General features: G+C 50.3%; 10 protein-coding genes across 30 annotated transcripts; 7 read left to right on the top strand and 3 right to left on the bottom strand.

Moving 5' to 3' along the window:
* Positions 1-8667: 8667 nt before the first annotated feature.
* Positions 8668-16943, top strand: PRDM12 (PR/SET domain 12). Its single transcript, XM_065695420.1, has 5 exons — positions 8668-8999; positions 9822-10012; positions 10881-11036; positions 14832-14943; positions 15457-16943. The coding sequence occupies exons 1-5, from the start codon at positions 8786-8788 to the stop codon at positions 15837-15839; spliced, it is 1056 nt and encodes a 351-aa protein (XP_065551492.1). The 5' UTR covers positions 8668-8785; the 3' UTR covers positions 15840-16943.
* An 870-nt stretch (positions 16944-17813) lies between these two features.
* EXOSC2 (exosome component 2) lies at positions 17814-21830 on the top strand. Its single transcript, XM_065695709.1, has 9 exons — positions 17814-17949; positions 18026-18127; positions 18239-18284; positions 18521-18610; positions 19105-19170; positions 19332-19400; positions 20245-20421; positions 20607-20735; positions 21017-21830. Exons 1-9 carry the CDS (start codon positions 17825-17827, stop codon positions 21095-21097), a joined length of 885 nt encoding a protein of 294 aa, XP_065551781.1. The 5' UTR covers positions 17814-17824; the 3' UTR covers positions 21098-21830.
* Positions 21831-27433: 5603 nt separating this feature from the next.
* ABL1 (ABL proto-oncogene 1, non-receptor tyrosine kinase) lies at positions 27434-105166 on the top strand. Of its 2 annotated transcripts, none has more exons than XM_065696060.1 (11): positions 27434-28687; positions 82694-82867; positions 83568-83863; positions 88674-88946; positions 92767-92851; positions 93215-93392; positions 95528-95712; positions 97798-97950; positions 98592-98681; positions 99001-99165; positions 101444-105166. In XM_065696060.1, exons 1-11 carry the CDS (start codon positions 28552-28554, stop codon positions 103141-103143), a joined length of 3435 nt encoding a protein of 1144 aa, XP_065552132.1. In that variant the 5' UTR covers positions 27434-28551; the 3' UTR covers positions 103144-105166. The 2 variants fall into 2 exon arrangements, with proteins under 2 accessions (XP_065552132.1, XP_065552133.1); XM_065696061.1 differs by lacking the exon at positions 27434-28687 and adding an exon at positions 72720-73342.
* Positions 105167-110183: 5017 nt separating this feature from the next.
* On the bottom strand, positions 110184-110533 carry QRFP (pyroglutamylated RFamide peptide). Its single transcript, XM_065696065.1, is given in 4 exon segments — positions 110184-110251; positions 110254-110277; positions 110280-110374; positions 110376-110533. Coding segments are annotated over 4 exon segments (345 nt in total).
* A 4405-nt stretch (positions 110534-114938) lies between these two features.
* On the bottom strand, positions 114939-127366 carry FIBCD1 (fibrinogen C domain containing 1). The gene is made up of 7 exons (XM_065695497.1): positions 127295-127366; positions 122166-122642; positions 121222-121381; positions 120335-120471; positions 115909-116005; positions 115450-115629; positions 114939-115198 (listed from the first exon to the last, which is right to left on the bottom strand). The coding sequence occupies exons 1-7, from the start codon at positions 127364-127366 to the stop codon at positions 114939-114941; spliced, it is 1383 nt and encodes a 460-aa protein (XP_065551569.1).
* Positions 127367-139406: 12040 nt separating this feature from the next.
* On the top strand, positions 139407-158382 carry LAMC3 (laminin subunit gamma 3). Of its 3 annotated transcripts, none has more exons than XM_065695695.1 (28): positions 139407-139839; positions 143204-143508; positions 143661-143791; positions 144722-144888; positions 145424-145612; positions 145764-145881; positions 145962-146060; positions 146371-146507; positions 147881-147997; positions 148261-148453; positions 148662-148774; positions 148991-149209; positions 150943-151131; positions 151214-151459; positions 151789-151942; positions 152032-152174; positions 152247-152425; positions 152518-152656; positions 153068-153273; positions 153541-153617; positions 153710-153844; positions 154136-154280; positions 154393-154554; positions 154881-154983; positions 155096-155295; positions 155550-155696; positions 155901-156000; positions 156618-158382. In XM_065695695.1, the coding sequence occupies exons 1-28, from the start codon at positions 139422-139424 to the stop codon at positions 156866-156868; spliced, it is 4782 nt and encodes a 1593-aa protein (XP_065551767.1). In that variant the 5' UTR covers positions 139407-139421; the 3' UTR covers positions 156869-158382. The 3 variants fall into 3 exon arrangements, with proteins under 3 accessions (XP_065551767.1, XP_065551766.1, XP_065551764.1); XM_065695694.1 differs by having other exon boundaries at positions 139433-139839; positions 145385-145612; positions 154396-154554; XM_065695692.1 differs by having other exon boundaries at positions 139433-139839; positions 145385-145612.
* A 728-nt stretch (positions 158383-159110) lies between these two features.
* AIF1L (allograft inflammatory factor 1 like) lies at positions 159111-171151 on the top strand. The gene is made up of 5 exons (XM_065695741.1): positions 159111-159224; positions 163810-163876; positions 166777-166818; positions 167915-168077; positions 169693-171151. Exons 1-5 carry the CDS (start codon positions 159147-159149, stop codon positions 169778-169780), a joined length of 438 nt encoding a protein of 145 aa, XP_065551813.1. The 5' UTR covers positions 159111-159146; the 3' UTR covers positions 169781-171151.
* A 1155-nt stretch (positions 171152-172306) lies between these two features.
* NUP214 (nucleoporin 214) lies at positions 172307-216646 on the top strand. Of its 7 annotated transcripts, none has more exons than XM_065695383.1 (36): positions 172307-172420; positions 173743-173938; positions 174743-174894; positions 175167-175371; positions 175784-175854; positions 176183-176246; positions 176948-177051; positions 177656-177762; positions 178375-178441; positions 179004-179127; positions 181060-181221; positions 182308-182764; positions 184225-184325; positions 185142-185233; positions 185806-185895; positions 186237-186386; positions 186624-186782; positions 188918-189021; positions 189549-189731; positions 190213-190298; positions 190398-190481; positions 190805-191050; positions 191785-191946; positions 192872-192980; positions 196132-196207; positions 196913-197021; positions 198174-198279; positions 199913-199986; positions 201785-203539; positions 205031-205104; positions 205596-205752; positions 207885-208034; positions 210772-210943; positions 214358-214500; positions 215717-215741; positions 216415-216646. In XM_065695383.1, exons 1-36 carry the CDS (start codon positions 172379-172381, stop codon positions 216446-216448), a joined length of 6192 nt encoding a protein of 2063 aa, XP_065551455.1. In that variant the 5' UTR covers positions 172307-172378; the 3' UTR covers positions 216449-216646. The 7 variants fall into 7 exon arrangements, with proteins under 7 accessions (XP_065551455.1, XP_065551454.1, XP_065551453.1 ...); XM_065695382.1 differs by having other exon boundaries at positions 184150-184325; positions 190805-191041; positions 205034-205104; XM_065695381.1 differs by having other exon boundaries at positions 184150-184325; positions 190805-191041.
* Positions 216647-220987: 4341 nt separating this feature from the next.
* On the top strand, positions 220988-254362 carry PLPP7 (phospholipid phosphatase 7 (inactive)). Of its 11 annotated transcripts, none has more exons than XR_010616109.1 (5): positions 220988-221325; positions 232485-232577; positions 233135-233280; positions 237137-237249; positions 237962-238364. XR_010616109.1 is itself a non-coding variant. In XM_065695340.1 (5 exons), exons 4-5 carry the CDS (start codon positions 241558-241560, stop codon positions 253889-253891), a joined length of 816 nt encoding a protein of 271 aa, XP_065551412.1. In that variant the 5' UTR covers positions 220988-221292; positions 232485-232577; positions 233135-233280; positions 241531-241557; the 3' UTR covers positions 253892-254362. The 11 variants fall into 11 exon arrangements, 4 of the variants coding, with proteins under 4 accessions (XP_065551412.1, XP_065551411.1, XP_065551410.1 ...); XM_065695340.1 differs by lacking the exons at positions 237137-237249; positions 237962-238364 and adding exons at positions 241531-242008; positions 253527-254362 and having other exon boundaries at positions 220988-221292; XM_065695339.1 differs by lacking the exons at positions 237137-237249; positions 237962-238364 and adding exons at positions 241536-242008; positions 253527-254362.
* On the bottom strand, positions 222788-235837 carry FAM78A (family with sequence similarity 78 member A). 2 transcript variants are annotated; one of them, XM_065695343.1, is made up of 3 exons: positions 234887-235078; positions 230366-230492; positions 222788-227201 (listed from the first exon to the last, which is right to left on the bottom strand). In XM_065695343.1, the coding sequence occupies exon 3, from the start codon at positions 227051-227053 to the stop codon at positions 226673-226675; it is 381 nt and encodes a 126-aa protein (XP_065551415.1). In that variant the 5' UTR covers positions 227054-227201; positions 230366-230492; positions 234887-235078; the 3' UTR covers positions 222788-226672. The 2 variants fall into 2 exon arrangements, with proteins under 2 accessions (XP_065551415.1, XP_065551414.1); XM_065695342.1 differs by lacking the exon at positions 230366-230492 and having other exon boundaries at positions 234887-235837.
* Positions 254363-258266: the final 3904 nt, after the last annotated feature.

Genomic DNA, 258266 nt, shown 5'->3' with positions numbered 1-258266 from the left:
CTGGCTCTGGTCATCCTCATCCGTTAGATCGCGTTATGGAGCAGTAACTTTTAGTTACAGCCGCGTTTGGGCAGAACTCCGGCGATCCCTTTCTTATAAAACACAAGTTTTACGCTCTTCCAACCTAAACCAGCCCCATCCACTGCTCGCAGCCGGCTGGAGGGGCTTACAGATGGGGGGGGAGGGAGGGAGGAAAGAAGATCCCATCTGCAAAGCGGGGAGCGGGAGGCATGTTGAGAGCCGGAAGAAAAGGAGATGCAGCATCTCTAAATATACCTCCAGAGAATCAAGAGAGACATTGAAAGATGGGATAGTAAAAGCCACTTGGAAAGAAGGGAGAGGGGGGAAAAAATGGCTGGAGGAGGGCATAAAGGCTGCTGATGGGAATTGGGAGTGGGCATTACCGAGAAGACTTCCTTCTAATTCATCTTCCAAGCTCTGTGCCAAAACAGCATTTGGCATGGTTCACAGGGAGCAATTGTGTGATAATGAACCCTAAGGTGTCCCTTAATTGAAGACTGAGGATTACAGATTGTGCCCATGGTCGTAAATGGCGCAGGATGGCGGGAGGATGCATTTTCTTAAATGTAGCTGTAAGTACAGATGAGAGAGGCTCCCCAGTGAAATACCCGCCCGATGAATTATGGAAATATCTCTTTCTGATGCAGGCTTTTATCGAGGGGGCGGGGAGGCCAAAGAAATAGTTTGCAAGGCTTTGAAACCGGGCCTGTCATTAGGATGGTGCCGGCAAAGCTGAGGTCTCAGCAGCACTCTGCTGGCCTGGCAGCCCAAAGGGCTTGAAACCAGCCCAAGTTCTGCAGTTTGTTGTTCCCTTACTGCTGCCTGCTCCGGGCAGAGGGGCTGCAGGCGTTCAGCCTCCTCCTATTGGGCTGGAGAGGAGGGGAAGGGAGGTTCGGGCATCTCACAGGGCTTGGTGGCCTCTGGGTTCCTCCAAACGCTGCTGCCTTCTTGCCCTGGGGGCTGCTGGGGTGGTCAATCCCGCCCCATGGCACCTCGTGTCTTACTCGGGGCGGCTCTGGCAGCTCCTCATTGCACAGCTCAGAAGCTGCGCTGGTGCCTTCAAGCCACATCCATGGTCTCCAAGAGAGGAACTGAGCGTCCTGCCCAGCCCTGGGCAAGGTTAATCCCCAGTGAAGTGGGTTAAGCACCGGCTGCATTCGGGCTTGTGATGGGGGGGGGGGTTTGTCTGCCCCTTGGGCAGGAGCTGGGTGCTGCAAGGAGCAGGTCCTCAAGGTACCAAGTAGGAGCATGGTGGTGGGGACAGCACAGCCCTTTCTCACTGCAGGGACCAGCACGGGGCCGTGCCGGGGTGTTCATCCCAGGGGACCGCAAGATGCTCCCGCAGGGAGACCTTCAGCTTGGGGAACGCTCTGCCTTCGGATCACAGCATCCAGGGATGGAGGAGCCGTGCTTAAAGGCCACCGCAGGTGGGTCGCTGTGCGTTGGTGCAGCAGCAGCTCCTCAGGCACTGAGGCCCTGCCACTGAATAGAAGCTTCCTGTGCTCCTCCTGCCCGAGCAGCAGCCTCCCAAAGCGCATCACTGATGATGGGCTCATGGTGAGCCCGGCGCTCTCCTGTGCTCTGTGTCGGGTGTGCCTGAGCAGGCAGAGGCTCTTTTGGGAGCAAAGGGGAGACTTTAAGGCAGTCTAAAGAGCTGAAAGAGCCTTCGGGTGGCCTAAGATACTGCCGTTAATGTTGCATGATTGGAGAGCGAGCTGCATCATGGACCTTGCAGGTTAAACCGAGACGGGGATGGAAGGAGCCGAGCAGGCACGAGGCTGTGGGGTTGGGATCTTTTCCTCCCCGAGTATTAAATATTTAATTGCATTGAAGCAACAGCGTACTTACAGTAAATCTGGGGCTGACGGCGGTGTGGGCATGAGGAGGGCGCAGGGTATTTAACACCGAGCTTCTCGGTGTGATGCGGATGCTGGGGAGGTCCCACTTGGCTCCTCTCACCCTCGAGGGGATACTGGGGGCTGTTGGTCCTCACAGGTTGCGGTGCAGGGTGAGGAGCTGAGGTCTCACAGGGACGCGGTGGTCCTGTGCAGGCGAAGGCGCTGCCGTATCCTTGAGCAGGGCTTTATTCCACATAAGGAGCTGTCGAGCCTTTATCTGGGTGGTTCGGAGGGGTTTCCCCTGGGTTCGCAGTGAGGTGCAGGGTGCCCATCACAGGGGGGCATTCCTCTGAGCTCCTAGGGTTGGGAAGCGCACAAAGGGGATTTTCCATGGCTTTTCCTGCTGGAGCTCGGCAGAAGCTGGGGCTGTGTGATGTGAGGATGAACTGGAACGGCCGCGGCTCCTGGTCCGTTGGCGAGAGGAGATGGCAGCCCCAGAGCCAAGGGCAGCGAATGGGCACTGAGCCCTTGTCCTTGTCCCAGCAGCACCTTGGTGGGTGCTGGGGATGGACGGGGGTCACGGGGAGGGATGAGGACCCTGGGACAAGGGGGACGGGGCAGCAGGTGCCCAGATCCCTCCCGTCCGTGTCTGGAGCCCCAGGTTCAAGGCAGGTGGCCCAAAAGAGCATCTTGGTGTCGAGGTGGGAGCCAGGTACCACCAACCCCCCCCAGTTCATCCTCCCACCCTGCCCCTCATCACTGGGGAAATCCCATTTCAAGGCTATGAAGCAGCCTCTGATGTTCGCAGGGGCCGGTTGCTCCCTTTAATCCGGGCCGGGTGCAGGTGCTGTGGTACCAGGGGATCAGATGGCCCCTTCCCTCTGTGTGAGCCATCACTCACCGCCGGCCGAGCCCCGGTGAGCAGCACCGGCACCGGGGCTCCTGGCTGGGCCCTTCCCCTGCTGCGGAGTCACTGCATGGGGACACGGGAGCTGCTGCTCTGCTCTGGGGAGAACAGCGCTGGGAAGGGGCAGGAGCCGCAGGAGGCTGCTCTAAGCCTGGAGATGAGGGACGATTCCTTCCCCAAAGGGTGCTCAGGCATTGGAACAGGGCAGTGCTGGGGTCACCATCCCTGGAAGTGTCCCCAAACGCCCTGCCCCGGGTGCTGGACCACTCCAGGCTGGTGTCTTGGTACAGTCACTGGTGTGGCTTTCAGTGCGGCAGCACAGGCTGGTGCTCCAGGAGAGGTTACAGTGGGATGCAGGAGAGATGATGCTGGGATGTGACTGTCCCAGCCCCAGGTCACTGCCCGAGAGGAGGAAAAGGTGCGGAGACTTTCCTGCTTCTGCATCCAAATCCCCCCTCGCTCCCCCCTGCTCCGTGCTGCCATGGGGCAGAAAGGCCCTTGTGGGGCTGTTCCACACCCGGTGCTTCCCAGCAGCTCAGCAAGGGCCCCGTGGTGCCGGAGCTGGCATCCAAGCGCCCCGTGCCTCAGCACCACGCACGGCCAAGGAGCTACACCGCGATCGTGTTCCTTTCCGTGCCCCACGAAGCAGTCGGATGCAGCCGGGAACGTGGTTTCTTTGCCTCCCGTTTGCTGTTGTGCGCCCTGACAGTCCTGGAAATGCTGCTTAAAGGGAAGGAAAAACAGGCGAGGAAGCGAGCGGGAGAGGAGAGGGGAGCTCATTTCTCTGCCTCCCGCAGGGAGAAATGGAGGCAAATCGTGCCCTAAAGCTCCTTTCCTACCAGCGCGATCAGTGCAGGGCTCCGTGCGGGAGGGTCATGGCTCCACCGCACCAAACCCTTGCCCGGGGCCGCCCTGAGCCCTCCCGCTGCTCCTGGCCCCTCGGAGGGCCGCAGGGACGGGCAGCCCGGCGCGGTCCTGTGGTCTGGAGGAGATGCGGGTCTGCTCGGCTCCGTCCCGTGGATGCGACGCCCTGGGGACGGCCGCTCTCCTTTATGCCCCTGGGGGGGTAGGGGGTAGCGCATCCTCTCTGCCATCCACCCGCATTGGGACGGGGAGGGGGGATGCTGAGGGCTGCCCTGGAGCAAGGGGTGCTCCCATGGGGCACGGTACCCCAGGCCAGCTATGGCCCCACCAGCGCATGATGAATGGGGCAGGGGGGCCGTGTGCGCCCCACAGGGGTAGGTGGAGGTGCAGGGCAGGGGGGGCTCACTCTATAAGGGGCTCACCCCGCCGGCCCCCCCCCCGGCTCCGGCTCCTGCTCCGGGCGGTCCCGGGCGCAGGTAACATTTGGGCGCATTCCCATAACCGAGTGCTGCCAACTGCTGCGGCGGCAGGGCCAGAGCCCCCTCTCCAGCGCTGCTGTTTGCTTTGCAGCCTCCTTAGCCCCTATTGAGGCTTTTCAGCTCTGGCCCCTTCAGAGGGTTTAAGTAGGTAAAACCTGAGGAAGAGGCTATTTTCCTCCCTCCCTTTTGAGCCCTGCCTTGTGCCCAAAAGGCCCCCTTGTTTCACGCGTGCCAGTCACCTGGCTGGGCCCCCAGCCTCTTTCTCTCCCAGCCTCCCTTTTCTTTCTCCTTTCTCTCTTTTGACTTTTCCAGGAGCCCTCGCTCTCCAAACGAGCTTCAGATTGGATCCAGATTGAGGTCCCTTTGTCTTTCAAGGGTTGTACTAAGCTAATTAAATGTGATCCCAACAAATAAACGCAGATCTCCCCATTACATTCAGGCCTGCCTTTCAGGCAGCACCGGGCGGCCCCTCGCCCCCGCCCGCTGCGCACAGGGTCCCCCTCATTGAGTCCTGGCCATTGAAAGCACTGCCAGGATTTCTTTTGTGCCGGGGGTCTCCGAGCCCTTTTTCCATCAGAAAAGACCCCCAAACAGCAGCTCGGCCTTTGTGAGTTTGCAAGCAAACGCCAAAGAAAAGCCCCCCTGAATGCTTTAATAAATGACACATTTAGCAACTTCGGAGGCGCCTGGCTCCTGCGGCAGCCGCAGGGGTGCAATGATCCCTCCTGCCCCTCCTTCCCTCCGGCTCCCGGGGCATTTGCAGCCCGTGGAGGTGAGGGGGATGCGGCCAAAGCAGTGACCGGCCCCGCTCCTGGCCTGCCTGTCGCCGCCGTCCTCCTCTCCCGCGGCGCTCGGCGGGGAGTACGGAGCAGGTGATGGGGTCGTCCCTGCCGCACTGCGCCGGCAGCGGGTACCAGGGCCCGGGGCAGCGGGCAGGGCGCAGAGGGGCGGCTGGGGACGGGGAGGTTTTGAACTCAGACCTCGGCTGTTCCTTCGCCTGGTGTTAGCGCTGGCAAATCCAAACCCCTCTTTAATGACACGCACACCCCCCCCCCCCCCCCCATCGGGGGCTGCGCTGGACTTTTCTCAGCTCAACTAATATCTTTTTAATGACTTTGGGAGGGGGCAGAGCCCGGCTCTGCCCTAGAGCCTGGATTGCTCCAAACAGATGTTGGGGCAGAGGGAGGGGGGGATGCTCTTCCCTGCCAGGGACTTTCTTCTGGAGTTCAAACGAGAGGGGAGCTTTCAATCACCGCTAAAAATGTATTTCTCCCCATCGAACAATGGGCTCCTTTCTGCGCCCGGGGGACTCGGCTGCGATCGCGTTTCTGCTGCCGGGGAGAAGAAACCTGCGGGTTTAGGGCAGGAAAACTCAGCTCCGGAAAGGGCTCTTTCTTGAGCCGGTTATTTCGTAGCTCCGCATCCCGCCCGCCTTCCCCCCCCCCCCCCCCCATCCCTCTCCCCCCCCCCCAAGATGATAAATTAAAAGAGCGTAATAACGAAGAATTAACGTTGATTCCGCGGCCGGAGCCGTTCCCCGCCGCGCTCGGGAGCCGCCGCAGGGTTTTGCGGTAGAAGCGGGCAGGGGCAGAGCAGCGAGCATCCATCGGCCCGGGGCAGCGGCGGCCCCACAAGAGTTAAATTTTAAAGCAAATCAAATTCCCATTGGCCACTGTATATTATCTCAGCAGTCTTCATTTGATACCTCTTTAATACAGAAAGGAGCTTTTCAAGCCCCTTTTCTCTCTTTTCTCCCCGCCGCTCTTTAAGAGCAATAAATGTTCGACTGCAATAACTATAAATCAATCTCCGCTCTGTTCAAATCCTATTCATGCGAAGGGCTGGAAGAGGGGCGAGAGCTCCCCCCCTTACCCCCCGCCCCCCAAAAAGCAGCTGCTGGGCTCTAATCTCCTTTCTTGCACTGTCATTCACCCTCATTTTTCCTCCATCACCCCATCCCTGCAATCTTTTCTTGTTTTGCTTTTCTTTTCTCTCTTTGCTGCATTATGATCCCATGTCTCCCCTCATCAGACCCCAACCTTGTCCAGATCCTGACCATCCCCTTGTAGGCTGTGAAAGAAAAGAAGAGTCCATGGATGTCAAATTGGTCTCAAAAAGACCATGAAAGATTGATTTGCTCCACTTTTCTTCTGCCTGACATTATTTCTGAGGGTCCTGAATGGGAAACCAGAAAGTCTGGGACTGGAATAAAGATGTTCTCTCTGTAAGGGGGAGACGGGGGGGAAAAAATGCCCATTTACTCCTGGCCCATCAACCCTGCAAAACAGAGCAAAAGAAAAGAGGACTGTGGCTATTCAAAGTCAGACCAATATGTACACCTCCCAACAATATGCCAATATACTGAGGGCTTCTCTATTAACACCCATGAATATTAAAGTGCTCACTAAACGCTCAGAAGGAACTTTGGGAATATACACATGAAAATACAAGCAGCATTGTGCGGGGCTCAGAACAATGGGGCGGCGATAATGGCCCTTCTCTATTAACAGCCATGAATATTAAACTTGTTTCCTCTTAAATGTTAAAAAGGAGGGATAGCTGCGATATTAAAAAAAAGCGAGGGACGGGGAGGGGGCACACCAAAGCACCTTCCTAGGGCCGGGCAGAGCCTTTGGGAAACAGCTGGGGATATTTAAAACCACGCAGAAAATGGAAGGATTTTCCTTTCCCATCTTTTTTGCCATCACTCCCCCCTTCCCGCATCCTCGCACCCCCCCCCCCGCAGCCGGGCCGAGCTGCAGCGCAGCCCCGCAGGGGTTTTAAGGGCATCTATTATATTTTTTGTCCCGGGATAACTGGAGGGAGGGGGGAAATCAGTGAGGAGAAAGGCAACGCGAGGGATCGGCTGCTCGGCGGCCGCAGGAAGCGCTGGCTGCGGGAGCTTTCCACCTGATGCGTTTTATTTAGCGATGCTGCAATGTTCACACGCGGCTGGCGGCTCCCGGAGCCAAAATCCGGTGAAATAAACCCAAATAAACTCCTCTCTTAATGCACATTAAACCCCAAAGCAAGCCCGGCAGGTTGTTAACCTCCCCTTTCCAGGGGAGCGCTGCCTGTCTCCGGGCAAACACGCTCCGTAACCGCAGGTTTGGGTTGATTCCTGCCATTTGCGCCTCTTCTTGATTGGGCTAATAGGAATAATTGCACCTGGGCTGTAACATCATTTTCGCCTGACAAGGGGAGAAGCCGCCCGACAGCCTCACCCGATAAATACCCACCGGGGCCGTGGGATGGGAGGGATTGGATTGTGCCAGCTTCTTGTCCCGGCCCGGTTCGGCCCCGCGGGGCTACCATTGCAGGAGCCGACTTTGAGAGCTTGAGGAATTTGGGGACCCATCCTTCTTTCCCCCCTCCCAGCTCAGCCCTTTACAGCCCCTCGTCCCCATGAAAATCAAAAGAACAAGGCTAAGGAGAGGGCTCTAAGCTCCGACACAGCAGGATTGGGTTTAAATCCAGCAAAGATTAACCCTTTGCTGAGCTGAAAGCTGCGGGCCCTAAGCGGGGGATAGTACCGAGTTTTGGGGGGCCATTCTAATGTCACCTTCCTGGGGGGCAGCGGTGGCCGGGGAATGGTTTTGGGTGCGGGAATGAGGGTGCTGCGCTGGCAAAGCTCCGGAGATGCTCTGGATACTGTTGTCGTTGTGGGGAAGTGCAGGATCCACTCCTGCCCCTTCCAGCCGTAGGCACAGCTCGCGGTCATCCCAACCTTCCCTGGGTAAATGCAACGCGGATGCGGGATTCGGAACAGGCCGTGCTGGAGGCTGCATCCGGGAGAGCCTGGCCCTGGGTGCAAGCGGGGAACAGCCCCGAGGGTGCGTTCCCTCTCGCTCTGTGCTTGGGGATCCTCCGTGGGACTTGGGGGGCAGAGCCAGCCCCTCCCGGGGTCTCCGGCACCGACCCTTCGGCTCGGGGATGCGGGAGGCAGCGGGGATCCGCGGCGGCTCGGGACTCACTGGGCGAGCTCGGGTCCGTTCCCCCGGGGCCGCGGGGACCCGAAGCCGCTGAGCAGGGCTGGGGGACGGCCCCGGCTCCTCCGATTTCGTTGTGATGCTCAGCGGCCCCAAAGCGCCGCGTTTCACCCCTGAAACGAGCGCAGGGACCGGGTGGGGAGCGGGGCCGGGCCGGAGGGCGCGCCCCGTCTGTGGGGCACCGGCATGGTCATTGCTGCCCATTTCGTTGCCTTTTTCGCCGTTCCCGGCCGGTGGCAGGGGGCAGGTGCCCGGGTTTGCGTTTGCCTGGGCCAGGGGGGTGCGAGGGGCCGGAGCGGTGCGTGTGTACATGTGTGTACATGTGCATATACGTGTGTATGTGTGTGTACATGTGCATATACGTGTGTACGTGTGTGTACATGTGTATATACGTGTGCATATACGTGTGGATGTGTGTGCATGCGTGTGTGCTCGCCGTGTCCCTCCCTCCAGCCACCCCACCCCCGGGGAGGGGAGGGAAAAGAAGAAGAGGAGGGGGGGGCTCCGACGGCTCGCCTCGCTCCGGCAGCCCCAGTCTCTCCGCCAACGTCAGGGAGGTCATTAATAACCAATTAGGAGGGTCAATGAAGCTCATATATAGCCGGCCGGGAGCCGCCGAGCCGCACGGAGCCCGGCCTGCCGCCTGCGCCCCGCCGTGCCCGGCCCGCCCGCCGCTGCCTCGCCCCCATGATGGGCTCGGTGCTCCCCGCCGAAGCGCTGGTGCTCAAGCCTGGGCTGAAGCCGCAGGGGCTCTCGCTGGCCGAGGTGATCACCTCCGACATCCTGCACAGCTTTCTCTACGGCCGCTGGAGAAACGTCCTGGGCGAGCAGCTCTTCGAGGAGAAGAGCAGCCCCAAGACCGCCTTCACGGCTGAGGTCCTGGCTCAGTCCTTCTCCGGAGGTGAGTGGACACCCCGCACACACACACGGACTCTCCGGACCCCCTTCCCCATCCCCGGGACGTGGCCCCCAAGTGCCCGGCGACGGGACGTGGCTGCCGGCGCCCGGCTCTCTCCAGCCGTGTAATAGCAGTTGACTGGGGAAGAAGGGCTTTAAATTCATTTGGTTAACTTGGGCTTGACCTGAGAAAGTTCCCACTTAAACCGCGAGCTGGGGGGAGCCGGGGGGGGGCCCGCATTCAGCCGCCCGGGACAATATCTTTTCTCTCGCCCCGGCATCGCCGGGGCGTCCCGGCTCCCTTTTCCCCCTCTCGGATTTTCTGTTCCTCTCTTAATTTACCATGAAGGCTAATTCCATTTCCATTCACTATATGTCAACCATCTCATCTCCCCATTTTGTAAGAGGAATTCCTGGGCCCTTTTAAACAAGCCCTTGCGCCATTCAGGCACAATGTACCGCTACAGCATTCCTAAAGGACTAATGAATTTAGAATTAGCAATTTCTTTCTAGTTGAGTTTAATGAATGCAGATCACTTTAACAGCATGACAAATTGCTGGATGGGCCGAAATAGACACCATTTAACCTCCTTTCTCAGCCCCGTTCCCTCGCCCGGCCCGGGCTGCTTTTCCCAGGTATCTCCTCAATGCCCCGGGGGGAACCTTGTACCGCTTTGTAGGAGCCCGGTTGGGCGTTTCAAAGGCTCAACCCCGGGATTTGGGTCCCTTCTGTCCCCTCCTCGGGCTTCCCCGCGGTGGGGTGGGCAGGGGGTGAATGGAAGGAGGGCGGCAGGTCCCGGTGCGAGCCCCCTGCCGCTGCCCGCAGAGGTGCAGAAGCTGTCCAGCCTGGTGCTGCCGTCGGAAGTGATCATCGCCCAGAGCTCCATCCCCGGGGAAGGGCTCGGCATCTTCTCCAAGACCTGGATCAAGGCTGGCACCGAGATGGGACCGTTCACGGGCAGGGTCATCTCACCCGAGCATGTGGACCTGTGCAAGAACAACAACCTCATGTGGGAGGTAATGACACCCCCAGTATCCCCAGCCCCGGGGAGCAGCAGGGACGTGGTGCCGGGGCCCGCGGGCTTTGCCCTGTGCTTGTGTGCTGTCAGGCACCCTCCCTGTGCCTCAGTTTCCCCATCCGTGTGAAGGTCTGGCTTCCTCCGGGGCAGGTGGGGTTGGGGGACCCAAGGCCTTCTTCAGCTCTCGGGGTGCATCCAGCTCCTGGATGAGCCCTGAAAGGCTGTTGCTCATGTCCCATGCAGCAGGATTACACCCTGCCCTTCCCCGTGCACAGTGCATGAAACCAGCTCTGCCTTGTCCCCTGCTTTGTCCCAGCCCCGGTGCTGTTAACCTCAAGTGAAGCCGCGGGTGGGATGATGCCCTGCAGGTAGAGGTTTTTTTTCCTCTATTTATATTTGTTTCACTCGGTGTCAGACTTGCACTTCTTAATGATTATGATAAATTTATGCCTAATAGAAACTTGCCTCACCTTTCCTATCACGCTGCAAAGCTTCTTACCCTGAGGTCTGGCAGGCACCATTCCAGGGACACCCCGGCTCCCACGGGCAGCAGCAGGATGTAGGGCCCCTTTCTGCAAAGGGATGTAGAGGCCGGGAGCTGCGTTATCCCTGTGGGCATGGGCTGGTAGGGCCCGCTGCACCTGCCCAGCAAAAGTAGATCTCCTTTCTTCAGCTCCCATGCGGCTGTGTGGTGCAGCACCAGGAGCAGGAAGGGTTTGGTAATTTCCTGGATGCTGGAAGGGTCTCTGCTGTGCTGGCTTTGAGCTTGTCCGTGTCCATCTAGGGATGTTATCCCGGGTGCAGGAGGTGACGAGGTTCAGTCTGTTGTGGCAGCATGGCTACCAAACGCTTTTTGCCCTTCCTAGGTCTTCAATGAAGACGGCACCGTGCGGTACTTCATCGATGCCAGCCAGGAGGACCACCGCAGCTGGATGACCTACATCAAATGTGCGCGGAATGAGCAGGAGCAGAACCTGGAGGTGGTCCAGATTGGGAACAGCATCTTCTACAAGGCTATTGAGGTAAGCAGGGCAAGGAGGAGCAGCAGCAGAAGGGGACCCCGCAGACCCTCCCTTTTCCTTTTGGGCTGTTGCTGTGTGTCCGTGAGAGCACAGGGCAGCTTTGCCGTACCCGGCACCCAAACCCCTTGGCACAGGAGGGCACTGTGGGGAACAGCCATTGCATGGGCTTCAGGGAACAGCAAAGGGCCCTTCTTCTCTCTGTCCCCTTTCAGTGGGTTCATGGGATGATGTGTGCTGAGCAGAGGGAGAGCAAACACCACCAAGCTTGTTTTGGGGTGTAAAGCATAAGAGCCGGAATCCTGGCCCAGGAGGGACTTTTGGCAGGAGAGGGCTGTTGATGTCCTTCTGATTTTCCTGCAGAACCCACTTCTCTGTAGCAGGGGAAGTATGGGGAGTTCTGTGCCTCTGCGCAGGGTCATAAGCAACTCTGTCTGTAACAGCAGGAGAAGGAGATCAGGGCTTTGGGAGCCAGGCAGTGAATGGTGCTCGTACCCCTGTGCCTTGACCTACCCACAGTGGGGCTGTGGAGAACGGACTGACCCTGCCTGACTCATCCATGCACTCCTGTACCAAGTGCTGGCAGAGGAATGGGGACAGGCGCTGGCTCCCAGGGATGTCCCAGGGCACAGATTGTCATGCTGTGGGATTAAAGCTGGAGGTACCCACAGCTCCCTATGGGAGATGTTGGGATAGAGATGGGAGCCTGGCTCCCTAGCTTTATTGATACCATGTACGTACAAGTCACACAGCACCAGTGGTTTCACAGTGGGGACCAGCCCTGCTTGTGTAGAGTGTTCCTGTTACCCAGTGCTGTTGCAGGTGGAGAAAGGTGGTAGCTCCGGGAGGTGTCACAGGAGGGAACATCTCCCATTCCATCCCAGACCAGCACTGTGGGACTGTCCCTTTCTGGTATTGGATCCAGACCTCCGTGGGCTGCTGCCCTGCCTGCAGCTGGGAGAGGCTCTTAGCTAGGAAAGAGTGCGGGTGCCACTGGGCCTTTGGAAGGGCAGCTCCTGGGGTCAGCCTGGGCTCCTAGGCTGTCTTACAGAGGAGTGGATGCTCCAACACTCCTCAGCACAGGACCATGGCCCAATCCTGCACTGAGATAGCATCAGCGCTGGGTGTGGGATTGCAGCAGCATGTTGGGTGGGTAAGAAGAGAGCAGGTATTTTGCTGCGGGAAAGTCCCACATGCCTCTTGGATCTTCCACCTTTCCCCGCACAGTGCTCAAGCAAGAGCCCCAAGTGCTCCTGTGCTGCTCTCCCCATCCTGCACAACCCTCCGTAGGCTTCAGCTGTGCCCAGTTTTAAGATCTGATGCTCCTATGGGCAGCTGTGCCATAGTGACAGCAGCTTAATTGCTTTTTATTACTGTTCTTATTCTGCAAAGAAGTAAAATAATTCCATGTAGTCAGGGTGTAATTCAGCCATGTATCTCACACCCTGTGTGAAAATGGATGATGGGGCAGGTGAGCTGATATCTGGGGAGGTGCATGTAGAGGCTCTGTTATAATCATGGTCAGTTTGCAGGCTTGTTCCCAGGGCTGAAGCAGTGAGTGCCAGAGCAGGACAAGTTTAATTCTCTTGTCATGAGCAGGGAAATTGAAATGTTGAAAGTGGTGAACCCTAAGTGATGGGGAGAACAAGGTGCGGGGATGAAGGGCGCCTGTGGCGTGGTGCTCCTGCTCCCACTGCCACCAGGTCAGCACAAGAGGAGCAGAAGGAGCTGAGGCTTTACATGTTTGACTGCAAGGAAGGGAAGCAAGGAGTGTTTGAGGAGCTGGGTCACAGCCAGGCATGACAGGTTGAGGATCTGCATCTTCTGTGGGCTACCCGTTTATCCCTGTACAGCACACACATGTGCATGCACACACACATGTGGTCCAAAACCAATCACTTGTTCAAACTCATTGGAGTTTGTGCACCCAACAAGAAAAAGAAAAGGAGAGGATTTTCTTTTTCTGCTTCTCTCTCTGCTTTTTAACCCCCTAATGTGGAGTCGCAGGCACACAGATATCTGTACCTCGGACTGCAGCAAGCCCCCGTTGTCACCCATTCTCCTGCCTTGTCACTTCTCTCGCCACAAACCCTGAACCGAGAGCACAGCATCAGCCTGAGACCAGCCAGAACTGCTCGGTCTTGGGCAGGATATACAAACAGTGACCTGAACTTTGTGGTGCTGTGCATGGGCACTGTAACCCTCCATCTCCTGCCAACCGTGGGGGGCTTACCGATCTCCTTTTCCCCTCCCCATGTAAAGCTTCCTGCCTGCTGCATCCCCTTCCCAGTGGGCACGATGAGCATCACTCTATACCCACCTCTGCTGCGTCATCACTGCAGTGCAATATCTCTTAGGATCTCTTCCTCAACTACTCCCCACAAAATCAGATTATTTTATGCCTTTTTTGCCACTTGCCTTTAATATTTCCATGTGTTTTTTTCTGTTCCTGCCTTCAACAATTCCAAGTTGTTGCTGCTGGAAAATAAAATGAGGGCAGCAAGTTCTGGCCTTTGGTCTGAAGGCCACGAGATTCCTGGCAGGGCAGATTAAATTGCTTTGGGGTGTAAGCACACACGTGCTCACCTACTGCTGGTGCTCCAGCTCCAGCAGAATAAAACATGCACACACACCTATGTACCCCTGTAACGTGGCGTGTCCTTTCAGCAATCTTTTATTCTATTTGCTTCGATTAAAAATAAGTCATTTTCTGCTAAAAGAAAATGAAACTGCACCAAGTTGGGATGCAAGATGATATAGACTTTCCCTGCCTCCCATATTCTGCAGCTCCAGTGAGGTCTTTGTGCAGACGAGCAGTTAAACAGACAAAGTAAAATTCCTGCTTTCAGGTGCCTAAAATTAGGCACATTTTCAGTCTTTAGGTGATGCAGCTCATGAACTGTGTTTCATGTGGATGATGCTTTTCTTGGTCTACTTGTGTATGGAAAGCTGTCATCTGAAATGAAGGAGTTTCCCATTTCTAAATTATGTTCTTAAATGCCAGGGACCTGCAAGGGGAAAATGTGTATATTTTGTAAAGTGATGCTGTTATTAGTGTTGCCTGAACTGGTGTCAGAGCATCCGGCTTCCCAGCCATGGCCACTTCATGCGGGGAGGCTTGAATAGTGTTTTCAGGCTGTTTGCTCCGGCTGCCCCAGCAGTGCAGAATGTAACGGGAATAACAGAGGAAGGAGAAGTGCCGTCATTTCAGGAAAACCCGGTGCACAAACCTCTTCCTGGCCCTATAGATCTTCTGCTGTTGCAGGCACCATGGCTTTGGTGTGGGATGTGCGCAGCATCTCACACCTGAACTATGCTCTCCAGTACCAGTCCCCGATCTCTCCTTTGACACCTGGGCTGATGAGCCCTTTGCTGGCTCTTTGCTTTGGTCTGTCACTTGTGCATCCGCGCAGTTCGTGGGCCCACAGATGGTTTATTTCTCCATGTCTCCAAGAGCTGCAGGGACCTCTGCATCCTTCACTCCAGAGAGCCCAGCTCCACCTGTGTGCTCTGTAGCTGCTTATTTGCTGTCATGTTTGTGGCCCAGCCTAGGGGAGAGCCCGGTGCAGGTCTGTGCCGGCAGTGGATGATGCTGAGCTGTGCCATCGCCTCCAGCGCTGCAGCATGGGCTGTGCTGTGCCTGCCAGAGAGTACTGGGGACTTGCTGGCAGGTCCCAGATGGCAGCAGGGTCTCGCAGGAGATGGGCTATAGCCAGGTTATTTCTGAAGTCACCATTCAAGGATGTCCATCTCTGCCCATTGCTGCTCCCAACACCCTATCTGTATTTCTCTTTATAGATGATTCCTCCAGACCAAGAGCTGCTGGTCTGGTACGGGAACTCCCATAACACTTTCCTGGGCATCCCGGGTGTGCCAGGGCTGGAAGAGGAGCAGAAGAAGAACAAGCATGGTAGGTAACATTGAAAACAGCCTTGGGTGCAGCATCTCTGCCCATTCTGCATGCATGCTATCCACGGCTCTGAGGCCACAGGGTGGACATGGGGCAGCTGTATCCCAGATGATATGTCAGATTCTGAAGGGAATTGGGGACGACATAGGGACTATGAGACAGATCCATAGGGACTATGAGACAGATCCATACAGCCTGAGCAGATGCCCAGTAAGCTGGGGGGTTGCCCATGGCTGCTGTTAGTGCTGTGGTCGACTGCCTGACACAGCTGGATGGGGAAAACAGTGCTTTTTGTGCCCCTCTATAGGGGGCACATGTTGGCTTCAGTGTTTCTCCCTCACCTAAACTTGCATGAGCCCATTCCCAGCTCTGGTTCCATCCTAAAGGCCCAGGTACCAGACTGTAACGCCAAAGAGAGACAGTGAAGGGGGCTCAGGGTGGTTATTTAGGACTGTCCCATTGGGGTTCAGGCTGTGCACTGGAGCAGCTCCTGATGGCCTCTATTGTCCCCAGAGGACTTCCACGCGGTGGAGACGGGGGCCAGCACGACGGGGCGCATGCGCTGCGTCATCTGCCACCGCGGCTTCAACTCCCGCAGCAACCTGCGCTCCCACATGCGCATCCACACACTGGACAAGCCCTTCGTGTGCCGCTTCTGCAACCGCCGCTTCAGCCAGTCCTCCACCCTCCGCAACCACGTCCGCTTGCACACCGGTGAGCGGCCCTACAAGTGCCAGGTTTGCCAAAGTGCCTATTCCCAGCTTGCCGGGCTGCGGGCGCACCAGAAGAGCGCTCGCCATCGGCCCCCCAACGCCTCCCTGCAGGCTCACTCGCCGGCACTGCCTGTGCCCCATCCTGCTTCTCTGGCCCATCACATCCCCACCATGGTGCTGTGAAGCCCTCGGTGAGGCAGCAGGTTTTGGGACAGCAAAGACAGGTGCTGAGGCATGCAATGGACTAGGGGTGGCAGAGCTGGGGGACAAAGGCAGGGCTGCTTTGTGTGTTGGTGGGGTTTTGGAGCGTTGCTGTTTGTGTGGGGTTTGGCAGGGGGGTTGGTGAGGGACACTCCCCCCCCCCCAGCTCTGAGCTGCACCATGTGGGATGCTCCCTGGGGAGATGCGGTGTAGGATGGGTGCTGCTGGTGCCCGGGGTGAGCAGGGGGACAAGGGACACAGCTGGATGGTCTGTGTGGATGTGCCGGTGCACTGGGGCAGCCTAAAAGTTGGCTGGGTGAGTCCCGCCTGGGTGTTACACATAATCTGATAGAAGGAAAAGCTGCTCTTACCCCTTCTCCTCTGCTCCAGCAAGAGACCAGCTGATGCATATCCCACTGAACGACTGCCACAGCCCCATTCGTGCCTGTTTGGCTCCGGTGGCTCTTTCCAAGGGACCCATTTCCCTCCTCATTGAGCAAAGGGTTGTGTTTTCCCCCACCCTCGCCTGCCCTCCTCCAGCCCGAGCCGTGCACTGGGGTTTGCCAGACCCCTCGGAGCGATGCCATGGGCAGAGGCGGGGAGCAGGCCACGTTCCACAGGGATGCTCCCCCGTTGGAAGTGCCCATCTACGGGCAGGTTTTGTGGGGTCTGATCCCCGGAACGCTTCGGCTGCTCCTTCTGCTGCCCTCCGGGGACACAGGAAACCGGTCCCTAGGCCAGCTCTGTCCCTAAGGACAACTCCAAGCGCCCTCTGGAGTCCTGCCATAGGCGAGCGAGGAGGGCTGTGTATCATAGAGCTCGACAGAAGCTGTCCTAATCTTAATTATAAGTCTAAGGTGTATAAAGTTCTCACTAAACGGTGTTTTACTTCCCGAGAAGAACAAGTGTCACTTTAACTGTGTAAATATTTATGTAAACATTATTTACAGAACTTTATATATTATTTGATTGTATATGTACACAGTGTAAATACATTTGTACCTCTCTCTTGTATTCTAAATAAAAACTACTTGGAACATTTATCGTTTAGAAGAGGGGACAGTATGGAGAGCCTTATTTTGTTAATGGGGGGGGGCGTAGTGGTTGGAATGAGTGGAGATTTCAACTAAGTAAGAAGTGAATCAGGAGATGTAGCATTATTTATTGGAGCAAATAGTGCAGTCAGGAAGAGAAAAGACCCTTTTCAGGTATGAAAGAGAAGAGGTGGGTGCTGGCTGCAGGCAGGTACCAGGATGGGGTCCGGTACCTCCCTGTGCCCACATGTGCGCTCTATCTGAAACAGCAGCTATTGAGATCCTTCAATATCTTCCATGAATTAATGGTCATATTCCAGCTGTGATGGGCTACAGGCAAAAGTCCTGCTTGGGAGAATAGTTTGATTTTTGGTGTTAAGGAAAAGGATTTGCTGGAGGTCACTGCTGCCTTCTTTTTCCTTGGTATTTCCTCAGCACCTCTGAAACTCTAGCTGTGTTTGAATTAAGTGATCAAAACTTCCACACACCCTTATCACTTACCATTAGAAGAGCTTTGCCAAGTTGAACTGTCAACTCACCCCTTAAGCCAAGTCTAACCACCACCTGGGTGCTCGCCTTCCTGCAGTCCCTACATGTCGGCTTGCGGCATTAAACGTTGCGTTGCCCGATGACCCTAACGCAGCAGGACAGGCTCATGGGTTAGGGTTAGCCGGGGGTAGCCTCTCAAAGCGGGGTGCTGAGCTCCCCGTGCAGCCGGCCCCGCTCAGCCCCACGGCTTGCCCTCACTAACCATGGCCGCTCTCTGTCTTCGCTTCCCTGACAGGAACCAACATGGCTGCCCGGACACCTCAGCACTGCCCTCACTCAAGATGGCGACGCCTGCGGCTTCAGGCGCCTTCCTGCCAGTAGCCAACATGGCGGACGGAAGGTGCCTGCGGACGAGGTCACGGTGCTGCACCGCCCTCAGTCAAGATGGCCGCGGTCACCATGCGGTTGCCAGTGCCCCGCAAGCCGGCGGTGGTGACCGCGCCTCAGGGCCCCGAGAAGCACTTGGTGGCTCCGGGGGACACGATCACCACGGATACAGGCTACATGAGGTGAGGCAACGGCGAAGAGAGGGGGCGAGGGTTCGTTGTCCTCGGGCTCTCCTCAGGCAGCCGCTTGTCCCCACAGGGGCCACGGCACGTACGTGGAGGATGACAAGCTCATCGCCTCGGTGGCCGGCGTGGTGGAGAGGGTGAACAAGCTGATCTGTGTCCGAGCGCTGAACACCCGGTGAGCGCGGGGAGCGGGCACGCCGTGCGGGCCGAGGGCTGGCTGCCGGCCGGGCCTGGTGCGGGGCAGGCTGAGGTGTGTGACGGGCTGCTCTCCCTGTCCCGCCCCCAGGTACAACGGTGAGGTCGGCGATGTGGTGGTCGGCAGGATTACGGAGGTAAAGCTCAGGGATGTGCCGGGGAGGAGAAGGGTGTCCCGCGGCGTGTCCGTGCCTTGGGCTGACCCGCAGCGCCTGGGACGCTGCTGGAAGCACGTTGTGCGGAAGCGCTGGGATGGGCTTTAAACCAGGCGAGGAGGCTGGAGGCAGGCTCGCCATGCAGCCTGGGCTGGCCGCGGGACGGCCCGCTTGCTCAGCTCTAAGTGCGTGTCAGCAGATTATCCTTCCTTCTCCAGGTGCAGCAGAAGCGATGGAAAGTGGAGACGTATTCCAGGCTAGATTCAGTCCTGCTGCTGTCATCTATAAACCTACCTGGAGGGGAACTGGTGAGTGTAGGAGTGCCGGAGCCCTGCTGTCCCCTGTGGCTCCTTTCGCCCAGTGCCCAAGGGCAGCGGGTCTGCAGTGCTCCCGTGTCTTTAACTCTCGGTGTTATTTGGAGATAAACACTTTAGATGTGCTAGTCTGGCTTTCCTTTGGCAACCACACTGCTTAGCACCCAGTGGTCCCCCTGCAGTGTGTTAACTGATGTTTTCTCCTTCTGAGCTACACATAACTTGTCTTGCATTGTGCAAGAAAATCATGAGGAGAGAGCGGGGGTGGCCATGAGGAGAGAGCAGGGGTGGCCTTAAGGGTATGAGCAGCAGCTATATAGCGTGGGCCACTATGAAGGGTGGCCATGACTGGGGATCAAGAGGGGAGATCAGTTTGTCCTTAGTGACATGGTTTAGCGGTGGGCTTGACAGTCCTGGGTTGATGGTTGGGCTCAATGATCATACAGGTCTTTTCCAACCTAGCTGATTGTATGATTCTATAATTTCAGAGAAGGAGATCAATAGAAGATGAGCTTGCAATGAGGGACTGTCTGCAGGAAGGGGACCTCATCAGTGTATCCTTCCACTGCTTGCACTCAGATGAACCAAGGGCACGGGGAGAACATTAACCTGGTAGTGAGAGCTCTGCTGCAGGCAGCCAGTGGCTGTTGGCACCGGGCAGCATTAGGGCACCAGGCAGCATTAGAGACCTTGTTTCCTTAAGTGGTACTGACAGGCAGAGGTGCAGTCTGTATTTACTGATGGGGCATTATCGTTGCACACCCGGAGTCTGAAATACGGGAAGGTAAGTTGTTCAAAAGCACTTGATCTTGGCCTAATTCTGCTCCATGTGCCATCCTTTTGGAGGGATTTTTAAGAAAGTGGCTCTGGTGTAGAGCAGATGTTGTTATAACCCATTCCTGCAGGTTAAGGAAGAATCTTCGTTCCTATGTGGTTACACCGGGTGGAGTTTACCCAAAGTAGAGGAAGTGCCCTTGAGGTGCCCTTTGAGCTGCTCTTCTCCCAGACCACAGTTACAGCCTGCAAACCCCCACTAGCCACTTGGGAATTTAACCCTGGGGAGAAACCTTCTGACTCAAACTTCATCACTGCTCTTCTGCAGGCCATTGCCCCTGTGACTGCTTTCTTTTTCTCCAGAGCTCTATTTTAGGCTTTATGCAGTTGGCGTTTATCTCTGGTTTTGTGCATTGAAATAAGCCAAGGGGCCATTGGAGTGCAGGCTGCAGTTTGGGATTACCAGACCAAGGGTATTAGCACGTAGAAGATGAAAGGGAAGTGTTCTTATTGCACAAAGGGCGAAGGACAGTGATTGGATTAAGAGGGAAAGTGTTCTGCTAAATTGGGCCTCTCGTCATTTTTCTGCAGGGATGGTTGATGTGTAGTTACGATCAAGATATTAACATTCGTGCCAAGCACTTAAAGTATTCTTCATCTTCAAAGGACTGCACAGGCATTAGCTAATCCTCGCAGCACTCCCAGAGGCAGGCAGGTTTTATATTCACTGTTTCACAGGAAAAGGTGTTAAAATTGACTGGTTCCTAGACTGGGAACAGAGTGTGTATCAGTGACTTGGTGTAATCTCTGGTGGCTCATGTCTCTCATGCTGAGTCTCGTGGTCTCCTCTTCAGCTTTCCCAGGGTGTGCTCATTCAGGTCTCGCCATCTCTTGTGAAACGCCAGAAGACTCACTTCCATGACCTGCCCTGTGGTGCATCTGTGATCCTTGGCAACAATGGTTACATCTGGATCTACCCAACTTCGGAGCAGAGAGATGAAGAGACAGGAGGCTTCATCACCAACTTGGAGGTGAGGGTTCAGGGAAGATTAGCCTTTTCCTACCAGTGATGTTTTCTTAGTCTAACACAGTCAGAGGCATGTGAACAACCTGAGGCTTTCCAAATTTGGTATTAGGTTCATGGCAAAGCTTTTTTTACAGTAGGCTTGCATTATTTCCCTGTGTATTAATCTCTTTTTCCTTTGTCCTTCCTCAGCCTGTTTCCATGTCTGACCGGGAGGTGATCTCACGGGTCCGAAACTGCATTGTAGCTCTGGTTACTCATAAGCTGATGCTCTTTGACACCAGCGTCCTATATTGCTATGAAGCATCCCTTCCTCATCAGGTACAGAAACTGGTGGTGTTTACTTTATTCCGTGCTGTGGGGAGGGAATGGAAAGGCCTCCTCAGTTGCTGAAGTTAGGTGGTGAGGCTTTCTTTTGGCTTTCCAGAGCATCCTTGTAGTAAGTGACAATATGAACTTCCCCACTTCTGCCATAGTCTTGTTTGACCACAACCTACTAAACTCACTGCTCATTGCTGTGTGTCAGGGATCCTTGTCCCCATCGAGTGTGCAAAAGTAGTAGTTGATTTTTGGTGCCAATGTTACTTTTCTTTCCACTCCAGATCAAAGACATTCTCAAACCGGAGGTGATGGAACAGATCGTTCTGGAAACCCAACATAGGTTGCTGGATCTGGAGGGATAGAGCTCATGCCCAGAAGCAGTCATTGGAAGTTTTGACATGGCAGCTTTTGATTCCCAGTATCTTATTTTTTTTTCAGTGTTCTAGTCCCCAGCATTCATTCCATGCTTCAGAAACCACCAGAATTCCTCATTTCAACTCCCAGGATACCTTCTGAGCCCTTTTAGTACAATAGTACTAAGCAGTACTTAAGTACTATAGCCTTCTAGTGCAGCATCCTGAAAAACTGGTATCTGACCTTTGTGAAGATGCAGGTACAACCGGGACGTATCCCATAGCACTTGTAGCTGTGTCTAGTGCCCCTGAACCTCGTGCAGAATGATGGAGAGGAAGGCATGTGTTTTCTGATGCGTCTCTCTCCCCAAAAGGTTTCTGAATGGTTTTGGTTTTCCTTTTCTGTGATACAGATTTGCCCGTGTGGCCTTTGATTGACAGCTCTTGTTTTTCGCTTTCGTACCTCTGATACACAGTCTTAGTCTTTAGGAACAGGAGTATCCACACCTTTGCTAACCGCATTTTGGGTCTGGCTGTTCGTGGCTCAAGGGTATGAAGTTGGAGGTGCTACGATGTCCACATGAACGAGTAGCCGTGGGCAAGCAGTGTCTTCTCTGCCTGCGTGTGTTCTGCTGGTCCCTTTATTCCGACTACTGTAGTGAACTCCTCCTGTGAGGAGGCTCCAGTATTGTTTTCTGTTAAATATTTTACATTTCAATAAATTTTTGAAACAGATCAGTCATTCAGGAGTGTCTGCATTAGCCTGTCTTTCTCCAGAATGAATTAGGTCTAACTGGAGAGCTACAGCTGGTTCGTTTCCTTGTGAAAGGAAACGGTTGCACTCAGAATGGTTGCAACATCCTGTTATCTCCCCCTCAACACCTGCTCTTCATCCCATCCAAGCAGGACTTAACCTTCCTCTTCAGCATATCCTCTGTGCAGAATTCCTGTGTAAGTACATTGCCTGCTGTTGTCCGCAGTGGCTCTTTCAACACTACTGCCCTGCAGGATCTCATGGAGGTGAGTCTTGCAGCATCTTTGTCTGGGGGGGTTCACAGGGAGCCCAGTATGATGCTGGTGAAGATCCCAGGCCAGTGGTTACAGGTGCGCATGCTGAGCCAGATGCAGGCAGCCACTTGCCTTCTCTGTACCGAATGGATGTGATGCTTTCCTTGGCACATCCTTTCAGATCTCTGGAGCTATATTAGATCTGTCTTTGTTATATGTATTGTGTATATATATATTGTATTTGCATTGTATTAGAGCTGCTTGAACCACAGTGTGTAATTCTTTAGAAGGATAAAAAAAGCAAAATGTCAGCCCTAATTGTCCCTGAATCTAATTCTAACATTGCAAATTCTCATGCTCGCCCCAGGCAAAAGGAAAAATTCTTTGCTCAATCTTTTTCTGGGAAGTAGAAATACCCTTCGGTGCTTGTCGCTTAATTGAGGCTGCTCTGTCTCTGGTCCACAGCAAGCACTAGGTGGCAGCTTCGGATCGCGTTTGCAGCATCCCCTTTCCGCGGCAGCTCTGCCTCGTTGCCCTGCCGAATAGCAAAGGCTGGATGTCTGCCACCGGTACTGCTACCTAAATATTCGAGCGTTATGGAGCTCAGCGGCTGAGGACAAGCAAGGACATGGCTAATCCGTTCTGCTGCTGCACAGCTCGAACTTCTCTCCGTGCTGCCTCTGTAAAATAACTTCTTGGGGATATTTGTGGAATGCTCAACACGAGACTTGGGAATTGTTAATTTTGAGGTTTCCCTAATAAGTGTTGCAACAATTGCATCCTCAGGATAACTTGGGACATCTGAAAACTAAAGCTTGATGGTGACACTTCCAGGTCTATGCATGAGGCTAGTGGCAGCATTATCCATATCTGTGTGGACAGGAACAGTGCAAAAAGGCTGAAAGGTTTAGCATCTGCATACCTTCATTAGAAAAGTACCTCTTTTTCCCCTATCCAGTTGCTGTAGTTTAGCAGCTGTTTATCTTACTACCATATGGGGAGACTCAGGGATTTCTGCTGTGAGGCTTCTAGCTATAAGCAGATTGGGGATATATAAGCAATGAGATAAAGTATTTGATGTTCACTTTTTTAAAGCATTTTTGAAGGCTGATGGAGAGCTCTGTAGCTAATCCAGAAGATCTCTTTGCATCTTTGCCACTTAAACAACTCTGTGTCAGTTAAAGAGCAAAGGGCTGAAGAGGCTATACTTCACAACCACCTGGAGAGATGTGATACCTGGAAATGGTTCTGATGAGCTGGTGCAGGAATGCAAAATGCTTCTTTGTCCTCAAGCAACCTCTCTGCAGGCACCTCACAGGTCAGAAACGTTTTGGGGGGGTTATGAGGTGTGAAGCGCTGTGGTGGAAAGTGCTGAGGAGGTGTGCTTTGGCAGTTAATTTAGAGTTGGATCATGCTCATGGGTATTTAGCATGAGCTGTCAGACCTGCAAGGTGAAACAGCACCAGGTTCTCATAACACAGATCTTGATAAATGGGTGCTGGTGTCTGCAGCAGGCTGTGTGGGCTGCACAGCTGAGTTCTTAGAGGTATTCTTTTCCCTTTTTCCTCTATTTTTTTTCCTCTCTACAGGGCAGTTTTTAAAACTGTGGTCCATCTGCAAGCTTCTTATGCTCGCCCTCTCTCCTCATTGTGAACCTTTTTTGGTTACTTATTATCAATAAATGAATATACAACATGCAAACCTGCTCAAGATCTGGACTTCAGGTGCTTCAACTCTGAGCTTTCCAATTCCTCCTGCTTGCTGCAGCATTCCTGATATTTTGGCCTTAGGGATGTGTTAAATGGGGGGGGGGGGGGAGTGTGTGACTCTTGCAGTTCCTATGCTCCCGAATTTTCATTTTTAAGCCTAAGCTGGTAAGGTTTGGTTATGGATCTTTCCTGATGTGGGCAGAGAACTGAAGGTACCAGTATTCTCTCCTTGTCCATGAGGGGGTAATTGCTGTTCTTTGCAAATTCGGCCAGTGTTGTGCCAAGCCCAGACCTCAGTTCTGTAACAAGCCTTCCATGAGGTCATTGCTGGCAGTTCCTGCAGCCCCATCAAGCACAGCTTTGCAAGCCAGCAGGTAACAAGAGATGACAGTAACAAAATTGCGTGGGGAGGGAGAAACTTCCTGAGCAGTTTCAAAGGTGTCTGAGAAAGGTACCAGGTCAGCTGCCATTTACTGTTGGATTGGCTGCATCACCACAGCTTTTCTTCCTCTTGACAAATGTCAAGGGCCAGCAGTGCTCATCCATCTTTAAACCAACTGGATGTGCTGTTGGGGCTTCTGGTTTCCATACGGAGAGGCTTCATGTTCAGTCATGACCCACAATATGGCAAAAGGCTCCTCCTTAATGCCCAGCAGATGTCAGTGGGTTGTCAGATGGGATCTGGGGGAGGCTTTGACAAACAGTGGCAGCGCCTGTGTTTCAGGTAGGTGGGGGAACTGGGGCCCCTTTTTCCGTAGGCAGGTCCACACAAAATGGTGGGCAGGCTATATAAAAGAAGAGTTTGAAATGGGAAGTGCTCAAGATGTAAAGGAGGACTCCAGCAAAAGCAGTGCCCTCTTTAATCCTTGAAATAGTCTGTGTGATTTTGCTAGGTATCTTCTAAGCAGGAAGGGTGAAAAGGAAGAAACCGTGGCTTCTCCGGTTTGAGAACAAACCCGTAGTTGGAAGTGGAGTGGGAAAAACCTAGTAAGTCTTTAGTTTTTATATGAGAATCTAAATGCCAGGCATTAAAGCAGCTTAGAGCAATCTGATTTCTTTGGTCACCAGTGTGTGACGGTGTGAAGCCTGTTTGTAAACAGGCTGTGGTACTTGCCTGTGCTGCTTACTCCAGGGTTAATACAGGGCACTGACGTGTTTGAGCTAATAAATAGTTCCTTCGCTGGTGAGTGCTGCCTGCAGAAACGAGAACACAAAATCACTCATCTAAAGGAATAATTTTCCTGTTGGTGCCAGTGGTTGATTCATTTACTAGTATGAAGAATAGCAACTCCTCCCTCTACTCCCAGTAATAACCATTGGGACTTTAAATTTGTGCTAATGGGTTATTAATCCAATTACTGCTGCTTATTATGTTACTTCTGTATCATCCGCATGCAGTTTTGCTGTTCAGTTGAAGTGAATGGTATAAATACAAAGCTCTGAGCAGACCTTAGAAGATACGGAAACCCCACAGAGATTATCAATCTTGAAATGGTTGTCTCAGGTTCCTGAGGACTGTTAATTAATCTGCTAAGGTTTAGTATAGGGTTGAAGCCTAAAGATACTGTTCTGGAGGAAGTGGAGGAAACCTCCCTGGAGCTGCTGGGTGTAACAACTCACACTTAACGGATGTGTGAGTGCTTCAAAAAGCACTGAGATTTCTTATGAAATCCGTGGGATGTACACAGGCCACAGGTAGAGCTCAACTGACAGAAACAGTCTGTAGGCTTTTTCAGTTATTCTGCATTCACACAAGCTTCTGTCTTTGTCTTTAACAATTTCTAAATCCATCAGGCAGCTTCAGCTTTGTTAACATGAGTCAGTCATGTTCACAGAACTGGCAAGCACCTAGTCTATTAGATAGTACATTCATCTGTACAGATCTCCGTGAGGCAGTGAGAAGCCTATCTGCAGCCTGTGTTGTCCAGAACACAAGCCCTGCTTATTCGCAATGACTTGTAGTGTATTTTGGTCAAGGTTTCCAGAGCACACAGAGCTTCTGGAGTTCACTCTGCTCTGGGATTGTTTTTAGGAACAGATTTCTCTGAGGCTGCTTGGCCTGTGTTGACAGCTTTGTTCCCTCAGCTTCCTTCAATCCACGGGAGCCGAGCGGGTGTTCGATCACCGCAGTGAGAGCTGATCTCCATTAATGATTTAAATCTTCTGATTTAACTCAGAAATTCTGATTAAACTCAAAAATTCTTCAGAGTTTAAGAGCTGTGACCCTGGATTTATCTCGTTACAACGCACCAGAATTTCTCTCTCCCGCGTGTGTCTAACACAAAAAGCCTCTATGCAATTTGAGTCACTGATAGAGAAATGCAGTAGGGATGGTTTGGGATCAGTCTCAAGGCTAAAATTCAGTGATGTAGGAGCAGGCTGGCATATCAGAGGTGGAGAATCCCATCGGGCCATCTGAAGCTCTACATTTCAGATGCTATTGTTGGAAGATGAAGAATACACGTCTGCTGGGGACCTTGAATATGGCGCAGGAGACACGGAGTCTGTTTGGATTTGTCACAAGGGAGGAGTCAGTACAAACAAGCCGCTCCGTGGCCAGATGGTTACCCCGAGCAGGCGGCTAGGACATGAAATTGCATCTGTGTGTTCTCCTGTTGTGGAGTGGGAGCAACCACAGACCTTTGACCAAATCACCCTGACCTCAAGCTGCTGCCTCAACCGTCTTCTATTCCCAAGGCGAACAGGAGAACATACGAGAAGCTGAGTATGTCCAGCGTCACAGCCTATGCTCTTTAGCTCAGGGAGTGCTTGTGTCGCACACAAGCGTAGCACAGCACAGGCTGAAGAATCCAGGGTTTTTACTTCACCTCTATACTAAACGGCACCTAAAAGTAGATTCACAAAACATTTCCTGCCCTATTCATTGGCCTCTATGGCTGGATTTGGGATCAATGTGCTCTGAAAGCATCAATAAGGAAGTGGAGTCCTTTGTGCAGCAGGGTGACAGATCCCAGCTGTGCAGGAGCTGACGGCTGTGTGCACAGCGACACAGGGCGCACCTCTTCTGCCCTGTCCATCCCAGCAAGAAACGCAGGGCAGAGCTGCCCAGCGGCCTCCCCAGCCTGTGCGCAGGAGGGATTCTGTAATTCTTAAGGACCACCGAGCTCGTTTTCACATCCATAAGGAAACAAGTTGGGCCGCCCATACAAAGGGGTTAGGGATTTGACATGGCATTTCTGGGTCCTGGGCTAGCACTTGCTAGCGATGTTACACGAGCGACCCTTGTTGCACTTGCCATTTCCACCATCCTTCCCTTCATCCCGCTTCCCTCGTGGCTCCCCTTCAGTTTTTCTCTCATCTTCCCTTTCATGGTTTCCATCCACCCCATTTTCTCCTCAGAACCCTTCATGGCACCCCCCTTCCCTCATGGCTTCATGTCCCCCAGCCCCCTCTCGCCTCCTCACGGCCCCGCTCACGGCTCCCCTCACCCCGTCCTTCACCCCCGTTCTCCTCACGGCCCCCCCCAGCCCCCGCTCGGTCCCTCACAGCTTCCCCCATCCCCTCCGGGCCCGTCATGGCGGCGGGCGCGGGGCCGGCGGCGGGCAGCGGCCGGGCCGGGCGGGAGGCGGGGGCGGTGGAGGAGGAGGGGCCGGAAGGGGATGTGACCGCCCGCCCCGCCGGCCGGGGACGGGGCTGCGCCGCGTCGGGGGTTCCGGGATCTCCCTCGCCGCCCGCCGCCAGTGTCGCTGCCCTCCCCGGAGGGACCCCCGGGGCACCCCCGGCCCCTCGCTCCTCTCCTCCTGCCAGGCCCGGAGGGCTCCCCTTGAGCCGCCCGGCCCCGCCGCCCCCAGCCCGGCCCCCTCAGCACGTCCCGCCGTGGCCGGGCCGGGTTCGGCCCCGCTCCCGCTGCCCGCCCGGGCCTCGCCCTCCGCCGGCGTCCCCCGCGGGGATGCAGCCGGCCCGGTCCCCCCCGCTTGACCTCCTCTGGCTGCTGTGCAGGAACCGGCCTCCTGGAGCGCGTCTGCGGCCTCGCTCCGCCGCTCCGGGCTCGGCCTGAGGCGGGCAGCGGGCCACCTGCGCCGGGCCCCAGCACTGCTTCGACGCCGCCATGGCCCCCCGGGCCCGCTTGGCCTCCGGCGGGGTGCGGCAGAGGAGGTAGCGGCGGTGAGGGAGGCCGAGGCTTGCGATGGAAGGAGGCGAGGCGCGGTGAGGAGCCCCTCGCCCTGAGGAGCCAGGCCCGAAGCTTCGCCTTGCTGGTGGACATGGTGTCGGTGTACTTGATCCGGCTAGACTTCTACGATACTTGAAGCCAAATACGTGGCTCTTTGGCCTTGGCTAACTCAATGCTATGCAAAAGAAAAGGAGGAAAAAAAAAAAGAAACCTTGACACTGATTGCAGTGGGAATGGCTGTTTCCTGCCCTGGGTGAGCCTACGTGTGGTTTCTTGCTTGTGAGATGAACTATTAATTCTCCTTTACCTGGTGGAAGACACACTACATATGGCGAGCTGAACCTTTGGTAGCGCTTGTTCGTTATTAAGGAATTGGAACTTTTACTTGTTTTCTTTGCATAAAGCCACCTAAGGAGCCTTGTTGCTGTCTTGAGAAGCATTGGCGGAACCTGCGCTTGTCTTAATTCTTCACCTCAAGTGACTTTATCACCCAGTGTGTGCACCCAGCGCACCCACCTGAAATACGTTCGTCTTCAAACCCAGCCTGCAAGATCAGGGATCACGGGCTTCTTCAAACACTTCTCATCCTGGGAAAGGCTGCCCATAGTTACTTTATGGGGCAGCAGCCTGGAAAAGTTCTTGGGGACCAAAGGAGGCCGAGTCTGCCTGCCCTGCACTTTATCAAGGGAGCAGGGAAGAAGGAGTCATCGAGGCATGGGGGCCCACACTGTAACGTCTTCGTCGAACATGGTAAGAGGCTTCTGTGGGTATTCCTTTTGGTTTAACTTTGGTTTGCCAATCTAGCTGTGATACAGATCTGTTTAAGGGCATGGTGCGGATACAGGGATGCTGTACTTTATGGAAGTCCTACGTTTTCTCTCCCTTTCTTAATGCAAATCTTCTGTGATTGTTTAGGAAGAAAACACTTGGGGCAGATTGCTTGAAACCTGGGGAAAGGTTATTGTACAGCCAAATGTGAAATACACGGAAGTAACTTTTTAACCTTGTATAAGTTTCTCAGTTCTTCCTTAGCTGTGTTCTGGTTTACAGTCTGGGAAAGTGTTCCATCCTTTGAGTTGCCCGTTTTGGAGGTATAGACCAGCCACGGTTGATGGGGATGCTGTGATCAGGGACAAGTGGCCTTTAATTATCTTTACAAAAGGGTCTCTGCAATTTGGTGCAAAGAAAAGACTTTTGCAAAGTTTGTGGATATGGTTGCTTGAAACTGGTTGGAATAGAAGTTTCCTGTTGATTTATTTCATGCAGTTACAGCACTTCTGGTTAGTGGTTTCTCAGAGTGGGTTAAACCTTCATTTTGTGCAGTGATGGATTTAAGTGCTAGAGGATAAAGGTGGCCAAGTTAGGAGTGCAGCAACCCCTGTCACTTGCTGGTCTTCTGCAAGTTAACAGGGGACTGAGAATCTCACTCAGGTAAGAAGCCAGATGAAAAGCTCAGTAGGACTCAGAGGTAGGTTTAGTGATTGCTTCAAGCGTTGCTTTATTTGTCTCTAAAAAGTAAGCAAAGAAAGTATAAACTGCAGGCATCTCCACCAAAGTGTGGCACAGGAATGCGTTGTTTTGCTGAGAACTTCTTGGAGCAATCCTTGCTTTTGCACAATGCTTTTTAAATTCTCATATTCCTTGAGAAGGCATGCTCCTGGCTGCTCTCTTCAGCTGGGGAATGGGGTTTTGACAAAGCTTTTTCCGTAGTTTTTGTCCTCTTGAGGAAGTTTATCTGTGGACAAAACTGCATCTGTCATCTCGGCTAGAAACGGAAATATCTGCTGTGTCTGAGAACGCAGTGTAGTTAATGGCAAAGTTTTGATTTAGTTTCGTTTCAGCTGGGCTTTGCTTTCAAACTGTCTCATTCTGTGTTTCTAGAAGGGCCCAAGAAGTACCCTGCAGTGTTCAGCAAAGACAAGTCCTGTGTATGTCCTCCTGCACTGACATACTGGTTTGAGTTCCACAGTGTTCTTTCCTTTCATTTCCCATACAATGTTTGTGCACTGAGGAAATTGAAGGTGATTAAGGGAAGGTTGAAGAACATAACTAGTAATGAATGCAGCTAACTCGGCCCTCTGATGATGAACCCACTGCTGGATTTTCCCAAGCCCTGCTTTCAGTCCTGGAATACACTTGCTCCTCCACCCCCAGTTTGGATAGAGTTTCACTACTTTGGACAGAGTTTCAAGGTCAGATAAGATACAGCGAGAGCACTAACTGCAAGCAATGCAGTATTAAACTACCTTTTGGTGTTTTGAAGTAGCAGAAGAGCCAGAAATGCTCCTTTTTGATCATCCAACAGCAATAGGCAGATGGTAACTTCTTGCCAGCATGACCTGAGGTCAGAAGATCCGAGCACTGTTGCAAAGAAAAATGGCGTCTATCATGTCCATACACCATATGTCCACAAGAGAGCTCAGTCTGTGATTTAGAAAAGAATAATGTTGAAAGGGGACATCAAGGCTAGGACATCTGTTAACAGAACTGTAAAAGATCAGCCTCGCTTATCCACATGAGGAAAAGTTTCTTCCTTTGAGTGTGTGGAATGGTTCTTCAAAGTGCAAACATAATCTGTACCACGGTCGTTTGTTCAGCTCTTTTCTGAGTGTGGGCTGCTCATATCCTAAAAAATGCTATCTTAAAATAATGTGGAAAAATAAAAGAGGGAACCAAGTTAATTTTAGAAAGTTCTTTGTTTCTCTCTAGTTTTCTTGGTAATTTCTTTGAAGTATACAGTCTGACATACTTTATAATTGATGGGCAGAGCAGTATTTAATGTTTTCAGTCCTGTTCAAGTCTGGTGCATTGGCTGTAGTTCATAAAAATGGATGGGTGTTTTTTCAGGGCTTGAATTTTTGCATGTTTGTCATGCGGTGTATTTTCGCTACACAGTTTCTTCTAAATGCCAGACACTGTATCTGGCTTCTCTGTCACACTGTGGGAACTGGTTTGTCCCAGGAAAATAACTTTTCTTACTTTTCATAATCAAGAAATGCTTAAGGAGAAATTCCAAGGTGGGCTTCTTAAAGTAATCCCCTAGGGATAGTCGAACTCCTGAAAGTACTTGTTTGAAGTTCTTGTATGTTAAAACTCATGATTAAACAAAGAAAAAGCAGAGCTGGTAGGAGCGTGGCTCTCCTGTTATGGTTGTGTTTTGGTAAAGCCATTTCAGGACCCTGTTTCAGTGGCACCACTACCTGCTAAGTTCTGAGGCTCGCTCAGCAGACCCTTAGCAGTGTTTTTAGAGCACTGGAGATCTTCACTGCTTCAGTGGCATTGAATCTTAGCTGAAAGGGTTCATGTTAGCAGATACTAACAGTGTAAGGCAGAATAACTTTGAGGCAAGTAATTCTGTTTCTCGGTCATCGTGCTCTCCATGGCACTCAAAGCAATGCATCGAGAGCCTTCTGAAAAGCGAGGAGGCAAGTGGCCAGAAATCGGCTCTGCTGGTGGTCAAATGTGCTGTGAGAATAATGCAGAAAGGCTCTAAATTGTGTCATGAGTTGACAAGTGAGGAGTGCATTAAGGGGGGGGGGGAAATAATCTATGGGCAAGTTTGGTTCCTCTGTCTTTGTGTTGCTGCTTTTTCCACCAAGGGTGTTTTACAAGCTGCAGCTCATGCTGGTGTGGTTACCCTGGGCAGCAGAGCAGGCCCTGATGGGATTTTTACAGATTTCATCTTGACACAGATTACTTCATCTCTTAGATTGCTTGTAAGCTTGAAATTGAGAACAAGTACAAAGGCAATGTTTGTGTCTACCCCTGTGCTTTTCTCAGCTGCGGAATGAGTCTGTAGTGACTGCCTTTTGGGACCATCCAACTGAGAGAAAAGCTGTGATCAGTAGACAGTGAGTGGGACTGACTTTGTCAACGCATTTCAAAGTTTGTGTGCTTGGGTATCTTCTGCCTTTCCAGAGCATGAACCTCAGCAAAACTCATACTTCTGAAAAGAAGGGTGTATTCCCACAGGGCTCAACTCGGATCCTGGAGCTTGCAGTGTTTGACTGGAGTGATCGGGAAACATTATGCCTTCTCTAACTGTCTTGGGTAGGCGTTGCTGTGCTGAATGATAAGCAGATTCCCTGAAGCATCTTGGTAGAACAGTATCTCCAGGTAAAAGCAGCATCTGAAGGCTTATAAAATGAATTTGAATCATTAGACCTGAGATGCTGAGGTGAAGAAAAGATGCTGGGATAACTCTTCAGTGAGGTGGTGGATTTGGTCCACAGCTTTGAATTCTATTTGCTGTCCTGATGCTGCTATGGTTAGCAGCAGAGCTGTGTTCTTTGAAGTGAAGTCCTGAGCAGTGTCTTCACTTGTCAAGCCAAGAGAGTGGAGTTTTATATATGTATTCCTTGCTGTGTAAATCGTGACAGTGGCCAGGAATGGGACCATCTTTCCATGGGTGCATTGGTGGGAACTTAAGTGTGGGGTTTTTGCTTTAATAATGCAAAATTATGGTAAATATAGGTAAATATTGATATATAGGTCTTTAAAATGATGCTACAGATGTACATATGTGCTGTCATTGGTGCTAGTTTTGCTGTGGCATTCAGAGAAATTATGTGGGAGGAATTTTCGTTATGAGATATTCTTATATGCTGCTGCTTGTTATATATAATGGATCACTGATATATAGCAACCTGGTCTGGAAACATTTTTATAGTTTTGTGGTGTTTGAGTCATTCTGTAAAGTGATTACAGCTATGGCTAACTGTAAAGTTGGTAGAACGAGAAGGAACTTCCTTTTTGAATGTGTTACACCTTTACGCTACCATGAAGTGACAGTTGTTCAGCTTTTTTAAGTACGTTTAGAATATACTTGATGAAGTACTCATACAGGAATTTTCTTTTCTCAGTTTCTTGTAGTGATAAAATGTGGTCTTTGTGATAGCTTCTCTTCCAGCAGGTAAATGATAAGGAAGCATAAATAAACTGTTTACCTTGCAGTAGAGACAGACTTCAGGAACTGGATCCATTCTTCTTATTCCTTTAGTGCTGAGTATGTACTTTATACCTTTATAGCTGAAGTCAGCCTGCTACAATCTCTTTCATACTGGGTCTGAACTCTTCCCTTACAAGGGTGCTGAAAGTTTTAATTAGGCCGTAATTGTCCAAATCAGATCTATAACATGAGCCTGCTACAGCTGCCAGTTGTATAAATGCCCATGACGTTCACTAATAGACAAAAACACCAATTAAAAGTCTATTTTCGTATATTATTGGAAAATTTATTTTTAAGAGTCTTCAAGTTTAATATCTATCTTGTTTTTGCTGTTAAATTTCATGTTTCAACTCTTTGGATTGTGAAAGTGAGTAAATTACTTTGTAATTGGTTCCTTCATCAGGACTTAGTGATTGACCAGCATATACAGGTACATACTACAATATATACTGTTATAATTACACTGGCGTCTGTTATTTTATGAAATGCCAATTGTTTTATACCATGTTTTATCTTATTTTTTTGGTTGTAAGGTGTTACTAATAACTGTAGGGCTTTGGAGATACTTTTTTCAGCTGGGCTCTCCAGGGCACATTGTGATCTAGCAGTACTATATGATTTTGTACTCATTATCCTTTACCTAACAGATGAGCTCAATAGATCTTCTTTATATGCAATATACATTTATTAGGTAGTCAATTGTTCATACATAGTAGTGATTTCAATGAGATTCCTTCCATACTAGAACTCTGTTTCTTTAAACCCGTGTAGTTACAGACCCTGCATTTATCTCTTTCCATTGTTCCTTGGGGTGTTTTTATACCCCACCTCTTTGCTTCACCAGCTCCAAAACCTGAGACTTGAAAGAAACTGCTTTACTATGGCCAATTCCACTTTAGGCCGTTCACCTGAAGCTGTATCATTTGCACTGGCTTAATAGAAGTGTGCTATTTAGAGCCTGCCTTCAGTATCTCAGGACTGCATTCTGAACTGACAAACTTTCCCTGTAGTTAGGTTGGAGGTTTGGCAGCTCCCAAACATTAATTTCCATCTCTATTAGGAGAGATTTATCCCCAGCTTTTGAGATCAATTGCTTATGTATCCAACTTCCATGTGCTTCGGGATTAGTCTGGTTAATGCTGCTCATTGAATGCGGACTTGTTTACTGCCTCTGACTATATCCCTTTTCATCATACACAGCTCTTGCTATATTTTTTCCTACTGCAATTTTCAAATACCAGTAGATTTTGCTAAGATCCTCCACAAAACTTGATCTATGGTTGGGATGTTAGAAAGAGACCAAAGACCTGATAAACTGCTTTTCTACAAGCTGAGGTGGAAGATGACAATGATGGGGAAAGGCTAATCCTTTTCCTGGGCAAAAGCAGTTCTGTTTTGTGCACTGACTAATCTTTGAAAACTTGCCATGTTTAAGCAGTTTATCTCCTTCATGACAAATAGGTAGTGCTTACTTGTATTCCAGACTTCCATTAATGGATCATGCTGGTTCTGCGTTCTTACTTAGAGATTTTAATAGGAAGGCTGTGTGAGAAGATCAGGAAAGGGTGGCTAGAGAAAGCTGCAGGATATTGGAATAGAAGTCATTGCTTGTAAGTGCTCATCTCATTCAGCACACTTCAACATTTACCAACAAACATTCGGTATTTTAAACCGAAGAGTTGAAATCTGAAGCTTGAAAGTGGGGAGTTGATGCTCTTGAGAGTTGGGAATCCCGAGTTTCATCCCTTATGCTCTCTGCATGCATGCGGATGGAGCAAGCGTGTCCTGAATACCAGCTTGCTTTAGTTTTTGCTTCACGTACTTTCTGAAGTTGGTGTTGAAATTAGTTTTAGGGCTTTTTTGTTCTTTCCCATCATTTCTTTCTTGCTGTTACTGGTTAGGTTGTGAAAAGCATGAGCTTGCCTTTCCGCAGAGTGATTGCTGCTAATTTACATGGGCGCAAGCAAGATCATCATTCTTTCATGAGTGAGGAGGCTGCCTGATTTATGTTGTGTCATTTCTGTGCACTGTTTTTACCTAATGAATAGAATTTCACAATGGATTATTAATCATGAAGACTTTGGTTTCATTGTGTGTATCAAAGAATCAATACTGCTCGATGTTACCTGCCTTGAGAAGCTTCTTACCCATTAGTGCCACTTTTCTGTGGCATTTTGGTGCGTTCATCTTCTAGACTGACTTCAGTTCCTACCGCACCTTCTCAATACTTCTGTGCCTTTCTAGTGCCTGTGTTGTGTCCAGTCTGCCAGAAGCTGGGGTTAATGTGTGATGAAGACCATAATGAATTATGTATTCTGCTGCCTGTTAAATTCTTGGGTTTTGGGATGGCGAAGCTTGCTGAAGTACAGGATTCCCTCCTTTGCTCTGTGTTCCATGTCCAATGTCCATCACCACTGGAAGTATAGTTTGATCTGGGCATGTTCCCTGTGTTTGTCTTCACACTGATGCCATGTAGGAGGAAGTTTCACTTACTCTAACCATCTAGAATCTAATAACACACATGCATCAGCCCTATCAGGTTTTTGCAGTGACCTGGTGTCACTGATAGCTTTTTCATGGCCTTTTTATTGGGGCGTGTGTTCCCAGAGCAAACAATGTTGTTTTCCCAGAGGTGGAATGTGTGAATGGCAGTGGAATAAGGACATGGAAACTTTAAATAGGAAATTGTTTGGGCTTTCAGGAAATATTTGCTATTTCATTTGTTTTAAAGTTGCACAGTTTCCAAGGCTGCTTTTGAGGTGCTGTCTGAACTGTTGTAACTCGGGCTGTTCTCGAGGTCTCAGTTTCTTGTGGCATGACCACAGTGGGTTGTCAACAGGGCTGTTCTGCAGTAAACTCCACTGGTTTTACTTGGGATTTTGGGATGCACTCATAATAAATCTGGAGAAAACCGAACTGTCATTTGATGCATTGGCCACCAGGTGTCTTCTTTGAATCTTGTTCAAAACGTGCTTTGGTTAAAGCTAACCCCTGCAGTAAGAAGCATGTTGGAAATGAGCAAAAACTAATGGCAAGAACCAGGGTCAAAAGTGTCAACCGTGATTTTCAGGAATAGTGGCTGTCAAGTCCCTTTAGTTACTTTTAGTGCCTATAATCTTCTTGAGCTTGCTTGCTGATGGAGAAAAAGGTTGGTAGGTGATGTTTGCTTTTGCTGTAATGGGAAAATCTTGCTCCCTTGCCTCCTCAAGCTCCATTTCAGCCTATTCTTCGTTTAAGAAAAACCCCAACCAACCAGAAATAGTTTTCAGTGCTGTATTCCTTTTCCCTCACTGCTGTCTTCTGCATTTAATCTCATTCCCCTGTCTCTTTTGTTATGCCACACTGACTTTTTAGAATTATATACATATTTTTAATTTCTTTTTTTATTAGATTCTGTGGTCCTCTCACTACAGAAACGGATTCTGTAAATCCTCTCGTAGCATTGTGACTGGCATTTCTAAACATGCGAGCTTCTCCTGGTGAGGCTGCTCAGGGAATAACTGAAACCAGATTCAGCCTGTTACAGCTATTTCTACAGTTGGTGTTGTCTGAATGTCAGAATGGCTATTGCAGAGCTAATTGTGGAGTTAAACTGTTAGGAACTCATAACAATGCTTACAAAAGCGAAGCTGTAATCTAGTAAGCCTCTATTTTACTCAAATCTCTTTTGGGTGGGCGAATTCTATAATAATGAAGAAGATTTAGTGCATCTAGCAAAATAGTGTAAGCTATAAATACGTATGCTTGAATGGGTTTTTATTTTTATTAGCTCTAAGTTCTCTTCATATATTCTGTAAATCTGACAACACATAATGTTCATTTAAAAGGTACATTCTAGTTTAGCCAGAATTACTGGAACAGCCATTAGAGCTATTGTTGTCTGGCTACACCTTAGGTTTGCAAATAACTTGGGAAAGCTCAAATGAAAGATTTTGAATTAATGCCAAGCTGTTATTTTGTCTTTAATATATTTACCTTGATGGATAAGAAGATGCATTTAAAATTCTCTGCAGTCAAACCTTTACTTCTTTTAACACTATTGATGGATTGCACTAAGTGTGCTTGCTGTATACATTCATTCCCCCTTCCCCCCCCCCCCCCCCGAAAAAAAATGTGCAGCTATTTAATACAAAATGGATGTTCTTTACAGGAAATTAACTGGAGGGAAGACGAAGCTATTCCCATCACTTGATACTGTTGATGTTCATGTAGAAGCTGCAATTCATTTGGGTTCTGTGGATTGTCTGTTATGTCTAAATAGAGCCTCCCACGCAGAGATTTGGATGTTAAGGTGCTATCACGTTTCAGGTGTTAAGTAGTAATTATTGTGATGAGGTGATCACATAAGACAGTGAAAGTGTTGCTCAACCTTTCACATTCCATGTCACGAGGAGAAAAAAATCTGCTGGGGAAACTTCGGTGTAATTGGACCTCACTGAAAGAATTATTGGTGTGTTTTACCTTGCTCTTGTTAGAGAGTGGGTACACAGTGAGGCTCTGTGATGACAGGTACACCACCAGATGCGTGTTGTGTGTTGATCATCAAGTACAGCTTGGAGGTGTATTCTAAATGTCTTTTAAACTGGAAGATTTAGGTTAGATAAAAGGGAAAGAAGCTCTTCCCTGTGAGGGTGCTGAGGCACTGGCACAGGTTGCTCAGAGAAGCTGTGGCTGCCCCATCCCTGTCAGTGTTCAAGGCCAGGTTGGACAGGGCTCGAAATAACCTGCTCTAGTGGAAGGTGTCCCTGCCTGTGACAGGGGTTAGAAGCAGCTGATCTCTAAGGTCCCTTCCAACCTAAACCATTCTGTGATTCTCATTTTGAAATGCTAAAGGCTGTTACTGGTTAGCAAAATGCTAGTAACACCTCTTAAATAACTGTGTAATATTTTGAGCCAAGCAAAAGGATGAATTAGAATAATAAAAGATGGGTGTTCGGAGGCAACTACTAGCTTTAAATGCTAATAAAACCATCTTGATTACTGCAGGTTTTGCCTCTGCAAAGCAAAGGTACTGCATGACAGTTCATTGAAGAGCTGCCACAATGTTGATAAGCAGAGCTCTCCTGAGAGCAATTGTGAACTTCACTGAGAGGTAGCGTGGCTTGGTAATTGTAGTTAAAAACACAGGATTTGAAGAGCATTAAATAAAATAGTGCTGCGTTTGTTATAAGGATTCAGGGAACCATGAAATGTTAACATGAAATATTTGCATCCCACTCTTTGGAATAAGTAGCACAAATCCAGCAAGGTGTTTTTGTTCTAATTTGTTAGCTTGGGTTACTTTTCCCCAGAAAAGTGAATGTTGCAGTGTATTGGCCACATTCACATCATTTAATCCTGCATAGCTACAGAGGCACTAAAATCACCAAAGTCAAAGATGCAGACACCAACAGATGAGATGCTTTCCAACTCAGACATCTCTGTCCTCTGCAAGGTCTCCAAATTAGGAAGTGGTGGGCTTCAGATGGCCTTCAGAACCTGATGATCTGGAGCCCCTGGAATGAGAACACGTTTCATGGCCACCAAAAGGTCTTGAATCACCCGGTGTTGCGGGTTCCTCATCACCCTGGTCTCAGTGAGTCATGGTGCAGTGGTGGAACACTGTCTGCTGGTTGATAAAGGGTGGATGTTGTGGCCGAGATGGGGAGATTACTGGTAACCTGCATCTGTAGTAACTAATACTGTGTGGTACCTGAAGTGCTTGGTTGGGCTGCGGTATTTTGGCTGCTCTACCTTTAAATTAGTTTGAATAGCTCCGTAGATGTCACTGTTTTTAAATCCCAGAATTAGAAGGACAGCAGCTCTTCTATGGTTATGAGGCTTTCATCTGCCGAAGTTGTATTTCAGAAGGTTGATGAGCTGCTTGTGAAATGCTCCCCTAAGGCGAATCAAGCCCTGTGGGGAGGGGGACGGAGGACTGGAGCCAATCCGACAGGCATTTTACATTTCAATTATTAATATGGTACTTTTTTATGAGTCTCAGATTGGAATTGCTGGCAGCTGAATTTTAAAAATGTACTACTTCTAAAATTTTTAAAAGTTATGCTAACCCCATGCAAGTAAAGGTGCTTTCTTCTACCTCAGAGACCTCTTTACTACACCCTTACACAATCCCACTTGGATTTGAGGGCTCTTTAGCCTTGCTTCTGTGTGTACTTTGCCACCATGGAGGTACCCAGTTGAGCAGCGTACATAAGGGATGAGTCAATGAGAGCTCTGCAGCCTCCTTTGGAGAATAAGGTCTTAACTTAAGGGGAGATGCATTGAAAAGGTAATTGTAGGGTGTTTCCTGACTTGTAGTGAAATTCTGATTTATCTAAAATGGATACAAATACGCAGTTCAACGTAAAAGGATCACAGGGATGCTGAATACAAAGCTGAACAAACAGCCTTCTTCAGACAAATTGGAAGAGAGGAGGTTGGATGCTTTCCCTTGCTCCTCTCTCCCCATCCGAAAAGTGCTTAAAAGAAAGTATCTCAGAGTAATGCTCTAAGCAAAGTGCTATCAAAAAAAGGGGGCGAGGGGGGCAAAGGAAGTCTGTGGGTGAGCTTTTGCTAAGAAGTTCTGTCAGTGCATCTACACCCTGATGCTGTATTGCTGTGGGTCTAACGAAGCTCTGTGAATGCAGGACCTGCCCGAATGAAACCCCACCAGATCCAGGGACACTGGTGCCAGGAGCTGCCTGTATTCATCTTCTCATACCACACAGCGCCTCCAGCTCCTCTTGAGAACAACCTGTCCTGAGCCTTGATTTCAGAGGCTAACACCTCAGTCTAAGCGGGGAGGGAGCTTGAATCGTGCATGGAAGTTCTTTTGGAAGGTTTGGCTTGAGGAGCTGGCCTTGCAGGGCTTGGCCTGCGGGTGTTTTATGAGACTCGCAAGCAAAAGCAGATAAGAGGGATGGGGCAGGAGGAGAGAAATGTGCACAGCTTCTCCGAGGCTCTTCCGCCACTTCCTGCTGTGGGGGTGGTTATGAGCCAGCCAGGATGACAGAGCTCCTGCTATTTGGAAACGTAGTGTACCACAGATAAGCCACCATAAGAACCTTCGTTCCTGCTTTCCCTTATGCCACCTCTGCTCTTCCTCCCACATCTGGCTCTTGCAGACAGTAGCAATGAAAACTTTTGCTACCAAACCAAATAAAACCAAGGGAAATAAAAGCAGCTTTCCTCTATACCTGGCATCAGAAAGTATAATTGAATTTCTTTCAACTGTTTCCCCTCAGTGCAGGGATTGTCCTTGGATAAGCTGGATGACTGTTTTCAGGCTGGGTAATTGAGGTTTATGGAGGTAGTGATTTCAGGGCAGTGCCGAGGCAAGTGAAATGCTGCATTCCTCCTTGCATCAGGGAACAGCAGTGCACATCTTGGGTAGTTAACAAGTACCCACTTGGCTTGTTCGTAAGTGGAAAAACATCATTTGTCTTCATGTTCTTTATCATCATAAAGCTGCAACTTCTTGCTCTATAAGCCCATATAAATAGGTAATAAGACTTCTCCGTAGGAGTGGAAGAGGGTTAAGTAGAGGTGGAAGTGCTTGAAGGTACTCAGGGATGGGATAATTTGTGTTTGCTGGTTTAAATTAAAGCACTGCCTTTTGTACAGGTAATAGTGCTGATACAGAGTGCTGTGCACATTCATTCTGCTTTGGTTTTTCATTAGCGTAGGCGAAGATTTAAACTCCTGCTGTATAAGGATCTGTAGTGGACGCCTATGCAGTATCCACCTGGCCTTTGCAGGTGTGTAGTGTACCCTCTGACATTTCACACTCATCTTGTCGCTGCTCACCTTTTATCTACCACTTTGCTAAAGCTGACTTTTTGTTGGTTTGTTTTATAATTGTTTTTATCTGTACCAAATTGTCGCTTTTCCTCTTGGAGAAACAACCGTCTGTCCTCAAATTGGATGCTCTTGCAGGTTGGCTGATCGCTTTGGATTCCATCGGACTGTGAAAATCCTGCTGTTGAGCTGGAGGAACTGAAATCCTTGTTTACAAAAGAAAACCATCATTTCTTACTGCCTGCTAGAAAAGCTGCTGGCCTGTGCTTGCAGGTGACCTGCCAAGGATTTAACAAAGAAAAATTGGATTTTATCCTCTTTTTCTTCCCCCCCTGGTTTTAAGATGGTCAAAGCTGGCGTAAAAAATGGTGGTGTTGTGAGAGGGGCTTTGTCTGCCCTAAGCAGCAAAAAAGAGCGAACTTAATCTTGTTTTTCTTCTTGAGTCAACTTTTAAGCTCTTGGATATATTAGTTTGCTATTGAAAATACTACTTTTTTCCTCTCTGCCCCTTTATGAAAAGGGAAATGGAGCCTTGCCCACTCAATTTGCTATTTTGACATCTTCTTTCTATAGTTCTGCGTAGTTGTTCCTTCCTGCTGCATTTTGGGAAGATGGTGCTTAGAGACTGGTGGTGTCCTTTTTGGACATGAAATGTATGTGAGATGCCAGTAGCACTAAGCTGACGTGCAGATATCCCTGCTCTGCTCTCCCACCACAGCCCGTAACTCTTCAGCTATTGCTCTAATCACAAGTGCGTTGTAATCTCGGATTGCTGCTTCTGTAATTAAGTGTACAAGTTCATGTAATTTGTGAACAGTCTGATTTAGGGAAGACTTTGGCAGTCTCTAATGTGCAAAATATTACCTCCAACTGTTTAGTGGGAGCAGAAATCAGACCTGTTCTTGGGAAACTTGCTCTTCAGCTTTCTTGATGCCACTGATCAGAGTTTTGCCCAAACTCATCTCTATGACTGGATCCTACCGTCTGAGTGAAGGATTATGTGGACAGAAAGGTGTTGTGTGCTCTCGTCAAAAGCTTTCTTTTGAAAACCTCTGTTTATTTTCCTCTTAGATTGCAATTACATGGGGTGGGTCTTTGATTTCCACTTAGTTCTTGCCAGTTCTTGAGGTCTGACCTGGAGCTTGCTGGGAGGCTGGTGGTGTGATTGCAGCACTTCGGTGTGGGGCAGACACTTAAAACTTCTAGTTCAGACACTTTTTCTGCTCCAGCCTGTTGATTTTTATGTATTTTAACAAACAGTAGCAGCAACTGAAGAAACCGGGTCCACCTCTGGCAATCTCCCTTCTTCCATCAGCCCTGACCAAAACAGGGATGGGAAAGAGCAACATAATTGTAGGGAAATGTTATGTCTCCTTCATACCATAAACCCTGTACTTAAGGAAAGATTGTATTGCTGGGCTCAACAGCCCAGAAACATTGTCCTTCCATCTTTACCATGTTGTCCCTTCACTGCAAATAATATTTTTGTAAGATGCTGTCTGAATTAATGCCATTCTGGGGGTTTTTTGTGTGTATGATTGTCTTCCTAGTGTTGTACAATGATCATTCAGCTGAGATTGTGGTCCTCATTCAGCATCCATGTCTCAAAGATTACAAACAGCTAAAGCCAGGAGGAGAACATCTTGCTGTTGCCATCCTTGGGGCTTTGAGATTTGGGTTCATAGCACTTGGTATTTTTTCTGCCTCATGTCTGGGGACGTTTTATCATCCTCCTCTTTCCTGTTCCAAGCAATTACCATTTATTTTATCTTCAAGCAGCAGCCTGTGGCAGTAAATTTTAGGAGATTCCTTCCCACCCTTTATTAAGCCCTACATAATAGCTTCCGCTACTCACTCACACATTCATTAAGAAGAATTAAACGAGTGCTGGCGGCCATTAGCAGAACGTTTAATAACCTCTCCAAGGGAAGGTGCAGCAGATTGGAATAGATGAACAGGAGCAAAACCAAATGAAATAACATCATGCTCAAAGTCCTTAAAACCCCAGCTTATTTACATGAATGTAGCACTTGGAAAGGTGCTGGTTTGAGACCCCTGGCAGGAGTCCCCAGTGTGGAAGGTCCATAGGTGGTGATGGTGAGCACTTGGTAGTGCCTGGTGGAAGGGTTATGGGCTTTTTACAGGGAGAAAGGGCATTTTAGTATGTTCTGCCCACGTGCCTAGCTGCTGATGCTCTCAGTGAGGCTGATGGCTGAGCTTATGGACTGCAGTAAGGACATCTGTCTTATAGGAACTGGGCCGTAACTAATAGCTCATCTCATCTGATATCAACCACACCACAGTCTTTAGATGCTGGCGATGGCTGATCCCTGCTAGTTTGGGTTACATGAAGAAACAAGACATCACCAGTGAGCAAATCACTCCTCCGTCGGTTCTAACTTCTGGTTTAAAGAAGATGCTCTAGCTCTACTCCCTTCCAGTGTTTATCAGTGTTTTAATGTCTGTGTATGGTCTGATCTATGTAGATGAAGGAAAGTCACTGGGACTTGTGTGAAATGTTCTTTTAGTAGTTTGGGAGAGTGGTTATGGGTATGTGTTTCCTCTTGTCTTGGTGGAAGATAAAATAGAGCTTTAAGTAGACACCAGCTACTGTTTCACCAGTCTGGTGTCTGCTCCTGCATGTAAATTGTGATAGCTGTGCACACCGGCTTAAAACACTGCGCACATGCTGGACTTCCAATGGTGAGTGTATCTTAGCCTTTACTCCTCCAGGGTCTAATATTGCCACATTGCTTTAGCACACTTAAGGCTTCAGACTGACTTTTACTTGCAAAAATAGAAAAATTCTAATAAATAAAAGAAGGTGAAGACTTTACAGTAGTAGATCTATGGCTGACATTTCATAATGGCAATGCTGAAAACCTTCATTTCTGTTCTAGAGATAAAACCGATTCAAATATAATCCAGGTATCATGGATGGCAGATTTTGTTGAGGTTTATTTTGTAGCGTGTTTTTTTTTTTTGTTGTAGTCATTCCTGATCTCATTTGAGGAGCTCAACAAGTTGAGAACAGTGACACAATAATTGCTGTTATTGAACCAAAGATGCAGCTTAAGACTTTTACCTGGATCACTAGATTTGATTGATATTTTAATTTGATTTTCTGGCAGAGGAAAGATAATGAGAATCAGCTCAGTTGGATGTAGTTGCACTGGAGAATTCCTAATTTTTTTTAATTGCTGTTTATTCCCTACTTCCTAGCACATGCACGTTTCCTCTTTTAAATTCTTCATTATATTTTAAGCATCAACAGCATATGAATGGAGTGAATCTGCACAAATCACTTCAATATGCAATATGTTCCTAATACACTCAATAACTTATTTTAGTCTCTGTGCCAGATAATAGCTCAGATAATGGATTTCAGGCACGTTGTAAATAACACCGGAGCGAGATGGTACAGACGTTTGTTTTTAATGTACAAACGTATATGTGAACCTGGTTATTTGCTTTTTAAATGGCCTCATCACCTTTCATCTAAGGGAAGAAGTAACATGGAGAGGGGAAGACTTTGAGCAGATTGGTTTTGGATCTATCTTGTTGTTTGATACATGGGCAACAAAGTGTTACTGACAGCAGAAATGAAGAGCCCAAGAGCTTAGTGAAAGAGCAGGATGAAATGCTGATGGTGAGCTAACATATTCTTACAGGGTTACTCCCCTGCTAGTAAATAGCAGCTTTGGTAATTCTTGCTATTTTCCTTCAAGTTTGCAGTATTTCACAGTTGAGCCCTGCCTTCTGAATGCAGGCTGTCAAAGCATTAACCACTACCAATGAGCCGCCCTACCTCTGTCTCCAGATTTTCCTTCTTCCCCTACCCCTTTCCTTGTGGTGTGAGCTGGTGGTACTGGAGCAGATCTCTCTTTGTTTTAATTCCACTGGAAGCTTTTGTCCCAGATTGGAGAAGCTTGGTTCAAGGGGCAATGTAAATTGAAAATGGTTGCCCTCATGCTAATAAAAGCTAAAAAATTGTAATAATATCTTTATCAGCTTGAACCAATTCCCTGAACCTTTCCTCCTCTCAAGTAATAGAGGCCATTCCATGCTCTGACATTTGATCAGGAGCTCAGGCAGCCACAGAGGCGAGCGGCAGCTTGCTAATGGATTTCTGATTGTCCTCCTGGTCCATTCTCCTCCTGATGAATGGTGCAGTCAGCTCTTGCAGTCTGGGGAATGGATAAAAACACTTTGCCATCATGTCATTACATTTCTCTGGGAGAGGAGAAGAGCAGATTTCCTCTGCTGTCCCAATGGCTTGCTCTCCTGCCCAATTAGAGAGATATATTGAGGAGCAGCCTCCCTGTTGAAGCTGAAATTAGTTTTACAGCTTATACTGGGTCTTTCCTGGGTGGCTTGTGGAATCCCTGCTTGCTCTGGGGAAGTTAGATCTGGCTTTCCTACCACTGTTCTTGTGACTGCCTTGAAGCACTGATGTTACGCAGCTGACTGATGGGGCTTTATGTGGCGAGGTGTGTGTTGGGGGCTGTTTCTCTGCCTCCTGGACAAAACACCTTTTTATGCCAGACCTCTGTGTTTCACGTGAATGTAGGCACCTCTACCCAGAGTCAACACAGAGGGTCCCCCTGCAGACCTGCCTTCAATAGGGCTATTGTGCACCGAGCTCTGAAATGTGCTATTGGTTTAGTAACACAGGTTATATAGGTTTGGGATGCCCATTGTAGGACTTGTGGATGCCAGTGGGTAAATTAAGGATGAGCTTTTTATGGGATAACAAGCGTCTTGAAAATAGAATAGCAATGTGGAAAACCCCCTTAATCTTAGGAATGATTCATTAGAATGTTTTTATCAACTTAAAACCAGCATTTGCAGCCCCTTTACCATCCCTAACAACCTGAACCAGCTCATTTCTTTCCCTTGAAGGACTGATTCACTTCCCTGTACTCCCGGTGAGGTGTGAAAGTGGACTTGGGGCTTTGTAATTAAGATATCTTGAGTTATTTCTGATTTGTCAACATGACTAATGAAAGGGCTCGTGCATTACATCTCCTTTCACTGCTACGCTCCTGCATGTGGAGGCATTTTGGAGGCTTGGTGGGAGTAAATCAGCTGTGTGCCAGCCTGTGGACTTGGATCGCTGGAGTAATGGCACAGCTTAACCCAGTGAGATCTCCTTCAGGCTGTGTTTTATTTTCTTTAAAAACTCCAGGCTAATTTAGGCCTGGGTTTTGAGCTTGTTGAAGATAGCTGGTGATAAACTGCGCTGTAACACACCTGCGTTATGAACATTAATAATGCCTTGCAATTCATTTTATTCCCAGGCATCTGAGAAACACCTGCTGAGTGATTTAGCTGGAATTTCAATAGATAGATCTTCTTCTCTACTTTTAGAAGAAATAACTAGTGTATTGTTGGCTTAGTGCTGTTTTGTGGCTTAAAGGTTCAGGCTGTGCACTGCTTTCCATCACAATCTTCTTATGTTCCACAGCTACCTCTGTTGGCCTGGTTCAGATAAACAGCATTAACTTGTATTAAACCCCGCACCCTGCGTGTGTAGACTGTGCTGCCTTTCGCTTGCACAGAGAAGCTGTTCCAAGGGTAAGTCCTTTCCATGCAGGCAGTTGCCTCTAGGGAGAGCTGATGTACGATACAGGAGCATCCTGTGCTTGGTGGCTTTTCAGGAACAATATTTATTGGACTCATCTGCTTGTGAGGAGGGCACCGTTTGCTCAGCACATGTTGTCTTTTGGTAGGATTTTGAAATGAAATTCCCTTAGTTGTAAGAAGCTTCTAAGCGAGATCTTCATGCTTCTCTAGAAGGGAGAAGGCCAGTTTATCTTCCTCTCTTGCTGTTACTCACTTGTTTTGACTGGTTATTCCTATTTTTCCCATTTTCATCATCTTTCTGCTTCTTTGTTTATCTCTAGTCACTTCAGAAAATGCGGAGCTGGCACGATTTCCTGCAAACATGGATCAGTTTCAAGGTCATCTCATACAGACCTACAGAGCACTCATCACAGGAGGGCTAATGTTCAGGGCATAATACCTGATGGTGTCACGTTGCCCAGTCCCATCCCTGCTGAGACATGCAGCTGGAGCTCCCCTCTCTGCTCTTTTGTTTGACTCCTCCATAAAAGCAAGTTGATTTTATTAACTTGTAATAGTTATACCCCTGTCCTGTGGACCAGATATCTGTACAGGCTTCCATTACCTCTTTGTTCATAGTGCAGAAACGTGCTTTTCTCCTGTGGATCCATAATGCTTTGATTCAGTGACTGGTTTGGGGCCTTGTTTGCTGTTTGAGCTACAGCCAGTTGGGTTTGTTCTTTTGTAGAAAGGGTGCCAGCAAACTGCCATAGTCAAATGTTCCCAAACTTTCCCAATGACGGAGGAAATAATCCCTGTGCCAGAACCACCAGGAATCTTTCTTATCAAACGTGGCTTTTTTTTTTCCCTTGTGATTACAGTCTTGCCGAAAGGCAGTGTTCAGGCAAACATTCCTCTTTGTGTTCCCTGGGATGGGTTGTCAGTTTGTTAGGCTTCCAGCAGTCCTGTTTATTCACGTGTGCCTCTGGAAGGCTTGGGACGCAGCAGGTCATTTTCTGCTTTTGTTCACTGCAGAGCAATTAGATAATAATTTATGGCTTTGTTTCTGCTTTCAAATCCCCTAAGAAAACGATGGCATATTCTTAACCCAAGAACCATGGCACTGAGTCCTCTGTACCAGTGAGAAGCTGCTTCTCATCTGCCTTAGCACAGCACTGGGGCACTCTGCTGCTGATTGGGCCCTTTGGCTCTTACTTAAATGAATAATGAATTTTCCCATTCAACCAGAACTGGGTAAGTGGTAGAAGGGATGTACGTGCTAGATCCCTGCCTGGGAACGGCAATGTGACTGGAAAATCAACTGCACTTCAGGCTTGCTGGCGGATGTGAACGAGTATTTGCCAGTATGTGATACCATTAGTACTTTAGGGTCTCTCTGCCCCCCACTAGCAGGTAGCTGTTGTGTGTAACAAGCAGTGGAGGTTTCATCCTAACCCAGTAAAACATTTGTGTTGCGGGTATGGAATTAGTGCCTGGGTTTATTGGTTATCTAAGAGCATGCTCTTCTGCTGTTTAACCTGTTGAAGGGTAATTAAAGAAAGGAATGGCAGCATAGCAGCCTTATTGTTAATCTGAATATGACTGGGCACAAGCGAGCAGTACTTTGTGTGCTGAAATTGAGTTTTAGCCTTCCCTCCACCCCCTGCTCGGTGCCTGGCATTTTTTTCCCAGCTTGACATAAATATTTGGCTAAGGCTGAAGGGATGAACAGAATTACGTACTATCAGCAGAATTAGAGGGGGGTTGGAAAAGTTCTGCCAATCACATCATGCGCTGGGTACAGCAAAGGCTTGACTTAATGCATTTTATTGTATTTGGCATATGCTAAGCAGGATGAAGATACAGTGGGTGCAGGTCATCGCCCACTGCGCGTTTCCCAGGCTTTGGGAGAGCCCTCCATCCAGGAGTTTGAGCAGGCCACAGGCCTGGAACGAGCGGCATGTGTCGGTACCCGCTCTGCAATGTGACCTCTGCTGCATTCCCCAGGCTCATTCCTGGCATAACTTGGCCTCTCCATCCCCACCCCCTGTCCTGGCTGGTTCACGGTCAGGCTGGAGAACCGTGGTAACCCCAGCAGCGTGACTGCTTCATGGTAGAGCCATTTGAGGCACACTTACCTGTTTGCTTGGAGGGTAGAGATAAGTCAGGGGCTGAGCCCACCATGGCACAACAGAAATACTGGGACAGGAGGGGCCGGCACATAGGGAAAAAGGCTTTCATCCCTTAGCTGGTGTGTATCATGTGTGCTAAAGCAGACACCAGCGTTGCTGTCCTAGCAACATAAGAGCTCATGTAGCAGGAGAGGTGGAGAACACCTGAAAATGGCCTGGTTTAGGCAATGACTTCTGTTAAATTTTATTTATGTGGAAGAAAATAGCCAGCTGTACTTTCCTTGGCTTGCCAAGCTTTAGGTCTGTGCAACCTCTCCATGTGAAGATGCTTGTCCGTGTTAGGGGTTGGGTAACCTTTTCTGCAGTAATTTAAACAGAAAAAGAAATCCATAATGCTGGAGTGAGTGTCAGCTAATGGGTTATGAGTCTTCATGTGTGACCTTTGGATTATAGCAAAATGTCTTAACAGGGAAGACCTTTTGCTTTGGGTTTTCTTCTAGGGTGTGCTCATGAGCCTGTTGGAATGAGATGTAATTAAGGTTTAACTGGGGATGTCCGTTAGAAGGACAGAGAGAGGAACACTGGGAGAAAGTAAAGAGAATAAAATGTGAAGGCTTTAAAGAAGAAGAAAGCCCAAAGAAGAATAAACTGAGAAATGGAAGCTGATGCAATACTGCTGCAGTGGAAGAGCAGGAAATTGTTGAGGAGGCACGCTGGAGCCAAAGGGCATTAGAAGAGCTGAGCTGACAGATGTCAGAAGTCCAACTGCCTCAATTATTCTGGGATGGAAGAGAAAAGGAGGTGAGGAACATCAGGGCAAGAGTTTGAAGAGCCAGGAAGCAAAAAGGGGTGGGTTTTGGATGACAGAAGTATAAATGGAGAAGGGCAGGAGGCATGTTGGGGTGAAGTGACAAGTGGAAAGTGGTTTGCTGGAGGGTCCTGCAGTTCTTGGAGGATGTGTGGTAATGCTTATGCCCCGATGAATGGGAGTGGGTGTTGAATTACTAGCAGAAATGCCTTTTCTCCAAAATATCATTGTTAATCTCTTGCAGTGTCAGTGCTGTGTTTAAATAGAAGTTCACAGCCCTTGCTTTTGTCACGTCAGAGTTCCAAGGGGTTTTGTTGCTGTCAAGCCTATTTACAGTGGCACAAGGGAAGTAAATTGCTCTTCAGGTATCCCTGGTGCTGCTCTGGGAAGACAAAACAAAACCCCACAAATCAAAAGCCCTGCAGCAGATCCTGGTGGAATTGTTTGGGTGGGAAAAACCTGAGTGAACGCTCCTGATCTTCCTTGTTGCTCTGCAGAAACTGAGGCATCAAGAAGCACAATGGCTTGTCCTTGGCCATGCAGGTGTAGTGCGGAGGCTGTTGTGCATTGCCTAGGAAGTTCTGCCCTATACATTCTAGCCAAAAAGAAAATAGGGCCCTTAAATAAAATATTTAGTGAGGCTCTCTTTAAACATCCCCTGGAGTTTCCTTTCTGTTCAGTTGCGTGCCAGAATACGTTTGAAAGTTCTGCTGCTGAAAGTGGAAACCTGCACGTTAGCACTTTCCATTGAATTTTCTAATTGTGAGCATGTGCATTTAGTGCCCTCAGGTTTTCATCGCGCCCTTTAGAGTTGCTTTGGACTCTTTACGGAGGGAACTGCCTTTTTCCTAAGAATCTGGGAATGTTTGAAATGTTGAGGACAGATTTAGTGTCTTTTGACGAGGAGGTTAGCCTGGAGCTTAGAGCAAAGGCCTGTGAGCTGTGAAAGTGCAGGGCTATTATGCTCATGGAGCCAACTGACTTTCCTCTCTCTGTGACCTCCAGCAAGTCCTCAGACCTCTTTTCGTATCATTCAACCCAGCTGGAAAACCTAAGTAAACAGCAGGAACCTTGCTGGAAGCCAGAAGCCTTGACTGCATGAGTTATTCTGGGGAAATGAAATAAGTCATGAATGAGAATCAGGTAAACAACATGGAGACCAGATTGTTTTAAACAGAAAATCATTCTGTAAGTACCCAAAACCGCTTTAATTTGGCTGGGTTTGAATGGGTGAAATGATGTCTCTGTCCTACTTTACAGCAAAGGGGGGGAAATAATAGATACGTGCAGTTTTCATCAGTCTGTTTACAGAGTCTGTAGAAATCGAGTTAATGTTTCTATTAGACACATGCTTGGGCCCCATGCCACAAGCACTCATTTTTAAACCCTTCAATCTTGTATCATTTATGGAGATTGCATTGTCAGAAATAGCACTGTAAATAATTTATTTAGCTGCCAATGCTTTTCTAAAGGTCTCTAGGCATAATGCAAGATTTCCTCCAGGAGCTGTAAAGCTTCCAGATCAGTTTGCTGTGGCAAAGGGATTCTTTATTTGGAGACAGACAAGAAGGATGGTGGAAAGGATGGGTTATTTCAGGGGGTGGCTGGCGCCTCTTTCTTTTGCATCATTATTTTAATCTAGAGTAGAGCAATTATTAAGTGAAATTATTGGTATCTCATTGTTCTATGGGTTGTGTGGAATGAGTCGAATGTCTCAGTGCACATAACCTCCTGCAACCACACTGGTGCTGTAACAGGTGACATGCTGCAGCATACAGAGGCTCCAGTTTACATATTTGATGTGTTTTCCCCTCTCTCAAGTGATGCCATTTCTAACTAGACTGTCAGTTGCAGAAGAAACGTGGCACCGTCTTCTCTTTGTACTGTTCAGTGCAAATCCCTTGTGGGCTGCCTGGTTTCCCCTCTCCTCCAGGCAGCTGGTGAACGCTCATCCTCACATTCTCCGCCATCCAGACCAACTGCAGCTGGGTCTTCCAGCCTGCAACACAAGACTGAAATCAGTCAAGTTTCTCTGACTTCTCAGAGACCAGAAACTTTGCTGATTGAAGGGAAAACCCAAATAAACATCAGCAATGTACTGGGAGGCTTGCAAGAAAGTCACTATTTCCAATTGACTCTTGAAAATCTTCCCAGATCTTTAGCACTGTTATGGATTTCTGGGTAATGAGCAGAGTGCAAACAAAGTTCCATGTAAACTAATTTGGTGCACTCCCCAAACAAATTAGAAGGCAAGAATCTAATAGGAAAGCAGGCAGAGGTAGCCAAAATTGCCTCCACAAGCTTCGTTTGCCGAAAGTTTAGACCCAGAGAGCTGATTCAGCTTTAGCTGTGGTACATCAAAGCTCTTTCTGAAGCACTGGCAGCCAATGGTCCAGAGACTGCGTGGGTATCGCTTGCCCCATCAGTGTGCTCTGCTGGTCTGTACCCACCGATGACCCTCAAAGATCAGTGGTTGCTGATGGAAATCTTAGTGATTTCTGAAATCTTGTCCTTGAGGACCCTTATGTCTCCCTATCCCCTTCAGTTATGTGTGGAAAAATCAGCAGCTTCACATGAATTAAGATTATAAGCAACGTAAAAGAGAATCCCTAGCTTTGGAGGAATAACAAGCAGCACAGCCTGGCTACGGTTGTATTGGAGGTGGCGATTTACAGGTATGGGATGAAAGAATGGATCCTGTACTTCCTACGTGGATCGTGATGTGCCTGATGCAGCCCAGGAGCCTCCTGTCCCTGTAGGCACGATGTTAGTGCCATTTGCTAACAGCTTTGCCAGCCAGGCTCCAGCTTGATTAATAGATGAATCCTCAAATGCCTGTTTGGCGTAGATGTATGTATGCTTAAAAACTGCCTTTTGGAGTGCTTTGGGAAAACACTGTAATAGTTAAAAAATAATTTATATCTCTTCATGTCAGGTATAAAACATTGCGTTTTGACTCGAGCTGCAGATTAAAGCAGGAGGCTGTGTCTTTCCTTCTTTTTGTTTTAAACAAGCTGCATCCTTTATTGGCCTCTCCTGTGTGCCTCGAGGCCCCAGGGCGGCTGTTTCATATGAAACAGTATCGGTAGACTTTGTTGTCAATGATTTTTGGGCTTCAAAGGAAAGGATCAGAAACTGAATTTATCAGTTTTTAGACTGAAAGAACAAACTTTGCAGTATTTGAAGTGTTTTTCCGAGATGATTTTTCTTTTTCAGGGCTCATTTTGGATTTGTGATGTGATCTGTCCCGATGTTTTAATCGGTCTGCTTCCATACACAGAGTGTCTGGGGAGGGTGAACTCTGTGCTTGTGTCCCTTCAGCTGATGGTGTCTTTGTGGCTTTGCTTTTCTGCTGGTCCGCTGACCCCAGCACAGCCATTCGTAGCTCTGCCACTTGGTGACAGTCTTTTAAAGCAAAACCCTCACCGGTGAAACGAAGGTTTGAACTTTACTGACTCCTGTGGCCCTCTCCGCAGCAGATCTTGGTGTAAATAAGCACTGGGGCATAAGAATGTATCTGTGCGTGAAGCAGAGGTGTGGACACCCAGCTCTCTGATGCCAGTTTGCTCTAAATGCTATGAGTTATCAGTCCCCATTAAATCACTTGCTGGAACATCTTGTGCAGGTAGGATTTGTGGAGTAATCACAGGAGTAAATGACAGGTCTGCATCACTGGATCTTGCTGGGAAGGGCTGTCACCTAGGATGACACATACCCACATGTTCACACCTCATTGGCAGCCTCTTAAGGCTGCTCAAGCCATGTTTCTCCTCTCTATAGACTCCTATAAAGGCACAGTGCAGGTGGGTGAGGGTTTTTGCTAATTTTTCAAGTGAAGAAAACATGCTTTAGGCAGGTTTCCTGGGTGGTGGTTTTCTGTCCATGTGGTAACTGGTTCATGCCTAGTAACTTGCAGCCAAATTAAACCCAGAATAGAGAGAGACCTATGGAAGACTCATCTGAGCAACCTAGTGTAGTGGAAGGTGTCCCTGCCTATGGCAGGGGGTTGGAACTGGATGAGCTTTAAGGTCCCTTCCAACCCAAACCAGTCTAGGATTCTATCTGCAGTTATATATTTGCAGCTGTATGTTTTATATATCTATTTGCAGCTATGTGGTTTATAATCCCAGGATCATAAAACGGAATACCTGAATACCTGGTTAAGACTAGAGTTTCTTCTAGAATAAACCAGCTGAACGGGGATGCTGAAGGCAACAGAGAGATCCTGATGCAGGGCCTTGTGCTCACCGAATCAAGCTTTTGATTTAAAACATAAATGTTATTCCCTTGCAGCTCCCTTGTTGGATTTTTCTTGTTTCTTAAATTCCCAGGGCAGGAACATTGGTATTACAGAACATGGCTCTCCCTTTTCAGCATTGAGACCCCTGTTGCCAAGCTGTGTGACCAGGGAGAGCAGGTCCTACACACCACCTGGAGTAGGTGAGCAGGAGACATTCATGCTTCTGCAAGCCAAAGGAGCAATCCCCAAATGCTTCCATCTTGCTCAGTTCCAGACAAACACAAACTATGGGATTCCTGGTTTTTTGCAGCCTGAGATGCACCGGCCTCTCCTGGCGCTGTACGTGTCTGCTTGTCTCTGTCACTGGAGGACAGCAGTCTCTCTGAGCCATTTTTATGTCTCCACAGCAGTATCTCCTCTGTCTGGGCAAAGGATGCTGTCTGCAGTGCTGCTTCAGCTGCTGCTTTCAGAGCCAGCTCTCTGCTTCTGATTCTTAATGGTTTCGAGAGGACAGAAGGGGAAGGAGGGGCAGAAATCCTCCATATTCCCAGTTTTGACACGGCACCGGTGATATAGGTTAGTTTTCATGCTCTGTGATTAAGGCAGGGCATGCTTCCCTTCTGTAAATCTTCTGATGCAGAGTAATATTCATAAACCAGATCTTTATTATTGCAGGATGCTTTTGGGTTATCTTGTTGAGCTCAGAATTTCCAACACAATAAAGTGTATTGCTGAGAGCTGTGGATTAGCAGCACCAAGGGCACAGTCTTGGCTCCCTTTCAGTAGGTTGGTACCTAACTTCAGGTTGTGTAAGCAATTAGTTTGGGACATCTGGCATGTGACCACAGCCGGAGGACAATATATTGGATTATTTAGGTGGATTGATGTGCCAGGGAGATGATTTTTGAGCTGCATTCCTTTCCATCTCCCTTATACGCTGGAGGAGCAAAGGAGCAGCTTCTGCAGCTCAAAGCTGGTCTGCTCCAGCTGACCTGAAGGAGCCCTTGCTTGTGTCAACACTGAAGTCTCAACCCTCTTGGAACCCAGGTCATGAATGCTGGGTTTTTTGCTGTGCTTTTCCTCCTTTCTGTATTTCCTGCAATATTAATAAGCTGTTTTGAAGTAACTGCCATCAGTTTCTCATCTGTGGTGCCCACGAGGCAGCGCTCCGTCGCTGGCTGCGATGACATTGTTTGGCACAAACGGCTGCCAGGTGAGTGAAAACCGATCTGGAGTTGTGGAGTGAGTGGAAATAATGTGGCCTGGGACATGTGTATGTAATTTGTTCAGATGATTCAAGTGAGAGCCATGGCAACTGAGATAAACAGAGGAAAAGATACTGGAAAACCAGCAGTGGCTTCATTTTAATAGCACAGCCTTTCCTCCAGACAGCTCAGATGTTTACTATAAGAGATCCATCTTCCTGCGTCTCTCTTCCTCCCCACCACCCCCGTTGCTTCGCATGCCCATCATGAGATCAGATGGCTTCTTAGGTAAAGCACCACAGGCCAAATTCCACAGTTTCTACTTGAGCTAAAAGCCATCAGCTCCCTTCAAATAGGGGCTGCAGAATTTCTCTCCCTGTTTGCACATAGAATCATAGAATGGTTTGGGTTTTAAAGGCTGTTAAGATCCTCCAGTTCCAACCCCCTGCCATGGGCAGGGACGCCTCACCTTAGACCATGGCTCTGTCCAACCTGGCCTTGAGTACTGCCAGGGATGGGGCATTTACCACTTTGGGCAACCTGTGCCAGTGCCTCACCACCCTCCCAGTAAAGAGCTTCAGTGGTTCAAAGGAACCTTATAAAAAAACAGATCTCATTTTAGTTTCCCCGTGGATCAAAAGGCACTTTATGAAAAGCATCATGAATTATTTGACCAAGTGTGATGTCTGAGCTCGGGATGTGCCTTTGCTAGAGATAAAACTATTGGGCAAGCATAAAGTCAGTGCTGTACAAAGGTAATGTCTGAAATGTAAAGAGTGGAGTAAAGCACAGCATCAGTGTGAAGTTAAGGGTAAAGTTGGCTAATCTGTGGCTGTTGAATAACAAACAGCTCTTGAAAAGATCAAGTGTGACTCCCATGCCAGGGCTATCACATGCTTGGCAGCGGGGCCATGCTGGTGTGTGGGCTTCTGGGCAACTGAAACCTCAAGCTGCAAGTGGAAACGACCCAGCGAGAGCAGCAGCCTCCTTGTGCTGCGCTGTGAAGAGAGGATTGGGAACGAGGACCCGAGTTCTGATCCAAGTATATGATCTGGATGGCTGTGCTCACTATCCGGGGTTGTGTAATCGTGCGTTGGGCTGCAGTTGGGTATGCTTATCCCAAATCCCACCCCCCAGGGGAGCTGGTGGTGATTCACCTCTCTGAATCACAATTCCTGACAGCTTTTCTAATCGCTGTCCTTAGTGCGTCCTTGCTTCACGGGCTGCACATCCAGTTGGATTGGAAGAAACAAGCTCTGAAGCAGTTTAAATGCTGGCCAATTTCCTACACCAATACATTAATCCTGCATCAGAGTTCTGTCTTTGTGGCTCGTTTCTTTTTGCAGTTGCTTTAACAGTGAACTAGGAGACACAGAAAATGAACAAAAGCCATTTAGTTAGCTGGAGAAATGTGATAAATATCCAGTAATTTGACTGTGAGAAAAAGCATGCCGTGGATATTCCTTTCAGTTCACAGTTTAAAACTGAATGTATTTATTTATTTAGAAAACCTGCTCTTTTGGTCATGATTTGGCAGATCCTCAAGTCTCTGCCATTCCAAGATGCTGCAAATACCAATAAAAAAATCTAAATAAAGTTGTTTGAGCATACTTAACACTCTAAATACCTTCTTCCACATATGGTTCAATACAAAACTCTAAGTGTCTATACCAGGAATGCTAAGCCATGTGTGCTTTTTTTGAATGACTGAAAATAAGGATATAGAGCTAATTTTGCATCATTTCACAGTAGGCATGGAGCCAGGCCGCTGGTGGCTGAACTCTGGGTTAACTCTGTGAAGCCAACCTGCATTTCTTAGCAGGTACATGCACCAACGCCTCTGCCTGGTGGCTCTGAGCTACCTGCGTGCTCCATAAGGTCACAGGTACTGTGATGTCTGTGACGGACGAATGTTCGGTGCTGCCTCCCTAGGTGCGGGTCTGGAGATGCTGCCTTCATTGAGCCAGCAAGGCACCAGTCAGGAGCCCTCTGCTAGCAAAGGATTTGCCTGTGTGTTGTGAAGTTTGGTTTGTCCTAGACATTTATCTCGCTTAACTTGGCTTGAAGTGAGTAAGCGGGCTCTGTAGCAAGGATGCCTTTTCCCCAGGATGTGTGTTATCAGTGTTAGTGTAGGTGATAAAACAAGACACTCTCATCTTTCTCTTGGGTTTTCTTTCTCCATTTCATTATTCCATCTTATATGTTTATGTCACTTCCAGTTCTCTGCTCTGAACAGTTTCACTGTGTTAAAAGCTGAAACCTACAAGCAGGACGCAGACTTTTTCAGCTGCCTTTGCTATTGAGCAGCAAACCCGAGGCAGAAACCCAGTGTTTATTTTGCTTTTGGTACCATTCCTGTAGGAAAAAGTGTACATGAAAGGGCTGTTTGCTGACTTGCAGTAACTGCGGGAGCGCAAGGAGCTGAGTGAAGGGATTCAAAAGGAAGAGGTACGGAGTTCAGTCTTGACTCATGGAAGATGCTTTCCATAATCCCGTGTTTTTGCATTATCTATCTCCGTGGTGCCTTCAGGTCTCTTCATGGAGTCCACTACTGGCACAAGTGCTTGGCCTGTTTGAGTGTTCCCCAAACCATAGAATGGTTTGGGTTGGAAGGGACCTTAAATCTCATATAGGTCCAACCCTGTGCCATGGGCAGGGACACCTTCCACTAGAGCAGGTTGCTCAGTGTTCCCTCTTGAAACAGATTTTCCCTTTCATTTTCCTGCGTGCCCTTGCTGTCAGGTAGAACTGAGAAACTGGGAACCAATGTGGAGAACTTGGGAGGGATTTTCAATTTGTGGGGTGCTTTGAAAAGGGGACAGTTTGAGAGCAGAGCTCAGTGCCAGAACTGGAGCTATGAACCAACAGGGATAAGGGGCTGAGCTGGATGGCTTGGAGTTAGTGGTGGGCCAGCTCTCGTAGGTGTTCAGTCAGAAGCAAACTATTTTCCATAGGATTTCAGAGTGGAAACTTAAGCTTTCCTAGAAGTATGCTGGAGGAGCAGGACTGCCAGTGATTAATGCCTTTCCAATAGGGATAGGAACTGCAGCTTGCTCCCTGCTTCACGGGGGTGATGCCTGCTCAGGAAGAACACCTGATTTATTGGGTTCTTTGGTGGCCAGTTTCTGACTGGAAATGTTTGGAGCCTGTTTTGAAGCTGTGCAGAAGAGCATGCTTGCGTCATCCAGAAAATGCAGTGAGTCAGTGGAGTCCTGAGGGAGCTGTAACGGCTCAAACAGAAACTTGGAAAACGAAATGGGGATGGATTTAAAGACACAGCGTTTGCGGCCTTTGCTCCATTCAGGGATGGTCTGCACTCAACCAAGGCATCGGTGGTGAAGGGGTTCGGTGAGGGCTTTGCTGCTGTAAATACAAGTGGAGCTTTATAAGAACGATCCACCCGGGGCAGGGTGTGGAACTGGAAGAGGGTGTTAAGCTAGTTCTGCTTGCCATTATGCTCAGGATTTTGGTATTCAGGGAATCTCCATGAATTCCTCATTGATATGTGTGTTTTGGTATGTTAACGGATAACTTATTGGGAGGGACAGGAAGGAGGGCGGGGGGCAGCCTCTCGGTTTGGACCCCGCTCATCTTTCTCCTCAGTGTTTTCAGCCGCCTTCAGATTTGGGATGGTCTCTACAGAGTTGCAAACTGTGCTATTGCTGCAGCGCAGCTGTGGTGGGATGGCTCTTGGGCTGTTTCATCTGCCCTGGAAAGACAGGGTCCTCTTAAGGAACCACTGTGGGGTTTGTAAAGACGTGCCCAGCTCCTGGCTGGGTCATAGCGGGTGTTAGAAGCTGGTGCCATCACCACGGGGGGGTTTGCTGTTAATGGACACTGCTCTTTTCACGTCCACCCACAGCTAGATAAAAGGGATACAGGATATACCCTTCCTTCAGACCAAATGCTGAATCACAGGAGGTCATTTCCGGAGTTAGGTATGCTCTTCTGGTTCCTATCCCAGGTGAAATAGCTGAGGGCTGTGTGATACTGTTGGTGCATTGGCTGTTTTATTTGAGACCTTTGTAATTCCAGCCACTGCAGTATATGGGCACCTCGAAACCACAGCTGAATTCATCTTTATGTTTCTGCAGGGAAAAAGCATCCATACAGTGACACAAGAGTGAAGTCAAAGATAATGTCTTGTGCTTTATGTATTCCCTGTTGAATCCCTATTGGTTTTGCTTCAGAATTCAGAGCCTGTTTTCTGCACTTACAAGGCCAACAGGCTGAGGCTGTTCCTTCCAGTAGAGGTAATAAAACAGAGCAAAAAGCCCTGATGAATCTCCCCTCTGGGTAGGCTTTTCCCTTACTGGGACAGAGCATTTGTAACCTAGCTTCAGGTGCTGAACTTGGCCGATTTTATCTGAGTGTGATATATCAAAGCTGGCTGTCCCTTGCAGGGAAGGCAATCCTCCAGAGTGAATGTTCCAAAAATAAAAGAACCAGTTTCTGGAGAGCCAAGAATGAAGAAAAAAGAGAAAATCTGGCTTTTCCTGCTTATTTGGGGGTTTTGAGCTCAGTCTCTGGGCTCCCTCAAGAGTCCTCCCATGGTATCTTGGTAGCTGCATGGCTTAATAGGGTGCTGAAGTGTTCGGAATGAACATTCCTGTTTGTCCCACCAGCTTGGCCTTGTCCTGCCCTCCAAAGCTACATCACAAATCTCCCAGCTCCCAGGGTTTGGAGCTGTCTCCCTATGGTTAGATTGTTTGAATGAATCATAGAATCCCAGACTGGTTTGAGTTGGAAGGAACCTGAAAGCTCCTCCAGCTCCAGCCCCTGTCACGGGCAGGGACCCCTTCCACTGGAGCAGCTTGCTCCAAGCCCCTGTGTCCAACCTGGCCTTGAGCACTGCCAGGGATGGGGCAGCCACAGCTTCTCTGGGCACCCTGTGCCAGCGCCTCAGCACCCTCACAGGGAAGAGCTTGTGCCTAAGAGCTCATCTCAGCCTCCCCTCGGGCAGGTTAAAGCCATCACCCCTTGTCCTGTCCATACAGGCCCTTGTCAAAAGTTCCTCTTCATCTTTCTTGTCAGCTGTTTTAAGGACTGGGAGATTGCGCACAGCAGGATTCCGTTCCAGGCCTTCGGTTCCATGCATTTCCTATTCGACTCTGCATATACCCCTTGTTTGAGTTCTCTTCCATTGGGTTGTACACTGACCTGTGTATTCTTCTGTGTGTGTAGGCTCTTCTGCCACTTTCTAATCAGCAATATAAAATCGTTCTGTGGGTGTAGCGTGCATGCACATCCCTGTTACCGTTCAGCTTCAACTCTCTTGCTGTAGCCAGTATATTGAGACCATGAAAGCCTCATTAGTTCATTTTGATTGAAGAGCGATAAGGCCCCAGCGATGCTTATGCAAATGGATGATTCATTTATATCTTCAGAGTTGAATTTAAATATCTATAAAATTTTAGGTTTAGGCAAGTCATTGCATTATAGTCTTGCAACTTCTGTGAAAGAGGGTTTTTTTTTTACACCCAGGGCCATATTTCAGACCTGTGACCTTATTCCTACAAAGCAAAGCTATTTCATTACATCATAGCCGTGCAATTTGACTTTTGATAGCCGACATTTGCATTTGTGTTGAAGCCATTAAATATTTGACTGCTTAAAAAGCTGCAGAGGTTTCCATGTTAGCATGTAAATGGTAATTAAAAAAACAACTTAAAAAGTGCTATTCTTTTGGCCTTTTTGTTGGAAACAAAGGAATCGTAGTTTTCCCTTCCATCATCACCCTCTGCTTGGGTTCCAGAAGAAATGATTAATGACTTCTTTGCCTTTGCAGCTGCAATATTTGATTGCAGACTGGCTTCACTACTGATACATACAGCAATATTTCTGCAGTTAATCAGATGTTGTCATATCCACAGCAGGTGACCAAGACCATACTCAGATGTAGTCGTTCTCCCTCCGCTGCAGTAAGCAGCATCTCTGAGGGCAGGTTCCCCTCCGTGGCACTTTCTCCCTTTGTATATTGATACCAGTTCACAATTTACATTGTCTTAAGTAATTGAGGAGCCTAGAGTCCAGGATCTGCCTCCATTCCCTGCGCTTTGAAGCACTGTGGTTTCTATGCTGCTCCCATTAAAGTTAGATTTCAGGTAAATTGGATGAGACTTGTGTGAATCCTTTGGGGTGGAATGGGTCAACATATAGTGAAGCAGAATGATGTGTCAGTCTCTTACAATGTGTGTGCTTGCAGGCTTAGTATAGATGTTGAATATTTTAGCTTAGTATTTATTATCATTAGTTATGGCCAACAATTTTTGAATCCCGCTGGATTCCAGCCCTTGCTTCTCCCTCTGAACTGGCCAAAACACATCTTTGGTCTCTCTGTAACTTTAAATTGCCTTTTTGTTCCTCCCTTGAACCTCTTTTGTCACCTCTCTTTTGCCAGCAAGTCTTGTGAAAGCAGCACCCCTTGTGATTCAGATCAACTGACTCTTTGGCACAGGGACTGCAGCAGTGCTAGGGAGGACCCCTCCTGCGGGAGCCAGCCAGGGGCCATTGCCTAACCCCCTGTGCCGGGATGCACGTTGCTCAGTAGTAGGATGCTGGGTGAATGGGATTGAGAAAACCTTCCTCTGCCCACGCTGGAATGGGTAACACTGAGATCCATAGGAATGTGTTCTTGGAACAGCAGGCTCAGGTCCTGCAGAGTTAAATTCCTTGCTCAAGCTCACCCCCTTGGGAACACCTCCATGCCATTGATTGTTCACCTTAAAACCCACAACAACAAAGGGGTAATTGCCCAGATTTTGTAAAATGGCTATTTTTGCACATTCAGCCTCAGATGGCGTTTGACCCTTAATACAGATGGTTTCACTTAATGTATTTTGTTTAAACAATCCCTGTTCCTGGAAGTGGTTTCAGAATAGGCTGTTCCTCGTTGCTGTTCGTGTTTGCTTTTTCTTATGATATTAGAAGAAGCTTGAAGAGAGCAGATTCAGGAAAGGGCAGGAATCAGCATTAACAGGCAGTCGTGGAAGCCTTTGTATTTTCCAATTACAGTACTGCAGCTTTGTTGACTCTTCGGAGCTTTCAGGACTGAAGTGGTTTGGAGCACTTTGGTTAGCCCGTAGAGCTCACTGCATTTGTATTACTCTGACTGTGTTGTAGACCTCAGGGAGTCCCAGCACGTTCATGTGGAACAGTTTGTCATCTGAAATACCTGCTTTTCCCTAGTGTTCCCTCGTGGGACAGGATTCTTGGTGCTCCAGCACATGAAAACCTCCCCTTTCTCTTGGGTACAAGTGAAGCGTTTCTGTGTGAAGGGAGGAGAAAAATTATCTGTTATCCTCGGATCTATCTCCTTTTCATGTCTGTTCTAATCTCTGCATGTGCAGGCTCTTCACAGGTTGTGCAGGATGTGTTGTTGATGCTGAACGCACCCTGGGCGAGCTGTGAAAAGCCTGCATCAAGCTCAGCCTCAGGAGCCTTTCCATGCTGCCCTCTGCCATAGCCGCGCTGCTGCGAGGCAGCTCCACTTGATGGAAAGAATGTGAGTACCCTCGAAGTACTTGAGAAATGTGTTCTATAAACTGGAAGCTGGTGAATTGGGTGTGTTACAGAACGCTTCACGTTCATATGGCACCTTCTAGCAGTGGAGCTCAAGGCTGCAACCTGATTTGTAGCTGGCTTGTCCAGAAGCCAGGTGCCATGAGAGGCTTTCACGTCTGGAAAACCACAGAGGCACAAGTCAGGTAACTGGTTTGTCTGCAGTTACAGGAGAAATCTAAAGCAGAGTTGGATATAAATGTGGCTTGTCTATTCCTAGAGCATATTTTTAAGCTGAAAGGTTAATTTCCCCTTACTTTTTTCATTCCTAAAATCATTTCATCTTAAAATACAGACCCAGGGCTCGACAGTGTTAAGCAAAAGAGAACCAAGCTATTATCAGCTCTTCCCAAGACAATAACCTGCTAATTCTCCCAATGACACTGTGACATCCTTCATATAACACTTCAGGTACAATTGAAAAATGAGAAACCACATAGTCTGTGGGGTTCCTCCTCTTTGCTTGTTCTTGATCTTACAAATGGTATGTTACACTCCTTAAAATCCTTTTGTGTCACCTCTTCAGCATCGTCTATTACCCAATGCAAGTGGTGCACTGGCTTCATTCCCCCTTGCCTCTGGAGCAAGTCCTGTTCCTTACCCCCAGACCTTCCTCTGCTTTGAGATTAGTTTTAAAATAGGTTCTCCTGGCACTCGAGCTGCAGCGTGTGTTGAAGGAGGGCTTAGGGGAACACAGCAGCTCTTTCACCCTCCGAAAATCCTCTGGCCACATTCCAGGAGTAAGACTTACAAAGTCTGAGCTGAACCAAGAGAGGGGAGGAAACCGGGACGTGTGGCCTAACAAAAACCAGTTGGCTTTTGCTCTGGGTTTTCCCACTTCTTGGTTCAAGCTGGAGCTTTCCTTCTCCTTTAGTGGTACATGTTCTAGGCTGCTTTTGTTAGTTCACTTCGTAGGCTTGATATAACTTGATGTAACGTACCAAACTTGGCGGAGCAGGTAGAAGAGCTTGCACAGGAGGTTTGAATACACTTTGGGCTAGTGAAGTTAAGGCTTCCTGCACTACATTTCAGGTAACCCCAAATTTTTGTGTCAGATACCATCTAGTAAAGTCAAATGAAGGTGTTCCACCAGGGTAATACATGGTAGTTTCCATTCCTCTTCCAACATGTTGGGAGAGACATACAGTGTCAGGAAGTGTTGGATATTTACTGGCTGTGTTGCGTGACTTCTGCTTCATGGAGAAAGCAAGAACAAGGTAAGAGCTTGTACTGGAGGCTCACAATGTGAAGAAATAACATGGAGTGTACCTGACTGACGTGTCACTGACATGAGACCTCAGTATGGCCTGGAGGTCAACCAGAAACAGGAAAAGCTGTGAATTTAATAACAGAGTGGTGCTTTATCTTCTGCCTGGAATTTCATGGAACACCCCCAGAGTCAGGAGAAGCTCACAGAGGAGCTACAGAGGAACTTCCTACTCCAGAAAGGGTTTCTGTATTTTCAGAGAGCATTGTCCCAACTGCAGCACTGTTCCATGTCTGGGTACCTGTCAGCTCTGCAGGAATTTGAGGCATTGCCTTTCCTATATCCAGGCTGGAGCATGACCAGTTACTCGAGGCTGGCTAAAGTGCTTCCATGTCTGATGGAAGCAGGTCTTGCAGCGCTGAATGTCTCCATGGTCTGTTTGATGCTCTCTGAATGATGAATGAAATGCATCTGTATCTCATCCACTCCTACATTCACATCTATTTCTTTTGGATTTGTTTGGAGGTGTGGGAATGGTCGGTAGGATTAAGCTGTGCATACAACTCACTACAGTGATTTTCTCAGTATTTTGAATTAAGAAACAGCTCTCCTGGCCCCTTTTGATGCCAGCACTGTATCTGTATGAACATGTCATGAGGAAAGTCATCACATTCTTGAACTGGGTCACCACATGGTTGTGTGAGCACTGGTGCCAACAAGAGGGAGAAGATGGGAAAGGTTGGACCGAGGCACTGTGGATTTAGGTGGGGTTAACTGTATGAGGACCTTCACTCCATGTGATCTCCTTGTTTGCCTGTAGCACTCTGTTTCCTACCACCGTGCTTCATTGTGCATATTTTCAGAGCTGTGGCAGGTATTTTACTTGTTTATTTGCTTGTTCAATGATTTGTGCATGTCCTCAAAATCCAGTTCTCCCCCTCTGAACAGTGAAGTGTTCAGTGAGGAACAGCCGAGCCTGCAATGAAAGCTGTGGCAGCTCCAGGGCTGTGTGGAGCAGGGCTGGATAGCTTATAGGGTGCTGACTGTTGCTATTCAGTTATAGTTCTACACTTCTCTTTATTTTCTGTCTGGTATGTGGGCAGACAGAATCTACAGCCTTCATTCACGCCAACAGCTGTAAACCTCAGACCACATGTAATGTATCTGCTCTGTGAATGGCTCTGATTAATGATGGGCAGGTAGAGTGGAGAGGGAATGAATAGAAAGGAACTTTGGATCTCTCAAAACACATGGAGAGGCAGAGTTTGGGGTTACTGGAGACCAGGAGCATTGATTTCTTTTTTTACACCTTCATTCTTTATCTTGCCTCTTTTGCCTGGAAAGACAGAAAACATGGAGGTATTCCACAGCCTCATGCCATTTTCTAGATCTAATTGCAGATATGACAAGCATAATACTCTAAGCATACCAAATAAACTTATCCTGAAAGGGTTTGACTTAAGAGCTTTGCCCCTGATGAATTCAACTTCAGACTTTTGCGTTGTTCTAATGGTGCAACCTGGAGGGAATATAACTTTTGGCTTTCCCCCAAAAGTTCAAATTAAAATGCTCCTTTTCAATGTGTTTTTCTGTTTAGGACTTGAAATACTGCTTTTAAATCCTTGTGAAATTTTAGCGCTGGGTCTAGTGCTTAGACTGCATTTGCCCGTGCTCGGCAGTGCATGAATAGAATGGGTACCACTCTCTGCATCCTTGCTCCAGTTGGACCAATGCATCTTTGTATTTGCCTTTCTTCACAGTGAAGTTGCTTATTTCTGTCTGAGGTTTCTGCCTGTTGGCCTCATTCTTCACAAGGAGAAATTACTAGTCCTGCCTTTACGTCATAGTCCCAGCAGGACTCTTAAAACTTCCTATATTGTGTCTTGACAACAAAATAAAATGCTGGCCTGTTTGGAGGGAGCCGTTGCTGCGGGCAGTTGCATTTAACTGGATTTACTCCTTTCTGGGAGCATATATTGAATTTATTACAATGGGAATAAGAAGCCATTAGTGCTATGGAGCACCAGGCTCTTCAGCTGCATGTCTGACAGAGGCTGAGAGCAGATACGGAGGGTGGATAAATAGTGATTCCAATCAAGTGGTTGTAGATGGTTTTATATAGCATCCTTTAGACTTCTGTAGATGCTTTTTTAGTTATGTAGTTACAAAGGGCTTCTGCTTTCTCCAAGCAAGATGTACTCCCTTGTGGATGAATTTGGAAGTCTTGAGTTTCTGACTGGAGGGTTTTGTTGTTCATTTGGGTACGTTATTTAAAAAAAAAAAAGAAAATACGCTCATTGCAGTGTCAGGAAAGGTTTATGCTGTAATCCTGTACAGGTTTCTGTCCATCAATACTGATGTATTGCAAAAGCATAACTCTTCTTAGGGTTAGATCCTTAGAGAAAAATGATCTCTGCAATTGAATTCATCCTGGTCTCTTGGTGCTGTGTGTGTTGCTCAATGTTATGCAGTTCAGAAAATGATTGTAATCTTTGCCGAACTCAATGCTGAAAGAGCCTAGGTGAGCAGGGACTAGATGAGAGGTGTCTGGCTGGGTAGGGAGCCCTCCCTCACCCCAAAATAGCTGTGAAAGTGCCTATACTGCTGTGAGACCTCCTTTGTGTGGTCTCCAAGGCAAAGCAGCTGAACTGCTGCTGGGTTTGATGGATTATTTGTTTATTGACGGGTTATTCCTTATGTCTGCTATGCAGGAGGGGTTTTATCCTTTGCTTTTCAAATACTTTAGTGACTCCTATACCTATGGTAGCACAAGTGTGCTGGCCACGTTCACAGGGCTGTGCCCCGCGTTAAACTCTCCGCTTAGGAGAGAAAACACAGCCCAACTGCATAGCTTGGGTGGAGAGGGCAAGACAGGAGTTCCAACGATTCCAATCATATTAATTCAATAGCTGATGCACAAAAAGGGTTTTCACATTGGCCAGGGGTAAGGCGCTCAGTGTGCACTGATGTTCCCCCAGTATGGATGATGAGATGCGGGTAACAACCAGGCTGCAGGCACCTCATGCCGTGATGCTCGGCAGACCTCGCCTCCTCCATGCGCCTCCCAATCCCTGCTGGGTCTAGTGCAGCAGTGGCTCAGTAATACTTGTTTTCTTTTCTCCGTCTCCCCTTCCACCCCCTCCTCATGTGTAATCTGAGCTCTTAGGCCTGCTCTTCTGCTTTGGCAGATTTTGCAGCTCTTGAATGGAAGAAATTAACCACTTCCTTGCTGTCAGGACTAAAGCATGTTTTACTGGTCCTCCTAGGCTCTTCCTGCCCAGTGCGGTCAGAATTACACAGGACAGCCCCTGAACTCACCAGCTTGGAGCTCCCCCTTTTAACCTCTTGTTTTAACTTCACTTTTTCATCTGCATTTCCTTGCCTTTTCGTTTGAAAGAAATAAGGAAACGCTCCCACTCCACATCTGAGTCAGTGTTTGGCAAAGCAACGTCTCTAAAATTTATTTTCTGATACTTTCCAAGTATATATCTTTACTGGCTGTGTCCTGGCTCTCTGTAACCCGTCTCCTCTGATCTGGCAGGCAATACTGAACTTCAGTAGGATCCCTAAACTGATGTGACTCTACCTATTGCACAGAAACTCTCAGTCTCCGCTCCCTTTAAGAGCCTTAACAAACTGTCCAGGCAATGGAAGTGGGGTGGTTATAGTGAGCAGAAGTTCGTGTGGTGGTTGTGGGTTTTAGGTACTCTGCCATTTTTATCTTTTCAGATCTGAATAGTGCAAGATGCTTCTTTTTTTTCCTTGCCTGCAGATGTTTCACAAAGCATTTAATGGAAGAGGCCCAAAACTTTCCCAGTGATTTGTGAAGAGCCCCTTTGGACTTGAATTTAACCTCATAGGCTTCAAATGCAAACACCGCAGGCAATTCCCTGTGGAGCTCACATGCCAGCTTGCTTCTTTACATAAGTATGGTGAGGACTGAGCACGATTGCAGGGATTCAGTTTGTATCCTCTGCCTTCTGCCCTGCTGCTTGAAAGGAGGTTCATGTAGTTGAACATCCCATCTCTGAACTCCCACCGCTTCCAGCCGCCTCCTTCACTCAGGAAAAGTGCAAATAACAAACATCTGTTAAATCAAGGATTAAAACCAACAAATGCACATGTTTTGTTGCAAAATCCCCTGTTTTCTGGTGACGTTTGCAGTGGACTTTCTGTAACCTGGGTTTGTTGTTTCTTTCTTTTCTCTTTTGAAGTTTCTTCCTGTGCGAGCGGGACTTGTGAAGTGCGAGAAGTGTTAATATTTCATTGTATGTGCAGATACTTCTCTGTGCTCTTGCAGGGCCTTTCATGCTGTGCTGGATGGTTTCTGAAGGAAGGAAAACACGCTCTGCCCTCAGGTGTTAACTAGCCTTTGTTCAAATTCATGTGTGGGTTGGGCTTTAATTTACAATATTGTCCGTTGTAGAATGGTCAAAATAATAGAAAGAGGCTTTTGTTTTTAATGTGCTCTTTGAACTAACCTGGCTGAGTTTTGAGAAGAGCTTTAATGGCAGAGTAGAATAATGGTCTCTATAGAAATGCTTTGCACGTGAGCTGGAAAAGGAAAGGAGGGATGTCTACGTAAAAAAGCTGGAAGAAAACAGACAGTAGCATCACTGGTGGAGTGGTTTTGAGGTAGGGCAGCACTAGAGAAACTCAGGGTGGCATTACACAGATCACTGAGGGCACAAAGGTTCGTCTGAGCAAGGCAGAGCCAGAAAACCACTTGAGCCCTCTTTGTCTGGCATTACTAATCCCAGGGGCATTGCTCATTCCCGCTGATCACCAAATAAGTGGAAGTCGGAGATCCTTCAGTGTCTTGGGCGCTTGGCCTTTCTCCTGAAGTGCATGAGCCAGCTTGGAAAGTTTGACTGGGCTGATGTAGTCATTCCCTGTGCAGACACCAGCAAGGGCTTTTCTCACCCTGTACCTGTTACGTGGCAGGTATTACAGATACATCACAAACGTAACTCCCTTTCTGCATAGTGCTGTCGTTGCCAAGTCAATGGAGAACGTTGGAGTATCCTGAAGACTTGTCTTCACTTGTGGTTTGGAGGAGTTACAAGGTGTCAATGAACAATTAGGGAGACTAAGAGGTGATTGACTCAAGAGATGGTTGTTTAAATCGGAGGTGGCTTCTAATGGCTGGGTGTGGGATGTGCACTCAGGAGGAGCCCTGCCAGCCTTGGACTCGCGTAGTGCCGTGCTTTCTTTGGCATACCATAGTAGAGCTCTCATGACTTAACGTGCATGACCCACTGAAGCTGTGCTCATTGCAAACAGTTTTAAAAGGCTCCACCAGACTGTGTGTTGTGCTGCATGTGCCAAGAAGGTAGAGCTCAGCAGGCAGGATTTCGAAGCTGCTAGTCCTCTCAACCAAGTGCTCACTGGTATCTTCACAAACGTTTGGCACATTGTATATAAGGGGTGATAGAGGTGTTTAACGGTGGAGGATGTGAAAACACAAAGGAAAACTGGAATGTGTCAGACAAAGCTAGATCTGTCTGCAGAGACACTGGCACAGGGTGCCCAGAGAAGCTGTGGCTGCCCCATCCCTGGCAGTGCTCAAGGCCAGGTTGGACACGGGCTTGGAGCAAGCTGCTCCAGTGGAAGGGGTCCCTGCCCGTGGCAGGGGTTGGAGCTGGATGAGCTTTAAGGTCCCTTCCAACACAAACCAGTCTGGGATTCTATGGTTTGTTGTTACATCAAAGCCCAGCTGTGTCTGTACCAGGTCCTGTGGTCACCTGTGGATTTCAACATAGGCTTCTTTGATCATTTTCATATACACATATATTTGTAAGCAGGTAATGGTGTTTGAATGCGTTATTCCACTGTGTGAAAGATGCCATCAGAAGAGAGCTGTGTGGTATGGCAGTGCTTTGTGGCATGGACCTGTTCTTAAACCTCAAGACAGTGACCTGTGAATGCCCAAAATCATGAGGAACCTTATCCCTCACTAAGAAAAATGCATCTTAGGAGTGAAGTGATTCTACATTTCATTGCTTCAGATAACAAAGTGCTTTATAACTGGCACAGAGTTAGTCTTTAACACGTGTGGCGATGTTCCCAGCTGCATTTAGAGAACAGCAAGATAAAGCACAGGTAACGCATAACTGTAAGCAAGAATCTGCTTTCTTCCTGGTGCCCTCCTGTACTCCTTTGCTTTAACCACTGGTTTGTGCTGCTTCTGTTTCACGTGACTTTTTCCATCCTGCACCAGCTGAACATGCCTATCAAAGAGCCCCCAGTGTTTGGGGCTGCAAACTCTGCTCTCTTTCTGGGTTTCAAAAAAGGATTCTGAAATAAAATGAAGCTCTGCTTTTCAGTGGGTGATGAGCACTCAAGCTGTTTTTAATGGTATCGCAGCACAATTCACTCCAGCTGCAAACGGCATGGGATCGTGCCAAAACTCACTTTCTGTTCATGGAGTCCAGTCCTTTCACTGCTGCTGGTGTGTGTGTGTGATTGTTCCCTTTTGGAAGAATCCTTCCTCAAGCTTTGGGTAGCTTTAAGAAAGTAAGGAATAAATAGTTTTCTTCTAGAAGCAGCTCAAACATGAAGGCAATTGGCTAAATAGGTTTATGCCCTTGTATGAGCATGGCCAATAAAGGCTAATGGATACTGGATTGCATTAACAAGAGCAGAGCCAGCAGGTCGAAGGAAGTGATTATTTCCCTCTTTTTGGCGCTTGTGAAGCCACATCTGGAGCGTGGAGCCCAGCTCCCTCCTTCCCCGGCAGCAGAGGCTGATGCTGGAGCAGGGGGTGAGGGGACTGAAGGGGTCCCTGGGCTCTCATAACCACCCAGCTGGGGCCTGGAGAGGCTCTTAGGGTTTCACGCTGCCCAGGGCACTCGGTTAAAGTTTAGGTGCAGAAAGCCCAAAACAACCTGGAATATGGGAGGTTCAATTGGAGACCGTCTGCTCCCAACCAAAATAGTTTCGGCATTCAGCAGCAGAGCCTCAGTTAAAGGCTGCATCAGTCCTTTGGACTCTGTAGCCCAAAGTCTACATGCTTTTCATAACTGATTTTATTCTGAGATGTCTATATGACAGGCAAGCATGAAAGGGATTAATAGATGTCAGTCATAAGAGTAGCAGTGTTCCCGTGACACTGGCAGTATGGCTTTTATTCTTCACCACCAGTTAATTTCATGGCACTCAGGAAAGGCAGAGGGTGTTTGCTCAAAGTATTTACAGCCTGGTTTGCCGTGATACAAAGGAGGAGACGTTGAAGGATGATGTTTGTAGCAGAGGGACCACACAAGCTTGTCTGCATGGAAACATAAAGGGAATTAATTGATAGCTCTTTGTGTGTAACTCCCCAAGTGGATGCGTTTCTCCTACAGTGAGGTTCTTCTGCAGGCGGGTTAATTTCATTTCAGATGAGGCATTCTTCTTCGGGAATAAGCACCCCAGGAGTTCATCAGGAATGTAATCCGCATTAATTCTAGTGGTGCTCATTGTATTAGCCTTAATTGTAGTGGCTGGGTGGTGTTCAAGGGAGGCAGCCTTTGTACTGCGGGGGGAATGCTATGGGGACTCTGCATTCCTGCAGCTGCAGCAGAAGGAGAAGCAGGATAAGGATGCTCCTCATATGGAAAAGAAGTTGTGTGCAAGAGGCCTGGTTTGCTCTTACAACGTTTCTTCATCCCTAGCTCCCTAAACTCCAACACTGGGCCTAAACACGTGATGGCTCAGTTCCTCCTGTGATTTCTGTAACCTTTCTCCTCCAAGTCTGCTTTGAACTTCTCTCCCTTTTATTTTCCCCTCTCCCCAGTGCAGTTCTGCACAAGTTCTCTGCCGCATTCCCAAATGAAGGCGGGCAGGCAGGGAACAAGTGAGGTGCTGGTGTCTTTTGAAACTCTCATGCTCCCATAAAATAGAAGTCCTCCTCCAGAAGCGAAGGGAGGACATGGGGAGAACCGCATCGTTGTCTTTCTGATGCACATGGAGACTGCCAGAGGTGGGGGATTGGGTCTGTGGCCTCTTCACTGGGCTCTCTAAATTGAGGAGAGGTTTAAGTTCTCTCGCTGCTCCCTGGTTTGTTAAATGGCGATATCCACGTCCATCTCCTCTTTGGAAAAGCATGACAGCACTTTGTACATCGAGCTGTCCTTGCTGTGATTATTTCTTCGCTAGAATTGATGTGACTTGTAGTTTAAAAAAGGCAAATGCTATTATTGCAGTTCAGTATGGGTTGAGAGACTAAGGATTTCCTTCCAAGCCATCTTTCATGTGTATACCCCATGGGTCAGAAGAACTGAGGCAAAGTATTGCTGTAAAGCGGTGTTTAAGGAGTCTGAGCAGTGTTTGCTGTTTCAGAAGCATGGTCCTCAGATGCTGGAAGCACACGGAGTTTCCCCTAAAGTATTAAGTGTCTGAAGACGTTGAGGGCAGAAGAGCGTTGGCTGGCCAGTAACCTTTCCCAAATACACTGCTAGCTGTGGAGGGAAGTTTCCTAGGACAGAGATGAAGATTTGCTGCTTTGTTGATCCTGTGTGTGACACACCAAGTGCTCCGGTTCCAACCCACTGCCATGGCCAGGGACACCTTCCACTAGAGCAGGTTGGTCCAAGCCCTGTTCAGCCTGGCCTTGAACACTGCCAGGGATCTCCTTTATATATAAATATATATCCTTTATATATATATATATATATATATATATATATATATATATATATATATATATTCACACACTCACACAGAGAATGTAAATATCTAACAAAAATGCTGGCTGTCTTAAAAAGGTGACACACAATGATACTAGAAAGTAATCTATACAAATGTAAAACTGGGGGGTAGTAATTAACATGTAGCCCTGAGAAACCTGCAAGGGAAAGGCACAGTTTGCAGGAGAAACGAATAGTTGGTAGTGGAAGAGTGCAAGAGGAGTCATATCCTGTGAGTGTCATTGCATCAGCTGAGATTTCAATCTGTTTGCCTGTAATCGTCACAGAGCTTCTCCGACAGCATCCTTTGGAAAGGACCTCCAGCTCTCCTGCAGTTTTTGTGCTGGGTTACAGATGGGTACAGCTCTGTTTGCTTTTCCCTGTTGCACGGCACAGTATTTGAACAATTCCCTTAATACACTGTGAAATGACACGCTTTGAACTATTGGCTATTGCCTACAATTCACTTGGTTTAACGCACCACAAACACCAGAGCAGCAGTGCTGTTACCCCTCAATCCTGCCTTTCCCCCTAACCTAGGCTGGGGGAACTTGTTGCTTGTTGGGAGAGGAGGCAGCAGGGTGCAGGCAGGAGGAGGGTTAAGGAGCGAGGGCGTTGCTCGCCTGCCTGATGTCATGGAGCAGGCAGGGCTGAAGGGGGCCCTTTGTTGGCAGCAGAGCCCCAGAGCCCTGCCTGCACCCAGCGCCCCGCATGCGGGCAGCTCCCGCCAGCTGCGGGCAGCAGCCTCTCTGCCCGGCTCGGTTGGCTTGGCTTGTTGCCTTCTCTTCCATTTCCCTTTCTTTTTACCTCTCCTTTCTTTCCCCCCCCCTCTTTCTCCCGCCAAAAGAGTTGGGAAGGAGGGAACATGGCTGGAGTTAACTCCCCGGGAGAGGAGATGCGGGGCCCCAGGATTTTCCGCCTCCCGGGCTCGCCCTTGTAATGGGTTTCAGAGCGCTGGATTTCTTAGACTTTCCCTGGATGTTTTGTTTTAGGCTTTTCCCGGACACTCTGCTTTAAACTTTTCCTGGATGCTTTGATTTAAACTTTTCCTGGACATTTTCTTTTAAACTTTTCCTGGAATTTTTGGACTCGTCCCAGATTTTTTTCTTAAGACTTTTTAAAGACTTTTACCGGATAATTCCACAGCGCGAGAAGAAGCTGAAAGGGGGGGAAGGGAAACCAGACAGCCGAAGCCAAACTCTAACAAATGAAAATGTTGGAGATTTGCTTGAAATTGGTGGGTTGCAAATCAAAGAAGGGGCTTTCCTCCTCCTCCAGCTGCTACCTGGAAGGTGAGTACCCAAAGGGACCAAGGGACCATCAGCTGGGGGGGCTTCTGTGCTCCCAGAGGGCACGGCCCTGATGCTGCCACCATCCCAGACATGAGTTTCATCCCTTGCTCGCGGGTTGGGGCCAGGCGTGGGGAGATGTTTGGTGCTGGCTGGGCTTTGGCATGCAGGGGACCCAGGGGTGTTCGTGGCATCCAGACCCCAGGTGACTTTCATTAGCCGCAGTATACAAAGGGAGCACGGCTCTACCATTTATGGTTGTAAAATGTCAAGTGATCTTCTCGCCGAGCCCATAAACAAAGCCCTATCTTCAGGCCTCGGCTTCATATTTGCTTCACCAGGGAAGATTCTCCCTTGTTTTGGACAAGGGAGATGGTAAAACTGAACCCCAGGCGCAGGAAGAAAGTTTAGATGACCCCATCAGTAAAATATTTTCAGCGTGCGCTCATCCATGAGCTGTTAGTTCACTTTGGTTGTTCTCGTCAAACTTTGCTCTCCGCTCATTTAACTGAATTCTTCGTGTTTGCTTTTAAAAGGTGATTTTTGACTTAAACCCATGGTCATTTGTAGATGCTAAACACATGGACCCGTCTAGTTCAGATTGGAAGCCCGGGTGACAGAGGTACTGTGCTGTGCTGGAGGACTTGGGGCTGAGGTCTTGCTTGGCCTGACTTCAGGCAAGTTCTTCACCCCAGCCCCTTTGCTGTGCTAGCGGGGCTGTGTCCATCCCAGGGCTTCTCCAACTTCTTTTGTGTTGCTGGATGTTGCTGCAGTAAAAATAATCCTCCTGCCAGGAGGACCGTGCTAACTCATCAAATCAGAAGCACGCAAGGCAGCAGCTGATTTCCTGGGGCCTATCGCAAGGCGCTGTTGCTCAACTCGCAAATATTCAGTGGAGAAATGGTCCTCGGAAATTCATGGGTTAGGAATCCAAAAGCTACAGATGGCTTCTTGTGGCAAACCCACTTGAAGGCGCTTTGGAACGAGGGGCTGTATTTATCAGATGCATTTAGTGGCTCTGAAGAATTTTCTACTCTCTAAAATCAAAGAAGTTTCCAAAGAACTTTCTTTTACTTATTTAAAGTTTCAGAAACCCAATAGTGGGCAGATGCACGTGAATAACTTTGATCTTTCCTATGGGACTGAACTCTTCTGTGAACTTTTTAGGTCTCTAAAACCTCTGACTGTGTCCCCTGCCTCTGGCATTGCTCAGGCTGTGTGTTGAGGAGCTCTGAGCCGTGCTGGGCCTCCTTTCTGTGCCCTTGGATCTTTCAACACAGCCCTGAGAGAAGAGGCAGAGCATCTGGGGCCTCCCTTCCCTGCAGAAATGAATGCGGAGGGATGATGTTACAAGGGTGTTACCCGGGCTGTTTTTGCAACTTTTCTCTTTTGTTTGTGTTACAACCACTCCCCCTCTCCCCACTTTGCAATGCAGTTGCATAATAGGATTAGAGCAGGGGTTGACTTGCACCATATAGGTGGTATCCAGTTAAAACCAGGGTCATTGACACAAGAAGTACTGGAGTTATTTCCACTTTCTGCTTCCTGAGGACGTGGTTGCACATTTGCATTTTATGGTGGGATGGGAAATGAGCGCTGAAACAACTTTTAAGTGATCTATCAAAGTAGCTCAGTCTCGTTTCTCAGCTCAGCATGGGGCAAAAGTGAAGGCAGCATCCACGAGGTGTATTAAAGGTGAACAAAGGTGGCAACTATGACTTTAGTGTTGTGTTGGTTAGGGAATAGGCAGCCCAGGACACACCGGAATCGACTGTGGATCTTGGGGGGGTGAGAAGCGAGAGTCTATGCTTATATGGGGGAGAAACCCCAAGGTTAACACAGGTAGGATTTGCTGTTACTTCTTTCTGAAGCTGAAGGTCTCAGCTTTCTTATTAAAGTTATTGTGAAGCTGAAAGCTCTGTTGAGGGCTCTTCAAAAGAGTGGTGGTGCCTTGCCCCAAACCCCTGTACTACAAGGGCACAAGTGAAAACCACTTGTTTGCACTACCCTTAAGAAGATGAGCTTTTACATATGGGTTTGTTAATTTGGATAGAAGCCACTTCAGTCTGGCAGAAAGTGAGAAGGGGGCAGGTTTGTGTCAAGGGGTAGAAACTGGGGACCATTGCTCCTGGATCCCTGTGAGCAGCATGTGATGGCTGGTCCATTCCTGTGCACGTCTCACAGCCTCACTGAAGCTTCTGAGAGGATTAAGGAGATGATGGTGCTATCACTGGAGGATTTAACTCTGTTCTTGTTATCTTCGTTGTATGGGAAGCTGTTCAGGACATGAGGGGAAAGCTGAAAGTGTCTGTACTGTAGTAGGCTGTAAAACTTTAGACATGACTGCTTAAAGGTCCATTAGTTGTGTGGAAAACCAGTTGCAGCCAGGAGGATAGATTAAATTTTACCTAATTCAGTTTCTTCTCTTGGTTTTCATGACTGAACACAAACACGACAGCGTTTGTTTCATGGGGAGCGTGGGCTATAACAAAATCAAATCTGTTTATTGTATCTTTAAATAAGACACTTCTTGAAAATACTGGGTTGAGATAGGGTTTGATATAAGGCTGATTTAGTGCCAGGTGTGTGTAGGTGTGCGTGTCTTTAACCAAGTAATCAGGAATGTTTTGTTTTCATGGTGGTCCCCTTCTGAAAGGCTTTTATGCTCTGTTAGTTTGCAGGAGCAGGGGTTATAGAGTGCTCTGTGGTGGTGCAGAGGGATGGCAGGTCCTGCATCCCTCTGCTGTGCTCTTTTCTGTGCACAGCCAGGTTTGCCTGCCAAAAAAGTTGAGACCTTTTCTTAACTTGATCAAAAATAAGTTTAAGCTGGTTCTAACGATTGCTGAGATTTCATAGTGATGTTTGAGCTGGCCATTTTTGCCCTCGTTTCTATTCCCACTAGTAAATACTATTTTAAAATGTGAGAGATCTGAATTCCTGTCATCTGCTTTCTCCTTTCTGCCTTTGCCAAACTGAATAATTCCTCACCCACTTCACACCAAGAAAGGGTAAAGAGTAGAAGGGAAGAGGCACAGCAAGTACTGCTGCCAATCTGATCTGGAAAGCAGAACGTGTCCATGTCCCAAATAGGGGCTGCAATAGTCTTGCTGCCTTTTTGGGCTTGTTCTACCACCGAAAGGCAGAAGCCTTGTTTAAAACCTGTCGGTGTTCTCTGTAAAGTTTAAAACCCATTTTGGGGACACCAGTAAAAGTCCCTTGTTGTCTGTCTGCAGTGGTTCTGCCCTGCCAGCTGTCAGATTGTGTCTTTTCTCTTTTCTTCTTTTTTCCCTAATGTGTCTTGTTACAGCTCCAGCAGATGAGCCTGGGGAGGAGCAGCAGCCTGTAGCCATTGCCCCATTCCTAGAGAGTTTCTCTTTATGCACTGGGGCATGTATTGAGCCAGACCCAATCTGCAATGCCAGCGACTCGCCCTGCCCTGGTTCGCTGGGATCAGCAGACAGGTCCTTGGTTCATCAGTTAGGAAGAGTGAGTGCTTTAAGGCAGCATTGCTGCCTCCCAGGGAAGAGCCTTCTGTTGTTTCCTGTCTTCCTTGGCTATTTTCTGCTTCTCACCTTTTGGCCTCTCATCGACCATCACTCAGTAGAGTCCTTGCTTTTAAATGTGTTTCTGGCTTTGTAATGGTTTGCTGGTTATGTGCTTGTTCCAGTGGTTCTCGCCTATCCCATCGTTATTAAAAAATCTAGCTGATGGTGCTTGCTACCGTTTCCCATGGGATGTGGTGAGGAAAGGATTATCATTTCATAGCAAAAGCTGTAAATGTTTTCAGGCCTTAAATTGATCATCCACAGACACATTAATCCTTCCCTGAGCAGTCTGGGGATGCTTAGTGAAGCAGGGAAATATGACAGTAAATCTTGATGATTCTTGCTTGGTGCTTTCCCTCCCCAGGGCAGAAACAGACAAACTTCCTTTCTTCTCTCTTCCTACCTAAGGAAACCAAACCAAAACTGTAAAAGGTAAAGCTTTCAGAAATACACGTCATTGAGGTTTGCTTGGATCCTAGTTATTCTTTCCCCTTCCTCTTCCAGAGGTTATATTCTAAGGTCAGGCAGCAGCTTAGTAGCAGATTTGGGAATAAAATCCAAATTTCTGCCATACCCGCTATTCCAGCTCCATATGTCTACAACTGTGATTAGCTGGCTGGAGAAAGATGATGTTTACCATGTCATTGAGGGGTTGTAAATGGAGTAAACTGAGTGGTTGACCTTGAGTGGCACCTGCAAGCTAATGTAAGAGTGAACTTTCAAAAAAAGACATAACCAGAACAACAAAACCAAGCCAAAACCCCACAACCGATGAAAAAACAACTACAAAAGCCCCAAGATGACAGATTCATCACTTGGAGGACTGGGAGAAGCCACATCATCAGGGATTCTTAGTGTTAAGCAAGATAAGAAGGATGTAGATGTGTTGGAGCAAGTCCAGAGGATGCCACAGAGATGCTGCAAGGGCTGGAGCAGCTCTGCTCTGGAGCCAGGCTGAGAGAGCTGGGTTGGGTCAGCCTGGAGAAGAGAAGGCTCCTGAAGGGGAGACCTGAGAGCAGCTCCAGTGCCTAAAGGGGCTGCAGGAAAGCTGGAGAGGGGCTTGGGACAAGGGCCTGTAGGGACAGGCCAAGGGGAATGGCTTTAACCTGCCTGAGGGGAGGCTGAGATGAGCTCTTAGGCAGAAGCTCTTCCCTGTGAGGGTGCTGAGGCGCTGGCACAGGGTGCCCAGGGAAGCTGTGGCTGCCCCATCCCTGGCAGTGCTCAAGGCCAGGTTGGACACAGGGGCTTGGAGCAAGCTGCTCCAGTGGAAGGGGTCCCTGACTGTGGCAGGGGTTGGAGCTGGATGAGGTTTAAGGTCCCTTCCAACCCAAACCATTAGATGATTCTATAATGTCAGCCAAGAGCAGAAGCGACAGCAATCACCTGTGTTGCAGAAGGTTACATGGCCTGTGCTGTGGAGCAGTGACAGGAGAGGCTGAGCATGATCTCACTGAATGGGCGAGTGATGAGTCTGAAATAAAACATGAAACCTGCCTTGGTTTTAAAATCCTTGTTCCATCAGGCATAGGGAATCTGTGAAGGCCACTAAGGAAATACTGGCACAGAGAGGCAGCTTCTCCATCACGTGAGCTTATGAGTCGGGAGCATTTGAATGTCTTAAATCTGCACGATTCTGCCATTTATCATCATTTCTTACAGGGAAAAAGGAGAGCAGGGAGAATGTAGGGAAAGGAGAAGCTTTAGACAGCATGTGCTGTACCTCCGAAGACATTCTGCACTGCCTTGCTCTAGAAACCTCGTGGAAAAAATGCCGGCACAGTTTGTAAGACCACAGGATGTTTGTTCTGTAGGGAGACAGGAGGTCTCTTCTTCCCTTGGGACTGCCCCACGGTCAGCCGTGGAGGAGCTGAATGTCATTCCATGCTTTTGCCTGTTTTCCAACCCTTCCCTTAAATTACTAAGGGACCAGAGCTATTCATACCTGAGAACAACTTCTTACACAGTCACTAGCAGTGATTCATGACTTCGTATAAACAGTAATTAGCAGGAGATGGTTGCGTTATGAAACCTTGTAGTGTGCAAACATACTCTCCTAGTACTCTCATTACTCTCCTAGTAAAAACTTAATTTAGGGGGGAAATGAAGATGTTCTTATGCTTAATACCTTACAATAAAAACTGCTGCTGTCTTATTTTGAAGTCTGCTCCGGTGTAATTAAGAGCTGTCATTTAGTCGGTGTTAGTGTTGAACTGAATCACAGCGCTTCCTTGGGCCTCCTCCTGGGAATCCAGGTGCCATCCGGAGCACAGTGTGATCAAAGTCATGAATTGCAGTCTTGCTGTGATACAGCAGAAGACAAAGTGGATGCGTGGAAGGAATCACAGCGCAGAGATAACAGATTGCATTACGCTTGCTTCCTGCCCCACTGCCGTGGCAGGATACCCTCCTCTGCTATAGCAGCCAGGCTGATTTATGAAGGAGGAATCTGGCCCATTGGAGAGCTCAGCAGTGCTGTAAAACTGTGGTTAAAACCAGCAGTAGGAGGTGAAAAGGCTGTAATTTGTTGAAGAAGACCCTCAATATGGATGAACAGCAAGGTCTAATTCCTGCTCTGAAGGACTGTAATGTCTCAGCAGATTTGTTAGAGAATAGCTCAGAGGAATAAATATTGCTGACAGCCGGCTGTACGTGCCTCCCAGATGGACGTGTCCTGTCTGCTTCTCTCGCTTCGTGGGTTTGTGTCCCGAGCCTGCTGACAGCCTCCTCTTGGGGCCCAGGCCTTTAAAAGTGTGTTTTGTCACGGTCTGTCAAGCTTGTGCTACACTCGGGTCAGCGCAGCTCCGCTCTTTCCTTTACACTGTTCTCCGTGTTGACTCTGGGCCTCATCCTGCCTTTCTGGCTGCCCTTCAAGCTTCCTTCAGTCACCACCTTCCCTACCTCAGTTCTTAACTTGGGGTTCCTGCCTTCTGGAAATACCAGCCCCAACCCAAGAGCTGGGTCTTGCATCTCCCCATCATGCTCTCCTGCACAGCGTGCACCTCCGTTTGGGGTACCAGTGGCAGAGCTGTGCAGTTGGCTTGAAGGATACAGAGGATATGAGGCTATCTGTGTGTAGCATCTTATGTATTCACTGGGGGACTTGTGTGGTTTTCCAGCTTAGCAAATTCTCATCCATTTATTTAACAGCCCTTGTGTGTTGCTCTTGCTGATCCCTGCGTTTGCAGACAGTTATCACTGAGTCAGTGTTGGTAGGAATGTCACCAAGCAGAACCAGCCTTGCACCGCAGCTTGTGGGTGGGTTTGGTGGTTGACACTGTGTTATCTCATACTCTGAATCGCAGCGCATACCTTGGCACTCTGTGTAGTGAGTCAGGCCCAGCATTGCCACGGCCTGGGCAGAAGGGAGGGATTCTTGTGGAGTGCTTGGCTTTCCTCCCGCATCCCCATCCGTGTCCATGCATGAGCCTTCCTTTGCCGGGCTGTGATCGCACTGTAGTTGGAGGGGAGCCTGCCTTGGATTTCCTGCCTTCCTGTCCGATCAGTCCCCTGTGGTGGAGGCATTTTCCTTCCTCACGGAGGGAGGTTATGGTCCATCTCATTGTGCTGGTTTAGGGGGAGAGCATCACAGCGTGGCTCCTTGCTGAGGTGGTGTATCTGCTCCTTGCAGCTCTCTGCTGCTGTCTGTTCCAGGTGTTACTGATGGTGTAACTCCTTGGAGTATCTTCAGTCACCACAGCACCCTGTGATAAGGGAGCTTACTGGGCTTGACAGGATCAAAGCGTTTTCATGGTGAAATGATTACAGCTTAATTTCTGAAAGTGGATTTTCTGTTTCTTATTGTCCCTCTTGAAGCAAACCCAGGCTGTTAAAACACATTCTTCTGCAGGAAACAGGGAAGAAAGGATATCAGGGTGCTTTAAAACACCACCCAACGCACCACCACCTTTTCTGACAGTGGCATCATTTAGAAAGCAGAATTATTTGACTTTCCTGATTCACTATAAGAATAAATCTTCCTGCAGATACAGTTTGGGTAGGAAAGCAAGACCAGAAGTGTGTATACTGCTGTTTTGTCCTCTGCCCGCATGCATGTTACCTTTCCTACAGAATACAGTAATATTCATGTTCATAAATAATCAGAGTTTAGGGCAGAGAACCTGTACCAGTGGCGATCTTACCAACACATTCAGGATGCCAGGTTCTCATTTTCTCATTGGCACTTTCACCATCAAAGCTTAGCAAATAATGGGATTTGTTGTTGGTTGTGGGGTTGTATTGGGTGGTGGTTGGTTGGTTTTATTAACATGTCCTCAGTGGGAGATGTATTTTGGTCCTGTCCCACTCCACACTTGATTTCATGGGGTCAGTCCAATCAGTTCTTCACTGGTTTACTGGTGCAGCTTATACTGGATTTCCAGACCAAACAAGCTGTTGAAAACATATGAAAACATGACTGTTGAAAACATATTTTGGTGTGATTTCATCTGCATAGCAGCCCCTTGCTGGTGAGTATTGCAAGTATAAAGAACAAACTGTGCTCCCGGGTGACCCGATAATGTAGAAAACACTTGGCTTTGGATTTATCCCTCCGAATCCCAAAGAGGGATTCAGCAGTGGGTGAAGAGAGTAGGCGGGGACTGATGCTGAGCAATGAAAAACGATGTCATGGTGCGAGGGGCTGGGTGCAGCAGGGCTGTTTCCTGTCCCCATGGCTAGGCCAGGTTGGATGGGGCTTGGAGCAACTTGGTCTAATGGAAAGCGTCCCTGCCAGTGGCAGGGGACTTGAAATTGGATAAGCTTTAAGGTCCCTTCCAACCCAAACCAATCTGATTCTGTGAAAGCTGCACTGATGGGGTGGTTTGTGTGAGGTGCTCTGACCCCGCTCAACAAACACATCCAGAGGGAAAATACCCCTCAAAAATCCAAGGTTTTCACAACTTGTTGTCTCAGGTTTGTGCCAGCACAGCTCTCCATGGGGCTGCCATGGGCAGAGTGGCACGTCAGAGTGAGGGTGCACAACTACCTGGAGCATCGCGGCCCCAGGCACTTGAATCATGGCCCAGAGAGGAGGGTTTGTAGGAGCGACCTCAATAAAATTCCCTTGGACTTGCCTGGTGCTTCCTGAATATTACCTGCCTGATGTGCCGCAGTGTACAAAACCCTTCAGCAGCTGGGTTTTACTGACCTGTGAAGCTCAGGTTTTTAGGGATCTCTTTTCCTGGAAGTGTCTCAGGCTTCCTAAAAATGCGGAAAGCTCATTGTGTGAGCCTGCTCGCTGCTGCTCTCTGCTTCAAGAGCAGCAGCAGGAGGGAGGGCAACTAAAAAGGCACAGCCTTCTACTCGACTAAGAGAAATGATTAAAAATACTGTGAAGAATAGAAGTATGGATCTCATTCTCAAATACCATGTCTCCTGTATCTCGCCCTGCCTGCCTCTCTCTGCTGCACATTGTGGCCATTTCATTTATAGCTTAATTAAGGGATTTACCTTTTAAAGGTCTTGGGTTTGTTTTCAGATTGAAGCCTGCCAGCAGTTAGGCATGAGCCAGAGGATTTACAAGCAGCAAACAGCCTACGTGAGCAGCATTTACTGGAGGGACCAGGGAGAGGGGCTTTCCCTCTCTGTCATGAGAGTGGGAGCTGGGGGCTTGTGACAGCTTGGGGACAAGGGTGTCTTGCCTATGTGGCAGGAGATGTGCATGGAAGAACTGCCTGTCCTGTGACGCATGAGGAGCACACGTGTCAAGAAATAATGCAAATGAGGAACTCAGAGTGCGTGGGTTAGCCAGATGGCTTTTATCAGCAAAAATGAACCTGCTTTCTCCTCTCTTTCTCTCTTCCTCCTCCAGAAGCCCTTCAGAGACCGGTAGTGTCAGACTTTGAGCCCCAGGGTCTGAGCGAAGCAGCTCGCTGGAACTCCAAGGAAAACCTTCTGTCCTGCCCCAGTGAAAATGACCCCCATCTCTTTGTTGCACTGTATGATTTTGTGGCGAGTGGGGACAACACTCTCAGCATAACTAAAGGTAAGGCAGCTGGGAAGAATGGTGCTGGGAGGGTGTTTAGGCATGGAAGTCACTGTGGAATAAGTGAGTTATACACTAAACCCTCAGGAGTTTTTGTTTTACTGGGGGAATTCTTCTTAAACAAATACAAAAAACACAAATATCTTACAAAGTTGTAACCTTTTCAAAGGTTATAACGTTCTGCAGTTTTTGCATCGGGCCAGAAACCGATTGAGATATTAAACTGAGCTGGTTTTAGACGCTGGCCTCTATAATTTTCATCGTTCAGTCCCGGTATGAAAATGACTGTACAGATACAGCATTGTCTTACTCAGTCCTGTTCCTCATGTGTACTCCAAGTCACATCTGCTTACCTTGCTAATTGAAGTGCTTATTCACTGTTTAACCAGTCCTGTTCTCTCCCAGCCCCATGAAGCCAACTCAGCTCAAACAAAATTTGCTGGATTAAGTTTTTAAGCTCAAGCCTTGTCAGAGCTGGTGCAGAACTGCTCGAGAGCGTAACAAGTTCCTGAGGCATGTGTGTGACTTCATTTGGCTTTGAGGGGTCTACTCAAGCTTAAAGAAGCACACATGCTCCCTGCTCAGTCAGATACCTGTTCCTGTAGGAGACTATTTAATGACCTGTTAGCCACAAAGAACCAATCGTTGTGCTCAGCTTCCAGCTTTGCCATGTGTAAATGTATTTTCTTCTTGTGCCAAGGTGAAAAGCTCCGTGTCCTGGGCTACAATCATAATGGGGAATGGTGCGAGGCCCAAACGAAGAACGGACAAGGCTGGGTACCCAGCAATTACATCACCCCAGTGAATAGTTTGGAGAAGCATTCCTGGTATCATGGACCAGTGTCACGTAACGCTGCGGAGTACCTTCTGAGCAGTGGTATCAACGGCAGCTTTCTTGTGCGAGAGAGTGAGAGCAGTCCAGGACAGAGATCTATTTCACTGCGATACGAAGGGAGGGTGTACCACTACAGAATAAACACTGCATCTGATGGAAAGGTAGGCTGCAGGCTGTCCAACCCACGAAAGAAAACCTTCCCTGTGTACTTAGTCCACTTACTGCACAAGGTCAAGCAGTAGCACCTGAATTGATCAGTTCTGAACTCTGATCTCAGTGTTCATCATCTGTAGTTACAATAAACTTGGGAGATTTCAACATGGCTGTGACAAAACAGTTTTACTCCTTAGAAAACTTCTGATGAGCTATGATACAGCTCAGTAGTGAAACACTTTAGAGTAGGAGATACTAGAGTTACATCAGAGCTGAACTTAATAGATAACATTAATGAGAGATCCTGAGGATGAATCCTTATCCCACATACTCAAAAGATAATCTCTTTGACTGCCAAATCAGAAAAGTCAGCGCCTGTTGCTAATAATCTTGTACATATTAGAGGCAGAATGCTTTCTGAGCTATTCTGCAGTATTTTTAACTACTGTTTTGATTTCTCTACAGTATTTCAGCGTGATCATTGGACACGGGTAGGCATTTTCACTTCTATGTGGGCCCTGTCTCTAGTTTCTTCGTTTTCCCCCCTAGCTAGTTGTGTGCTGTGGCAGTGTTGCAGTGCTGCGCTTTGTGGATGCTGCAGAGATGTGTTAGGATAAAAGTGTAGTTTTCCACAGATTTTTGTTTAGATTTTCACAGAAACATTTCTACTGGCATTGGAGATAGGAAAATCTTTTTCTTTTTTAAACAAATCTATTTTAAGCAGTGTCTCTTTAGATCCTGTGCAGAAGTTGAAGTGTGAGTCTGGAGCAAGGCTGCTGAGGCTCTTCTTGCCAGCATCTCGTAGATGACAGATTCTGTGCCATTAAAGTACTTCCACAAAAAAAAGATATTTAAGAATCAAGTATAGCAGGGGCCCACCATGGCCAATTTACCTTTGTCCTGCGAGAGCTGTGTTCTTCTTACAGCAATGTCGACAGCAGAATCTTTCATATGAGAACGTAGGGAACCAGTATGGGTATTTCCTATTTATCAGACTCATCACTCTAAAAGCTTTAATAAAATGAACAGATATCATTCAGTAGTGAAATGCTTTTCATTTGCATTAGCAAACAGATTGTAAGCGAGACAATTCTGTCCATGTTATTTAAAGCAAAGTATTTCCAAGTTACGGTGCTTTGATTCTTCCTTTTCCCTCCCATGTAGACACACTCTGTGGTCAAAACTGTGCTGGGAAATGCTGACGTGCAGCTTACTTGAAGAACTACATGACAATCTGGGGTATTATTCCTCCTCCTGTCTCTCTAGTTGATATCCCTTCTATTCACATGGATGCTGGCAGACAAGCAATGTTCACATGTGAACGTTTTGAACCCGGGGCTCCTTCAGCTGGTGTAAATAAGCATGTGTCTGTGAGGTGATAGCACATGCTCTCCGTTTTAGCTGTAAAAGGGTTTGGCATATGAAGGCTTTCATCCCAGCAGAGCTGTTTTTATCCCCCAAAAACAAGTTTTGCAGAGGTACAATAAGCTCTTCAGGTGTGTCTTAGCCAGGTTAACTGTTCATTTTCCACAGTGTTGCTTGAATTGGTGTTTTTGAGCAAAGGTGCAGGCCAGTACAATTCACTAAAGCAGATCTGCAGCTCGTGCGGGTTGGAAGTACAGAATGGAGAAGCGGCAGTGACCGAGAGCTGTGGTTCCTGGGCTTTGGCTCCTCATGCAGGGGCAAGTGATGAGGTAGCCCCAGTCCTCCCAGTTGCCTTTCCAAAGCCGAGCATCCCTGCAGAAGGGGCAGTTTGCCACATCCCTGCATCAGGTGCTGCAGTGTTAAACCACATTGGTTTCAATCTGTGTTAATGAGCCAGGCAGTGAATTGCGACAGCTTAGAGGCAGGCGTGCTGCCTGCTCTGCTGCTTCTGCTGCCTGGTCCCCAGCTGTCGAAGCAGAGGATCTAGGAAGAGAAACAGCTAATATCCTTGCTTTTCCCTCTGCAAAATAGAGACTGCTGGAGCAGGTTCCTTGCTCCGAGCTGCTCATGTCACACTCTATTACTCACTTCACAGCAGAGCATGGCTCTGATGGAGGAAAGCTCTTACCTTCAACTCCCTGAGCACCTGAGGCCTTCTCAGCCTGCTGTATCATTAGTCAGCCTGTCTAGGGAATTTAGTGTCTGCAAGTGCTGCAGTAAGGATGAATGGCTTTGGTGGGACCATATCCTGTGACTGAGAGAACGCACTAAGGGGAGAAAGAGGTATTAGAGGGACATGCGGAGCAGCTGCTGCTCAGCACAGAGATGTGCCGTGCATCACACAGCAGTACCCAGGCTTTTTCCTGGAGGAAAATGGAAGGGACAAGGAAGACATTGGAAGTGTGTACACCTTAGATTTAGCACTGTTCATACTGAATGCATTGGGGTTCAACAACTTAAATAAAATCCTCAGGGTGGTTTTACTTTCTTTCCCAGTTTAATGGGTTGTATTCTTCTGGACCACCTTTTAATGTTTTGGTTGGTTGTTTTTTAAGGAAGGCATTCAAAATGACCTTTCTTGATTTGGCTGGCACAGTGCAGCTAGTCATCTGGTAAACCACTTCCGTGGCGCACAGAGCTTGGTTTTCCTGACTTGATAATACTTGAGGCAAAGCCTCCTATTGAGTAACCCAACTGAATAAACAGCGTTGTCCTGCCAGTTCTTCCAATCCTGCTATCCTCAGCATTCAGGGTGATGGATGCATGACCTGCTTGAGTCTCTTGGAGCCCCCAGCCACTGAACTGGATGCAGACTTGTACCTTTGTCATGGACCCTAGTGGATGTTTTTTTGGTGTGGCTGTTCAGTTTTGTCTGCTGACTGAGTGGGGGGAATCCCATCATGGTGAAGATGCACTGGAGGTTTGCATGGGCCAGTTTAATCATCCTTGTAAAACATAGGAGAGAGAGGTGTGATCTAGGGGCAGAAGCTGCAATGGCAGCCTGTTTGTACAAGCAGAGCCCCTTGGAACAGAACTGGTGTTATGGTTTGACTGATGGTGTATAAAGATTACCCAAATAATCACAGAATCGCTGGGGTTGGAAGGGACTTTTGGAGATCATTTAGTCCAACCCCCCTGCCAAGGCAAGGCCACCCAGACCAGGTTACACAGGAACATGTCCAGGCAGGTTTTGAATGTCCCCAGAGAGGGAGACTCCACAACCCCCTCGGGCAGCCTGTTCAGCACTCTGCCATCCTCACTGTAAAGGAGTTCTTCCTCACGTTGAGGTGAAACTTGTGTTTTAGATCTCCAGGAAGCAAACTGTGTGAGTCCCTACCTCACCTCATGCAGTGCGGAAATGCTGAGTCTGTAACCTCTGTATGAGTACAGTTAGCAGCACCAGATGGTTTTCTTGGGGGAAATTATCCTGCAAGCAGCTTGAGTTAAGGCTTGGTAATGGGGTCAGTGGAGAAGGGAGGTTGCAGTGAACTCGCTGGGCTGCATCTCAGCATGCCCTTCATAGCTGCTCCTTCCTTCATCTTCTTGTGATACGTGCTTCAAATTCCAGATGAAGATTTAAACACAACGTAACTCTGATTTCCAGGAGTGCTGATGGGAAGTCAGGCCTTCAGGAGTCAGTGTTGAGATGTAATCAGTGAGAGGTTAGAATCTGCCTACAGAATGAGCACATTTAGTGGGTGGATGTGGTTTTTTAAGGTAGATGGAAAACTTCATGTGTGTTTGAGGCATGGGGTGTTGTCTTGTGGGTTGGACAGGGTAATCCTCTTCCGATCCCCATCCTGCTACAGGATGGCTGTAAAACCTTTAGCCATGTATTTAATTTCTCTCTCCATCTGTAACAAATCATAGAATCTGTCGCACAAAGTATAGATACCTCTAATTCCAATGAGATTCTGAGATCATCAATGCAAGCCATCATAAAAGCACGGGCAGCTTCCCTCTCCATTCTTCTCTGATACCTCCAAGTGATCGTGGAGGTCAGCATGATTTTCTACATCCACACTTACATATTTTAGTCCTCAGTGTAACATATGAACTGCTTGTACCACTGCCAATACTAGAAGTCATTCCCAAACAGGTATGGTTTGGTTCAGATTGTGATTTTACTGGGTAATTCTTGGTGGTCCAAGCCACACAGCTGTAAAAGCCTCTCGTGTTGTCACTTTTCTGTTCTCAGACCATCTGTTTTTAAGGTGATTTCACCTCTTTGACCAGGAAAGGCTTTTAGGCTTAAAATGGATCTTAATGTGAATGTTGAAACGGTAACAAATACAGGTAACAAATACAGATCTAACCTTAGAGCAAGTTTTCATTCAGTGGTAATGATTTTACTTCTGTGTTATTGACCAGTGCCCATCACAAGAATGGAACAGACCACTTGTCTAACTTCATGCAAAATGCTATGCAGAAGCTTAGGCCAAAAGCAGGGAAGCCACCAGTTTGCTAGTGACACTTCAAGGAGAATTTAGGCGGGTGAAAATGTCATAACCCAGATGGCAATAATGGCATCAAGGCACTGAGGATGACAACTCCCTGTTCTCTAGGGAATGTTCCACGGTCTTTACTGACCAGCCTGTTGAAAAAAGACATTTCAAGCAACAGCATGCCAATTTAATGCTATTTGCAGCCATTCCTCCCGTATTGTTTCAGTGAAGTGCATGTATTTTCTCCTGAATCCATGCCCTTCCCATCTAAGCACTGATTGTTCACAGCTCTGAGAGCTAGTTCCAGAGCTTGTGGAGCTCATAGTGCTGCAGCTCGAGTAGAAGCAATGCAACACTTTGCTTGCTCGGTTTTATAATGTAGTTTCTGCGTATGGATGCTCCAGTGTGCATTATGTGTATGAGCTTTCTCTTTCTCTTTGGTTCCTAGCTGTATGTCTCTTCAGAGAGCCGCTTCAACACCTTAGCAGAGCTGGTCCATCATCATTCAACTGTCGCAGATGGGCTCATCACCACGTTGCACTACCCAGCGCCCAAACGCAACAAGCCCACTATTTATGGTGTGTCTCCAAACTATGACAAATGGGAGATCGAGCGAACTGACATCACCATGAAACACAAGCTTGGTGGAGGGCAGTATGGAGAGGTGTATGAAGGAGTCTGGAAGAAGTACAACCTTACAGTGGCGGTGAAGACTCTAAAGGTAGGACTCAAACCTCAAGAGTATTCCAGTTCATCTCCATTAAGGAGGAAGCATGTTCAGGCTGGCTGCTGCCCTGTTTAGACAGTTTGGGTCAGTGACTGCCCTTCCTTTGTGTGCTGTAGGCTTGGAACAGAGTATCATTGGAAGAGCTTGATCCTGTTAATGGTTTTATGTGATACCCAAAGCACTCATACCTAAACAAAGGAGGACATAAACAGCATAATTTTTACTTTAGCATAGATGAAACCATAGCAAAATAAAATAGAGTCCTAATGTCTTGCATTCAGGGTGTGGCAAAGGTGAGCTGTTCATGGATGGATACACTAACACAAGCTGGTGTCTTAAGGAAAATTGTGCATTGTGAGTCAGTCAACTTGAAATCCAGAGGCTGTGCTTCAGGGAGGCTTTACATGTTTTGTGTCTTAATGTGGCATCTTTCCCAAAAGACAAGCTCTCTGTGTACCTGGAAGACTTAAGCAATTCTTCACAGCTGCTTCTTATCAAAAGAGAGAAGTGGAGGAAAAAGTGTATCCAAGCTAAAATATATTCAAATGTGTGAGTGGCTTTAATGAAGAACTGGATTATCAGCTCTGTTTCTGGCTCTGCTCCCTGATTTGTGTGCCTTGGTTTCCTTGCCTCTTGAAATGCAAATAGTGCTTTGGGAGTTCATAAGGTCATTGCTTAATTCATTTATGTTTATAGAAATGTCTTGAGATCTTCTGGCACCATCCACACACATTGCATTTGATTGCTTAATAAGAGTTTATATTAACTTGACACCGTGTTCTCTCTCCTCCGATGGGGATGTGGTTTGGTCTTGCAGAAACAAACAGAGCAGGGGATTTTGTTTGTTTCTTTTCTGTTTTTTTTTGCAGTGGAAAATGTGAAGTGGAGGGAACTGTGGGGATGCTTTAGTGTCAGGGGAAGAACGTTTCCTTGATTTGGGGAAAATATTTCTTCCTTAGTCTCTGAGCAGAGGCTACCGCAGTATTTCGGGGTTGCTATGGTTGCAGAAAGTATTTTCATTTTGGCCTTTTTTGTACCTTGGAGATTCCTGTTGCTGCCTGGAGGAGAGTCCAGCTGCTTGCTTGCACAGGCAGCGAGTGACACCTAGTGTTATCCCTGCTTGTACCCAGCGCTGGGGACCGCAGGGCTTACTCCGGAGCATGGCAGTGCAGGAGCTGGGGTGTGACCAGGTTGAACAAAATGCCAGTGAAAAGGAGAGAGCAGCTCTTTCCTGGGACATCTTTTGCTATAACATCTCCTTTCCTGCTTCTGGTTGCAGTGTGAGGATACTCGATGTCTTCAGACTTCTCACTTCACTCCAAACCAGTCATTGCTTTCATTCTCTTCTCTCCAAAACCCATCAACAAATGCAGATTGCATGTTATCCCATAAAGGTTGTTGTGCATAAGGAGAAACCTTAATATATACCATGGCTGTTTCAAATACATCAAATAAATATTTAATGAAACATGACTAAAAGTGCTTCATAATGTAGTACGGAGCAGCACGTTCCACTGGGGAATGTAAGAATAACTAAAGTGAGAGTTGCGAAAACACTTCAACCTGCAATTATGCATACTAAAATCATCCTTAAAAGCAAATTTACAATCTACCTTCCTTGAATCCATCAATCTGCTGCTTGACAGGTGGGATTGTAGCTTGCTTCAAAGTTTTGGGAAACACTTTAAAATCCCATTTATATCCCAGTTCTGCTGGGGAAAACAAGCTCTGTGCAGCTTCTGCACAAGCATTCAAGTGACTCACTGTTTTCCTCAGAGATAATATCTTTCAAAACTTTATATGACTCTGCTTGTTCCTTCCCCATCTGTTCCAGATACCTCTATAAGATAAAGGAGATGGAGAACTAAAAGAGGAAAAGAAGAATCCTTCCAGCATCTTTTTTAATAGCAATGCTTATGAACGCCCATTTGTTGTTCAGTTTTCTATCAAGTGTCTAAACGGAGCTCATAGTTGGCGCAGAACTCTAGATCACACAAGAAAGCAACCGAAGCAGCACGCGCTGTTCCTCGCTTGTATTTAACTGGGAAGTGCTAGACAATGTTTTGGTGCCTAGATGTTTCCCAGTAAAACGTTATCAGGGGAAGCTCAGTTTGTTGCACAGGACACAAGGATCTGTTGTTATGACAGGACACACTCTGAATTTGTGGGATTGACACCTGATGTTGATGGAAAGGGGCAGCAGTGGAGCTTTGTGACCTGCATAGCATTGGACCAGCGCAGCCTGCTATGACTGTGGGCAAAGCATGAGGGCCATTTGATGGCTGAACTGTTGTGAGCTGGTCACCTCAGCACATTTCTTACTGCGCATCTCAAGTCTGCATCCATTAGGACTGCCTCTTCCTTCCCCTTTCCCTGCCCTCTTTTACTCCTTATTTTTTTCCCAGCAGAGAAGCCTGTGTTTTAAATGAGGCAACTTGTAGCCCTCATGTCCCTTAATGCCATGGCAGGCTCCTGTGCTCTGCTAGGAATATATTGTATAGCCAGAACTGTCTTCCTTCTTCCATGCGTTTGTGCAGTGGAAGATGGAGGCTGGTTAAGCTTGGTCCTTTGCATGAGATCAGATTTTCAGAGAGATCGTTGTTACAGTAGTTCTCTGTATATGTTCTTCCTATTGTTTGATCACTGTGAGGTAGGAGATTTGAAACAGTGGAGCAGCTATGCAGAGGGGCAGCCTTTCAGAGCCTGTAAAGCATGCACAAGATAAATGCATATTTAGGGTAATTTTGCAACCTGGATTATTAACCCAGTTTCCTTTGCCAAAGAGAACACTTTAAGGTTCTGCTCACAAGGACCTTTGGGCTATTAGTTTTGACAGAGTGTGTTCAGCAAATCACAGCTGCCAATCAAGTTAATTGGCAATGAATAGTAAATGATTGAATGAAGCTGTTGGAAAAACGTTCCCGTTGCTAACTGCAAAGCAGAGAGCTGGCTGCATCTTGCAGCAGCAGCCCACTGTTATCATTCTCACCAGCAGCAGTAAATCCTTTCCAATCCTTCCTTAAAACACTTCGTCCATGTAGCCTGTCAACATTAATCCATCACTGAAAAAATATATGGATATAGAAAGAAACATTGCTTTCGGAACAGATCTGTATTTTTGCACCTCTTTGGAATGACCTTCCGGCCATTTGGGGCATATTTGAGTCGGAAAATATATGTTTTGAGCAAGATTGTATCTTCCTCGGTTTTGTGTTGTGCCAAGTAACTTTATGGCGTTCAACAAATAGGTAGTGACACGTCTGCCCAGAGCAGTTACGTCATGGGTCAGGCTCTAAATGCCAGGAATGGAATCTGGGAAACCTTGTGCTTTCAATTACGGAGCCATTGGCCTCCCTGTCTGGAAGGGAGGATTTCTTGCTCTTACCCGGTGAATCTGGGGACCCAGCTTCTGGAGTATTTGATTGTGCCATGTCCTTCCTTTTATGTTCATTCTTATTTCTTCTCTTTTCTGTTTCTTGTTTTTTTTTTTCCCCCTGTTAAGAACAAGCACATTTTTCCTTTTCAACTGCTGAGTGGTCCTGTGAGAGGCCCTTCACAAAAGGGATATGGATTTTCTTGCCCCCCAAAGCTCCATTAGAATAAGAATGATAAAAATATATATATTTTCTAAATCCAACAAAAAAGCCCAGTGTTCCTGACTCCCTGGCATTGTGATGTGGCTACGGGGGAAATGCTACCTTGAAAGAACCATGGCTTATGTTGTCAGTTTGCACTTCTTTTTGTGTCCTCATACACAAATCTGTTCCTCCTCTGTGCATGCTGTCCTTGCCAAAGCTTTACCATTGTTCTGCAGGAGGATACCATGGAGGTGGAAGAGTTCTTGAAAGAAGCTGCAGTAATGAAGGAGATCAAGCATCCGAACTTGGTGCAATTATTAGGTAAGTGCTAAATACCAAGCAGAGGGATTTGGACTAAACCCTTGTGCAGTGATATGGATGTTAAGGAGCAGATAAGCTGCTTACCATACCAAGGCTTTAAATACAGACACTTATTGTCTGGCAAAATTCACAGTTTGTACCACTAATGCATGATTTTTAATGATCTCGTCTCCCTAATGTTTCACTTGCCAGAGCTCGAAGCAGGAAATTAAACTTCTCTATTAACCAGTTCCAGGCAGAACTCATTCTTTCTGTGAGTCGCATATTTCCACCCTCTGGAGGTATAAATTGCCCTAGAGGACAAAACCTGAAGATTGACTGATACTCTGAAACATTCATTGTAAACTTTATGTTGGTCCCTAGGGGTGTGCACACGGGAACCTCCTTTCTACATCATCACTGAGTTCATGACATACGGGAACCTGTTGGATTATCTGCGTGAGTGTAACCGGCAGGAGGTGAATGCTGTGGTGCTGCTCTACATGGCAACTCAGATCTCCTCAGCCATGGAGTACCTGGAGAAGAAGAACTTCATTCACAGGTAGGAAGGGCGGTGAGCACCCCTGAAGCTCAAGCACAAAACACCCTGTGATTTATTTTCCTGCCTTTCAGATCACCATGGCATTGACTTTGGTGTCCTATATTTAACACACGAGTGCATTGTGTTCTGATACAGTACATTAACCTGTCTATAGGTTGGTCTTCTAATTGTTTTTCTCTTACCTTTGAAGTAGATGCAGGTGAAAGACATATCACTACTTTCTTATTTTGGGCAAGGGCCTTAAATGTAAATGCTTCCCGAAGTAACGGGCTCTTAATGGACTGGATAAACTACTGCTCTTTCTTGATTCTAACAGCCATTAACTGCTGCAGCTGGTGTCGCTGGATGCGTGCAGGTGCTCACAGCAAAGCCACCCTCTTGGTGCCTCCTCATCCTGTGTTCTTTCTTCTTTCACTTTTTTCCATCCTCTGTAGGGATTGTTTCCCACTTATTGTCCAGATTCCACATTCACTTTAATAAGCATCTCTGCAGTCGTAAAAGTCTTGGAGACTCTGACCTTTAAGTGTGCTGCAATTATGGCTGGAGCTTTGCGTTCTTCATCTGTAGAAATGGCCTCCTAGCAATATAATGACACATCCTGTGCGAAGGTTTGAGAGGCGCTGAGCTTTATACAAGATGCTGCCTCTGCCACAGCGTGACCTTTCCTGCCCAATTAACTGGAATGTGAAATTAGCACGTTTTTTCATAGAGACAAATATGAAGATCGTGTGTAAAGCTGTAGGTGCTCCTCCAAGTCATGCATTGCCTTTGCTGCCTGAAAGGCCTCTTTAAATGCTTCTGTCAGTCAATGAAGCGAATGGTGACTCTGCCAATTAAAATTTCCAGCCTTTGATTTGGAAGTATTTCACCCCTTCAGCCTGTAGGAAGCAAACTTTATAAACTGCTTTGTATGAATCCCATTTATCTGCTCTCCTTTTCATTTCATTTCCTCTTATTTCTGATGATCCATCTATCTAGAATAAATAGTAGCTATTTTCCTTATCAGCCACCCCCGTACCCACCTACCCAATTATTTTAAGAGCGTTGCCACAATTCACATCCATGGATTCAAATGCTGGGCTGTGACCTCATTTAATGAATCAGGAAGGAGGAGGAATTTGATTATGAAGAGGAGCTTTTATTTAGACACACATTGTAGTAATCAAGCATTTATAAGAAGGTGTATTCAAAAACACTGTGAAAAATTAATGGGTATGTAGTAAGACATGCTTTTATTTATTTATTTATTCCAATTGAGCAGAACAAGCAAAAGAAGCAGCAGTGTCTGGCTCATATCTAAAGATCTCACTCGAGCCTGCTGGTAGAATCAATTTTTAGTTCAATGTGACATAATTTGGGATACTTAACAAAGCCTACTATTAGGAGAAATGTATTTGTGCTTTATGTTTTTACACTCCAGAAGCATTTCCGGGGGTTCTAACAGCATTTATGAGCCAGGGAAGCAGTAAATGCACTGTGCACATCTCTTGCCTGCCAAGGTAGACGCAGGTAAAAAAATGTGGAGGAAAAGCTTAATTTGCTTCTTGCTCAGGTCTTTAAAAACACAAGTACTGATAGCAGGGGCTGCAACAGGTTTGAAAAGGCCAAAACAAGCTATGAAAAGGTTGTGCTGTAAAATGTGGTATTCTTTGGAGGAGGAAGAGCATTGCTGGGAGCTAAACCTGGTGCTTGAGCAAGGCCTGGAACAGGAGTTCTGGAGAGTGACTGGTGTTGGCAGGGGTGACCGAAGTGCTGGAGAGGTGGGCAAGAAGTGAGGCAGTGAGACTTGGTTTATTCAGTGCTCATCCTCAGCTATTGATAACTTGAGCACTGACATTTCTTTAAATTATTTTTATCCTGAGGGTGGCAGCTTTTATTGAAAGTGAGGGGGCTTCTTGAAGCTTTCACTTCAAATTAAATAAAAAAAAGAGAAAGGAAAAGTTTGGATGACAGTCTTACAGAGCTGGAATGGAAAATAACTTTCCCTCTTACATGGATGTGCAGAACTACATAATTTCTATGTATGAAAATAATCACCCAGGCCCAGGTTTCTTTGGGAACGGTAGGTTTCCTTGCTGTTGCTGAAAGTGAAATGCGAAAGGCTTCTCACTGCCTGGTTTTGCTCTTATTTTTAGGGACCTTGCTGCCAGGAACTGCCTTGTAGGGGAGAACCACTTGGTGAAGGTGGCAGATTTTGGCCTGAGCAGGCTAATGACAGGCGACACGTACACTGCCCACGCCGGAGCAAAGTTCCCCATCAAGTGGACTGCCCCAGAAAGCCTGGCCTACAACAAGTTCTCCATTAAATCTGACGTCTGGGGTAAGACTTCGCATGTATGAATTAATGCAGATTATTGTCATCTTGTCCAGGGCTGTGAGCTGAGGACATTGTGGAATCAAGAGGGAGCACGTTCCCTGGTCTGAGCCATATTGTTCCATGAGCTTGTCAGGGTGCAGGAACTAATCCCTGCTAAGTCAGTCCTTGTGTGGAGCACTGAGGATGCCAGCCTGGCTTTTTGTGCTTGAATCATTGGCAAATATGAAAATAAAAGGATACTGTAGTGCTTATAGAAATGTATAAAATGGGGCTGGGGGCACCAGTACTGCCTTAATAGGCGCAGGACTAGGAAGCACTATGTTGTTGTACAGCCAGGATCTTTCTGTTTCAAGGAGGAAAGCGAGAATCTGGTTCATTCTGTATTAAAAAAACCTCCACAACTGTGCGTGTATCTGTCTGGAGATAGCTCCAAGCTCGTCTTTCTGCATTTTCAAAGCATAATCTTTAGAATGAGATGAGGAAGAATCAGAGTGAAAATTTGATGACAAATGGTTATTGAAGAGCCCTGAGGTGCTGGTGATAAGCATAGGCTTAACTAAATGGAGCTATATTCTATCAAATCTGACCGCAGAAAAACTCATTGTACTTTTTATCATCCTTTCTTTGGGTTTTATATCTCTGCCATAGCTTGGTCAAATCCTCAAAAGTGCCCAGTGACATGAGATAGGAGTTTGTGGGGTGTGGTCCCAAAGGCACTTGGAAAATGTTATCCTGAGCATCTTCTATATAGAAAACCACAGACAGTGGTGAAGCAGCCATGAAGTTTTCTGGAGTTTGGGGAAAACTGCAAAGAAAGGCTTTGTTTTGAAGAAACTGATGCAAAATGTCTGATAGGCAGGGGAGGAAACCCAAAAGAGCCTCCCAAGGAGTATGCGGTTGCTGACCAGGGGGTTTCTTCTGTTTTGGACTTGTATGTGGTGGTGTTGGCTGCTGCTACAGTCTCGAGGATGGATGCTGCTGTATCACTGTGGTGGCTGCAGGATCCCTGTTTCATTCAAATAGGAGAGTATTTGGAGAAGAAAGATCCAAAAGGAGCATTGGATATCTTTAATTAGGGTTAACGTAACCTCGCGTGGTGAGAGCTTGGGCAGAGGACTTTGAGATCTGATTAGAGCAAGCCAGCTCTCCCCGGAGGCTGTGGCTGCTGCTGGGCACGCCAGAGTTTAGATGCTTTCACCTCAGTGCCTCCAGACAGCAATCAAAGAAAATCGTGCACAGAAATGTCTAATGTAAATTGCCCTTGGTGGTGTTACCATGTAATGTGATGTGATTTCCTTACTTATGCAGAATTGTAATCGCTTTCTCTTCAGGTTAAGAACAGAATAGGGTGACTGAACTAATTACATGCAGGTTGTTGAACTGCTGTTGAGCTTATTCTGTGTGCTCGACTCCTGGGTTAGCTGCCTGACCCCGGGGTTGACCTGCATCCCCATCGACTTTGGGGACTTGAATGCCTGTTTCAAGACCCTTTTTGTACTCTCCCTTTTCCCATTCAGCTTTCCCTGTGCCCAAACTGTCTCACCCTCACCCTGTCTTGTCAGTAGCAGTTGCTGGAACTTCCCTCTCATGCTGCTTCCAAGGTTTCCCCTCTAGATCACGCTGCAGCTAAACAAGGGCACCCCAAAACCACTGAGCTATTAAAGTGTGCCAGTCCTTTAGGGAGAGATTGCAGATGAGAGGAGCTGTCAAGCTGAGGGAGAGACTGCAGTGCAGCAGTGAAACCCTTTCAACTAATCCACTGTGAAGTCTCTTAATTGTGCCTTTAATAGGACTTGAAGGATCTCAAGGCATTCAGGTTTGAGACAACTGATACATTGAAAATTAGTCTAATTCTACCCTGTCATATCGCAGGAGACTTGTCTGCGCTGACGAAGAGGCTTGTTACGCTTCTTTAACGTTTAAGCTGCTGCCGAGTATGGGATCTGAGCCACCCGGAGCTGGTTTAAGTGTGCAGCACTGTTTAGTAACTACTCCCACTAAACATTCTCTCACATTTAAGATGAAAACAAAGGTTATTGATTTTTTTTACCCCCCTTTTCTCTTTTGTTCTTTCTTTCGCCACTGCAGCCTTTGGCGTTCTGCTGTGGGAAATTGCAACCTATGGTATGTCCCCTTACCCTGGCATTGACCTGTCTCAAGTCTATGAGCTGTTGGAGAAAGACTACCGCATGGAGCGCCCCGAAGGCTGTCCTGAGAAAGTCTATGAGCTCATGAGAGCATGTAAGTGTTCCTCAGCCCTGCCGGTGCTGCTTTTTAGCTCTGCAGAAGTGCAGTAAAAGTGCCAGGATCTGACCACATAGATCAAGGCATGAAAACCCCCCTGCCAGCTGCAGTGAAGGTGCAACGCTGCGTAGAAATGTTTGGTTAAAGCTGCTTTCCTCAGAAGATGAACACATGATGAAACCAACCGTTCTTCTCTTCTGGGAACACACAGGCCTGGGGGAGACGTGTGTTGTTCATCTCACTGTTTTCTTTGTCTCCTTTTCCCTGACAACTTAAAGAAAAGTTTGTGCTGTAAGGATGAAGCAGGAGCTTTATTAGGCTTCTTGCAGGACTGGCTGTTATTCTTCCACTGTGGCCTTTTGGTACATGACTTAGTGCAGTACATTTATTTTCTTCCAGCAGTGCTCAGCACCTGCTGTTCCATACTGACATGGGAACCTGATATAAAGGGTGCTGGGTGTCTGCAACCATCACTGAGCTGAAGTGGTTGCAGGCGCCCGTATAAACCAGATTCCCATGTCAGTATTTTCTCTCACTCATTTTATAAAAAGGGAACTGCAAAGCCAGCTCCTCCTGGTGCAGTGCACTGAATGTCTAATGCTGGTGGGAAGTTCTGAGTGGTGGTGTTTTTCTTTCAGGCTGGCAGTGGAGCCCTTCCGATAGACCTTCCTTTGCTGAGATCCATCAGGCCTTTGAAACCATGTTTCAGGAATCCAGCATATCAGATGGTAGGTGTGGGTTCCTCTTGGACCAGCAATTCCAGGGATGGGAAAAGGGCCACATTGTTCCTAAGCTGTTTTGCAGTGAAACTCAGTGCTAGGTCATATACTGCCTGGTGTAAGCAGCATAGAAAGCAGAGGTGCCTTTATATGAGGGCTTTGTTTCTGGGCATACGATTGATTTTAAAGGGCAAAGTGGCTGAACAACCTCAAGGAACCTCTGCTTTGTGTTGTTTGCTTTTCTCTTGTGCTGTTAACTCTGAACAGCACGGTAGGGTTTTTTATCTTCTGTGGATTGTAGTGATTGTTTTTCTTCTGTGTATTGCAGAGGTGGAGAAGGAATTGGGAAAGAAGGGCATGAGGAGCGTAGTGAGCAATTTCCTGCAAGCCCCAGAGTTACCAACCAAAACACGAACATCGAGGAGAGCTGCTGAAAGCAAAGATGCCAACGAGGGCTTGGAAACTGCACATGCTCGAGGCCAGGGGGAGTGTGGTAGGTTTTAATTAAAGTCATTATTCCTTCAGGAAATACAGAGGGAAATAAAATGTGTGTCCTGCTCCAAGTCTTCACCTAGGCAGAGCTGTGTCTAATAACAGGTGCCATCTCTCCGTACCAGTATTGTGCTTCTGGGTGACAGGCTGCTGAGCTTGCTTCCACGGGTTCAGAACTCCTTTTATTATCTTTTGCAGAGGTAGGTTGCTAATCCTGGGACCAGATCCAGCAGCTGAGAGTGTGAGTCCTTAACTGCAGCAGGATCGGCGCTATACCTGCTGTTGCTTAGAGAAGCCCTATGAATTCTTTCAACTTAATGGCTGTTACCTGCAGCTCCCTATAGACCAGAGCCTGAGCACAGAGCTTTCTGATCATATCCTCTTCCAGTTCCCTGTTAGGAGCTATCAGTGGGGTCTCCTACTGCATCCGAGTGTTGGGTAATCTGCTGTGTTCAAGCCACTTTACACTACCATGTTGCATTATTTAAAGCAGGACGATTGCTCAGGTTTAGCAAGCCCCATAAGGGAGGTTTCTTCACTGTTCCATCCTACCAGATTTGTGCTTGCAGCACTGAAGAGTATTACTCTTGGCAGGTACCAAATATAATTTCAGCAAGGGACAGAAAGGTATTTACAGAATCTTCTGTAAAATTAAACTCTCATTCAATCAGTTTCTTCAAGCACTTGCCTTCCCTTCTGAGGTAATAGAAGCAGTGATAAGATGCTGCATGTATACAGGAGACTTGTATCTAGTTCATTTGGAAAATAACAAGGTAAAACAAAAGATGGTGTATTTTCCATCCCCTGTTGAGGCTGCCTTCTCTGGCCTTTCAGGTGACTGACCTTTTTTGTATAATGTCACATTCACCTAGTAGTACATGTTTCAGTAGCAGATGTACAGCCAGGCAAAGAGAGGAAAAAACAGGGGATGTAAAATGTTGGAAAAAGGAAGTATCAGTGACTTAAGAAGGTTATTTACCATATATAGGAAATATAATTGCCTACTATTACAAGCTTTGAAGTAAAATAACTTCATTTAAATACTTAAGGGCTTTGAGAGATTCAAGTGCAGCAGGAATAATATGTTTTTAACATTATGCTGGGAATCATTTCACTCTTTATTGTGAAAGAAAATATTTCACGTTAAAGTTCCATTGCAGTTCCCCCTTCTATTGTCAGTGTTTCCATAGCAAGGAAGCTGATCCTCTGTGCAAGCTGCTAGTTTTCTGTGAATCTCCACAGTAAGGTCTTGTAGAAGCGTGCTGTCTTCTCAAAGTACACAGCTATTTTTCTTCCATTCTCTCTCCTCCACCAGAATCCTTTCCTCAGCCAAAATCCTACCCAGAGCATGATAATCACCAATATGTGACTAAGAAGCATCCTTCTTTTCCCCTATGACTCTGCTTCACCTCCCTTCTTGCTGCCTAGTTGAGCTGTAATGTCTATGTGCCCTGAAGGCATTGCTCCTCTGAATTAGAATGCCATCTGAGTGCCTGGCCTGGGAATGAGACCCCCTGTCAGTCAAATACAGAGACCTTCAGGACTCCATATAAATTTATTATAAGCCACTATTCATTTTTAAATACCTCTTGTAAGTGGAGAAAGGGTCACCCATCATTTCCTTTTGGAGCAGTGCTGCTGGAGGAGGCTGCTATTACCACTTCCCTCCATTATTGCACAAAGCTGGCCATCGTCATGGTGGTAGGACCTGCAGTGCTCAGCTGTCAAAGGGTGCCGTGATTCCTGCTTGTGAAAAAGTTATTTTCATTCCCCACAAAGGATAACATTAGGAAAAGAGGTTAGGAGTATCAGAATTTAAATGCCCAAGGAGGCTGGGGATGGAGGTGGGTTACGGAGATGTCTTATTAATTCAGATGGTCAGCTATTCGAAAGACAGCAACAACTCAGGGACTGAAAGTCTCTTAATATTTATCTTCTTCACAGTGTGATGTTTAGACAAGTCTCCAGATATGAGGGTGGAAATCTGAACATAAACATTTCGTGTTTGTCTGTCGCTGTTTAAATCAGAAGCCTACAGGGAAAGTAGTTTGGCAGCCAAATCTTGTAGAAGCCACCTTAGAAGTGAATGTATACAGGATTAGGGACCACGTTCAGTGCACACTTGAGTGTGGCTGTACTTGCTTTACTCATGGTCTGAAGCTGTCTCTCTTCACAGAACCTGCACCTTTTGGAGGTGCTGCAGTGGTTTGATCCTGGAAGAAAACTGATTGTTGTGGCTCTTGAAGCAGCACTCAGTGGACTCTTTCTTTCCCTTGCAGATCCTCTGGATCATGAACCTGCTATTTCCCCTTTACTCCCACGGAAGGAGAGAGTGGCCCTGGAGAGCAGTTTGAATGAAGATGAGAGGCTGCTTCCAAAAGACAAGAAGCACAACCTCTTCAGTGCCCTTATCAAGAAGAAGAAGAAGACTGCCCCTACCCCTCCGAAACGGAGCAGTTCCTTCAGAGAGATGGATGGCCACTCGGACCGCAGGGCGGGTGGGGAGGAGGAGTGCAGGGATCCTGGCAATGGAGCTTTCATTGCACCCCCTGCAGACCCAGCTGACCCCTCCAAGTTCCAGAGCCCAAGCAATGGGGCTGGTGTCACCAATGGGGTTGTCCCTGCGAACTCTGGATTTCTATCTCCCCATTTGGGGAAGAAGTCCAGCACGATGAGCAGCAGTCGAGGGGTGGCCGGTGAAGAGGAGAGTAGTTCCAGCTCCAGCAAGCGTTTCTTAAGGTCCTGCTCAGCCTCCTGTGTGCCCCACGGAGCAAAGGACACAGAGTGGAAATCTGTGACTCTGCCTCGGGATCTGCAGTCCACAGGACGCCAGTTTGATTCCTCCACTTTTGGGGGACACAAAAGTGAGAAGCCAGCGCTGCCTCGGAAGCGGGCAAACGAGACCAAGACTGACATTGCTGTCAGGGGAACAGTGACCCCTCCTCCAAGGCTGCTTAAGAAAAATGAAGAGACCACGGATGATGTGTTCAAAGATGCAGAGTCGAGCCCTGGCTCCAGCCCTCCGTCCCTGACGCCAAAACTTGGCCGTAGGCAACCTGCTGCCCCTCCTTCCTCCAGCGTGCTCCACAAGGATGATGGAGTCAAATCCAGTGCCTTAGGTACCACTGTGACGATGGACCAAGGTTCTGCTGCCAAACCCAACCCTGCTGGGTTCGTGGGTGCCAGCAAGGCTTCCTCTGAGGAGCCACGACTGAGGAGGCTCAAGCAGACCTCAGAGTCAGCAGGGAAGGACAAAGGGAAGTTGTCAAAGCTGAAACCAGCACCTCCACTTCCGCTCTCTTCATCCTCCATCAGCAAGCCAGGGAAGGTTTCTCACAGTCCCAGCCATGAAGCAGCAGCAGAGGTGGTGTCTGGGCCGAAATCCAAACAGTTGACTCAGGTTGGAGAGGCTGCAAGCAGTGATGCTGTCAAGCCAAACCAGTCAGGGGAAGGTGTGAAAAAGCTGGGGATCCCTTCTGTACCAAAGCCACAGTCCTCTACAAAGCTGCTGATGAGCACAGCAACCCCAGCTGCCTCTTCCTCATCAGTACCCTCTGCCCCAGGTGGGGACCAGCCATCATCCACAGCCTTCATCCCTCTCATATCCACCAGGGTCTCGCTGCGAAAGACCCGGCAGCCCCCGGAGAGGATTGCCAGTGGCACCATCACTAAAGGGGTGGTGTTGGAAAGCACCGAGGCCCTGCGGATCGCCATCAGCAAGAACTCTGAACAAATGGCAAGCCACAGCGCTGTCCTGGAGGCTGGCAAGAACCTCTACACCTTCTGCGTGAGCTACGTGGACTCCATTCAGCAGATGAGGAACAAATTTGCCTTTCGGGAGGCCATCAATAAGCTGGAGAACAACCTACGGGAGCTTCAGATCTGCCCAGCAACGGCTGGCAGCGGGCCTGCAGCCACCCAGGACTTTAGCAAACTTCTCAGTTCAGTGAAAGAAATCAGCGACATTGTTCAGAGGTAGCAGAAACCAGGTTAAAAACCAAAATAATAATAATAACATAAAATCACAATGGGCCAAAGCCAACTGTGGAGAGAGCAACATGTGGACTGGCAAAGGACTGTGGGCGTTCAGCTTAGGGCTGTGAGAAAGACACAGACTGTGAATGGATGCCCCAGCTCCAAAGGGCAGGGCTGTGTTCAAGAGGCACTTTCCACCCTCTTAACTCAGATTCCCTGTGTTTCATATACTTGTAATTGTCTTATCTGTGGAGTTCTTGCCTTGTGGACTACAAGTCTGAATGCTGATGTCACACCATGCCTTTTAGTAATATTTTATTGTTCTGGACAGACCATTAGGACTGAAGCCAGACTGATGGACACTGAGATGCCATCCTCCTCAGGAGGAACTTCCTAGTGCATTTTCATCCCCTCCCTCTGCCCCACTGTACACAAGGATGAGTGTTTGAGTAGCAATATACCCACTGTGTTACTTGGGAGAGTTGCAGCACGTGTGCCTGGCCCGAGTCTGACATATACCTGGCATTAGTGCAGCAGATTTGGTGCTCGGGAGGGAAGGGGGGAAATGGTTAATGTAAGGGGAGTTTTAATGACAGAGTGCTACAAGTGATGTTTGCTCAAATTCTCCCTGTGATTCCACCTGATGCCCTTTGTGTTTTGTTTTCGTTAATTTCTTAATGCTGTTGAGATGAATTGCTTGGGTTCAAAATGTTGCAGGCAGCACTCACTGGTGTAGTGGCACAGGAGCCTGTTTGTGGATCTCCCTCGGTAGTGAAAAGAGACCATTGAAGGTCTGAAGAAGGATGTGCTCTCGCACTCTTGTGATACGGAGTGTTAACCAGGCTGGTGTTTGGGGTGGAGGGCTGCAGAGACCGGGGAGCAGAAGGATGGTGCTGAGCAAGGCATTGCTCCCTGAAGGACCGGAAGGTTGCAGCAGGGGAGGTGGCTCAGGATGAGTTCAGAGACACCACTGTGCCTCTCGCACTGGTTTCAGCTGAGCTCGTGCATCATGGATGGGTGAGAACTGCTGATTCTCTCATTGAATTTCCAGCTCCTTGTTCTGCCAGGGAAGGTGAGACCTGACTGCTGCCCTCCCGTAGAGACCTGTCCTTTGAGGGGCCCTGATGCCTCCTTGCCTGTGCCAATGAAGATGCCAGTACTTTGGGGTTAAAACCATCGCTACCCTCATGCTGGTGTGGTTCCATCCAGCATCAAACAAGGATCTGTGAAGGCTGCAGATGCTTCTCTTAGGTGCATCTCCCAAGGAAACTGCCACAAAACGCTGACAGCAGGACTCCTGGGCTTCCTTTCCAAGGTCCTGTGACCTTCCCAACTGATGCAACACGACTGGGAACTAACTGTGACTTGGGACAATGGTGAAAGAACAAGGTTTAGGGCTATTAACAGTGCAATTTAACTCCTCTTAACAGTTCCAAACATGAGGAAAAAAGTGTTTTCCATGTTCCTGTTCCCCTGTAACTCTTGTGATCCCTCTTGTGTATCTTAAACACTAATTGCCTTCAATTGTATTTTATGCTGTTCTCTTTGGGACTGTTTTTGTATATGATTTCTAGTAGTTCACTCGTGTGTGTTCACGCCATTTCTCGCCCTCACAAACAGCCATGACTTAACACATGACAAATGTTCAAAGGAAAATACACACTTCTGCCACAGGCTGCCTTGAAAAATGTAAGGAGAAAAACCCCAGCCCAACCCTTGGACTGTCTCTTTCCTGGAGGTACTGTTTTTACTTTGATAACATATTGTGCCACTATATTATACATTTGTATCTCGTTATTACACACTTTTGTAGACTTGTCTTTTTTACAGTGTGTAAATAGCTCTGTCCTTCGTCTCTGTGATACCTAAGGGGGCTGTTTCCCCTTGAATTTGGTCCAGTACGGATTGTTTCTGTACACGACTTTCAATTCTTCCTTTTCTTTCTCTCTCTTTCATTGTTTTGATTTATTTTTTATTCCAGTCTCTCTTGCGTAGTATATTTAAAAATAAATCAATGTTGAGGAAAACCTGTGTTTGTCTGTTGGAAGCCTCTTCTAACCCTGGTACCTCCCCTTAGACTCTGTCCAAAACCAGCTTCCCTGTGTAGGTGGTCAGAGCCAGACAGCAGCATCTTTTCCATGTCCTTTTTGATCTGGTTCTGAAAAGTCAGGAGAGAAACAAGATGCAGAGAATAAAGCCTGCATCATCATCTCGTTTGAATCACTTCGCTGTTGTTTTCAGTGAGATTTAAATCGGAGATTTGATTTTAAACTTCTCAGCATAAATTGTTATAACAGACTGGTTTGGGTCAGAAAATACCTTAAAGCTCCTCCAGTTCCAACCCCCTGCCACGGGCAGGGACACCTTCCACTAGAGCAGCTTGCTCCAAGCTCCATCCAGCCTGGCCTTGAACACTGCCAGGGATGGGGCTGTTCATCTTCCTGATAATTGTTTGTGTTCCACAATTCAGCTGCTGTTATGTTTTCCTCTTCTGCTATAAAATGATCTGTGGTTTCTTTCCTCAGACAGTTCTGGCTGCTCCCTCCCTCATTCCTGGTTGTCCACGCTTATTTCCTGTTTTCACATCACCTTCAGCCTTTCCAGCAAATCTTGAGGGAGGGACATATCCAGGTACTAAGCAGGCTCTAAAATGAGGTACTGCCTTGATTAACAAAGATGCAAAAGATTGAAAAAGGGGGAGAAGGGAACAAGGGCAGATGGTGAATGGTGTGCCCAAAGCCCTGCAGTTATTCAATGATGTTTTAGGGTTATAACCCTGCTTGATTTCTAATCCCCTCAATAAGTCCGTCCTGGCACAGGGAACTGCTCGCTCGTCAAGGGGAACAAGGCTCATTGGAAACCTGGTCTTGCTTGTGACAGCAATTGCATTGAGCCACTTCTAAACGAGCCTGAAGGAGATAGAGGAGCGGGAGGATGCTGTTGCCAATTATAAACGCAGTAAATGGCCTGCACTCGGCAAGGCTCAGGCTGCCTCTCAGCACCGTGGTGGTACCTGGTGAACTCCATGCAGAACTACAAGGGGTTCCTGGTGGTTTTGTGACTGTGACCCTGGTAAAGAACAATGTCCAGGCTGCTCTTCACATGCATCTGTAGCGTAAAGCCTTGAATAGGTGTGGGCTGAGGGAAGATGAAGCTTAACCTGCCCCTAAATACAATTGCTCCCCATGATCTCCATCTCGGTGTGCTCAGGGACCAGACCATGGTGCCATGGGCAGGAAGGGGCCGGTTGATGTGGCTGGGGAAAGCCCCGGATCTGCAGTGTTGGGAGTGGGATTAAAGGCTAAATTTAGCTGAGTACAGTAGGAGTTGATTTAACAGATCAATGCATTTAACAGTTTGATTGCTCCAATTTTCAAGGCTATTGAGCTTAAAAGTGAGAGTGCTCTGGAGGAAAAATAGCTGTCGTCGTGTTTTTGTTTTGGTTTTTCATGTCTTTGAAATTACCGTGTTCACTCTTTCGAGTTTTCCTTTAATGTCATCCTGCCTTTTGTTGAGAAGTTGCTTGTCACCAGATGTAAAGTGTGGTCAGTGTTTTATGCTCACGCTTTCTCTCGAAAGGAGAAGAAAGTTATTAAGGATGGGCTGGTGTCTCATAGAGATGCTGCTGGGCCAGCATGCTGCCTGCCCCAGAGACGATTGGGGGTCAACTGACAGCCTCTTCCTTCCCTAACATTAATCCTTTCACGGCTGAAAAGAGAGGAAAATAGACCTAAAGGCTGTTTCACCCTGGAAGAGGTGGTTCCAGGTGTCACACTGGCATCTCAAAGAACATGGCTCCTGGTCCAGGCATGAGCCCTGGCTTGGGTGTGTTGCTGAGAATGATGCTTCTGGATAAACCTTCTCTGGTCAGTCCTGATGCCTTGGCAGTGCTGTTGGTGCCCTAAAGCTGTGCGTTAGGGCCAGCCCTGCAAGCCTTTTGACTGTTTAGGCAAGGCTCAAACCTATCACCCTGAAGTGCTGCTTGGCGTTTTATCAGTGCTAGATCCAGCGCAGCAGAAAGCTTACCTGTGACCCAGGCTACGCTGAAGTGCTTCCCCAGCAATCACCCCCCTGTTGAAGGCTGTGTTTGTCCTAGCATCCAGTGTGCTGATAGAGGTCCTACCCCTGCTCCCAAAGCTGCAGTGCTGAACGACCCAGTTATGATGCATTAACCGCTTCATGAGTCCCATGGACACGATTAAATCATGCTCTTTCTCTACAGAGGATCCACTTGGGTTTCTGAGATTTGCTGCTCCTGCTGTATGAGTGTGTGTAGTGCTGCAGGACTGCTTGGGATGGGGAGCAGTCTATGGGAATGGAGCAGATGAGTGGAGATAGGGCCAGGGGAAGGGTCAAAGTTGTACTCTGGTCAGGGAAGGACAGCAGAGTGTTGTATAGAGGGTCCCAGCAGTGGTGGTGATGGCACCAAGTGTCTGCATCGGTCCTTGCTTGCCTGAACCCGCTGGCCATGTGTAGAAGCATCCAATGCTACCTGGTGCTGTCCCTTTGTGGGCTGTTTGCATGACAGTGGCCTTGCCCTGCCTTGTCCACACTCTGCTGCCTGTGTGACCATGTCACAACGAATCTAACTCCTTCTGTGTGCAGGTGGGTTCTGAGCTCTCCACTCAAAGGTGTTGGGGGCCTGGGTGTCCCCTTGGGGGCTGCCCCACAAAGGGGTCTGAGAGGGGAGGAACTGGGAAGGGGTGCGTGTTCCCATGGGAGCTCTCCATGTCCAGCACGCAGGGATGGGCTTCCCAGCCCCGCGGGGGTCACTCCTGGTGTGTTCTCCCTCTCCCTCCTCCCAGACAACACCCCCAGGCTCCAGGCAGTTATTTTCCATTCACTTTTACCTTCTCCTGCACCAAGCCTCAGTCACCAAGGAGCAGCAGTGAAGAGCCTGCAGTGCTGCCTGTTCCCATCGGCCCCTTTCCTCCCCATGGCTGAGGAGGGTGATGGCACCATCCCTATGGCATCCCTATCAAGGAGCCTTGGGGTGCCTGGGCCGAGTCCAGCTCTTCTCCAGATACCAGGTAAGCGCTGTGGGAAGCTCTGGCTTTTACTTGTAAATAAGTTACACAGAGGGTTGTTGTGCTTCAATCAGGGCCTCATTATACGTGTGGTTTTATCACGCTGCTCTGACCCTATTCCTCCCCTGGACTTAAGAGCAGGAGCTCAGGCATCCCCCCCGGGCCCCACCATCACCCAGCAGGTTTCCTTTCCCTTCCCACAGCACACAGTGCCACTTTTCCCTGCAGCGATCCATCACGGCAAAGCCAGGGCTTTACTGGCCTTCGCTAACCCAGTGTTGCTCCAGAAGTCTTTGCCCTCCTTCTCTCCCATCCCTCCGCTGCCCAACTCCAGCGCAGGGTAAAATTGATCAGTGCATGTTTATTGATGGTTTGAATGCTCAAAAGAAAGGAGGGGAAAAAAGAGAGGTTGCCATAGAAACATCGATAAAGCTCCTGTTTCCGCTGCGCCTGCATCCCCTGGACCTGCAGCCTTTGGTGGGAGCCGTGAGGGATCAGGGCTGGGATTGGGGTGCCCAGGGTGGGTTCAGCCCCCCCAAGTGCCACTGGGTTTGTTGGTCGCTGCTGTGGTCCCCATGGTGCGAGATGCAGCAGGGATGCAGGGGAAGGGAAATGCCCTTCCTCTCATCACAGCCAGCACCCTCCTCATGCAAAGGCCAAACCCTGATCACCTCTATCCCTGGATTCCCTCCCATTCCATGCCCGTGGGGCTGTGACCCACACGTAGTTCCCTTTGCCAGCTCCTGCCTCCATCACTCCTCCCTAGACCTGGTGTTTTCTTGCAGGTTCCAGCTTGCATCCATTCCCACTTCGGTCCCACACCGCTCCCGCTGTGAGAGCAGCTCGCCCCGGCCCAGCAGTGCTGTATTAAGTGGCCTGTCTGCTGATGGACTCTATAATGCATGTCTTGGAGCCTGATTTCCCACCCCCACCCGCCCCAACCAAGTCTTTGATTTTGAGGGTGCAATTTAGCTCTTGCAAATCATTGCCCTGCTTCATTTCTGTGCCTGCAATGAAGTATTAGCAGTCGTTCGGTGTCTAACTTGCTGTTAGTGCCTGCAAGCCAGGTAGTTAGACCTCTGATTACTAATCTCTCTTGCCTGCAGTGGCAGGCACAAAAGCAAATGTCGTCATTGGCATTGGCAGAGCTAAATCTGTCCAGAGGAGGAGAAGGCTGAAGATGAGGCTTGTCCTCTGCTGGATTTTGGGGCTCGCAAGTCCCCAGGCAGCACCATTGGCGGAGCAGGAAGACACCGAGCACCCATTTGTGGCCCTGGGTAGGTGCAGAGGTCCTTGTTTCAGCTCCTCTGCACCCACGTTACTGCAGGGATTACAGCAGGAATAGGTGGTGATGAGGCCAGGAAGGCATCAGGAAGGGCGAGTGCTGGGTGATGTGACAAGGACACTGAAGGTCAGTCATCACCCCCTCACCCTGGTCACTCTGACAGCACCCGGGGATGGGTCCTGGGGCCGGGCAGTGGGGCTGCAGCAGGACTGGGGCTGCTGGGGCAGAGTTCTGCGCTCCCTGCAGGGGTTTCCAAGGACAGGATTTCCTCAGCCCGCTGGTTCGCACGCAGGAGCTCGTGTAAGCAGCATCTTGACACTAAGCAGAATTTGCTGCCAGAGGGACTTTTGCTTAGCAGGCAGGAGAGCAGCTCTGTGGAGAGCTCTGACGGTCCTGCTCCTTCCCAACAGCCCTGTACCGCAGATGCTGGCACCACCAGCACTGCTGTAACCCTTCAGCCCCTCTGCGGCCATGCCTGCTCTGCCTGTCCTGGTGCAGCATCCCTGTGCCCCAGCCAAGGCTACGTGTGACAGCGGCTTCTTCTTAAGGCCCCCTCCTCTTCTTCCATCGCACTGGCTTTGGACGGGGACAGGAGAGCGGAGCACACACTCTGTTCCCCAAGCAGCAACACCCCCCCCCCCAATACCCTTTTGTCCAAGCAAACCCACATGAGACGGAAGGGAAGGACGGGACCGGGCGACCCGCGGGAGGCGGGAGGTCGGGTCCAGGCGCTCATCTCCCGAAGCGGAAGGCGAAGCCCCCTTCGCTCCGGCTGTAGCCGTTGAGCTCCTCGGCCAGGCTCCGCTGCGCTTCTCGCCGGCCCGGAGCCGCGCTGCCGGCCCGCCCGCTGCCCGCCCGCTTCCCCTCCATCGCCCCGCAGCTCCTGGGCGATGCTCAGCAGCGCGCTCCGCTCCTCGCTCCGCTCCTGCCCTCCGGGTCCCCCCGTCCTCGGCCGCCGCTCGGCCGCTGCGACCGAGCAGGGCCCGTTCCCCCCGGGGTTCCTGCTCCTGCGGCTGCCTCTGGGGGAAGCAGGTCCCCAGGCTCAGGAGGAAGAGGCAGGACAGCGAGAAGGGGGCTCTCATCTGGAGGAAGGGCGGACATCAGTGACCACAGAGCATCCTCAGGCAGCGGCCAAAGCCTTGGCTGGCTCATGTGCCCATCCCACACCCCAGCAAGAAAACCCCTCCAAGCACCCGCTGCTCCTCTACACCAGCACCCAGTTGCAGCAGGGATGCTGGCATTAGGGTCTGAGCCCCCTTTGCCTTTCCCCTGCCTCCTTCAGACCTCCTCCCATTCATCTTTATTAGCTCCCTGCTGCGACTCCCCTAGTTCACAGCCAGGATGGGGCTGTCTGAGCCGGGCTATTACCACTCAGGATGATGGGCTTCAGAGCTGCTCGTTCCTCTTAGAAGCACTGCAGGGAGGACTTAAGTGCATTCACCTGATCCAGCCTCATCCTGCCTGTGTGCAGGTCCTACCTGCAATGCCTACCTAATGCGAGAGCGGAGGAAGGTGCTCGACATCCCTCTGCTTTATGGGGCTTGGAGGTGCTGAGCAGCGCGGCATGGAACGATGCTGCACTGGGATGACCTTGAGCACAGGCAGGGCTGCTCTGCTGCCCCTTCCTCCTCCCTCAGGTCTCAGCGAGGGGCAATGGGGGTTTTAATTATTATTATTACTTTTTTTCTGGAGATTTTGCCTTAAAAAGTCACTGCAGGTGATGGGGACACCGCAGGTGATGGGGACACCGCAGGGTGTCTGCCTCATGCTGATGGAGGGATGCTACCAGTGCTCCTCACTTCTGTGAGGAGCCCAAGCTGAGCCCAAGACCCTGTTCCCCCCCCTCCCAGCAACCCCTCTACCCCTGGGCTTTGCTGTGGGGTGCTCCCTGCCTGGTTCACACCTTCTGCCTACGACGATTGTATTGTCTTCCTCTAGGTTAGCCTTTGAAGGTCTGTAGTTTGAAAGTATAGGCCATAAATTGAGAGCTAATTCCAAGCAGGAACATGATGATCCAAGCAGCGTCTGCCTGCTCCCTATTAGAATCCCTTGTTTAGTCTATGAATGACAAGGTATTCCTGAAGTACCTGTTTAAGGTGATCCAGTAAAGTCAAATAATCATTAATTGCTGTGCTCTTAAAAACATTCCCATGGTCTGTTTATCTGCCTTTCTGCTATCTCCCTCTTCCCACCCAGCTGCCCGTCATGGACCCAAATCGCTGCGTGCACCCAGAGCAGGGAGCAAGCAATCAGTGCTGCCGACTCCCACCCCATCAGGGGTACCAGTGGGTGTCCAGACCATCGCCCCTCGCTGCCTCCCACCAGCCTTTGCCTCCTGCGCTGCCCATGAAGGTAAGGATGCTAAGCAGGGACAGACACACAGACACACAGACACTCACCTCTTCGCCTCGGGCAATGCCCCAGCACTGCTGCACCGGCCCCACTCCGTGCCCAGACTGAGCTGCCCAGCCCGCACTGCTGGCCATTAAATACCCACTGGTGGTAATGGCTGTGTCACCCCTTAGTGCGTGGCCCTGCTGGGGAGGGGGACAGGGGTCCGGGCTGATGGAGCTGCCACAATGGGAACTCTAATTAGAGCACCTCCCTCGTTTGCTGTCTCATTTAGAGGAGAGGCTGCTTGTGCAGTGCTGGGGCTGAAGTGGAGGCACCCGTAACTGATGGGGATGCTGGTGGGAGGGAGGGAGGGTTTTGTCTGGGGGTACCAGCATCCTCCATCCTCTTGTCTGGTACTGGGGGTGCCAGATGTGTGTGCGAGTGTGGCGGGTGCACAGCACTAACAGAGAACCCTGAACCCCCAAACCTGCTTGGGGCCTGGCCCTGCACAGACGAGCCCCAGCATTCCCACCCTCCTTGGCCAGCGCACGCAGCCACCAGTGCTAAAGCGTGGTCTCCGATGCTGGTACCGTCCAGCATCCCCTGGGATGCCTTCACTGCCCCATCCCTGCCCTGCTGGGTCTCCCCAGCCCTTCCCAGCAGCACACAGAGGGGTTTTGTCAGGCCAGGCCCACGATGGGGTGGTCCTTGGATGCCGTGTGTGAGCCCAGGGTCACCGGCAGCATGGTGGGAGCTGCGGTAACCCGGTGCTGTTCCCTTTGCCATCACCACAACGGGCTCCTCCACGGGCACAGCTGCCACCACACCAACTAACGATGAGTTCCTTTTATTAAGGAGTTTAGAAAGTCCACATGTACAGCGTTGGACACCACTCACACACGACCTAGACTTCACAGCACTGCTACACACCACGACCTGGCCCAGGGCTCCATCAGAACGTACGTGGCCAGGTCCTGGACCACCCCCCTTCCCAAGCCATCCCTCCCCGGGGAGGTGTCACCGAGGATGGGTTTAGCCTAATCCAGGGCTGCGGCGCTTGGGAATAATCCTGGGAAATCCCACATCTTGGCATGGATGAAATACCACTCGTGCAAGTCAAAACAGAGTCAGGAGGGAGTCCTGGGTGACAGGGGCAGGTACACAAGGGTGTGCTACCGACGAGCTGCACGTACAGCATCCTGCATCCCCTCCCCGGCACTCAAAACTACTGGTGGAGGGGGCCAGGGAAGGGAAGAGCCTTCCCACCCGGACACACGGCTCCCTGTGCTCCTTGTCCTGAAGGTGAGCGCTAGAAAACCTGGCTACAGCTCATCCATGGAAACTGATGGACAGAAAGCAGAGACGGGTGTTCTGCTCCCTGCCCGCGCACAGCCCGTTCCAAAGGGGTGCTGAGGGGCACAGGGAGATCCTTGGAAGCTGTTGGGGGCTCCTGCTCTTGTGCTGGCTTGGAAATGCCACCGCTGAGCATCCCCAAACGGCATGGTTTGAGCATCCAGCCTCTGGGCAGGGATGGAGCTGGTGGAGCTGGTGCCTGTGCTCGGAGCTCGTCCTTGTCTGCAGGCTCAGAGGAGCATCTTTGGCAGAGGGGGAGCTGCGGTGATCCCGAACACATCACTGGTCCCCGTTTTCCTGCCAGGACAGGCAGACAGGGACTCAGCCAGCGGGAGGAAGGGGCTTGTCCAGCACAGGATCCGAGGTGGGGAAGGCTTAAAAGGACGGAGAAGCACGCAGGGAAGAAGAGCCTTTGATCTCCCTGCGCCTTAAGCTGCCCTGGAAACAGGGATGGGGGGAGCCTTCCTCCTGCCCTCGGGCAGTCTGATGGTGTCCCTTGGGGACAGGGCAGGGGTTCTGCTCCCCGTTGCTGCTGCAGTACAAGCAGAAAAGCAGGGCAGGGTCCTGGCTGTCCCCTTCCCCGCTCTGCTCCCATAGAGCCCGCCCAGGCCGGGTGGTTTTGGGGTCAGTTTTTGGACATAATCCCCCATTTGAGTCTTTGCAGGGAGCCAGAGGCAGAACTGAGCCCCACACCTTGTAGCAGCTCCTCCTTGGGTCGGCTGGCGAGCAGCATCCTTCGCCTGTGCCTGGTTATCAGGGCCCTGCAGATGCTAAGCCCCACTTGGGGCTTCTTTTTGCAAAACCTTAAAGAGATTTGAAGAAATGAAAGGCTTTGAATATCTGCAGGTGCTGAGCCAGAGCGGGGCTCATCCTGGGCGGAAACGAATGCGGATCCCCAGGCTGGGGGCGAGCAGAGCTTGGGATGTGCTGTCCCGAGCCAAGGGTTTTGGGAAAGGTCACAGCTTTTGGATGCTGAAAGCCCAACGTGAGTCCGAGTGGGTCTGGTTGGGGGGGAAGAGCAGCAAAACGTAGTGGAGCCGTGCTGGGAGCCTTCCTCTCCTCCTCCTCCTCGCTGTGCTCCCTGTTCCAAGCTCTGCTAAGACAGCTCCGTGATGCTCAGTGCTGGGTCCTTGCAGCACCAGGCCAGGGGCGATGGGGACTGAGGAGTTCGTCCCTTTGTAGCTGCATCCTCTTGCAGGGGGAGAGGTGAGGGGTTTACAGACCAGAGAAGGAATCACTGCCACAGTCTGGTGCCAGCACAGGCTGCAGCACAGCCGAGCCCTCCCCATCCCAGTAGCACCATGGGGTGAGCTGGGACCACGGAGCAGCAGCTTTGCCCTCTGGGCTCTGTGGGGCTCAGGGCTCCACACACCCAGTGTGCTCCAGTCCCTGTTCAGCTCAGTGAGGCCGCTGCTGGGTGTCTGTGCCCGAAGCAGAGATGAATGGAGGTGTCCCATCCGCCCAGGCTGCTGCATCCCTGCTCCCTCCCTCCTTCTCTTCCTTGCTGGGTACCACTTCCCAAGTCACTGCATCCCACAGCCCTCTCTGCCGTGGGCACCAGCCGTGGGTCACACTCTGTCCAGGACACCCAGTCTGGCTGCAGGAGAGTTATGGCAGCAGGAAGGAAAGGTCCGGTGATGTCCATGGGTGCCTTGGGGCTAAAGACACCCTCGGTGCTGCTCCCAGGTGCATCTTGAAGATGAGTCAGCCCTTAGGGAGCATGGGGAGGGTGGGAGATGGGGGAATGGGGCTGTGGGGTGGTGGGGAAGGGCAGGGGGTAGGGGGTCTCATGCCATCCACCTAATTCTCCTCCCGGACAGGCCGGATCTTCATCTCGGTGAACTTGAGGGAATACTGCCAGCCGGTCCAGGAGGACCACTCGATGCCGTCGGCGTAGGAGCTGTGGTGGCCCTTGAGGTACTGCCCGTTGAGGTTGGAGGTGTGGCAGTTGCGGTACCACCAGGCGCCGTGGTAGAAAGCTGCGCAGTTGTTCTCCGAGTGGTCGTTGTCCAGGTCCTTGGTGGTGAACTTCATCCCGTTGTGCTTCAGGAAGGAGTCACCTGCCCCGGGGAAAAGGGAGCCATGGTGGGACCTTCCTACCCCTCACCTCGCCTTTGGGCAAGCTCCTTGCCCTGTGGAGCTCCCCTGGGTACCCAATGGGGCTCCTTTGGTGATGTACAAGGCACTTGGGGTCACCCACCCTGCAAACACCCAGATGCAGCCCCTCTCCTGCCTCCAGCTCCCTGTGGCTGCAGGGATGCAGCACTGGAGGAGGATGCTGACACCCCACCACGGGCTATGGGGTCCCTACCTGCTGTGCCCGAGTAGTCAGCGATGGAGATGGGGTACCCGTCCTCCTCGGGGTCAACAGAGAAGAGCCCCACGCCGAAGCTGCCGTAGTGGGCGAAGGCGGTGCCGTTGTCGAAGTCCTCCAGGTCGATGCGGAGCTCGTAGCTGCCCTGCACTGTCAGCATGTGGATGCGCTTCAGCCCTGCGGCGGAGGCAGAGGGTGAGTGCGGGGACCCCGCTGGAGATGGAGCCCATGCACAGGGTGTGGGGTAGGACGTGGAGCGATTCCCACCCTCCAGCCCTTGCTCTGCTCAAGGGCATGGGTTGTGATTGGAGACAACAGCCCCATCGCTTCCCTGCCCCTGTGCATCCATCCGGTCCCCCCTTGCCTGCCGAGGCATCACTCTCAGGATGGTCTCAGTGTCCATTCCTTTGCATAGGGGACCCCAGGCTTTCCAGCAGCGCTGCCAGCCCCACGCACCTAACCAGTGCTCCCCCGTCAGCTTCCCAAAGCCATCCCTGTAGGCTTCCCAGCCGCGGAAGAAGTTCACGGAGCCGTCCTCCCGCCGCTGGAACACCTGAGGAAACACACAGGGCATCAGGCATGGGGCTGCTCCGAGCCTGCGCACCCCGAGCTCCCCACCATGGTGCAAACTGAACCCTTTCAGCTCGGGGATTACCCAGGGATGTGCTGGTGTGCGGGGGCCCAAGGGGATGCTGCATCATTATGTGCCAGCTCCCAGGGATGGGTGAGTTGGTTCAAAGCCCTTCCCTGGATCCTCTGCCTGGAAATGGGAGCAGAGCTTGGGAAAGCCACAGCGTGCTCCTGCAGGAAGGTGCCCAGTGCCCACAGGCACATCCCTGAGGCTGAACACACCATTCCTCCTCCCTTTTTCCTCTCCCGGTGCGCGTCAGCCTGTCATGCCCTGTGCGTTCCATCCCCTTTTATCCGTACTTTTGGGTTCGATTTATTGACATTGATCCAGAAAATGCTGTTCTGTGTCCAACCGTTTGAACTTAATTAAGCCTCCAGCCCCGGATTAATTGCATTAAACTTGGCTGAGCCATCCTGCCCGATTGCCACCCAGCGCTGCGTTCCTGTGGCCACAGCAGTGATTTGGGAACAGCCATCCCATGTGCTGGCATCTTGGTTCTAAGTCTGGGCTGTGCTGCTGAGCCCGCTCACCCCGGTTCCTGCATCCCAGGCTCGGGCAATGCTGCCGAGTCCCTGTGCCGGCCGGGAAGCACCGTGCCTTGCTGTGCCATAGGGATGCTCCTGGCTGCTCGGACCCTCTTGCACAGGCAGGGTTTCATCCCAGAACGCAAAGGAGACTCAGCTTGTGTCTGCCCTTTACAATGGGCATTTTGGGGGCTGCAGATGCCCTGCTCCGGCGCGCTCCTCGGCACGGCTCTGATCCTGCTGTACTTACCTTCTAGAATTAGAGCCTTAATTTTTATCCCTGCGTTGAGCACTTGAGAAGCTGTGGTTAAGCCTATTTAAAGGGGCTTTCTTGAGGCTTGCTGGGAAGGGGGATGGTGCTGGATGGGGCCCTGAAGCTGATTTTCCCTGGCTCCAGTGCTGCCATGCAGGGAAGGCAGCAGAAGCGGCGCCGATCTCCCTCCTTAATCGGCTTTGACCCGCGGTTGTAAATAGGCCAATTGCTGGCAGTGCCCAGGGAAGCGTGCGGGGCACATCCCCATGGCTGAGCCTTTGGCATGCTCAGGAATCACCCCAGGCATCAGAGCAGCCCTTGGTGCCTCGCTGCCCACCAAGCTCAGCCCCTCGGGGCTTGAAAGCTTGGCTGGGAGGTTGCTGGAGGTGCCGTGTCCTCCTGAGCCTCCTGCTCCATCCTCATCACCTCTTGTGCTTCACCCCTGCATCCGCCGGGGATGTGGGAGCTGCCTCCCCGCACCGGGATGCTGTGAGCACCGGTGACCGCAGGCTCACAGCCCTGCCTCGCTGCTCTGCTCCTCCTCATCAAATATGCATCACCCTCCTCTTAAGCAAAAAGGATTTCCTTCCCTTCTTTAAAGGCAAAGCTAAAATATTTATCTCCCCCGCTCTCTGCCTCCCCCGGCCGCTCTGAGCTCACAGGGCAGGGGCAGGCTCCTGCAAAGGTGCCAACCCAGAAAATGGGTTCAAACCAGAGGAAAGTGGGAGCGCCAGCCGGTGCCTGCCATGGTGCTAGCGGTGAGGGAGGGCTCGGCTCCTGCTCCTCGCAGCCCCCTGATGCCAGCTCCCACCAAACCCCACCAGGCTCAGATCACAGCCACAGCCTGGGGAGATGCTGGACCACCACTTTCCTGACACCTCAGTGCCCAAGCTCCTGGTTTCCAGCAGCCACGGCGTGGACCCCGTAGCCTCAGCCCGGTGGGGCTCCCTGCAGCCCCATCCCCAGGGAGGGACCGTCTTTGGGTTCAGCGATGGAGAAGGCAACCTCGGAGCATCACAGGGGCCAGGCCCTGGGAAGTGCCAACCCCGTGTCACAGCCGGTGAGCACTGTGACCGGCAGCACTGTCCCCACCGGCAGAAGCGCCTTGTCCCCATTCATGGTGACACATAAATCCTATCCTTCGGGAGCAGCACACGTCACCCCAGGCTGCTCCCACACCCTGCCTTCGGCTCAGCCCAGCCTGAGTGCGAATGCATCGGTGTCTGCTCCAACCCCCGGCCCGCTCCAGGACCCTCCAGCGGGTGATGAGCAGGATGGGTGCAGCCATCCCCACCAGCATCCTCAGTGTGGCAGGTGCCCATGAAGCTGGAAGCTGTCACTTAGCATTACCACAGCCCTCACCCTGCTGGCACAGCCTTTTCTTACGCATCCTTCAGCTTTCCCACCGTGGACAACGATGCTGAGGTGGCCAGAGTCACAGCATCGTTGCTTATGGAGCCGAGATGCTGATCCCAGCTCCAGCAGGGCAGCGATGGAGGCTCAGGAGCCCCATGAGGAGCATGGAATGTTTGCAAAGACTTCCAAAGACAACAGCATGGGAAGAGACAACTTTTTTGGGGCCTCCGGGATGCTGAGCCTCCCCCTGCCCTCCATCACCCTGTTATTACTTTAATTACGTGCTGGAGGTGGGAAGTCGGGGTCAGGATGAGCAATTACATGGCTGCATCCTGGTGCTGCAGCCGCGCTTGCCTCAGCTGCAATTAAAGTGAGCACAAGACGCGGATGCTCCTGTTGTCACTGAACCAGACCGTCCCAGGCTGGATGTGGCCACAGTGGGAAGCAGAAGCGATGGTCCAGCGGGCGCTGTGCCTTGCTCAGCCTTCCCAATGAAGAGGAATGACTGAGGACCTCCGGCAAGCGAATGGGGTCACGCTAGAGGTGAGGCAATGGGGACAGGACGGTGCTGAGCAGCAGCCCCGGCCAGGTTTCTCCCCAACAGGCCATCGCGGGATGCAGCTCCTGTCCTGCTCCCCGAGGTCCCTGAGCTGGCCATGCAGGCTAAAGCTGAGCTCAGCAGCTCCCAAGCTCCCGAGTCAGAATTGATTCAGCTGCTGCCATCGCTTCCATCCACCCACCCACATGCAAATCAGCCCAAATGTCAGGAGTGAGCGCTCCAGAGGAGGAGGAGGAGGGAAATTTCCCAGGCTCTGCACTGCACCTGGAGCCCCGGAGAGCCCCAAGGACCACCCTGCACCCCCAGCCCCATGGGACGTGCCTGAGACACCCCCTGCACCCCAAGGTACGTTTAGGACCCTGCGCTGCAGAGCAACCCCATGAAACGGGAACGGGAGCCCGAGGCGAGCATCCTCAGCGCTGCTCTGGATGCGCCCATCTCCGGAGCGCCGGGATTCGGCTCCTTGGCCGCGCTGTGCCCGCCCCGCTGACAGAGCCCACGGCGCTGCTGGTGTCAAATCCTTCCCTTCGCCCCCTTCCCGGCCCAGCCGGGGCCCTCCCGCCTGCAGCAGCTTTAAATAAGCCTCTGAGTGCTCGCTAATCACCTTGGGCTGCGATGCAGGCAGCGCTTGAGCTCGGCTGGGGCTGCCCGAGGCTGCGCTCGGGGCTTGTAAGGACCCTTCCCACCCTGGGGAGCCAAGGGGGGGTCCCCCCTTTTCCTTCTATGAGCCCCCCAGGAGCTGGTTCCCGGCTGTGCCTCAGTTTCCCCACTGGTACAAGCTGTGCCTGGCTGCCCGCAGGGGTGGGCGCTGGGCACTGAGGTCGGAGGCTCATCAGCCCCTCGAGGGCAGGGGGGTAAGCTCTGTCCTGGCCCTGCTCAAAGCTTCTTATGGGAATCAGATCGTGGGGATTTGTTTCCTAGAGCACCCAGATGGAGGGGTGCTGGCTGCTGGGCTCACCCAGCCTGGCCTCAGGGAGAGGCTGCTGCCCACTGAGCCCCTGCCACCTCCCTGGGGCACCCTGCTCGCTGCCTCTAGTCCTGTTTCTCATTGTTATGGGGATACTGCAGCAAAGCAAATAGGGCAGGGCAATGAATGAGTGGATGAGCACAGTGTGGGAAGCACCCCGGGCACCCCTGCATTAGACAAGGCACAGTGTGCCGGGTTTGGGGTCTATCCTGGTCCCAGCTCACCAGGACCACAAGGACAGGGCAAAGCACGGCCACGTGTCCCATGGCACCAGCCTCACCAAGGATGACGTCCAGCCATGGCATCCAGCTCCATGCCTTAAACCACCCTCCATTTCCAGCTCCCCAGACACAAGGCAAAGCCACTGGAAGCACCGGGCAGTGCTGCCGATGCTGCTGGCACAGGTAACATGGACAGGCCTATTTGCTCGCTCGCCTATGGGAGCCGGCACCCCATGCACAGCCAGACCCCATTAACATTTATCCCTCAATCCCAATGGCACATTAAAGTGCCAAGAGTAACATCTCCCACCCCAGCATCCCATGGCCAGCAGTGGCATCACGCTGGCATCCCCAGCACGGCAGCAGCTCACCGTCCAGCCACCCCCGTCGGTTGTCATGTCACAGTAGACCTGGAAGCCGGAGGGATAGTGCGTGGGGAAGATGGAGTAAATCCCATCCTCTTGCTGTCCGCTCACATAGATGTCAAAGCAGTCTCGGGGCCGAGAGCCTGCAGGGTGGCATTGGGATGGGGTGGGACAAGAGGAAGGCTGCTTAATTAGTGATCTAATTTGATGCCTTGCCATTTCTTTCAGGCTCTCAACCTTGCTGCCAGCTCTAGTTGGCTGCTTGGTGCTGCCTTGCTCTTTCCCTCCTTTCTCCTCTGATGCTCAAAGCAAGTGATGCTCAGGGGGATGCAGCCACCATGGGGACCTCTCCAGGCAGCCAGGACTGACCCTGTGTCCCTGCATGATGGCAAAGGAAGGCAGGGACCCAGATGGGGATGAGGGAGCTGATGCCTGGAGGTAGCTGCAGGCGGAGTGCGGGCACTTGCTCACAGCCCCAGGGCAGTCTCACTCAGCTTCATCTCAACCAAATGATGAAGAATGTGGCTGTGAGTCCCGTGCAGAGCTGCCCTCTGAGCCTGAATGAAGGTGAATGGTTGCTTCTTGCTCTGCCTTTACCCCTTTTACTCTGCTTTTTTACAGCTGCATCTATAAGGAAAGCAAGGGGGTCTGCAAGGGAATGAAGTGGGGTTTGTGCTGGCTTGGCAGGCTGGTCTGTGGACAACTGAAGGCTGCACGGTGAGAAACGCCCCTCCTAGGACACAAGTTTCCATTTCCCTTCTGCTCCATCTCCCCCCTCACCTCGCCGACCCCTCTGCTCTATTAAAGCCCTGCTCTGGGCCGGTTTCCCCCACCCCACACAGTGTTCTCCCTCCTTCCACTGAGGCAGGGACCTGCCTGAGGACCCATCTCACCATTGGAGCAGCCCCGGGGCCGCGCTCCCCTGGCCGGTGCTCGCTGCAGGTCAGCCTTGAGCCGGGGCCGAGCTCCGCCTCGCTCCTTCTGCAGCGTGTCGAGGACGTCGCTGACGGAGCTCACCAGCCGAGCCATGTTGGTCTGGCTCTCCGAGAGCAGCTGTGGGCAGGGGGGAACAAGGAACTGCGGTTAAATGGGGTTAAACCCCTTCCACACCGCAGCCCCTTCACCACCCGCGGTGAGGATGCTCTGCCTGCACCCACGGCCAGGCTATGGCAGTAATGCTCCCTGCCAGGCTATGGGCTCATGGGCACCCAGTGGGGATATAAAAGCCACAGCAGATCCCATATGGCATCTCCAATGCTTTTTGGCTGGGGGTCAGGGTCCAGATAGCTCCTATTTGTCACCCAAACTTGGGGGGGTTGGTGACGCCACCCTGTGGGATAAAGAGCATCTCTGGGCAGGGGATGGGATCACGGAGGTGGCAGGAATAGCCGTGTCCTGAGGCAGCCGCCAGCTCTCTGCCATCCCCTGAGGTGACCTGGGCTGGGTGAGTGACATGGGGTGGCTGTGTCGGAGCAGCAGGATGGGGAGTGAAGCAGCAGGATTGAGTAGCTCTGGATGGAGGGAGGTGAGCACCAGGAGGGATGGGCATGGAGCCGAGCATCCAGTGATGCCCCTGGCATACCCAGGTAAGTGTTTCAACACAGCCCGTAGACTGGGAAATGATAGGGATTCTAAATAAGGGGCGGGGGGTGATTGCTGCGTGGACAGCCCTTGGGATGGTCCTGTGCTGTGCCCAGCTCTACTCAGTTAAACCTTAAACCTCAGTTCATCTCCCCTGGATACCATGGGCAAGGGATGCAAGCAGCCATGTCCCTGGGGACATCAGGACATGGGGGTCCCCAAGGAGCACCCTGCATCACTCCCAGCCCCAGCTCACCTGGATGAGCCTGCCCTGCTCTCCCTGCAGGGTGCTGAGCTCCTGCCCCATGGCGCTGTGCCCCTTCTTGAGGCCGTCGCAGTCAGCACGCAGCTGCACGGCGTGTGTCAGCAGCTTGGCCACCTCATCCGCCACCGTGACCAGCAGAGCCTTCTGCTGGCTCTTGCTGGCCTTGGCCTCGGCATCGTGGTCGGTGACGGCGCGCAGCAGGGAGCTCTGCAGCCCCTCCAGGCGCCCCAAGGTGCCCGCTGCGTCGGGGCAGTTGGGGTCGATGAAGATGTTGATGCGGGAGCTGTCGGCTTTCTCGATGGTGACCAGCGCGTTGGCTTCCTCGGGGTTGGTGCTGATGACCGGGGGGGACTCGGTGACGGGGCTGTGGTAGTGGTTCATGAAGAGGATGGCCCCCGTCACCGTCACGGCCAGGAGGACGGCCACCGAGAGCAGGACCGTGCACAGGATGTACCCGCAGCTCATCCTCTGCGGACAGAGACACGGACACCATCGCACCCATCCCGCTGCCCTGCATCCCAGAGGTGGGTTCAAAGCCTCACAGGCTTTGGGGGGGTCCAGCAATGAGGGAGATGGTGTTGGACATGGGGGTGATGACAGAGGAGGGGACCCTGGGGACACGGAGACCACGGTGCTCGGTGAACAAAGCAGCTAAACCCGCCTGGAGCTGGAGGTATGAGATAATAACGAGAGCAGCCTGTGATGTGTGTTATTTAAGGAGGTGATGCTCCAGTGGAGGTGCAGTGAAGGGATCCCAGCTGCCCTGGGCACAAAAGTGGGGAGAAAAAGGGAGAGCACCCCCGTATCCCCCAAAGCAGGGACTGAGGGGGTAGCAAGGAAGAGATGGAGGGCAGAGGCTGAACCAGGAGGAGGCTGCGGGTAGATGGTGGGGACACATCACCCAGAGCATCGTGGGGACCTGCTCTGCATGGGGCCACACATCCCAGTCCCCCCTGTGCCCTCGCTGCCTGCTGGAGGGGAGCAGAGCCGCTCATAAAGCCCTCAGACCTGTTCCAGAGCCTCTGGTGATGGGGAGTTGCCATAGAACAGGTCTCTGACCCCCCCCAAAGGCCCTCGGGCAGCCCTGCTGCTGCAGGGGCCCATCGGCTCAGCCCATGGGAGCTGCTCCGTGCACACCGAGAGCCTTTTCTCCTTGCAGAGCGTGAAGCGCTGCCATCAACGAGAGGGAGCGAGCTGCCTCCTGACCCCGTCAGCCCCTGTTCCCCCCCCCCCAGCTCCCCTTCTCATTGCACCTGCAGGACAGAGGCTGTGATTTTCCCCTGACCCCGGCCACGGCTGTCACAAGGCATTGCAGGGCTGCCAGAACGCTGCCGATTCGGAGAGACAAAGCCTGCTTTCCCCAGAAACGAGGGGAAAATTGCTGCATCTGCAAAGATTGCCCAGGCCCTGTCCCCTCCTGTGCACATCTATCTGGAGTGACACCTTCCTTCAAGCACCCTTCAATTCATGCACGCTCCGCAACCATTTGCATTAAGGTGACCCCCAGCTGCAGTGGGGCTGTCTGAGCAAGGGCCCGCGGTCCATGTGTGCCCCACCAGCCCCAGGGGATGCTCTGCGTGTTTCCCCTAGCCCATAGCGTGAGGCTGGAGGTGCAAATGGCGCTGGCTTGAATGTGAAGCTACCCTGCAGGGACCTTGCAATGAGACAGCCCCAGGCTCAGCCCCTTGGTGTGCGTTAAAAGATGTCAAAGGCAATGAAGGGAGCTTCTGGTGAGCAACACGTGGAGGAGTTTGCCCTGTGGTTGTGGGTATGGAGCCCTGGCTTGGGGGCATGAGGGGCAGCCGGGAGCAGCAGGATGGTGGCAGACAAAGGTGCCTGTCACTGACAACCTTGCATGGACAGCAGGGTCCTGGGCTCAATCCAGCCCCTCAGCACCCCGCAAGCATCGAACTGACAGGAGGGACCAGAGGCCAGCATTGGGTGGTTTGGGATGTGGAGCATGAGATGTCCCTGTGGCTGTCCTGGCTATCGCAGCAGCTCTGCATCCTCTCATCCCTCATGCTGCTGCTCCCCACCATACTGATGTTCCCAGCTCAAATCGTGCCTGCTGGGACGCAGAGATGAGCTGCAATGACCGAGGGACCCTTCTGAGCATCAAGGGTTTCGGGGGCAGAGCCACGCACGGCTGACGCTCATTTCCTGCAGCCACACGAATCCCAGACGGGCTTTAACACACTGAAACCCTGCAGCTGTATCCAGCTGTTTTCCAGCCTTCAAGCCCCAGCATCGCTGCCCTCCCACTGGCACTGGGAACTGGGGAAGGAAGTGGGGACCGATCCCCTTGGCAAGTGACCCCCTCTGCTTGCCACCACCAGATCCCACGCGGCGGCAGCTTTACGAGTCCCACAGCATCCTGCTGGCAGGTTGTGTTACCTGGCAACCTGCAGTGGGGAGAGGAAGGAAACGCTCCACCAGCGGCACCAGCAGTGCTCCCAAGTGGGGTGTGGGTCCCCTCAATCCCCTCAGCTGCCAGCGTGGGGCTCTGCAGGCGCCTCTGCCCCATGCTCCTGCCCCAGCATGGACACAGCCCTGGTGACTCCAGGGTCTTTGCCGCCCGTGCCGTGGCCTCGGGCTGCTGGATCTTCCCGGCAGGACTTTCAGACAGCTGCAGGACGTGGCCCTGCCCTTGGGTATTGGCGTCCCCCTGGGGACACCCATCGGGCTGGAGGTCCCGATGTCTCCACATCACCTCTTCCTAAGGAGAGCAGCAGCGGTGAGACCAGGAGGTGCCCAGGAAGAGCAGAGCTTCACTCTCAGAGCTGCTCTGGAGCTGGGGATGGAGCTTGGGAAGAGCCTCAGGCAGGAACCGAGGCACCGTTGCACCCCTGGTGTGAAGCCCTGACCTGCACTGGTTTAGGTTTAGCTCAGTGCTTGGCCACCCATGGGACAAGGTCCTTGGTGCCCCAGTCACGCTGCATGAGCAGCCTGCGCCTGCCCTGCACCCTGGGGCTGTGGGTCCCCAGTGCCCATCGTGCCCCCCAAGTGTCCCCCAGGCGAGTGCCCGTGCTGGGTGAGGGGGACGGCAGCTCCAGCACATGCAGCCTGTGGGGAGGGAAGGAAAGGAGCTGAATTGTCCCCAGGACAGCGAGAGCAGAGCTGGAGATGGGCTGGTCCCTGGGGAGCATGGATGGAGGGAGGTGGCAGGAGAGGCTGAGCTCTGCCGTGGGAGATGCTCCTCGAGCAGGAGGTGCCCTTTGCTCCTGGCAAAGCCGCTGCTCTTTGCCGGCTCGCCAGGCAAGCTCTGAGCTGGGCTATGGTAGCAGTGATCACAGGCACCCCTGGGTGCTCTGCTCACCGAGCCATGCTATGAACCAGGACCCTCTGGGGTGGGTGAACGCTGAGGTTTGCATTGCCAGGGCTCAGCTGCTGCAGCAAACTTCAGCCCAGGTACCCCCACATTACTGCCAGGGTGCCCCCAGCTCCAGAGCAGCCCCAGGACAGCAAGGGCCAGCCCCTGGACCCCCCAACCCATTGCTCACTCTAGGGCTGCTCCAACAGCTCATTGCACATCCCAGCCACTCACTGCTCCGCTGCCCGTCCCTCTCCATCCTCCTGCCTGCCCAGCTCTGCTGCTGCTCAGCTTTGTGCAGGGCTGCAGCCCCCCTTCCTGCTCACCCGGGGCTGTAGCCCCTGTACCCCGCTGCTCCCCACATCCTCCCGGAGCCTATCGCTGCACTTCCCTGTCTCCCTGCAGGCACAGAGGCAGATGAACTGCATCCCGCTCCCGTTACCTGCTCTCCTCTGTCATCCAAAGCCTGCCTGCCACCGCTCCTACAGCACGCCATGCCTTGCAGCTTGGGGAGAGGAAGAAGAGGAGAGGGCTGGTGATCACACCAAGCTGGCTCCGTGGGTGAGCACGCAGGTGGGATGGGATGGGATGGGATGAGATGGGATGGGATGGGTTTCCACTGGAGCTTACAGGAGCTGGGAAACCGGCTGTGCAGCAAACTCTGTCCCTCCTTTGCAAGCCCCTGCCTGAACCACTGCTCTGGACTGTGTTGTCCAGCCCCATCTGGGTGTTGGGGCTGGACCCATCCTATCCAGCTCGTCCTTGGAGCCATGGGGGGACGCAGAGCTGGTTGGATAGTGGCTCCAGCCAGACACCGCTGCTTGGAGCCCTGTGTGGAGGGGCTGCGTGCCAGGAAGGGGAGAAGAGAGTGAGGCTCCTCTCTGGGGTCTGGGCTTCTGGTGCCTCTCAGGGTTGACAGCCCCTCTCCAGCGAGGCAAGGGACGCCTTTGCCATGGGTGAGCCGAGTGGGGAGGAGAGGGCTCAGAGGAGGGTGTGCAGAAGGGAGAAGTCAGGCAGCAGTCCCCTTCCTGCATCGCCGCAGGTGGAAGGAGGACGGGGAAGTGGCAGACCTGGGAGGGAGTGTGTCTCACGGCTGCTCACCCCCTCCTCACCCAGCATCGGGGTGCAGAGCAGCGGCGGGCGCTGGCCTCTTCAGCTCCTTCCCTTGACCCACAGACCCCATCGCTTCCCCCCAGCTCTTCCCAGGCACTGTTGCCCACGCTCCACGCTCCTTCCCTCCGCTCCCCTACCTGCTCGCAGCCCCTCGGCGGCTGGAGGCCGGGCCGATGGCCGCTACCTGCGCGCTGGGCTGGAGGCGCTGGACACGTGCGGCCGGTTGTGAGAACAGGCTCCGGCACGTGTGCGGCACCGCAGGCTCTGCCGCCCCCCCACCGCAACGCCAAAACCGGGGGGGGGGGGGGTGGTCCTGGAGGTTAGGGCAAGGCCGCAAGCAGCTGGGAGACCCCGAAGCAAGAGGGATGCCTGTGGCTGCAGCAGGGAGCTGAGATGCCAAATCCCTTTTACAGGGTTATTTAAGCAGTTTAAAGCACCGCAGGCGTGTGTGGCTGCCCCGGAGTGTCACCCGCTGCCCGGCAGAGAGGCTGGAGGGTGGGGGGACCCGGGGTGCGATAAATGAACTCGGTAATTGGGGATGGGGGTGAGGGGAGGCAGCGCGGGGGGCTCCGCACGGCGGGTACCGCACCGGGATGCGCCGGGAGAGAAGCTCGATGGGGAGAACCGAGGAAAAGGGGGGGGGGATAAAATGCAGTGGGACCCCCGGGCTGCCCCCCGCCGCCCCCCGCCCTGTTACCTGCGATTTCTCCTGCTGCCCATCCTCAAGTTGCGAGGCTCCTCCCATGGTTTTCCAGCGCTCGTTCCCCATCGCGTTGCCAACTTCCAGCACAAGTGCTCAGAACCCCCCCGGACCCCTTCAGACCCCCGTTCCCGGCAGCGCAGCCCCCGGCCCGGCTGGCCGCGGCGGGAGGACGGGCGGCGGCGGCGGAGGAGGAGGAAGAGGAGGAGGGAGGAAGAGGAGGGAGGGAGGACACGGGCACGAACACGGGGGTGGATCTTCCCTCCCCGCCCGCCCCGCTCCCCCCCGGGGCTCCCCCGGGCCCGCTCAGGGGACACCGCCCGGCGATGCCCCGGGGGCTCCCCCGGTTCCTCCCCCAACCGCGGTCGCTCCGGAGTCATTCCGGATCCGAGCCCCTCGCCCTGCCCCGGGGCTCCGCAGCTGCCAGATGTGGCGCACAGCTGGAGCGGCGGCAGAAGGTAAGGAGCGGTTGGGGCCAGCGGGTCCTGGCTGTTACGGGGTGCTCGGGGTGGGATGGGGGGGTTGTCCCGGGGACCCGCTCACCCATTTTCCAAGGCTCCGGTCCCCATCTCAGCCCCCCATGGTGACAGGGCTCGGATCCACCACTAAGGCAGGGATGCGCAGAGAGGGGGAGGGCATTGGCATACCCCCCCCCCACCTCCCAAACCAGTGTGCCCAAGGGCAGCAGGGAGCTCTTAACAAAACCCAGTGTATGGTGGAAAGCTGGTGCTGCCTGGGGGGAGGCAGCGGCAGGGCCCCCCGGCACACAGGGTCGCACCGATGCCTACTGGAGCATCCCTCACCCAAAGCCCAGCGCTCCCAGCCCCAAGCAGCAGTGCTGGCCCTGCGTGCCTCCAGCTCCCACACATCATTCCCTAGCCCCCCCCGCCCCCCCATCCTGATTTACCACCATCTCGCCGGGATGTGGTTTTCTTTACCGTACCTTTGCAGCACCTCCCTTAAATCTTGTATTTGCTGCTTGTCTGACCTGCGGGCAGGAGCGCTACTGAGTGGTTCAGAGGAGCATCCTGAGAGCAGTGCGGGCTCAGCACTGGGCTAATCCGGCTGGGGGGAGGCTGGGTTCTCTCTTGAAGCCCAAGGAAATCCTCCTAGAGACCCCTGCACACTCCCTCTCCTGCAGTGTGGGGCTGGGGGATGCTCTAAACCCCCCTGGCTCTCGTTCCCTGTAGCTCAGCCCCACCTGAAACCCCTCCATCAGCTCTCATATGGCTTCACTGGGGGGAGGCTGCCTCTCTGCCATGGCAGGTACCTCGGGGGGGGCAGGTTGTGTGTGCTGGGGGCCAGGGGTCCCGGCAGCATCTCCCAGGACACATACCCCATTTCGGACAGAGCTGTCTGAGTGCTGGGCTGGCAAGCAGTGCCATAAGGCTCTCTGGGGCATGTTGTCTCGCAGCCAGGTCCAAATCCTGCCTTTGGCTGCAGTGATGTTGTGAGGATTTACCGGGCAATGCTCATGGCCGGCAGCCCAGCTCCTTCCCCGTGGATGCTTTTCAAGGACTTCCCTTTACAGCTGAGACCATCTAGCTCATTGCACTGGTGGGATGCTCGGCATGCCAGCGCCAGCCAGGCTCCATCCCCGCACCACTCGGCTGCTCTGGAAGCAGGAGGCCGCGGGCACCCGGGAGGCTGTTTTAGCTGAACTCCAAACAATAAAAACTTATCATTAAAAAGAAATGTATCTTGGCTCCGCGCGGCCTGGCAGCGCGGGCAGGAGTGATTCAGTGCCTTGTCAGCCCTGGGTGTTAGGCACGCCGAGCTGCACAACTGGACCCTCTCCAAGTCCAGCAACTCATTTTCTGCAGATGGAGCCGGGACCGTGCAGCCGCTGACGTTTAATTTGCAATCCAACACACCTTGACATCACCCACCGCCGACCCGCGGGGCTGCTGCGGCAGGGGAGGGTGGGGTTGTGCAAGCAGGGCTGGACCCTTGTGGCCCCTGTTGTGTGTGAGGTGACCCTGCTGCACCCTGACTTTGGGGTTCAGGGTCTCGCTCAGGGGGTCTCAGTGCTGCTCCTGGGCTTCAGGCTCATGTGTGAGCTATGGCAATAGAGCGGTGAGGGGCTGTGTTTCTATGGCTGCCCCATCCCTGGCAGTGTTCAAGGCCAGGTTGGATGGAGCTTGGAGCACCCTGCTCTAGTGGAAGGTGTCCCTGCCTGCGGCAGGGGGTTGGAACAGGATGAGCATTAAGGTCCCTTCAACCCGAACCGTTGTGTGATTCTACAAACGTGAGTGATGCTCAGGATAAGCCATCCCAGCAGGGCTGCTGGCCTGGCTCCTCACTGACTCACACCAAGCCATGTCACCTCCTGTTACCCATCATGGGGTCTGGCTGTAGTTGCAGCACTGGGACATGGGAAGGGTCCCTGGCTCCCACCCTGCACCTCCAGTGGCCCCACAGCCCTGGATCCCCACCGGCTGTGCCAGCAGGGATAGGATGCTCAGGGTGTGAGGACTTGGGCGCACACGGGGGCCAGGGTCCATTGGGCACAACCCCCTCCCCGGTGCTGACAGCAGCTTGTTTGGTTGGGGAGTGGGCTTCTGCCAGCAGCCCAGCCCGGATCGATACAGACGAGGGATGATTCATGTCTCGGGCTGTGGCCGGAGGGCAAAAACGGAAGAGAGGTTTGATGTGAGGATGCCGGGAGGCTGCTGCGGCTCCCAGCAGCATTTCCCCTCCCCGCACTGGCTCTGCTCACAATGCCCGGGGGTCCTGGCTTGGCCTGAGGGCAGAAAACAACTGAAGCAACAAGAGATTGAACCCGTGCACTGAAATGAGTCTTTTGAAACCAAATCCAGACACTATCTTTTGTTCCGTGGTCCAAGACTGAGGGAATCACAGCGGTGGTGGCGGGCAGGGGCTGGGGTCAGGTTATCTTCATGTGGCACTTTCAAGCTCAGTGGCGCTTTACCCTCCCTGTGCGCTCATGGTCTGCATCCCCAGGGCGGCCGAGAGGACCCATGTCCGTCTGAGACACGGAGTGGTGCTGGGATGGGGGAAAGGCTGATGAAGGGACCGACCCCTTCCCGAGGCCGGTGCCACCCGAGGCAGCGCCGTCGCTGTGCACAAGCGGCATCAGACATCATCACCATATTAATAATGAAAGGGCAGCTCCTTCGGAGCTCTTCGCCCTGAGCCGGCGAGAGCTCGGAATGCAGAGCAGGCACGTGAGCCTCATCCCAAGCAGCCGTGGGGAGAGCTGCGCCGTGGTACCCGTATTGTCCTCCGCCGGGCCACTGACATGGGGTGACAGAACCAGGCCAGGTCCCCCCTGGGTGCTCTCCTTGTTCTGAGGTTCCCTGTATGGGAGTGGGGCAGCCCATGGTGACCCCACTCCTGTCCCCTGTGCAGGCTCCCCCATCCCACCGTGTCCCATAGGAAAAGGCCGTTTTGGGGTCCAGGGAACAGCCTATTTCTTGCAAGGGCAGAGCGCTCTGACCATCACTTAGCGACACCACCCGCTGTGCCAGGGCCTTTGCTTGCCACAGGGGGAATCAATAGCTCAGACAATGAGACAAACTACCTGCACAGAGGGCTTGAGCTGCTGCCAAAAGTGGGTCTGTGGCAGCAGCTCCCGGGGCATCTCTTCTGCTCATCCATGTGCAAGAGCTTTGGGTTGGCAAAAAACTGTCTTTAATCCCTCACTTTTGTCCAGAGCATCTCCAAGCCTGGTTGCTCTTTGTGAGGCTCACAGCAGGACCAGACCAAGGGCTGAGCATCCCTTCTTTATCCTCTGTGCTAAACCCTCTGTGGATGCCCTGCTGCAGGGAGGAAGGACTCAACCCCCCTGTGCTGGGTGGAAGTGGAGCACCCTATGCCCACCCTGCGCCCATCCCATGCCCATGTGCTCTCCCTGGCAGTGCCCTGGTTGGGAGGACCCTGCTGTGTCCCCCCCCTGCAGTCTTTTCTCAGGCTCTTTCCTTTTTCTCCCACCAAACACTACAAAAGCCCCAAATCCTCCACAAATGAGCATTCTCTTTTTGTTCCTCTTTTCCCTTTGCTTTCTGCCACGGCACGGTATCGATTGGAGCTGATGCGCTGTAATCCACTGGTTCTGTGCAAAGCTGGCATCCCAGAGTCCCTGGAGGGGCCAGATCCTGCCCTGGGGTGGATCTTGCTCCTCTACGAGGCTTGGGGCGCAGCAGGAAGGCTGTGTCCCCCCATTCCATCCTATCCCATCCCTTGGTGAGGAGAGGCAATGCAAGCAGCTGGTTGGTGGGAAAAGGCCCTGTCTTAGAGTAGAGGCAGGTTGGATCCTGCTGGGATGAATGTTCAGAGTGCCAGGCACCTAAGGGAGCCTTCCTGTCCCTCCAATGGGGCAGGGGATGGTGGCACAAGGGGACACAGGAGCTGGTGAGAGGGTCTGGCTGTGGGGCTCTATAGAGAGGAGCAATTCAGCTTCCCAGCAGCCTGAAAGCAGCTCAGTTTTGGGGTGCATTGCTGTACCCGCATCTGCAGCCCCTCTGCTCCACCCCACTGCTGCTCCATCCACTTAATGATGGCAAATGGGCTGGAGCTCTGGGAAGCAAGGGAAGAGGGGTGGAAATCCAGCCAAAATCAGCCAAAACCCCTCCAAAACCACTTGCAAGCTTCTCATGTAAAACCTTTTCCTGCATGAAGAGCAGCAGCCCGGGCCATCTGGAGGAGCAGATGCAGGTGAGCAGGAGGCGGCGGTGCCTTCCCTGTGCCATCACCATCAGCAGCACCCCTAAAGGGCTTTTAACTGGTAAGCACTAAACCCAGTGGAGGGGCAGGCACCCCAGTCCCAGCTGGATCCCTGGCTTTCCATCCCCAGCTGCCAAGAGCTCCCTGTTTAATATAACAATGTGCAGAAGTGATGATGAATCCCAACGCAAACTGCAATAGCGGCCGAGTTTATTGCAAGAGATTAATTCAGTGCTTTAATTGAAAGCTCAGGAGCAGGATGGGAGAGCACCAGCCCGGGGTGGGAGGAGGAGGGTCAGCCCTGCTCAGCTGTACCCACATCCACCCCTAATTCCCGGCAATCAATGAAGCCCGAATTAGCAGATTTACTCCTCAGAGGACTCCTCCATTGGCTGAGCATCACATCCCGCATCCTAAAGCCCCAAGTCTCCTAGCAACTCCCCAGCGCTGCCTCTGCCCACCCATTAACCCTTTCCCTGGAGCCCCCTGCGCCGTGAGCAGCACCCCAAAGCTTTGAAGGCATCGCTGCCACTCTGGGTGTGAGAAAAGGTTACGCAGCAAAGAAACCTGCAGTGATACCTAAAGGATGCTCGGGATGCTCGGCCGGGCTGGCTAAGTCAATACTAGGAGGGTTTTATTATGGGTGGCACAGAGAAATCCTCAGGTTTATGTACTGGTGGCAGAGGGCTGGTTTCTAAATGTCGCAGTAGTTTGGAAGGTTTTATCCTCCTGACTTGTGGAGATGCTGGGAAAAGGTCAGGGAAACCCCAAATCAAAGCCAGCCAGCACAGCTCCCATCCGGCATCAGCGTTAGGGGGAGCAAAGCATGAGCCAGCCTCTTCCTCCTATTTCAATAGCAAATCAATTATACTGATTCTTTGGGAAGGGCATGAATTGTGCTGGAGTCCCTCTCCCAGCCTCGCTGCCAATGGAAATGTCCTTGGAAGTGTAAAATCACAGCAGGACACGGTGTCATATCCAGGCTCAGGCTGGAGGGCGCGAAGCTGCTCCGTGTGGGTGTTACTTCAGTTCGGCTGTCCAGCACACCCCTGGTTTTGCTTTTAGAGATCAAAAAGCTAGGAGGGAGGGGAAAAAGGGTTGGAAAAAAAACGTGGGGTTTTGGTTAAAAAAAACCCCAACCCAGTCGTTTTCTGGTTTTTTGAACAGTCTTAATATTTACAGGCTGAGAAATATGCCCAAAGATCCTGTGCCGCTGAAAAGGATAAATCACTTCTCCTACTTTCATGTGCTTTGTTGGGCTTTATCTGAAACATAGTCATAAAATTACCAAATTGAAATTCGAAGTGGGGTGGGGAGGGGGGGAGAAGGGCAGAATATCTGGAGGGTTTTGTCGCTGCTCCTATTTCCTTATTGCCAAATAAAATACAATTAAAGCAACATTTTCGACGCCAGCCAGCAGAGCTAACATCAGTTTTCTGACGGCACTTTTCTTCTGTCAGCCAATGAAAATAAATGATGCAGGATTACCAGCGAGCATCCAGGCTCCGTGCCTGCAGGGGGATTCGGAGCAGCAGGCATTCGAGGACGAAACAGAGGGATTTCAGTCCTGCTCTAAGTGGAAATCTCTGGGGACGTGATGCACAGAACCCTCCTCCGCTGCCTGCAGCGATGCTTTGCTGCTCCCCCACTTCCCACCGGTGTAACCCAGTCCTTGGTACAGCTCCTGTTGGGGTGATGAATGAACCCAGGACCCTGCAGCGCTTTTGGGGTGCCCTGGTCAGATCACTGTGGGTCTGGTCCCCCCATGGGGCTCGCTCCTATGCTGGGGGCTACCGGCGGCTCAGCTGCTGACTGCTCTGAAATCCCCGTGGTAATTGGATGAGGGCACTGGTTTCCGTGAGGATATTAAATCAGAGCCCCAGCTCCGATCCGGGGCGACACGCTTGGGAATATAAAGACACGGTAGATCACGTTAGAGGGGGCTTCTTTCTCCTGCTTTAAAGTCAAAGGTATCACAACAACTTCTTATTTGTCACAGAGTGTCTTGTACCGTCTCTTATTGATGGGAGGGAGATGTTTGTCACTGCAGAGCCCGCAGCAGAGGGGCTGAGCACTCACGACTCATCACAGCGATGGGCTCTCAGGGAGCTTTGGAAAGCTCTTAAGCCCTTTCCGAGCCTGCTTTTCCAAAGCTCCCTGAGAGCCCATCGCTGTGATGAGTCGCGAATGCTCAGCCCATCTCAGGGAAGAGCTTAAGGAGTGACTGTGACCACCACCAGTTGTGGCTGTGCAAATGCAGGTGCCCCGTGTGTCAAAGCAGGAGGGGTTTTGTGTGCAGGAGCTCAGTGCCACCATCCTGAGCTCGCTTCCGTCTCCCCATGGGACCGACACAGGGAGTCACTTAGGAAATGAGGGGATTCCGGCCCCCTGGATAACCCTCCCTGTTATCGGTTTAGCTGGGTCTCTGCTTGTGGTGACCATCTGGTGGCATCTGAGGCTGCTCAGCTGTCACCTACCCTCCTGGTGAATGGGGTGCCAGGGGACGTGTCCATGGACCCAGCACAGGGCAGCCATGCCAGAAGGCTGGCTCCCATCGCTCCTGCCATGGTGGGATGGATGGATGGGCGGGTGGATGGGTGGATGGATGGATGGATGGATGGATGGTGGGTGGGTGGGTGGATGGATGGATGGATGGATGGTGGGTGGGTGGGTGGATGGATGGATGGGTGGGTGGATGGGTGGGTGGATGGATGGATGGATGGATGGTGGATGGACGGATGGATGGACGGATGGATGGATGAATAGATGGATAGACGGATGGATGGTGGATGGATGGATGGATGGATGGATGGATGGATGGGCGGGCAGAAAGACTTCTTTGCATAGCAGGGAAGCAGGGGAGGGCAGACAGACAGACAGACAGACAGATGCACCTCATTAGCCAATAAGGTGGCCTCAGGTGATGATAACAAGCCCATTAAAGGGGTTTATCAAGGCAGGCCATGGGCTGGCAGCAGGGCTGCTGGTTTTAGCTGAGATTCTGCTTTTGGGCTGGGTAGAGCATAAGCTCCTGCTAGATAATTAGAAAGGCTTTGAGGAGGTTTGTACTGGTTGGCCTCACTTGTGAGCAGCCGTAATATGATGAGTGATTAGGGACTGTGAAGCTTTTCAGCAGGTATCATTAGGCTACTGATGAGCTTGAGCAAGGAAAGGGCCTTTTTGGCTGTGCCTGAAACCCACTGGTCCTGCACTGCCCAATCTCTTCCTCCTATACTGGTCCCTGACCTCCTGAGCCCCAGTGAGATGGGTGAAGCGTGCGTCCTGGGGACCGTGACAGCTCAGTTGCCATCCTGCTCTTAGTCCAGGTCAGATCTGGTGTCCTTCCCCAGTGAGATGGTGAGCTTGTGGTCACGCATGACTGAAGCTGGGATGTCCGTGCTTTCACTGTGTGCCAGGTGTGAGAAAATCTGGGATAATTAGCTCTGAAAAGGTGGCTTCCAGACTATTTGTGCATCAGGGGAGAGGATGGTGATGCCTGTCCTGGCAATTGCTTTGGGAGCATCTTGCCCCCACAGAGCCTGTTTCCTAGCTGGGTGCTGTTGGTGAAGCCTTCTTGCTCAAGGGGATGACCTCTTGAAGGACAATGTCCCTACCTCATCCTCCTCTTGTCCCCCTGAAGCCCCCAAGGGCTGGGATGAGGCTGGGAGCAAAATCTGCTGGATTTTCCCTGCCTTCCCTCCTCTTCTCCTGCCTGCCTTGGCAAAACATCCCGCAGCTCAGCAGCATCCTGCTCATCGTGGTCTGGTTGGCATCAGTAGTGTTGTATTTACAGCAGTGTTAATTAAATACTCTCTGTAATCAGTGCCATGCCTGACCCCGCTCTGTGAGCCAGGGCTGGGCTGTAATGTGCCATCACGGAGCGAGAACACGACTGCTGGCGTCCTGGGGATTTTCTAACAGAGATTTACTCATCCCAGGCCTTCCATTTCTCTGTTTCGTGACATTTTGCAAAGTTCAGGTTTACAAAATAAGCCAGTGCGTGGAAGAGATGCTGCAGATGTTATTTACACTGCATGTGCCGTTTCCCACTCCAGGGGATCTTCATCCTATGGGAGCAGAACTGAGGGGAGCTTCCAGATGTGCTCTCCTGGGCTGGTCTCCTTTGCCCATGGGGCTGCTGCTCTTCATAGCATCATAGAATGGTTTGTGTTGAAGGGACCTTAAAGCTCCTCCAGCTCCAACCCCTGCCACGGGCAGGGACCCCTTCCACTGGAGCAGCTTGCTCCAAGCCCCTGTGTCCAACCTGGCCTTGAGCACTGCCAGGGATGCGGCAGCCACAGCTTCTCTGGGCACCCTGTGCCAGCGCCTCAGCACCCTCACAGGGAAGATTTTCTTCCTTGTATCTAATCTAAATCTCCCCTCTGTCAGCTTAAAGCCATTCCCTGCCACTTCATCGCCCTGCTGCAAAGCCCTTGGTGCTGGAGATCCCAGCTCCTCGCATACCTCTCTGTGCTGGGAAAGCAGTAAAGCACTGTGGCCGTGCCAATTGAAATGATTGTGGCATCATGCAGCTGAACCTGGCTCTAATCCCCACTCCAGTCCCAGGGTGAGGGATGGAATGGGAGAGATGGAGCAGCTGGGGCTGCTACCCCAGAGGGCCCAGGCAGGCAGGATGAATGGGCTGCTGTTTTGGGGGGTAATTGGGATGCTCAGCTGCTCTCCTAAAAATAAGCCCTGTGTAAAAGCTGGTTGGGAGCACGGGTGCAGAGGCAGATGCTGCGTGCAGAATCCTGTTTTAGTGTGCAACAGCCTCCCAGGGGCTCAGTTATGAGCAGAAAAGCCCCTTTTGGCAAGTCGCTGGTGGCAGGAGCTGCCTGCTCCAGGAGGGTGATGCAGCAAGTGTGCTGAAACCCAGGGATGGGGAGTGCAGAGGAGGGTCCATCCTGCTAGGGTGCAGCAGGCACAGAGATGCACCAGCACAAAGTGATACCTGGTGCCTTTCTGACCCATTGCCGTTTAACCCATGCTCAGCTCATGAGCTTTGTTGGTGAGACCTGGGGGAAAGCTGCATGACCAAACCTCCTCCTCAGGATGGAGCTGGCCTTGTCCTACCCAGTGCTGCAGCAAGGGCAGCTCATCCCTTCTGGGGAAGGTTCTGCTGGAAACCAAGCGTGTGCCCATCTGGCAGCATTGGCTGGGATGCAGCCGGGGTCAGGGGTACCCATCCAGCTCTCACCGTATGGATGGGGCCACCCTCAGCCCCAGTGCCACATCAAAGCACCCTGTCTAAAGCTGGCTGTGCTGCCAGCTTTGAGCTGGGCTGCGGGATACAGGAGCTGTGGCTCTGCACACCTCGCTCCTGCCCCGTGCCTGCCTTGTCAGGTCTGATCAGGAGGAGCATCAGTCGGCCCTGCACTCTCTCTCCAGATTTAATTAACGGGCCTTTCATCTCTACCCTGAAGGAATCTGCTATCTTCTGTCTTCTTAATTAACGTTCATTAAGCAAATCAGAAGAACATTTTCTCTTCACCGCCTCCACAGCTCTTAACCCTTGCGGGGTGCCAGGTCTGTGCTGGGGCAGAAGGTTCCTGGGCTGTCACCACAGCCTTGATCACCATGCCCCTGCTGCACTTGGACCAAAGTCCTGGGGCGGTGGGTGAAGTGTCTCCAGGTACAGAGGACTTCAGGTGAGGTGGGGCTGGGGGCAAATCTCAGCTTTGGTTGCTCTTATGGACACCCTTGTTTAAGCTTGTCCTCGGCAGACAAGGGCATCCCATAACCAGCTTTAGCTCTTCTTCCTGTCCAGGGATGAAGCTCACCCAGGGCAAGGTGATGTGTCTGTGGGTGAAGGTTTTGCTGTGAGAAGCCACTGTCCAGATATGGTAGGCATCACGACATGGGAAAGATGCGTCCAGCATCTTGTTCTCAGAGAAAAGGGGATTATTTGGGGCTATTCTTGCCCTTCTCTTGTGCAGTGACATTAGATGTGATAGGTTTTTCTCTGTGTAGTGTCACCCAGATCTCCATCAAGCTCTGGCCCCATGGGCTGTGCTGGAGGAGGAGATGGGATGGGGATACCCATCAGCTCCATTCCAATCCATTGCGCATCCCATGAGCAGCCATTGCGCCCTGGCTGCATGGCCTCACTACTCTCTAATGTCAACCCCTCTGCAAGTGGGGATGGGGTGCGCAGGGAAATAATCTCCTGGGTGTGTGTAACAGCCTGAGGAGAAGGTGCGAAACTCATTGCATGGGAGACCCTCTCCTGTCCAGAGCTTGTAGCCCCAATAACAAGGCAAGAAGCAAAACACCTGGAAAACCTCATCCCTGCAGGATGCAAATCCCCTTAAAACAGTGGAGATGCGCGGGGCAATTACGGAGCTGAAAACCCTTCTCTTTCTCCCCGGAGACTGAGAGCGGGTTTGCCACCGGCCGCCCGCTCCCAGGCAGCTGATGCACAGCTCCTCGGTGCTGGGAAATTCACCCTTCCCAGCAGAGCTGGCTCGGGCTGTCAGAGCCAGGGTCAATATATGGTAATGGGGCTTTGAAGCGGCGCTGCTGCGGGAGCCGCTGCCGAAGACTCTGATTCACAGCTCCCCTCCGGTGCTTTCTCCCCGCAGCGTGTGCGGAGAAGGAGAATAAAACAAATAGGAGTGGAAGGGAAGGGGAGGGGAGGAAGGGAGCTTTAATTATAAATGAGGGTTAAGCTTCCAGGGCTCCTGGGGGCAGCTCGGCTGAGGGCCAAAGGCGGCGCTCCCCTTTGCACCCCACTTCTGCAGGGTGCAGCCCGCCTCTCTCCTCATGTGCTGTCACCCTCTTGTCCCCGTGGGTCAAATCTGCCACAGTCCTGAGAGGGCCCCCCTCTGGCACAGACCATCGTCACTGTTACCTGTGAAGGTGCTGATAAGGGCTGGTGATAAAGTGGTTTTGGCACCCTGTGGAGATGCCCCACGGCAGCAGGCAGGGATGGGAGCCCTCACTCATGGGCGCTGGTGTGGAGGGTTAGGGGCTGTCCCAGACCCACCAGGTTGGTATGAGTGAGGGAGCAGTGTGATTTATGGGGTGAGAAGAGAGTGCTGGGTCTGCTCCAAAGCTTTTCCATCGCCCTGCTCTCGATTCTGGGGCAGTGAGAAAAGTGGAGACCCCCCCCCCCCAGTCTAAGGGAAAACCCATCATGTGGGGCATGTATCACCGCGAGCTCACCGGTGGGGCTGAGAAATGGAGAAGCTCAGCTCCACCTGTGCAGATCAAGGTGCAAACACCCCATCCCCAAAGCAAATCTCCACTGGAGGGATCCCATCCTGCCCAGCCCAGCAGCGTGTGGGACCAGGGGAAGCCCAAACCTCACAGCCGGCGTTCACACATGGAACTTCCGACATTCCCGGCAGCTTCCACAAGGTGGACCTCGGAGCGAGAGGAGGTGCCGGGCAGGGGGACTTGTCCCATCCCATCCCATCCTGTCCCGCCTGCTCTCGCTATGCCATCCGGAGGAGGCTCAGAGTCCGGGCAGGCGAGCCCCAGCATGGCACAACATCCCGTGCTCTGGCTGGTGGCCCTGCTGTGGCTGGTGCTTAGGGCGGGGGGCTCATCCTCCTGCTGGGACCCCCGGGGCCAGCCCCGCCGCTGCATGCCTGTCTTTGAGAACGCTGCCTTCGGCCGGGCTGCCCAGGCCACCAACACGTGTGGCTCACCCCCGGAGGAATACTGCCTGCAGATGGGCGCCCGCCACGCCAGCGCCCTGTGCCACCGCTGCGATGCCAGCGACCCCCGGCACCACCACAACGCCTCCTTCCTCACCGACTTCCATAGCCAGGAGGAGAGCACCTGGTGGCAAAGCCAGTCCATGGCCTTCGGCATCCAGCACCCCAACTCTGTCAACATCACCCTCCATCTGGGTAAGTGCTGGTGGGAGCCCCTGCGGGGCTCCATGGGCAGTGGGTGCAGCCGATATCTGGGTGCGGATGCTCCTGCATTCCATAGCAATTGGTGCTGGTTTGGGGTTAAAGGCAGGATGTTCCCCGGGGCTTTTAGGGGGTGTTAGAAGGGAGATGCCCTCTATGGGGAGATCACTGAAAGGACCCGGGGAGGGTCTGCCCCATCCATCAGCAGTGCTCTGGTCCTTTGTGGGGTGAGGATGCCAGCACTGTGTCAGCCTGTGCTGTTTCCCAGCCACCTCTGCCTGGGGTATCTGCTCTCGTGAGGCTGCTTTTTACCTTTTATGCAAGTTTACATAGCAGGGGACAGGCAGGTCCCTACCCCTGGCCCCCCACATGGAGCCTTGCCTGCTGTGAGTGAGCATCGTGGGGCCAAGCCTGTGCTGTTCACCCCTGTGCATTGCTGAGGATGCCCAGTACGTCTCATGGACCCAGAGCTCTGCGCACACAATCCCAGTTTTCCCAGCTGGGATCTGACCCTCTACATTTCAAATACTGTTCAAGCCGCTCACTCGGAGGGTACTTAGACCCATGGGGCATGCCTGGCATTTTAAAAAGGTTTTTCTAACATTTGTCTGCCATCTAAACTACCCTGACTATTGGCCAGCGCTGTAAACCCTTCATTCTCTGCAGTCTCCTGCCATCTGCATGCCGACGGGGGGTAGTGGAGGGGCTGTGATTGGAGCCGGTAAGGGGAGAGCGAATGCTGGTGGGACCCAGTGGCCGGGGTTGGGGTGATGGTGGAGGGTCTGTGCCCGCCCAGCAGTGTCATAGGAGCTGCTTGGCTGGGTGAAGGTCACTGCTTTCCCAGCCCCCTGTGAGCAGATGGACATCTGGTCCTTGTCCCCAGGGCTGGGCTCCCTGCTGGGCATGAGAAGTGATGCAGGAGGAGCCTGCTCCTGCCAGCCCCATGGGAGGGTATCTGCCGGCCACTCACCCATCTAACAAAGGCTGTCACATTGCCCCACATTCACTCCTGTTTGACCCGGGGCACAGACAATCTGAATGGAACCTGCGAGGCCAAGCAAGCCACCGCCATCGGGCGAGTTTGTGGCCACCAGTCCCAGCTCAGCACATGGATCTGTGCAGGCTCCAGCACACCAATGTGCGCAGCAGCCCCTTGCCCAGCCTGAGCCGCCCAAGCCTCAGGATTCGCTTCCCAGTCTTTGTTCTGGTTCTCCCCCAGCTGCAGCCTTGTTGGACCCCACACTTGGGTTTCCAGTGGAGTCTTGCCCAGCCCCTGTGACCTCCCTGCTGTGTCTGTCTCCCATTAACACATCCAAGGCCATAACGTTGCACTGAGCTCATCTGCAGTCCTGGTCACTGTGTCCCTTCCTGAGGCAGAGCACTCAGAGTGATGATACCAGAGCATCCCCCTGCAAATGCACCCTTCCTCCTGCATGGCTCAGCTACTTTGCTGTGCCGAAAAGTGCCGTTTTGGTGCCCAGTGCATTGCTGTGACCTTTCCCACAGCTGCTGGGCCCTGTTCTTGTCCTAACTGCAGATTTTTATTGCTACCTTAATGCTTTCCCTTGGTTTATGGAGGAAAAACCCAAGTGGCCCCTGCAGCTCCCAAATGTGGCCCAGGACGAGTCCTCGCTCATCAGCTCCACTGAGTAATCAGGTTTTTTAACCCATGGAGCATGCCCCTGCCATGCTGCTCATCTTGCTCATTCCCGAGTCAGATGTCTTGCAGGCTCTGCAGCGTGGTTACCTGGGGAGCTTAGTAACTAACATATCAAATGAGGCGTCCAAGACCTGTGTTTACCTGCGTGCCGTTGATTGGCATTAATTACATTATCCTCCTTTAAATCTCTCTTCTCTGAGAGGTTTCAGCCGCGTTGTTACAGTGCATCCGACTCGGAGCAGATCGCTAATCCCAAGCCTGCGTGGCCATTGCGTTTACCCTTCAGACATCAGGGAGGAACCCAAAATACCCGAGGGCAGCACATGTAAGGGAGCAATCGGGGCTCCTGGTGCTGTCACCCTCCGCTGCCTGTGCACCCTCCCAGCATCCCTGTCCTGCTGCACACTCGGCTTTGGGATGTGTCACACCTCCCCGAGCAGCAAAGGGTAGACAAGCAGCCCCGGTTATTGTCTGGAATTCTTTTCTCCCAGCAGAATGAGGCTGATTTAAACGCTTGTCTGGGAAAAGCACGCGCTCCCTCGGGATGCTTCCCAGTGCAGCCAGGCTCCTCCACCCCTGCTGGAGGCACCGAGCTTGGGCTCCCCCAGCCCAGCGGTGCCTCCCCTTGTGCAGGGCTGCTTGGGGCAGGGGCTGTTTATTGACACAGCGCTGAGCTCCCTTCCTCTCCCAGAGGAAACTGCTCCAGAAGGTGATGGCCCTGACCTCGCTGCTTTGGTTGACATCCCCACAGGGACCGTGCTGTCTGGGAACCAGCACTTGCTGGGCATCCCCCCTGTACGGGGTGCAGGCAGGGGCACCCCCGCTGTTGCAATCCCAGAGCATGGCGGTGATGGGACGATCCAGTTGTGGCCCCTCCCTGGTCCTCATCACTTCTGGGTGGGCTGTGAATGGGTCTGTGCGTCCCCCTCCGGGTGCTCCCCATGTCCCTGATGGGAGGCAGCTGCTTTTCCCAGCGCTGGTAGCTGGGCTGCCTCGGCTCCCCTGCAGCAAAGTTGCAGCACATATGCGACAGTATTCATATGGGCCCAATTAAAGGCTTGTTTTCCTAGTCCCGGAATAACCCCTCTAACATTCCCAACTCATTATCTTTTCAAATAAAGCCAAAACCTTGCAGCTAATTGTTTTGTGCTGTCAGAAGCAGTGCTGTTATGGAGCAATCCAGTCTTTGAGCTGGTCCTTCATCTCTGGCAATTAAGCGGTTCTGATGTTCACTTTGGTGTTTTCTCTTTCCCCTTTTTTGTTAATTCTTTCAAGCGCTGTCAGAGCTGCCCTGGGATTGGTGCCTCTCTTTGTTTTCATCCCAGCAAAGACAGCGGCAATGCTGGGTCCCAGCATGCAGGTCCCTGGGAAGGGACTGGCCTTGACCCTTCCCACCTCCCTGTCCCTGTGGCACTGCTGTCCTGGGGATGCTCCTCAATGCCCTGGGCCTGACTTTTCCCCTCTGGCTGCTGGTTGAAGCCTGGTTTTGCAGTGGCTCTTTGATCCTGCAACCCGTCTGGTTGGATGGATCCGGATGGGGTTTGGGCTGCAGTGATGAGTAGCAGGGTGCTGTTTTCTCCTCTTTTAGCTGTGGTAGATAGGGTCAGCGCAGGAGGGTGCTGGAAGCTGTGCGGGATGGAGTTCTGGGATGCTGATGCCCGTCGGGAGATGGTGACAGCATCGCGGGTCTGTCCCTAGGCAAAGCCTATGAGATCACCTACGTGAGGCTGAAGTTTCACACCAGCCGCCCCGAGAGCTTTGCCATCTACAAGCGCAGCCGCGCCGAGGGGCCCTGGGTGCCCTTCCAGTACTATAGTGCATCCTGCGAGAAGACCTATGGGAAGCGGCAGCGGCTCTACCTGCGCCCGGGGGAGGACGAGCAGGTCGCCTTCTGCACTGATGAGTTCAGTGACATCTCCCCACTGAGCGGGGGCAACGTGGCCTTCTCCACCCTCGAGGGACGGCCCAGCGCGTACAACTTCGATGGAAGCCCCGCACTGCAGGTGCTGCTGGGGGGGGAGCAGAGATGGCGCCTGGTGCCCTGGGACTGAGTGCGCTAATGCCTGTGGTGCCCTGCATCCTTGTAAGAAGAGCTGCAGGATGCATCCTGGTTGGGGAGCTGGTGGTCCAGACATCTTCCCCGTGTCTCCTGTAGGAGTGGGTGACCGTCACTGACCTGCTCATCTCCTTGAACCGGCTCAACACGTTTGGGGATGACATCTTCAAGGACCCCAAGGTGCTGCAGTCGTACTACTATGCCATCTCCGACTTCTCTGTTGGTGGCAGGTGAGAGCAGGAGTGGTGGGACCTTCCTGGTCTTGTTTGAATTGCGTTTTTGGGGCAAACTGCCCAGATGTGGCTTCCTCCATGTATAAACCAGAGCTGGCAGTGCAGAGATGAGTGATGAAACCTTGAGCCCTTTCAGCTGTGGGCTTTTTCCCCTCAAGCTCTCTCCATTTGCCACCAGCTGTATTTGCTTTGCCCCCTCCCAGCTTTTAATGCTTCCCATGGCTTTTAATGGTGCTGGGGCTTGTGTTACTACTCCTGTGGCCCTGCTTGGTCCCTGGGAGCAGTAAAAGAGGGGTCCTGTGGTGCTAGTGGGGAGATACCTGGAGGCTGGTGGAGGAGCTTGGAGCATGGCCATGGCCTGAGGAGCTGCTGGTGGGATGGGGGGAGCAGATGTGGGATGAAGAAGCTGGTGGCATCCACTTGGTGCTGCCCTTGGGCTGTGCTCCAGCTGGGAGGAGTGAGAAATCTCTCTGTCATGTGTAAGAGCTGCCTGCCCCGGGCAGGGCCATGGCTGCTCCCCACTGGCCAGCAGTCCCCATCACTGTCATCTCATTCCCCCCAATTGGAGCTGGTCAGCATCTCACACAGGCCACCCTCAGTGTGCGACCTAAGGGCTGGCCGGGCTGGGAGCACCTCAGGGACACAATGGGCAGCTTCAGTGCCAGCACAACCTGAGCTGCTTCCTTCAAAGCTTTCTGCTTCTCAAGGCCAGGCTGGATGTGGTTCTGGGCAACCTGGTCTAGTTGAAGGTGTCCCTGCTCATTGCAGCAGGTTGCAGTAGGTGACCTCTGAAGGTCCCTTCCAACCCAAACCATTCTATGGTTCTGGGCAACCTGCCTCACTGCACAGCCTGGGCATGGCCCCAGTGCCGGCTGCTGCCCGCACGGTGTCAGAGCATCTCACCCCTGTGCTGGGGCCTTGCTGCAGGTGTAAATGCAATGGACATGCCAGCGAGTGTGCACCGGACGAGGCCGGGCAGCTGGTGTGTGTGTGCCAGCACAACACAGCTGGCACCGACTGCGAGCGCTGCCAGCCCTTCCACCAGGACCGGCCCTGGGCCCGCGGCACCGCTGAGGCTGCCAATGAGTGTCTGCGTGAGTATCTCCTGGCGGGCACCGTGGTCATGGTGTGTGGTTGGTCCCAGTGGGGTTTGCTGGTGCTGCATCAGCACGTCTGGAAGCTCCTGCCCTTACTGCATGGGTTGGAAGTGCCTGCTCTATCCAGTAAGGCTGCTCTGGGCAGGGAGGGAGGAATGATCCATCCCTGGGAGTGTTCAAGGCTGGGTTGGACAGGGCTTGGAGCAACCTGCTCTAGTGTGAGGTGTCCCTGCCCACGGCAGGGAATTGGAACTGGATGAGCTTTAAGGTCCTTTCCAACACAAACCAGGCTGGGATCTGACCCCTTCACAGCATCCTCCTGGGATTCCGCAAGATTTCTTTATGCCATGAATGCAGCCATCTGCTCCATGCATGATACCGCGCCTACCATCCAACAGCAGAGTCATTGCCAGAAGCTCCCACTGCTGAGCCAAGCAGCCCCTCTGGCTCACTCAGCCCCATAGAACGTTGCTTTAACCCCTCTGCCCCCCAGGTGCCAACCACAACCTGCTTCCCCCCCTCCTCCCCGCAGCTTGCAACTGCAGCGGCCGCTCGGACGAGTGCTTCTACGACCGGGAGCTGTTCCGGCGGAGCGGGCACGGGGGGCACTGCCGCAACTGCCGGGACAACACGGCCGGGCCGCACTGCGAGCGCTGCCGGCCCAGCCACTACCGCTGGGAGCCGCAGGCAGCCTGCCAGCCCTGCCACTGCCACCCCGCGGGTGAGCGCGCCCGCACCGAGCCGGCCTCCGGCTCCAGACCCCTGCCCTAGCCCTGGCTCGGCGGTGGCGAGGGTCGGGGTTGGTTGTCCCTTGCCCGGGGGCTCCCCATCGCCCTGGGGTTGAGCCTCAGGGCTGGCCGGGGTCCCCGCAGGCTCCCTGCAGCCGCAGTGCGATAGCTCGGGGACCTGCCTCTGCAAAGCCAACGTGACGGGGTGGAAGTGTGAGCGCTGCAAGGACGGGTACCACAGCCTCAGCGAAGGCGGCTGCAGGTGAGGATGAGCCCGGCCTCGGGTGGGAGCAGCGGGACAGGGTTGGACCTCACATCATGCCTTTATCTTGCCCTATCTAGACCTTGCTCTTGTGACCCAGCGGGAAGTGTGGGCTCCTGCGATCCCAACACGGGCCATTGCACCTGCAAGGAGAGGGTGGAGGGACACTTGTGCAACAGGTAAGCACAGTGACCCCCGGATGGGGATGGGACCACTGTGCCTCTCCAGGTTTGGATCAATGGTGGGGCCCAGTGGTCAGTGTGGAGTAGGCATCTTCCCTCCCGTGGGGCATTGCTGCTTCCAACCCCCTACACGACCCCTTTGAAAGGCTTTGGGGTGGGAATCCTGCAGGGTCACTCCCTGCAGAAGCCCTACCAAGGTGCTCTGGATCACTGGGCTTGGGCTCACTCAGAGCTGTCCCCAGTCCCTGCTATGGGATGCTGCTGTGGTCCCCTGTGCCACCGGCTCCTGTTTCCTCCCCGTGCACAGGTGCCAGCCGGGCTGGTTCAACCTGCAGCCCCACAACGCCGCTGGCTGCACCAGCTGCTTCTGCTATGGCCACTCCACTGCCTGCACAGCGGCAGACGGCTACGAGGTGGCTCAAATCTGCTCTGACTTCAGCCAAGGTACCAGCCCCAGCCCTGGGTGGAATGGAGGGCACCGCTGTGCCAGCTGCAGCCCCAAAACCCTGGCAGTTTGGGCAGGCTGGGGCTGGGCATCCCCCTTTGGGGATAACTGGTGGTGATGGTTGGTGGGGGGTTTCTCTGGATTACCCCTCTTTTGCTGTTAAACCTCAGCTTTTGCCTCCAGGTCCATGGGGATGGGCTATTCCCATGGCATCCCTACAAGCTGATGTGCGCTCAGGGCTCTGCAAGGCTCAGGGCAGGCTGTGGGACCAGGCACAGCCATGCCACCACACCAGGGACCGCTGGAGCACTAAAACCAAGCTCAGAAAGATAAAAACTGAAAGGATGGAGCGCTGTGGGAATTTCCCCCTTAGTCCCTCCTCTCCCCATCCTTGGCTAGGATAGTGCAGGGATGACGGGAGTAGGGGGAGCAGGATGGGATGTTCTGGCCCTGCTGCATCCATGGCTATGCACGGCAAGGCTGGAAGCATTCAGGATGCTCAAGGAAACCCTGCCATCTGCTGTGTGCAGCACTGGCTGCAGGCACCATGGTCCCCTTGCAGGCACCCCTGGGCACCCTTCCTCGCCTGCATCCCGACGGGATGTGCGCGCCAGCAAGCAGATGGATGTGAACACGCCAGGCGCTGGTTTATCCTGATTGCCTTTAAACCACCCTGCCAATTGCTGTAATGTCTTCCACGGCCTTGAAACAGAGCCAGGCTCTAAACTGAGTCTTTTTTCCACCCTTCATGCAGCCAGTTTGGGGCTGCTCTTTTAGGGACAGGTTTGGCAGAGCCTTGGGGCTGGGATGCAAAAGGTTCAGCACGGCCACTCCCCAAAGCATTCCGCATCCCGCAGCTGAGCTGGATCAGATGGAAGTTTCCTGTCCTGGGTGAAAGGGTCCATATTCGGGGTGATTTGATAACGGAGCGCAGCCTGGAAGGGATTTCCAAGTGTTCAGCCTGGGGCTAGAAGAAATAACTGACCCTGGGGAGTGGGGGGGAGTTTAACTGGTTTCTGAAGGAAACCAACTTAATGCAATTACACCCCGTCTCTCCTGGGCTTCCTGTGCTCTGCAGCCCACAGTAATGTTGGAGCCGCAGCACAGATTGGGGGGGCAAAAGTTTAAAGATAGTAATTTCCTCCAAACCTAAGAAAATAAACAGATGGGGGATGGATAGGGCCGCTCTCCAGCGCGTGGGAGCAGGGAGCCCGAGCAGAGCAGGGTGTTACAAAGTGCTGTCCCTTTCCAAGACACTTTAGAGGCTTGGGAGGAAGGGGAGAACCCCCAGAGCAGCACCCCCCTTTCGGCGCTGGGCTGGTGGGGACTCACTGCTCCCTTTGCCTGTGCAATGCTGTGTGTTGTCACACAGGGCTGGAGGGCTGGACTGCTGCAGCTCCGGGTACCACAGACCTGCCATTGCACTGGGCTGATGGGGAGATCACCACTGAGTGGGATGGAGAGGAGCCCATGGATTTCCTTGCACCAGGTATTGCGTGTGATGGGTCCCTGGGGTCCTGCTCTGCTGTGGGGATGGCTACACTGATGTGTGAGGTGCTGGGCTCCGTCCCAGAGCTGAGCATGTCTCAGTAACACAAAGCAGTGGGGAGGGATTGGAGTAGTGGATTAAGACCCTGGGAGAGCAGACTGGGGCTGGCCCTGCATCCTCAGGGTGCCCATGGCTCTTGGTGCTGCCCCATCAGAGCTGGTCCTTCCATGTCCTGCAGCCTTTGCTTTTCTCTTCCCTTGCAGAGAAGTTTCTGCAGAACCAGCGCCTCAGTTATGGGCAGCTCCTGTCCCTGCTGCTGGGAGTGGAGGGGACAGTGATAGAGACTGGGGTGCCCCTGCTCCAGGTCCAGCTGGTGCTGGAGGGCGAGGGGCTGGAAATCACCATGCCCAGCAGTGAGAGTCATCCCCAGCGTGGAAAGCAGGCTGTCACCTTCAGGTACCCACACGGTGCTTTGGGGAACCTCGGCTGGGTTTGGAACACAGCGTGTCTGACCTTGCCTGGGCTGCCCTGTGCTCCCTGCATCCCTCAGGGATTTAACTGTGCCCCCTTGCTGTGCCTGCATCCCAGTGGGGAGCCGAGCTGTTCTGCAGCACATGGCTGTCAGGCTGGCCCTGTCTTTCCTCCCTTGTTCCTTGTCCAACAGGCTGCATGAGGCAGAGGAGGGTGTGGAGCCTTCGTTGTCAGCCTTCAGCTTCCAGCGCCTGCTCTCCAACCTGACTGCACTCCGCCTTCGTGTGAGCCATGGCCCTGGGCAAGGTGAGTGCCTCCATGGCTCATCCCCTTTGGGACCAAGCTGGGAAAGGGCTGGGAACATCCCAGCAGCATCAGGCTCTCAGGGAAGAGCAGGTATAAATACCAATACCAAGGGGGATTTTGGGGTCTCCCGTGCCTGTGTGGAGCATTTCCAGGCAGGATGGAGATAGCAGAGCCAAGGGCTGTGCCACCCCATCGTGCTGCTCTCTGCTCTCGCAGGCAGGCTGTCCCTGAGCGAGGTCCAGCTCACATCCGCCCGCGCCGGGCCGGGAGCAGGGGCAGGCTGGGTGGAGGAGTGCTCGTGTCCCGCGGGATACACCGGGCAGTTCTGCCAGTCCTGCGCACCCGGCTTCAAGCGTGAGATCCCCTTCGGTGGCCCCTTCGTCAGCTGCGTGCCCTGCGCCTGCAACCAGCACGGGGATTGTCACCCCCTCTCAGGTGTGCACCCCCGCACTCCCCATTCACCCCGTGCTAAGTGCATGGGTGATAGATCCTGTCTTTGCTTGCTTCTGAGGGATGCTGGAAACCATCCGGGAGGTTGCGGTACCCAAAACCTGCAAGTTGAACTGGTTGTGAGGACTGGGTTTGTAACTGCAAAGAGAGATGATTAACGAAGAGCAATAATGGTGGTAATTTATAAGGGGGTATCTTTCAGCGTGCTTTATGAACTTCAAGGATGAGGAAGGAGAGGTGCTGGTCCTCAGAGGAGTAGGCAGGCAGGGGTCAGGGCAGGAGGGATGCAGGATGGGTCTCACAGGCAGCATTGCTGCCCGATGAGCAGAGCAGGACTTGGCACAGCCCTTACACCCACAAACTGGGCAGAAACCTGAGCAGAGAAACAAGGAAAAGAGCAGGAAAACAGAGCAACGCCAGGCTTGCTGGAAGTTACCAGAGCATCCGGCTCTCATGCTGCCTGCCCAAGCCCTGTTCTGCTTCCAGATCCAGCTCAGAGGTGCGTGACTGCAGCAGGGACTGTGGCTTGAAGGGAGGAAAAAGCAAAGTCTTCAGGGCAGCGTGACTGTGTCTGAGGTGGTTTGTGGGGTGTTGCCTCTCCCCTCTCCTCCCAGCAAAGTGTCTGGATGGCTTTGATTGGGGAAAGGAGGCAGGACTGCAAACTGGAGACGGAGCTGGCTGCATGAATCCAGCACCAGCCTCAGGGCTGTCAGCCCCAACAGATCAGAGCCATGAGGGGTTCACGAGGTGCTGCCATCCGCCCCTGCAGGAAGCAGCAGCTCTGATCAGCGCTGGGAATAAGATGATGCATTCGGTACCCAGACGGAGCCCCTGGGGCTCCTCCCTGGCTGCCTCCTCTGGGCGAGGATCTACAACGATGTACGGCTGGGATGGGAAGGGCTGGCAGGGACTTTGTGCTCAGCAAGCGCCCTTGCCCTTGTGAGCAAACTCACCCCTTGTCCTGCAGAGCTGGGGCTGGTGCCACCGACTGCACAATCCCAAGGGATGGGGCCAGGCTTTTGATGTCCTGGCCCGGGCGCTGCCAGCCCGCGTGCTCCCTTTGGTTTTATTTTTCCTGCCACCCACTTTTCCTTTCCTTTCTATCGTCCTGCTCTGCCTGGATATGGGGAAAGCGGAAACACACCCAATTCCCTCCTGCGCAACCCATCTGGTATGACCTGACCCCACAGATCGGGGGGAAAAATCCTCCCCCTGGCTCCTTCCTCCAGTCAAGCAGAGCATCTGCCTGGAGGTGGGGGCATCCTTCCTCCTCCTCCTCCTCCCAGCTGATTTTGGAAGGCCATGACGCACCGGCTGGCTCCCGGTGGGTGCTGGCTGGCTGCTCCCGTGTTCCATGACAGGCTGGAGATCACACGCCTCGCTGCTGCTGGGAAATGTGTTGTGGATTATCGCAGGCGCCGACAGACTCCGGGCACGTTGACGGTGCTGCCAGCGCCACCTCATCCCAGCACTGCAGGGGAGTGCAGGGCTGGCAATGTGGCCCTGGTGTCCTCTCCAAAACCTTGTTCCTTGAGCAAGGACAGGGAGGGAAAACATTCCGAGTTGTGGCTGGGGATGTGCAGTCCCAGGGGGATCCCGTGGCTGGAGATGTGCATCCCTCTCTGGCGCTCAGCACTTGGCTCTCCATCCCTCCCGCGGTCCCTGTTGTTATTCAAGGCTGTTTCTGCAGACCCTCAGCCCCATGTTCCTCCTCGCAGGGCACTGCCAGTGCTTACACAACACAGAAGGTCCCTCCTGCGAGCGCTGCAGCCCTGGTTTTTACGGCAACCCGTTCATAGGGCGTTTTGATGACTGCAAACCATGCCCCTGCCCCGGTGGCTCGCCCTGCACCGAGGTGCCCAGCACCGGGGAGGTTGTCTGCACCCATTGCCCACCAGGGCAGAGAGGTGAGGCTGGGGATGGGCAGGCAAGGGGGCACTGGGCAGCGCTGGCGTGGCTGGATCCTTCCCACCTTTTCGCCTTCCCCAGGGAAACGCTGTGAGCTCTGTGATGATGGATTTTTCGGGGACCCCCTGGGGCAGAGGGGCCCTGCGCATCCCTGCGTCCCCTGCCAGTGTCATGGGAATGTGGATCCCAACGCAGTGGGCAACTGCGACCCTGTGTCCGGCCAGTGCCTGCGCTGCCTGCACAACACAACGGGCGAGCACTGCGAGAGGTGTCGGCCGGGCTTCTACGGGGATGCGCTGGCTGCGAGTCCTGCTGGGAAGTGCGCACGTACGTATGGTCCTGGGGGCTGGTCCTGCTCCCATGGGTCCCACTGCAGCCAGAATCCTCCCAGCAGTGGAGGCAGAGGGCGAAAAGGGGATGCCCAACAGGTTTAGGGGCTTGAGGGATGGTTAGGGTTGGTCCCAGATGCCTAGAACTGGTCTTTGCCCCCTTCCTCCACTGCCATCCTTCCCTGGAGATACTCCATCCACTCAAAGCCCTGTCTGATGGAGGGATGTTGCCCTCCATGTTTATGGGGCTCAGCCCTGGTGCCCCATTCCCACTGTCCCATCTGTCAGCCCCATGCCGTGCTATAAGCAGTGTTTTGTCTCCCATAGCCTGTGGCTGCAACCCTGACGGCTCAGCCCCAGGGCTGGAGGGCTGCGATCCCAGCTCGGGCCAGTGCCACTGCCTCCCACATGTGACAGGCAGAACCTGTGGGCTCTGCCAGCCCGGCTACTATGACCTTCAGCCCGCCATGGGGTGCAAGAGGTAATGTGGGGCTGTGAGGTGTCAGCAGTGGCTGTGGATCCCATCTCTGGTCTCTATTCTTTGCATCCATCACTCATTCATCCCCCCAGCTGCCAATGCCACCCGATGGGGTCACAGGACAGCGAGTGCCACGCACAGACGGGGCAGTGCTCCTGCCAGCCCGGTGTCACAGGGAAGCAGTGTGACCGGTGCCACCACGGCTTCTTCGGCTTCTCTGCCAGGGGCTGCAGAGGTAACGGGGATGGCGACTGCACCATGGTGCCTGAACCAGGGCCGGCAAGCATGGTGTGATGCCTTTCTGCAGCCTGCAACTGCTCGCCGCTGGGCTCCGTCACGCCACAGTGCCACGAGAACAGCACGTGTCTGTGCCGCCCCGGCTTCGTGGGCTACAAGTGCGACCGGTGCCAGGCCAACTTCTTCCTCGACCCATCCAGCTCCCGCTGCCAGCAGTGTCCTGCCTGCTATGGGCTGGTGAAGGACGAGGTACTGCTTGTGTCCTGCCATTGTGGGTGCACCACCCCGGCCCCAGCACTGCGTCACTCTTCTGCTGTGGCCCCCCCGTGTCTTTGCTGCAGGCTGACCAGCTGAAGGCCAGGCTGCAGGAGATGGAGGAATGGCTGCAACAAACGGGCTGTGATGCCCGCCCGGGCCAGTCCCTCATGATGAGAGATGCAGCCCGGGGAGATGGGCTGCCTAGTGCTCACCTCCTGCAAGGTATGGGGACACCCGTTCGCTCCCCACGTCACCCTTTGGGGACCCTCTGCTTCCACAGGGTGCTGTGACATGGTGGGTGGGTGCAAGGAGGACCCGGGTCGGTGCTGGGATCAACATGGGTGATGGGTTGACTGAGAGGGGGGCCATGCCTTGCTGTGTAGGACAGAGCACTGCAGGGATGCTTGCACCAGTGAGGTTTCGAACAGCCAGTGATGGGCATTACAGGGGGCTGAGCATTGGCACACGGGGTGCTCTTGGGGTGCTGCATCCCATGGTCCCTCCTGAGCATCCGGGAGCGAGTTGCCTTCCTCTTTCATTAGCAGGCAGTGGGAAGGGTCTTGACCTTGGGGCAGCATCAAGGAGCCCTGAACACATCCATGGGCATCAAGCAGCCTCTTGTGCTGCCTGCAGGTGCCCGGGCCATCCTCTTGGCACAGGTGGGGCGGCTGGCAGGGGCGCTGGGCACTGCGCAGGGCTGTCTCAGCAACGCCAGCCAGGCCAGTGGCTGCTCCGGCCACGGACACCCCAAGACCTGCACCCTGCTGTCGGAGATCGGAGCCGCGCTGCAGTCGGCACAGAGGGAGATCCTGCACGCTGCGGACACCCTGGCTACCACGGTGCGGGTCCGGGGTGGGGGGGCTGGTGTCCATCCTGGGGGGCAGTGGGATGTGCAGGACTGGTGGGTGGGCTGTGACCAGCACTGCAGGGGGAAGCCCTGGGTCCATGTGGGTACAGCCCTCCTCACAGCTGGGTCAGGAGGAGCTGTCTCCCTGGCTTGCAAACCTCCTCCAGCCCTTTGGGAGGTTCGCTTTGGTGCTGGGCTGGTGACATCCGGGGGTCCCTGCTCCTCGCTGGGGTCTCACTGCTGCTGTTTGTGTTTCAAGGAGATTCCCCAGGAAATCCCTCAGCAGCCCACAAACTGGAGCCGCCGGGTGCTGGAGGCACGGGCACTGGCCATAAGGTACCTCAGCACACACAGGAAGGGGAGGCTGCCTGCCCGGCTCGGGGTGCAGGATCCGAACATCAGCCCTTCGCGTTTCCCTGCCCTTGCAGGCATGAGGACGCCTTGGTGCAGGTGGAGGCAGTGGTCGGGAGAGCGCTGCGTGCCTCCAACGCCAGCTCCGAGCTCCTGCGAAGCCTGCTGGAGGGGAATGAGACAGAGGATGTGCAGCGTGAGCTGGAGGCTGGGTGAGGAACTGGCTGCAAAGGAGCCTGGGGGGCACCACAGCCCCTTGCCCCTGGCCAGGTCCCTGTTATAAGACTCGATAACAGTGATTTAGCATCTGCCCGACAGGGATGTGCTGAGTCCCATCAAACTCATTGCACTGCAGTGCTGCAAAGCAGAGAGCCAGGGTGCTCCGTGCTGTTCAGGGAAAGAAGCCCACAGCATTTCCAGCTGCATCCATGGCTGGGGCCAGGTCTCAACGGTCATCTCCATCCTTTCTGTCTCCGGGTGACAGTGGCTTCCTGTGCACGTAGGTACGAGGAAATCCAGCGGGCACGGGATGAGCTGGGTGCTAGCGTGGCCGAGGTGGCAGTGGAGGCCAGGAGAGCTTTAACAGCTGTGCAGCAGGCAAATGCAGACATGGCCGAGCAACTTCTGCCAGTGTCCACACTGGGGCAGGTGAGCAGCGTCCACACTGAGGCTCCTGCTTGCATCCCTATCCCATCGGGCAGCGCTGCCTCCCGGGCTGGGAGATTGCTGTCATGGAGCGTTGACATCCCTGACCCCACAGCAGACGCTGCCGGCGCTGGCTGGAGACCTGGCACAGGACACGGCAGCGCTGGAGCAGGCAGTGGAGGCGCAGGATCCATCAGCTCTGCAGGCCATGGAGGCATCTCGTGCTCTGGCAGCCGGACTGCACCGGGAGCTGCAGAGGATTCGTGGCTTCAAGCAGGTGAGTGCTGCTCACCTGCATGGGGTGCCCCTGTGGAGTAAGTGACGGGGACCCAATGTTCCAGCTGGAGCAATGAGCAGGCTGGATGCATCCCTCTCCTGCCTCCTACCCAGGGCACAGAGGATGGCTGAGCCCCATTCCCACTGCTCCGATGACTGGGAGGGGGTCTGGGTGCATGTTTTAGGAGACATCTCCCCTTAGGATCGCAGATCTCCCAAGGAGCAAACCTGCCAAGCATGACCAGACTTGATCAGGGACCCACGCTTCCCCGCTGGGTGCAGCTCCTTGGCCCCTCCCCAGCCTCACTCCTTCTCTCCTCTCCCCAGCTGCAGGACCAGGCTGGCTCTGCCCACGGCACAGCCACATCGGCCATCTCACATGGAAAAGCTGTTCTCTCCGATGCAGAGTCCCTCCTGGCCAGTGTGGAAGGTAAAAGACACCAGCCAGAGCATCTCTGGCCACAGCTCGGCTCTCATCGCGCTGGCTCTGGGTCCCAAGGGGAGAAAAGGGCAGTTTGGTGATGGCCAGGTTGTCCCCACAGGCATGAGGAAGGTGCTGGGGCATCGGAAGGGCCAGGCTGCCCTGCACAGGAGGATGGCACTTGTGCGGGATAGGACAATGGTGGAGGCCCAGAGGAAGATTAAACAGGCAGAGAAGACCCTGGGAAACTCCTTATCCATCTCCACTGCAGCCCAGAGGAGAGCCGGGGAGGCTGAGCGAGTCGCTGGGGAGAGCACCAAGGTCTGAGCAGAGGAATGGGGGTGCAGGAAGCCCAAATTAGGCTGCAGGACACGGCTGGGCTGGCAGCCAGCACAGGCAGAGCCCATCCTGCTACAGGGCTCCCAAACACAGCTCCTGCTGCCCATCCAGCGCAGCCCATCCTTGTCTGCATTGCAGATCGGGGGGATGCACCCGACCAGGGCTCCAGCCTGGGAGCCAGCCATGGTCCCCCTGCATGTCCTGATGTGACCGTCCCCATCTCCATCCCTTTACAGAGGGCACAGGCTGTGCTGCAGGAGAGCAAGCATGCCCACAAGCGTGCCAGCCAGCTTGCTATGCGTGCCAATGAGACCCAGCGGGAGCTCTCCCGGCAGGAGCATGTGGCTGAGAAGCTCAGGAGGGACGTGGAGGAAGCACATCAGGTGAGCTGGGCACCCTCAGGCAGGCTGTCCTCCCTAGAGCCTGGAAGGGGATTTGCCCACAGGGGGATGCATAAGGAGCAACCTAGGAGCTCGGGCTCCACTGTATGGAGATTGCCTTGGGGATGTTCCTGGGATTCCCTCCCTGCTCCTGTCCAGCCAAGGGGCAGCGGTGTCCCTGATCTGGGTCTCTGTCTGTGTTGGAAGGTGGGGACAGAGGTGAATGATATGGCCAAAAGTCTCCAGGAAGCCCGGGGCTCGCTCATCGCGGACATCGAGACCCTGAACGACCTGCTGCAGAGCCTAGGTGAGACAGGGCCCTGCGGAAGGGACAGCCTGGTGGGGTCTGAGGCTCTTGTGATCGCTGGTGCTGTCCCTCCTGCCCTCCGGCATCCAGGCTGAGCTGGGTGCCTTTGCTCCAGGGTCTTAGCAAAGCTTCTTGAGGGCTCATATCTCAAGGAAAGCCCTCATGTGGAATGGATTGGAGCTTGCTGAATGTGTGTGCTCACGCCTGGTGTGGGGACAATCATCTCCCTTGGCATCTCCAGGAGGAGCAGGGCTTGGTCAAGGGCCCAGTCCCTTTGGAGCCAAGAGATGGGTTCATTCCTTTGTTGCTGGTTGGGTTTGCTCCATCTCCTCCTGCTTTGATCATCTGGGTGTATTTCTGAGTGCTCCAGCACTTGTGCATCTGAGCAGTTTTGTAAAGGGGTGGAAATCATCACCCATCTGTAAGAGAGATGTGCCCCAGCCCTGCCTGCAGCCACAGCCCTATTTGCTTATCTGCGATCCCTGGGAAGCTGCACTGCCTCCATGCCCTGCTGCACCCGCTCCCTATAGTTTGCCTGGTGCCGAGGGTCTGGAGCGTGTCCAGGACCTCTGTTCCCAGCTCTTTGCTTTTCATCTCTGTCCTCTCCCTTTGTCCAGGTAACCTGGAGCCGGCCGTGCCAGTGGATGCGGTGCTGAGCACTGGGCAGCTGCGGCTGCAGCAGCTGCGGCTGCGTGTGGCCGCACCGGGCGCCGTGGCTGGGCAGCTCAGCCTGCTGCAGCAGGAGGCTGCGCGGCAGCAGGAGAAGATCAGGGCAGTGGAGAGCGACCTGGCTGAGATCCGGGCTGACAAGCAGAACCTGGAGGACATCCTGCGGAGCCTCCCCGAGGGCTGCTCGCAGTGGCAGTGACAGGTCCATGGTGGCTGCTCCACCACATCTGCGCTCCCCTGCAGAGCGAAGGACACCCTGTGCTCACCAGCATCGATCCCCCCACTGCTCTCCATGCTGTTCTCCATACAGTATCACAGCCCAGGTCCTTATTTGCACCGGTTCAGGCTCAGCATCCCATGTGCTCTGTGGTGTGACTCTGGCCACCAGCTGTCCTCAGGGCATGGGGGCAACCAGCTACCAGTGACCACCCATGTTCCTGCAGGATATGGACGAACATGGTCATGGAACATCACAGAGTTGGTCTCTCACCATGGAGTGAACAAAGAACTGCCACCGGTCTCCATGCTAGACACATCCCTCCATCTGTCCCACCACCAGGGAGGGACTGCTTATCAAGTATGTAACATACCAAAGCTGCAGTCCCTCCTGCCCCAGGAGATAAGAGAGAGGCTGTTGAACGCATGGTGGAAGCTGGTCCTGCTGCACAGCATCCTGCAGTGCGATGCTCATGGGCTGGGGTCACAGAGGTGCAAAGATGAATCCTGATGAAGCCAGGCAGTCCCAGCCGTCCTGTCCCGGCTCTGCTTGGCTCAGTGGATGCCACCAGCTCTGGCTATGAAGCAGCCCAGCTGCTGGCGGCCCCAGGGGCCGGGCGGCAGAGGAATGCACTGGGCAGGAGGGGGCAGAGCTGATGCTTGCAGCCCCGTATCAGCACCCGAACACCCTCCCCGCTGCAGAGGAGCCGCTGCGGCACCAGGCAACGCAATGGAGGGCAGCAGGACACGGCCAGCTCCTGCCAGTGTCACTCCCACAGGGTGTCAGAGGTCGGTGGCTGTGTCTCCTTTAAAGGAAAGGCATGTGTGTGTGTGTCCACCCTGCACTCCCATGCGGCTGGGCCCGGCCCTTGCTCAGCCCACCCTGTGCTGGCTGCATCCTGACTCCAAGTAGCAGTTGAAGTCACTCCCATCAGACCAGAAACGAGTCCCCAGGCTGGAGCCCACTTCACTTTTTAACCTGTTTTACCTGTTTTCTTTGGCTCACAGCGCTGGAAATCAGGTCTGCTCAACTCTTTTTGTAGTGCTAGATGTGTATCATCTGCTGCCATAGACTTTGAAACCCCCAATGGTGGGTCCAGTGGAAGGGACGTGGGCTTTTCCTACCAGGAACAAACCTATCATCTCCCAGCACAAAAAGCTGCCCAACGAGTGGGGTGCCAAACCTGCTGCATTGCAGGGGCTCCCGGCTTGCTGCCCAAGAACAGCTCGGCAAAGCACAACCACATAGCAGCACTAGCACAATGTGATTCAGCTTGGGTGAGAAGCAGGGAGCCACAGCCACGTACCATCTCCCTGGGCTAACAATTACACATCTCCAATCCCCACACAGATTTGCTGCTGTTACAGAAATGCCAAGCCTTTGCCTTGTGCCTGCTGCTGAAATGTGGTTCATTCTCCCTCTGTGGTCTCCTTGGAACTCTGTTTTAGCTGGTGACACCTGCCTAGAGCCGTAGCCATTAAAATTTCTTAATAGAAGACATAGCTATGCCTCTGACCAAGCAAATGGCAGCAGGAGGGGGAGATGTGCTTGCTGCTTTCTCTAGGAGCAGAGGTAGCTGCACCCAGGGCTGAAACGCAGCTGGGTCCATGGTGATGTGGGCCAACCGCCTGACAATTCCTACTAAACCCCACTTTAATATAGCTATTTCTAAGAGAAATGCCTAGCTAAGAACACAACCTCCACAACAGGCTGCTCAAAGTTATGAATGATCCATCCTTGCAGTGCTCGAGGCCAGGTTGGACAGGGCTTGGAGCAACCTGCTCTAGTGGAAGGTCTCCCTGCCCGTGACAGTTGGGACTGGATGATCTTAGAGTCCTTTCCAACCCAAGCCATTCTATGGTGACATCCTGCCCAGGACATGCATCCTTTGCTCGTGTGGTAGATGCTTTTTCCCTGCTGTTTCTGTACCGGAGCTCACTCAGCACCGATCCGCAGCCGGTTGTGCTTTATTACAGCCCCGAACTGCTCCCAAACAGCAGCTTAGAAACGTGGTCCCTGTGCCGGCAGCCTCCAGCGACCGAGCCCCGATGGGAGGGACGCGGCGGACGCCGCGTCCCTCCCATCGGGGCTCGGTCGCTGGAGGCTGCCGGCCGCGGTACCGCTTCCCCGCCGCGTAGTTCTCCATTCAAACCCTCCCTATGGAGCAGGGAAGGGGTTAACGACCGGGGAGGGGGGCGGAGGGGGCCGGTCCTGCCCGCCCCTATTTAAGGCGGCGGCCGTCGAGGGGCGGCTCTGGGCGATGGCGGCTCCGCGCCGACCGAGCGGCGGGGGGCTGCGGCGGGCGCCGCAGGACGGGCGGCTGGAGGAGATCAATAAGGTGGGGTGGGGGAGGATAGACCCGAACCCCGCGGGAGGGAGCGGGGATGGGGTGATCCCGAGCCCGGTGGGGACGGGAGGGAGGAAGGGGCAGGTGGAAGTGGGTCCCACCGAGGGCTGGATAAGAGGAGTGGTGGCTCTTTGGGGGGGGGGGGTTTCCTCTTCGGTTTCTCCACCCGTGGTATTAGGATGCTACAAAAGTCCCTTTGGGAACATGCTACAGCAAGAATAAGGGCTGTTGCTCTCCCGGTGGGCTTCCACCTCCCCTTTGAGCTCTGATTTCTTCTCCTGTATCAAGACGTTCTGCTGTTCAAAACAGCAGACTTAAGCCTCTCCAGTTTTCAACTGCAGTGGGTGAATGGGGAGCCCGGGGTGGTTGGATGTCCCACAAACCTTGGAGAGGGGGAAAGGCAGCTCTTGGATTAGTGCAAAGTACACTGGGCTGCATGCCCTTCATGCTGGGGTTAAGCAAGGTCCTCTCCTCAAGCCTTCAGCTTGCCCCATCCCTTGGCATAGCCAGTGAGGGCAGGTCTGTTAGCATCCCCCATGGCCAAGAGCAGTTCTGAAGGTTAAAAGTAGGTTTTAACCTTGGAACAGTGAGCAATGGCATTTCCAGGGTCATTTTCAGTTGGAAATCACGGATATAGCTGATGCGGCCAGTGTTACAGGTGGAAAAATCAGATCACTGCACAAGATGAGAGCCTGGAAGAGGCAGTGGGCTTGCCTTGCTCTTGTGTTGAGTGGGCTGTGAAAAGTGGCAGCGTGTTCCTCCAGGCAGGGGTGCGACAGCGGAGGTGAAGTTTATGTAGGTCACTGGAGGGGGAATTGCGTCAATAGAGACCAGGAGGTGCTGAGGAATACGAGTGGGAAAAGTGCTGCAGCGTAAAGTGTAGAATGAGAGCACTTGGCTACAAAAGAGCCTTTGAACCCTGCTGTGGGAAGGCAGGCACAAAACCCTGCGCCAAGGAGGTGCATAGGTGGGTCTGATGCATCCCCCATGGCCAAGGTGGGGTTGACCCTTGGGCTGGGGAGGGAGGGAGTGTGCTGTACCTATTGCTGCAGCCTCTGCTGCTCCAGAGCCGCCCTCCAGCATCCCTTGGATGCAGGGTAAGTACATGAACCTTCAGCTGGCAGGAGCACAAGGACTGAGTTTGGGAAGCCCCAGGACACTGCTGATGTGCCACTGCTGTGCCCCAGGGCTGGGGGCTCTCCCTTCCACACAGGGAACAGGCTCCTCTCTTTTCCCATCACTTCTGTCAGGCTCTCTCTGTGGGTGAGGTTTGGATGACAAAAATGAAACAAGCTACATAACTTCCCACTGACGGAGCTGGGAGCTGCTTGCTTGTGTCCTTGCTGCCGTGTGTGCTGGCTCAGTGCTAGGAGCAGGGATTTGAGCAGCTAGAAATCAAGCTGCAGATAGCAGCTGCCTGTAGACCCTGAGAAGCTGTTTGTGCTCTAGTGGCTATGGGCAGCAACCCCGATGCTGATGTGCTCTGCCAGCTCTGTGTGGGGAGTTTGCTGTGAGCGGGATGCAAAGTGGCTTGCACCTCCCTTGGACACAGAGCTGGCACTGGAACCTGGGCTGATATGTGGCTGGAACCAGGGAAGGGGTTTCCCAATCCCTCAAGAGCCCCAGGGCTGCAAACCAGTAAAGTGCTCCTAATAACACCTATCAGGCCAAGTTCCTATCAGGCTTAATCTCATTGTCTCATCCTAACACTTGACTCCCTCCCAGCCCTGTTTTCCTGGCTGGTTTCTACCCCAGAGCTCTCGCTGGGATAAGGGCCTTTGGCAGGCAGCATCCAGAGTGCACATGTGCTGCTGAAGGACAGCTGAGTCCTAGTACTGAATTCTCTTTTCCAGCCCAAAACACTCCTCTGGGATTCCCTTTGGCCATTCCCCTCTTCCTGGGGAACAGCAATCCCATCAGTTGGCCTTGTGCTTCAAGGTGGCAAGTTTAATCCAGCACAGATTAGTTCCAACCTAGTTTTACCTTCTAATACGCTGGGCTGCGGGGAAAGAGTTCATCCTGATGGAGAGTGGGTACCTGCTTCTCCCATCCAGGCAGGCACGAGCATCCCTCAGCCCCTTCCCAGCCCCAGCATGCAGGGAGGCTGGCATCAAGCACAAACAGCCCAGTGAGCGCTTGGCCTGATGCTTGGAGCCACCTTTTTGGGGAGCAGCGAAGGATCTGGCTTGGCTCAGGTTGTCTTGCAGGTAGCTGGGACTTGCGTGGCTGAATTTATTGGCTTAGAGAAGTCTCTGTGCCCCAGGAAAGACTGTTGAGGGCAGGAGCACGGGAAAGGCTGCGGCTTATTAAGCAGTTCTTATTAATAGAACATGCCCCTTAAAATGGGAGCTTTCTCAAAGGGCTCTAGGAGGAACTTCAGCCACTTTGGGCTGAGTCTGAGTCACTGGCCCTGGGGACTGAATTCCTGTGTGCTATTGTGAGCGTTTGCCTTATCACAGTCACAGCCGGGCTTGCATACAATGTGGAGGGAGGACTGCCTTTGAAATACGCTCCCCTGTTGTTTCCTTTGCTCTGGAGCAGAGGTGTGACACAGGTGGGCTGCCCAGTTCCTTTCAGCTGAAGTGCAAGGGGACTGGGTCCTGGGTGTGTGCATGGTGTCACCCATCCTGCTCTGGTACCATGCTGGCAGGGCTGTTGGTCCCTCTACCCATTGTGTACGGATATAGCATTCCCTTCAGTCTTTGCTGTGCTGCTCCTTGCTCCCATGGAAATGCAGGGTTTTGCTCTCACATCCCATCCTGCTGGTAGGGGGAAGGTGTTTGCTGCTCCTGCAGGGCAGGAATGAAGCTGTGACCTGGTGCCCAGGGGATGCTCTACCCCCGTTTAGGTTCTCAGTGATGTTTTCAAGTTCCTAATAACCGAGCCTATTCAGTGGCAATAGCAGTGGGTAACACTACTCTGCTCTCTGGTGACTTCTTTTGCTGGCTGAGGCCAGGTCTCGAAGCTGAATTGGGCCTTTTGTGTTGGGCTGGCAAATGATACCCCTGGGTAGAAAATAACAGATAAATGAAATTGAGTTGACACAGGAGAGTGAAAGAGGGAACTGGGAACTTTGCTTTCCACTACAGTTCTCTATTTGAGCTGGTGTCCATGGTGAAAAGGGAAGTCTGTGCCGCACTGCGTTAGTGGGCAAGGTTGGGAGGAAGGGATGGCAGTCACTTCTGTCCTAGGGGACTTCCTATAGAGTCTTAGCCTGGCTGCAGGTAAAAGACTTGTCAAAGCAGTGGTAAACTGGCCGTAAAGGCATTTGGATTCCCTGGGTAGATCTAGGCTGTCCCAGCAAGGAAGGAGGGGGCAAGTGTGGGCTGGAGGGATCTAGAGATGTGCTGTAGAGTTGGGGTGTCAGGCAGTGATCACGTGTGAAAGACTTGGGGCAGGCTGTGGCAGCAGGAACCAGCTGTCAGCTTGGGTCTGCAGTGCTGCTGGAGCTGGCTCAGCACATTGCATGTGGGAATAGCTCCTCCTGGAAGAAAGGGGAATGTGCTTTGCAGGACATGTGGTTACTGATGCCTGTGTGGGCTTCATGCAGTCCTGATGCCCTGGAGCCTGCACGTGGGGCTGCTTTGGGGTAGTGGTTTCATTAATCACAAGTGGTGCTGCCCCACTACCAGTGCCAGAGATCCTAGATTCGTGGTGACCCATTCCTGCCTTCCTTGTGAGAATGGAGAGCAGTGGTGAGGAACACGTGCCCAGAGGAGGGAACAGCCTCAGCCCTCTCTCCACTCTAACCCCTGGAGGGGTTTTATCCTGGACAGGCCATGCTCAAGCTGTGCAGATGTCAATGATTTCTGCACTGAAGAATGTGGTGTTGCTGCTGAGCACACACCAGTCATTGAGCCGTGCTGGAGCTGGGCGGTGTGGGAGGGTAGAGGCAGGAGCAAGACCCTGCCGCTCGTGTAGTGGTGCTGATGGCAGGACATGGTGCTGGAGCTGACTGGGCAAGCTGTGGTCTGTTCTTTTGGGTACCTGCAGGGTTCTGAGGTGGGTCTGGGGATGAGCAACCAGAAGTGACCCAGGATTTCCTCTACAGCCTGAGCAGGGCAGTGGGGGAAATGGGTAGAGAGTCTGCAAGTGAGAGCCTGTTCCTTACCCCAAGATACGGGTCCTCTCTTGGGTGCATGGTGTTCTGCAAACGCTGCCGGTTCTATTTGCTAGCCCTCAGAGTTTACCCAACAACTCTGAAATCAGAGATCAGAGTGCTTGTTGCAAGGGCTAGGAGTCCTTGCTGGGAATAGGGGCCTGATCCCTGTGCTGTGCATGCTTAAGCAGGGAAGTAGGGAGCTGAAACCTTGGGTGAGCAAAAAGAGGGGTTCATGCCTTTATTCCAAAGGCACATGGGGTCCAGTGCAGTCGGTGGGGAATCTGAGACACCAGAGGCATTCCCCTTGCACTGGAATGTTAATGACACGGTGTGGAGGGATTCAAGCCATTTGCAAGCTTCCTGGCACAGTTGCCCAGATGTGGCTCTCTGGGAATTGCATAAGTCTTACGGCTAATGCTGCATTTGTACATTTTCTTCTGCATCTTTAACCTTGGGGATATTATTCCGCTTCAGGAATTTCTCTGTGACCCAAAGTTCAGCGATGAAGAAGATCTGGAGGAGAAGCTGGCAGCATTCAAAGGTGAGAACTGGAGGCTTTCCTTGTCCTTTCAGCCCATTTGCTCTGAACAGATTACTTTCCTCTGTGTTTGGATCTTACCAGCCCGAGGTTCTCTGCCAAATCCAAGTGACTGAGCTGGCATGGATGCCTCCCCCTTGCTTGTGGGATGCAGTGAAACTCCCTGGAGAGGTGTTTTTTCCCACAGGAGCCTCTGTGCTTCCCTGACTTGCAGGGCAGGGACGTGTCACCCTGCAGACATCGTGCCTGGCGGCTGCTGCTACTGCAGAACCTGCTGCGTGGGCAAAACCCCAGGGAGCAGCAAAGGAGGATGGTTTCTGTCTGGTTACCTACACAAGCTAGCTGGTATAATGGATGATGCAGTCCATCTTCTCTCAGTGAGTAGGAGGACTTCTTCCCACAGAGGAAAGGTCTCAGCTGCTTCCTGAAGGAGCTGGGGACTTTCTCTCCCCAAAGTTTCTTCAGTCTGATTTAGACCTTTCCTGAGCCCCCCCGGTACACAAGGAAACGGCAGTGATGTGTGTCTAATCCTGGCCAAAGCCTCCCTACAGGGGGTCAGCACATCTGGGGCTTAGGTTCTGGCCATTTACTGGGACAGAGAAACAGCTTGAAAACTTGGGGTCCTCTGGAACTGGTCCCCAAAGTGGTTACAGGGCAGGAATTGGCAGGGCTGTTCTGGGTGCATCCACTTTCTTTCCAAGCAGTGGCTGAAGGCAGTTGAGAAAACATGCCTTCTGCGTCACACTGCCCTTAAGGCTTGTCCTCAACCTGGCTCTAACCAAACAGAACCTGACCTTGCTTCCATTGCAGGCATTGTTTGTTATTTCCCTTTGAATTTTGGCTTTGCAATCCAGCATGGAAGGAGCCGGCTGGGGTTTTGAGATCCCTTACTCTGCTGGGCACAGAGGAGCCTCCTGTGCTCCCTGTTCTTTCTCTGTTGCCTTTTGTATGGCTTTGGCTTTTGGCTGCAGCCCTGCATTATTTTTCTCATCACAATTGGGGCTCTTCAAACATTGCAACTGTAGGTCAGAGGCGCAGAATCCCCTGTAATGAGAGCCTTTGGCATCTCCCCCCGCTGCCTCGTGAGCTTGCCTCCGTGGCCTGCCCTGCTCTCCAATGCCTCCTCAGCTCTCCCAACAATCGGCTCATTGTGTGATGATGGGGGGAATGTTTCTTCTCCTCTGTCCTCCCCAGCCGGGCCCAGGGAGCCCCCGTACACTGCTTCTGTAAACGCATTTGTGAGGGGAGGGACCACGCGTGGTTTTATCTCACTAAATCCCTGCATCTGGGATGGGAGGGAAAGATGTGAGCCGAGGCTGGGAGCACAATGATGTGAAGCTGCCTCTGTTCTCTCTGCTTTTGGCTGAGTGTCAGCTGCGAAGGAAAGAAAACGTGTGCCGAGCACAGACATAGCAGAGCAGGGGTTGTGTCCCCAGCACACTCTGGGGTGCCTGACCCCTACCCAGCGAGGTGGCAGTGCGTGTACACAAGGTCACTATGGTGATGGGGAGAGCCAGTTGCACAGCAAGCATTGCTTTGGCCCCTAAGCATGTGTGTGACAGCCCCAATTTCACCTAGGATTGGTTGCTCCATTATTGAAGGGAGACCTTTATCCCTGCCTGAGGCATAGACAGCTTAGTTTTGCATGTAGTATTCCTGTAGGGTCTGTCCTGGTCAGCTCATGACAGCAGTAATCCGCCAGTTAAGACCCAGGTGAAGACATGCCAAGCCATTCCTCTGCTTCCTGCCTGTAGCTGCCCATCACTCCAGCTAACCCAGCACTTTCCCTTCAGAAACACAGGTCACAGGAAGGCTCTGATGTGTGAAATACCCACTCTTGCCTTTAGCTCCTTAAATCACCCTGCCACTTCTCTGTTCACGCTCATCTGCTTGCTGGTGCCCCCGGAGCAGAGGCAAAAAGTCCTTTTCCCTTGGGGGAAAGGAGCAGCTGGGGAGGTCTTGCTTAATTTGAGCCCTCTGAGGCTGTTGTGGGGAGTGCTAACTGCAGGGCAGCGATCTCTGCAGCTCAGCGGGGATGGGTGGTGGCAGCAGGCAGCTTGCTCCTCTCATTTAGCAGAAGTGAGATGATGGGGGGCCCCCTGCGGCGCTGGGAGCTATAAGACAGACAAATCCTTGCCTGAAGAGCTTAAAGTCTAAATGGGGAACAGCTAGCATGGAGAGGGGAGGTAGGAAGCCCAGGTGTGCCACTCCAAAGGTCAGAAACAGCACAGGATGGATTTGAGTTGAAAAATCAGGATTTTGGTGCTCTTTTGTCCTGCAAAGCTAAACCAGACCTTCCTGAGCAGGCTCTGCCTTTCTCTGAGGATGCTGAGACAGAAGGCTGGAAGGGAGAACAACCTGCTCCAGCCTCGCTGCTCCTAGGTGTGTTCTTGGCTTTGCCCTCTTGGTGTGGTCCTTGAGCATCCCTCCTGCTATGTGCTGCTCTGGGAGTGCAGCACAGTGTTGAGAGGACTGTGGAGTCTGACCCTTGCTATTGCAGGCAGCTGTGTCATTTAATCTCCCTCCTAATCCGATCAAGATTCATCTTGAGAGTGCTCAGGGTGTTGTTTTCCTTGCAACTCCTTCTGGGAGGCTGTTCCAGAGCTTTGTTTTCCTGGCTGGCAACCTTTTAATGCTGTTCATGGCTCGCTGACACCTTGTTCTCATGCCAGTGTTTTCCTTCAGTGCAAATGAAGAGCAGCCACAATTAAAGAGCACTTAACTCTAGAGCTCTGGAGTTGAGATGTGTGATAAAACCACGTCTGGAGACGGTCTCACTCTCTGAAATTATATCAGTCTTACCCCCAAACCTTTTATTTCATTGCTCTAAGCAGGCAGTGCCCCAAAGCCCTGCACACCCCCTGCTCTAATGTCCTGCTAACGTGCTTCTGTGTCTCTTCCAGAGAAATACATGGAGTTTGACCTGAACAACCAGGGCGAGATTGGTGAGTGATGCAGGGATGCTGGGCTGCAAGTGCAACTGCTCCCTGAGCTGGTGTCTGCTGTTTTACCTACTGTTTCCTTCTGTGCTTGTGTTGCTGAGGAGGAAAACCAGTGTTCTTTTCCCCGGGTCCAGCCTTGCTTGGATCTTCATTGCCAGCCAGGGGCTTCCTTGGCTCTTCAGCTCCTGCCTATCAGTCTCTCCTCACCTGCTTCGAGATCTAAGCTCTTCTCAGCCCCCATCCCGAGTTTCTGCTTAGCTCTTCCACTCTCTGATCTAAATGCCCTTTAGAAGTTTTTAACTTCTCCCTTTTTCTCCACTGAGGTCATCCTCTCAACCCGCAGCATTTCCAGATCTGGGAAGCTGCAGGGCTTGGACACTTCGCCTGGCTTGAGGCAGAAGTGTGTAAGACCAAGCAGCTCTTTGCTTTGCTGGGAGGGGAGTGGAGGGAAGCAGAGACTTGGGCTTGAGTCTGGCTCCTCTGAGCAGCCCTGGTTTGGGCCCAAAAGCACCAGTTATGTAAAGATCTGGCCTGGAGCTGACACTGAAGTGCAGTCGCTCGCATGCTGTGCCCTTCCAGGAGGCTGCTGCCTTGTTCCCCTCCTCCATCAGTCCTCAAGCTGATGCAGAGCCAGTGTGGAGCTGGAGGGGGCCTGACTCAGGGCTGAGCTGCTGTTTCCTGGAGGGAAGGGGCCACCGCTCTCAGTGCAATGGAAGGAAATGGCCTGTGGTGATGGGCACCTGCTCCCCACAGCCTGTTTGTCTGCGGCTTTAACCCCAGCGTTGCTTCCCTCCTCCCCATCATTGTGATTCTTGGCACCATGCTCTGCGCTGGAGAGCAGTGTCCTCACATGTCTGTGAGCACTTGGAGACCTGTTCCTCCTCTGTGGTGCTTTCCTCTTAAGCTGCATAAATAGGAAGTGATGCTCTGTACTGGGCAGTAAACTGTACTGGGAGGCTTCTCTTGGCTTTCAGCAGCAGCTTAATGCTGTCAGCCTTGGAGTCTGCAGGGGAGGTGGGAATTCATTCCTATGTCCATAGGGTTGGTCTGTGCTTGGTGTAGTCACCTCTTAACAGCACCAACCGCTTTGCTCTTGCAGACTTGATGTCTGTCAAAAGAATGATGGAGAAGCTGGGGGCTCCAAAGACCCACCTCGAACTGAAGAAGATGATCTCGGAGGTGACCGGAGGGGTCAGCGAGACCATCTCCTACCAGGACTTCGTCAACGTGATGCTTGGGAAACGTTCTGCTGTGCTCAAACTGTGAGTGTCCCTGGGAGGAGTGGGGAAGCAGACGTTGTTCTGCCTGGTGGAGGTGGAGGTGGAGCTGTGCTTGCTCGGTGCTCCTGGAGGGCAGACAAGAATCCTTGTGAAGGGGGAGTTTGCAGAGAGACATGAGGGTGTGCAAGCTCATGGCGAGGCTGAGCAGTGGCGAGCACTTGCAGCAGAGCTGCCTGCTGTGTGTTAGCGCAGGCTTCCTCTCCCACAGGCTCCATGCAGAGCCGTTCCCCTCTCCTGAGGGCGTGCAGGCACTCAGCACTGCAGGGCTTCTTCCCGTCCCTGCCCTGTGGCTCCCGCTGCCTTTGGGGACACAGGCTTCCCTGTGGATGGTGGCAGGGCTTGAGTGGTGAGTGAGGGTCCTGCCAACAGCAGCAGCGCTGGCTCCGGTTTCCCACAGGATGCTCCCTCCCTGCCTGATTGTGGAGACATGGGCAATAGATGGAGATGTGACACATGCTTGAAACAGCCGGCTCGTGCTGGGAGAGGTTTTCTGCAGCACAGGCTGCCAGCGTTAGCCTCCCATGGCCCCCTCTGCCCTCTCGACAGCGCTCTGAAAGTGCTGCTGTAACAAATGGCTTCCAAACACTTGCTTGGCTCCATCTCCACCCCGTTGAAGCCTGGCTTTTCCTTTCGCAGCCACAGAGGCTGGCCCTGCTTTTGTATCTGTAGCCACCATGAATAGGAGCTGCTCCTCTCCTTCCTCACCCCTTTCTGAAGGCAGCTTTAAAAGCACAGCCAGCTTTCAGGGCAGGCTGGGAGGAAGGACCTTGTGCCCACCTCTCATGTGGTCCTTCTAAGCGAGTACATGCTTGTTGGCCATGGGTCTCCCTTCTCCCCCCCGAGTGCACTGTGTCTGTATGTTGGGATGCTCCTATTCCAAGCACACGCAGACTTCGGACACCCCTCCCTTCCTTCTTTTCCCCACCAAAGCAGGCTGAGCCTGTCTTGTATCTCCCATCTTTCCTCCCAGCTTCAGCAGCTTTCACAGATGGGTCCCTTCTCTTGCTGAACAGACGCCCCATTGTCTGTTGGAGTCTTTAAAGCAGGAACAGAAATGCAAAACTCGTGGCAGGAGCAGTGCAGCCCTTTGATCCAGCGTGGCAGCTGGCATTCCCAGCGTAGCTGCAGTCCTCGGGGAGGAAGACAGTGCGAGTGCTTGCAAAATGCTTGGGATTCTTCTACCCAGTGCCTTGCGCTTTGTCTCTGCCCTCTTCCCGGCCTGTTGCTTGCTCGCTGTTGGCTTTTGAATGTTCTGCTGTGTACAAGGTGGGCCAGGGACAGTGTTTGCTTTTACGCATCAGGAGCGCTTGGCGTGCAGTGTGAGTTGAGTGTGGCTGTCTAAACGGTGCAAATCCTCTGGGCTTTGAGAGGAAAACCAGCAGAGGCTTTAGGAACCCACTGCTGGGAAAGCAAAGCTCTCACCAGCCTGGCGGCACTGCCCTCTGTTGGCTTTCCCTCCTCTGTTAATTGCCGATTCCTCCTTTGCATAGGAGGCAGATGCTATTTTTCAGCAGAGAACATAATCCCACCCCCAGTAATGGGTAAAGATACACCAGCGTTTTGGTTTTATGTTCATATTATCTGTTCTGGTTTGCAGGGTGATGATGTTTGAAGGAAAAGCCAATGAAGGCAACCCAAAACCTTCTGGTCCACCTCCGGAGAGAGACATAGCCAGCCTGCCTTGAAGAGGACAGGCTGGACAATGGGCACTGTTTGCTTTGCTGGTCTGTAACAGAGGTTACCTGTGCTTTGTCACTCTTTACTATGGACAGTCCTAGTTTTCAACTAACCTGCCTTAGAGGAACAGCAAGGGAAGCTGGAGACCCCCAGTTCGTGTCTTTCTGCTGCATCCCTTAGCAACGTGATTTGTTAGACAGAAACTGTAGCATGAAGCATAATGTGAGACCAAAAAACCCCATAATCCTGTGATCGTCCTCCTTCCTCTGCCCTTCCTGCATTTCTCAGAGGAGCTACTTTCCTCCCGGTGTAGGGATTCAGAGCTGTGCTTGTCCTGACCTCGGTCTTGCAGCCAGACATTGAGCATCTCTCTGGCAGCAGTTTCATGGGTGCAAAGAACTAAGTGCCTTCTCTTCTCTGTCCTACACTTCCTGACTTTGGACTCGTTCTTCCCCTCCTGACCTCACCAAAACACAAGTCGGGCTCACACCTCTGTGGCCTCTCTGATGCTAAGTGAATGCTGGAACGTGCACGGACACAGAGGTGTGCCTGCAGGGCCTTTCACCTCGGAGGTGGGCACGGCTGACTGCAGGGACAGCTTCTGCCCACTCCTTGGGTTCACCATGCAGTCAGATCTCAGTGGGTCCACTTGCCACTGCAAGCGAGGAGGGTAAGAGCTACCGGAGGGGCCCCCTTCCTGATAAGTCTCTGCTTGGATCCAGTCTGGAGCATAACCTCAGGTTATCTGTCCTGTCCATCGAGTGCAGAAACAAGCCTGCTGTTCCGCCTTTGCAGCCCCTCAGGGGGGCCAAGTTGAAATTAAACCTTCAGGTGAAAGGAAGGTGGGTGACTGAGCTGTGAGCCCCACCAGCAGTGAGGTCTGTCCTCATGCACATGCTCTGCCCCCCTGTGTGTCTTTCAGTGTGGTCCCCTGCACTATGAGATCCATTTCCTTGAGGGACAAGCCCTCAAGCCTGCAGAATCAGAATGGGTGTAAGTGTGGGCTATGAGCTGGCATCCAGATGTAGCTGGGCCTGTGCTCCCCACACTGTGGCTACTGCGGTGATTCTTGCTCTCTACTCGCTTTCTGGAATCCAGATGTTTCCTCTTTGCCCTTTCCCTCCTCTTTTCTTACATTTTCTTGGCAGCTTTTAACTTTTATTTTTTAAATCATGGTTTAATAAATAATTTTTGAAAGGAAACGCTGATGATTGACTCCTCTGGGCGACGGTTCCTGCCAAAGGCTGCACTTTGAAATAAAACCCAACATTCTTGCTACTGTTTGCGTGAAAACCAAAGCTGTAACGGGAGAGGAAAATGATGAGCAAAAGCAGCACCAATCTACTTTAAGGGCTGAAAATAAATCTTCTGAAGCTGCACTGTGTGTCAGTGTATTTAGTTTAGCTCCTCTGAAGCTTGGTCTGTATGATTGGTTGCAGATTAAGTGTGCTGGTTTCCAAGTCTGTTAATATAAACCCTTAAATAGATCCTAGAGATAGGTTTGGGCTGTCTTGGTCTGATCTTTATCTGTAATAGCTGAGTGCTGTGGAGTTTGTGTTATGAAATGCAGAGGCTGCCTGCTAAAAGCTGCCTTTTCTTGATTTACTGAAGGGAGCAGGTGGTGGTGCTTGTTGAAGGAATAACTTGTTTATCAAGAGCCGATGCTTGCAGTGCTCCTCTCGAAAGAGGTTTTGGGTTGTTATTTTTTCATCCTCTCTGCTCTTGAAGCAATTGCCTGAGGTTCTTGTCTGATGTGAGCTATTGAAATGGAGACCAGGCTTCCTGGGGGGATAGCTGTGTATGCTTTTCCTATGTGCTCCTCAAAAGGACAGCACTGCCCTTAGATCAGAGCCTGTGTCTGCTTTCTGCTGCCTCTTAGCCTGTGGGACTACACTTGCTTTATTGGGCTGTGTGTGTTGAAGCTGTTGCTGGGTTAGATAATAAAGGGAGCACATCCCACAAGGGAAACCGGGCTGTGGTTTGCCACAGTTCAGGTCATGCCCAAAGCCATCGCTGCCCTGTGTCTCTGCGGTCCTGGAGAACAGCAGCACAACCTGATAGAGCTGGGAACAGCGTTTCTCAACGTGTCCTTGTTCCTATGGGGCTAAATGCTAACGTGATGCACCGGCACTGAGTGGGGCAGGAGGGAGCAAGGTAAAGCCCACACTGCTTTTGCGGGTCCTGGAGCACAAACTGCATCCGCTCACAGCTTTCCAGCTCACCCCCCCGGAGGTGCGCAGGGGCCAGCCCGACCACCGCAGCGTGCGCTCCTACCGCCGCGGCGCAGAAAGCACCCGAGCCCCCCGCTCTGGGCTGAGGGACACGGTGGAGCAGCCCCCGCCGTGCCGACAGCCGCCATCCCTCGGGGGTCGGTCCCCTCGGGCCTCCGTGGCCGGACACCAGCGCTCATTAAGCCCCGCCATACGGGCGAGCTCCGGGCCCCGCTCAGCCTCGCGTCCCCGGCTCCCGCAGCGCGGCCAAGGCGGAGCCTGCGGGAGGACCGCGGAGCACAGAGAGCGCTGCGCAGCGCGGCCCGCCCGGAAGCGGAAGTGAGCGACAGCGGCGGGGGATTCCCGGCTGTGGCAGAGCGGCGGGGACCGCGGGCCATGGGGGACGACATGGACGTGATCCCCGAGCGGGAGATGAAGGTGAGCGGCGGGGAGCGGGCACGGCTTGGGGCCGGTGTGGGCCGTGAGGGGAATGGGGCTTGGGGAGGGCTCGGCCTGCGCTGTGAGGGGTGGTGGGTTGAGGGGTACGGGGGGGTGCGTGGTGTGGGCTCGGGTCATGGCGGCGCGCGTTGAGGCGCCCGTGCGGGGTTTGTGGGGCGCTTTTCGGTAGGGTGTGGGGTGGAGAGGGAAGGGCCGGCGAGGCCGTTGTTGGGGAGGGTGCTGGTGACGGCTGGGGAGGGGAGAGGCGGGATGTGCGGGTCGGAGGAGCCTTGTTTTGGGGGCGATGTGCTGAGCGCTGCTGTCAGCACGCCGTGTGCTGGAAATCTGCTTTTGGAAGCAGCGCGTGTGGCTGGCTGCTGTGGGACAGCGTAAACTGCAGTCCCGCGGGGTCGTGCCGGCCTTTGCCGTTGCTGTGTTTACCTGAATGGAGCAGGGACACGGGGGTGCGGATTCCTGAAGCCCACATGGGTCTTTGTGTAGCTGTTTTCTGCTCAGGCACCTGCACAAACAAGGGGGAGTTGGGCTGTTTGCTGTGTGGAAGTTTACGAGCTTTGCAGCCTCCTCAGGCTGAAGGAATGTTCTTACTCAGTGCTTTAGCAGTAATCTGGAGCACACAGCTCAGATGCTTGGTTTGAGTTACTGGCGTTAGACCCAGTGCTCTGCTCGGCAGCTGGCACCTTGGGAAGAGAGGCTCATTCCTAAGGCGATCCTCAGGTTTTGCATGATAGTAGTGCAGCTGAGGTTTCTTAAATCAGTTCGTGCTTTGGGAGGCTTTTATCTCTTCTCCCTTTTGCAAAGTGGCAGTGTAAACTATGAGAGAAACAAATGCAAAAAATATTATACAAAGTAGTTACTGGGATGGGTGGTTGGAATAACCATGTCTGTTCAGTGTGTTATAAATTAGCAAGCAAAGATGCATCTAAGCAGATGTGTGCTTTTGTTCAATCATGGTGTGTTTCTGCGTTGTTCCCTTCTGTTTCTTTTTTCTTCTGTACCCATTGGCTAGTTTTGGTATGTTTTTGAGGAGGTAGATGTATTCCTTTCCAGCAGGTTTTATGAATATAGGCAGCGGGTAGAAGAGAGATTCAGCAAATGGAAAGATGTGGTGTGATTTCTGTCTTTCTTAGATAAGGCAGAAAATGGGATGGGAGGGCCAGTGACAGTGTGGGTATGGACTCGGCTTTGGCAGGTTTGGCAGCTCTCATGGAGAAGATTTTCAGCTTGCTGTCTTAGAGAAACTGAAGTAAACTATTCCTCTTCACCAGCATATGTACAACTACTCCCCAACTCTCTTGCCACAGGATTTTCAGTTCAGAGCACTGAAGAAGGTCCGCATCTTCGATGCTCCTGATGATCTTCCCAAAGAGCGCTCCAGTCTCCTTGCAGTGTCTAACAAATACGGGCTGGTCTTTGCTGGTGGAGGAACCAGCCTGCAGATCTTTCACACTAGAAATCTCCTCATGCAAAACCAGCTGGGAGAGGATCCCAATAAAATTGGTAAGGTGCACTTGGGTCTCATGGTCTTTGCAGAGACAGCTTTATGTGGTTTTCTATGATATGGAGCTCTTAGCTTCTGATACAGCCCTTGTCATGCTCTTTAGTGTGCTTGAAATTACCGCATTGCTTGTGTGAGAAGGCAGGAACAATATTTGCCGCATCTCTAGCGGAGATGAAGTGCAGTTGTTGGGAACACGTCACCAGAATGCTCTGTGCTAACTCCTGTCCCAGTGTCATTCAGGTTTGGTCATCTGTGCTCAGTGCCGTACAATGAGGTTGCCTTTTTCCCTGTAGCCACATGCTGCCTCGGTGGCCAGTCTTTGAACCATGAACTTGTGCGCACATCAGGGATGTGAGTGAGTGGAGGGGCAAAGTTCTCGCCCCGAGTTACGTGCCCTGGCTACGTGATTGTCCTCTAAGAGAGGAAGCAATCACTGTTCCACCACCTAAATTCTAAATACACCAAAGCGCAAAATAATTTTCATTGCCCTTAGTAACTGTACCATCTGAGGTATTCATGTGCATGCATAAGTAAACCCCAAAATCTGTCCACTTATTTTTCCTCCAACTTAGGAAGAAAAGTGGAATTTTCTTTTCTCTTTTGACAACTCTTGAGACTATGTTGGTGGAGATCAAGGAGTTTGCTTTCACTTAGTTTTTCTGGACATTAACTTTGATCTGGACATTAACTAGGACTGGTGATTTTTGCATGAACTTATTCTAATGGTATTGTTTTTCAGGAAGACTTCTTGCTATTGAAATTTGTCCACTTTGTTTTATCTTTCTTTCCTTTTGTGTTTTAAGTGGAGAATGTTCAGAGTACTTCAGTTCCCATGAAGTTTCCAGTGCAGCACCTGGCTTTAAGCTGTGATAATCTCACACTGTCTGTGTGTATGATGTCCAGTGAGATCGGTTCCTTCATTGCCTTTTTTGATGTCCGCACATTCTTAAACCAGGTAAAGTGCATGGAAAGTGAGTTGAGTTTTGGGGTTTGGTTTTGATTTTCAGAATACAGCAAGAGGAGAGGCATAGCTTGGGTGGGCTTTTCTGTCTGTCTCTGTGATATATCTTGCAAAGGAGTTGCTCAGTAAACTCAAAATATACTGCTTATTTTTTTTTATCAGTCATTAATTTATAGGAAGATCAAAATGGTTTTGAATTATGACTTGGGGAGAACTTGACTTTGTGCTCAACTTTGACCATCTCATGTATTTTTCTTTCCTAAAAGGCAAAACAGCAGAAACGTGCATTTGCTTATCACAAGCTGGCCAAGGACTCGGGAAGCACAGCAGTGGTCAATGACCTGAAGTGGAACCCAGCTAGTCCTGCCATGGTAGCCATCTGCCTGTCTGATGGCAGCATCTCTGTCCTGCAGGTCACAGACTCTGTGAAAGTGTATGCCACGCTGCCTTTCACTGTAGCTGTTACATCTGGTGAGTGGCAGCCTCTGATAGCATACAGAGTATCTCACACTGGAAAGGAGAAGCAGACTGGTAGATGTAAAAAGAATCAAGCTGTTTGTCTCAGGAGGAGGTTTCTTAATGAAAAATCCTTCACAAAAGGAAGGATTTAAACTCCCTGAGACTCAGAAAATATGTTGTAATGTGCCCACCTTTAGTCTGTTTTGTCTCAGGCTCAACTCATTTCTAAGGAAGCATGTTATAAGGGTTATTATCTGTTGGGTTTTGATCTGTGCAGTCTTGCTTTCTCTGTGACTGTTTAATTCAGATTAATGATTTTTTCCAGGGGGAAAAAAAATGTGGTTTTAATTTGTTGGTCCTGCTTTTGTGAGGCCTTGTAACTCTGCAGTTCTGTAGAGCTAATGAAATTCTCTTTTTTGCTTAGTGTGTTGGAGCCCAAAGGGAAAACAACTGGCTGTAGGGAGACAAAATGGCACCGTGGTGCAATACCTGCCTGTAAGTATGGTTGGTAGCAAGGCCTCTTCATTACTTTGTTATATGCTTTATTTTCCTTGTGTCACAAGCTACAGAATTTAATCAGGTGGCACATGGTGTGAGCTGTGTGAAGCTGCTCAAGTGTTTCAGTAATTAAAGTGTCTTAGACCAATGCTGGGTTTAGTTTAAGGTTTGCACCTTACACTGAGAAATCATGATTTCAGCGTGGCACAAAGTGAATGTTAAAGAGTGGGTGCTCAAAACCAGTTCTCTTTGGCTTTCTGCAAAGCTTGCAATTGGCTTTGTTTGTTGCCTTATTCTTTGTATTTAAGCATGGTTTCATTTGCAGAATCTGCAGGAGAAGAAAGTGATCCCTTGTCCTCCTTTTTATGACTCGGACAATCCCGTTAAAGGTACATCTTTAACTTGTTTTCTCTTTTCAAATATTTCTACTCATTCAACCCCATGTTGGGTTTAGTTCTAGCAGCTGTATACTGCACTGGTTATGTAATTACAGTGTGAGTTTTAAATACTTGGAAAAAAATAATTATATGTTTTAGCTCTGGGTTGTGTAGAAAAATTACCAGTTGGCCAGGGTGCTTGTCTATTTCTGGAATGCTTTAAATATGCATATTAAAAGCTATTTTTTGCTCACTGTAGTGACAGGCAATACTGTCACAAGCAACCTCCATTCAACAGGAAGATTCCTGGATATAAATTCCATTCTTCTGTTTCCTGTGAGTTTCATCCCCTCATGTCTCTTCAATAAAATTTCAAAGCAATAAGTTTAGAAAAGCAGAAGCACTTGGTGTGGGTATGCCAGAACATCAGCTATGTTTGGAAACACTGGCACTGTCTGGCCTGTGATAAAAACAAGCAAATCAAATACATTCTTTGTTTGAAATTTCTGGGATTAAATAGGGCTGGGTTTTTTTTCCCCTAATAAGATTGATGTTCTCCAGACATATCATTGAAATTCTTTGTCTTGGTAGTGATTCCTTGTTTGTTTGTTTTGTCATTTACTTTTCTCTGCTGTGCAGTGTTAAAATCAAGGTACAAGGAAGTATCATTCTGAAGTATTTCTGGCTCAGGTATTTGCTTCCTTCTCTTCCAGTTTTGGATGTGCTGTGGATTGGCACGTATGTCTTTACTATTGTGTATGCAGCAGCTGATGGGACACTGGAAACACCTCCAGAAGTGGTCATAGCCATATTGCCTGTAAGTGCCAGAAAGTCACTAAAACAGTAGTGTTTGTTGCTTGTTCTTGACTTATTACAATGGCAAGTTGCTTTTATTAGTCACATTAGTATTGTGTAGATTTTGAGTTTGGTACTACTGTAAATTATGGTTTTGGGATTGGGGATATTGAGTGGAGGTAGTAGTATCCACTTGAATATGAATCAGTAATTTATTCTCTGCTGAGATCAAATTATGACAGGAAGACTTCTGTTATCTGAAATAAACAGGTGGGAAGAAAACCTAAACAAAATAAGAGACACGCACACACAAAAAATACATGAGGACTCTACATCACTTAGTTAAGGAGATTTTTAAGCCTGATGATATGCTTTTCCTTGGTATAAGGTTATTAGTTGCTGGGGAGGCAGGGGTTTTGAGATTTAAATTCCCTGGTAGCCTCTTCGTTGTTCCTTTTGGAAGGAGGGTTTTGGTTTGTTTGCTTTGTTCTTTTTTAATTGGTCTTGTGATGCCTCTTCTCTCTTGAAGTATGTAGCAATTATTGGTGTACCCTGATGCAGTGGTATTTATGGGAAAGTACTTGATTTCTGTGATGGAAGGTAAATTATCAATGTTTGCTTTACAGAAAAAGGAAGAGAAGCGACCAGAGAAGTTTGTGAATTTCATGGAGCCTTGCTATGGGAGCTGCACAGAGAGACAGCATCATTACTTCCTCAACTATGTTGAGGAATGGTAAGTGGCAGGAATCATGGCAGAATCTACCTCTTGTTTCTCATGTCTGAGTGGTCAGTGCTTCTCTGTATGTTATGTTCCTCCTTTTTGTGAAGTACATAATACCTGAGTGTGAGAGAAATTAACTGAAACTGTTATCTTGTAAATGCTTTGTTAATGTACAGCTAATTTCTCCTGCATGCTTTATCTCAGTGCCAACATACTCATTTGTCTGGTGTTATCTTGCTATATGTTGGGTGAAGTACAACCTTTTGTCTTGCTTAACTGTGTGTGAAGAAGCTATCCCTAACTTTTCAACTACTTAACTTGAACCATCATTACTTATGATGATAAAGTGTCAAATCATTGGAAGATAAAGGGATTCAGCCCCTGGCGACAAGCTTTAAATAAAAAAACCCAAAGCCCCAGCAAAACAAAATAAATGTTCTGTAGTGATGTAACCAATTATGTTTCTCTTAGGAGGCAGGTAAAAACATCCAAAGCTGTTTTCATTTTAGGAAGAAAAGTCAGTTTATAGTCTCATAACCATATTGCTAGTTTTTAATTTGGACAGATTATAATGTGGAGCTGGGGTCCTTACTGGTTTTGACCTATTTGTGTCTGTGCGTACAGGGATCTGGTTCTGGCAGCTTCAGCAGCTTCCACAGAAGTCAGCATTCTTGCCAGGCAAGGGGATCAGGTAATATTTTTATTCCTGTTGCATTTGTGCCTATGCACCTCCTCTTTCTTGAAAATCTATGCAAGTATAACCTATATAAGCCCTGAAGTACAATGAAATGGTGTATTTTTTAGGAACAAAACCAAAAAAACCTTTCTTTTTGTGTCTGAGTTGTACTGAATCTCAGGATAAACGTAATTCTTAGTTGAACAAGAGATCAGAGCAGCACAAAAGAGAAAGGTGAAACAGAAATAGTATGTTGTGAACCAAGTACCAGAAGTCTGTTTTTCATGATTCTCAAAATTTGGTCAAGCTCACTATAATGAAGTGATTCATGTGGGTTCATCAATTCAAGTTAAACACTAAAACTGTCTGACCTTAACTCTGCTGTGCAATGAGGTGTGAGAAGTCACACAGGAATCTGTGGAGGGCTCTGATACTTCGGGCATTTGTTAATCTGACAAATGTAAGTAGTTGCTCTGTAGCTTTTTTGCAGTCTTGTTTTTCAGCTGTATTGGGCTGAAGTTCTGCAGAAGGCTGACCACAGGAAAGCAGCAGGCAAAATAATCTTTATTTTTTGCAGAACTGGGAATCATGGGTTTTGGAGGACTCCAGCAGAGCAGAACTTCCTGTGACAGATAAGAGCGATGACACTCTGCCCGTTGGTGTTGCTGTAGACTACACCAGTAACATGCCTATCGTGATCAGTAAGTCTTGTTAGTCTTTCCTGTGGAATAATCCAACAAGAGGAATATATGAGATATTTTTGAGGGGGAGCCTGGAGATCTGGGTTCTGGGAGATTGTTCTGAAAGGGAGACCAACGTACGTCCTGCCTTTTTATATCAAGCCCACAGCATGTGGGCTTTATTCTGTGTAAGGATTCAAATGATAACATGTTAAATACAGTTCTTAAAAGCTTTCAGCAGCCTGGGATACTACACTAACAGATATGGCAAACAAAGCACCTGAGTTATGTCTGTGTTTCACAGAGCTGGGGTAATAGTGGATTTAAAGCACTCTAACACCAGTGATTTCAGACAGCCTGTGAGGTTTCCTTTATTCTTGTAGCTCATATCATTTTGCAGAACCATTTTGTATAAAGTACATTTGCACTGATCTAAAGGAAAAGTGGGTTAGTTTCAAAGCCAGAAAAAGCTAAGATCATTGAGGTGGATCCATAGGTTTTCACTCTGCATTAAAGCACAGAACCTATACTGACTGAACCCTGCTGTGCTCTACATCTAGTCAGCTGCATCGCTGCTGTAACCTCTGTGCTGCCGGAGGCTCTTCAAAGCACCTTTGTCAGAGGTTGGAGCTGGAGATACATCTGAGCTATTGCATTGTACCTTAGTGAATTCTGAAAACACTCCCTTGAAACCTAGAGACAGGTTGAAATAGAGATGCCTTCAGGCAGAGTGGAAGGTACTGCAGTCAGGAGTTCCTGAAGAGCACAGGAGGGTGCCAGTTAACTGAGAACTTTACCTGAATGAAAACCTACAGTAGGGGATTGAGGTCAACCTTTGTACTTGAATGCCAAGTTGAATTTGAAGCATTTTCTTTGTTAATCTATACAGTTATTGGATTAAGGAACCTGTCAGGACAGATATTTTAAAGCTCAGGTTGTGCTGCCCTAGGAGTTTTCAGAAAGGTTTTTGGAGAAGCTTTATTGCTAACATATTGTCTGTGTTCTCAGAGTGAAGTCAGCTCAGTTTTTGGCTACACATTAATTGGCTTTGCACTTCACTGCAAGTTTGGATTGCAAAGAAACCTCATTTGTCTTGGAGCTTGTTCCCATGTGGAAACTGGCCTTCCCTAGCATGCTTTTGCTGAAGAACCTGTAGGTAGAAAAACATGGCCATCCACTGCCCTGCCTAACAAAGCACTGTGATTATAGCAGATTTTTCCTGCATGCGGATTTGTTGGGGTCTTTTGTTTAATTTAGCACAGTTAAACCGTTACAGATTTTTTTATTTCTGTATTGCGGTATCTGTAATATATTCTATATAATATTACAGATATTATTATTCACAGAAATACAGGAGGTGATTTGGGGCCTTTAACTGTGCTGAGACTGTTTGAACCAAAGCAGATTCTTAGGCTCAAAACTGCAGCTGCATGAAACACAAATATTTTATATCAGAGGTTCAGATCATCAGGATGATTGCTTGATGTTGGCTTTCTTTAAAGTTAAAAAGCTGTGAGTCTCTCTGTACTTAATGTATACGAATGTTAATGATGTGACTGGACCCAGTGGAATGTGGGGATTGCTGAAGGGCAGAGAGGATTGAAGGAGGGAGCAGCGTATAGGTGAAGAAAAAGGTGCTTCAACATATGAAAAAGCTTGGCATGGGAATTCATGGGTGAAAGTTTGGCTTTGTCATTAAGAGATGGCATTTGATTATCAAATTAACCCTTCATCTATGAATTTATGAATCGTGAAGTCAGGAATAAGAAGGAGTAAAGAAGGGAAAAAGAGAATTGGGCATTCACAGAGAAGCAAGGGAACAAAGATGTAAGTGAAAGCAAGAAGACATATGTAAGAAAGAAGGTGCTAAGCATATCACGTGAAGGTGCCAGTGCCAGCAGGAGCAGAACAGGGAAGTGTGGCTGCAGGACTTATATGTGTGATCTCTGGCAGGTGATGAGAAGACCCTTCCTCCAGCTCCAGTTCTGATCCTACTCTCTACGGATGGTGTGCTCTGCCCATTCTACATGATCAATCAAAACCCAGGGGTTAGATCACTGATTGTGACCCCAGAGCCGTTGATGTTAGTAGGGGAGAGAGTTCCAAAGTCAGCAGGTAAGTACTTCGGTGGGTTAGGAAAACACTTGTCTTTGTAGATCTTTGTCATCTTCATCTGTAAGTTTGGTAGAAAGACATGTATGTGGTCACAGAAAATATATTTCATTCTTTATAGTGGTAATGGGGAGCAGTTCTTGGGTGTTTTGTGCTCCCAGGGCTGTTCTGTGAATCAGTGTGAAATTACCTAGTCCTGTTCATTATTCAGGATGTCGGATACTTTGCAGACTGTGCACGTAGACTCTGTTCTGCAATCAGTCTTTGGAGAACAGGGCCAAAGCAATTCTAGGAGGAAATTTGCCCAGCTTTAGGGTGTATGACTGGAACTGCAGCAGTGGCTACAGGCTCTGCTTGCGGACAAGGATCAAGCACTGAGCATGATCTTTATATTACGGAGGGCTGATGGTTGTCCTCTACATGTTTTGCTGTAGGAAGCCACGGTATGAACTAAAGTTTTGGCTGCAGCAAAAGCTTATTTAAACAGCAGGTTTCTGCAGCGCTGAAAATTCTGTTAGAAGGTGAAGAGTAGTGATTTTATCCGAGTTACGTATATGCTGCTATATGCACTGTGAAGTAGGCAGTTTCCTGTGCTGGGTTAGGCAGATAAGGTGATTGTTTTGCTTGTCTGCATGGATGCAGCAGTAATTGCAAACTGACCATTTTCTTCCCTAAGCCCAAATTTGCTTCTTCTTCCTCAAACAGAATGCTTTTGTTTGGCAGCCTGCCTCTCTGCAGCACTGGCTGACTTGTGTGCTAACAGCCTGTTTTATATGAGGTGGCAGGATTGTCATCAAAATCAGTGGAGAAAGGCGAAGCCTTTTCACAGGAAATTCCAGAAAACATTAACCTGGTCAGACAGTAGTATTGATTTTTGAGTTGGACTTTGTGCAGTTTCTGTATCACTTACTGGGTTTGGGGACTGGAAGCCTGGCTCTGCCATTTCTCTTCCTCAGTGTACTGTCTGTCCAGCTAGCAAGGTGTAGTTCTGAACTGTCCCCATCAGATAGCATTTGGCCTTACAATGCCTTCTGCCATTAGTGAATGCAGCCAGATGAGTCTCTTCCTTTCCCATTTGTCTTTCTGCAGGAAGTACTGCCACAACTCCAACCACTCCTCCAACTTCTTCAAAGCCTGACACAGCACCAGGGGCTGCTCCTGCTGCGCCTGCCTCAAGTCAGGCTCCTGCAGCGGGTGGAGCAGCTGCTTTTTCCTTCATGCCTTCAACTGTGAAGATGCCTGGCTCTACAGGCAGTGATCCTCCACCTTATCCCTTTGCCAGTGAAGCCTCCAAGCAAGCCCTGACTCCCAATCTGACTGGAGCAGCAACGTTCTCTTTCTCCTCTGCTTCTCCTAAGTCATCTGTGACCCCTGCTCCTTCTGTAGCCACCACTACAACTACTGCCACCTCCTTTTCGTTTGGATCCATGAACTTCAAACCAGCTGCAGAGAGCTCACCAGGGCCATCTCTCTCCACACCACCTGTTTCACAGAAGACCTCTTTTGCCCCTTCAGCTTCTTCAGTCAAAGTGAACCTCAGTGAGAAGTAAATAGATGCAGTAGTTAATGCAGTGGTTGCATATTTGTTAAATTGCTGCAGGCACGGAGTGTGTGGTAGTTCAGAAGATGGTTTCTGGCTTTTTGCCTCGCAGCTGTTTCGCATGCTCCCAAGAAAGCACTGAGGAAGCTTCTCTTTAACCAAGTCACAGGGCTGTGAAAACCCTCAGTGCTCAAAGTGATAAAGGTTATGTTCATGGGCAAAATAATAGTAAAGGGATAATGCCAAAAATCAGACTTATCATTTGCCAAATTGCCAGAGACCTATTTTTTTCCATGTCTTTGCTTCCTAGGCATCAAACAGTAATTCCATGCCTTAGTTTGATGCAAATTACGGTTAAAGACTCCCAGAGAACACTGGCCTTTGGAATCCTTTATGTCTGGGACTGGGTTAGTGTGGTGGTGATAGCACATGCATCTTTGAGTGTTTGTTGAAGGTTCCTTACCCCTAACCTAAAGAGCAACTCACAGAGCTGAGAGGGAGCTGTACCTGTAACTGGCTGATTTCTACTCCCATGGTCAGTAGAGAAGGTGCCAGACCTGATTTTGTTCTTGTCACTGTGCTTGTCACTGACCATAGGATCCGAAAACTTCAAAGCCTGTTCATGCCAACTGAAAGAAAACCAATCTTGATTACAGACTATGCAGAATGAATCTGGGTGATGAGTGTTTTCAGATCATATACCCACTCTTCCCTCCAGCTCCTGAGACTTGCTCTCTGTTTTTAGAAAGAATGGCTTAAAACACAGCTTTGCTAATTGGACCTGCTTTCTAGGGAGAGAAATTTCCATGTAAATGCATCGTAAGAAATTCCTGATGCTTCAAAGGATTATTTTTTTAATTAGGAAAATCTTAACTACACCAGGATCTGATGGTGGCTCTTAATGGCTTTTTGAATTTTATATTTTGTGTATAAAGCAAATGATACGCTTGTGAATTGGCTGAATATTTAAATTGGCTGCCTTGAGGAGCTGAGTTTGCAGATGAATAGGAATTCATATTTTGCAGAGTTTCTTTGAGCCTTGCTGCACGGATGACACCAAAGGCAGCTCAGATTTGCTATAATTGGTGCTTTGGTGAAAACCTATGAGGTGCATTTTGAAGCAGGAGGGTACTTTTTGTGGCATTTAACTTTTGCTCACTGGGTGGGTGGCACTATGGTAGCAGCCTTTGTGTTACCACATATTCAGAAATGATCCTGAATAGCTTCTTCCTGATATTACCAGAAGCTACACTTGTAATGCTGTATCTGGAGCTTGAATTTTTGCTGATCCCAGAGGACGCCAACTCATTAGAACCTAGTGCTTCATTTTGGATGGAGGGAAACAACCAGGACCAGTTCAGAGCTGAAAGATGTTCTGCTTTTCATTGCAGGTTCACTGCTGTAGACACCTCTTCTCCCACTAGCAGCAGTGGTCAGTGCACTTCCCCAATGTTTTCATTCTCCAGCACTTCAAAAACTGCTTCTGGAGCTCCTCTGAGCCAGTCCTCCCCCCTCGCAGCTTCTTCCACCACACCACTGAAGGCTTCAACACCTGTGCCTGCTGCAGGTAGGATTCTGATGCGTGTTATTGGGAGTAATGTACTGTAAGCAATGTTCTGACAGTTTTAGGACATAATGAGCTTTGTTTGGCTTCTTTCTTGTTTTTCCTGCTGCCTTTACTGACGCAGTGAACCTCCTGATTTTCACACTGTGACGATGGGATGGACTTAGCGCTGAAACTGAGAAGTTTTTCCATCTGCACACTTTGCTCCCCAGATGTGAAATGAATATATTCAGCTGCTTAAGTTCAGCCACAAGTTCTGGCACTTTCAGTGATCTGTAATCCAACTCTGATTATGAATGTTTCTGAGCAGTCACACAAATCAGTGCCTCATCTTTCACCGTGATCAGAAATGAGTTTAAATTAGATCGCACTCGTTCGTTAGCAGAATAGTATTCAATCTCAAATCATAGAATCATAGAATAGTTAGGGTTGGAAAGGACCTCAAGATCATCCAGTTCCAACCCCCCTGCCATGGGCAGGGACACCTCACACTAAACCATCCCACCCAAGGCTTCATCCAACCTGGCCTTGAACACCGCCAGGGATGGAGCACTCACAACCTCCCTGATCCTGTGATCATATTGAGGGTCCTTCAGGAATGTTAGAGCCACATGCTGGAGAGTGACAGTTGTTACTGTTAGCAGGGAAGTTGGATGGTGGGAGTAAAACAGCACCTGAGGAAGGTGTGTTCTTGCACTGGGGCCGTACTACTGTTTCTTTCGGATTTGACAGTGGCTATTATAGTTTTGTGTGATTGCAGCCTTTTTTTCCTCAAGCTTTGTATAAGTTCATAATTTACTGTTCATCTTTAAATTCCAGTGTCACGTCCCGCTCAAAACATGCTTTCCACTTCTTCAGTACAGAAGACTGCCAAAATCACCCCTTCTGCAGCAAAGCCAAGCTCTACTCAGGTAATAGGAACTTGAGTGGACTCTTTAGAGGCTGAATGTTTTACATGTCCTGTGAATCACTTGGAATTTGTTGAACTGAATGACTGTCCTTAGGTCAAAGAATTAGCTGGCTTTAGACATTAAAATAGTAGCAAATCTGTGGGACTAAATCCATGTTTTATGTGTATCTTTGGGAGCTGTGTTTTGGTGTATGTTGTCATAATCACAATTACAGAAACTAATTCTTCCTGTTGGTATGGAAATGAGGTTTCACAGCTTTCCTAGCTAATAAGCAGTCAAGAGTTGCCCTGACTTGGCTATTAAGAGAGATGCCAAGTTTGCGGGATATTAAAAGCAAAGCAGTAGTACAGAGCAGCCCATAGAGACTTTGTTTGCTTCCATAAAGCTTCAGCCATGTATCCCCTGGTAGTCTGTGGTCCTACTTCAAATGTGGACATACCGGTCTTAGCCTGTGAAACTAGTCTGAATGGAGTTTCTAACAGCAGGTCTGTTCATATTCTGAGCACCCTGTTTCTAAGGATATATCCCTAATATTGTGGTTTTTGTTTGTGTGGGTTTTTTTTCTTTTCTAGGGCAAACCAGCAGTCCCCAGCACAGCTCTAGATAAACAGGCCCACCAGTGGAAGGATTCAGACCCTGTCATAGCAGGAATCAGAGAGGAGGTGAGATTTCCAACCAGTTTTCTTCATTTTGGAAGCTGTAAGACCATAGATGCTTCAGTTCACCTGTGATCTGATGGTGTCTGTCAGTAGTTTAGGAATCAGAATGGTAATTTTTCCCAAGATAATCAGCCTGGTTTGTAATTGCTGTTTGTGTGTCCTGTTCAGTCATCTCTAATTTCAGCCACCGTGCTGGAAAAATGGAGTGAGTCTTTTCCCTGTTAATATTCGAGAATTTCTTGCTTTGGCTGCAAAGCGACCAGTGTTTACTGCATGATCTGTGACATTTGTTCCAGTCCCTGCTATATTTCAGTGGTTGCACTTTCTTCCTCTTGCCTTTGTAGATTGCACATTTTCAAAAGGAAATGGAGGAACTGAAGGCCCGGACTTCCAAAGTCTGTTTCCAAGTTGGTACTCCAGAGGAAATGAAGCTGTTGCGAACTGAGTCGGATGATCTTCACACTTTCCTCTTGGAAATTAAAGAGACAACAGAGGTGAGCAGAGTATCTTCAAACTGTTTAGCTCCTCAGCAGTGACTGTTCCTCTCCTGATGTTCCTATTTAACCTGCTAGAGCTGAAATGATGTAGATGGAGCATCTGCCTGTGCTGCTTTAATGTGGGGGTAACATCTGCATTTGTGCTTTCAGGCAGACTCTTGCAGAAGCCCCTGTGCTAGAGATGGCAATTAAAAATAGTTACTTTGAACCTTGTTCCATCTGTTCCATTTGCAGTCACTTCACGGAGATATTAGTATTCTGAAGACAACCTTGCTGGAGGGATTTGCAGGGGTAGAAGAGGCTAGAGAGCAGAACAAGCGGAATCATAGCTCGGGGTATCTACACTTGCTCTATAAGAAGCCTTTGGATCCCAAGAGTGAAGCACAGCTTCAGGTATGAAGTGTATCAGCCAACTTCTAATCTAGAGTTTGAAATTAAATAAAATAAAACTGAGGCTTGTGTAAGTGCCCAGCAGTTTTGGTCTGCTGTAGATATTTGCTGTTTCAACATAGTCTAGTAAAAGTGTGAGCTTTGTTTTCCATGAGTTTGCAAGATATGCTGAAAATCCTCTCCTGAAGTTCCTCTGTGTTGTTGCGGTTTGCAGTGATGACTCAAAACTGCTGAAAGGCAGTAGTTCACCTGAGATCCAAGTCTATTCTAAGCTTAGAATGTGACTCTTGACATCCTGTTCCTTCTCAGCCTGTAGTGTTTGCTCAGGGATTTCACTTAAAAGAGTACTTTTTTTTCCCCAACACTTTGTAGAAGAGTTCTTAGAATTATTTTTATCTTCAGCAAGTGCCTTATGGAACAATTTGATGATTTATTATGACTTACAGAATTGTGTGGTTAATTTCATGGATGGCAGAACATAAAGCTAAATGATATTCTAAAAGCTGGGGCACAAAGGCAAATAACCAGCAGTACATAAAGAGGCTTTCAAAGGCATGAAAGAAACTAGGGGTGAAGCACTCTTGCAGCTCATGATGAAAGGGCTATTTAACCCTAAGCAGAATAGAATGAATGTGCCCTACAGATGATACTTGGTTTTAAGGGGAGCTTACCAGTGTACAAAAGATCTTTGACTAGCACGCTGAAAACATAATTGAATGTCATCTTTATTACAGTAGGTATGAAGAGCTTGCACACAATTACTAGAAATCAGCCAATATGAAGTAATTTCTTTTAGGCCTTATCTCTAATCTTCACCTGGATTCTGTAGAGTGATTCTCAGTCTTAATTGTACGCCTGCTTTGATGTCCAGTGTGTCTCTGTGACATTTCAAGCTTATGCTCATGACTTCAGGGAGGTGACAATCTTGAAATCAGTGTTTTACTGATCTAGAGAGAGGATCATGAGGAAAGAATAACAGTGAGAGAAGTGGAAGTGGATTGGAATGTATGGAGAGAGCTGTCAGATCAGCTTTCAGAAAGTGTATGAGAAAGATGCCTCTAGTCTGACTCTTAAACTTTGTTCAGTTTACATCTCCATGCTCCTGAGTGAAAGCTCATTTAGTTAACTTCATGTACTGGTTTTCAGTGATCCTGAGGCTTTTCTGATGTCCAGCCATATTGATTTACTGTTCTGAGAGTGGCTGCTATATAACGCTCCTAGTTGCTGGCGAGAGGAGACCTGTGCTTGGTAGTGTGTAACAGCCCACAGTAGGACTGGATTTGGTTACAGCTTGAGTATGTCACATTAGAATTTCATGCTGTATCTTGAGAACAGTTGCAGTGGAATTTTTCCCAAGCTGTGTTACTTGGCTGCTTCATCGTTGTATTTCAGCGAGCATTCTGTTGAGATGAGCTGAAACCAACTGCAGTTTCCATTTCCACTCTACAAGATCAGAGTTCAAGACATGTTCATGCCATGACAGGCTGGAGGGATGACAATAATAAGACTGAACACTGGTTTTGTTTAGGGAGCAGGGCTTGTAGCCAGAGGTCTGTGGCTGAGTTGTGCAACTCTGTGGTCGTGGATAAGTCACTTTACTTTTTCTGTGTCCTTTCTTCTTTCCTACCTATAAAAATCAAGTTAATTCCTTGCCTTAATGTGGGAGTTAAGAGCATTTGTAAGTATTTTCATGAATCATGGTCTGTGAATGCTGGTATCCTAGAGCCATGTGAATAGCCTGCAACGCTTTGATCACCTATAATTGTTGGAAGTTTCAACACTGTAAAATGGGAGCAAATGAATCATGTTCTGCGAATGAGATTTGAAATAAGGTTTGTTTTGTATAATGCCTGATGTTTGTAAAACCCTTTCTGCAAGGACCTGGCAACGTTTTGAAAACATCATGGAAAGTATTATTCCCAGCTGAGAGCTGGAATAAAATGTCATGCGAGTACTCCAGTCATTGATAAGTGGATTTTCACTATTTGGATTCTGTTGTGCTGATAAAACTTTCCAGGCAGAAATATGGGAAAGTGCTGCATGGCTTGGGCTGGATGAGCTTAAAGAGTCTTCAACTTCTTCATCTGAAACTGAGATTTCTGAAGTGAATGAAAAGCTGACTTTGTTTTGCATGGTAGGAAATTCGACGCTTGCACCAGTACGTGAAGTTTGCTGTTCAGGATGTGAATGATGTTCTGGATTTGGAATGGGACCGGCACCTGGAACAGAAGAAAAAGCAGAAGTGAGTAACTGAAACTGGAATGCAGAACAAGGAACATGTCAGTGAATGTGGCGTTATTCGCGAATCAAACAGACAAAAACCCTTTTCCGTTTAACAGTATGATCTTTTACAAGGCATCTAGGAAGGAAGCTTGACTAAGACACCTAATGGGAGCCACAGGTTCAGGCTATTTGGCTTCATGCATGTTACAAGCTCTCTGCATCTTTGTGTACAGTGTAAATAGCGCTTATAGAAAAAAAGTAAGCTTTGTAGAAAACAAATGCACTCACTGGTCGTAGCTACTGAAACCTTTCTAATAAGTAAAACATCTGACATTAAATGAGATAAACTAATAAACTTGCAGCATATCCAAAGGAAAAATATATATATGAGATGAACTGAACTGCTTTGGTGTCCAAAGCAAGCCGCGTTTGATCTCATGGAGTTTAAGTAGCTAGTACCACTAAACTGCTTTGTGTATGCATGCCTGCTTGTGGCCAGATATATGGAGTGGTCCTTATCCCTGTCTCTTGATCTGGTGTCTTAAGGCGTCTCATAGTTCCTGAGAGGGAGACCTTGTTTAACACCCTGGCTAATAACCGGGAAATAATTAACCAGCAGAGGAAGAGACTAAATCAGCTCATGAACAGCCTGCAGCAGCTCCGACTTTATAATCAGACATCTCAGTGGAGTGTTCCCAGTGATACATCTTCTCTTAGCAGTGCTCAAAGGTATGTGAAACACGAGTTCCTGGGTAGTGTTGACACTCCTTCTCTCTTGCTTCCAGCAATATGCAAGGGTGCATCTTCCAAAGAATACTGTTTTGTGGATGTGGTATCGGAAACAGGATGTCCTAAAAGTCATACTAAGCTATGCCCATGTAATAGAGAAGCTCATGGGTTATGTTGTGTGGTTCACTGTTTGATGCTTATCAGAAATTTCTCCTACAAGTTACAATTTTTATAGTAAACAGGATAATAGAACCTCCTACCTCAGGGTACTGCTAGGTGTCTGAGTTCAAGGGAGGAAGTGAATGGCTCTTACAGTTCCAAAATAAAAATGCATTTATTTAAATAGCAAAGTATCTAGAGGAGCCAGTTGTTCTTGTAGGTAAACCAATGGTTCCAGTGGCTCCTTTTGTCCCCCTTTTTGTTCCTGATTGGGTTGATTTCTTTCTGCTGATCATGGTTTTTCACTGCTGTCTTGTCCCAGTTTTGACAGTGACCTTGAAAGCCTGCGCAATGCCTTGTTGAAAACTACCTTGGAATCACATGCTAAACCTCTGCCTAAAGTACCTGGTAATTTATTCTTTTTTCCTGCATTCACACCATAAATGTGAATCACTTTGTTTTTGGCTTGCAGTTTGATTATAGGCTAATAACTCTTTGCTTTTCCAGCTAAGTTATCCACTGTGAAACAGGCACAGCTGAGGAATTTCTTAGCCAAGAGGAAAACTCCACCAATTAGGTCTACAGCTCCAGGTAAACCTTTAGTTGCCATAGAAGTCTGAAATGCTTTCCAGGAGGGTGACCTACCAGCTGTGGGAATCAGTCCTGAAATTACCTTTTGGGTTCTAGCTCCTCAATCCCTACTTTTCATTTCCTGTTCCCCTGTCAGCTCTCAGTAAGTTTCCTTCAGTTACTGTCTTGAAAAGACATCTTTTCCTCACAGTTAAGAATCCTGTCAATGCAGGATTAAAACAAGCCAGTAGAAGCGCATCCTAAGATAGGATGTCTCTGTTTTGACCGTTAGGCTGGATGGTTCCCTCAACTTTTAACATGTGATTTTGTTTCTGATATTGCAGCGAGTTTATCCCGATCTGCCTTCTTATCCACAAGATACTATGAAGATTTGGATGAAGTCAGTTCAACGTCCTCAGTTTCCCAGTCACTGGAGAATGATGATTCACAGGCAGTGGACCAGGAAGAAGAGGCTGCTCCAGTCCAAGTCCCTCGTCATGCTCCTGTGGTCCGTACTCCCTCTATCCAGCCTGGTTTGATGGCGCAGTCTCCATCCTTTGGGAAACAGCAGCTCTCCCTGGGTACTTTGCGTGAGTTGTTCTTGCAGTGTCTCTCCCCTGTCCTGCATGTGTTCATGTCTCAGTATCTTTAACCACTGTGTCCATTGCCAGTGCTTCAGATCCTGGGGAAATGAGGCTGCAGCATGCAGGTTTACATTGCCGGGTTTTTAGAAGCAGTTAGCAGACAGGCATTGTAACCTCATGAACTTGACCTGAAAGCACTAAAATACCTTGACTCATTGGCTGTGTTTTTCTGATAGCCTGTTTCTTTCAGCTAGTACTGACCATAGGTAGCATTGTCTTCCTTTAGTAACTTGCCTTAGGTGTATGCCATTATTTCTTTAATGCCTAAAGACCAGGACACTGAAGTACTACTACATTTGTTTGGTGTGGCCAAGGTCAGGAGTTCTGAGCCAGCGAGTCACAGTGAGAATTGTATTTGTATACTGTCAGTTTTCCTTCTGTGAGAGATCTTTTTATATTTTAAATCTCTGTATCCAGAGAGAAAGATACGGTGTCAGCAGAAGTGTCTGTAACAGCAAACTGAAAGTCATTGAAATAATAACTATTGAGACTTCCCTGCTTGATTCAGTGGGATATACAGAAACTGCCAGGGACAGATTACGTTGATTGTTTAAAAGCCCTGCAGTCTTGTCAGAAGGAAGCTGTGTGCTTAGAGGAAGTGTAGCTCAGCAAAGGCTTTCAAGTCTCTCTGATCTGTAGAGTTAAAATGAACTATAATATTTTTGTTTGCCTGCTTTTAGTGTCTACATCTTCAAACCGGATCATACCGCAAGGGGCAGATAGTACGATGCTTGCAACAAAGACTGTGAAACATGGAGCCCCTGCTCCCACTGTCACTGTTCCAGCACCACAAGCAGCTGCTGCTGCAGCTCTGCGGAGGCAGATGGCTAACCAGCCCCCAGGTAAAATGATGGCTAATTGCCTAAGTGATCTCTGAGCAGTTGAATGTGGCTTTGACAAGAATTTATCCTTCTCAGAGGAGAAGGTCATCAAACAAAATGTGACGCAGATCTGTATTTGTTGCACCTCTGAGTTATCCAGTGTTTCTTTGTCTTCCTTCTTCCTTTAAGCTACAAGTACAAAATGCCTGAGAAACTCCCACCTCGGGTTTCTTCGTACCCCTACTCATCTGTGAAGTGGCAGAAATGTCGATAACTCTCAGGAGATCCTAGTGTAGCAGTTGATCTGTGTGCCAGAAACTGATGGAGAGCAGAGAAAGAGCATCACTGGCCTCTATTAATAACTGCTCACTATTAGCTAGGCAGTTAAAGATCTGAACTGTAAAACAATTCTAATATTGAAAAGCTGAAGGTGAACTATTGAATTAAGCCTTGAATCTGCTTGTAAGGTTTTGAGTTAACAGGAGAAAGGTTTCCCAATTTAAGCTTTTCTTGTTTGGTTCTAGACAGCACTGCAGCATCAGTGCAGAAAAGAAACAAAATACAAAACTGGTAGTTTATTTTCCTTGCCCAAAGAGAGCTTAAGTGTAGGAAATGGGCTAGTGATATGAATTCTGGTGGAGGCCAGGTGTAACTACACAGGTCATATCTGTAAACCTCAGATGTTGCAATGTAGGTAAGGAAAAATTTGTAAGAATAAATAGATTTGGTCAACTAACAATGAAAAATGTATCAACTAGATAGAAAGCTCTCTGCTGCTTTGGTATCCAGTAAGAAGGCTGACATACCAAACATTTTGGGCCAGATACACCACATACTTTCTAGAAACCTGGGTGGGTTTCTTCTGGAGTTACTCATAGGCAACCTATTGAATGAAATGCTTAATATGGAGAACATCTTTATGCATTTTTTTTCCTTTTCGTTAAAGCTGTAAGCACCTCCTTGACTGAATCAACCCTGAAAAACGTACCTCAAGTGGTCAATGTGCGAGAACTCAAGACTAGTGCATTGACTCCGGCTGTCTCTGCAGTAATAGGGTGAGTAGGTGCTCCCCTTCTTTCTGGTAGCTTTGGATAGCACTTGCAGTAGAGTATGTCTGCCGATGGGGAGCAGTAGTAGTATTTTACATAGTCTGACAATGTAAGACCTAAAGTAGATGCATTTAGAGAAGAGTATTGAGTTTGTTGAATGAAAGGAAGAAATACTTTATTTCCAGGTCATTTAAGGATTTGCTAATGGCTTGTCCTGAACAAATGACAAGACCAGTATTAACCTCCTTCTCCATTAGTCTGTGAAATGTGTTTTAGTGCTGCCTTTGCTTTTGGGATCCAGTGGTTTTACTGCTAATATGTACTTTGGATCTGGTGCCTCTCAAGTCACTACCTCTGTTCTGCCCATCTGTGTGGGAAGTGCACCCCTCTGTTGCTGAGTGTGGTCTGTGGCCTTAAGCTGTCCAGATGTTGTTCCTTATACTTCATCATCCGTTACAAAGAAAAATTTCTCTGGAGTTATGCCTCTTCTGTCTGTCCTTAGATTCACCCCCTGAGGGAGGGAGAACTGTGCTGTGGCTTTTCTGGATACATCTCTCAAATTCTTTGACATCAGAAATTTGACTGAAGCGTTGGGTGTCGGTAGGGGCTGATCTTTAGAAAAATATAGAGCTGCGAGTCTGTCTTCCTCACAAGTAAATTATGAATGTTGCCTTTAGCATTTAATCTTGAATCTGTAAAGGCTTCGTGTGAGTTAGCTGTAACACTTGGCTTTCCTACTTCTGTCTCCTACAGACAACAGCCAGCTCAGCTCATTCCAGAGATTTCTGTCTTATCACCAGGCTTTGTCACCAGCCACAGAACTTGTCCCTTTCCCTGTCCTCTTAATGACCTTGAAACTCTTTGCTTGAAGTTCCTACAGTTGCTTAAAACCAATATAATGATTGTCCATTTTGGGGCTGGGGAGGCAAGGTCATTACTGAAAAGTCAGAGCAAAGTTGGGCTTGCTGTGTAAAGCAGGAGAAACTCACCACGTACATTTGACATGTTCACATGGAGTTGTAAATGCTTTTTCCATGTAACGGTGGGCTGTATGTGCAGCTCCTGGAACAATTTCTCTTGTGCATCACTTGTCATTTTCTTACTCGTGTGTATACTCTCCATTGCCAAAGAAAAAATGTGAATTTTCTTTGCAGCTTTTCAAAAAAGGGAACAGAGTCTTGCAGTGCTGGTACTCAGCTGCTGACCTTGACATTTACTTCATGGCTTCTTCTGCATTTTAGTGGGGAAACAGTTTGGGAGCTTTTTGCTATTTTATTTTCTCCTGAAAGAGAGAAACTGAGAGGGGGAAGGGCAATGCTACATCTTTTGAAATGAAGATTTGCAGCCAGCTCTGCCTGGGAGGTTTTGCTAGGAGCAGTGTTGTGACCAGGAAGAGTTCTCCGCTCTTAGTTTCATCAGAACTATGATAAGGAAAGTGAAGAGTACTGGCTGTACATAGACAAGGACAAAAGCGAGCAGTATGTCTCTGAGTTAAACTGTAGTTAAAGACCTGTCTTTCAAGTCATTTTAGACTGACAGTATTGATTGATCTCTCTAATTTATGGAGCACCAGCTAGCTTGATATCTTGAAGGCTTTTTACAGTCTTATCTTACAGCTGACCTCATAAAAATGTACCCTCTAAAAAGTCTACCCAGATGAACCGTGCCTGCCAGTCAGGTTCAGCTCTAAAATAAAGAGCATTCACCCAGCAAAGTTAATTCATCAGTTTTTGCTGCTTCAGCCATCCTGGCTCTCTTCTGCTGCTGCAGCACACTCTGAATTGTTAAGCAGTAACGGGTTTTCAGTTGTTATCAGTTGTTCAATGGCCTGTGGTGAGGTGTGTTGGTGGTCCCAGTCCAGTTATTTTATATATATGGTTTCCAGTGTAAAAAAACTTCTTTCCATAACTGAAGTCAAACCCAGCATTTTCATAGCCTTGTCAGAGAAGCTGTGGGTTTGGAGATCTTTATGCTAATGAAAAGGTCTCGCCTCACATGACTTTCACAGACATTCTGTTGGTTTATTCTTTGTTCAGGGTGCCTGTGAACTTGGAATTTACAGCTGTGCCTTCGCAGCATGGATTCTTTCCAGTGCTAATCTTGGAGTTTTTCTGGTTTTCTTTACTTTTGCTCTGGCTAGAGGGCAAATCTAGGCCATGCAACAGAGAGAGTACTCATTGCTGAAAGGAAGAACTTATAAAGCTGTTGTAGGCACAAAACCCTATCCAAGACCAGATGGCTATGCAAATTTATTGTTCCATGTGTGCATCCCCTTCCTTTGGAACGCAGGAAATTTCTGAGTTAGCCCATCTCTGATCAAATAGTAAATGCAGCCTGAGAGTCCTGATGAATTAGGAGATGCACAGCTTCTGATGCCCAGATTCACTTACTGTCTAGGATTTGAACTTAAGCTTCTGAAAGCTTCTGGTATTGGCCATTTAAGCTGCTGAGCCTGGTAAGCCACAGACCTGAGGAGTTGCTAAAACTGGATGGCTCATCCTAAGTTATGGTGGTTTGGTGTGTTAACGGCCCACAGCATATAAGTAGGATGCTTCACCCCAGAAGTAGCTGCCATTCTGCAGCAATTATCTGTAGGCTTTGATATACAATTTATTTAATGGTTAAAATTCCCAAACCTATAAGGTAGAATATAGGTTAATTTTATCACAGTTCTTGCCCTGACTTATTAACGTTTATACTACACTTCAAAGACACGAAGCGCTTCCCCCCCACGCCCCCAGCTTTGCCTCCTTGCTCAGCATTCAGAGAGTTGCATGTATTTGTCTGGGCTCCATACTACAAAGGAAGCTTCTTAAATTTGTTATCCACTAGGCATAAAATTGTAATCCCCTTACCTGCTGATTTTTCATCAACTCCCTATAAAATAGGAAGGCCTGACTCTCTTCAGAGACATGAGTGTGTGAAGAAGGCTTGATCGTTTAAGTCTAGGGCTTTAAACATATTTGCAGACTTCCTTTGTTAAATGTGGCTGATTCATTTAAGAGGTTTATTCCCTAATCAGATTTGTTAGTTTGGAGTTGTGTGTGGAATCTTTAATAGCGGCGGTTGTTCAAGTGTTCTGGAAGCTGTGCTTTTGAAAGGTGAGGAAGTCCTCTTTTAAGCTAGTCATTTAACATTTGAATTCTTACTTTTGAAGGTCGTCTGTACCTCATTCTGCAGCCCAGGCGGTCCACCAAGTTTTGGCAACTGTTGCTACAAATCAAGCTAAACAGGTATCTTTATAGAACCCTTTCCCTATGGAATAGTGTACCTGCACATGCTCAGCACAGTTTGGGGGTGTAATTATTGGTGAAGAGGTCATCTAAAAATGTCTCTTCACAGCTTGCCCTGCATTCCTGGCAAACCACTTATTTACCCATGACCGTGACAGTGCGATACCGGGCACATCTTTGTTATGTCTTGTCTTTTCTTTCTTTTTAAGGCTTGCAGCTTTCTAGTGGCCGTAGCCTTGCAGCGGTAAGGGTAGCAGCTAACAACAAACAGTATTGGGTAGATACACCAATATTTCACCAAGAAAACTTCAAAACAAAAAGTGCTACCCAATCAAGGGAGAGAGTAGTTTGTCTATGCTTTTATTCTACTGAAAACATTTCTTACTGGTCTACAAGCTGCTGGGTTTTACATCCACACATCAATAAGAAACGCAGCAGTCTTTGTCCCCTGGAATCACTGAGCTGTTGCCCTTGGAGGCTTACTGGCCTCTGCAAGAGACTCGTTGAAAAAGTTGAGTATTGACCCTGTAGGTAAGTGTTGGGGCATAATGGGCCTCAGATTGAAGGGCACTTCTAAGTGCTATAGCTGCCTTCCTCTACTTAGTTCTTAAGTCATTGCATGACTCTCGTGATACCAAACCAGTGTCAGAAGGACCTTTGTTAATGCACAGATTGCACTGACCTGAAGTGTTACTGTGTTTTTAGACACCTCTATCAGGCTCACTTAAGGGACAGACTCCACCTTCCTCTGTGTGTGCACCCTGTCCCGTGGCATCTACAGCTGGTCCAGCATCTTCCAGCAACAAAAGCTCAGGTAAGTTGTCTTTAGTGGAGATGGCAATAAGGCCTGGATGTCTCTTGCTACCTGTCAGGCTGCACAATCCAGAGAATGAAGACACTGAGGAAAAAAAGATTTGCCTCCACTGAGAGGCTGCTATGCTGATTTTGAGGGTAAGAATTTGAAAAACCAAGGTACTGAAGAGCAGGAGATTTGTTTTGCATCCTGCCCTATGTTTTGTCTCTGTTCCTGTGCTTAGAATTCAGTGGTAAAATTCCTTGTTCAGAGGGGACTGAGAATGTGTAACTGTTATCAAGAAATGTTGAAAGCACATTTACCAAAGTCTGCTGTGATTTGAAAGCATCGCCATTTTGGTTTTTAAACATGAAAATCATGCTGTTTTCAAACATGCTGGTTTGATTTCTAAGCACGCAGCACCTTAGGAGTACCTGAACTAGCTTGAAATGAACAAATTCAGGTACTGGATCTGTTCAGCACTGAACTTCAAGGCCAGTTCAGGTACTGTGATCAGTTGCACATGGTTTAGAGGCTTCTAAGGAAAGGAGTTTACATCATTCAGTGCAAATGGGAGAAGATGAAACACTTAGGGAAAGAAGGAATTGATTTTTAATGTGTATTAGATAATAACGCACTGGACATGGTTTTATAAGCTTCTTGCATAAATGTCTGAAATCCATCTCTGATCTTCTGTCTTTAATCCATGTATGTAGGTTGCCTCTTAGCCAGGGGTAAGAAACAGTAAAAATAGCTAGAAATCATATTTGACTTGGCAAACACTTGTTAAATTTTGGTTTATTGAAAACATCAGCTCCTGAATTTGACAGCACTTCCTTTGTATTTGAACCGTGTTTCAATGCATTGACGAGAGATTTTTAACAGGGATTTCTTGATTTTGTTTAATTTTTATTGTCAAGATGATGGCACCTGTCTTTGTTCTCATCTGGTATATATTTTGCCTTAAATCTTTGAAATAATGAATGTGTTCTCTGATCTACCAACAGTAGCAGGAATGTTGCTGTGTATATATATATCAGACCTGGCATAAGTGGCAAAAAGCTTTGTTTCCAGTTGATAAAATTGCTGACTGCGTGTGCAAACTATTCCTTCCTTTTCTGATAGCTAGATGACAAGATGCTTTTTTATAACACTTGTTCTTCTATCTTATAGGACAAGGGACAGCGAAGACAGTTACAGCTGTGACTTCTTCTACCGTGACATCTGTACAAGCAACAACTGCACAGCTTAACAAAGCCTTCTCCTTTTCTTCTGTGGGGTCTGTATAGCATTAATAATTCTTTGTAGCTGATACTAAATATGAGTATTGGCTGTTAGACCAAGTGTTACCTACAAGCTGCATAATACTGGAGAATGGCACCTGCAGACATTAGACTGGGGGGGCGTGTTCCACTGGAATTCTTGGAAAAGACCTTCTTGTTTGTGGAATCCTACCTGAGTGAGGTCTGAAGGTCTGCGAGAACTTGACACAATATCATGTTTCTTTAAGATTTTTCAGTCTGTAACTTACCAAGTGTAGGTAATGACTGGTTTGCTTTTCATGCTTGTCAATGACTGGTTTGTCTAGAGTGCACTATTGAACAAATCGTACACTCTGTGTACTGGTGTTTCTCATCATTAGATGACGATTTGAGATTAAATTTCCAGTTAGGACTTGGAATTTGTACTGATGGTCAAACTTGCTGTATTATTTATTTCAGGATAACAAATGTCATGTTTTGGCTTGAAAAGTAGTCTGCTCATGAAGGTGACTAGGGAGTCCCCAAGCCATCTGGTGATTTCTGTTACATAACAGTAACACAAAGCAAGGTGCATGTTATGAACATGCAGTTATTCTGAAATCTGTCTTATAGAGTGGTTTTTTTTCAGTGATGATAAAAATATTTCTTTGATCATATCTCATGTCTGGGGGAGAAGGATGTCTCCTTAGAAATGATTGTTTGAAATTCTGCATGTTTACCTGTCTATTACTCAAGTGAATTTCTCTTTATGAAGTGGGTAATATTAAGTGTTTCAAAACACTCATACTTTCAAATAGCAGATTTCTTTCAGTCTTAACCGTTTCTCTGCCAGTTTGTCAAGTGGATGTTACCCGAATGCCTTGCTGTGCTCCTCACAGGGCTAAAAGAGTCCTTTTGAGAGATGGAAATTCAGATTCAAAGTACAAACAGACCCAGCCTTTGTCCCAGGCTGCAGGGCCTCAGTCTATAAATCGTATGCTAAATACAGTGCCGTTGTCAGTCATGTCTGTTACACATCCTGAATACTTCATCAGCAGCTGGTCTTTGAGAATCAGAGAAAGTCTAAAAAGCCACAGGGAATGAAGGTCTCTGGAGGACCCCACTGCTCATTCTGAAAGATTGCAGTATTTTTGCATGACACAGTATTTTTAGTGTGAAATAGTCATGGAAACTTTTAATGTCTGAATTGCTATGAGTGATCTCCTTTTTGACAGGTGGTAGTATCCAGTTATTCCCTGTTGTACGTATACTGTCTCTTAGCTTTTAGCTCTTTTAAACTCTTAATTACCACTGTGGCTTCTGCTCTCACTAGTCTCTGAAAAGCAGTTAGGACTTGGTGCATGGTGTTCAGCTGCTGAGCTGAATGGGGAGGGGATACACAGCAGAATGGAAAGAATTTGGGAGGATGAGGGGTGGTCAAAAGAACTTTGAACTCTGACTCTTACCCTCTGGAAGCCTTGTCAGAAGGGAGACAAATAGAGCCCAGTCATGCTTCTCTCTGTTTAGTTGTTGGAGAAACTGTTCTTGTGCCTGAACTTTGTGCAAGTCTGTACTGGAAGTCTGAGTCTCAAGAGTTGTGTTAATCATGGGGTTGGAAGTTCCACCCCTTTGAGCTAAGTGTCATTCTTTCCCTTTCTCCTTTCCTTCTAGGTCTGGATTTAATTTTGGTGTTGTCACATCAGCTGCTTCATCACCGACGCTGCCCAGCCTGGCTTCATCACAAGGTTAGTTTGGAAGAGCATGCAAACAATATCTCTTCCCTGCTAAGAGAGTGCTTACTCTTCCTAATTTGCGTGGTTCTTGTTTTACGTTGTAGATCTATTATTAAAATTGCAGTAGCTGCAGTAACATTACATATATGTGCTGGATTGTGCCGTGTAATGCACAGAAATCTAGGCCACCTGCCTTTCAACTAAGAGTAAGCAAAATATTTGCTGCAAAGAACATCTAGGAGGGACTGGTTTATGAAAAGGATAACATCTGTAGTAATTTCCTCTGCTGTCTTTAATCTGTAGATTTGAAATTGCCAGGGTGGTCTGATGCAGAAAGCTGTCATTAAGTGGAATGAGCTTTTAGTAATGGGAGGGGAATGCTTGGGATGGCATTGTGTTGCTTCTGAAATTGAGTTGACAATTATAGTCCTCCTTTCTTTTTCACAGGCAGACAATACTTGGTTGGTCTGGAGAAAGGGGACTGATACATCTGTTTTATAGTATTATTGAGGATTTCTGCCTCAAATATCAGTCTTGCAAAAGAGATTGGATGGTCAAAAAGTCATTTCCAGTGTTACTGGTTACTTTAATAAGAGATACTACTTCTTCTTACAAATCTTGACCTGCTTCTATCCTTAGACCATCACAGCCACAACTATGCTGCTAGTACTCTCTTGGTGTTAAGCAGAGAGAACTAACTTGGCTTAAAACGTGAAGATTTAGTTAATGTAAAAGTTTAAGTAAATAACACTTGATTAAAAGAGCAGTGGGAGGTGCAGGAGACATACTTGTAAACGACAGCGTTGTGTGAGGACAGTTACTTCATGCTGCCCTGTGAAATGGTAGGACCACCTTTGCCTGTGTTAGCTGATGATGGAAAAAGAACAGAAGAAATTTCAGTGCCTCAGGAAGAAACAAATGCTACATTATTCAGTGTCAGTAACTAATATATTTAAGTTTACTTAATAGACATAGAGAAAAACACAAGGATAATACCAGCTGTGCTATGCTTTTGCTCTTTGTTATTTAATCTTCATGCATATTTCCTATACCTTATCCAAATCAACACATAGTCCGAACACCAATGCAATATTTTCAAGTCAGAGTTTGTGTGTATTTGGTGCTCAGAAGTGAAATTACAATGCCTCAAACTTGTCCAGTCTCTCTTGAAGCTTCAGCACTTTCACACAGTTGGACAGCAGTATATCTTGTAAGTGGGGCTGCTTTGGCAATTACATTTGAGAGCTTTTCTCTAGTCTTTCAAAGCTGAAAACAGGATGCATAGAAACTGGTTGATGGTCTATAAGTAGCTGAATTTGTAAAGAAAGATTTGATTCTGTAGAATGCAGTGCCCAAAAGTATGTTTATGACCCAACTCTGTTCTGAACCTATTCTGTTCACTACAGAGAATTCTGTAGTGAATGTCAGGGTTTAGCTGAACTGAGTAAGGGGTGAAAATGGTGTTAACAGGAAATGGTCTATAGTAACCACGTCTTCTTTTTTTTATCAAACTGTTGAAAAAGACATCAGAGCTAAAGGCTGAAATTGTCTGTACTCAGAGGAGGATGGTTAAGTGGAGGCTATGACATGAAAGTAACAGTGTTTGTTACTGCAACGCTGTCCGTAAAGACATCAGATGTCACTGTTGTTTCCTGAATGCACATAGAAGGGGTTAGAGGCTTTATAGTTTTGAGGCAAGACCACTGTTTAGCCATCTGTAAAACAGTAAAGCATGCTGTTATTGTAAGAATGATAAATGAGCTTTGCATACTGTAACTCAGTTTGTAACTTCTGTCATTCTCTCTGGCAGCCCCTGCTAAAGAGTCCACCCAGACCGACTCGTTTTCACTTGCTGGGGGTTCCAAATTTGGAGTAGCCCCTGAGAGCTCCTTCACTTTTGGATCCCTCAAGCCAGCAAGTGCTCCAGGGGCCTTAGCAGGAAATAGCTCCTCGGGAGATGGCACCCAGCCAAATAAACCTGCTGCAACAACATCTGCTCCATCCACAACGTCTGGCAAGTTGGATGCCCCCTCATCTAAATCAGGAGATCACTTGTTTCAGAGTAGTATAGCTGGGGAAACTCTTGGGAGCTTCTCAGGACTACGGGTTGGTCAAGTAGATGATAATGCCAAGACCACCACTAAAGCACCACCTACTAGCGTTGTAGGAGCACAGTCATCTAAGGTATCCACAGTACCTTCTGGGTTTACTTTTGGTGCTCCCCTGTTGTTAGGAAAAACTGGAGAATCTGCTTCAACCTCAGTCACATCAGCTGGCACAACATCCCTGTCCATCGGCACTAGTGCCACAGGCAGTCTCTTTGGTAATGTCCAGATAACCAGCACAGGGTCCTCTGGGGTATTTAATCTCGGAAGCTCTAGTGGCAGCAAGCCCACCTTTTCATTTGGCATTCAGCAAGCAAACACTATGAGCACGTCCATCTCTACCCCTTCTACCTTCTCCACTTCAACGTCCCTCTCATTTGGAAATTTCTTGAGTTCAACACAAACTGCTGCAGCTTCTACTAAGGGTGCAGGGGATACCAAATTACTGTTTGTGCCAGAAAAGCCATCTGAAAATGAAGCTGTAGCAGCTGGATCTTCACCTCCAACAACACTGTCACCACAGCCACAGATACAGCTTTCAGAGCCCATTAAGGAACCCGCTTTACCCCAGGCCACAGCTGGGGACATGGTCTCTGTGGGCTCTGGCACCACATCACCAGCATCTCCTCCTGATGCTGTTGCTGCTCCTGCCACCACAAGTGATTTGAAGGCACCAGTGCCTCCTGCTGTTTCTGCAGCTGCCGCACCAGATCAGAATGTCTCAGCAGCAACTTCTACAACAAACATTGCCTCTCCTGCAGAAGCCACAAGTGTGTTGGCTGCTACCTCTGATGCTACTACATGTGTTCAGAGTCCAGCTGTTGGTGCCCCTGTGTTTGCCCCCACTTCTGCAGGCTCCTCGGTGTTCTCTCAGCCTTCAAGTTCCAGCTCTTCTGTCTCAGCATTTAGCCAGCCTGCTGGTGATACAGCTGCTGCTCCTTCCACACCACCTGTGTTTGGACAGGTACCAGCAGGTACCACAGCATCCTCTCCATTTGGACAACTCACCACCAGTACCTTAGCCACTGCTACCACTACTACACAGGCTGCTAGCTCAGGTTTTGGTACTTCTGCTTTTGGTACCACCACTACTGGGGGCTTTGGTCAGCCAGCCTTTGGACAAGCGCCGACCTTTGGGCAACCAGCAAGCAGTTCTTCAAGTAGTTTTACCTTCAGCCAGTCTGGGTTTGGGACAATGCCAGCCTTTGGCCAGCCAGCAGCTTCCACAGCAGCCTCAAGCAGTGGCAGTGTTTTTGGAGCACCAGCTAGCACCAACAGTGCCAGTTCCTTTTCCTTTGGACAGCCATCTGCCAGCACTGGAGGTGGGCTCTTTGGACAAAGCAGCCCTCCAGTTTTTGGGCAGAACACTGGCTTTGGGCAAGGAGGATCAGTCTTTGGTAGTGCTGCCACCGTTACTACTACAACATCATCTACTGGGTTCAGCTTCTGCCAAGCTTCAGGTAAGAACAAATGGAGGGAGATGTGATATCCAAGTGGTGATGTCTGGTTGAAGTACAGAGAGCACTGTGCCACTGGGGAAAGTAGGATGTTTTTAGTGTCTTTTTTTTATTCCCCCTGTAGCACTTGAGGGTTTTTGGTTTGTTGGCTGGGTTTCTTTTCAGTTCGTAAGAAGAGGAGCTGCAGTGTGTGTATGAGGGGGAGGCTAATGCTGGAGACTAAAGAAGCTTTTGCTCTGCTTCACTCTTCATCAGTCGGCCTCTGAATGTAGCCTTGTCAATCCAATCTTGCATTCATTTTTATACTTACAAGTCTACCTTGACTTAATTTTGAATTATGAATTGTCCTGCCTGAACAAAAATAAGTGGGTTGGATTCAGCACAGTGTAAAAGATCTTAAACTAGTGTGGTGTTGTAAATTGTTACACTCAAGTGGCAAGACAGCTCTAAAATCATAATCAAAGCAATGAGTACAGATGCAGCACTTCTTCAGTGGGCTGCATAGAGTACAGGCAGCAGTAGATGTATAGCTGGGTATGGTATTATATCATGATTGGAGATGGCAGTAGATTTTAAGCCTTCAGAGTGATGGGTTATCAAGGAACTAATCTGTTAAATCTGCTTTTGCCTTTGGAAACATCTCAAAATGAAATATAGCAGCAACATGAGTGTCAGCTACCTTGTCTACACAGTTCAGTTGAATACTTGAACAGACCAAGCCTTCTTTGTCAATCTCCTTTTGTTCTCCACATTGCTACAATATATTGCTGGGTTTTTTTCCAAAGCTTTGTCTGTACAATCTTCGGATGGCTCCCAGGGACAAGTGAAAAGTACACAGTAATAATAGAGAACATGTATTTCCAAAGAAGAAAAACTAATTAGGCTCATTTAATTAAAAACGATGGCACTGTAGGCAAACTGCTTGTTCATTTTAACTACAGTAACAGAGAATAGTTAAATAGGGGTAAGTGAACTCTGCTTGAGAAAGGTGTTCCTAATTATAGAAATGAAAGTTTTACTCCAAAATGCACATTGAAGTGAACTGGAAAATGGAACATGGAGTTCTTTTTTTAATCAAAACACTTCATTATCTATAACAGGAATCTTTAGGTAACAAAGCTTCTTACACAAGCGCAATCAGAACGCTACAGCGCTTGTTCGTGACATGGAGGATTATTATAGCCATGTTAACAGAAATCCAGTTCTCTTATATTGTTAGCAACAATGTCACAATTGGCGTTTTGTTTTCTGTTTGGTTCTAAGCTGGCCAAAGAGAAAAGGAGAGTGACTTTCAAATAAACTCTCAATGGAATTTACCATGCGTGTGTTGGCATATACTTCAAATTTGTCTAACCCAAATACATTTGGTAATGTATATCCTGTGTTTTGGTGTAGGAGACCTGTTCTCTCTCTGCGCTGGACTAGTGTCACCTCCCTGAATTGTCTTACACCCTAGTAATAGTCATGATGGTTTATTTTCCTTTCTTTTCTTAGCAGGTTTTGGTTCCAGTAACACAGGCTCTGTGTTTGGGCAAGCAGCTAATACTGGAGGCACCGTCTTTGGCCAGGCAAGTACTTACTACATTTGTAGAAACAAGAGACTGTTTATGTAGACCGTACTTGTTTAGGATTCCCTGCCTGTTTCTCATAAAAAGATATAATTTGGCATACTCAGTAAAAAGCATCCCAGACCGTACTGAAAGTATTTGCTATTGTCGTGGGCACCAAAGCAGCATTTGTGCAAATGTTTTCCAAGGAGCATGAGGGATAAATGTTTTATCACATCAGGATAAGGTAAGACATGTGGAAAGTCACCTCCTTTTATTCCATGCCAAGTGGACAGTGGAGGGTTAGTTTCAAAGACATTATTCTGTGCCACCGATGAGGTTTAAGACAGACATGAACATTTCACTGCATTACATGTGGGGATGTAATTGCTTACTGGTTCATCAGCTCCTTCGTACATCTAGAGGAATAGGCCAAACAGAAAGATCTGCCTTGGGGGCTTGTGGTGCTTTGACTTTGTTTAAATCCTTTTTTTGTCCTTTTTGTATTCTAGCAGCCATCTTCTTCCAGTGGAAGTTTGTTTGGAGCTGGAAGTGGTGGGAGAGGTGGAGGCTTCTTCAGTGGTCTGGGAGGAAAGCCAAGTCAGGATGCAGCCAATAAGAATCCCTTCAGTTCCTCCAGTGGAGGATTTGGATCTGCAGCTTCCCAGAGTAAGTGAACAAAACAAGAATACAAAATGTGCTGTGATTTCCATCTGCTTTTGGGATCCCATCTGCTTTTCTGCTGTTAGCCATGTTTGAGCAAATTCTGTGTTAACATGAAAGGCTTCTAGGGGGTAACAGAGACAGAGACTATGCATCATGTGTAATCTGTAATTTTTCTTTTACATTTATGGAGAACAAATAGGGAAGCCATTGAAACAAAAAAGCAGATGCAGCAAGCAAGAATAATATCTATATTCTGTAGGGCATTTGTAGCCAAATGCTTCTTTAAAATGCAATATTCTAAATTCTTGTCACTGAATTTCTGCTTCCAACTTGGTTGGAAGTTAGAAAGCTTTAATTATCTCTAACCTCCTCTAACACTGGGCAGTATTGATAATCTGTGCTCAAGAGAAACCAAGTTAACAAGTATGTGATGGATAGCAGTATCCTCAGCTTTGTCCCAGAAATGACTAACACATATGGATAAGCTCTCTGTCATTTTTTGTGTATAGGAGGAGATGTGAATTTCTTCAGTCACGTGGATGTAAAGAAAAACAAATATGTGCAGTGGTTGCTTTGGGGATGTAGTCTGTTTTGGCAAGGAAGCAGAATTAGAGTTCATTTTATCAGTTTTTACCCAGATTTGATAGGCAGGGTGGGTCTCTCAGAGGTAAACCCATACAAGGAATTGTGTTGAAGCCCTCTTTGGGAGGAGGGACTCATCCCTTGTCCTTTCTTTTGCTCCAGTTGTCAGCTAGAAGGCATCAGTCCATGTGTGTGTGTGTTTGCTACATCAATCTGCATGTGAGGTGCCACACCAGCCCTCCCACATGTTGCTTCTTGTCCAACCAACCTACCAAAAGAGGCATGAAAAGTAGTTAAGAATAAATTAAAGCTGCCCACAGGTTCCTTTGCACCAGGGACTTTAAGGAGTTATTAGAAATTCTTTCTAGAAGCTATAAATGATTAACTGTAAAGGCAAGAGTCAGTCACTGTCCACTCATGTAAAGATCTGGTTTTTGAATGCCAGAGTCAAGATAAAAACACATTAGTTTTGAGTTTTCTGGGCTAACAGGTCTTGGTAATACCCTAAAATTTGAGCTGAGATGCATATATGCCATTGTCTGCTCTAGCAATTAGTAGGAAATACTAGCAGGCGCTCCCGTGCCTTTCGTGTGTGGCAAGTGTAGATCTGCACTTGTTCCATGCATTTGGATGTCACAAAAGCAATTCAGAATGATTTCTGAAGTGTGACTGTTATTTAATGAGACTGCCCAACTTTGTTATTTCATCACTTGTGACATGGGTTTGGGTGAAGCGGAAGGCAGGAGGGCTGGAGCCCAGAAGGTAGAAAGCACAAAGAAAGGGAAACAGTGTCCAAGATGTAAAAATAAGGGAACAAAGGGAAGCTGTAGAATTTGCTGCAAGTGGCTAGAAGTTGGCTTCAAGTCTTGGGAGAGCAAATCCATTTGTTTCATTACATCTTTAATGATCCTTTGGGATTAATGGTTGAGGTCAGTCATCTAACCTTGCTAATTGATCCCTCCTTTATTGCAGCACTGGGTTTTGTGATAAAATAAAACAGATGGCTCACCAGAGAGGAGCTTTGGTTATTCCGTGTCCTGCCACTAGATGCTAAATCTCTCTGTAGCCTTATGAAAGAAGAAAACTTGAGTTATTTCTCAGTAAGGCTGGAGAAGTTTGGCTCCTACTTTAAGGTCCTGTCAGATAGTCATGTTAAGAAATACTAGCCCTTGCCAGAATAGCTGAGAATCTTTAATTTATGGTAAACTCATATTTGTGTTGTCAAGAGAGACTGATTCTAACTGCTGTGATTTCTCACTTGAGGGATTGTATTTTAGTGACTGCGGCACAGGATGCAACTAAACAAATCATCCATCACTGTGATTTCCTAGATTGCAGCAATAAAGGGTTGTTAGTGGTCCATGAGATCCGGAATGGATCTCAGTGAAACTACAAAGCCCTGTAGGAATATGGGAAAATTTGGCTTCTGTCTGCAGAGTGCTGTTTTCAATGTGGTGTTCATTTTGTGCTTGGGGATCTGCTAATCCAGATAATAAAGTGTAATGTAGGATATTGTCTGTTATGAGCTTCACAGCTATTCTTCTTCTCCCCAGGTTCTTCCAGCTTATTTGGAAACAGCGGAGCAAAGACTTTTGGATTTGGCAGCTCATCTTTTGGGGAGCAGAAGCCTACGGGTACTTTCAGCTCTGGTGGTGGAAGCGTGGCATCTCAAGGCTTTGGATTCTCCAGTCCAAACAAAGCAGGTACTTAGTTAAATCCACCCTCTATGAACAGCCATGGTTATCTGTGAGATATTTAGGATTCTACCGTTTAGATGTCTATAGCCTGGACTCGGTACATGTACAGGAATTGTCTCTGAACAATGAATAATGGCTTAGTGAATGGAACTTCAGCTGGTGGATTCAAGGCAGGGGTTTACAATTCCATGTGCAGAAAAGCATCCAATATGCTACATTTTCAGGTGTTCATTCCAGAAATTCCCATTGCAGTTTAAGAGCAGAGAGCTGTGTGAATTAGTTCTGGTCTTAGGTACCGTAAAATGAAGAATACAAAGTATGGAACTGAAGAAATGTTTCCCATTTTAGATGCTTCCTTGGAATATTGTCTTCCAAACTTCACTCTGGGTTTTGTAACTCTTTTTGTCCCCATTTCTTCACTTGAGTGAATGCAGATGCCTGCAGTGGGAAAGCCTCCTCATGAAATTTGTATTTGACATGGTTCAGGTCCTTCTGTTTTGAAATCAGTCTTGACCTGCCATCATCCTTTCTTCTGTTCTCTGCCAATTGAATTAATTGAATCAAATATTGGAGATTTCACAAAAGCTCTTTTCTTTTTACTGTCATCTGCCCAAAGAAAGAGCCGCAAGAGGAGTGGTGACTGTGATAGGTCCATTAGAACTCAATGGCAAAATGTTCATTCTGTTGATAGACAAAAATGGAGGTCCAAAGGGTCAGGCAGAGCAAAGCTTCTCTCCTTTATCCTCAGCCCATTCTTACAGTGCACATTGATGAAGATGGGTACTGTGCTCCAAGAGTGTCTGTTGAAGCTTTGTTACTGGAGGAAGTAGTAGAGATTTGGTCATCCTTGAAGTTGTCTTGAGAAAATGGTGCTCATGAGCTCTCTTTGGAGAAGCAGTGCACTGAGAGGAAGCGCTCTCTGCTTGTCACTAGCTGTGCTCTCATGTTAGTGAAGTGGCTGAGAGCATAATGATGGTGCTGTCAGATCCAGCAGCCCTTTGTGAGGTATCTTTCAAGTATTGCATTCCACTTGGTAGCGGTAGTTTCTTGTTTCTGGCATACCTCCCATCTGCTCTTTTTGCTAGAGGAGGAGAAAGGCATTGCTGAAGGAAGTTCTTCTTTCATTCACCCACTAACTCTTTCCTTGCTTTTGATTAGTTTCAGAATTCTTCTTGTGATAGGATTTTCAAGTAGTTTCTGCAGAATGCTCGTCCACTTACCCAGAGCTCAGATCCTCGCCTCCTCTGCTTATATTTGCTAAATACCAAAATGAATGGGATGTCTTCCCCTCAGCTGTAGTGAAGGGTTTGCTTGATTGGAATCCCCCTTTGCCCTAGTTTCACTACTTACAAATAGTGGAGAAATTAAAATGAAACCTGTTAATATGCTTTGCAGAAGAGAGTTAATGTCAAGCAGAGCTTCAGCTCCTGTGGTAAATACTCTTCCTAGAGGCAGAGGTAACAAGATACCTATTCTGTGTTTAAATAATTCAGGCCTAGTATTTATTTTTTTTCCAGACCTTTTGTGTTTGCAGCCAAATGCTATCTGTTACCTTGACATGGACTGGAATTTCACCCAGGGTATTAAAATGTGTGGTGGTATCCCATCCTCATCCCTACAACAGAGCAGGTGTCCCTCACGTTCCCAGTGTCAACTAGAAACAGGACAGTAATATCAGCAGATGAATATAGAATAAAATCATCTGGGTAGAAGTCTAGATAGAGCTGCAGAAGGCAGCTAAACCGTGAAGAGAAATTGCCAAGAGCAGAGTTCAGTTCCTGATTCCCTGCAGGAATATGCTGACCTGGCATTTAATCATTGCATCTTAGTTTCCACCACTTAAACCAGGATTAGGTGATACCCTACCTGAATCTTTTTGCATCACGGCAGCACCTAAAAACCGAGCTCACTATCTATGATCTGATCTTAAGAGCAGAGGGATGCTTACCCATTGCATAAGGGAATTCTTCCAGTTAAAGCACTTGCATGCATGAAGTTCTCCCTGCAGGACACTTGGGTGTCCTTCCAGAGCTTTAGATGAGAAGCCAGCATAAAACACTGCAACCAGGCCACAGCAGCAAATGTGCACAGAGCTGACCTTTATGGGAGGCTTTTCATTCTGCACTGTTCTGTGTGGTCCTTTGGATAGTCACTTGTTTAAATGGTGATGAGCAGAGCTTTACTTTAAAACTGACTATATAAGTTAAGCTTGGTTTTTCTGGTAAGGAGTGCTAGTTCTATGATGAAGGAAGAATATGTGTTTTTTGAATAATAATAAAAGCACCAGTCTATCACCTGCTCTGTGTATGTTTATTGTAACTTGGTTATTGTGCACATTTCTATCTCACAGTTAAAATTCTGGTCTTTTTTTATATAAAGCCAGTAGAGGTTCCTTCACAGTATGCTACCATGTATGATGTATAACCACCTTCTAGTACAGCTCTGGGGACTGAGTCGATCTTGTGATGAGACGTTCAAGAGACCCAGAACATGGTTTTCATCTGGATAGTCTCTTTGATTTGGTTGCAGTTTTTTGCATGCATTCAGCCCCTTTTCTTATCCCTGCCATACCCTGCAGTTTGGTAACTGTGGCAGTTAGTTTTATAGACAATGCTGTGTCCATATGATAAGGTGAACAGCCCTATTATGGAGATTGTCTGCTTAGAAATCTAGTTGTTTTTTCTCTTTCTGCATTATTGTTGACGTGATGTTCTTGTTCCTTTTTTGCCTCTGTTTTGCTCAGGTGGCTTCGGTGCTGCTCCAGTGTTTGGCAGCCCTCCCACTTTTGGGGGATCCCCTGGGTTCGGAGGGGTGCCAGCATTCGGTTCAGCCCTAGCCTTTTCAAGCCCTCTGGGCTCAACGGGAGGCAAAGTGTTCGGCGAGGGTACAGCAGCAGCCAGCGCCGGAGGATTTGGGTAAGCCACCAGGGTCCAGGCATGGGGAAAACAACGTTCTTGCATGCCAAAGGCTATTATGCTTAGCTACCTCTACATTAAGGTAAAGAATATGTTCTGTGATTGATTGCAAAGCTCTAAGTGTCCTTGGTTTGTTAGTTTAAAATAAAAAGGCAGAGAACGAAGACTTCATTCCCAAAGGAAATAATGTGTATGATCTCATTTCAATGCTGAAACTACTATGTTGAATCTTTAGTTTCAGAGATACAGAGGGGAAGGGATGTGAGTCATCTTGCAACTGTCTAAGGAAATGCAGGAGTATTTTCTGTGTGCACACTTAATGAGTTCAGATCTAGGCCTACAAACTATGCCTGGCAGAGAAAATAATAAACATCGTTATCTGTGGCTGTCTGGCCACCTTATCTGCTTGTGAGATTTGGGCTAGAGATACTAATGAGAATTCAGGCTGTTCTCTCACCTTTGGAGGTGGGATGAAGCGTTTGTAACAGTCTGTGCTCCCGGAGCGATTCGTGTTTATCCCACACTGATTGGTTTTGTCTGTTTCTTTACCCCTTAAGCCTGTGCTTGGCACCAGAGCAGATACACTCCTTGTTTTGTTCATTAAACACAGAATTTCAAACCTTGCAAAGCAGCTTCTGCAATAGGCAGCAAGTGCACTTCTTCAGCATTGCACCACCAGCAAGCAACTCTCCTTCATGCCCTACAGTTATATTCTGAATGAATAGACCTGACTGAAAAAAAGGAAAAACCTCCAGTGAGAAGAGGAAACTGGAATCTTAGTGTTCACATATTTCACAAGCTTTTCTCTTAGTTCCAGCAGGAACTGCCTTTATGTAAGGGGCATTAGAACATCCAGAAGTGTAACCTGTTAATTCCCCATGAGTTCAGGCAGATGCCCATCTGCCAGGGCACTCCTGAGCTATGGGAGGCTTCAGCTCAGTCCTGAACTCTGGTGCAGCAAACTGGAGAGTCCGTTTGGAAAGGGTTAAAATTGAGGCAGCTTAATTAAATCCCCACAAAGAAGGATGTAGGGATGACTTCGCTTCAACCCAAGTGATACTTTGTTGAGTTCCAGCTTGCACCTATTGTGCTGCAGGATTTTGTAGTGAAACTGGATGCATTCAGTGACAATGTTGGAAGCTTAAAGATAAAATGGGATTTGGAACAAGCAGCATGATGATGCAAACGGAGCTCTTGCATAAGCACTCTGCAGGCTCAAGAAAGATAATTCAGTGGCTTAAATTGTGGCAAGTTTTGAGACTTTCTACTCTAGCAGACTCAGTCTGATGTTTTCAGAGTTTCCTGAGGAATTGGATCCAAATCTCACCATAAAATTGTGAGCAACAGTTTAATTCTGCAGTATGAGGCAGTGTCTGTGCAGGGCACCTCCCTTCTGCCTTTCTCTTGAGGTGAAACTCTAAAAATCCCCATTCTGGAGAAGTTACTTGCCAGTACGTTTTGTGGTATTAGCTCCGAGTTGCTGAGAACACCCTGCTAACTTCAATCCATGTGATTCATTGCTGCTTCAGTTCTGAAAAATCTGCATCACTTGATAAATGACTTGGGTGTCAAAAATAGAAACCACTACACTCCTGCAAAGTCTGTAATTCCGACTGTTTGTGAGCAAATCATGTTTTGCTTGCATAAACTTACCTCAAGTGCCTCTCAATTCTGTTTTACGTAGAAGCTTACAAAAGACCTGAAAATGTGACCAAGCTAAGTTTGATTAAATTGTTACCAGGCAAGCACTGTATTTCATGTCTTTTTATGTAAAAAAAAAAAAAAAAAAAAAAAAAAAAAACCCACCAAACATGTCCATAGCCTGAGCTGTTTCTCTGCTTGTGCTGTGCTTTACCTTTTTCAACAGGCGTGTTCTTCTGGTTGCAACTGAAAGAGGCAGTTTGAACCACAAGTTTCCTTGTCACTATTTTCATCTCCACTTCCTTTCACCGGTTAGACATGATGTGTGTGTTTAGTTGCACAGTCCTGAGAAGGTGGAGCACTGTAAAAATCTCTTGTTCTAAAACACATCACTTTATCTTGCTGCTCTTTGGAAAATGAACTACAAAACCTGTTCTACCTTTCCTGAGGAAACCACATTTGTGGTTCTGAGCTGAAGTTGTCTGCATGTTATATGGGTCAAGAGCCAAACCAGAGGCACAGGGATGATTAGCAGGGCCATGAACTGCCCACTGTATCTAATGCTGTATGTGGAAGCAGTGTGTACAGTTGACAGTGTCTGGGATATGAGAGGTGATGTCCTTTACCAGGTGAATTGCTTGTCAGACTGCTACAGGAGTTATCTTTTATCTGGAGAGATACATTTTGATGTGTGTGCTGAGTTTTTCTGGGTTTTTTTTTCTTTGAAGTCTGCTAGATCTGGATGGATGGAGAGGTGCGTTAATGTGCTGTCAGTTCATATTTTAAGTCAGAAATGACAGGAGCTGTGTAAGGCACAGCCTTGCAAAGCTGGCACACTGTTTGACTCAACTGTCTGCTCAGGGGAGGGCTGGTGCTGGGGTAGTACTTGTAGCATTGTGCACTTCCAGAGCTGAATGCAAAATGTCTGTGTTTTGCCCTGTTCAAGTTAGAGAAACACTTGAAGCTTGGTTTTTGAATGTATCTCTTATGCTTCTCCCAATTCTGAATCATGAGTGGGGGCAGAGAACCGTGATGTGTACTGTGGTCTCATTAGTGTGTCATGCTGATAGCTCTACAATGCCTGGTTGGACAGAGTGGGTGGAGAAAGGAGACCAATTTCCATATGCGAAAATGCTTCTTATTTCAGTCCCCAAAAGCAATTAGGGAAGTACTCCAAGGGTGGTGGGGAGAAGTGCCAGATAGGTGCAGTTCTTCAGGGAAGCACTGGAACTGAGTGTGGTTCCAAATGGGCTGAGGAGGGAAAGGAGTTGAGAGATCTGCAGATGGTTCATGTAGGCAGCGGGTTAAGGTACCATCTGAAAGTTGGGAGTCAGGGCTCTGCTTTGTGTTCTGGCCATCAGCAGCTCATACCAATTCTGTGTTTGCTGCCCTGTTTATGAAACCCAACGATGCTGTATTTTTAAGCTTAAAGGGTGAAAACTATGCAGGGGTGAAATAATATCTTCCATTTGATGGCTGGAGTTGGTATTTCCAAGCACTTAAAAACGTACATTGTGTAAGCATGAACATATTTGTCTTTCTACCTGGTGTACATTAGGAATTGGAGCTGAACAGATGTTTGTATGTACAATAGCCTTCCCCAAAAGAGTAAATCCATTTTCAGAGCAAACAATTATCATTATTCATATCAGGTGGGTCTCTCTCTTGATGCATCATTGTTGGAGTGTGCTGTTATCATTGCAGGTGTGGGGACAAACTTCCAGTGTAAGTTAGATGATGTTTGCAAATACAGATTTTCTCTTTAAACTGCAGGTTTGGTGGTACCAGTAACAACACAGCATCGTTTGGCACACTAGCAAATCAGAACACCCCGACATTTGGCTCGCTCTCACAACAGGGAACCGGTTTTGGCACACAAAGCAGTGGATTCTCAGCTTTTGGGACAGGTGGAGGAGGTAGGAAAAGCTGAAATATAATGAACCTAACAGGCCCCATGTGTACAGCTTTCCCTGGAACGTGGGTGTGAATCCTCAGCTCCTTGTCAAAAATCTACGTGGCCCTAATCCTGCTATAGGGAAGGCACCACGTCCTGGAGAATTGTGCTGCAGGGGCGGGTATAGTGTCTTCTCAGAATTTAGCTCGTAATTCCATCACTGATGTGCTGTGTTGCATTTGAATAAATCACTCTCATCGGGTTAATGCTTTTCACCCCCTTTCATGGAGCTTTACTTTCTTCTCCAAGGGAAATATTGAGGAAATAATGACCATTCAGTACCATATGCATGGGTCTCTATGTAAGCACTTAGTGCCAAAAGAAGATGCGCTGCAAGCCTGAGCTGGAACAGCAATAGCCAGATTTTTATTTGGTGTAATTTGGTAAAGCTGCAGTGATTTATGCAGGGCTGAGAACAGAGCCTTTGGGAGATGATAAGCTCATTGGTGTCACCATTGGCTTGTATTAATCATAGAATCATAGAATAGTTAGGGTTGGAAAGGACCTCAAGATCATCCAGTTCCAGCCCCCCTGCCATGGGCAGGGACACCTCATACTAAACCATCCCACCCAAGGCTTCATCCAACCTGGCTTGAACACCGCCAGGGATGGAGCACTCACAACCTCCCTGGGCAACCCATTCCAGTGCCTCAGCACCCTAACAGGAAAGAATTTCCTCCTTAGATCCAATCTAAACTTCCCCTGTTTAAGTTTGAACCCGTTACCCCTTGTCCTGTCACTACAGTCCCTTAGGAAGAGTCCCTCCCCAGCATCCCTAAAGGCCCCCTTCAGGTACTGGAAGGCTGCTATGAGGTCTCCACGCAGCCGTCTCTTCTCCAGGCTGAACAGCCCCAACTTTCTCAGCACAAGCTCCATCTTCAGAGAGCAGCCCTCTGTTTTCATGGAGAGGTGAATAAAGCAGGGACATTGTATGCAATTACTGCTAATGAATGGACCTAGCTGATTACCAGTGAAAGCAAAGCCCTCTTAGGAGCTGAGGCAAGTCAGTTTTCTTCTAGATGGAGATTTGACTTTCATTGTTTGCCCATTGCTCTTTCCCTGGCCTAAGGCAGGAAAGAAATGCTTTTCAATCTGTGTGGGAGGGGATGTTTACTACAAATCTTACGCATTCATTTTACTTTTTACCAATTATTTTCTTACTCTTGCATTTCTTTCAGGGTTTGGGTTTGGATCAGCTAACACGTAAGTACCATTTTCTGTCCAATTCTTCATGAAAAATGCAAATAGAATCAAAATAGAATTGAAGGGTTTACAAGAGCAAGCTTTGAAAGTAGCACTAACACACGAGTTCTGGTTTCCTTTTTTTAGTGGCACCGCATAGACCTCAAAGTCCTGGCTCTCAGTGTGTGCTTTGCACTGAGGTTAATCAGTTAGATCATGCTCTTTCTTCACCTCTCAGGCACATGATGTGTGTGCTCACGCTGTGTGTGCAAATCTAATATCTACTCCATTTATCAGGGTGAAACAAGGAATTAAATAAGTACTTTTCTGGCTGAATTGAGATGATGATTTACAGTTAAAGACAGGACAAGGAGCCGAGGTTAGCTCTGTCATTCACTCTGCCACTGCCCTGCTCGGTTAGGTTTATCAGGTTTCTTAAACCTTAGTTTCCCTATCAAGCAGAGCATGTGTATCTCTCCAGAGAGAATTATGCTTATTCTAGAACCTTCCATTTAGGTATGATGTTATTATACACGAGCATCAGGTAAAAGGTGCTGGAAATACCAATGTGTTCTCATAAGCTTTTGATATTAGGGAGACCAGAAGGTTGTTTGAGAGATCTGCTGACTTAATACTCCCCAAGGGAGACTCCAGCACTCATTGCTGTGTTGTTTCTTTTCTTCTTGCTCCACAGATCTTCCTCTGGATTTAGTGGATGGAGAAGCTAGAAACATCCTGAGCCCTCCTGCAGAACTGCCATAGCTCCTGCATTCGTGAATCATCCACATGACCAATACAGTTTTTCTTTGAAATACAAGTTCTCGGACTTTTTTTCCTTGTTTTTTTTTTTTTTTATTTTGAGAAAAAGATTTTGCTTATTTTTATGTAACACTTGTTCTCACTCTATATTAAACTATTTTATCTGCCTTGGTGTTAGTTGCGTTGGAAGGCTTTATCTCCCTGCATCTAGAAGAAATAGATGTATGCTGTGATTACCAGCCCCGTAGTGGAGTTACCTTTCTGTTGTTCATACCGTGCCTAGACAAGGGAGTAGCTCAAGTCGGTTTTGTGATACAAACCAGCACGTATTTCATTGAAGAGAATGGCTGATTGTCCAAGGCTCTTCAGAAGGGGCTCAAGTTTTGCCCTGCTAATTTTAAGTATGGGATGGTCCACATGCTTCTCTCAGTGAAGTGCTAAAACTGAGTCATGTGTGAGCCAGAGGCTTAGTGGAGAAATAGGAAATTATCTGAGAAGAAACTGGCAGCGTGCAGAACACGTTCCCATGGCAGTAACATTCAGCAAAGAGGTGGGAAGGAAAAGCTCTCCTATTTTTACCTTTCTGTACATTTTACAGAGCTCAGAAAATGAAAGTCGGGTTATAGGGAAAACTTCTGGCCGTTGTATTAAAGTGTGACCTCCGTGCAGAGGCGTTAGTGACCCTGCAGCTTACGGTTTTGGCTGTTGGCTTGTGACATGTCTGAGATCGTGCTTGTTCCCTGTGGCTCTCAGCTTTAGTCAGTATCGTTTGAAACTCTCATCTGTTTATACTTGAGCATACTGAGCAAGTGGCTTAAAGAATGCCCTGAAGGCATTCTGGACAAACACTTTCTCTGTCTGATGCATCTGACCTTCACTAAACCTCTACATGATGTAAATGGGGTTTTGTTGCTCTCTGAAAAATGCTTTTGAAATAACAGCTTATGTATTAGTTGAATACATGCAGATGGGATGGGGTTTATCTTGTTGGTTCTATTAGGACTTTTTGGGGTACTTCTGCTTTTGCTATTTTCAGCAGAAACATTAAGGTTCCTTGTTAATACCACACAATTTAAGTGTCACTTTTTGGTTTGGTGGGCACGTGGTCACTTTTTGGAATTGTAAATGGTTGTTAACTGCTTGGTTTTGGGTCCAAGTGTTCTAAACCAAATACTTCTGTCAACAGTTCCTGAAGAAATTCCTTCTTTCAAGTCAACCTAAAAAGTGAGTGTTCATCCTAACTCCTGTTGTGGAAAGCATCCTTCCGATCCCTGCAATAGGGAATGACATTAGGTAGGTTCCCTTTAAAAAGCAAAACCACTGAAAGATGGGAATTACAGCGTACAAGGAAGGCTTATAGCTTTGCTATAGGCTGCAAGGCTTTTACATATGCCCTGGATTTTGAAACCCTGGCATGCTGCGTGTCGAATTGAGACAGCACCCTTGTCAAGGGGCTGTTTATAACCTCCCTTTCCCTCTAATGGAAGAGAGTGAGCACCGGAGATCCTTGGAGAAAATCTACTGCAATTTTGCTGCTTTGGCGATGGAAGAAAAAGCTGGAGATGGTTGAAGTGTGCCCTCCTGGTATGTTCTCCTTGACTCTACACTATTTCTTACGGCCTAGAGGTGATACTGCTGCTCTGCTTTCCTTCCTCTTTATAAATAGCAGTTGGCCCAAACCATTGACCTTAAATTCTTTGCATTAATCTCCCCTCGCTGTGGCATGCGACACCTCCTAGTGAGGCCGTATCAGCTGTGCTGCCCCAGATAGCTAATGAACCTCTTGCTATGGAGAAGATTGGCTTGGTAAGAATGTGATGTTGGCATGCTGGGCCATTTCATGTTTCTCTTTTGGAATGATGGGAGCAGTTGGGGGTTGTCCCTGCTGTGCTGCTTGCTACCTGTTAACTCCTTTACCCTCGGCAAGTGAAGGGCCTGTAGGGTCACTCCAGATCCTGATTGAGCACAGATTTCCTTGCAACGCTTCCAAAATCATGGCTGAAACAACCCAGCCCCCTGAACTACGTGCCCTCGAGAAGCGGGCGCTGCTCCTGGTTTCCATAGTAGCTGCTGGAGGCGCTGAGCAGTGCAGGGAGGCTGATCGTGACCACGAGCCTACAGGAATAAGCGCAAAACGCAGCAAAGTCGACTTTGAGCAAATCTGCATTTTCATCGGATGACTCAAGGGCTTGGCAAGTGAGTGTGGCTCTGGGTTGGTGGTTGCCAGAAGCTGGTGCAGGCTGTCATCTGCGTTAAGTGGCCTGGGATCTCATGGCCTCCCTCCAGGGTTTTGTGGACAGATGTCCACCGTAGAATAAAGCCACTACCACAGAAAGCCCCGGCCCAACAAAGCTGGTAAAGAAGCCAAGGACTAACTGGGCTTGGAGCCCTTGTTCTGGTGGTTTTGTTGTCCATGCTGGTTCATCCTCAAGTAACTGATAGCAATGACTACTCTAAAGGAGCTTACCCTTTTGTCTGTGCTAACGTGGTTGTGCCTTTTTCTTTTTACCCTGCTAATTCCGTATGAGAAGAAATCTTGCCAGGCTTTCATCAAAGGTGGATTCTTAATTATTTCTAATGAAAGAACACGTTTTTCCCTCCCTTGAGACCATGCCGTGGCCTGGAGGCAGCAGGAAGCCGAGTGCTATGGCAGAGCACTAATGATGATGTTAAAGGCTCAGTGGGCAGAAGAGAGCCTGAGGTGTAGAGAGGATCTCCCCAAACCCATGGAGAGACCAGGACAGGGATTTCTGCTTCTTGAGAAGGGAGGAAAGCTCCTCAAAATCTTTCTGTAAAAGGGGCAAAACGTGGCTGTGTCAGGCACAAAAAGAAATGAGAATTATTTGATCTTTTAAAGAGGTTTACTGTGTAATGCTTGGTATTCCAGAATATAGAGGTCTTGCAGAGTGCCAGTGGTCTCAGCGATACCCCTCAGTCCAGATCCATCTCCTGGGAGAGCAGGCCATTGTTTCTTTGGCTCTTCCTTGTCACAGCGCCATGGTGTGGAGAGGCAACTGAGGAAATGCCATAAAGACAAGGAGGGATTGCAGGGTTGGAGTTCATCTCATGCTGCCAGGTTATATCCCGTGTGGCCACCTCGCTGCCGGGGCAGAGCCAACCTGCACTGATGAACCCCCTGATGATGCTCTATGGGAGAAACCAGATGCGTTTGACGTGACCATCCTGCTCGGGACAGGCTTATCAGGCTCAGCAGCGAGCTGCTGGGGTGTGCTGGTGTCATTGTGGTGAGTCTTGGGCATGAGGAGGATCCCTGTGAGAGATGGGGGAGGTTGGAAAAGTGCTGCTGAATGTTCCTGGCCCTTGATCCAGCTGCTGGGAGCAGGGTGGAAAGGTGAAGGAGGCTGGTGGCATTACTTCTCCCACCCCTCGCCAGCAATCCATGTGGAGCTGCCTCCCTTTCCCCCGTCAGCCCATCTGTGTCCTTGCTGCAGCAAGCCCAGAGGCTGAAGTGACATTTTATTTATCCCTTCTTAGTTTTCATGTGTCCTGCCCTTGTGCATTGCTTCCAGCATCGCTTCCAAGGAAAAATAATCCTGCATGAGCGTGTCTGCTGGTGCCGAGGGAGTGTTTGTTCCCAGATAAATGTCGTGCTGAGGCCCAGGGGCTCAATGGGGATGAGCAGCCCTTGGTCAGCAGTGAGACCAGCACTGTTCTCCCTCTCACAGCAGCGAGACCCCAGGGTGATGCAGCCATCAAGTGAAGACCATTCCTCACAGAGGGATGAGCTTGGACGTGCGAGTATCATTTTCAACTCACTCCTGCATGGACTGTGGATTTCTGTCCCGGCTGCATGAGGACCCTGCAGTTATGCTCAGTGAGGTTACACTCCCCGTGTCCCCTGCCTCCCACCATCCCCACCTCATTTGTGATCACAAAGCTCCTTCCCCGTGTCTCTGGCTCCTGCTGCAGTCAGGACTTCTCCTCCGTGCCCTTATCACACACGGGCACACTCTGTGCTGCCAGCGCCCGTGTCTGAACTCATCCTGTTCCCGACCATGAGATAAGATGAGGTGTGGGGGCACCGCTCCTGGGAGCGCGCAGCCACGGGTGATGCTGCGGCCCTGGGCTGGGGTCCTGCCTCATCACCACATCCCCTTCCAGCAGTGGCAGGGACAGGACCCCTTGCCCCCCCCCTTCTTTTGCAGCCATTCCTGGGTCAGTGCTCCCTATAGTATAGGGGGTATGTAGTATAGTATACACATATAGTACATAGAGACTCCTCTGCAGCGCTGCCCTGCAGGCACCAGGAGCTTCAGGTGCATTGTGCTTAAGTGATGCTTCAACGGCGAAATAAGCTATTGCTCTGTATGGAGAGGGAAATAGGGGACAACCCCACAGTTATGAACCATGGCAGGCTCAGACCTGACTCTCCAGTGCTGCTCTCCTGTGTCTGGGCTTTTTGGCAGGACTCTGTCTCCAGTTTACACTGACTTACAAAGGTGTTACTAAAGGCAGCCTTGGGTACCTCGGTGCAGATTAATGAGCTGTGTTATAATTGCGTGCATGGAACACATGACACGGTATTTTTACTCTATTTTTTTCAATAGATGCCTCAAGGCTCTCCAGTGCCTTGCTAAAAATATTTGGCTTTAACACTTGAAAACATGCGAAGGAGCAGAATGAGTGCTTGCAGCTGCTGCACGTGAGCAGCTTAAGGAGACGTGAGACAGAAGAAAGAGGAAACAAAACCTGATTTACATCAGCAGAGGGAAGTCCCTGCAGAGCGCTCAGAGCGGGATGGTGAGGCCGGTTCCCTCCACTGATGGAATTGCTGCCTCTGCTTAAAACCCAGGTTAGAAAATCACGGAGCCGCAAGCGGCAAAAGGTAAAGTTTGTTTTGTAGCCCCTGCTCGCAAATGCACTGCAAGGAAGGGTTGGCGTTGGGGGTGCTTGGAGCACCAGAACGGGGCTCCAGCACAGCAGCCAAGGTCCTCCCCGTATCCTCGTCCTTCTCAGTGTCCCTGTGCACGCAGTAAGTGAGTGGGTGCTCCCGGCTTTGTCAGGGTCACCCCAAACAGCTGAGGGTTGGCTGCTGTCCTCTCCCCAGCCCTCCCTCCAGAACTAGGACATCTAAATTTAACCTGCTGCCAGCAGATGAGCGGGAGAGTTTCCACTCGGCGAAGGGATCCCGGAACCTGTCCTCTCCTCGGGCTCCATCCCCGCACATTCCCTCCCTCAAGCCGTGACCTCCTGTATGTGCCTTTCCTCCCGCTCCCCTCCTGCCCTTGGCTTTGTGTCACTGACGGAACTCCCCAGATGGGCCGTGTGGCTCTGTTTGATGCGGGCACGCACCTCGGTGCTGTGCATGGTGGCACCGGCTCTCCCCACTGCAAAGGTTGGCTGCAGCCTTGAAGGGGCACAATAGGCTTGTAGCAGGCTCCAGGCAGGACATGAGGAGAAGGCAGTGAAGGGGGGGCATGGGTGCAAGGTGCACCTCATTGGGGGTGCTCCACAGGAAAGCCCTGAGCATGGTGTGCGTCCTCCAGTCTGACCTGGCAGGAGGGTTCCAGTGTACTGGGTGGAAGCGGATGCAGCAGATAGAGCCAGTCTTTGCCCCGCTGCTCTTTGGAGAAGCCTTGATGCTGCTCATCAGAGAGCAGCAAAGCTACTGAAAGGACAAGAAACTTGGGTCTTCCTTTGGTGTGTGAGCAGGAGCCCTTGGAGGGGTTGGTCATGGCAGGGGGAGCTGGAGCATGGACCTGGAAAGTGCCAGGATTGGGCCCTGTGGATTAACAGGTCAGTACCGGAGCTGTGCTCTCCAAAAAGAATTCCAGCAGTTTCCTTTACTGCAAAGCAAATAAAACCTGAATGTGAACACTGTGGGGGGCAATGAACGATGGAATGAATACAGAGCGGTATTTCAAACCCAGTTGTGTTGTGTGGCACATTTTAACCTCTCCTTTGCCCGGGTTGGAAGGGGCAGAGCTGCTCTCTGCTACCTGGGGTCCCCATGCCTGGCTGAGGGGCTGCCTCTCTCCAGATGTGCTATTTACAGCTCAACATCTGACCGTGCTTTTGCTAAGTAAGCATCAGGAAACCCAACTGTGACAGCTCAGCTGCTGCCGCGCCACCAGCGCGGCTCCGTCCCGGTGCAGCAGCCCGGGGATGACAAACCCAGGGCGTCTGCTGTTGGTTTGCACCAGAAACCTGGTCCCGATGCGGTCTAACAGCCGAAGAGGCGCCCGTGGTAAATGGGGTGTTTATTGCTGCCTTGAAACGTGCGTGCAGAGGTGGTGGAGCTGCTGGTTCGAGAACAGCTTCCACCCAAACGACTCCAGGCAGACGCGTCTGAAAACTTCACTTTATTTCTCTGTTATAAAAGCAGGGTTTCGTTGGTTTTACATTTCTGTAAGTGTCCAGACTCGGTACATCTTGGGGTTGTTTTCACAGTATCTCTGCAAGACCAAGGACGATTCTTATTGCTGCGCCAGGCGCCGGGGCTCGGGCAGCCCTCGCCTTACCCCCTGCCGCTGGACCCAGCCTTGCTCACTGCTGCGCCGGCTCAACAGGTCTATACCCCCCCAAACATTGCTTCACTTCTCTATTGACTCTCCAAGGGGCTGCCCTGCTCTTGCCACGCTCATCTCAGCGTTAAGGGTAGGAAAGGAGAACCGTATGGCCCATGACGCTGTGGGGCTAAGGGGAGGGTGCAGGGGAGGGTCTTGGCCAGGGCTCACCCTGCTGCTTCCACCCTGGACCACCACAGGATTCTGACTGGGATGGTCAGGCTATAAAGAGCTGAGCATCACTGACGGGAGAGGTGAGGCAGAGACAAGCTCACGCACATCAGTATCCCATGGTGGTGCCCCATCGCCTTACCCGTGTATCCTTTGTGCATTCCTGGTTCTGCAAGAAGCTGCCAGAGAAGGAGCTTTATTTACCTCTTATTTACCACCGTACTCAGAGCAGGATGCCCCAGGTCCCCAGACATTGAAGTCCCCATTGGGACCCTCTCAATCCCCATTCTAACCACATGACCGTTAACCAGCCATAGCAATAGCGATGTTTATAGCACCCGCAACTTCCAGCCATTCGATCTGTCCCAGACAGGTCTGTAATGAAGCAGCATTGGAAAAACATCACTTTTAATCACAACGCATGAAATCTCAAAAGAGGCAGCATCGCTTTTCTACGCCATGTCTGGTGATGGAGGTGGAGGGGCACGTTTCAACCGAGGCACGGGATAAAGGCATTCTTTGGGAAGGGAGAAGTCCATGCAAAGCCGACCCCAACGTGAACTTTGAATTTCATATTTACTGCTTAGCTGGGTCTGTTCAGTGCAACGGAACGCGTTAGCCAGGAGGTTACTATCAAATTGCATGGATGCATCCAGTCTACCAGGTAGGGGGAAGTAGGAGGAACGAGATTTAATGCACTGGGAGACTAAGTCCGACACAGAGCTAAGTGGAAAAGGACGTAGGTGTTCCCTGAATGTGGTTTTTGGTGACTGAGAAGAAATCTTTCCTTGGAATTCCTTCGTGCAGCTTATTAAGACAACTGGGTCCGATTTCTTCGACCCGTGCTGACATCAGTGAGAACTGTAAGTACTCAGCACCCGGAGACAAAGTGAGTACCAGGCATAAATACCCCTTTCTGCTCATCCCAATGGGACTGCATCCAAGCGGTAGCCGAGATGCGAGCAAGCATTATCAGCTCTTCACCCACAGCTCACATTTTGTCCTCTTCTGCATGTATTGCCTAGGAGAAAATACAAGTCCCAGGGGGCTGTGCCAGTAGAGCTATAGTTAGTATTTGAATCTGTGTAAGAAAATGGAGTTTAATACAGAGTGACCGTGCAAGTCAAAGTCTCCCTAGCTTCATCCTGTATAGTCCCAAAGCCTAGATTTAGGCTAACTTTGGCTCATGGATTTGGGTTTGATCCAGTCCACTTGTCTGCAAGCTGCTTGTAACGCTGGACTTCCTACCTCTGGGATCTGCCCGATGCAGAGAGCAGCTCCATGACCGAGCATCTCTCAACACCAGCGCGTGGAGGAGAGCGGTCTTCCCGGGAAACGGGGGTACAGTGGTTGCAGGGACCCAGGATCCTTGTTTGCTGGTTTGAGATTGTCATGGCGGGGGGATCTGTCTTCTCGACCTGCTTTCCCCAGGCAGGTGATGTTGAACCTGGTGCCAAGTCGATGACGTGGCTTTGGAGAAGTGGGAAGGAGAACTTGCTGGTAATGTCCTGTGTGGGAGATGAGGATGGCAATAGCAGCGAATCGGTGCCTCTCCGAGGGGAGAGCCTTTAGAGCAGCGTGTGTGTGGTTGTGAGACCTGTTCAGACCAGCTCAGCAGGGCCAGGCTTGTCTCTGGCACACTGAGCTCTCTTCAGTCCTTGCTCTCGAGGCAAATTGTTAGTTAGAGAAAGAGATGTCTTCTAGGGGCAGGAGCTGCAGAGGGAAGGGGAAGTGCTCTGCCTCAGGCTGTGTGCCGGAGCAAGAGAGCAGAGCCTCCGCTTCCGTCCTGTGCCCTGTCCTCCAGATGCCACCCCTGCTGCAGGACTTCCTCTGCCTGCAAACCATGCCCTTCCCGTTCCAATGGCTCCTCCACGCCACCTTCCTCTGCAGAAGTGCCTCTGGTAACCTCTGAAGCCTTATTGAAACCTACAGGTTCCACCTCCTTCTCCAATGCACCTTCCTTACTGGAGGATCTAGACCCAGACTCAGTGCTGCCCTGCTTGCGCCTTCTCACGCGTTACCCTTTGCTACATAGATGTTTGTGCAGTAACCAGGCAGGTACAGTACCATGGTCCTGTCCGTACCCCATTCCTGATGGGTGCGTAGATCGTGCGGTCATTTGGAAGATTCTCTAACCCCAGTGTGATTTGTTGTCATGGGAAGAAGAGTTTTTCCTAGCTTCTGCTTGGAATGGGTGCCTGTTATTTTCAGATGTGGCTGCTCCTGAATTATGGATATTGCTGGGTAGACTTGGTAGATAAGATCTGCCCTCGCTTACACCCATGCATCTCCAATTACTTCAGAAGGATCCTTTTTATATCCTGCTCTTCTTACAGCGCTGTCAGTTGGATTTCATGGGAAAACTGGGCAACAGCTTCACCCACCAACAGCCAGCGCACGAGCCATTGGCTCTTGCACCCCAAGCTGGCGGATTGCGGGCTATAGCTGGCAAACATCTGTGTGTCTTAAAGCCAAACCCAGTGGGACATCAACCCCTCTTGGTGTATGTTACCTCCCAGGGCCACAACTCCAGCTGTGAGCTTGTCCCTTATGATTATGCTAACAGGAGACTGAGACCACCAAGCGTAAGCAGTGCAAGCTTCTTGCTACCTCTTCTGTGAAGCAGGGACATGGCCCGGTAGCTCCCACTCGAGAGACATCCTACAGCAGGTTTGGTATTTGCATTGCTTTGAAACTGAGATTATTTCCGCGCTCCCTTGATCCAGGTTGTGAACCCAGGAAGATTCTCGTTTTATCGTGCTTCTCCCAACTTCAGGCCCTTTTCCTTTCCCATCCATCAGCCCGCGACGCACTGACGGATCCAGTCCTTGCTCCAAAACTTTCTCCCAGAAACTCTGTAGAAAAAGGACATTCTGCCTGGTGGTGGTGGTGTTGGTTCGTTGTTTTTCAGACGTAGCTTTAAGGCAAAAGTTTGGCAATGCAAAGCAAAGTCTACATAAGGCCGCATGACTTGGATTTGCAACTCAGAACCTGATAGCTTAAATAAAGAGAACCATAATCCCTATCTTAAATAATCACCTTTTTGCTCCAGGAACTTGTTTTGTTCTCAACCAAAATGGAAAAAAAAATAAAAGGAAAAGAAAAAAAAAACCCTCTTAAAATCCCAAATAAAATGTCCTTGTTGTTCGGGGCAGTCTGGACAAGCTAATGAGACTGGAGTTCAAACAGTAACTAAAGTAGGGAAGAAAAAAAACCAGCTCTAGGGGTAGACATCAGTGTTAGTTTCTTCCCTTAGGAATCCAGTGATGAGACAGACCCCGGTCAAAGGTCTCCTCTTTAGCTTTAGCACAGTGAAATCCGTCCCAATGGGAGAAGGTAGAATGGTTGCATTTGTTGAATGAAGAAAAAGTGCATTCTTGATTTTGCTCAGATTCTACGTGTGTGTTCTAATACCTACGTGATTGTTTTGCTTTTCGGGTTTGTTGGTTCGTTTCTCTTTTTTCTCCCTTTTGGTGCCGGGACGCCAGGTTTGTATTACCGATGTTTGGGAGGTATCACCACAAGCGGCTGCCCATCCTTTGGCCTCCACATGAGTACCTGAGCATCATTGGCATTGGGTTTGACAAGGGCACTGGGTGGTATTGGCTCATTCTTGCTAAGGACCTGGGGCTGCTCTTGAGCAGAGGGCTCCTGCAGCTTGGCACGCTGCCCCAAGGGTCTGCTGGGGTTCACCTCGATGCCCAGCCTCATGCGCCATTTGATAGTCTGCAAGGTCACCATCTCGTTGGTAGCCGTGTTGGTTGCGACCAGCCACGTGGTGAAGCTTTGATCCCGGTGAATGCTTGTGAGTTTGGCCACGTTGCTCTCGCTGACGGGCACTGCCCACGTCACGCTCGGGTAGAAGTTGTCGTTCATGCTGATGTTGAACTTGGACTCCTTCTTGGTGGGACCCACGATGGTGCAGGTTTCTGTCGTGTTCCCGTACCAGGGATAGTTCACTCCATCTGAGTCGCTGATGGCCTGGATTTTACCGTCCAGTAGATCCGGAAGCTCCCAACTTGACCTGCCGTAATCAACAGCAAATTATGGATAATGCATTAATTAATTGGATTAGGAACATGCCAGGCCTCAAGGAAGGGGTTGTGAATGCATCCCCCCCTTCAGCTTTTACTGGCATTTGTGCCTTTCACACCATCCTGCTGAAAAGGCCCCATCCCTGCCATTAAAACCGCCTGCACGTTTCCAGGACTGATCATGGAAGCCTGTCCTGCTGTTAAACACCACTGAGGAGCAAGCGTCAAGCAGGGATACCTTGCAGGGACTGATGGTAGCCCGGAGTGGCTCAAACTGTGTCTGTTTAAGGCTGCAAAGGGTAAGTGCTCCAGTGATGGAGATAACGCAGTGTTGCAGGTATCTCCTTGCAGGTCCTTGGCTGGCTGAGCACAAGGACTCACCCTAGCACTGTATTCACCAGTGAGAGCAGGGCTCGGGGCTGAATTGCCTTCTCTCAACAGCACAGTATCTCCGGTGTCAGGAGGAGAGCAGGCAGGCTCAGAGCTGGCCCTGGGGTGGGGTGGCAAAAGGCCCAAGTGATTGAAGTAGGACTCAACTGGACCATAACGCTTCTCACTGCCCTGCTCTGTTCTTCCCTTTCAGTCCATGGATAAGCCGCTGTCTCTCCCCGCTGTCTGCCTGGCGCTGCCCCTGTAACCCATCCTTCTCCAGCCGTAGGAAAGACCCAGTTCAAAGGCTGCACCCCAGGCTCCGGGCTGGGGATGCTATTACAGTAATCAGAGAAACTGAGGTCAGCCAGCCTGTAAAACTGCCTGAGCCGGTCGCTGGGAGCAGGCGGAAAGGTCGGGCTTTGGAGCAAGCAAGGGAGTGAAAACTGCCTCTGTCACCTTGCAGCGCACTGCTGGGGTTGGGTTTCTGTGTTAACTTCCGATTTAATTAAGATGAGATTTGCCAATAGAAGCAAACTGCTGTAAATGCCTCAGACAAAGGGTTAGGTACATGCAGAGTGATGGCATAACCACAGAGCATGTGCCAGGTATTTTAAGGACACTCTTTTATAACGCAGGCTGGTAGACATGGCTTTGAGGTACTTCTCCTCCTTGCTTACGGATCAGCCCTCCCAGCATCCAGAGATGCTGAAGCGGTAGAAGGGGCTGTGTGGCAGCAGCTCCCAGCCTTAACCCACCATGGGGCCGGGATATGAGGCTGTATCCCAGGCCCCCCCCAAGCCCTGTGGCCCCCTACATAATGGGACATAGTTTATCTTGGGAGGGAGACCGAGGACATGTGCTCAGGCTCGGCAGAGAGGCTGTCCAAGCCTTTATTAAGCCCATTGCGGCAGCTTAAAATAGCCCTTTGGCTGAAGCAGGGGCTGAAGTGGGCGCAAGCAGGCGGGGGGCTCATGTGGGACCCAGCCAGCTCCAACCCAGCGCTGGATGAGCTGCTCCTCTGCTCCGGCCAGGGCTAATGTGCCAGTCTCACAAGGCTGTTCTCGTAATTAGTTAATGACCGTGAAGTGCCTCCGTGTTTGGAGCCATTGGATCGTTCAGCAGTTGGCTGTAAATGCCTGGCTGGAGCAGGAGGATACTGCGGGGGATTTAAAGATCTCGTTTCTCTTTTCACCCGAGCAGGGGGGGTCCTAGTCAAAAATCCCCCCTGTGCCACGGCAGGCATTGGGCAAAGGGCTGCCCTGTGCAGGAGGTGGCTGGTTTGCAGGTCGGATGTGGCCTGGGAGGTTAAGGGCAAGGCAGGACACAGGCTGTGCAGTAGGGATGCAGGGATGCTCCGAGCAGCAGGACCAGGGTTATGCAAGCGCGACATTTCCGCACAGATTTAGGGGCTGCTGTCAGCTCTGGCACCGCAGCTGCAGCAGCAAATCCTCCCCTCCCGAGCCCATGGCCAGCAGGCAGAGGGAGTCCTTTCCCTGGAAGAAAATCTGTAGTGAAGGCAGCCAAAAGGAGATCCCTGAGCAGCCCTGCCAGGACCCCCATCGCTGCAGAGACGTTGATGCGCTCTGCTCTCTAAACCAGAGTCATCCTCGCTCGCCATCCCCCATGCTCTTCAGCGAAAAGCCCTGGGGATGCAGGATGAGAGCAGCCTTCAGCAGGCAGATGAGCAGAGGTCGTGTCTCAGCCCCCACCTCCTCCCCACCGCACAGCCCGGCTCTGGAACACCATCTGGGGGCTCTTTCTCTCCCTTTCAGCAGATGGGTTAGGATTACTTTCCATTCAGTGGCCAGGACCCAGCTTGGCTGTCACCTGGGGATGAGATGTGATGATTTCCCAGAGGTTCACCCGGACAGGCATGGTGCTAAGGTGCAGCTGCAGCATCTCTGTGGGTACCACAGTGCCAAACTGCGACCTGAGATGCTGCAAGAGGCTGGTGGGTGAATGGCAAGAGAATCACGTAGAGGATGCTCTGAAACTGCAGGGCAACTAAGACCTGATGTCCCTACACATATCAGATACCCAGACCAGTAGAGAACCCCAGACTGGATTGGATTGGAAGGGACCTTAAAGCTCATCCAGTTCCAACCCCCTGCCATGGACTGGGACACCTTCCACTAGAGCAGGGTGCTGCAGGACCTTGTCAGGATTTGTCCAGGGTTTAAATGAGAGCAAGAAGTGGATCTTTGCCAGGGCATGGGGAGGTTGCTGAAGGCAGGATGCTGCCCTCAGAGCCTGCAGAAGCGCAGTGCAAAAGCAAGCATGTCAGTGAGCAGCACAGCTGCACTCAGGCTCAGAAACTCATCCTGCTTAGGAAAAGGCATTGGCAGGAATGGGGAAGAAGAAACTGGGCTGTGTTTCCTCATGGAGCACCCTGTGCTTAACTAGAGTGTGGTTAACCCTGGGGTTTCAAAACCATGAGGCTCTGTCTGCACAGCTTAGCCATGAGAAGAAAACCGCGGCCTTATGATGATCCCATGACTGGAGTGAAACCAGATGGTTGCTGCTGGTCGTGGTTGGCCCTCGCCTGCTGCTACAGCAAAGCCTGCACGCTGGCCAGGTTGGTAGCCTTTGCTTGCATAGCGTGTCCGTGTTAAACAATATGCCAACAACTGGCTTTTTGGATGATTTTGGGCAGAACGCTGTGGAATGATCTTTGGCTGCATCAGCATCTTTCTGTGGTGGTGTCGAGCCAAGAAAAGACCAGAAAGTGCCCAGTAGACACTTTGCTGACAATAGCAGGGAAGAGGCATGAAAAGAAACCAACCTATCTGGTTTCGTGGATGCACCGTGGCTGATCGGCTCCAAAATCAGTAGGTTCCGGCTTGTAATGCTGATGGGCTTGTTCCTGCCACTTCTGAAACCTTCACAGTCAGGATGGGCACCACCAGAGACTGGATGCGAACAAACCCCTATTAACAAATGGCTTTTTCCTATCAGAAGGAACTTTGAGCTACTTCTTGTGGCACAACCTTAGCCCTGCTGCTGACAGCCAAGCAGCTTTATGTAGGTTTTAGCCTCCTAGTCCTCATTCAGATACACTTCTTCCTATTCCATCACATGAAATGGAGCCCCCAGCTTACCCCAAGCCCCACAGCACAAACCGGAGCCATCACTGCAGTGGCCTGCGCAGTGACAGCAAATGCAAGCAGAGCAGCCTCCAGCCCTGTGCATCCCGCAGCGACACGGGGACATTCAGTTAACCTTTTACGACAGGCATCAGGCACTACCAGCACCGGCTCCTTAAAGCCAGCTCCTAATTAGTCACAGGCCAGACGGACTTGCATAACTTTGTGCTTTCCCACACCCTTCACCCACACCAGCTCCCTAGGCAGGAGCAGCCCATCTCGGATGCAGACTGTGCTCGGTGCAGGCACCGGTGCAGTGCGTGTGGGTGCAGTGAAAAGCGGTCTCGAGTATTTCACATCCCTGCTCCTGCCGCCCTCCCTCTCTCCCCTGCGCCTGTGCTGAAAGAAAGAGAACCTGACAGTCGGAACTGCTTGATTCTAAATTGCCCTTTCCAGCGCCTGTCTCGCCTGCTTCAGCACATCGAGAGATTCAAGCCTCGGTTACAGCAAAGAACAGGAAGGAAATTCAAGATGTTGTTCCCCTGTTGTCGGAGTCACGCTGCTGTGGTCCCTCTTCCCCCCCATCCTCCAGCTGCGTGTTCCTGCTGGTGAACCGGCAGTGATGTTTGCTGCGTGCTGGTTCAGGGAGTAACACCAGGAGAAGGCTGGCGTTAAGGGAAAGGGACAGATTGCTGCTGCTTTAGCTGGGCAGGCTCAGATCAGGCTGGACAGCCTATTTGCCTGTGTTAAACTGTCTGCATACAGCGCAGGTAAAGGCAGCAAAGCCTTTTCCTCCAAATCCCCCAAGGGTAAATTCCCACCATGAACTGACCTCCCTTTGCTTCCCAGGGAAAGGATAACCTTATTTTTCCCCCGTGGTGAATCCGGTTTTGATTGTGTTTTCCCTTCCGAGGACTGGGGGTTTATTCTCTTGACAAGTTGATTTCTCGAGTTCATTGTGCCTCTGCTGCAGGGCATAGAAGATTTAATGTCACAAGAGAGATGCCGGGTAGGTAAAGCGATGATGTAATGCTGCAAGCTGCCCCATCAGGGAGAAATATCCACCTGAAACTTCTCCAGATTCTGGGCTGATCTTATGCAAACTCCAGTTTATTTCCCTCCCTGTTTTGCATATCTCCATCTGCACCGCTTCTTGCACATCTCCATGGAGATGAAGAAACGAGGCTGGATAATGCTGTTCTGGCATCACCCAGCCACTAACACGGGTCCCACCAAGTGCTGCATGATGGGGAACCAGCACCCGGGGGAGAGATCCCAGTGGGGACCCCATCCAGCTGCTCCCACACAGGCCTCATCCTGATGCTTCCCACTGCACAGCAGCATCCTTCCCTAAGGAGCAGGGTAAAACCCTGCTCGAGGGAGCAGCAACAGCAGCCAGGAGATTGCCCCAGTTCTGCAGGGAAGTGGGGTCAGAGAGCACTTCCACATCCTCATGCTGGAGGTTTTCACATTCCCAGCAGCACCTATTGACTTACATGTAAAATAATGCCAGCGTTCACGTGTCATCTAAGCTTTAATTGTTTTCCTTTACACCTAAAACCACCGCGTTTAGCCCCAAATGGCCAGTGACACTTTAAACGTGTCTGAATTATCCCCTCTGTAACTAACATCCCTATATAGGCACCGCTCCATCTGCTCCGGTATTTCTCAGCTGTTTCTGTCCTCAACATAATGGCCAGCTTATACACAGCTAACAACTTTGGAGCATGGAAGTGACAACCCAAAGCCTGCTGTAAGCACTGATGCTACAAATGGGTTTTGATGATTTGGTGTTTCTCTGTTTGCCTGTCCCCACAGTGATCAAAGATATGTGTGTTGCAGCAGCCTCTCTCCATCATGGAAAGTTGGGACAAATACTCTGCCGGCATAAATCAATGCAGCTCTGTGGAGGTCAGTGAGATTACATTGAGTTACAGCAGCTAAAGGCTTTGCCCATCTTTCAGATAGGTTTGTGTCCTGTCCCTCTCTCTGTAAAGGTCTTCCAAGAGCATGTGTCAATGGCATTGAAAGAAGCCTTTCCTCCCAAACACCTTTATTTATAGCTTTCAGATGGTGACAGGTCTATAGAAAGAGAGTGGAGGAGCAGGCCAATTCCTGCTTGTGTTGGGTAACTCCTTTCTCTGTATCAGTTAAACATCAATGAACCTCCCAGGGAAAAATCCTTGTTTCCATGATTTCCTAGCTAATAACTCCCTGACACAGCAGCAGTGTTCAATTCTGACTACCTGTTTCCAGCACTCAGCCTGTAGATCCAACTTTTCCTTGGTCTCAAAGCATTCCAGCAAGGGAAGACTGTACTAAACCCTCATTCCAAACAGGCAAACTCAGGCGCAGGGAAATAGAAGGACACAGCAGCGCGGGCAGAACAGCTCTCTGCCCAGTCCTCCTTGTTTCAGTGGATGTGAGCTGTATTTATATAGAGTGGACTTCTCTGTTTTCCTTCGCAGCTGGTCGCTGAAGACAGGATTTCTAAATGAGCCTGAGAATTACACATGCAAATCCCATAGGCCTGGAATTGGGAACATCTGAGCAACAAATTGTCCTTGCTAAAGATGGTGTCGGAGCCAAAAAGCCTACAGATTTCGGGCCTGCTGTAAGTACTTTTAAAATCAAGCTAAGCTGGTCTGCTCCCTCGCTGAGCCTCACTGGTGGTGTCTGCCAGGCGCCAGTTTGCTTCTCAAGGCGCTTTATGCTTGAGCAGAGAGGGGACATGGGGACAAAAGGTGGGGGACGCTGTCACGGCTGCTCCTCACTTGCTCTTTGCTTTGGTCCACATCTTACAACACGTATGCACTTTATGTCTGGGATGCTGAACCCGTGTCCTTATCTGAGCTTACAGGCAGGAGGGAGGGAGGAAGGGCCAGGATGTGCGTGCAGATGTTCAGGTTGATGGCAGGGAGGCACCGCACTAAGTCAGTCTATCCTGTTCTGCAGCCCTACCCCGTGTTCCCTCAGCCCTCCTCATTGACCATCTTTTAAGCCACACAGAATGACCCTTGACGGGCTGAGCCAGCATCCCCCTGACACCGGGCACTCAGATGAGCAGATGGGAGAGTTCCTTAGGATCTGACCTTCCCGTTCTTCCTCCCTTGCCCCTTAGACTGGGCAGCACCAGCACCTCCAGCCCCCAAACCATCTGCCAGCCCCGGGCTCTGCGGTCAGGCTCATCCCCATGGCTGGACAGACAGATCTCTGCTGCACCCAGTGCTGCCAGCACCGTGCACTGCAGAACTGCTGGGCTGTGCAGGCATCTGGACATCAGGTGCTGTTGCTGCTGTAACTACGAGCCAAATCCTGCACCAGCGTTTGGTGCTCAAACTGGCGGAGCACTGGGGAGGAGATGACTTTTCTCAGTGGGGAGGTGACATTTTCATTTGACTCGTTCCTGTCTTATTCTTACTGTCTGACCAGTAACAGGGTGGTTTTCCTGTGCCAAACAGCCCCTCACTTCCCCCTATCTTATATATATATATATATCTTTCCCCTCTTACATTACCCAAACAGAGGGTAATGTGAATTCTTCACCCTGCAAAGGGTTTAACTCTCAGTGGGTTAAATCCATCTTGTTCTGTCCCTATAGGGTGCCTGCTGCCATAGGCAAGGCAAGCAGGATCCATCCCCTGATGTCAAATGTGTTCCCAAAGCTGTTGGGCCACCGAGCCCCCAGTGGTGGCCCACTGCAGCAGCAGTAGTGCCCGTTGGGGCCAGCAATGTGCCACAAGTGTCAGCCCTTGGGTTTCCCTGCGGCTTCTCAAGGAGCAGATTTACCCTGGGAGGGATGGGCAGGGATGCAGACGAGAGGAGCTGGCAGTCAGGGGGACCCCTTGTGTAAAACACGTATCAAAACAGGGCTGCCTGTGGTACCAGGGCTGATCTGGGCTTCCAGGAGCTCCAGTGCTGCTCAAAAGCTGTTGGGAAACGCAGGATTGCTTTTGGGTTCCTATCAGAACAAGTGGGTTTTGGTTATGGCTTGGGCACATTTCCATTAGACGGGAAGAACACCCACTCCTTTTAAAGGGCAGGGACAAGCTCTCCTGTATTTTAAACATAGGATAAAGTCCTGTTAAGTTTCAGAAGAGCTGGGGTTTAAAATCAAACCAACTGCATCAGAATTTTCAGCTTAATCCAGTATTTCCCCCCCAGGCCCTGGCCCTTCCCACAAGGCAAACGCACCCGCACGTGCTCGTGGAAATACTTACATTCCCTGCTCCCCGTAGTGATTGTAAAATTCCATGTGGCTGCAAGCCTGGATCCAGCCCACGATCCAGGTCTCCTTCTTGGGAATAGGGGGCACCAACACTTGTGCAGAGGCTCGGAAGTGAGGGGTCCGGTAGCGCAGGACCACGCTGGAGGACTCGTCGATGCTGGTGGGAATGGGATCGATGGAGGCTTTGACTTCAATCACTGAAATACTTTCCCGGAAAACTTTGGATTTGCAGCTAATACTCTGAATACAGCCCATGGCATACCCCGAGTACAGTCCGACGCAGCTCCTAGGGTACTCCAGCAATCCTGGGGAATATTAGGCATTGAAATTATCTGGTGCTAGATCAATTACAGATCTTCTTGGTTTGTAATCTCAAAACCGATATCCATAGGATAGAGAATTCATCACGTAAAGCCTTAATTCGAGTAGCTATCTTACAAGTACTGCTATTTTTGAGGCTAGCTGCACTTCAGAAGCAAAAAGGGCCTTTAAAACTGTTTTCCCCTTTTAATGACCCATTAAATATATCACTCAAACAGTCTTTGGGTTAAAGAAAAAAGGGCTCTTGAGTTCAATAAATAACGGTGGTGCTCTTAGCTGATATATTTAGTCCTTCCTTTCCTCAGATGCGGTCTGTCATTCGCCGTCAAACATAGAACTAGCCGGCATTTCCCTTTATTCTTTGGATGAAAAGCAGAATGTTGATAGACACATCTATATAAATAATGAAATAGTTTTTAGCCCCGGCTTGTCACAACCGGTGTGGATTTCCACTTCCTGACTTGCAGTTGTTCAGAACTTCCTTTCGCACAAAAAAATCACAATAATAAACCCGAAAGAAACGACGGGTGGAAAACGCACGAAGTAGCCAAAGCTCCGGTGGTCGGCGGCTCCTCCGCCAGCGATGCTTTGGGGGTTATTATTATTATTATTATTATTATTATTATTATTATTATTATTAATTATAATGCTCTTTCCTTAGAAATAGCCGGAGCCGCACGCACTGACCGGGGGTCCCGCTCCCGCAGCGGGGCCGCGCTCAGCACCGCGGAATCGCCGCCCGTGACATCCCGCTGCCACGCACCGGCCCGGGGGGCGCCGGCCCCGCGGCTCCCCTTCCTCCTCCTCCTCCTCCTCGGCGAGCGTCTCTCCGCAGGGGTGTCCGACCTTCCTCCTCCTCCTCCTCCTCCTCCTCCTCCCGCTGCTGCTGCCGGGCGAGCGGGCTGCGGCTCAGCCTGCGGGGCTCATGGGCTGCCCCGCACACACGCGTGGGCCCCGCGGGGCGGTCACAGCATCCCGCGGCGGCGGGAGCAGCGCCGAGCCCCGGCCGCCGCGCTCCGCACCGGGCTCCGCGCTCCGCGCTCCCTGCGCTGCGCGGAGGCGCGGTGCGGCGGGCGGAGGGGGGGGTGGGGGGGGGGGTGTAGGGGGGAGGCTCCTTCTCTCGCTCTTTTTTTCCTCCCTTCGCCTCTTTGCTAGATGCCCGGGGAGGTGAGAGGAGCAGGATCGGTGCCTCCGCCTCCTGGCTGCAGCGAGCTTCCTCTCTCGCAATACATTCATGCATACGGGGACAGCGCCGGCCCCATGCTCAGCCTCGCCGGTGGAGCTAAGGCGGGGGGGGGGGGGGGGGGTCGGGGAGGGCTCCCGCTCCGGTCGCAGCCGCAGGATCAGAAAGGCAACGGGGTCAAACTTTGCCGAAACTCGCCCGATGCTGCTCCGAGCCCCCCGGCGCTCCCCGCCGGCCGCCCGGGCTGGGACCGCCGCATGACAGCGGCCCCGAGCCCGCTCCGCTCCCTGCCCGCCCGTCCTCCCTCCTTCGCCCAGTCCCATCCCTCCCCCTGTATTTCGCTTTTAAACTGCAGCTGTTGAAGCTAAACCTCCCTTGCAAAAAGCAGCATTTCCTCCCACAGCTCCGTGGATTGTGGGTAATGTAGTTTTGGTTAGACATGTCTCCGCACCCCTTCCCTTCCCTTTTCTTTTCCCCAGTGTATTTGCTCTTGGGTTTTCAGCTTAAGAGGTCCCTCTCCCAGGTGGTGCTTGGGTGGCAGATTTGGGAAAGGGGTGGTCGTCTTCTGTGCAAAACCTATAGCCCTGGGTTGATGGGCTGGGTTTCAAGCTGTCAGAAAGGCAGAGCTCTCCATAGCAGCAAAGGGACTGAGGAGTAGCTGGAATAGAGACTTAGGAGCCACCCAAGGCAGCAGCGGCCTGTGGCAAAGTTGTAAACTTCTGTAATGGATAATTTCAGGGGTAACACTGCTGAGCATCCCGACGGCAAGAGCTGAGCACCCGGAGAGGGGTGTGCGTGTCCAGCTCTTCAGTGGGAGCTGCTGTGCATTGAGGGGGGATGCAGAACTCCGGGTGCGTGTTTGTCATTATTATTGTGTCCTTTGTGACGTGTTTCTACATAGGAAACCTAGGGAACCAAGAGGTAAAAACCCCTTTGCCAGTGATGCCTGCAGTGTGGTACAGCAGAGCAGAGTGGAGTAAATGTGTTTTATTCATAGAGACATAGAACAAGGAATGGTTTGGGTCGGAAGGGAGCTTAAAGCTCATCCAGCTCCAACCCCTGCCGCGGGCAGGGACCCCTTCCACTGGAGCAGCTTGCTCCAAGCCCCTGTGTCCAACCTGGCCTTGAGCACTGCCAGGGATGGGGCAGCCACAGCTTCTCTGGGCACCCTGTGCCAGCGCCTCAGCACCCTCACAGGGAAGAGCTTCTGTCTAAGAGCTCATCTCAGTCTCCCCTCTGGCAGGTTCAAGCCATTCCCCTTGGCCTGTCCCTACAGGCCCTTGTCCAAAGCCCCTCTCCAGCTTTCTTGTAGGCCCCTTTAGATACCGGTATTAGTCCTTCCCACCCTGTGCTCTCAACAGGCTCGATGAGCTCGCGCTGTGCCTGGCATTCTCCAGCACTGTGCACTTGCTGTCTGCCCTCCGGTGGGAAGGAGAGACCGGAGCTACTGGATGATCCTGACAAGCGAATGCCCCGGGATGAGGGGAGGCAGATTTGTTCCCTTCCACCGCAGCGGGTGCAAAACTCCCCATCTATTGCTTTTCTTCTGTGCATTTCTCAAAGGTTTGGCCAAGTACTTACTTCAAACTTCCCAATGAAGTGCACAATTACAGTCACTAGCCCTGCCACAGCTACAAGAGCCAAGAACACACTCAAGTTACAAGCAGCTTACCATCACGTAGTACAAGAAAGAATGGAAGGAGCATCTCCAAGTGCAATATCCAGTTGCTTCAGCAGCCTCCAGAAGGTGTTGAAATCCTTTGACATTTCCAAGACTCTTTCACACTTTTCAAACAAGCTTCTCACACTTTCTCAGAGCATCATGAATCTGGTGAAACTGCGTCTTCAGCGCCTCCAGTCTCATGAAGCTTCAGCCAGGTTTTGCTTCAACTTGGCCGTCTCTGGTGTTCTGGTCAATGAGGAAATTGCATTCTCTCATTCTAATTAAATCAGCTTTTTCACTTCAGGCGGAGTTTTCTCTGGGTTTTGGTCGTGCCCGTCCCCATCACGCTGCTGGGAGTGATGAGCCCTGCGCTGAACCACTCCTGTGCCCGAGAGCATGGTGTTCACTGATGGAACGGTTGGAGATAAGCACGAATTAGGAGGGTCTGGTGATGCTGTGTTGTGTTTCCTTCTGCTCCTCGTTTGATGAACCTGCTCATGTCCCATTCCAGCATGGCTGTGCTCCATTCCTGCCATTATTACCCCCAGCACTGTGCCCCCATGTCCTTCCAGCGTGTTTTCCTGGTTTATGGAAAGGCAGGGTCTGCTCTTCACCATCTGATCAGCAACACATACAAGCAGCCCGCTGGAGGCTACGCTGTGCTGCGCCGATGGGCCTGGCTGGATCTGCTGCCTGTGCCATACACACTGCAGAATATCACATTTCACTTTGGCCAAGCTCTCTCTTTTTCACCCCCAGAACAATCCCACCCAGGAACACCGCGGGTTTGCTTGCAAGCACTTTGGCTGCAAGCTCTGCTTCTTGGCCGGGCACTGCTGGAGGCTGGGATGCACCAACACTGCCGGTGAATCACTGAGAAAGGGGATGTTGCTGGCCCTCCCATCCCACCCCATCTGCAGCCATCCATGGGGAACTGTGGTGGGCATGCCGGGACTGCAGCGCAGGGCACGGCAGGGTGACAGGGAGGTAGGAGCACAGTGAGGCTGAGCGAGCTGGGTGCATGGAGCACACCGGATTTATCCATGCGGATTTGTCTGTCCGGGCATTCTCCCAGGTGATCCGTGTGGATCGGGTGTCAGGCCTGGAATAGCCCTGCTGGAGCAGGAAGCCTGTCTACAAGCTTAGCAGGGATATTTATAAACCCTGGGGTTTGTGGTTGTGTTGTGAGCAGCGCAGCAGGATGGTGCTCATCATGGTCCCAGTGCAGGGACTGGGGAGGTTTCCCTCCCAAGCTCGGTTTCCCTGGCTGGATCCGGTGCTGACAGCCCACCCTGCTGCAGGAGAGCCCAAATTGCTTTCCTTTCCCACTGCCCTTTTGACAGGGGTTTGCTGGTGCTGCATCCATCCCATGCGACCCTTCCTCCTCCATCCGCTTCCTGCTGGGGACTCGTGCTGGGTTGTGATGCTGGGCTCTCACAGGGAGGCTGGGGCAGCTCTATGTGTAAGGCAGGGAAATTCCCTTATAACAGCGTCAGCAGAAGAGACAGGCACCAGATTAAATTAACTCCCTGGGCTTTCAAGGTATTTTTTACCCTGTGACACGCTCAGTAATAGCTCAGCATCCTGGGCACTGGACTGGACAGAGGGAGGGATGATTCTCCCTCTTTCTGTAGGCTTTCTGTGCCTGTGATGTTTGCAAAGCGCCCCACACAGCAGCAGCCCTGCATGGAGCTGGAGAAGCAGGGCACCCATCCAGCAGGGAGGTGATGGCTGGAGCCAAGCTAAAGCAGTGATGCTGGTTATCTCCTGGGCTCCTGGCAGGTGGGCTGAGATCTACCACATGCCTCGGAGCTGGGTAGCGGGATGAGGGCAGGCAGATAGGGACAGGGTGCTGACTGCCCTGATAGTGAGAGAATGCTGCTGAGCAGACAGTGACCAGACAGGAGCTGGTGGGTGTCAGGGATGTGACAGTGCCAAGAGGTACCCGAGCTGAAGGGCATTGTGGTTTATAGGCTGCCGGGGTGCGGGGGGCAGCTCTTCCTCCAGCTGGAATCACCATCACAGATGAGGGGTAACTTCCTAGAGGGTGTGATTCAGAGATGAATTGACGTGATTTTCCCTTGAAAAAGGGAAATATGAGCAAACCCAGGAGCTCCTCAGGACCTCTGGCACTTGTTTGGCCAAGCGTTGCCCTCGCCTCTGGTCAGTCTGTCAGTCAGAAGGGCAAGGGCCGGATGCATAATTCTCACAGAGGGTTTTAAGAGCTATGGATTGAAAGTGCAAAGAAAGTGCAAACTTTTTCTTACTACCTTAGAAAGCCAAGAGGGGCCTCTCATTTAGCACCTCAGCTCCCTGTCGCATTTTGGACAAGACTGTTAAAGACACCTGGGTGCCTGATTCCCTGGCTTACCTGTACAAATACTGACCTCCGCAACTGGGTGTTTGTGTAGGCAAACGTCACTGTCACCGAGAGATGCGCCTGTTCAGCTCCTCGGTGCAATACTCATCTTCTCCACTCCTCTGCCCACGGGGGATTTCCAGCCTATGTGCATAGGAATAATCGTGTTTCTCAGGCGTGTGGGTTGTGTGGAGCCGTGACAGCTCCTTGCCCAGGGAAGGTAACCTGCCTGTCACCCGCTTTCAGCCTGGGACGTGCGATGCTGGATGACACGGCACAAGCGTGCGGTATTGAGGCCACGCTCAGCGCTGGGGGCAGGAGGATGGGAATTCATTTGCGGTGCCGTGTCTCCTTTAATCAGGAGGCAGGTGATGCTTCTCCTTGGTCCAGGAACGGGGTGAGTGATGGGAGATGCTGCAGGGGTGCACCCTGAGCGGAGAGGGAGGACAGAGCTCATGGTGCTTGAAAGGTATCCATACAGGGAGAGGAAGGTGGTGTTTAGGGAGCCCTTGCGGGGGGGGAGATGTTGCAGAACAGATAAATCAAGAAGATACCCAGGTAGAATCCCTTGTGGGGAAGCCCCGAATCAACACCCAGCCTTGGAGCTTGCACAGCCAGGCTGCACAGCCCATGACCGGAGCAGTGCTAGCTGCCATGGGGAGGGGGGATGCTGTGATCTCCTCCAGCTCCTTCTCCCTGATGCAGAAATGTGAATTGCCGTGCCTACAAGAACTACATTTCCCAGTTTCCCTTGCAGCCCAGGGGAATAAGCAATTGGAAGATTTAAATAGACCAGGCCAGAAGCAACCAACCTTTGGCACAACGCTTTTCCCTCCTCTTCTTCCAATCTATTGGCTGTTTAACCTTTTTCCCTGGCACTGGAGTGGCTGCCAGGCCTGGCATTAATTCTCCTTCCAAGCTTGCTAGGCCCGTGAAGTAAACAGCCATGTGCATTCCTTACTCTATATTTAACAGCTGCAGTCTGTGCTGGGGGCAACTGCAACAGAGGGGAACCTTTGCAGCTTCCCAAATTCACGGCTTGTGAGGGTGGGAGTGGGGGAAGCTTCCTGCAGGGAGAAGAGGGATTTCTGTCCTTCCCGGTGTTTGCAGAGCAGGTTGCGTTAAAGAGAGACTGCAATGCCAGCATCCCAGCCGCGGTCCAGGGCAAGAGACAGGAACAATGTCCTCAACAGGGCTGAGTTCCTCTCCCTGAACCAGCCCTTGAAGGGGAACCAGGAGAACAGGGGCTCCGGCAGAAAGCAGAGCGGCCAGGCCGGAGGAGCTGGTACCCAGAGCAGCAGCCCCAAGGAGCGGAGGCAGTCGCAGCAGCTGCCCGAAGAGGACTGCATGCAGCTCAACCCCTCCTTCAAGGGAATCGCCTTCAACTCCCTGCTGGCCATCGATATCTGCATCTCCAAGAGGCTGGGGGTGTGCGCCAACACAGCCTCCTCCTGGGGTGGTGCCCGCTCCATGATCAACCTCCTGGGGATAACGGGGCACGGCATCCCCTGGATCGCGGGGACGCTCATCTGCCTGGTGAAGAGCAGCACGCTGGCAGGCCAGGAGGTCCTCATGAACCTGCTGCTAGGTGAGTGGCAAACCTCCCTCCCCATGGGGAGAGCCCAGCCCTGGTCACAAGGGACAGCGGCAATGGGACTCCTCCTCTGCCTGCTCCCAGCCACCGGTGTGGTTGGGAAGCAGGGAGTGACCTTTAGGGTGAATGCTGCACATATTGGCTGTCTCGGTCATGGGTACCATGGGTGATGGGTGTAGCAAAGAGTTGTCTAAGAGGGATGGAGGAATCCTGGTAGCTGGTGGTACCTGTGGAGTAGGGGCAGGTCCTCGGTCCTGCATGGGACAGGCTTGTCCAGTCAGATCGAAGAAGTGCCTGTGATGTGCAGGTGTATACCAGCAGCCATGTCTTTATTTGATCTAGGGTCATCTGCATCGGTGGTTTGATAGGTGGGAAAACGTAAAGGTTTGAGTCTTTGATATGTGGATTGATGCCTGAAGATATCCTTGAGAAAAAGATGTTCCAGACCCTGGTTCGCATCTCAGCCACCACGTGATGGAGTCCTGTCTCCTTCCCTGCTGCAGTTCAATCTTGTCTCTACCTTCCCTTGAGGGCCTTTCTTGCTGCTGTCCCATTTCCATGTGCTAATTTGACCCAGAGGCTGTGCAGATGGGCTGGGATCTCTCTGCCTTTCCTGCTTGTCCTCCTTTGCTTGGTGGTCGGTGTCCTTGTTTCTGGAGGTTGGGATGTGTTAAAGGAGTTGCCTTCTCAGTTAAGCAGGGCCCATTCCACCCGTGTGGACCAATGTCCCTCCGGTGACCATGCTGAGCTCTAGGCATGACTTCCCTTAGATCCTGGCCCCAAACCGCCCTGGCCATGTCTATCTGAGGACCTTGCTCTTCTTGCTCTTCTGCCTTTGGCATGGTGCTTAGTTATCATGTTTTTCCTTGTGACTAACTGCTATCTCATCTGGCTGGGATCCACCTGAGTGTTTCACCCTCTCCCAAACCCAGTGATTGGATCTCCCACTTTTGGTTGGTAAGGGAAATTAAAACCCATTGGATTTAGGCCTTTGCTTCTCAGGGATCCTTTTGAGAAGACGTAGGGACCTTGTATGTCAGAGGCGCCCCAGGTAAGGGACGATTGCGACACAACATGGGCTCTGCAACATGGCCCCGAGCTTTTCTTTCTCACAAGTTCATCTTTAGGAGAGGGCGCAGACTGCACTGAACTGGCTTGCAAAGCACAGTGGTGCCTTTTCTCCCCTCTTGCCTTTGAAAGAGACCGTCCTTGTGCTGTGACATCTAGAGAAGGGAGGCCATGGCAGGGAAGCAGCCAGAATAGCATCAGCGTGATGCAGAGCCCGCTGATGTCAGCAGTTCTTCCAGGGGCTCCTCCGTGTGCTGGGTCAGCCTCTCGCTGAGAGAAGCTCCGTTTAAAAGGGCACGAGGATGAAATAGGAGGTGACGAACATCAACCGGCACAGTGTCCAGATGTCTGTCGACCTGAGAGCCTTTGATGGTCTTGGAGCATGAAAACTGACCTCTTTGCCTCCAAAATATTTGAGGTCCTTATAAAGCACTAGTGTCACCTTTGGCTTAAAAACAAGGAAGGTTTTCTCACCCTTCTGTTGCCATCTGAGGAGGCCAAATGTGAAGCCACCTCTGGGGCACATAGAAACTTTGAGTATCAGGTGGTCATTGGGAGAGCTCAGCCCTGCGCCACTGCTTGGGTCTCAAACGCGGTGGCTCGACAGCTCCATCGAGAGCTCCAAAGAGCAGCCTCTAAATCGCTCCTTTTTGCCCTCTAAGGGCAGCCCTGACTGGTGGGACTGAGCAAAGCACCCTGCGCCTCTGTTGTCAGAGCTTCCTCTGCAGGCCTCGTCTCACCCCACAGAGCTCATCTCTGTATGGCCTTGGTTTGATATTCCAGATTGCAGTCAGAAACTCCCGAGTATCCAGGTAGCTGCTGCTGTAATGTCTGCATTGCTGATGGAGGAAGGAGCCTGGCTGTGGAGCGTGGGGCTGGTGGACTCAGGCAGACCCCATGAGAGGTGGGGTCTTGTGTAGGTTGGAAGGGCATGACACAACTGCTGCATCTGGCATCCTTGGTCCCTCCCGCTGCTGTTTTCCTATGGTTCAAATCCATCAGGATGTGCTGTAAAGTCCTCCCGGGTAGGGACAGCCCAAAGGGAAGGGAACTTCCTGGTGCTTCCCTGGTCTCTGGGGAAGAGGGAAGCGGGGAAGTCGGTGCTGTCTGTGGTGCCCCTTCCTCACCTCCCCTGTCTGTCCTCCCTTCCCCCTGCTTGCTGAGGGTTTGATACATCAAGCAGAATTTCTGATGCAGTCTCTGGGCAGGGAGCCAGCCCATCACAGAGCACTTGTTTAGGATGTGCAATCAGGCTTTCAAGGCGAGGAGACAGGAGACTGCTGGAATGGGACCGGGAACCTGGCAGCAGCATCACTGCAGATGGAGGGGGGGCACTTGCGCCTGAGGAGCTCTTGCCAACACATGTGGGAGCATTTTGGGTGAGGGGGTCTGACACCGGGATGCTCCATCCATCCCAGCTGCAGATGTGGATCAGCCACCGCAAAGCAATGTTTTCCCTCCGTGTTTGCCATCTGCGATGGAATCTATCGATTCTCATTGTCATCTCTCCCAGCAAATGCCAAACACCCAGAGGAGCCTGTTCACGAGTTGTTGCTGAAAAGATGGAAGGAATCAGATATCTGTGCCCACTGTACAAAATCCCTCTGCCAGAATGTGCTTTCAGGAAGACTCTATCAGCACTGCCAGCCCTGGCTGTTGAAGAGTCAGGAAGAAAGTCTGCACCCCTCAGCCAAACCGAGGAAATCAGGAAACCCCCACTTTTAGAGTTCATTTTAGTTGAACGAATGACTCAAACTGGAACTTTCAGGACCCTTCAAGCTTTTCTCTGCAATCACAAGGTTTTCATGAAGACCAAGGGGCTCAGAAAGGCATTTGAACCTTGCAGTTGGTCTTTCAGGGGGAAAACAGATGTAAAGCTTGCACTAAAATTCCCAACCTGCTTCAGAACCAGACAGAAACTCCACCGAACCCTGGGGGAGGCAGTGCCTCAGTTTCTGGTTCTGATCCATCCGGTGAGGATGTGGATCCAAATTTAGTGATTCATTGACTGTAAAGCCGGTAAAGAACATTTGGATCATCGATCTAACCCACGGCAAAATACAGGCTGGAGCACATCCCTTAATTTATTCCTGTTCAATTTGTTATGGGGAAAAACCCAAACACTCAATCTGATGTACAATTACAAGTGAGGGTGAACTTGTCAGAACCGTTTCTGTATTACTGCAGTGGTAGGGATGCTCACAAGCGCCTTCCTTTCAGTTTGGCTCTTCCCTTCATTGCATCTGCATACCCTCGCCTCTCCAGCTGAATAGCTCTTTTAGCCAACATCTCTTCTGCCTTTCAATATTTTGGATAGTGCTCAAGTCGTTTCTTCACCTCCTATTTATTAAGCTGAACAGATTGATCTCGTTAGAATGATGATCTTTCCAGGTCCAGGCACCTTCTTGCTCTGATGGAATATGGTCATCTCTCCAAAGTGGTCATTCCAGTGAAGTCCCCCTATTGTGTTTAGAGCCAAATAACCACCTCATTTAGTTATCTGCACTCCAGCCTTGCGCCTTTGCTGGCAGAAGTTATCTGCTTAGTTAACCCTCACATATAAAATACATATTCATGCTCAGTTTGAAATACCAGCCATTAACTGGTTCTGCTTTGCTCACAGCTTTCTGAAATAGGCATTTAGATTAGGAGAAGAGATAGCTCCGGTCACCCCTTTGCCTGTTGTCTCAGTGACACAGGTCCTGGTCCTCCACCATCACCAGCTGGCTCTGCATCCCTCTTCCAAGGGGTGGGTTGGCTCTTTGGTGCTGTCACTAAGCATTTGCTGCCATCAAGTAAAGCAGTGCTGTAGGGTACGGACATAGCAGCATGAGCGAATGACACAGGGGGAGGAAAGAAGGGGAGCCCAGGATCACTTCTCCTCTCCTGAAGGTCAGTGAGGAGGCAGTTCTTGCTCTCTTCAGCCTTCTCCCTGAATATTGACCTAGCTTTAGTCTGCCTGGGAACCAAGCCACGATATTATAGTCCCCTGCAGACTTTATCCGAAGCCATGTATGTATTCATGTTTAAATATATATATCTTTATAAATACATATATATGTCCAGGACTCTGCTGTCCCACCCCAGGAGCTTCCAAGCAAGACCAGATTGGCAGGAAAGGAAGGAAAGACAGCAAGAAATGCCTTCTCCAGGCCCCTTGAGCCCCTGCTGACCCTGCTCTAACAATACAGAGGTGCTTCAGGTATTGTCACTGGAGGCCATGTGGTGAAAACACAGATAGTAAAGCCCACTGCTGCTAGAGGTCACTGAGTAAATTAAGTGCCCAGGCAGCACAGACAAGTTCATCCTGTTGAGCCTCAGAGCTCGGCAGCCCAGATCCAGCCGAGAGGCTGGGGAGTTACACGGTAGATGGATCAGTCTGTACACAGCAGAGCTCTCTAAGCCGAGAGCCCCAGAGGTGGTTTGGGGAGAGATGTGTCTGCTCCCCTTTAATTTTCCCCCTGTGAGGCTCAGGATTTCCTGAGCTAGGCAGGGCAGACGATGCTTCGGCAGGGAAGGGGAGCCGATGTCCTGTGTGGACCATCCCTCCTTGTAAAACCCGGCCCAAGGAGGAGGTCCAATGCCTGTCCGGTGTCCACTGAGACCTCAGCAAGTTTGCAGCACATCTGCCCAGTTTAAATGCCAGGTAACCCAGTATGACTGAACCACGGCCAGGCAGAGGGAAGGACACAGATGCCCACTCTCTGCATCCAGCATCTAGACACAGGTCCAGCCTGGCATTAAATATTCCTCTTCATCACATCAGGCTGCTAATCTGCCCCTAGTTGTCCTGCCCAGATACAGCAGTTATCTGGTCCTTTGGTGGTGCTGTCCTCACCCTTCATCCCCTCAAGGCTGATGAGCTCAGGCATCTCTGAACAGCAAGTGATGCTCAGCTCTCCCGGCTTCCCTGCCCCCCTTCCCTCTCCTTCCCTGCCTGCTTCCTCTATAGCAAATATATACTGTTCACTGCAGGGCAGGCGTGTGAGTCTGCAGTGTCCCTTCAGATGAAGGACAGTCAGTGACAGGCTGGGACCCATCTGTCTGCGGCTGGAGCAGACACGGGGCTATTCCCAGGGACATGCATAGGGTCTTTATCAGCCCCATGGTCTGATAAGCCCCTGGGTACCAGGCAGCATCAAGGGGTTCAGATCCTGGCTGGCTGCTTGGTGCTGAGGATGCTGCAAGCCCTGCAGCCATCAGCGTGCAGCCCTTGGGGAAGCTGCAGCAAGCTGAAATCCAGCCCTCACACAGCAGGCAAAATGTTCCACAGCCTGAATGCAGAGAGAGAGAAAGAAGTGCGAGGGTTGTTGAATGGGAAGAGGGGGAATAAACATGGGAAATGAGTCATCCTTATGTCTGTCACTCCGGGAACGGCTTCCCGTTATCCCTGCCTGGAGCAAAAAGGGGACTGTAGCTGTTTCAGTCAGGCAGAGCCAGCCCTGCAGGAGAAGCTGAGCCAGGCTCTGGCCCAAAGGGAGATCCCAGGAAATGGGTGAGTGTGTTTGCCTCTAATGCGACCTGACGGGAGCAGTGGCTGGGAAGAGGAAGGTGGAGGAGTGTTGGGCAGCGAGGTGAGTCTCTGGGAGGAGCAAGGGCAGGGAGAGCCCATGGGGTAAACTGCTATGGGACTGGAGCAGGACGGGAGGGGGGAATCGGATGAACTGCCTCTTTTCCCTTGGAAGCCATCTCCATGTTTCGGCCCAGAGTACAGTTCTGGTCTCACTCTCTGTTTCCGACTAGACAGGGATGCTGGAGACATACCTGACCTGGGTCTAACGCACGGCGAGGTGTGATGGTTGGAGACCCTCTGAGCACCACAGCATCAGCCCAAATTGGGGTTTTGGCCTGTTTGCCTTGCTGAAGGCAGCAGGGTGTACATACAAGCCTAAGCAGCACTGAGGCCAAGGGAGGAGTCCAGCTTCTATGGGCTGCAATGTGCTGGTGGTCACCAACCCAAGGCATTTTCCTTCCTTCACCAGTGCTTGTGGGTTGCTGCGTGTGGTTCTGGGATGTGCTGATGTTCCCTGCACTGCTGCCATAGCATTCAGGGACATTTCAAGCTGTCAGAACCCTTCTGGGATGCAGCTGAGCCATCCTGAGGGGGTGCTCAGCTCATGTTCCTCACCAGCACAAGCCCTTTTCAGTGCACTCACCATCTCATCCCCAAGCTGTGCAGCCCCCACCTCAGTCAATGATGCTGAGATGCAAATTACCCAGCTCCCAAGGGCACAGTATTTCCAAGGGGGGAACTCCAGGCAGCCTGTGTTTGCACTCAGGGCTGTTTCTAATCATCTGGGATATAGCGGCTCTATTTTTAGTTGTTGGTTGGGTTTTTTCACTATTAATTGTACAACGCAGCTTTCCACCGTTATTCTTCACCTCCCTGTGGCCGCTTATCCCATGCTGCTGCTTGTTCAGCCAAAAAATAACCTCCCACCAAAATGCTCCAGCATCTGATTCATTGGTTCTCCAGCGTGGCCTGCCATCTGTGCCTTTTCTCAGCTCTTACACCCAATAGTACCACATTTGGGGAAGAAAATGGAGTAGAGGAGTTCACTTCCAGAGGAGTGGATCTCTTCCCGCTCCCACCAGATCCACCGGAGAGGGGCTGGAGATGCTTTTGAAACCTGCATCTTGCATTAATATCAAGTAGTCAAGGCTGCAAACAGCTCGTTTTCCAGGTCAGGGAGCCTAATGCCTGCGCGAGGTTTGGGAAGTTCAGAAACAGGAACTTCCCAAGAAGGAGGCAGTGTTCATTACTATGAATTCATTATTATGAATTTATTATTATGAATTCGTTACTAATTATAATAATAATGAATTAATTAATTATTATGAATTCTAATTGTGCAGCAAAAAATCCCTGTTTCCTGGGAATGGTGACATTTGCCCAGGGTTCACTCCTGAGTGGCTGATCTGGGAATACAGCCCCTTCAAAGCCAGCTGTAGTAGGGAGCACATGCCGTCTCAGTGGTGTTGGTGTAGCACAGAGGAACCTGGGTCGGAGCAGGCTGCAGGTTCTGAAGCACAGGCAGTGAGTTAGCCAAGTTGTCTCTGCTTTAAGACAGTGCTGGGGCTGGGCAGATGGGGTGTTCAATGCCCTTGGTTGCTCCTGAGTTGACAGGATGGGGTTGCTCTTTGTTCCTGGGCATTTACCCCCGCCTTTTCCTCTCCCCACAGCTCATAGTCCAGCTTGTGGCTGTTTCTGATCCCCGTCTCACAGGCTGGGCTCTGGCTCATCCAAGCAGCCCCATGTGCACGGAGTCACATGGATCACTGCTGCAGGAGCAGATGAAGCCAAGGGCTTTTTTGGCTTTCTCCCTTTTCCCTCTCTGCCCCCGTCACTGCACCCAGGGTGTTTTTCAGCTGTGATTACATGTTTATATAAACATCTCAGCTGGAATCTTCCTCTGTCCCTGGAGACGCTGCCTGGCTCCAACCTGGGGCAGGCAATGGATGCCCCCAAGGGTGCTCGCTCCATCCTCCTCCTCAGCTGGGACAGAAAGGACCTAATGGGACAAAAACGACCTTACGGTGACAGGGGACATCCAACGGGTTCAACTTTTCATAAACATGAGCTTTGGGGTTTGGCTTGGTTCTGCTGCAACGATGCTTCGGGTTTGTCCTTGTGCCCTGCCTGCGCAGGGCTTGCCTCTCTGCTCTTAATGGGCTCCTAACGTTTGGTGGCAGGAGCAAGGCAGATAATTGTTTTCCTTTTCTTATTAATAGATATAAAACGTCTGCCCAGGGGGCTCACTTTCAGCTCATTTGCTGTGCATCTGATGCCAGATGTTGGCTATTTACATACCAAGGTGATCTCTGATGCTAAAATTGTCGCAGGCAGACAGAACTTGCTCTTTGGTTTTGTGCTTTAAGGAAGTTTTCGGTGTTAATAGAGCTTTTTGTGATGGTTTTGCAGGGGGAATCTGGAAGGATTGTTTCCCTTTGACAGCAGGTCAAAAGGGAAATTCTGGGTCATTTTCAGAGGAATGTGAAAGGAGTGATGGGCAAGCTAATCCTTCCTCTGCTCTTATAAGCAGCGCTACCTGGAGTTTATATCCAACGCTGCCTCTGTTTTAAATCCAATGCTGAATGGATCTGGGGGATGGGAATGATGAAAAAACCACTTTAAATGAAGAATTCTTGCTCCTCTGCTCTCACCTCGGTCAGGAGGCACGCTGCCATCCCTGCTGCACTCCGACAGCCCCGTCTGCCTGTCTCCAGAGAGCAGCATTACGCAAGTGCAGGCTGGTAAATCAGCTGCAGGCTCCCTTCTGCAGTCCCTCCCCGGGCTGTATTTCCCCCAGCCTTTAGTCGGGTCACTGAAGGATTTGCACATCTCTTCCCATGTTAGGGATAGGGAAAGGGCAGACCAAAGGTGATGATGATGCTTTGCAGGTGGATGCTTTGGGAGGTGCAAGATTAAGGGCTTTTGGATGCGCGAAGTAGCCAGTAGGCATCAGAGATACTCACCTGCAGCTGGACCCATCACTAAGGATGCCCATAAGAAAGTTAACCCCTTAATGGATGAGGAGGGAGGGTTTGGTTTGCATTAAGGGGCAAAAGCAAGTGAGCTGAAGTCCAAGCAGGTATGTAGGTCAAGGAATTGCAAGGGAATAGGGCTCAGGCTGGGGATGCTGAGTATCTGTTCCTGCAGGGTGACCCATTGGCAGCACCATCAGCAGCAGTGCTGTGTGCTGATTCACCCTGGCAGCGCAGCAGCAGTGGGCAGGGGCACAGAGGTTCTGCTGAGCCCCAGAGTGGGGTGAGGGTGCTGAGACCCCTGGTACCTTAGGGGCTAGGGCAGGGCAGGCTGCTGGGGCTGCTCCATAAGTCACTTGTTTCATGGAACTGGGTGGAAGGAACAGAAAGTCCAAGGGGAAGAGGCAGAGAAAGCACCAGACAGAGGGATCTTGGGGGGTTTAATTTCAACAGCAGATTAACCCCAGTTTTAATGCTGTCATGCCTTCAGATCTTGAAATGTGAGCAAAGGAGGCTTTCTGCTTTCTGTGCATCATTTGATGAAAACCAAACCTAGCAGTACTGAAGACCCATTTTAGTCATCTGCTGAACGAAAGGACTATTAAACCAGCTCTTTGGCATGTTCTCCATGCCCTGAACACCTCCATGCACACATGCCTGCATCCCTCAGGTTGCCCTGACATCCCCTTCGCCCACAAAAAAGTCTTATAAGTGCAAAACACTGACGGATATTGGTAAACACCACCCGCCACTAAAGCAATTTGTGCTCCTGATCTGCAGGCAGATTTGACGGGGAATGGTCTGTAGCAGGTGTATTGCACACCATGGAGGAGACACTGGGGATCCTCTGGGGTACTTCCTGAGCCCTGGCTGAGCTCCTCAGCAATGCAATAAGCTGTTGACTTCAGCAGAAGCAGCTTCTTCTCTTGGCAGCGCTGGTGCCTCACCTTTTCTGAAATGAATGTGTGTGCCTGGGCTCCTGAGTTTGCATCCCAAAGCATCAGTTCTCACCCAGTTCTTGTCCAGGTGAGATGGGACCAATGAGCAATGCAGCTGGTGAGCTGAAGCACTTTGCTGCATCGAGGCTATGGAAGGGTCACCTTGCTGGGGTGAGGAGCTGGGCTCAGGGTGATTTAGGAAGCCCAGCATGAGCAGAGCCACATGGCTGCCCAGACACAGCAGTACTGCTGGTTAGCTTTAGCACTTCATTACCATCAATGCTGACAGCATTCAGCTTTGACAGGAAACCCCCAAGAGTGGCTGCTCCAGCCTGGGTTTGAAATTCCTCCCTCTCATTTCCTTCCCAGCCAGCCCCTTAATAACATATCAGCAAACTGTTAAATACAGAGATCCACTCTGTGCCATGGTCCCCCTCCATTGGCTGTGGACCTCCCCCTTCTTTCTGCCCATCACATCAGGCAGGCTCAGTGTCCTGTCTTTCCTTGTCCTCCTAAGCCCATTGCTACTGCTACAGGGCTGGTGTTGCATCTGCAGCCTCACACCTTGATTCACACACCACCTATAAACCTTCCCTTTATGTCCACCTTCTGCTTCACACTGTGTTTAACTTAGAGTCCCACTGTGGCCTATGCTGCCATTGACACAAGTTCCTGTGTGATGTACTGTAGGTTACCCTGCTCTTGCAGGGGGGTTGGACTAGATGATCTTTTTAGGTCCCTTCCAACCCTTGGGATTCTGTGATTCTGTGATTCTGTGACACGATCAAGGAGCTGATACCCAGACCTTTTATCCTGCTCCATCTCCCTTCCACAGCTCTGAGAGCCCAGGAGTGGCTCGGGCAGGACCTGGTATGCAGGAGGTCCAAGGAGTTCCTGCTGTCCCCCTTCCCCACGCAAGATACCCTGCAGATGAGAATAGCCCTTCTATAAGGAGAGAATTTGGCCAGGATAAACCCCATCTCCATCCCAAAGCAGTGCCGGAGGCTGGCTGTGCAGGGAGGCAGGCAAGCAGAGCTGCCCTGACAACTCCTGCCAGGAGGAGCTGCCTGCCTCCAATGTGCCACCTCATTTCCCATCCCCTGCCACCGCCGCACTCCCATCCATCCTCCTGAAACCTTGTCAGCTCTCAAGGAACAGTCGTTATCAGGGGAGAGGAAGCAGGCGACTGGCTGCTCGCATTCCTGCTGAAGGAGCAGGCAGTGCTCATGATGCTCTATATTTCCTTGTCATCGCTGCGAGGAGCTGAAATCAGCACTCTGGCTAATTAGGAGGGCTGGGGAAAAGCAGATGAGTGGATTAAAGAAAACTAAAATCAATGCTAGGAAATAGAAATGACAGTACCAGTCGGCTGGGACAAAGGAGGTGGGATGAAGGGGAGGATGATGAAGACAAGTGCTGATGAGTTTTGCTACCAAAGCAATTAGGGAAGAAAGGTGATTTAGTGTCAAGATGTGTAGCTGCAGGGATGGTCCCTCTGCCGCTACAAGCCTGGATTTGCTTAGGTTGGGGGATGTGTTACCCTCAAACCATGTTTGTGCAGTGAAGGGGGTGCATGGGGTGACTTGCAGGGAGAAAGCCCCAGGAAGAGGAAGGAGAGTAGAAGCAAGAAATGGCTTGTAGGTGTTCAACATCTCAGCTAAGGGAGATGGAGAACAGGAACAGGGACACCCAGTCCGGTGGTTTCAGGGCCAAAAGAGTGTTAATTTTAGCTTCACCAGTTGCTCTTTCCCTCCCCAGGCAGATCGCTTGCCTCTTCGGTTTGGGTTTCTCCCAAAAGAGATGGTGGTAATGGTACCTGCCTTCTCCATGGGAGGGTCAATTAACATTTGGGTGGTGATCAGAGGATGGGGAGGCTGCCTGCAGCTGAACCGTGGACACATGGGTGGAAACGAGCCCAAATCTTTATCTACAAACAGTGACCATCCTTGAATGTTCTGCCTTGAAACTTGCCTTTGACTCTGCTCCATCTCTGACCTTTCTCTCTCGTCTCTCTTCTATAGCCCTGCTCCTGGACATCATGATTGTGGCTGGTCTGCAGAAGCTGGCCAAGCGGAAAGGTCCGTACGACATCACCCCTGGCTTGTTGGACTACCTGACCATGGACACCTATGCATTCCCAGCCGGGCACGCCAGCCGGGTGGCCATGCTCTCTAAGTTCTTCCTCAACCACCTGGTCTTGGCCATCCCTCTGCGGATCCTGCTGGTCCTCTGGGCCGTCTGCGTGGGCTTTTCCCGTGTCATGATCGGACGGCACCACATCACAGATGTCCTGTCTGGCTTTGTTTTCGGCTACTTACAGTTCAGGCTGGTGGAGTTGATATGGATGTCTTCCAACACGTGTCAGATGTTGATATCCATCTGGTGAACACGGGGGACTTGACAGCGTTTCCACTGGAAATGAGTAGATACTTGAAGAGTCTCCCTCCCAGTGTTTTCTACATGTTGTTCGTTGGAAGCAGTTATAGCTTCCACGGGTAGTGGTGTTTTTTAATGTTGCTTCCCCACTTGAAAAGAGTTTCTTGCAACAGATTGGGTTTTAGCAATCAAGGGCCATACCTTTGGCCCTATTCTCAAGCTGTGTTTGAACAGCAGCCTAATTTAGCTTTATGGGTGAGAGAAACGAGCTACACGGCTGCCTATGGGTGGTTGACATCAGCACCTTGACGTGTCCTCAGGGGAGGCAGCGCCTGAGAGTTTCCTGAGAACACATTCGTTAACTTTTTTGATGCTAAACCATTTTGGCCACAGTGCTTTTCCCTTTTGTAAGCCCGGGAGTGCGCCTTGTACAGAGTCAGGACACTGCCGGCACTTCACAGATAATAAATAATCAGAGAAATCCTGCCCTGTTTGGTTCTTATCATGAGGGAAGGGACAAAAGCCAGCTCAGTGCAGCTTTGAGATACGCATTCAACTGGGAGCAGGTCTTGACCGAGGGGATGCCAATGATGCCTTCAGTGGTTTGCTTTGCATGGGGTGGACCTAGATGGGTGCTCAGGATGCTGAAGGTGGCGTGTTGAAACCAGCCTTTCATCTGCTGTTCAAAAGTCTGCTCTGTGAGGGTTGTGGGGAAGGGTTGGTCTGGTAAAGGGCAAATGCAAGTTGTCCATTTTCATCCTAGTTAGGGAGTAATTGAATAGGCATGGTGCTGGGTCGTGGTGGTTTTGCAAAGCAGGTCTGGATACAAAGCAGAGTGTTCATGGCTATGATTTTATAACGATGCCAAATGATGGGAATGTTCAAGGTAAGTCTTGTACAGCATTGACTGTTTTCTGGTACACCCAGCAATGCTGGTGAGCTAGAGGGAGGCAGCCAGGACTGCCCATACCCCTGTCTCTGCTTGCTTAGCTGTAACCTCATTACAGAGGTAAATGTTTCTGTGCCTTACCCTGTATGAAATGAGGAGACCACTCCTGACCTTCCTTATTGCAAGGCGGAACTAATTGATGTCTGTGAGCTGGTCTGAGATTACTGAATACAAAGTTTGATACCCAGACACTGTTCTGCTTCCCATTACTGACAAGCAGCCACCTTGAAGCCTGGCTGCTGTTCTCACTGGTGACAGCCACGCTCAGTGTGGTGTCTCTGAAATGGTTCACCCGTCACAACTGTCTAAGAAAATCCCATAGGTTGCACAGAACCCTCCAGTTCTCTGTGGTTTCTCTGTCTTAAAAAGAGTTCGATGTTCAGCAGGTGATGGACACTACAGCACCTGGATGCATTCTGCAGAATGAAAGGATCCCATCATCCCTGTCCTCCTGTCTATCCCAAGTGAGCAAAATACACCCAGCGAGGCCAGGGAACAATCTTGCACTCTCGTCTCCATGTGTTGGGGAGCCTCTTCCTACAGGAGCTGCTGGTGAGAAGGAGACATTCAGATAATGACTGTTGCAAGCTGCTGACATTCCTTGCTCTTTGATAATTAACATGAAAAGAAGCTAAACAGAAAATCTATCCCTGGCATGTGTCTCCAGCTGGGACATGAGCACAGAGCCCTGGGAGTCACCGAGCTCCCGCGCTGCCAGCTCCGAGGCTGGAGCAGAAGCGTGGTGAGGAGAGCCACCGTGTCCTTCAGAGACCAGCCTCCCACGGAGCTCCCTGGGGCGGGCTGTGCGAGGGTCCTGCGGGAAGGGCTCTCACTGAGTGTGCTCAGGAAAGGGGAGAGCTCTGGGGTTTGCTGGCTGTCTCTGGAGGCTGCAGGTTGGTGCAGCAGCAGGCAGAGCAGTGGGGGGTGATCCGTGATGCCCCAGTCCCTTGCTGCTTCTTGTTTAAATGGGGTGGGAGCGGAGACATGGTGCTGCCCTTGGCCTCCATCAGGGGTTTTCTTTGCCAGCCTCCTTCTCCTGCAAAAACGTATGTGAAGAAGTGAGCTATGGTTCTTTTTCTTTCTTCCAGACACTTGTCAGCGTTTATCCTCACCCCTAGGAAGGATGGAACATGTTACTGCAGCTCCGATGGTGTGTGTATGCACCTGTGGGTAGCTGGAGATGGTGGGTACCTAAAGAGGCAGGGGAAGACTTTGTCCTGATGGCTTTGTGGGAAGCTCTCACTTTGTGATTCTAGGTTTTATATTGAACCTTTGCAGATAGGCTGGATGCGCCTATGGCCATGTCACTGGGTCCAGGTTTCCTTGCACTTGTATTGTCTTGGTCTATCCAGGATGGCTTTGAAGGAGTTACCCCTGGTTGCTGCTGGTGGGATCAGGAGACTGTGGCCTGGAGAAGCTGCCATTGTAGGTAACTTTGGCTGAGCTGGTCTCATCCCAGCATGTAACTGCAAAGCAAGGCAGGAGAGCAGGGAGAGGTGAGTTGGGGTAAACTGGGGTTCACAGGACAGGGCTCACTCCCACACAGGGTTTCTGTGGGGAACCTTCCTCCTTGGCACCCCTGCAGCCTGCACCCCTTGTACTCCCTGGTACTTTAGTGCCCAGAGTGGGGAGCCCCAGTGCTTTTGTGCTCACTACAGGGAGGGTTTGGGGTGAGCCCTTGCAAGATGAGTGTAGATCTGGGCACAGAGGCACCAGGAAAGGCCCAGAAGAGCTTTGCCTTGGCCATGCCCATCCCTCCCAGCAAGGCGAGTGCCACAGCACCACATGGCATCTCTCATCTCTCTCTCCCAGCTGCCTGCCATGCCAAAGGTACCACCCAGAAACAACCAGCATTGCTGCAGTGAAAACCAGTTTCTGTCTCTATAGCAACAGTGAGGGATGGTGGGTAACACCGTGGGGCTGCATGGCCAGTACCTATGTTCCTACAGTCCCTGTCACCCAACAGGCTGGGGCAGGGTCATATATTACCTCCTGTGGGGAGGCAGCAGGCTGCCAGCCTGGCCTCTGTGGGGACACAGCCGGGGAGCAGTGACAGGACAACGTGGATCTTCCATCAAAAAGGTACAGTCTGGAGCATCTGTCCTCAGCTTTCAGTCCCAGTAACACTCCTTCAGGCTGTGGTGAGGATCTGAGAAGCAGCATAGGGAGGGATTCAGCTCCCTGCACTGCTCTCACAGACGTCTAAGGCCAGATCCTGAGTGTTTTGGCTCAGAGGCAAGGAGGGCACAGCAGCATGAAGGAAAGGACAATCCCTTTGTTCAAAGGGCTTTGGGCTTTACATCTGTGCAGATGCCATCTGCTTTTCAGCGCTCAGTTGCTGCTTGTGAGGAAGAGGATGGATGCAGCAGCCTGTCACTAAAGCCCTGCAGTCTGAGGAGCATTTTCTCCCCTCTTTGGGGGTGTTAGAGGGATGGGGATGGGTGTCAGCCCCAACAGCACTACTGGATCATGGGCTTCTGTGTAATGTGCTGGAGGCATCACACAGTTGTGCTCTCCACTGGCCTCAGATTTAGCAGGGGCTGTAACAAACCCCAGTGGGGAGAAAAAAGCCAAATGGTTTGAGCTCCTTCAGGATGGCCCAGGAATGTGAGTGTTTTCCCCGAACATTCAGATCCCCAAATTCACCCACACAGGGCTCAGAGGGGAGTGGTCCTTCCCAAGCCAGGACCACTCCATCCCAGAAGGAATGAACAAGCCCTGATCATGGCATCTTATGCCTAACAGTTAATTTAACGGATGCATTAAGACAATTCCGCAGAGCAGGCAAGTGCAGCACATGGATTTGGGTACCGTGCAGCCGGGAGAGTGGTGGTGATTTAGTTTGTGATTCTGCTGCGTGCAGTGAAAGGCCCCTCCTTCCCTCACCCTAATGCTGATGATGCTCAAGAGATTTTAATTTATCAAAAAATAAAGAGGGTGCCAGAGCAAGAAGCAAATCTGGATTATATCTTTGGACACATGTGGGAATCACAGCCTGGGTGCTCAGATCCCCCCCTTCCCGACCTTAGCTGGTGTTTTATTCCCACAAGCTGTTTCATATATTTATGGTTGGGGCTGTGCTGGAATCAAGGTAGGACAAATCCCTTCCCATACACCTCCCCCTGCCATAGGGCTGCCCATGGAGTCCTCTCTCCTGTCCCCTAAGAAGGGGTGCCTCAGGCCCCGTGTCCTCCCCAGGATGAGGCAGGTGATGGGGAGGAAAGCTGGCTGGCACCCAGTTGGCAGATTTGAGGATCAGGAAGGCTGTTACACAAGGTGTCTCTGCAGTAGCACAGGTCTGCCTCTAGTTCACCCCATGCTGGGTTTTCTTGGGAAAAACCACTTCTTTTACCCACCTGGTGTGTTTCTGATGTGGGCGAAGGGACTCATGGGCTTAACCAGCTCCCAGCAGCATGGTGCTCATGGCACAGCTCCA

Source organism: Lathamus discolor, chromosome 15 (assembly GCF_037157495.1).
Source record: "Lathamus discolor isolate bLatDis1 chromosome 15, bLatDis1.hap1, whole genome shotgun sequence".
Classification (NCBI taxonomy): Eukaryota; Metazoa; Chordata; class Aves; order Psittaciformes; family Psittacidae; genus Lathamus; species Lathamus discolor.
This window is presented reverse-complemented; position numbering and strand designations above follow the sequence as displayed.

What these genes read in the sequence shown, in the direction of transcription:
- AIF1L (XM_065695741.1), top strand. Translation starts at nt 159,147, where the DNA reads ATGGCGGCTCCGCGCCGACCGAGCGGCGGGGGGCTGCGGCGGGCGCCG. An exon ending in GGCTGGAGGAGATCAATAAG is followed by an intron (nt 159,225 to 163,809) that starts GTGGGGTGGGGG and finishes ATTCCGCTTCAG; the next exon opens with GAATTTCTCTGTGACCCAAA. An exon ending in CGTTCTGCTGTGCTCAAACT is followed by an intron (nt 168,078 to 169,692) that starts GTGAGTGTCCCT and finishes TCTGGTTTGCAG; the next exon opens with GGTGATGATGTTTGAAGGAA.
- ABL1 (XM_065696060.1), top strand. Translation starts at nt 28,552, where the DNA reads ATGGGGCAGCAGCCTGGAAAAGTTCTTGGGGACCAAAGGAGGCCGAGT. An exon ending in CACTCTCAGCATAACTAAAG is followed by an intron (nt 82,868 to 83,567) that starts GTAAGGCAGCTG and finishes TCTTGTGCCAAG; the next exon opens with GTGAAAAGCTCCGTGTCCTG. An exon ending in CTATGAGCTCATGAGAGCAT is followed by an intron (nt 97,951 to 98,591) that starts GTAAGTGTTCCT and finishes TTTTTCTTTCAG; the next exon opens with GCTGGCAGTGGAGCCCTTCC.
- PRDM12 (XM_065695420.1), top strand. Translation starts at nt 8,786, where the DNA reads ATGATGGGCTCGGTGCTCCCCGCCGAAGCGCTGGTGCTCAAGCCTGGG. An exon ending in GGCTCAGTCCTTCTCCGGAG is followed by an intron (nt 9,000 to 9,821) that starts GTGAGTGGACAC and finishes CGCTGCCCGCAG; the next exon opens with AGGTGCAGAAGCTGTCCAGC. An exon ending in GCAGAAGAAGAACAAGCATG is followed by an intron (nt 14,944 to 15,456) that starts GTAGGTAACATT and finishes TATTGTCCCCAG; the next exon opens with AGGACTTCCACGCGGTGGAG.
- FIBCD1 (XM_065695497.1), bottom strand. Translation starts at nt 127,366, where the DNA reads ATGGGGAACGAGCGCTGGAAAACCATGGGAGGAGCCTCGCAACTTGAG. An exon ending in AGCAGGGCAGGCTCATCCAG is followed by an intron (nt 121,382 to 122,165) that starts GTGAGCTGGGGC and finishes CCCTGCCCACAG; the next exon opens with CTGCTCTCGGAGAGCCAGAC. An exon ending in TGACTACTCGGGCACAGCAG is followed by an intron (nt 115,199 to 115,449) that starts GTAGGGACCCCA and finishes TCCCCGGGGCAG; the next exon opens with GTGACTCCTTCCTGAAGCAC.
- EXOSC2 (XM_065695709.1), top strand. Translation starts at nt 17,825, where the DNA reads ATGGCCGCGGTCACCATGCGGTTGCCAGTGCCCCGCAAGCCGGCGGTG. An exon ending in GTCCGAGCGCTGAACACCCG is followed by an intron (nt 18,128 to 18,238) that starts GTGAGCGCGGGG and finishes TCCCGCCCCCAG; the next exon opens with GTACAACGGTGAGGTCGGCG. An exon ending in ACCTACCTGGAGGGGAACTG is followed by an intron (nt 18,611 to 19,104) that starts GTGAGTGTAGGA and finishes CTATAATTTCAG; the next exon opens with AGAAGGAGATCAATAGAAGA.
- NUP214 (XM_065695377.1), top strand. Translation starts at nt 172,379, where the DNA reads ATGGGGGACGACATGGACGTGATCCCCGAGCGGGAGATGAAG. An exon ending in CTCGGACAATCCCGTTAAAG is followed by an intron (nt 176,247 to 176,947) that starts GTACATCTTTAA and finishes CTTCTCTTCCAG; the next exon opens with TTTTGGATGTGCTGTGGATT. An exon ending in AATTAGGTCTACAGCTCCAG is followed by an intron (nt 190,482 to 190,804) that starts GTAAACCTTTAG and finishes CTGATATTGCAG; the next exon opens with CGAGTTTATCCCGATCTGCC.
- PLPP7 (XM_065695340.1), top strand. Translation starts at nt 241,558, where the DNA reads ATGCCAGCATCCCAGCCGCGGTCCAGGGCAAGAGACAGGAACAATGTC. An exon ending in CCTCATGAACCTGCTGCTAG is followed by an intron (nt 242,009 to 253,526) that starts GTGAGTGGCAAA and finishes TCTCTTCTATAG; the next exon opens with CCCTGCTCCTGGACATCATG.
- LAMC3 (XM_065695695.1), top strand. Translation starts at nt 139,422, where the DNA reads ATGCCATCCGGAGGAGGCTCAGAGTCCGGGCAGGCGAGCCCCAGCATG. An exon ending in TAGTGCTCACCTCCTGCAAG is followed by an intron (nt 152,657 to 153,067) that starts GTATGGGGACAC and finishes TGCTGCCTGCAG; the next exon opens with GTGCCCGGGCCATCCTCTTG. An exon ending in CGGACACCCTGGCTACCACG is followed by an intron (nt 153,274 to 153,540) that starts GTGCGGGTCCGG and finishes TTGTGTTTCAAG; the next exon opens with GAGATTCCCCAGGAAATCCC.
- FAM78A (XM_065695342.1), bottom strand. Translation starts at nt 235,149, where the DNA reads ATGGGCTGTATTCAGAGTATTAGCTGCAAATCCAAAGTTTTCCGGGAA. An exon ending in CACTACGGGGAGCAGGGAAT is followed by an intron (nt 227,202 to 234,886) that starts GTAAGTATTTCC and finishes TGATTACGGCAG; the next exon opens with GTCAAGTTGGGAGCTTCCGG.